This window comes from Pithys albifrons, chromosome 4 (genome assembly GCF_047495875.1).
Source record: "Pithys albifrons albifrons isolate INPA30051 chromosome 4, PitAlb_v1, whole genome shotgun sequence".
In the NCBI taxonomy this organism is placed as follows: Eukaryota; Metazoa; Chordata; class Aves; order Passeriformes; family Thamnophilidae; genus Pithys; species Pithys albifrons.
The window spans coordinates 55,462,096-55,750,453 of record NC_092461.1 but is presented as its reverse complement, the minus strand read 5'-3'; the positions used below and the strand labels follow the sequence as shown (position 1 = coordinate 55,750,453).

General features: G+C 36.9%; 5 protein-coding genes across 9 annotated transcripts; 3 read left to right on the top strand and 2 right to left on the bottom strand.

The window, feature by feature from the left end:
* The first annotated feature begins 12,563 nt into the window (after positions 1-12,563).
* On the top strand, positions 12,564-40,400 carry ATP6V0D2 (ATPase H+ transporting V0 subunit d2). Its single transcript, XM_071553066.1, has 9 exons — positions 12,564-12,590; positions 20,261-20,383; positions 27,850-28,021; positions 29,844-30,022; positions 32,557-32,636; positions 34,475-34,552; positions 37,846-38,022; positions 39,381-39,458; positions 39,990-40,400. The coding sequence occupies exons 1-9, from the start codon at positions 12,569-12,571 to the stop codon at positions 40,149-40,151; spliced, it is 1,071 nt and encodes a 356-aa protein (XP_071409167.1). The 5' UTR covers positions 12,564-12,568; the 3' UTR covers positions 40,152-40,400.
* Positions 40,401-58,684: 18,284 nt separating this feature from the next.
* WWP1 (WW domain containing E3 ubiquitin protein ligase 1) lies at positions 58,685-117,932 on the top strand. Of its 3 annotated transcripts, none has more exons than XM_071554226.1 (24): positions 58,685-59,291; positions 78,433-78,526; positions 82,454-82,592; positions 84,878-85,002; positions 87,757-87,894; positions 87,995-88,058; positions 90,180-90,361; positions 94,150-94,498; positions 96,644-96,739; positions 97,354-97,528; positions 100,885-100,939; positions 101,037-101,121; positions 101,221-101,349; positions 102,237-102,309; positions 102,400-102,471; positions 103,498-103,586; positions 106,145-106,304; positions 108,973-109,106; positions 109,198-109,338; positions 110,670-110,790; positions 111,940-112,044; positions 113,583-113,679; positions 113,987-114,059; positions 115,819-117,932. In XM_071554226.1, the coding sequence occupies exons 2-24, from the start codon at positions 78,454-78,456 to the stop codon at positions 115,916-115,918; spliced, it is 2,775 nt and encodes a 924-aa protein (XP_071410327.1). In that variant the 5' UTR covers positions 58,685-59,291; positions 78,433-78,453; the 3' UTR covers positions 115,919-117,932. The 3 variants fall into 3 exon arrangements, with proteins under 3 accessions (XP_071410327.1, XP_071410326.1, XP_071410328.1); XM_071554225.1 differs by having other exon boundaries at positions 87,992-88,058; XM_071554227.1 differs by lacking the exons at positions 58,685-59,291; positions 78,433-78,526; positions 84,878-85,002 and having other exon boundaries at positions 82,504-82,592; positions 87,992-88,058.
* Positions 117,933-119,700: 1,768 nt separating this feature from the next.
* Positions 119,701-133,429, bottom strand: RMDN1 (regulator of microtubule dynamics 1). Its single transcript, XM_071554224.1, has 10 exons — positions 133,128-133,429; positions 132,411-132,522; positions 130,588-130,675; positions 128,544-128,703; positions 127,840-127,929; positions 126,827-126,882; positions 124,857-124,944; positions 123,273-123,303; positions 121,879-122,012; positions 119,701-119,847 (listed from the first exon to the last, which is right to left on the bottom strand). Exons 1-10 carry the CDS (start codon positions 133,245-133,247, stop codon positions 119,809-119,811), a joined length of 918 nt encoding a protein of 305 aa, XP_071410325.1. The 5' UTR covers positions 133,248-133,429; the 3' UTR covers positions 119,701-119,808.
* On the top strand, positions 133,343-169,735 carry CPNE3 (copine 3). 3 transcript variants are annotated; one of them, XM_071554221.1, is made up of 17 exons: positions 133,343-133,437; positions 136,646-136,704; positions 143,215-143,351; positions 143,971-144,150; positions 145,317-145,391; positions 152,603-152,674; positions 153,478-153,561; positions 155,185-155,274; positions 158,584-158,682; positions 161,494-161,580; positions 162,158-162,217; positions 163,198-163,331; positions 163,773-163,827; positions 163,929-163,980; positions 164,614-164,747; positions 166,754-166,990; positions 168,076-169,735. In XM_071554221.1, exons 3-17 carry the CDS (start codon positions 143,223-143,225, stop codon positions 168,184-168,186), a joined length of 1,599 nt encoding a protein of 532 aa, XP_071410322.1. In that variant the 5' UTR covers positions 133,343-133,437; positions 136,646-136,704; positions 143,215-143,222; the 3' UTR covers positions 168,187-169,735. The 3 variants fall into 3 exon arrangements, with proteins under 3 accessions (XP_071410322.1, XP_071410321.1, XP_071410323.1); XM_071554220.1 differs by lacking the exon at positions 133,343-133,437 and adding an exon at positions 133,514-133,599; XM_071554222.1 differs by lacking the exons at positions 133,343-133,437; positions 152,603-152,674 and adding an exon at positions 133,514-133,599.
* Positions 169,736-173,064: 3,329 nt separating this feature from the next.
* CNGB3 (cyclic nucleotide gated channel subunit beta 3) lies at positions 173,065-231,515 on the bottom strand. The gene is made up of 18 exons (XM_071554219.1): positions 231,366-231,515; positions 228,720-228,795; positions 221,283-221,394; positions 207,698-207,849; positions 206,108-206,296; positions 205,352-205,560; positions 203,361-203,411; positions 201,323-201,409; positions 199,167-199,231; positions 195,566-195,688; positions 188,638-188,779; positions 186,663-186,822; positions 186,211-186,308; positions 185,091-185,174; positions 183,418-183,536; positions 178,864-179,010; positions 176,182-176,362; positions 173,065-175,077 (listed from the first exon to the last, which is right to left on the bottom strand). Exons 1-18 carry the CDS (start codon positions 231,471-231,473, stop codon positions 174,844-174,846), a joined length of 2,337 nt encoding a protein of 778 aa, XP_071410320.1. The 5' UTR covers positions 231,474-231,515; the 3' UTR covers positions 173,065-174,843.
* Positions 231,516-288,358: the final 56,843 nt, after the last annotated feature.

Genomic DNA, 288,358 nt, shown 5'->3' with positions numbered 1-288,358 from the left:
GATTATACTAAGGAAAACTAAAAATTACTACTATTTAGTAATGGTGATTATGAATCATTGTTGATTAAATTTTGAAAACTGCTATGTCCACTAATGAGCACACAAGCTGATTTAGTAGAATTAGTCCTTTGTATTCCATAGAGTAATATATCCCTCTTTGTATTGAAGGGACAAAAGGGAAGTGTCATCAGGGAGCTGTCTGCCTGCACACACAAACACACTCTATAGAAATTGCTGTTACTGGAAGCATGGGGGAATGTCACTAGGAAAACACAGGAAACCCAAGCCAAGATTTGAGATAGCTAAATTCATTTATCAGACATTTTCATTCAGATTTGAGAAGAGTATTTCAAAAGGCCCTGGTTTATTGCTGCCTGTTAAAAGGGCCTATGGCATTCTTTATGATTATTAGTGAAACAGAAATTAAATACCAACTGACCCGTACAGTGCTCAGTGGAGTCACATGTTCTGGAGACCTAGATATTGCAACTGCATCACACTGTGTGAGGAACAGCACGTACATTCCCACTTAGGATCTGCTTTGGAGTGCCAGTACAGATGAATGAAGAAAATGTGATTAAACTTTTTAAGCTAATGCCATGCTAAGAATGAATGTTCTTGTTTTCTGTTTCAAACAATATATAAATTGTTTTTAAGCCTCAGTTCAATTAAAAATAAAAAGTGATGATGTCTCAGTAATGTTTACTAGAAATAAAGACAGCATTCTGGAAGATTCAAAATGCGTCTTAAAAGAAGTCACAGGAAATATAACATTGTCCTTAAGTAGGTGTACATTGACTAGCTGAAATCTTAGAAAAACATAGACGTGTTTTTAACATGCAAAAGGTACATCGACATCCTAATGCCAGACAACATAAAACTGCTAACAGCTTTATGCAGGAAGATGACTGGTTCTTGGGCAGAATATTATGAAGCCCTGCTTGTCAAAAAATAATTCAGTGCCACTCATAGGTCTTAATACAAAGGCAAACTGAAGTCAAATTGTCAATGGCATCGACCTCTTCCTCGGTTTTGAGCAGCAACCCATACAGTTCTAGCCCTAATTCCTACTGCTCTGGTTCAGGAGGCAGTGTGCCCTTTTCCAGCAATCTAGAAGCCCAGAAAAAGACGCCTGCTATTTGAAGAAACCCGCAAATCAAAATGTTATTGTTAATCCTTTTTAATATTTGTAACTGGTTCAGCATGTTTAAGTGATGGAGTGTGTTAAAAACAGCCAAAGGTTATTACTATTCTACATGTATAATTTCTACCTAAATATATGTTGTCACATAAAGTATGTCACAAATATTAGTTTCATCCAAGCTTTCCAAACTTGCTACACTTATATTGTATAAGACGTGAAACATAGGTTATAACTTTTTCTTTCTTAATTCTCTCTAATAACTGACATTTGTTAGCACTCTGTGGCAAGCATTTGAGAAGCACTTGATATCTTTTCTTCTCACTTAGCAGAAAAATGGTATTCCGTAACAGGTAGACCAAGCACACACTAAACTATTCTGAGAAGAATTAGACTTCAGCTATTAGTTTATATCTGGTAACAGTAGCTCAAAACTTTGCATGGTTGCTTTATGTAACAAAATGCATGAGTCATGTTTCCTAATAAGCTCATATGTGGCTTGCAGAAGTAGTGCCTGCACAGCTCCAGTCTCAACCATCCCTTTGCAAAGCCATGGTTTCCAATCCTAGACAAAAGCTTGCTGCTGCTTTTCCACACACAACGTAGAACGCTCTCTTAGAAAGCACACTTTCTGCTTCCAGAGATGTCCATTTCTGAAAAGCTGAGTACTCACCACTGAAGAACCAGAAACTAAGTCTGTACTAAAGGTTTCCTTGATACAATAAAAAAGAAACATGTAGGAACCAAAATCAGATATGTTGGTGAAGGGCCCACCAGCAGCTTGAGAAGCAGTTGAACATAGGTCAGGCATGAGGCACTCTAATTAAAATTTTGTGAAGGCCCTATTTAAAGTCTCTCTCCAGAGAAGCTCAGTATTGTCATTGTTCAGTAGGATTTGACATTTTTCTCTGTTAGGTTAGATGAAGGAGATGGATGTTGGATCTCCCTAGACCAGCAAGCTCCAGTGAAGATTGTCCTTGTCTGTTACCATCAAACTTTTCAAAATGAAGTGAACCTAAAATATAACAACATCTTTAAGCAGACAAATGAGAGTCTGGCCATTCAATTTGCATTCCTAGAGGCTTGTCCAAATAATAACCCTCTATCTTCAGTCACTTTCTTATGAACAACTTAATTTAAGATGATTTCAGGAGCAGAAAATCAAATTATTCACAGTGGATAGATCTTCTAATAACAAGATGCTTTTATCTCACAGGCAGCAGTGTTGTCAGTACTGAGGCATAATTGGGACTACAAATCAGTAATTTTTTTGTAAAGCAGCCGACTGAACAATATTGACTTTTTAAAATAGACTTAATATTGACTTAGGTTGTTTACTTGAAAACGGTCCACAGCTACGTGACATTATGCTTTGCTGAGTATTAACATGCACAAAGCCTTGTTTTCCAACCAGTCACTTCATCTTTGGATTTTGGATCCGTAACTATTCATATTCTCTTAGCTGAGTAGTCGTAGAAGCAAATTTATCTTTTCAGATTTTTGAAAAATCACCTAATAGAATCTTTAATGAAACACTCTGTCCTATCCTAACCTAAATTGTAGGGGAGGGTAGTGTGGAAAGATAGCATTTTTAGTAAAATAATTCAGTACCATAAAAAGGCCATGGGAATGTGAACAGAACATAGTAAATAAAAATATTAAATGAGAGGAAGGACAAAGTTAAGACAAACATCTGAAAGACACTTCAAAGCAATACTCAGCATTTCTCTAAAATTTATCTCATACTTCTTTTAAAGATGAAGGAAATAATATATATGTAATCTGCCATGTATTTAATTATATACTGTATATGTGATGAAATTTTAAGTTTTCCGTTACCAGTAATGATGCTTAATCATCCCACAAGCCTTTTAGTTCATTTCATGAAATAGTCATTCTCATCAAGCCTCATTAGGTATAAATCATTTTGAAATTTCCTTTGAGTCCCTTCCCTGATTATGGTTTCCTTAAAGGTATTAAGTTTATCTTGTAACTGGTTCATAGGCTATTTAGAAATATTCTTACATCAGACACTGAGATATATGACCTTTTCTTTTTCTCCTCCACCCCCCCACCTCCACCCCTCAATGTCACTGCAGGAGGTGCAATGTGGCAAAAAGTCACTAAAAATTGTTCCAGGTCATCCACAGATTCTTGGAACCAAGAAAACCACGACACAAAAAGAAGATAGGGCCATTGTTGGCTTAAACCCTAAGCTGCACAGACAGATCCTTCACATCTTTTTTTATTGTGATTCATATGAAGCAAAGTCTGGAGCATGAAAGCAAGCATGGAAGTTTAGCTGAAAGAAAAACAAAGCACAAGGAGCAACAGCATGACTCTAGCATTTCATCACTGCTTTAGAGCTCCTTCCACTGAAGCAGTTACTCTAGATGATTACCAACCAAGTCAAAATTTGTGAAAAAACTATCAGAAGGATTCATTGATAAAAAAGTTCAAAGACTGTTAGGGATGCACAGACCTTCATCCAAGATTCATGTCAGAATCCAGCAAAATTCATGTATTCCTGGAAGCTCTGGAACAGATCATATAGTAATGCCTAGACAAGTACTCAGCTGGTCCATATGTCCCAAGAACAGTGTTGATTTTGAGTTATCATGGGAGATACATACTAATGCTTTACTCACTCCCACAATTCAAAATAAAGGGATTAGGGATGTGCAACCAATTTTCTTCAGAGGGTTCCTTTTTGGTTCCATCTGGAAATTTTGTCTGAACATAAAAAAGAGAACGTCATCTGTTGGGAAAGCCAGACACTACTGATTGGTGCAGTTTCTCTCATGGTGCTGCAAAATAGCTGAAAACCTTAGATGAAAAGCCAGTCACAGACCAGTAATGAAGTTGCGTCCTGGGCTCAGACATCTCTGGACTCACTGAACATCTGTCACGTGTATAGGCATTAAGTCTGACACACATAGAATGGAGCCAGATTCTGTCGGCCATTTATGTGCAGTTGTTTGACATATACAAAATGTGCTGGAACCACTCTCCATGTCTCCATGTCCTGGTACTATTTTGGTAATACAGTACCAATGTTTGTGTATCTACATTTCCATTCAATGTGGAAAAGCCTGGAGTGGATGATCAGAGATATTAACAAAGAAGAAACTTGAAGAGGTTGCTGTGTAAGTAACTTTACTTGTCTAAGACAGCAAAACTTTTGACTTCGTAAAAGGCAAATGTATTATGGGAAAATATTAACAGTACTCCGTTCTTGTGAAAAGCACTCTTCAAACAAAACAGATGTGACAGCTGACCAGTGATTTCTGTTCTAAGATTTCTATTCTGCTACACACATTTATCACACACTTATGAATCAGGTCCCAGTTCCTCTGGGCCAGGCAGCACCACCAATTGGGAGGAACAGGCAACCTCTGCCCACTCAGTGTTAGGGGTCCTGGATGGGAACTTGTCTGTAACAGTTCGAGTACAGGCTCTGCCTTTTATATGTTGGGACATCCTTTCATGGAATCCCCTCTATCCACCCACCAGGGACTACTGTCTTAATTATTTATTGCTTTCTAATTTAGGCTGCAAACATAAGCTGTCAGTGGCTCTGCTAATCACACAGCCCCAGGCATATGTCTTTGACTTTTTCTAAGACCAGTTACTGATTGTCCCCAGGGATTCTGTCACCCTCTGGTCTCCTGCCACCAAATGTTACAAAAAGTGTGAAACTAAGCAGCAGTTATGTAACAGGGTTCATCTGTACTTCCTTGTTTTCCACCTTATACTGGATTATCTAACCAGAGCTGGGCAGCAGCAATCAGGGTCCCATTAGCAGTGATTTTTGTTATACTTTTAAATTGTTGGCTTCTTTTTTTTTTCCTTATACCCAGACAGAATTTCACTTGTTGTAATTTGCAGCATTGTCTCTCACCATTTATTATGCACCTCTGAGAAGAACCTGGTATGAGTTTCAGTACAGCTGCTGTATTGCAAAGGGCTAAAATTTCAATAGAAAGCATTATTAGCTCAGACACATCTGCTTCAAACACTCAATTAGAGCCAGAAAAACGAGACCACTGCAACCCTCATGTTTTTTAGATATTTTCAAAATTTACTGTTTAATGGAACTTACTTAGATTGCTAATGTGTGTCTTTAATGATGGTAGTAAAATAGGCAATTAGTTACAGGTGGTAAGCCTCATATATGTACAGCAAAAAAGATAATTGTTCCCATGTGACCTCATCAAGCTTCCTACAAAGTATTTTCTCACATTGTAAAAAAAAAAAAAACAGGTTGCTAGTAGTTACTCATTTTAGTGTGGCACTGTGAGAAATAAATAAAGTTCATTTACTAGCTTTGAAAACAGAAGTTGCCATTTAAGTGCTAAGTATAAACTTATAGGCAAAATACCCTGATGTTTCCCCATCTCTGTCGTTAAACCTTAAGGTTGATGGCAAGAAATGACACAATTCTCTTCAGCTTGAGATAATGAAGCCAAGTTTATGTGCCAAGTTAACCTGGAAAGGCAGTTTTGAAGACAAGTCACAACAAGCCACAGGATTTCCATAAGAATAAGGAAAGAGATGCTTCACTAGAAACGTTTTACATTGGCTCCAAAGTGTTATATCTAAGCAGCTTTGTTTTGAATCAACAAATTTGGTAGCTACAATAAATTAAAGCAATCAAATTATTTGTTTTTACGAACTGTAACGCATGACTGAACGTGTGGACAATGATTAGGACCATAATTAGATGGAGATATTTAAGGAAAGAAACTAATCAGAAATACATTTAAATTAATCTGAAATACAGTCTATCCAATTTCTGGAAATAGACAACATTTCACAGAATTATTTTCATCTCTATAGGAATATGACAACTGAATGAGATCTATGGTCTCCCTAGTCCTCCAGTAGTGACAGAATATGCAAAATACCCCTGTCCAATGAGATAGCATCAGACTGTTATTCTGTAACTTGTAATCTGAGGGAAGGCATATAGAATTTGATTTAATTTAGATTTACTATCAATTCTAATAACAGTTAATTTTTTCCTTAGGTAAGTAGCCTAAATGGGACTCATTTCACTCATACAGCAAACTGAAAGTTCAGTTTCTATGCTGCTTGTCTAAATGACAGAGAATAGAAACTCAAAGAACAATCTATATTTAGAAGGCAGAAAAGAAGACTTAAGGTGCTCATTTAAATTTACTGTCAATAGATATATTTTAGTGTAAATGGTAAGGCAATCATTACTGAAAAGAGTAATCACACCATACATACAGGACCATAAAAATATTTGTACCGATTTTTATGAGCATCTCACCTCTGATTACAATTGAATATACAAAAAAAAAATCCCCAATGTCCAAATCATGTAAAAAATTTAGAGTCAGTTTTAGCGTCCTGTTCTGATATGTTAGATATCTTCTTACTTGCCTTGAAACCTGACATTAGAGCATATCCACAACACAATAGAAGGAGGATGAACAAATATTTAAACAAATATTAGAAGCAAAGTAGCTTTGATGACATGGACTTTCACTGCAGCTGTAGCCTTCACTGCTTGTGCTGTCCTGGGAGTATTTGGTAGCTAAGCTTATTTATGCCTATGGGAACTGTAACACAACTCAGGAGTGGAGAAGCAGAGATAACATTAATGTATCTTATGAATACTGGAATTTTTACAGCCTGAATATTCTCCAAAGACTGGACACAATGAAGTCTTGAGACAAGAGCATGTAATCATCATAACATCAGCCTTATCAGAAGGTTATAATTTATAAAATCCAGAACCATGTTGGTAAGTCACACATTCACAAATCTTTTAAATACCTCCAAGAACAGTGACTATCACTTTTCTGGACTACTTCTTTTGTGCTTCACAACCCTTTTGTGAAGAAACTTTTCCTATTATCCAATCCAAACCATTCCTGGAGCAACTTGAGAACATTTTGTCTGGTCACTTGTTTCTCAGGAGTAGGGACTGACCCCCACCTCACTACAACATCATTTCAGGTAGCTGAAGGGAGTGATAAGGTCTGCCCTGAGCCTCCCTTTATTCAGGCTAAACAAACCCAACTCCCTCAGCTGCTCCTCACAGGGCTGGTGCTCCAGACCCTTCACCAGCTTCGTTGCCCTTCTCTGGACTTGCTCCAGCACTTCAATGTCCTTGTAGCGCGGGGCCAAAAACTAAACACAGGACTTGAGTGCAGCCTCACCAGTGTTCAGTACAGGGGAACAATCACTTCTCTGATCCTGCTGGCCACACTAGCCCTGATACAGGCCAGGATGCCATTGGACTTCTTGGCCACCTGGGCACACTGCTGGCTTGTGTTCAGCTATCGACCAGCATCCCCGAGGTCCTGTCCTTCTGGGCAGCTTTCCAGCTACTCTTCCCCCAGCCTGTAGTGCTGCACCAGGTTGTCGTGACCCAAGGGCAGGATCTGCAATTTGTCTCGTTGAACCTCGTATTGTGGCCTCAGCTCATCAGTGTAAATGTCACAAGCCCAAAGAGTTACCATGAATTGAGCTAAATCCAGTTGGTGTCCAGTTATAAGTGTTGTTCCCCAGGACTCACTATTAGGGACAGTCCTGTTTAATATCTTTATCAATGATTTGGCTGAGGGAATAAAGCACTCCCTCCAGTCAGTTTGCAGGTGACATTAAGTTGGTTGGAGTCTTGATCTTTCTGAGGGTGAGTAGGCTCTGCAAAGGCATCTGGACAGGAAAAGCATTTACCTAAGTTCTGTTGCAGTTCAAGGGAAATATGAAACAACTGGAGAGAAATCAAAGATGAGCAATAGGAATGTTGAGAGGTCAAAAAAACATTTATTACAATAAAATATAAATAATGACATAATATTAGTACTAGTACTTATCCTATATGTCTGTGACAGATAATATAAACAAGCAACACATTAAAATTTCATAAAGGGAATTTGTGGTAGATATTAGGACAAGGTTTTGATGGACAGTTTCAGTGTGAATAGTGAAACGCTGCAGCAAACTGGTTATGAAAATTTTAGGAATAAAGCCAACATATACATGTCAGAAGTCACAAGTAGTTGAATCCTACCACAGACAGAGAGTGGTGCAAGTGATCTATCCAAATTCCGTCCAGCTCTGCTGCACCATTACAGAAGGGAATTTTGTGAGGATGAAGGTATGGCGTGGGGTGTTTTCTGGAGAACAATGGAAGTACTTTATCAAGTAGGCCTCAACTAAACAAAAAAAAACATTCAATTTTGAATGTTTTTACAATTATAAATTAGAAATGATCATTATAAGTCTTAATAATGATTTAATCAAAGGTGATTGCATTTTGAGAAGGAAAGATATGTGCAAAGGATATTATGGTAACATAGATATATTTGATACTCTGTCCTGAAATTTTTGAGTATTTAGTAAAAATTCCATAGATTGGATGAAAAGGTGAAATATTACAAATGAGTCCATTTTGTGCTATGTGTTTATTTCAGCTCTTTTTCTGATACTGCTCAAGCTATAATGTTTTGGAATGGTTTTTGTTAATTCAGCATGCTTTACTTGTGCAACTGGATGGAATTGAAGTCTCAGGTCTCTTCCATAGTAACCAAACATAATTTTGGCCTAAGAGACTGATTAATGAACATACAGAACAACAGACAAGGGAAGAACAGACAAGGAAACAAACTGCACAGCCATCCTTTCAGTGGCTTTCACTAAAGCCGTTTCTTCAAATCTTAGACATCAGATAACAATTAAACTTGCTCTGACCTTGTCCAGATACTTAAATATGTAGTCCATTCTTTAAAAGCTGTAATTCTAAAAGATACGAGTGCTTTATTTTGTGTTACTTAACAAAACCAAACAAAAAAAATCAGGAAGATAAAGAAAAAACAACCCCAAACAACTTCCACAACTGTGGACCAGCATTAATTACACAAACTGGAAAGTAAAAGCACTCCTAGATGTCAAAAGGGCTTAAAAGAGAGCTCTCCATTTTTCATATAGTCCTGTGGTAATCAGAACACACCACAAAACTAGCGTAGTTTTAAGATCTGAATGGATTGCTTTTCATGAGAAGGCAATTTTGTCCCAATTTTAGCTACTTTAAAAAATATATACCTAAGCCATACTCTGCCTAATCAGGATCCTAATCAGGATGCTAAATGGCAGACAAGTAGATATGCTGACTTGCAGATGACAGACAAGGTTGGGTATCCTTAAGCTTAAGATTTTTTTTTTAAATTCTACAAATTAAACTGTGCTTATCCCTTCTGAAAACTTAACTTTACTATAAAAGATACAACCTCCTAAAAATTTTCAGATTTCTTTTATAATAACAGTTAAAGATTTTACATAAGAAACTTGCTGGTATTTTTGTTAACTGAATGCAACATTTTTTTTACCTCTGAATAGAAAGGATGAAAATGCAACATTAGTTCCAGAGATGGAAGGATAAGAACATAGCAAGAACTCTAGAAATTTATCATTCTTGGCTCTGAGCTAGTCCTGCAGGACTTGCATAGATTCCCTGTATATAAGTATTTTATGTATGTTATTTTTGTATCTGTTTGCATACAGACGTTAATTCATGGTAAGTGCTTGACCTCTGTACAATGACTATGCTGCCATTATAACAGGAATTCTCTTTTCAGGAAGTGATTCAGCTAATTCTCAAACACACAGCATTCATATGACAATTAACATTTTTTTCTCATCTCATCTCTTAGTGGCACTTCTGGCAAGACTATCAGCAGTAACGTCAGATATGAAATGCTGACAATTGAATATATTCTTCCTATGTTTTACTTAGCATGCTGTACTTTGATTTGATGGGTGAGGCAGATGGAGGTATAAAACAATATACAAAAATTTCCAGAAAAGGCCACTAATTTGAGGTCACTCCAACCCAGTCATCCTGAGGTACATTTTCCAGAGGTAAGTGGAAATTAGGACTTCAGTCTCACCAGTGTCATTTGGGAGTAAGTCACATTACAGACTCCTTTAGGAAGCACCTTCCATGCATCAGATTTTCAAAGATGTTTTGCATTTATAGCTCTCAATACCTACAGATAAACTAAGTGAGAAATGGAAAGATGCATCATCATTTTGGAAACTTTGTGTTATATATACATTAGAGTTGTAAAGTATTGAGTGGATTATCTAATACATCTTCTCCAAAATTTTTATTTTCTGCCCTTCATTAGGGCATCTGATATAGCTATATAGTCTGTGGTTTCTTTTTCTAAAGAACAGATTAGAAAGGAATGTGTTTCTCCCCCTAGAATTCCTACAAGCCCCTTTCAATTTACATTTTTAAATCCTCAGCTTTATAATCAACAGCTCAATTTTAAATGGTTTAATAAATAAAAAAAAAATTCAACTAACAAAGTTGAAATTCACTATTTTAGTGTGTAGTCAGGTTCAAATAATTGACAGCTAACATACAGTGCACTAACACATTGACTTCAGAGGGATTATTTAAAATACCTTTTTTTTGTATCTGTAAAATATGAAATTATGAAGTAACTTATTCAAAATATATAATTATGCTAAAACCCTCTTTATGAAAAGGTGTGGTTTTCGCTAATTAGTACCTGCACATTTTAATAGTACATTTGCCTGCACATTTTAATTGTACATTTCTTGATATCTGTCATTCGTAACAACTTGTAAGAGAAAAACTTGTTTTTTAGAGTCTGCCAGCAGCTGAATCTGATGTAAAAATCAAACCCCGCAGCAAAATCTACCCAGAAATTTAGTATAATCACAAAGAAATATTTTTCATAGTTATAGATAATGTCAACTTGCCTTCTGAGATATCACTAATGTTGGGAATTTCTAAAATGGAATCTGAGTTAAGAAATCAGTGATCTGGCAGGAAGGTCAATCTGCATTGTTACACCCATGGAAACTTGCTTAAAAAGGAACAGGATTAAATTCTGTGGCAGTTATGAGAAGATACTACATAAGCCAAACACAGTGGGACAAATTCCCTCCTATTTAAGAATGTTTAAAAATTAAAACAATTATAAACTTTCTCAGATATGAGATAACCATTGCAGGAATAGACAGTTCTATAGAATCTTTGCAGGCATTAATGCACAGTAACATGAATTAGAAGAAAGTCAGTGAACAAAAATCTACCACAGAGTATGAACTGAGAAAAAAAGGCAGAAGCAATATGTACTTGAGAAGACTGATTTGCTTTGCAGGAGTAGGGAAGGAAAACATCAATATTTAAAAAAAGAAAAAAAACAAAGCAAAATTACAATAATTTGAAAACTAATCATGGTAATTTTTGGCATGGTGTCTTGTTTTATAGTCTTGAATATTTTTAAGTCTTTGAGAAGTTTCATGTTGTGAATATTACTTCAAAATTCTCTGGGAAACAGTCAAATTAAATTCCTTAAATCAAAAATCTAGTAACAAAATTAATGTATCAAACTATTATGCCACTTAGCAAACTATGATGAAAAATTTTATATTTCCTATAAATTTTATTTAAAATTCAAGACAATAGTCAGCTGCTGCTCAGCAGCATATTTTGGTTACAGTTGTTTCATATTTATGCACTCATGTGACTCATTTGGAATCAGTAGACTTTCCTGAAATTGCAGTTGCAGAAGTTGCAGAGAAATATAAGTAAAAGCAAATTTTGCTGTCAGAAGGTCAACCTATTTTTTTTTTAGGTAAATTATCTTCTCTGTATTTAAGTTTTTTTCCCTACCTAATCATTTGTTCATACATCTACCTATCAGAGCAAAAATACTATTTATACAATACCATCTTAAACCTTTGCTTTATTTTGGTTTTGTTCATAAAATCAAAGGCAAGGAACTGTAAATGTAGTTTGCTTAAGATAATATATAGAGCACATGGACTTTAGGGAATTAACCAGGCATTTCACACTATTATTTTTAAACAAGTTTTTCATTTGTCTTTTATGACTGTTTGCATAAAATTATCATATTTTGTTATGGAGTTTAAAGTCTGAGTTGTGGAATCTGCTTGTGAGGAACAAATCCTTTACTCTCAAAATATTTTAGGCTTTCATACATATTTGTACAAACTACTGTTGTGACATCAGCTATTTTATTCAATTAAGTAAGAAAACGACGATATTTAGAACGAGACAAGTACATCTAAGTTTTAAAGTTTCTTTCTCTACTTGAAGTAAGACAGAACTTTGATTTTGGCATTCACCCTGTCCATAAGGCTGTAAAAAGTGTAATAACTCATCATACCGTGTTTTCTTATGCACTGGGTCTGAACCTCTTTCAGGACAACAAGTCTGAGATTAGGAGAGTCAGAGATGCAAAACTTCTGGACATTTCATTTGACATTCCTAGCATGGGAGCCACAGGGTTTCAAGTTTATGCTTGTTCCTGCTAAATCAGATCCTGCTGTCCAAGTAATTGTTGTCCTGTCTATCACGCTTGTCCGCATGGATCCATCTACATATGGGTAATGAGGCCCTGGCATAAAGAAGGTTTAGTATCCAGTTTTCAGTAAATGGTGCATTGTCAGAATATTTACTACACTTGCATTACTATTACATTATTTTTTTCATTTTTTTGACCAAAGTATATGACTCATTACTAAAAATGATAGAAATAAAGTAATCATTCTGAAATAACCTTTCCTATGGTTCAGGTGCTCATTTGGGTTTGTGGGAAAAATGTGATATTAAGAACTTTATCTAACTGAGTAGTACTTGAATACCTGAATACCTTTACTTGAATTCCTGAGTACTACCCTGAATAACATTTCTTTTAGTGTTTAAGTCCTTATGATGTTCTGCTTTGGCAGCTCAGTCACGCATGGTGCAGCAGGACTTATGTATGGTTTTGTTTAACCAAAAATTAAAAGAGGGTCTCATAGAACTCTAAATCTCCAAAAAAAAAATTCATGTTTAAAACTAACTCGGCTGTTTTACTCAAGACTGAGATTAATTTATGAATGAGATTTCAGTGTGCCACAGAGAGAGGAATCTATAAACAAAAGAGGTTTAGCAGTTAGTAAGGCACTTCTTAAAGTGTAACAGAATATAATTTCTATGTGCTTTCTTTATAAAATTAGGGTTTATTTTGTCAGCCTTTCCAGCAGCGGTCCTAAGCTGTCTTTACTGTCTCGGATAGTTATTTGTTTTCTAATCCTTTTAATATATTTAAATATATTTTGATTCTGTTATACATAGAGGAAATAAGGTAAGCAAATGAATTATCAGATTATATTTCTTCTTCAATGTGAATCAAAATCTGATACATTGATTTAATATTATAATTTAATTCTGACCATTACTAGAAGTCATTTCATAAATCCTGAGAGTAACATATGTTCAGGTATTACTTTCTAGGCCTGAAGCCAAAGAACTGAGATAGCATAACAGAAGTAAATCAAGCCGTGAACTAAATATATGGACTTAAATAAAAATTTAAAATCTATCACCTTGACATTTTATTACAAAATAATATAATCTTTCTCATACCTCTAAAAGAGGTTAATTAATCTTTTGATCAAGATTTATTACACATGCAGGTATCAAGAGAAGGGTCTGTAACAAAAATGTCTTGTCTGAAAAAATTCTAAACCTTACCCTCAATATATTTCCTAAAATAATAATATTAAGGATAGACTGTGATTGAAAGGCTTCTTAGTTTATTTGTTCATGTAATTATACTTTAAAGCAATATACTCTGAAAAGATATTTAAACACAAAATGTAAAGAAGAAATTGCAAAAATATGCATTCATGTAAATTGATATTTTGGTTTTAACTGGACAAGTATTTATGTAAGTTATGAGCCAGAATTTGGTTTTCTTTCTTACTGCATACATGAAACAACCAAGCAACAACAAAATCAAAAAATACTAAGCTGTTATCTGGACTGATTTCTGTGTTACTTTTTCTATCAGCTATATAACATTCATGAATATGAGGCTAAAAAAAAGAAGTAAAATTGACAATTCTACATTTTAATAATTCTTAAGAAGTATCAGAGCTAGCAAAACTCTTATCAGAAATAGAAAAAAAATAAGAAAATCAAGATGAAGAAAAATACACTCTCAAGTTAAATGTCTCATTTAAAATATATCCTGAAATAGAGTTCAGAGTAGGACTAGCATTTTAACAAAGATACTATTGCTCCACCTAGTGAAAAAATTGTAGCACGTCACGCTTAAATCTGAGGCTGAACATACTTTTAAAATCTATCCAATTCATGGAACTAAATGAAATATATTAACCTTCAAGTTAAATTCTATTCATCCCTCTGTTGAAATTGAGTTCTGATTTTGCAATACATCCTAGTTTTAAGACTTTATTCATAACCTTTTGAGATGGAAGTCATAAATGGAAAATGGAACTGTAATGAAGATTACAAGGAATATGATGTAGGAGTTGTAATCTGTAGTCTTACGAGTGTTATGTTAACAGAATGCTACAGTTTGCAGTCATGTACATCTTCTGGCTGTTTTCTGAAGTAGATAAAGTTGATGGTGAATAGAGGTATATTAATTGTCTATTGATCTATCAGAGAAATTTGCATCTATGCTAGAAATCAATACAATGTGAAGAAACCACTGACGTTGTACCTTTTATCTCAATGTTTTATCATCCTTATTTTGTTTCCAGGATGCATCAAGGGTTAAACCTTCATGATCCCCAAAGGAATATAAAGATGCTACCTCCGGTTTGTGAATTTTGTGAAATTGAGTGAATAACTAATCTATTACAAAGAGAAAAAGGTGCTCATCTGCATGAAATCCTCTTAAGAAGAGGACTGAAAATTAAGATAACCAAGAAAAAAGTACTGCCACTGTGCAGAGAAAGGCTTGAGGACCTTAAAGGTGAACACAGGATCTGAATTCTTGCCATCCTCAGTAGAATTAGCCAGAACATGAGTCTGAGCTGAAGGCTGCTGAGTTCATGTGAACATCAGTGACCAAAAGTACAAATTATTCAGACCAACGTGGCCCAGTTCTGTAAGGGAGTCTTTGAACTTTGTAAAATTCCAGCTTCGCTTCTGAAAGCATTCCAGAGATGTGTTAGTTTATTCAAATCTGCTTTACTCTAGATTTGCATCTATTGATAATGATTTTCTCCTGGCTTCTCTCCACAGACTTACCACTCTAAGTCTCTGATAAAATCCTTTTTATTACTGGCATGTAATTCCTTGAACAAAGACCAAAAAACCCAAAAGGCTTGCTGACCTAAAAAGCTGCTAGATTATCTTTTGAAAGCAATGGAGAGGGAAAAGGGAGCTATTTGATATTTCATAACATCAGTGAGTGGCTTGTGAACCCAGTATCAAAGCAACACTTCTAACAGGGAACATAAGTAAAAGATGTATTTTATGTAAATTCAATCAAAAGCTGATTAAGTGATAGAAAAGTTGGGAGTGCATTTTTCTGTGAATTCTCTCAGCAAAGACAGAGTTCATTGGCTGGGGTGCGGGTTAGCACTGGGTGTGTCAGCTAGGCACAACATTTTATTTGGCACAAGAGGGCTTAGATTTCAAGATGATCTGCATAGAAATGAATCTTTGTCATGATGAAAAAACAGCTAGAAAGCATAGGAGCTCGATTGTGTCTATACAGGTGTATCCTATCATTTTCAATTTTCATAAATTTTATGAAAATACAACATATTTTATTTATTTATATATATATATACTTTTTAACTTTTAAGCGGTCACAGATATAACTGCATTTGAACTGCTTCTTCATGGCTGACAGCAGGTGAGCAAAGCTCAGAAACTGGGACAAACATAATTGTGTTCACCATAGCTGAGCTGCACTTCTGCTACCCATGCTAGTATACTTGTAGCTACAGAGAGTGCCAGGGTCCATGCAGCACCTCTATCTTTGATACTCATTTTACAATAATTACAGGTCCTCAACACCTCAGAAATGCTGAATCTCAGTTTACATCTTGCAATCAGAATTCTCCTATTATTATTTCAAAAAATGAGGTATTTTAGCAGTTCACATTTTAGAAAGATTTTTAGTAATGGGTCACACTCGAGAAATTTACTGTGTAACATTTCAGAATTTAAAAAGTTTAAGGAATATTGATGTAATTGCCTTTCAATGCCAACACAAGGATACATAACAAAACACCCACTGAAAGCATTGCATTCCAAAAGTCTCCAAACCAGTTTAGGTACTATTAACTTGTGTTAGAAAATTAAAAGAGTTTCAATCTGAATAGTGAACAGCTCATAATTTTTACTTAGCTGATCTAAAAAAAAAAATCCATTTTGGGGGAGAAACATCTGCAAAACACTGTTATGCTCTTTAAAACACTTCTGATTTACAAGTAAGGGAGGTTTATTTTCCACTGACAGGATAGGAAGTACAGAGCCAGTTTTAGGTCAAAAAATCTCCCACAGCCAAAGTTTACACATAAATGAAGAAATATGTTTCATCTATACTTTGAAGCAGCATTATGTACTGGTAAGAGTGAATATGTCACTCATAATGCTAATTATCTTGTAAGCAACTGCATAGTCAAAACTTAAGTGAATTTTGATTCTGCATAGGCAAAAGCAAAATTTAAGGAGAGATCTGTCTACCTAAAGTTGTTCTAAATAGACTTCTAAATAAGATTCCAAGATGAAAAAATAGCGACTTTACATACTTCAAATGAAAAAAAAAACAAATCTTGAATTCATGTGATTTAGTCACCATCCCGCTGACATACTTACTCACTCTCCTGCTGATTCTTTGTCATTTACTCTTCAGAATTAACCTCGTGGCTAGGAGCTGTCTACATTGTATAAAGAAAAATAAAAGAGGAAGCTCAGAATCTGTGGATATAGCAAAATACTAGTAAAGTGGAAGTATTTTGTTGTCACTTCTGAGTAAATAATCAGTATATGTCAGTTTCATGGTTAACTTTAGATTATGAAAACAAATTTAAAAATTCATATATTTTTTGTGTTTCTTTCCAAGTTTATGTCTTGGTAGAGGTGAAAAATAAATGAAGTTAGGTAGCTTACAGCAGTGTTACAATGACCTCTTGTGGTTAAATAATATAGGCATATTGGCTCAAAGACTCTGGAAAACTTGCTGTATCAAAGGTTAAATTATGCTCTTAGATCTGAAGAGTTTTGTTTTGCTAATGCTGCTTAACCTGAAGTAACTTCTCCTCCCAAGCACACTATCAGTATTTGTTTAGCTCATTGCTAGGAAATTCTTTTAAAAATATCTCAACCTTTGCACTCCACAAACTTAACAGGTGAGAGTATCATATTTTCTCACATGGTAACATGTTAAAGCAAACTCACAGCTCTATATAAATCAATTAATCAATATAAGGAACAATAATATTTAATAAAAACTTACCCACTAAAATGTGAAAAAGCCATATAGTAGTAGCCACTCATTGTAAGAAATTAGAACAGCAGATAATAAACATTATACTGATAGATTGCAACATATTGAATTTACACTTTTTATATAAGAGTTTAGTGCCTTACCTAACAATATGTACAATGTTTAAAATGGTGCTAAAGCTGTCTTCTTAATTTTTTTGCAAAAAATTCAGAGTGCTGAGTATTTTCTAGTGTTGCTGAATGCAGTCTATTGACTTCAATCAAATCATCTGACACCTTATCCCTTAATTGATAAAATCACTCAAGACTTTATCCTGATTTTGCAATTTCCTGAAATTATTCAAAATTACACAAATTTTACTAAAAACCTTTGCTGAGTTATTATTCTTCAAGTGGTCCTGTCAGTATTTATGGTGGCACTTTCCTACTGAAGGATCACCAGTAGTGGTATTTACACCTGCCAGGCATTATTCACATGACTTTACTAAATTTAGGATATATTGCAAAGCCACTTCTGCACTGGTTCTGCTGTCTGAAGCTTTAGAAGCTCATCGTCCACATAACCTTGGACTGCCACCAGCTGGATATGTGCCACATTCTGATATGCTGTGATTGCAGCTGGGGGAGGCCTGAATTCAGCTGCTGTGAGATGTCACTTGTTTATGCAACACACAATTTAGAGATCTGTAGGTTAAACCCAAACATTTCTCTTAGTGTACACAATAATTATTCTTACCTCTCCCCATTCCTTTTCTTTGAAATGATGAAAAACAGAGGCTGTCAAGCAAAACACACTAGAACAAAGGTTATGACAACAACAAAAAGGCAGGTTTAAGTTAAAATGTGTTTATCTTCACGTGTCAATAAGAAAGCACTGACAGTGGCCATGTATCTTGAAGAATCTCCCCAGCTTTTGAAATATAATCAACAAAATTCTTCTGAAAACTTGCATTAGGAGGTTTTGAGCACTGGTCTCATGCAGACTTGTGAGACAAAACCAAATTGTTTGTGTGGGGCAGGGTGATGTTTTAGTTCTATTGTCTAATAAGCCTAATCTCTCTCCTTCTTTAGCTGGGTTAACTCTGCAGTGCTAAGAACTGACTGACTTAAAACTGCAAACCCAATTTACAAGGGGCAAACTTGAATACTCAAGGCACTGTTTGAACTCCCAACTAATTACAGTTTGCACATCTGAGCATGTGATTTTTTAAATTGTCTAAATGCTGTCATTATTTCCCCTGCCATCAGTTACAGGTGGGGTAATAACCAGCCTGAGACAATTTCAATTTACTCTCACAGTGCAGTAGCTCCCCTGGCTCAGGCTGGTTGCCAGGTGGCTTGTGGCCACTTCTTACCCATTGGAGGTTCATTGTCAACCAGCCAAGAAGACATTTGCTGTTTGGGCAGTAAATATGCAGGCACCTCATGCCTCATTGTGTAGCCTGGGAAGTCTTGCTGTGCCAGGAGCAGGGTGGTATAGACAGGAATAACCTGGTGAGTACCAAGCTCTCACCAGTCTCTCCCCTCCTAGGATACAGGAGAAGGTCTCATAGTCACAGCCTTGTCCCAGTGGCTGCCAACTCATAACCCTTGCTGCAGCCACACTGCAGCCCACAGGATCAATAGTAAAGCCATGGTGCATGTGTTCAGCTGACACAAAACACCAAACGTGTTCAAAGCACTGAAAAATGAGTCTCTGCATTGAGATGAGAATGGCAGACAGTTGTTGAAATTTGTTGTTGGTATTAATTCTCCAGCTGTGCAGCAGTCTTCAGGCACCTCATCACAACATTCCCAGGCTGTAGGTAACTATATATCTAACTAGTACCTGGTGTGAGATAAGACTTTGCCTTCCAGCAAAGCTTGTAGACATGTTTCATACACTAGTGCATTTAGGGAGAAAAAGAACTTACTGTATTAACTACAGAAGCAAAGCCATTTTGAACTGTCACCTTCAGGGCACCTAAATCTGAAAGATAAGAGACTTAACAGTTCAGTATAAAAGTGATTGATTTAGCAATTTCGAGTTTAAATTGAATCAAAGTCTGAAAGGCCTGCAGTCTGAAAAAGTGTTAAATTTGAATTCAACCAGAGTATTTTAACTTGAACAAACTATGGATTTAAGGCAAATCCTGGATACTGACCCTCAAGGGTAATGGAAATCAAACCTTTCAAAGACCTTCCACCTATGTGCATGATTTAATGCTCACAGTAATAATTATAAGGTGCTTATGCTTCATGTACTTATTTATTTATTTATTTATAGAGATGAACAACAGAAAATTGTTAGCAAGCAAAAATGCTACAAATCAGAAGGTATACAGACACACTAAAAAACCATCTAAGCTCCTTGAAAAGGCTGCGTTATGCCACAGCCCACTATTTTAGTGGTGAAATACTTTTTCACTAGGTATTCACAGATAACTTCCTGTTTATAATGCAGTTAAGAAATGTGAAAATTTTATTTAAGCTTTGTAATATGCTTTCTCATTCTCCAATCACAGCAGAGCATCCCTGTAAGCAGTGGTTAAATCCTGTACTTCCTTTTCAGCTACTCTTACAAAAATAATAGATTCTTTTTCTGGCTCTGAGAGGAGAGAGTTGGATTTTCTGGCTGGCTGTTGTGTAAGCATCAACCATACTGGAAGTATAGCAGGAGCAAGAAACAGGAAGAAACCAGTTGGTAAAATATAATCATAGGCTGGCAGGAAATCAGTGACTATTTGTCACTCCTTCCAAAGAGGAAAAGAACAGTTGGTGGCAGATATTCCCTACCACAAAGGATCCAGCAGAGAGATTAAATCTCTTTTTCTCCATGCCAGGATACTCAGAGTTTTTCTTCAATGTGGACCATGGCTACTTGGAGGGTCTGGTCCGAGGGTTCAAAGCTGGGATCTTGACAAGCGCAGACTATGTCAATTTAGCACAATGTGAGACACTTGAAGGTAAGTTTGCTGTTTTGTTTTATTTTATTTAGGAAGAAATACTGCTGCTTAGACATTTGAAGAAGGGAAGGTAAAAGTCTGAAGTAATGAGAGTTTATCTTAAAATCCAGAGACAACCCTGATGTCCTTTGAGGAACTGTTCTCATATTTAAATTAATAGCTTTCCATAGATTGTGATTTGTGTGTCAGACCAAAATTTGTAAAATAATACAGATGATGGGATTTTCTGGTTTACTGAGAAGGTCTGAAAATGACATCCATAGAGTTCCCATGGAGACTGGTAACCTTCTCACAGATTTTAACCATGCTATAGAACAGTTCAGTTACTGAAGTTTCATATAATTTCAGCTGGATAAAATATTCCCCAAAATCTTACTAAATGCTTACCATTTGGCTTTGTGTTTCTCTAGAAAAGATATAATTTTAGTAATTTCTTACTTGAGTTTTAGGGCAGTGGAGGATATTCTGCTTACCAGGAAGAGAAAACTAGACTCCACAGAGATAAAACAGTGAAATAGGGAAGGGGAAAAAAAAAAAAAGGCAAGCTCTTTTCAAGGTGACTTTGCCACAGTAAAATGAAAACACACAGCAGTTTCCAAAACAACTTTCAATGGCCAAGACTGGTCACAGCCTGATGAAGACAGATTTGTACAAAGAATCATATGACATGCCTCTAGACACTTAACAGGAAAAAAATGCAACAGAAAAATAATCACCTTTCTAAAGGAACATTAAGTTCATTTACCTGGCTCCAAAATGAAAGCTGTGATTCATCTTGCAGATTTAAACAACTGCACCTAGAAATGCACATAGATATTTACCTGTCAGAGGGATTAAATTCCTTTCATAGTTAAAGAAGAGATTGTCAGTAAAGTCAGTGGGATCTGGACACTATTCAGCTGTCCAAGTACATGTACCTGTTTCAGCTGACAACCTGGAGAGCTGTATCAGCTCTCCATTTCATACAATGGCAATTTAGACACACAGAACACATGTATATGATCACTCTGAGAATTGAAATCTATTCCTTATGTCAACTGGACAAAATCAAGAGTTTCTGTATCATATTTGTTCCAGCAGTTGTGATCAATGCAACTTAAAGACTTTACAGACACTCTTGATATTGCATTTAACTGTTCAAGTCAAAGAGTCCTGCTCCATGAGTATACAGACTTCAGAAAAAGCTAACAGAGTTTCAAATATCTATAAAAGAAACAAAGGACAGAATGGTGGAATTAATTAACCTAGTTCTCCCTTGACTTCTCCCTGCAAAGGAGCTCAATAAATGATCTAACCTAAAGCTCCATGAAGTAAAAAATAAAAATCTTACTTCTGAATATGAAGAAAATACACAGGTTTAAAAACACACAAGAGTAAAGAACTACCTATGCCCCTCCCAGAAGAATACTTGCTCATGATAATTTAAGAATGGTTAAGAAAAACTATCTAAATTTTAAGTCATGCTACAAGAAAATAGTTTCCAAACATTTCTGAGCTATATAAACCTATATATATTATATATGGCATGCAGCAGATCGACAGATAACAATAGAGAGATAAAATTCTCTTCTAACTAAGATTTATAATAGAACAAAAAGTTCTATTTTTAACCTTATTTTTTCTAGTGTTCATTCAATTTTAAAATGCAAATTATTTCAGCAACAGAAGCAGCAGCCGTCATAAACCTTCCTACAAGCACATCTCTTCTACCTACTGTCACTTCCCTTTTTTCTCTATTCAGCTACATCCCTTTCTCAATTGTAATATTTTCTGCTTATTATAGACAGCTAAGAGATTCCCATCAGTTACCTACCAAATGTATTATTTATAATGAAACTAAGAGAAATTTTGGATCTGTACATGATGTTAAACATGCTTATCTCTGCACAGAATGGATGGTGTAATACCGAACTTGCAACATGAGTGCGCAATGCACCAAAACCACAGACCCCTACCTCTAAAATAAATTTCATACATTGTCATTTGTTTCAATTGACAAGATTCAGCAGTGGACTTGTGCTGTAGTACGATGGTGTCTGCCCAATAGTGGCACCAGTTCATGTCTTCACATTAAAAGGTAATAAAATTATCCCATTCTGCATTCTGTGGCATAGCACTACACCACAAAAAAACTGGCCTAAGTTAAAAACACTATAAATATGCTAAAACAAACGAGCAGAAAAAAAATCAAAACCACTCAAAGTAATCCATAAATAGACAAAAAAGGTCAATTAATTTAAAAGTGGTTTTGCTATCTCTGGAGAGAAAACCATAAAGTCAGTACAGAAAAACCACAAGAAAAGCTGTAGATTGGTGCATTATATCTGCTTGATAATCATAGACCCAGTATAACAGTAAGGGAAAGAATAAAAGGAGACTGCTAACTGACTTAGGATACCACTGTGTCCTCTCAATTCAGGGCCATACAGACAGGCTTCCAGCCTAACTTACAGATCCTTTTGAGCTTGGCTGAATTACTATAATTTTCTGGAGCTATCCTGTGGGCAGCATGCTACTATTTTGGCCCTATATTATCACCTGTTTCAAAGGAAGGAGATTCCCAGAACACCCTTGCTGACAGACTTTGAAGTAGAATATGCTGGGGTGAGTGTGTGTGTGTGTGTGTTAAACTAAGTGTGTTATTCTTACCTTGCTAATTAGTGTGACGGAAAGACTCCTGCTCTGTAGAAAGGAGACTGTCACAGAAGGACAAGCATCCCAGCTCTGCTCCCAGCATCACTGAAATAAGTTTACTTAACTTGCCAGAGCCAGGGCTTGCCAGCATGTGGTGGCTGAAACAACAGAGTAACTCAAAGAAAGCTGCAGGTAGTTGGCTATTTGGCTATCAAAGTGAGGAGTCAGACAAGTTCCCATGTGCTTGATGCCAGGAGACCAGGTTAACACTTTGCTCAAGTTCTCACAATACTCTTTGATCAGGATCATTCCTGTCTTAACTGCATTCATCTTAAATGAATTTCCCTCTGCTCACTAATTCCCTCTAGGCATAGTGTTAATTGTGTTTGGTTGCTGTTCAATCGTGAGTAAAATCATGTGATTTAAAATCACATTAATTAAAGTCATAATTTTCTTACATATTATTTTCCTGCATATAACTGTATGAAGAAACACACAATGCAGATGGATGACAATCATATTGACAGCTAAAGCAAAGGCATTTTCTTTCCTAGGGATCTTATGGACATGCTGAAAACCCCAGAGACTTATGTAGGTCTCTAAGAGGACCTAAGAAAAGGAAGAGCTACCATTGATAAAAAGTTTTGGTGAATTGGAATGTCTGAGGCCCCTGTGGTGCTCAGCCATCTAATCCTGATGGGTCAACAGGTTATGTTACTAGTAAAAGTGTTTGACTGCATTAGTCCCCAGGTCTTATTTATGTCAGGAGCAAAGAGAGGACTATCATTTAAGACCAACAGTTCAATCTCTGAGCTGCACTGAACTCTGTTGTGACGTGAACTCTGATTATGACATTTCTGATTGATATTACATGGTATTGGCACTTGTGGAGGGGCTGTTTTCTCACCTATTTTGGCCAAGGCCATGAGACAGCATAGAATATTGTTTCGTACATACACTATGCATGCTGGCACTTATTAATTCCATTAAAAGAAATACTTCTATAAAGCAGGCTGTGGAATTGACAGGGTTATAAATCCAATATTCCTAGGTATAACAGTGTCTTCCTAGCTTTTAAGAGCTGGGTAAGGTTATTTAGTGTCTTATAGGTAATATTTTTATGCCTTATATTAGCCCATGGTTTTTGAAGCCACTCAGTCAATCAGTTGAGAACTGGGGAAGGTAACAAAGTCTTGTCAAACTACTCTCAATCAACAGATTTTATTTCTGTTCATCTCATGATGATGCTAAGCACACTTCAGAATGGTAAATAGCTGGAGCTGATATTTGGGGTTTGCAGTCTGCTTTAGGTAGTAAGCCCCTGAAAACCATGTTTCAAAAGCTTTTACAGAGTGTGACTAAAGTTCATACTGTGGTTCATTTGAAAAGGAACTGAGGAAAGTTGGAATTCAGACCTCTACATGTAATAAAGTAATATTATCTAATCTCAGTATATGCCAAGTATTACTACATTCTTTGCAACAAAAAACAAGAAAATAAAAATGATAAGTTTTCACAGGAAATGCAGATGTGAAATAAAAATATTAGTAATTTTAAAAAAATTTGGTCTTACATATCTTACATATAATTGCTGGGTACAACTCTCCATTTTTATTTATCTCTTAATCTTGCTTACCTTTCTCTCTTTCTTTAGTTCACTGGGGTTTTTTTCATATTTGTATTCTCTTTCTTCTTGCTACACAGAAGCCTGTGCTGAAACTATGATTATTTCCAAAAATCTGACTGACCATTGAAAGACCAATTACCTCTGCCTTCTTTTGTAAATAGTTTTATGATCATGTATGTACTTTTAAGAAGCAATAAATTTACACTCCTAGCATAAATTCAGTTTATTGAAGGAAGATCTAAAGAAATGCTAACAGATCCAGAGTGCTAGCTGAGTAAGGTTGTCCTAGCCAAGAATGTATTGATGTGATTTGATATGGATTTGATGGATAGACTATTCGGTGGATAAGGAACTGGCCGAGTGGTCACATCCAGAGAGTTGCAGTCAATGGCTCAATGCCCAGATGGAGCTGTGCTGACAATGTGGTGACCCTCAGGGGTCCATACTGGGACCAGTACTGCTTAATATCTCCATCAATGACATAGGTAGTGGGATTGAGTACACCGTCACCAAATTTGCAGATGACACCAAGCTGAGTGGTACAGTTTAGACACCTTAGGGAGGGTATTCAGAGGGACCTGGACAAGCTGTAGAAGTGTGTCCGTGGGAATCTCATGAGGTTCAACAAGGCTAAATGTAAGATCCTGCACCTAGAACAGGGCAATCCCTTGTACAGGTTGGAGCAAGAAGGAATTGAGAGTAGACTTGCGAAAAGGACTTGGGGGTACTGGTGGATGAAAAGTCAGATATGAGCTGACAATGTATGCTCACAGCCCAGGAAACCCACTGTGTCCTGGGCTGCATCAAAACAAGCATGGCCAGCAAGTCAGAGGAGGTGATTCTTCCCCTCTACTCTGCCCTCATGAGACACCACCTGAAGTACTGCATCTGGCTCTGGGGTCCCCAACATAGGAAGGACATGGACTTGTCAGACCAAGTCCAGAGGATGGCCACGAAGATGATCAAAGGGCTGGAGCACCTCTCCTATGAAGAAAGGCTGAGAAAGTCAGGACTGTTGACCTGGCAGAAGGCTCCGGGGAGACTCTATTGCAGACTTTTAGTACCTAAAGGAGGCTTGCAAGGAAGATAGAGACAAATTTTTAGTAGGGCCTGTAGCAATAGAACAATAGAACAAGTGTAATGGTTTTAAACTGAGAGGGAATAGATTCAGACTAGTTATAAGAAAGAAATTTTTCAGAAGGAAAGTGGTGTAACACTGAAAGAGGTTGTCCAGAGAGGTTGAAAACTTTCATGACCAGTTTGGATGGGGCTCTGAGCAACCTTGAGTAGTAGCCAACTTGCACAGAAAAATCTGAAGTTTATCTCAGTAAGCTAGAGTGCTAGGTGTAGGAGTTTGAATTCATAATGTACTAGTTCTTTTGCTTTACATATCAGTGTAGGCAACCTTATTGCATAATAAGAAAGTATACACATGGGGAAATAGGCAAAAGTACCTACTGTACCGATAAATGCATACCTTGCTAACTGCAAATTAACTTCCCTTACAGGTACACCTTTATTTCAGTCAGTGGGAGTGTTGCTGTCCTTTTCTCTAACTATCACTTCAGGTTTTAGATGGAATCTAATTATTATGAATCCCTAAATCATATAACAGTATCCCAATCTATAATTTACAATAGTTTTAATATAGCATTTGAACATAATTATGCATTGCAGCAGGAGGCATTCTAAAACGGAATCTTAAACTGCTTTGAACACTAGGAACTGATTCAAATTCTTACTTTTGCCTCATGGTAAAAAATGGCTAGCAGAGAAAATTTGCCAAATGAATTATTTGATAGCATGAAAGCTTCTTTCAACTTTACGGTCTTGTGCTGGTTTAAAGGCGAACCAGCAGGGAAAATGAACTCATCACAAGAGAGAGATTATAAGTCAGAGCTAAAATTTAATAATAATAATATTACAATAAAAACACTGACACAAAAGGGAAATTGCTTTCAACTCACAAAAACCCAGCAGTATAACCCAGTGTCCTGGGGCACAAACCCAAGGGGGTTTGTTTGCCCTTGTGCTAAGACTCCTGTGGCTCCCCCAAGTCCAGAGTAAAAGGAAATGAAAAACCTGTTGGTGCAGGCGAGGGCTGTGGTCTGGGCGAGAGCGGTGATCTCCTCCTGTCAAGGTCCTGCTGCTGCTCTGGATCCGACGAGAAGTTACCAAAGTCCTCTTACCCACCACTTATGTAACCTCAGGGAGCACCCAGTCCCTCCCCCTGGGCGGGGACTCACACAATGGGTGATTAACTCTGGGAGCCAGGGGGTGTTGAACTGTTGATTGCCCATTAGCAGCTCCGCCCCCTCAGGCTAAGTGTGAAGGTGATAATGACTCCCTGGGCAGCTGCTGCTAATGGCCCATTGTCCTTGGGGAATGAATAGAGGGGGTAGAATACACAGCTTTGATCACCCCCATACAGAGTCAACTGGTCCCCCCTACTCAACTGGGACAGGTCTAAAAAACTAATTCTCCTCAGTCACTAGGGCTGAGAGTTCAAATGGACTGTCGGAAAAAACCAAGTTTCTGGAACAGATTCTTAGGATTTTCTAGTCGCAGCCATAAATCAGACAAAGCCAAACCAGGAACGCTAAGAGAGCATAACTCTGCCCTTTCAAGGGAGCCAATGCAGAAGCCATTTGGAATCCAGAATGTAAACCAGGCAAGATGTGTTCTCTCCTTTTCTTCAGGCACTCTGATAACAGAAGACTATTATCTTACCTGAGATGTAAATGTTTCATACAAAAGTTTAAGATCTTAACAAAGTTAAAGGATGATTCCTATTGATATATACCAGTCCATAGGAGTGCAGCAGATAAAACAACTGATGCATTATAATGGTACAAATCAGTAAAATTGAAACATTGAACAAACCTGAAGGGGAAGGGACTAAAGACAGTAGTAAGTAACACTCTGCATGTTATGGCTTAAAAGGAAGGCTGCTGGTGAAACTTCTGACAAAGGCATAAACTATTTGTTCTTTCCTGTAGTATGCAGTAAGTCTTACTGGTAGAAGGCAGTACAAAATTGTATTAACTTTGCTTTTACACTATATTAAATCTATGCAAAAACACTAGAGTATGATCAGATGCTTAATATCAAAAGATACAAGAAATTAATATTTAGGTATTTTATTTGGTTTGCAGACAATACAGTGACAGTTTATTCTCATGATCTTCCTTGAATCTAATTCCAGATCTGAAGTTGCATCTACAGACTACAGACTATGGTAACTTCTTGGCTAATGAAACTGGCCCCCTCACTATTTCCACTATTGATGATAAACTGAAAGCAAAACTGCTCACGGAATTTCATTACTTTAGAAACCATGCCTTTGAACCACTTGCCACTTTTCTGAATTTTATCACGTAAGTAATATTGCCACATATCTTACCACACAGATCTCTCCCTCCCACCACAAAAAAAAAAAAAAAAAAAGGCAGTTAAAAGTTATAAATGTGTAAATGCAATGTATTGGAGTTTCTACTAATTTTCAAACCTAGCAAAATTACTTTGATACTTCAATATTTACATACTTGAGTGCAAACATATGTTCTGTAACTATATATGTGTATGAACAACTGTGGTCTTTGAAACTACTTATTTTAAAAAACAGAAGCATATTTTTTATGCATACAGTGGCAGGAGAAGTGGTAGATGTTGGGGAAAATGATTGTAATTTTCAAACACCTTTTAAGTCAGAGAACTTGCAAAACTGAAGTTTAGGGGCGTGATTCATGCAAGACTAACAATTTTATGATATAAAGGGCAGTGATTTAACTCCTAGGCATGTAGAAAGTTCTAGGACTTTTTAAAAATGGAGAACAACAACACATCCCCCACTTACCTACTTTTTATACTATTTGAACATTACAATCAGAACCTTATGTTGCATATTGCAAGATACGTAGATCCAAGTAGCTATTTTTAAATGTTCAATTGCTGTTTGATGCCAGATGAAGAGAAAGCTCTGATCTTAATATCATCATAAACAGATGAAACTTGTAAATGAATGGCCTAAACAACTTTAAAAACAGGGATCTGCTTTATAACAGAATAACAACATGGATTAGCCAAATGCCAACAGAATATTCTACCTAAGTTTACTACCCTTGATTGTATCTTTTCAATATATTTTAACAGGAACAATTGACCAATTGACTGTTCATTTTACTTTCAGGGAGCATTTTTATCATAACAGAAAAATAAGTATCCTTTTTTTTTGGTCATGTGTATCTGACCAGTTTTAGGCTAATATACCAATGGAATCTTAAAGAAGGCCCTGGGACACCTGTGATCTGTAGGCATACAATGTTTATGTTTTATTTCAGGGAAACTAAAGTGAAAATATGAAAGTTACTGCAGCTCTTTTCTCACACTCAGCATGAATGTGTATATTCGTATGTGTAACCTTTGCACATTGTTGGTTTTTTTTCAATGATGGAGACACTGGTTTAAGATAATTAACACATATCACTGAACACAAATTGAAGACTGGCATCCTTGTCCTAAATATCCCAAGGGAGTAATGTTCCCATTTCCAAGCCACTGACAAGTCTTATCAGCTTCTTTGACAATAAAACTGGTAAGAAGCTGATAGAAAACTTCTATTGAAAAGAGAAATTTTAATGGTAGAGAAGAAATCTGTGAGAACCTGTCCTTAGTTTCCTCACTGGAGGATGTTTAAAGCTGAGAAGAAAGGTCTAAGACTGAACCATCTGTATGAAATCTGCTGTTCTCATGCTAAGATTCCTATGCCTCAGGATACTCAGTCCAGATGGTCTATATGAAATAAGAAAAGCCCAAACGAGAGAAGCTGCTAGCCCAAGTGATTTACTTTTTGATTCCACTCATTGTCATTTGTTATAGAGAATCTATCTATATTTTTCATATATTTAATTTTTCTATATTTTTCATTAATACATTTATGCTTGTTATATTCACATTTCAGTAACCCCTTCTTTAAAAGTGTCTCTTTTCCAAATCAGTTGTAGTTTAAAACTAATGTTGTTACCTACTTGCTATTTAAAAAATTGTGTTGATTTTTGATGACCTGCTGATACAGAGTGAATATACATACCAATAATACTTTACTATTATTTCTAATTTTCAAAAATCTTGGGTTTGCATTTTTTCAAAATAAAAGTCATTATAAAGATATTTATTTTTTACTTTTTCTTTCAAATACAGATACAGCTATATGATTGACAACGTAATTCTTTTAATAACTGGCACATTACATCAGCGACCCATAGCTGAACTTGTTCCCAAGTGCCATCCACTGGGGAGCTTTGAGCAAATGGAAGCCGTCAGCATTGCCTCAAACCCCACTGAGCTCTTCAATGCAATTTTGGTTGACACACCATTAGGTAGAAAAACTAATTTCTTACTGTCTTCTTAAAACTACTAATCCTGTATTCTTAAGAATACCATGTTTCCCACTGGATATATTGTGTTTTGGTAACACAAAATATGAAGTGTGAATCAAGCACTTCTGAAGTGGTGTTCAAGACATATTCTAGTAACATTAATTAACAGTTTCTATATCCACCTTGGGTAGCAGACATAAAGAAAACATGTTAGTCAAGAAGTGTAGTGTGTAGATTTTATATCCCATCTAGTCACTGATTTAGAGCATCTAGATTATTTTTTAACACCTATATCTATAATTTTAAAATATATCCTTACTAAGGATCAAGCAGGTAGTTACCAATATCGTATATTGTGGTAGAACCTAGATTCCCTCTTGAGACTGGGGCATGGTTCAAACATACAGAAAAGCAAAACAGAGTAAAGTTTGGGAATGTCGCATTATGAAATTAAGATGAAACTCTGCTCAATGTGCTGCAGCAGTCAACATAAACAAAACATAACAAGCTGTGGGGTACTACTGTGAACGGTACTGAAAATAAGATGGAACTGGATGAATTTGAACACGAAATCATTATGTACCCTCTTCTTCAGACCATGAGTGGTTTTGGGTTCTGCTTCTCAATATGGTATGATATGTTGGCCCTAGACAGAAAAAAAAAATCCTTAAAAAGTATTGTTGCAGGCAAAATAGGCTCAACTTGGGGAAAATTAACTTGATTTATTATTATATAATGTAATTAATTACTGATCCAGACAATAGGAAACAAACAGAAAATAAAGAAACACTTAGACACTTGGGGAAAACACCTTTCCTCCAGCCTTTGCTACTCCTTCATTCCAGGCTATTCTCCTTTATCCCCTTAGTATCAACATCCCTCCAGAGAGGCAGTGAGTGTTACAAGGAGCAGGGAGAGTTTAGATTCATGGTATCAAAGACTGGTTTGGCTTGGAAAGGACCTGAAAGATTAGATTACAATCCCTTCCACCAGCCCAGGTTGCTCAAAGCCCCATCCAACCTGGTCTTGGACAATTCCAGGGATAGGGCAGCCACAACTCCACAGGGCAGCCACTTCCAGTGTCTCATCACGCCCATGGTAAAGAATTTCTTCCTGATATCTAATCTAAAATTACTCTCTTTCAGTTTGAAGCCATTACCTCTTGTTCTATCATAATTTGTAAAAGGTCCCAATTTGGCTCTCAGGTAGGCCCTCTTTAGATACATCTGCTTGGCTGTGGAGGATCCCAGTTGGAGCTGGCTGTGTCCAGCACAGGACAGCCCTGGTCTTCCTTCACACAAGCCACCCTGAAGCATACCCCCACCAGTGCCTGGGCACTGGCACCCTGTGCAGTGAAATCAAAGAAGGGACAAAGCAGGTCAGCTGAAATGAACAGTGCTGCCATGGGTGAACAGACTAAAAAGGCTGGAATTCATTTTGGAGTGGACAAGAGTAATAAAGAGATATGGGCAAGGTTTACAGAGCCCTGAGGGCAGTGGTTTGTCCATAGCAAGCTACAAACTGCTGCTTACCAAATCCTTCAGAACACCAAATTCCAGCAGAAAATTAGTTTTAAAAGAGGTAAACTAATCCACTTTTTTACAGAGCTGCTAGTAAATTTCTGGAACTTTTTTTTGCTAAACAAGTTTGTAAAAGAAGACAGTAGTATTAGGTCTTTAAAACAATGGGACCAATCTAAGGGAAATAGATCTACAAGGAGATCCTAAAGGAAACTCTCAGGGCCACACCCTCTGATGTTCTCCATCCAAAATCTGGACGTTGGAAGAGTAGGAAGGGAGAAGACCACAAAACATGGCTACATGTTCTCCCTAAATACTGTCTTCCATTGTCACAGTTTGAGACGACACTGACATGCAGCACTGCTCTGCTCCACTGGCATAACTCAGGCACAGTGAGAGATTGGCACACTTTTTTTGGTAATGAATAAAGTATTTTTAAATAGTCCAGCTGCACAAATGAACTGCATCCACTGTCTTCCTGCTCAAAATCTTGCTGTCTAGTCAGTTCTGCAGAGGATCTGGAAGTACAGATGGCCAAGGTTTAAGCTTGTGCCCTTTTCCAGTTGCAACCTGTTGCCTTTCCCCCACTACAGACGTACTGAAAGAAGAGGGAAAATAGGAAAGAAGATTCTCCTTAACCATTGTAGAATACCTGCATGGTTTAAGACAAAAATTATTTTTCATGTCCCTCACTAGAAAATCTCGATAATACCCAAGCCATATACTTCTGGGAAGATTACAGTTTTCATTAGCATTCCCATCTGATTGTCTCTGGAGGCATGGACTCTGGCTGCAGCACTGATTGATTCCCCTCTCTGCAGATTCTCATTAAAAAAGGAGGGAGTAGGAGGATAAAGCAAAAATCAAGCGGATTTCTCTTCCTCTCTGTTATATCACTCTTTCTTGTGCAACAGAAACCTCAGATCCTTGTTCACACACTGGTGAGCAATAGACAGGAGGTATATATTATCAGCATGCAAATTTATGTTGTAATATTATAAACTCTGCTTTCAGCTGCTTTCTTTCAAGACTGCTTGTCTGAAAATGACCTGGATGAAATGAACATTGAAATAATGCGCAACAAACTGTACAAGGCAAGTTTTTGCAACATAACAATAATATTTGGGGTTTCTCAAAGTGTCTCAGGAAAGGTCCCTTAACCCTCTTTTATGGATGAGGAAACAGAAGTATGGTGAGATAAAGCAAGCTGTCTGAGATCATCTGGCTGATTTCAAGTCCAGGAATCCAACTCAGCTCCATTCATTTCTACTCCACTGTTTGGGGAGTTTTCAAATTTTAGCTCTGCATCCACATTCCAATTTAATATCTCATTAATGAAAATGCTTTAGATGTCAGCCTAATTTCCAGATCCATGATTATGAATAACTTAGTTATCCACCAAATGTCACAGAACTGTTAGCTCCTAAGTGAGCCTACATAGACTTTTGGTTAATATTTATTTTCATAAGGAAGATGTGATTTGAAAAGATCTAATTGTTTTGGGTCTAGCTAACATGATTTTTAGTTAAAGATTTTGTATTATTTTCTTAATTTTTAAATCCTCTTTAGCATTGCTACAGCACAATGCTGTAAGAATTTGAATCTAACATGCCTTGCATTTTCCAAGTATTTTACAAATATTAGCACACAGGTCACTACTTTTAAGATGGTCTCTTTAAAGGTTATACATACTTCATTCCATTAATGATTCCTTTTGGCACATTTTCTCCAGATTCTTTTTTGTCTTTCTTTCACAGTGGATGCCCCAGACTGCAAGAAGTATATTTTTACAGCGATCTGATTGTATTGGGGGAAATAAAAACCCCCTTCTGTTTGTCTTACAAATTATATTTATAAATTCCTAAGCCAATTCTTTATTCTTAAATATTTTGCTACTTTTCTCATTCAAAACAGCATCAATTATGTCCAAGTATTTTAATTTTTTTCATGCATTTCAATTCTTTCACAGTACTACTAAACTAGACACTCTTTTCCCATTTGTTAGCATACGTATTTTATTCTTTTATCCTGTGTAGATGACCATATATTTACACTTATTAATCCTACTTTTTTGGGTTTTTTTCTTCTTGCTCATCTAAGTATTAGGGGGATTATTCTGCAAACACTTCTAAATTATTAATATATCCTCTCTCCTCTGCTTCAGCTGTCCATGTGATCAATTATGTTTCAGATCTGCTATAACTCCATGCAGTAGTTTCCCCTTGAGACATCTCTATTTAAAATTCACTTAATTGCATAGTTAGTGGCAGCTTCTTCTAACAAGATTGTATGAAGTTGTAGCAAAAGAATTTTGATAACATAAATGTTCCCTAAGACAGTATTTTGGGGGATGGAGAGGCAGGAAGAACACCATCTCTGAGATATTTTGTGTCCTTCCTGCACAGGTAGTTTCAAACGGATGCAGATGCCAGAATCCTTAATAGACCAGAGGGCTCTGCAGACCAGTATTACAGAAGCTTTGTCTGCTATTCAGTCCTAATCCAGGGTTTAGGGTAGAGCAGTAGGGATTAATTTGTGTATCCTCATACTGCTGGCCCAACAGCCATGGCATATGCCCAAATCCCCTCCTCCACATACTATAAATGAAGACCTTCCTTCAGCCATCTGCTTATTATGCAGTGGAAACTCAATGGAGCTCAAAAAGTTCCTTCTTTAGAGAGCTAATAAAACATAATATTTGTCCTATTAGTTTTTGAAAACATTTGAACTCAAATTGTAATAACAAGACATTTGCAGTTTAGTATTTTGACTTTCAATTGAGCTAAGTAATTTAGCATATACTTGAATGTGAACTCATAGGTGGAATTATGAGAGTTAATGGAAGTATTTTAAAATGACGTTCATGACTATTTGCTATCCTGGTCCAGGTCTCAAGCAGCTTTTAAAATATTTCTCTTCTGCTTTCATGCAGTCTTATCTTGAGGCATTTTATAAGTTTTGTGAAAAACAAGGTGGCACTACAGCAGAAATAATGAGACCTATTCTCCAGGTAAGAAAAATTCAGTCTCTATACATTACAGTACTTCACAATGTTGTCATTATCTTATTTTGCTTTCCCTGCTCCTTCTCTCTCCATTTCCAAAGTTATCTGTCAAATGTTTATTTCTCTAAATATACCTGTTTTTCTAAGATGTGTTCTAGGATGACTGCTACCTCTTGACTAGAGAAGCAGCTAGGCCATTACTAGGGAGAAGCCAGTCTCCGTTAATATTTTTCTATAATAAAGAGCAGAACAGAGTAAATGGTTCACTAATCTCATACTGTTGCCCTTTAACATTTTTCTTAATTATGTAGAAAAACTAAAAAAAAAATGTTCTTCTACTTCCTACAGCTCAAAATTAAATTTGGTATAGCTAAGGCCTGGCATTACTGTGTATTTACTAATCAATAACCTTTAAGCTTCATGGCACTATTATGTTTGTCTACTCTCCTATTCAAGTTAGTGGTTGAAGTTAGAGTTGAGTAACCTTTGGAACTAGTGTCACATAAAAAAGTCCAACGTACTATGTTATATTTGTATCTCAACTCAGAAAAGTTTAATATTTATTTTTTCCATTACATAAAAAATTTCTCATGTACTTCTCCCCAAAGCATACACATAGCAATAGTGAATGATATTTTGGTCTCTGTTACAGTAAGAAATAATGAAGAATTTTCTAAAATTGAGTTCTCAGCAATCAGCTCTCTTTTTTTTTCTTCCCCATATGATCTATCACAATTCTTTGCAGAGGTTGAGAGCCAGACCACCCACTCGCTTCTAGCAGTCTTTTTTTTTTTTTTCTCAATAAACAAAATTTACACCCTGGATGCTGAACAAAATTCACTGACAATATCACAATGAAAGTTTGCATTTAGGAGCGAGAAAATAACCATGGGAGCTAATTCCTGAAGGAAGAATGAGTCTAAACTACATTTTACAAAACAATATCCTAAAAGAGATTGCAATTTTGCATTTTATTTAACTAGGTCACAATGTTTCAGTTTATGTTCTAAACAAAATACTCCTAATCAAGTTAAATTGTACAGAAATCAAGCATTTTGATAATGCTTTTCTGAAAAATAAAATCAAGAGATTGGCTGGCAGAGATAAAGACATTTCCCATAGTTGATTCAGATTTTTCAGAAAGTTCATTTTTAGCTAGACATTCATCCTCAGAGCAGATTACTCACCAACATTACTTTAAGCATGTTGTAAAACTCTCTTTATACCAGTGGTAACAATTTAGTCTATGATAAGCTTCTTTAAAATCCCTATCTAATGTCAATCAGCCAGGAGGATAAACTTTTCTATAGAAGATTTCCTTTTCTATAACATTTTAATAATCTGAAGGCACACATAGAGCAGATTGCTAATGGCTGGACTCACAAAAAGCCAAAGTTTAATTATTCAAAAAAATACTTGCTATTTATTTTGTAATCTTATATATAAAACTACTAACCTGACTCTATCAGAATGAGACTGAAGTATTTAGCTGCCCACCTCCCTTCACCACCTGTCACAGTGCCAACCTTCGACATTAAGAGTACTGACGATCTCTCTTCCAGCACGGACAACACACATTGCATGTTTAACCCTGAAATCGGCAAGGAACTGCAGGACTGCCCTGCAGCCAGTGCTGTGCCTGTTATCAAGGCCCATGCTAATTGTGAACCAGCAGACATGCTGCTTCAGTCTCCCATATGGAAACTCAAGCACTTAGTAAATAGTAAATCCTCTCACTCCACCTCTACCTGCAGCAGTCAAATGGTCCAAGACACCAAGTAACTGGCTCATGGCCTTACTCACTATGCAGCACATCACGTGACAGTAATTTGATGAATTGAAAAGTATGGATTGGAATAGTCCTGTAATTTTTCTTAAACTGGGAGCCAACAGAAGCAGAACCCAACCCTGCTAGAATTAGTTGCAATTGCATCTAGAATGCTTTTTTACAAAACAAAACAAAATTACAAATCTAACAGCTAGATTCTACATGACTCTAATGAGTTAAAAAAAAAGAAAGTATTTGTCCTTCTAAAACAGTTTCACTAGGTCTGATATGCCTGTTCATATTAATAAGGCAAGTGAAATTTGGCCCTGTTATTCATTAGCTAGAATTGTTTTCAAGTACACTTATTTTCTTCTCTATTGTTTACTCATTTTCCTTACTCCAAAGTCAATGCCAGAGGGTGGCTGGTTCCTGTTATTGTGCACTTTAGTACACAGGAGTAGATCTGTGAATTTGTATTTAATAGCTAAAGTGGTAGATTTGTGTTGCAACTGCAGCCTTATTATTCAACAGAAAAGAGCACCTTTGTGCTTAAAATAGTTCAAATATTCACAGCATAAGAGATTTTGTAACTGCCTAAAATTTGCATATACTGTATACACGTTGCTTGGAAGATTTTCCCTGCATAATCACTGCAATTAACAAGGGCTTTGCTGTTTTTACAACATGAAAGTAAGTAATAAATGAAAGAAACAAAACCACAGTCAATTTAGATCTGAAGACAGAAGAAAAAATTTAAATTAGACAGAACTGAGTAAGGTTATTTTTATTTACTATTGCTTTTTTAATTCATGCTGTAAGAATGGCAAGTCAAATTTTGCCTTGTACAAAAGATCAATCTGAGATCTAGACATTGGTATGACTTTCAATCTACTACTGTAGTGAAAATACAGATACTACGGGCACTTAAACCTGGCAGAAGACATAGAGCTTTCCATTCTATGTATTAAAAATTAACTTACTTGAAACACTTAAAACTTTAGCTTGGCAAGTAAGCAGCTCCTTCTACCTTATTTAATTAGTATTTAAATATGTGCATTCAGAAACTATTTTTTTCCAGGATTTTTATTCAACCTTTATTATCAACAGCATGTTGAGTTACCCCAGAACAATACTATTGATTTTGGTCCTTTCCTGTATTATTATTATTTATAAGAGTATTATTTCATACTCTTATATGCTAGAGTGAGATTTTTTGTTGTCAACATTTGGGTAACTAAGCAGGGAAATGATGAAGCAGCAGAGATGATATTTTTAGTACAAAAATTCAGAATAAATGCTGTGACTGGAAAACCCTGTTTGATTTTCTAGTTAAAATTTAACCCAAACTTGCAAAGAAAGATTTACAATTTCTAAAATAAGATGTGTTTCAAATGCTCTCAAGTCCACTTTTTTTTTTTTTTAATTAAATTTCCATAGTTTGGCTTACTAAAAAACCACAAAATATCCACATCTTAATTTAGAATGAGATGTCTAATAACACCTCTTTATTCTTTTCTTTTTGCATATTAAGTTTGAGGCAGACAGACGTGCCTTTATCATCACCATTAATTCATTTGGCACTGAGCTGAGTAAAGATGACCGAGAGAAGCTGTATCCAACCTGTGGAAAACTTTACCCAGAAGGCTTACACCTGTTGGCCAATGCAGATGACTATGAGCAAGTGAAGTGTGTTGCAGAATACTATGCAGTAAGTAAACTAATTTATTAACAAAAAAAAGACAAAACACAAATACTTAATATCTCTTGATGTCAGCAAAATTTTAAAGAGCATTCACATAAGCTAAAAGCATTTTTGAGAGAGAAAATAATCAGCAAAGATACTGAGGTTCCCATCAAGATGAGCATGGAATCCAAGGCCTTCAATATGAAGACATATTACTACCTTAGTGCAATATAAAGTTCCTCTTACAATGATGTTTAAATAAGACCAAATCACATCCTAGTAAAGAAAAGTCTTCCTACTCCGTTAACCCTCCCCAAACTTAGCTTCACTTCACAGCTGCTGCCTTCAAGATTTTGGAGCATTGGCATAAGTTCTTTTAAAGTGAGCTGATCAAACACTTAATTGCAAAGCTGATTTATTGCTAGTGTACCCTAGAAATTCCTTTCTGAAAAGTTTTCTCTGAATCACTAATCCACTCAAAGAAGTAGATGAAATTGTTAATATCCATGCAAATAGTGCTGTTATTAAAGATTAATCAACCTGCAACATCATATATGAATTAACTGTTGTACTCTATCTATAATATTTGTGCTACCTCTAAGTAGGTGGACAAAGCAAAATGTTTTCTGGTCAACTGCTTTTTCTACAGAAAGCCCCATAAATCTGGAGCTGTACATCTAATCTTGTGCATAAGGAGAACATTTGAATCATGAGTTACCCTGTCAGTGTGGTACAGATTAAGACTATCCATGTGATGGTGGGATACTTAGATGAACTTGGAAACCATTGTAGTAGACCTATACTGCACTTCTGCTTTATGGGAACAACAAACCAAACATTCAGAGAAGGAAATTAAACAGAAATGTAACATGTAAGAAATCAAGTCAAGTATATATGCACAGGATATTCTGGGATGACATAACAGACTAACGGATTTGGGGACAATATTAATGCAGGTAAATTAAATCCAGCTGAGTACTGGAAATGAAATGAGCAGCTATGTGAAGATCAGAAGTCAGCATTTTGGCTCCATTTACAGCTCTGGCTCTGATGGATACTATTTGTACAAGAAGTTCAGTGCTCTCTGTCCAAAGGAGTGAAAGGTCATGTGTCATTCTACAATAAGTCTCTTTTAGTGCCTTCAGTAAATTTAAATTGTAGGAAATGACAGTAAGAAATACAAGAACAAATATGATTTTTCTTTCTTTTGCTGACTATATGCTTTTAACTTTTGATTTATGAAGAACTGCAATCTATACATGAGTTCTTCTATAGAGAAAGACTACTTAATGCAGATTAATTCATAAAGTAATGTAAGGTGCCTGTGCCGCGCAGAGTGTAAAATTACTTTATTTCCATGGAATGATTGTCTGTGCTTTTAGGAATACAAGGCTGTGTTTGAAGGTGTAGGGAGTGGCACTGGAGACAAGACACTGGAAGATGCATTTTTTGAACATGAGGTAAGAGTTTCTCACCTTAAAATAGCAAAAAGAAAGTTATGCATCTGGAATAATATTTATAACAAGAATTAGGTACTAGGCTTTTGATTCTGCTATACTGCATCATTCATCTTTGTATTCAAGAACAAGGATTTTCTATGGCTGTCAACATAAGGTTGAATCAAAATAGGATTTAACTTTTTAAATAAAATTAATCCTAAGACATTCTTCTGAAGACTAGTTTTAGGGCTGTCAAACCTGATAGCTTATCCAAAAGCCATTTCATATAACTTCCATATAATGAAATTTCTTTTGAGCAGTCTACTGAGGAAGGTATTTACCACTGTCCTTTATTTCCTATAATGTTGCTGTAGTCTATTACCAAAATTAATCCACAGATGACACTCCAATTACATTCACACTCAAGAGACTGCTAAATATATCCATAGTTGCAAAGTTACATAGAAATCTTGATCAGAAGAGCTACCATACAAAAATCACATTTGCTTTCTTTGATATTTTATCATAACACTTGTTTCATCTTTTCTGCAGGTAAAGCTGAATGTGCTTGCATTCAACAATCAGTTTCATTTTGGAATATTTTATGCCTATGTGAAGTTAAAGGAACAAGAATGCAGGAATATTGTATGGATTGCTGAATGCATTTCTCAAAGACACAGAACCAAAATTAACAATTACATTCCAATTTTTTAAATCTGAGAATTTATAATGCCTAAAATGATGCATAATTTCATAGAAGAAAAATACTTTTTTAATTTTGTCTTACTAGACATTTTAAATTGTAGTAATGAGCCTCCTTATATATACTAGTGTAAGAAAATAAGTAACATAATCAGACACGAGTACTTCATTATGAAATAGTCATAATTTTGGTGCTATATTCTTTCCCCACACTGCCTATTCTAATTTAATTGATCAATAAAAACCTCCTGCAAGGTCTTACATACATGTTCTTTCTCTTTTGTGTAAGCAAGCTTTGTATCAATGACATTTGAAAAGCTCTTTAATGGCTTATTTTTTAACCAATTTTTCTCAAAGGGCCAATGAAACCATTACTATCTCACATTTATGGGCTTTTTCATGGCACACAAAATTGTGTGAAGGAGTTAATACACAAACAAGAGAGAAAGTCTGAGATTTCACTCAACGAGTCTCAAGAGGGAACTTCCTGACCCTACCTAACTGTAACACCTCTCTGCAACTAAATGCAAATCACAGAATCACAGAATATTCTGAGTTAGAAGGGACCCACAAGGATCACTGAGTCCAAATCTTAGCCCTGCACAGAACCATAAGTAGCTCCAGTTTCACTGAAATGTTTTCATTTATACCTTTATGGTCACATGAGGAGCACTGTAAGTGTCAAACAATGGGTCTCTGAGCTACTGCACAGCTATACAAATATCTCCTCCCAGCACACCAAAGACACTTGTTTTTATTTGTGCACTAGGGAAGATTATGAAACATGAATGAAAATACCAACCAAGTCTGTATCAGTTTAACATCAGACACAAACAACACCAGCTCTGAGCTATTTGAGGACCTGGCTAAGATCACGAACTAAAAATAGAGTGAACAGTTGAAGCCAGATTGTAGCAGGACAAGATTCATTCTGCTGAAGAAAAAGGAAGGATTTTGAAAACCATATCAACATTCTGTCTTCCTACTCCATTCAAAGAATTTGCCCTTTTATCTTTGAAACAGGCCATGCCTTGATTTTCTTCATGACTCCTCAGTTTCAGGCTGCACAACAGCAAATCTCAGTATTCAGCTGACAGTTCCTCCAGTAATATGATACAGAAATACTATCCATTTCCTGATGAGTAGACAGAAAAATAAAATGTATCTGATGTCAACACCTCAGAATTATGGAAAACATTCAGGTAGCATGGTTTTAAGAACTGAGACATAATATAGCTCTCTATAAAATGTACATGCACATATACATTAATAACTAAAAAAATAGAAAACTGTGGTTATTTACAGCTAAACCCACATTTCTTAAACTGCACATGTCATCAGAGGGTTACATTCCAGAACATTGCATATTCATTTAATGTAAAATTGAGAAGTTTTTAATATTTTGCTTTATTGTGAATAACAAAGGACCTTTTATTATTACTTTAAAAATACTTTCATAATTTCTTTAGCAATAATTTAGTAGAAATTTAGAAAATTTGACTAAGAGTTAAAGTGTCTAAAAAATTACAAATCTTATCTCTATATTGTGGCATATTCCTTTAGTTGATCCAACAATTCAGGAAAAAGAAAAGCAAAAAGAAACTGAAGATTTGTGAATTGCCTTTTCATTTTGGCATGTGTTGTTGCTTCTTTGCACTGCTTTTATGTTGGACTTCTTAATTTGTATTTCCCAGTCTAACTCGTGACCAATGTTTTACACTTCATTCCTATATCACAAACTGCATCACAAAGTTTTAAGAAAGAAATAGAACTACATTGTCACAAATTTTCTGATTGTTCTATATCTTTTAGTAATTGCATTAAAAAAAATGTCAGGAACAGAAGAAAAACAAAGTCAACTGGCCTGTGACACAGAAGCTAAATTACTATACTTCAGCACAGTGCATAAATACTTTTTCTGTACTGATAAATCAAGCCTCTTGAACAAAACAAATCAGCTGGCTTACTGCCAAGTATTTTCTGAAGTGATTTGAAGGGGAAAGAATCTGCTCTCCACCCTAAATCATTCTGTGCCAGAGAAGATACACAGCTGCTATTGCTACAGTCTGGATATCATTGGCTCAGAAAAAATGAGCAGGAATTGCAGCTTACTTGACTGTTGTCAGCAGAACTGGTCTTCAGACTGTGGAAAGGACAGCATCAGTGTTGACCGATGCTTTTTTCAAAACAAATTTCTAGATATTTTCTAAATCAGGACAGGAGGTACCAGTCCTCAATTATATCAAATTTAAGGTCAAACAAGTTAGGACTTGAAACTTATGTCTTCAAATACCTAGCTTTTCTATAAATAATATCATTTACATTGCTCCCTTGTAAGTAAATTAGTCTTCATGTTGGGGTGTGTGTATATATATAAATATATATATATATATGTATGTATACACACAAACATATATATGTATAAAGCTCATATATAACCTCTGACAAGATCTCATAGTGGAAGTTCAGATCACATAATCACTACCACAAGCATCGTTAACTTCTTAATGATAATGTCGGATTGTAAGATAGGGGAACATGAGGCAATGAGCTACTTTTCTTGTTCTCTCTTCTACCTCTTTAACAACAGGAAACTGTGTTTACAATCTTTAAAGGCTAAGACTATCCAGATAAATTTGTTCAGTATGATTGTGTTGGCTATGTCCCTTGTTCTGCATCTTCAGTGAGAGATGGAGAGCAGGACAAAGAACAAGCTTCCAGTGAGCTCTCAGCTGTGAATCTTTCTTTCCCATCACTGGCTGTATCTCAGGCTTGTTGTGCTTGCCATATGCTCACAAACACCAGAGCGGGACAGAACTAGGGATAGACCAGGCTGCAGTGTTTGAAGCACTTTCCATGCTCTATACTCCTTCCTGCACAAAATACTGTGTTAGATGTCTGTGTTAGGAATTGAAGATTTATAGGATTAATCATACTGGAATGTTGTCCTAAGACTAGCTCTGGACCCACAGTCAGTTGACAATAGTAGACTCCCTTGTTCAGGTTCTGTCAATTCCAGCATGATTTTCAGGGAACAAAAAACAATCCATTACCACACTTGGCTTATTCTGCACATTTATGGATGCTAAAAAGCTACTATTGTGTAACTTAATTTTTTTTCATACATGACAATATGATGCTTTCTGGTTTTTCTAAGGATGTCCAAGTTAGAGTGTATCTAACTTTTCATAACTACTTAATACCAAAACAACAGATTCAAAGTATATGAATGGAGACATATCTGGCCAGTATTTGGGCTTGCATCAGATTTATAAAGTTCTTAGGATGAATATAACTGCAATAATTTAAAAAGAAATAAGAAAAAGTCCAGTGACATGTTGGACAACTAGACTGATTTACCAAAGAGTGTGGAGAAATAATATCAACAATCATAGAAAAAAAGAAGTGATAATTGGCAATAATACCTACCAGGCAGTTAAAACAGTCTACATGACACAAAACATCTCAAATAAACAGAAAATCATTCAGTTTATTGGAATCTCTCCCAAGTGACAAAGAGAAAATAAGAAATGTGGCACAAGTCACAATGCATTGGGCAGCTTACTGAAAAAGATAATGTTTTCTTAGAACCCTTAGATGAATTCTTGTTGATGACTTCTAATTGGCAGGAGACAATAACTCAGAAGTTCAGCCAATACAATTATCACCACTTCCCTCTCTGGTCTCCATGATCTACAATTAGAGCGCTACTTATACAGTTCAAAGGTTTGTCTATCTGACTAATTAAACAGACCAATTTAATACAGTATATTGGGATCCAGCTGCATGAACTCTCCTCATTTGCTAAATATAAACATGTAGAAATCAAACAGGGAAAGCTACTGAAAGCAGGGAAAGGAACTGCTTTTAAAGCATGCTACTAAAAGTGACTGAATAAAATAATGTCATGACTTTCATATCAAAGTCTTATTTTTGTCATTCCAATGCAAAGAATCTGTAATTTAAAGGTGCGAGCTTTAATGTTTTTCTGTTAAAACCAGCAGTAACAGATTACAACCTCTACCATGACACCAAAGCTGTCACTTTAAATGTAATCATAGCAGTGTACCTTTTTTTTTAATGGTTTTTAGATTAGTCCTTGCTATTGAATCATGAAAAATTACATGACAAATTGTAGTTTCATCTTTCAGGACTTTATCTTTACCAAAGCACAAGCCAAGTCTCGCATTAAAACAAACCCTTGCCAAAACTATTAATTCACGAATTAAAATGCCAGCCTTTCCAATCAATCCTACTCATTTTAATCACATGTGCACTACATGCTATTTTATCTAAGTGTCTTGCAAATCAAATGTTTCATTGCACAAGGCTTCAAGAGGTGTGGGCCAGACCCTGACCAAACATTCCATCTAGATGTCCAGTTCTTGAAGAGGGCAGTGCTACATTTCTTGGAATTAAATTAAAAAAAAAGAAAAAAAAAGGCAAAAGTTACTAAACCAGATCACAATCATTCATTAAAAAATTCTATAGTTCACATACTGTGAGCTCAACAGGTTTGAACTGGATTTGAGAACTAGCAGGAAAACAGGATACTGAACAGGAAATCAAGAAACTAGAAAGTTCTTTCTTATAAGTATTGCTTAAGATTCAAGTTGTTGCATTCCATATCCACTGGAACAACTTCCATGGGTGTCACATGCATTTTTAGGAGTGGGATATTTAAATGCCTGCTAACTTCTTAAGAAACCGCATATGGGAGTAATCTCAGAAGTCCCTTTAATGATAGCCAGGACTTTCAACTCCAAAGAAAATCACTGCTATGGGAAGTTCCATATTGTTCTTAAATATCATCCAATGAATGGTATCAGACATTATTTGCTCCAAAAGGAGACTTAAAAAGTACTATGTTTCTATGACAGTACAGGCAGTGAAGTGACATTTTATGAGAAAGATCATTTTTTAAATGGCATCTCAGAACAATACAGCTCCCTCATTTTTGGGTGTGAAATGCACATATATAGTTTAATATGCCAAAGTATTTTTAAGAAAAACCTTTAATGATGAAGAGTTACTACAATTAGTTGTAACTATGGCTGTACACTCTGGAAAGGATGAAACAGGAGTTTAAAGTAGTGACAACAACCACGAAGGTACAGGATCCATGCATGTGCAACCTTAATCAGCATTGCCTTAATCATGGTTACGTTGGTTTTAGCCAGCTGCTGCTCTTCAAATGTTGAGGTTGGTAATAGGGGGGAATGTAACATCTGAGCAGAATGATAGAGGATAAAGTCAACCCAGCTCTCTGCCTTCTAACAGGTTTAAAATACTGCAACATTTTTACTTCTACTTAGCTTTGAGCTCTTAGGGAATAAAAGTTATAATCCAGTTCCACATGAGCAATGAGCCCTTGAAATGCTGCATACAAAGCATATTTACCACAAAATACTCACCTATATTCAAATGAAATGATAGCAATTAGAATGTAGAGACTTTCAAATATGTTCTACTATTTGATTTTGCTTAGAAAATAGGTGAAGTAAGTAGGTATGTAATTATGTTTTAATTTGTATTACAAGGCCTATAGGTCTCAATCAAGATAGTGAGTCTTTTTACCCATTGTCAGAGCATACAAATGAAGAGCTAAAGACTGCTGGGTACATGGCCACTTCACAGGGTGCCAAAACATTAACATGTACTGTCTGGATAGCTTAAGCAAACGAAAACAGATCCTGCATTCAGTTGAGCAAAGAGACAAATATTGCTGATCAACAGCAAATGCTAAGCTCAGAGCGCAGCTTTATTAGTTGAGAGCGTATGGGGGCTATCCAGTTCTGGAACAGGAGGTTGCTCCTAGGTGTAGATGCCAACAACTACATTAACTTATCAATTAAATTCCCTGCAGGGAGATCTTGGAATTGTACTCTGCTGCCAGAACCATTTATTTATCTATAGCCAACAGTGAAAGAGCTGAAATAGTTTTGGCTGGCTGCTGAACAGCCCAAGCTCAATGAAATGTCCTAACCAGCATAATTTAACTGCATAAACTTGGAAGACTGAGACACTAAAAAACAGATGAAAGTGAGCACTGAAACCAACATATTTTAGGTCTCTAGACTTCTTTCAGATGCACAGAGTGACTCTGCATGACAGGAAACAACTTGGAGTTGCACCAGTTTCTGCTCCTAAATGTGTTTAAGCAAGACTTAGTCACTAACTCGTTCAGACTGAGACAATGTTGGACAAAAGACAGGCAGAAATCCTGCAAACCAAATGGAAAATTTTGAAATCAAATCACAGGTGAATTTAGACATTTTGAAGAGTCAGAGGCTGAATGAGGCTTGCTTGGAGCAATTTGAGATTCAAGAGCTCCAAGGATGACAGAGTTATGTTTTATGTGCCAAAGTCCTAATTGGTATAAGCCCTATAAACAAAACAGAATGGAAAAATATTAACACATTATTGCTGGTGGATCAAAGAACAGAGTGATTTCCCACGGCCACTTTGGCAAGAGAGACGAACTGAGTGCACATTTCTCAAGTCTCAGCCCAGCATTTCCACCATAAGGTTCTTTTACAAAGACTTATTTCCCAGTTAATTTTACCAATAATGCATAGTTCACCCCTCACCAGTAGGTCAAACTATTATCAAAATAACTATCATAAACAGACTCTATTTTCTCTTTCATTGTGCTAAACTACCGAAACAAACTCATTCACTCCTTGTAGATCACATTGCCTAGATGTCTGATAAAATCTGTTTGTTTGCTCTGGACTCTTTCCAATTAGTACACATCTTCTGAAGTGCACCAATTACGATTAGTTTTGGGCACAGCACCAGGCACATTAATGAGAAAGATGATTATTAAAAACATTTCAATTTGTGCACTTAAGAAGTACACAATATAAGCAGAAAGAAAAATGAATAAAACCTTTTGGAAATTTGTGTCTCCCAAAAGAGTTCTATCACCTTCTCATGGATTCTGATAAACAAGGCCAGATTATTACTCAGACAGTATTTGAAGTCCCAAAAAGAGCAAATAACTGACATATTCTGGCAAAGTCACAGAGCATCCAGAATGGGGACAATGATCTAATTCCACTGAAAGGAAAACAGTAAGACAGTCTGTCTCTGCAGTTAGAAATTCAGAAATATGTAGACCAATACCAAAACTTGTCATAAACCTGAAAAACTAAATGACCTAGTCTAATGGTTCTGTGATACCAGTTCCAAACTGTTTAACTTGACAGAAATTTTGGTTGAAAACAATAATGTATTTATCTCTAAGTGTATGAATTTGAGGGGAAAAAAAGAAGCTGTTTTTCAGAAGGAATCTGCTACCATATACAAAGTTAATTCTAGCTGGAACAGAATGATTTTTACAAAATAAAGAGTAGTGCAGACCAAATCATATTTTGTGCAAATGTGTTTGGGTGCAGTTTGCCCTTACCTAAGAAAAATTATGGTCACATTCAGCTCAGTGGTTTCCCTATCTCTAACACAATAATTTATGAATCCTAACATAACTAGTACCAAAATTTAAGAATTTATCAGTTCCCTGCTACAAATAGGATCCATCAATTTAATACAAGTTTTGACAGTTTGAAATGGTCACGTATACTTATATACGTTCATTGTGTAAGACATAGTTCAATCCTGCCCTGCTGTCAGGCATGGTCTTAAAGTCTTAAGATAAGAAGATACTCAACAGTGAAGGGATCCGATCTCAGAAAGAAGGCAAGACAGCAATAAAGTTATTGCTAAGTTGAAAAAAAAACCTTGTTTATTTGGAAAAAAACCCTTCTGTCAAGATGAGACTTAGGTTGTGAGGCAAAAAAACAAAACATTTTTTATTTTCTTGAAACAATAGCAAAGATTGTTTACCTTCTCCCTATATAATACATTCAGATATTTATGGCTTATACAAAGACATGAGTTATCATTATCAATAATAACAAACAGTTTGGGTTGCTTTTTGCCACACTAATACAATAGCTTGTTCCCATTTCTTTCAGGCTGTAAGTCACATGAAACTAACTAATTGACCTGCTTCCAAGCTGTAAGTGGAAAAGCAATGAAAATTTAAATTTATCATATTTTATGCCCTTTCTGTCTCAAAGAGAGCTTTGAGCAAAAGTAAACTTAGAAAGGTATATAATCCAAGGAAGGTATAGAACTTGATGCATTTAAACTTAACTAACTTCTCTTGCCTCTGAAAGCCTCCCTAGCTTTTGAAAGCTAAATGCTCAGGAATTATACTGCCTTGTGAGAGAGAACTCATTAATGAGAAAAAGAGTCCTCTGGAAAAAGCATAAAAGGAAAAAAAATCAGAATAAACTAATTTTGTATTAAAAGCAAAATTAAGAAAAAAATCACAGAATAACATTATTGCTGCCCATCTTGATAAATCCTTACAGAAATGTTCATAAGTGTCAACATTTTGTGTCATCAAGTGGATTACATACAACCAGTCAGTTTACTGGCCAGGTCTATGTCAGTTCTTTTCTTCAGTATCTGAAAGACTGAACTCAGTGGAAAACCTCCCTACACAGTGCTTTTGCCTGTTCCATTTTCAACTTGTTCTACAACCTCCCAACAGTGATTTTCAGAAATTAGTGTATTTGGGGGAGTTTGTTTCATTTTGTTTTGTTCTTGGGGGTGTTTTGTTTGTTTGTCTGTTTGGGGGGTTTTTGGTGTTTTTTTTTTTTGTTTGTTTGTTTTTTTTTATTATAAGAGAAAAACAACAACAATTTTGGAATTGTACATGGTGGATTTTGCATTAAACCATATAGAAAAACAATGTGTTAAACTCACATAGAACTTCCAGGCCAGCAGAAACGGAAAACAGCCCTTTCATAACCAAAATACTGACAGTGCTAAAGACCAGAAGAGATTTTAATAACTGACTATCATGGGACAAAGAGTCAACTCCACTATCTAATGATCAAAAAATTGAGCTCCTTCACAAAGATCATTTGGCTTGTCTTCTGATTGGAGCCTGTCCAGATTTGTCAGTTATGTTTTTTGCAACAGCAAATGATACACATTGGTTGGAGCTCAGTTTTGTTATTAACTACTTACTTGTAGGTATTCCAGTATATTAAAAATGGCAGTGAAATGTTAGAATCCCTTTATATATGAAAAAAATAGTAACTTTGCACTAGACCTTTAAGTTCAAGCTTTGCTTTTTAAAAGAAAATGCTTTCTCATCTCCATTAGAATGCAATTCAGATTGACTGAAAATGCAATTGTAACATCTTAGCTGTTCTCCAAGTCTTGTATTTGCTGTTTGGCCACTGTCAGTGCAGCAGGCACAGATGTTGAAAAAAAAAAAAAACAATACCTTGGAAACAGCAAAGACTAAGTATGTGGATCATTCTTACACAAAACATTTTAGGAGAGAAATCTGATTCAATAAAATACATATATTTGAAAATGCAAGTTAACTGTCTCCTCCTAAATGTAGTTTTAAATTTAATACAGAATTTTTATCATTAGGGAACTTGGTCTTGCCAACCAACATTCTTATATTAACATAGATATTCAAAACAAGTTGGAATGTTTCAGCACTTTCAAATAAATTGTTATTTTACCAGCAGTAAGTATCAAGACACTTCACTGGATATTGTTGGAGAACCATTTTTTAACATTTTGCTGACATAGATAGGGTGATCAACTGTGTGGAAAGAGCTACACCAGTCAATATACCCTTTTTTCTAAGTAATTGTTTTTTGAACAGGGATGAAAATGAGTCATGTTTTGGGGGTGACAATTTTTTTTTCAGGTAAAGCTGTTGTTATATTTAACAAATTCCCTGTAAATACTACTCCATTTAGTTAATCATTCCTTCATGAATACCAGAGCAGTATTTGCCTTTAAATTTTAGAGAGGAAAAATAACGCACTTGAAAAAGAACTATGCCGGTGCATATTTCATTGCTGTATGCTATATGCTGTTTCTCCCTCAGGAATAGCTATAATTGTTAGCAGGAATAATAATGACAATGATAATGATAATAACAACATATTTTAACAATACATTAATTTTCTGATTTATCTCATTCAAACAATCCATCTTCCATTATCTTTCTTCTTTCAAACCTGCTTTCATTTTTCTTCTACCTACAATCCAGTGAATGTAAGAAAGCTGATGGCTAGTACTATTTTCTGAAAATAGGAACCATCCCTGAGGACATATTCATAAAGGAGACGTTTTGTGCACAGTATCTCATGTCAGTTCTGTATTCACTCAGTACCTGGTAGAGAGCCAAGGGAGTTCATACACAGAGATTTGCAAGATAGGACTCATCCTTTAAAAATAACTAATCTACTTGAGCATATCTCCCATATATATCTTCCACATACCTTTGCATGTAGAAATCTCTGCACTTGAAAATTCAGAACTAAGCCTCTTCTTCAAGGTCTTACATCATACAGACAAAGAGCTATGGAAAACCCTCTGTTTTTTAAACTAAAATCCATGGGCTTTCACTTGTGGCAGAAGATCACTTCCCTCTACTGTACTTCAAACAGTGAGACTACAGCAGGTAATACTAACTTAAACTTAATGATATTACTTGTGATATTGTCAATATTTTAATGACCAAGTAACAAACTGGCCCACCAAAGCAACACATGTCATCTAATTTAGGGCAGAAGACAAAAAAGTAAAAAAAAAAACAGTTCTATTTCAAACATGTATTTTTTCATTCCATAAGATTTGTGCTAAAAATTTTACACATTAAACTTAATAGGCAGAATGTTATTCTGTATTAATATTTCATTGGTTAAAACACTCCTGTATAAGTCATGAGAAGAATGAGGGTTTAAAAACAAGATTTTAAAAAGTAAATTACATATACATAAGTATAAATTTTATATGATTTTATAAAGCTCAACAAGCACAAATTGGTAATGAAATTTTAATAACAATCTGGGGACAATGTGTTGTAGTTGCATTAAAACAGAGAATAATAAGAAAATCAAAAGTGGCAAAGTTAAACATCCTCTAGTCTATTCCTATTAACAGTTCAAATAGTCATGGAAGGAACTGTTGACTAAGATTAGTATGTTCTACCAAGGATATCTCTAAAATTGAAATACATTTACTACATTAAACATTGGAATTATTAATTGAGAAACAAACAGTACTATACTGTAAATACATGACCAAAAATACTTTCAAAAGTTGTTAAAACCCATGCACATATTTATAAGTCTATTTTATTTACTGATATGCATACGGTACCATGGATTAATTCTTATGTCCGGTTGAGGAAAAGAGAGGATTTACAGAGACAGAAATTGTTCTAGGACTTGAGAAGGAAAAAAAAAGGCCTGCAGGTAGGAATCAAAGAAAGGACAGAGAAGCAGGTCAGGAGAAAGATGAGGTTCAAGATCTTTGGTTTTTGTTAGAATAAAAGAAAGTCATGGTGAGAGTTCTGCAGAGAAATGCAATAAGCATATGATCTATATTAAAGGAAGAGAGATCAATATTAAAGGAAGAGAGAGCTCTCATGGCCCAAATAAGCATGAACATTCTAAGAACTACTGTAATGCTAAAAGAAAAAATACATGGTTAAGTCTCAGAAAATACCAAGATTTCAGTTTCTTCATTTTACTGATTAGTGCTCAGAGAAGGATCAAGAAAGGACATGAGTATTTTGTAGCTCAGACTAATGGCTGAGTCTGGTTCACTTAGGCCATGCTCTGACAAAGGAAGAACAGAAATTACTTGACCATTTTTAGTTACACTAACTAAACAGGGCAATAAAGGAAAAATGACATATGGTCTCCTACAACAACCAAATGGCTGTTTCTCTGGTTATGGTCTCTAGTCTGATACATTTCTCAACCTTTCCAACTGAAGGAACTCTTAATCTCTGGAAGCAAAACAAACTGCGAGACAATCTTGTGCTTACTATGCAGAAGTGGTCACAATGGCCTTCTTTTAGCGGCTAATAAAGGTAAAAAAATTAACCTGATTTTTATTCTCCGCTTCCAATTTGCTTATATGTACGGGAGAATATGGTTGTGCAGGAATGTCTGGTTTTGACTCGCTTTTTGAGCTCCCCTTTGATATTTTATTGACCATCAATTACCCACAGACTATGGGCTGCATAGCATTGCTTTAGGTAGCGCTGCAATTAAATCACATCACTCAGTGAGTACTGGAACTAATGAAGCTTGGTCTCTTAAAGATTTGTTATTCATGGTTGATTGACTTTGGTGCCTAAGAATGCAAACTCCAACTGAAGCCTTCTCTTATGGCACACATTTATAAGGGCTGGCTGGTTTATTGTTTACTCTTTCCCTGCTCCCCATTCTCCAGTGTGCAATTTAATGACGTAGCTTTTTCTTTGTCTGTAGCCTTTCCAGAGGACATTTACAGAAGCTTTCTACTATATTCTGCCATCTATTTTCTCAAAGAAAAAGAATTCATCAGATTTGTAAGACATGTTTTAATTTGGCCACTTAACTCAAAAAAGTTATTATGGAGACGTAAGGGTAATTGCGCAGACCCAGTAAACACACATCTTGCTTCCATGGGAAGTGAGGTTAAAACTTGCCATGCTCTGGATTTTCTTTTCCAAAACTCACTGCCCATTTATTGGTGAGGAAAAAAGTAAATATTGCTACTGGAACATGAACAGAAGAAAACTAACTATTTCCCTTCCCTTATTTAAATGCCCCCCATACCTCATGGCTTCTGAGACATTCGTATTCTCTTCTGTTCCCCAGCCCCAAACTGAGCTGCTGTGCTCAAGCACTTTTCTGTGGCACATCCCTTACCCTCACACACTAGGGCTGGAATCCCTCATTCTCCATTACCTCTCTCTATATTCATCTCAAGCATCTAAGCCACACTCAGTTTACTTAATATCTGCTCCCAACCTTACCCCACCTCAGCCCTTCTTCCAAGCCAGAAAGGCATGCATGCTTCAAAAAAGTAACCAACTACAAAGAGACTTCAACCACTGGCTCAGCATTTATCTGCTACAATTTCAAGAGATAAGTGAATTTACATTAATGCATTGCATTAAAACAGTTCTTGATAAAAAGATAACTATGTGTTCATTTGTCTTTCAAATATCTTATGTTGCCATAAGTTTCTGATTTTAGAGAATGCCTTGCAGCACCAGACTTAAAGAAAATTACAATACATTCTCAATCAAATATGAGATGAGATGTACCGGCTTGTAATTTTTTTCTCCTTTTTTTTTTTTAATAAAATAAGTCTTACATGTCATGTTGCTAAGAGATAGCCCAGCAGAAACAAAAACACTTTGACAAGTTGTTTTCATAGTTTTTTAGGATTAGACAGCCAAACCTCCAGGCTTACATGAAAAAAGTAATAAACTGATTGCTGATTCATTCGTGTCTCGATGATGAATAACATCTGAAAAGATGACAACATCAAGGTACTGAAATAACTGTATTCTCAAAACAGAGGGACATTTTGGAAGATGTCTATACACATAAAAATACATTTTTTGGAACTGTAGATGAAAATCAATGGGTTTTACCGCCTTAATAATTCACTCAAGCTTTAGAAAGTTATAATTTTTGAATTAACACTTTCTGGCCTTGGAAAAGTGTGTAAGAAAAATATTCTTATTATAAGTCAAAATTTATAGATAAAGAAACTAATATTGTCTAAAACCAGAAGAAAGCAATTTTACGGATTTTTACTCCCTGGAGTTGAGTCTTTGGAATTTCTTGTATTTTAGTTTCTCCGCAATATTGCTTTAAAAAAACCTACTTATTTACATGCACCCAAGGTGACTACTGTTATGTATTATTTATACCGCTACATACGCAAAAAACTTATATTACAGACTAGCACATGATTGTGCTAAATATTGCATACATAATAGTAGAAACTATATCTCATACGTCAAATGAAACCAAGATGTGCATACCTATGAGAGATGGGAGGAAATAAAGAAATAGGAGTAAATAATTGGAAGGTGCAGTATCCAAGTTCCTTAATCATTGTAAAACTAGAGACTTTTAATGAAACACAGTAAAAAATTACTAAAGTAGCATTCTAGTTTAAGTGCATTGTCAACCCCCTTCCCCACCCTCTCACGCCATATAACAACATAAGGACAAACTCTTGCCCCTCTACTTATCATAAAAATAAGATATTTTGTAATGACAATATACGTTTAAGGTATAATTTTACAGACAGGAATATGTATATAAATAAAACATATATATATAACTATACTCAGTCTGTTTTCAGAACATAACAATCATGGAATCTGAGAGAGAAAAATGAGAAGCCTCTGACTGAATACCAACAGTGCAGACATTCAGTTGTTATAGGGAGTATTTATTGTCCTGGAACAGGAGCCAATATTGTAAATTGAAAAGCTATTGATTAAAACGTTTGAGCAACTTTGGGAAGCAGGACCAGAAACTAAAACTTCCCAGCTGCTCTAGCTCTGTTCCCTAGTTGTTGAATTGCCCAGCAACTCTGTTGCACTACTTCTGCGTGCCTTTGTAAAGCTGCATAGATCTGGCACAGGAGGGATAATCTTGGTCCCAGATCAGACAGCACTACTTAGTCACAGTCTGACTTGAAAACAGATTGGTTTGCGTTTAAGAGGGCACAGAACACAAGATTTTAGGTCCCAAGTTCTCCAGTCATGATATTGTAACACCTGGCGATCACTGCTACCATGTTTCCCTCTGCTTCCGTCCTCACTGTAACTTCGGTACTATGCATTGATTTCAGATCTTTTCTGTGCTGGATACTCTTAACCATGCCACCCTGATTCACCCTTTCATGGATTTTAGATGATATACTACGCATCACTCAGGCCCCAAACAAACCAGGCTCAAGTCAAGCAGCAATGCCTTTGCTACAATGAAGACACCAGGAGCAAACTGCACCTGCCTATGGACACCGAGTACATACACTTGTAAACTTGGGTGACTACACCTATGGGGGCGTGTGACTTGTGCTTTAGAAGGTAGAATTTAAATACTATCCAAACCACAGTTCAGGTGCCTAAATGCTTTTTTTGAATACAGTCCAAAGAAACTTATCCAAAAGTTTTATTGCCCTGTACAAGTTTTGCAATAAGAAATTTCCGTGTAAAAACCAACAAAAATTGCCAGGGAAATCTTCCCTCTACTCTCATTAGATACTGCTTTTTGAATTGTTCACATTTGAAAGGTTAGGGCTGAATAAGCAACCAACCCAATAACTTGCATTTAAGACTTGCATTATAAACCTGCTCATTTCAAACAGAAACCACACATAGCTTTGCATAGTTCTGCATACCTTTACTCAGGTGAAATTAGCTTGTGTTTGAGTCCATTAAAGGCAAAAAGATTTGAGTTTAGCCTCTTCTTTTACTACTGCTTTACTTTTAAGGAAGTTGAATTATTACACTTCACTTATCTATGAAAGTTTTTAAACTATTCTGTAGCATTCAGGGATTCTAGTTTAACATACAGCTTTTGTAAGATGTTAGAGAAACCAAAGAAAACCAGAAATGCAAATAGATGGTATAGTAATTCTATGGTCTAATAAAGGCAATAATTTACAGTTTGACTGGTTCACTCCCTAATAAGTTCTAGAAGAGTTCTCCAGAGGTATATTTTGAGCAAAAGTACTGCCACTTATTTGGACCTTCCAATTAAAGGCTAACTTCTCACTGCCAATCTCTGCGTTCAGTTACAACAGCAGAAACTTTCACTGAAAAGGTAAGATACAAGCACAGTGAGTGGATGTTTTCGTCTTTTAAAACCTAGATTTTGCCATATTTGGTCCTAAAATCCATGCTTATCTAATGTACTTTGTTCAAGCATGTCAGAAAAGATCTATCAAAATCTAAGGATAAACCCGGTGTATTCTGCAGTCTATTTTACAGATATCTATCCTTAATCCAAGTTCCCAAAACTCTCCTTACCTTGTAAAGAAAAAAGGAAAGACATGTCAGAAATGCACACAAGAAGACACTGTTAAAAACTTTCAATAGTATCATAAATGACTATCTCAGGAATACTGTGCCTAGAAGATACATTTATTTAAAAAAAATCTTCTTCATGTAGACCCTTTTGCAAAGTTCCAACTTTAGCTGATTTGTTTTGATAAGTCTAGTGGCTTATGAGACCTTACTCAAAGATAACCCTCTAAAGGGATAACTAAGAGGTTAATAAACCCTCTTTATTTCACCCTATGAAGGGAAAAGCTCTGAGGCAATGAGATCACCAAACCTGCATTAATTCCTCCTAGCCTTCAGCACTGTATGATAAATACTGGTCAAAGCACCAAAAAAAGGTGATTATCTGCAACATGAAGACAATAGCATTTGCACTTTCTCAGATATAAGTATATAAGTATAACCTTAAGCATAACTTAGATGTTCTCTGAAAGTTTTCAGTGTATGACTTTTAACCAGTAATATCAGAGGGCTGGAGCACCTCTCCTATGAAGACAGGCTCAGAGAGCTGGGATTGTTCAGCCTGGAGAAGAGACAGTGACCCCTTATAGCACTTTCCAGTACCTAAAGGGGCCTACAAGAAAGCCAGAGAGACTTTTTACAAGGGCATGTAGTGATACAACAAGAGGAAATGGCTTTAAACTGAAGGAAGGTATGTTTAGAGTGGGTTTAGATTAGATACTAGGAAGAAATTTTTACTGAGGCACTGGAACAGGTTGTCCAGAGATGCTGTGGGTGCATTAGCCCTGCAAGTGTTCAATGCCGAGTTGGATGGAGCTCAGAGTAATACTTGGTCTAGTGGAAGGTATCCCTGCCAGTGGCAGGGGGTTTGGAACTGGATGAACTTGAAGATCACTCTTGATCCAAACCATTCTATGATTCTGTTTCCATTACCTACTGCTCCAAAAGAAGTTGGAGAAATTTAAAAAAACCTTGAGGTTTTAAAAGACATTTAAAACCAAACTTCTGACCTTTTGCATTTATTAGCGTATCAAATGTCTTTTAAGATGAAAGAATACTTGGAATGTCGCTGTTCCCCTGGGTGAGACAAACGTATGACAAAATTTGTTTTGAAACAGGGAAGAGGCAAGACAGAGAAGCCCATAACTTGTCTATGGAGTACTGCTTCAAGTCTCTACACACCTTTCATACTTCATAAATCAAGAAAGAAGCACTTGGCAACTTTACACATATATTAAGAAATAATGCTTATACTTCTTATAAAGTGTCAATATCAGATTACTGATATTCCTACCAAGCAAAGCCTATCAGTAGAGAAATTAATATCTTATGCAAAGACCAGAGATAGAAATATTGCAATTTACACTTTCATCCACTCTTTGTAGCTGGGAATGTAATGCTGCATTCATTTCAACTACGTTGCTTTATGTCAGAAAAACAAACAGGCAGGAAAGTGATGGAGCTTAGCAGCAGACTCTGCAGTGCTATCAAAAGATTGTTAAAGTAGTCCCATGGAGTAAGCAAGCAGCTAATTTTAGACAATCTCAGAACAAGGGGGACTCTAGTTTTCTTGAAATGTAAGACTTAGTTGTACAGAAAACAGTATTTCCCAAATTCCATAAATCAGATGGATTAATTAGGTTGTTAACTGTAAACTGCTAGTTTTACTGTCCATGCAGTGAGTTCACATATTCTGTTACATTTGCTGCATGCAAAAACTCAAACCATCAATTTTCAGGCACTTATACTAGTATTACCAGTCAGAAGACTAGCATTTTTTCTTCTAGAATACTTTAAGATACTTTTTGAAGTTGAACTGTACATAATGTTTCTTCCTTTTCCAAACTTAGTAGTTTTTCTATATATTTTCTATGAACAATGAATAGGTTTGAAAGCTGTACTTTTAAAAGCATTCCTTTCGTTTCCTTAAAGAATTTACAAATCAGATTGCTGCCCCCCCATGTTGTTTTTGAAGAATAATAAAATACCAGACTTGGCTGGAAATTGCTCCAGGGTCTCATACTATAAGCTTTTGTTCCTTTCAATTAACAGTGCTGCTGGACTTTCTGTGACAACCGCTCAAAGGCCTTATTTATGCCCGAAAGTTCATGCTATCGCTGCCTCCACGGCATTATGTTGCATGGTACGAAGCCAGAGCTTCATTAGTCGTCAGCGTAAGGCACAGCTTCAGCCTCACATGTTTGAGCATATTAAGTACTTCTAGGTTTGTAAACCCGCAGGGAACGCTCGCGTTTTCTGTAAGGGGAAAGCCAGCCCCGTGCCCATGCCGGGACTGGCGGAGGTGCCGCTGGGGCGGGGGTGCCCTGCAGCGGGGCAGCCCCGCCGCCGCCGTCGAGGGCTGCGAGGAGGTGCCTCTCCCCCGCCCACATCCGTCTGCCCGAGAACGGAAAAGGGTAAGTTACTCAGAGAGGAAAAAGAGGTCCGGCGGTGGAGAACGGGGACCAGCCGGAGGAATCCCGCTGCCAACCGGACAGCAGCTCCTGTCACGGTGGCGGCTGAGCGTCCCGGCCCGGGCGCAGGAACCCGCCCTGCCTGCGCGGCCGGAGAGGGAGGGCGGGAGGCGGGTGGAGGAGACGCCCCCGCCTTTATCGCTCGCACAGCAGCGGGGTGTGTTGGGTCTCGGCTGCGCCGACGCAAACAAGCCTTCTCGGTGGACAGCGATTCTCGGAGCCCTTCTTATCCTGCCCCAGCAGCTCTGCCCAGCGCACGGCGATCCGGCGCTGCAGCCCGACCCCGCCTTCTCCGCGCTCGGTTCCGTGCTCTCGCTTCGTCTCCCCGCCGCGCCGCCCGACTTGGTTCAGCCCGGGGCAGGCGCTAGGAATAAGCCCTGTCCCCTTTGAAGAGCCTCGGTTCAGGCTCGCCTGCTCCCTCCCACTGCTGCTGCGCACTGCTCGGTGCCGACTGGGCCCTCCCGCCCGGGCGGCGGCAGCGGCTCCAGCTCCACAAGTTCCTGCTGCCCGTGCCCGGGGAGCGCGCACGAGGCTGGCTTGGCCGTCGGGGGCGCCCGGCGGGAGCAGCAGCGGGAGCAGCAGAAGCAGCAGGAGCAGTACCAGGAGGGGCGGCGGCGGGAGGAGGACTGCTGTGCAGGAGCCGCCGATGCTGCTGTGAGATGGCATCATTCTGCGCGGCGGCGGCGGCGGAGCGCGGCGCGGAGGGGTGAGGAGCCGCCGCGGCGGCGAGGAGGCGAAGAAGAAGAGAGAGGTGGGAGGAAGGAGAAGGAGGCGGTAGCAGCTGTGAGGCTGCGACCCACGGTAAGAGAACAAAACCGGCTGTGCCGCAGCCGCTTCGGTTCGCGGTGTGGCCCGGCAGACACACGGGTGCCGGTCTCGTCGCTCTTCGCCTCCGCTCGGCCGTAGGGGAGTGGGGGCGAGGGTAGGGGGGTGGGCGGTGGACGGGTGCGAGCTGCCGCTGTCACCGAGGGGCGGGGAGGAGAGGAATGGGCGTGGGGGCTAAAATGGCGAAGGGAGCTGTAGCGAGGTCTCGGTCTCTCTTTTCCGGCGCTTCAACTCCTCGCACCCCTCGGGTTCTACAGGCGGGGGGCGGTGGCGGCTGTTGCTTCTCCCCTCCCGATGCCCTACATGGTGCCCGGAGGATTGCTGTGTTTCCCTGTCGTCTCCCACTCTGGCTCGAGTCTGGATAGAGCTCAGGGCCTCTGGGCCCGCACCTGGCGAGGGGAGGGAGGGTCGGGGCTGTGTTGAGCCTGTGGAGGTGTGCGTCGGGAGGAAAAGAGAGGGGGAGCGTCGCCGGTGTCCGGTGTCACGCGAATAACCTTGTTTATTCCTGTCTCCGGCCTTTGCGAGGGTGACTGAGGGCTGAGTCCTGACCTGTGTCAACGCTGAGTGGATTGCGAGAGCCTTTAGCGGCCGAGAGTCAGGCAGGCAGTTACACGGCCGGCCCTCAATTGCTTATCTGCGGGGTGAGAACAAGAGAAGGATATTGTTACCTTCCAGTTCACCTTCCTTTGATGAAGCCGGGGAGGGAGAAGGTGAAGAGCCGCTTCCCCTCCAGTGCACTGCTGTCATTCATCTCGGTGCCATAGTGTGCCTTGGCTCACGGGCGGGGGGCACAGCGGGGTGCGAAGTGGTTTCGGGCACCGCTGAGGTTGTAGGCGTCCGCTTTTCTCTCAGGGTCCTCATGATGTATGTTTGGCTGAGCAAAGTGTGTGAATTCAATACCTCAAAGGACCTGTTTGTGTCATCTTTGTTTATGTTGTTGCAAAATGTTACAACTCAGTGCAAATGTTTATTTACTTGGTTTTATTTGTAGTAGCCTTGTTTGGAAGGATACCAATTCTCATCCCAGTTTAACTAGGATGATCTAACTCTGCTTCCAGATCTATAAATGTTTAAACTATACATCAAAGAGAGAAAAGGGTTTAACACCATCTCATCATTTTAATGGGAGCTCTTCAGTGTTTGGGTGAAACTGTAAAAAGAGGTATTCATATTTCAGTTGTGTTTTCACAGGGCACCTGTGTCACATAATAAGTCATCAGGATATTATACACTGAAAAAACCTTCAGGTTATGCAAGTTTAATAATTCTGGCTTACTAGGTGATGCAGTCACTGACTGCAGGTAGATGGTTTATATCGGGTCATACATGTGAAAGGCATATGGCCTGCATAGTAATAAGAGTCTCCCCTTAAAACTGGTCTTCTGGTTTAATCCCTCTGTGGTATAGAAACAAACTAATTATTGTTGGCTGTGATAATGCTTCACTAACTTGGACTGGTTTTTGTTTTGTTTTGTTTTGTTTTAATTTTGTATACTGCCTTATCTGAGTCTGTGTTGGTCAAGGTATAAACTGAATTATTAATTCTCATTGATTTCAATAGTAATAAAGGTTAAAGAAATTTTGTATAGAGAAAACATCTGACAGGTTTTTCATAATTTTGAGAAAGATTTTACAGCTGCGAAAGCAGTTCACCTGGACTCTTGACAAAGATGCTTTCAAATGGGGCAACTAGAAGTCCTTTCAGTTGATGTTGCTTGTGAAACTGTGGGTTTAGAATCCCTTTGGCACCTCTTTGATGTGTATTTTGAGCTATATTTTAAAGGTCTGATCCTATAAGTGCTTCTAACTTCAGCAACTTAGTCCTATCAGTAGACTTTTCCCAATGGTACTGGAGAATAATTCCCTTAAATATATAATTATACTTGAAAACTTGAGAGCAGTTTTACATACCTGGGACTGACTTAATCTCTTGGTATAGGACATCTGGTTACCAGAAGAATATGGATTATTTTTGTGGGGAAAACCAGTTTATATTTGTTGCTAAACACCAATGAAAAAAAAAATTATAGGTCAGCTGGTATGTTTTTGTTAAAGTGTTGGCAATGAAGTTTAAATAATCATCTGTCTACAAGAGCTCCTTAAATCACAGGAGTACAGATTGAGTTTGGAGCCAATCCTTTTTCCTGAGTCTGTGGAACCCTTGGGAAAAGGAGAAATGTTTGCTCGTTTTGTTGCTTTGCATTTTCCTTCTTTTCTTTCCATGTGAAGTTGGAAATTTTGATAAGTTGGAATTTTTACCCACTTCCCTGTTGTTTCTTATAAAAGAGTGTGTACAGGGAAAGACATTTCTCCTGGGCTTTGGATACAAAGAAGAATTAGGGGTAAGGGTCCACAACATTCAGTTTCCTCATGCTTTGGTATTCCTATGTCATTAAAACATTCGACTTGAAAACTTAGGTGCCATAATAAAAAAAAATCATGACCTAGCCACGTTTATTAATTGGAAATGGGTACTCTGCACTTAAAGCAAACACTCACTGTTAGCTTAAAAAAACTCCCACAATCTAACCCAAGTTCCTTTTAGAATTGAGATAATGAAGTGTGAAGGCTTGATGAGGTAATGGATGGAGTGATAAACAAAAATAAGTGCTTTCTGCAAGCTGTGGTTAAGTGATTCTTGTAAGTTACTTTTAACTTTGTTAAAAACCCATTTTTTTTCATAAAAACCAAAGAGAAGGAGTGAAGCTCTTGGTAAAAATGTTGTATCTTTTAAGTGAGGTTAGTACTACATTTACCTGCTTCTTCACAGTGGAACATTCATCTACAATTGCATCGCGACTCAAAATCAGAAAAGCTGCTGCAATGTCTTCCTGTATGAAAGTGTGTATGCTGGGGCAGGTTCCGCGGTTTCCATGGTAGTGTCGTTTTAACCAAAATCATGTAGATTTTGCTGTCCTTATGAACTTGTAAACCAGAACTGCTGAATTCTTCCTTTGAATTCTGAGCTAAGTGAAGCATAACGACATTTCTTCATATTGCTTTGGTCTATGTCCAAATGCAGACAGTAGGAGCTGGTTACATCCAGGTTCTTCTTTAAAAATTTGTTGTCATTGCATCAGTAGCCACTTTCTCTCTGTGTAGATGTTTGTAATCTGCTGGTGTTTTTTTCTTTGGTGACATGAAGTGGCCATAGGTAAGAACCACTGGAAGTATCCGAGGTCTTACCTTTGTTTTCGTGGAGGAAAATAATATGGCTGGAGAGAGAAACCTCTTCTTCCTCATCAGCAGGAGTTGGGATTGTCCAGAAGAGGCATTCCAAAGGCTTGCAGCAAAGTACAGGTCTTAGAGTGGTGCACCTGCTTATTTTTTTCCCCTGTAGAACAGCGACATAGTATGGTTTTTGCTAAAATATACTCCAATACTTTTTAATGGAGTAAGAAGGAGTATTTGTTTTTAATTGCTGTCTGTAAGTGAAAAGTTCTAATTCCTGCTGCTTGGGATATGTATTTGCTGTGTTTGAGGACCTGCTAATTTAATTAGAGGCATACTTAAGTTTGGCTCTGTTTTGCAAGTGTAGTGTTGCTTTACAGAGGAACACTGGAGATGTAACAGAAACTTAAATGTTTCTGTTACATGTAGGACTTAGTAACTATTATACATATAGCATGAAACAATCATTGCACGTTTGCAGACTGTACTGCTGCCATAGCAGCATATGTATGGCAAAGAAACCTTTGTCAATGTTTAGGATTGTGTCAACTCTTACTATAATATAATGTACAGTTTGATAATTCAGTATTGCCAGAAAAAGCATTTTCAAAATTCTGTTAAAAGACAATGTGGCTTTGGATGTAGTTTATAAATTCTACTGATTTTAAAAAATCAGCTGAAATTTACTGTGCTGGTTGTGTTACTATCTAATGGCTTTTGTCTAAAACAAAGTCTTCAATAAAAAATTAGAGTGACGCGTGTATTTGACAAAGCAGATTACATTCTTGGGCTTTTATTAATCATCATTTCCTTTTTGCTTATGCTCTGCTCTAAGTAGCTAGGGTCTGAGCATATGTGCATGTAACCAGCTCAAAACCTGAATACTACTTAAGATCAGTGAAGATGTTAACTTGGAGTGATGTAACTAGTACAGCCAATAGTCTTCTTTTGCAGTGAAATTCAGCTCTGATGTCTAATATAGGGAATCTTTCATTGGCTCAAATGACTTTGTAGTAATTTTTTTTCAATTATAATTATTTGTTACTGAAAACACAAGTAGGACTGTCTCTTGATTTGTCTTACATGTAAATGACATTGTGACTGCAAATGTATGTTAGTAACTGACCTTCTCAAGTAGTTCCAATGACACAGAATTATTCCCATGTACTTTTATTCCATTAGGATTTTAGACATATTTTGCAGAAAAACGTTGTGGAGATAGAAGAACATAATATAAAAACCTCTGAGAGAGGGAAGCCACATTTTTAAAATAAACAGTAAAATCATTCCGTTTTACACATTTAAGTATCTTCGCCTTGCAGCCTGAAGTGGGCAGAGAAGAGCTCTCTCACTGTACTTCTGTGAGCATAGAAAGAAGTATACAGGGGATACTCTGGACATTTCTAGTTGTTGGGGCTTCTAACCCAGATTTTTTGCTATAAGCTTTTAAATGGAGCAGGAGATTAGCAGGAGAGACCTTTAAAAAAAAGAAACAACTAAGACGGTTTTATCCATTCCTCATAGGGGTGGGTGAAAATATGAGAGAACTTTGTATTGAATATGCACTTCAAGGTAGACAATGATTTCTCAGTATAAATCAAAGGAGCTGTAGTTTTACAATGATGTAGAATAAAAAGGAAAGATAAAGTTCATAAACTGTAAAATTGCACAATAAGCTTGGGCATCAGAACTGAAAAAATAACACATGTTCAGTTTTGAAACACAGTGCTCTACTAGTTCTTGAGAAATTCAGTAAGATTTTTTTTTTGATTGTTTGTAAGGATCAACTAAAACTGCTGAACAGATCATTAGTCTTGAAAGCTGACCTTGTTTTTACTAACTGGTATGTCGAAATTAGCTGCCTTGTATTTCCTAGCATCCACGATGACATGAGAGTATCTGTTTGTAAACATAACAATCAAAAAGCAAAATAAAATAAAAAAGGAAGGCTCAGTAGAAGATGAAGAGTAATAGGATTGCCAAACTTCCCTTTTCCCCCCGGGGTTAGAAGTGTGGAAGCTGCTTTTTCTTAAATTTCAGTTCCCTTTATTCTTCCATTCTTGGCACAGTTTATTTTCCACTTCCAGCTATCTTCTTACAGTGTTATCATTTTAAAAAATGATTGCTGTCTTACTGTAGCTGGAAAGATTTTGGGCTTAAAAAAAAAAGGAAGAAAAGAGGTTTATTTTGACTTGTGGATGTCAGTTAGAAGGACAGGAAAAATTCAGTTAGTATTGAAAATCTGGTGGAGGACTGATATCTGTATGTAATTTCAAAATAAAATAAAATAAAATAAATCCCTGGCTGAATGTCTTGTGAGAGGTTGCTGACAAAATATGTTGTCATGAGATGGTGAGTTAAACTGCATTATTAAGGGAACAGCCATGGGAAAGAAAACTAGTTGGAATCTTAGTTTGTAATGTGACAAAAAGTTTGCTGCTGATGAACTGGCCAAATCTATAGGCAGTGAACTTATTTATTGAGTAATGGAAGTTGAACTTTCAGAAGGAAATAACAGTTGGTAGTTTAATATTTGGTGATAGGTACAATTTTTGTGTTAACATAGGAGACCTAATGTGTGTTGGAAGGAGTAGCTACAATTATTCCTCAAAATGAGGTGTAAATTAAATATTTGGTAGCAAGACACCAACATAGTTATGAATTGTTTCATGAAAATGTCCCATCAGGAATGGAATAAAAAACCTAAATATTGGAATGTGTTCAGAATATAACATATACTAGCTTGCATATTATTTTTATTTTATTTTTTTATAGCCGATTTGAAAGGGTTACTATTCTATGGCAAATGATTCTGGGGATCTCCTAGATTTATCTCTTTTACAGATGGACTGTTTGGTTCCTTTGTTTTTTTGTGTTTCGTTTTTAATCAGGAAAAAATAACTGTTTGAGGAGAAAATCAGAATAGTATTGCTCCTGGGCAAATAAAAGGAAAAATATTGTTAATTGTTAGCATTAAAAAAAAAGTGAAGAGCGGCCTCTAGGAGAGGCCCACAAAACCTTGAATAGAATGTGAGTAAATTTCAGCTTTTAACCCTGTGTTATACAACTAAACAAGGACATGTTAGAGCCCACTTTGAAAAATTGAGGAGGGTAGTCAAGAAGTAATTCTTACACAATTCAGTTGAGATTGGCTGATACATGATTCAAAAGAAGGAATAAATTGTTACACAGGCAAGGAGAAAATCCATTGCTAAGTAATAGGGATTTTAATATAAAAAAAGATCATACAGATCGTACTTTAGTGCATAAACTAAGTGCATTTGTAATAATTCTTATGAGCAAGTTAGTCTAAACTGCCCAATATAGCCTTTCTTATGTTTTTGTATGGTTTTATATATTATATATTTTTTCTTTGAAAGCAAGTTGTCCCTGACAGTTGTATTAGAGCTGGTTGCTGTTCTGGTCTGTTTTGTATAAATCTATTATTCTGGTTGCTTCAGTTTCAAAGCTTTGAAGGCCATAAGACATTAAAATTAGATTAAATAAATAGAGACATATATTTTGGGCCTATTTTCACGCATATTTGAAAATTTTGTGTTTCAATCTCTCCCTGTTAACAGAGGGGAAGTAAGAAATTTTTCCAGATGTTTATTGACACCCTACAACTTGAAAATTGGTGGTTTCAATTGTTGATGTAGAAGATGGAGAAATACAGTAAAGAATACAACAGGCAATGCCGTCATGCCACTGTTTGTATCCATGGCATTCCTAGCTTGAATGAATGCTTTGTGCATTTTTTCATCTTTTCCATGTTCTGCCCTGTCTCAAAAACTGTACAGGATAACTGGGGAAGGACAGGAAGGATGACAGATTCATGTGGAAGAAGACTTAGAGAATGACTAAGGGTTTTTAATCCTGTTCAGGCTGGAAGACCTGTGTGTTGACCATATCATGCAAGTGTATGTTTGTGGGTAAAGGATGCTGGAGATGCTTTTCTCTTGCTATCTCTGATATCTAATCCTCAAAGTCCCTGGAAAATCAACGTGAGTAAGGAAATAATTTTGGAAACTGACATTCTTCAGTGAGGACTTACATGGTCTTTTCTGTGTGTTTTTTATAGTTATATCATTTTTAGTTGGTGTTCTCAAAAATAAGGTGTTAATAATTTTAAGTTCTATAACTCAGTATTTAGCTTTTCACTAGAAAGGATGGTGACCCTTGTGAGAGTTATGTTTTCTTATAACCTACTCTTTCTTTTGTAATGTTGTATTAATCTTAATATGCAGTGTGTTACTGAGGTCCAGTATTGGCCCGCGAGAAGTCAGGCTTTGGGCCCTTTTGGTAAGACTTGTGTTTTATTAATTTTTGTTCTCAACTTGCCATTTTTATGTAGTTAAATTTTGGAATCAGATAAACTCAGATTAGAATTGCATTGAAAAATAATTAGCAGAAGCAAGCAACTGTTTTAAGAAATGAGTGCTATTAATCAGCTGGGAGCCTTAGTAAGGATCAGATTGAATTCTCTAGCACTGTAGAGACTGAAGGGGCTATTTTTGAAAAAATAAGTGACAATGCTTGGGTGAGTGCTTTTAGGTAGTAATTGGTAAGATTAGTGCAGTCTGTGATTGGAAGTAGGACAGACTTGTTTTAGTGTTTTAACACTGCTGAGATTGACAGCTGGAAAAAGCCTTGCATAGCACTTTTTAAAATCAAATATTCAGAGAAAAGAGAGTGAGAACATGCAGTGAATTCTACTTATACGTCTTTGAGCTATTTTTTGAGATAAAGTTACTGGTGAAAGATGGATCACATCAAATGTCTTACTGACAAAAAATGTGCAAAGACCCTCTCTTATACTTTATCTCATAACACTGAATATGTTTCTCTTCCCCTCATCGAATTGTTGTCTCTTACTGACTTCCCAAAACAATGGGGAGGCTGGGAGTCTGTTTTGTAGGGCATATTAATGTATTTCCCGTTACTGGTATTTCTTAGTCATGGTTTCTTCATCCCCATAAAATCAAGAGGAAGAGTGTAACACTAACAGCAGCATTCTTTGGTTTATATCTTTGATGTTGTTTCATGTTTGCTAATTTTGCTGTGACTACAGTAGAGATGTGCTTACACTAGTCAAGGCTGTTGTAACTAATAAGGTGGTGGTGACAGGAACAAACTCCTGTGAGTGGATTTTATAAGCCATCTGGGCACTCTTGGTATGTGCTTAGATGTGGGACTGTCTGCCTGTTCTGAAGCTCACTTCTCCATTTTACATTTGTTCTGTTACTTATATAGTTAAATTTAATATGCAGCTGCCTACATGTAACTGGGGTAAAGTTTTCTGTTTGCTATGTAGGTATGCTAAAATCTGCCCATGTTTTAACAATGTATCTTAATATATTGCTTTACATTGCACTTGATGCAAGTCTAATGAACAGTAATTCATATCAAGCGTTAGGATTATCCATAACAGAAGACAACCCAGAGAGGCTGAAGACTCGTGTAGCTAGTATATTATATATTCTGGCAGATAGCAGGACTGTTTAGCTAGACATTAGAATTAAGGACAAAAAACTCTTCTCTGATTTCTTGACATGTGCATTGGACTGTTGGCCTTTAGCTACAATTGTTCTGCTCCAGAATTGTTTCCTCGATTTGTTTCACTGTGCATGTGTTTTTATCTGTAATACACAGAGGATGCATTGGAATATTTTTCATTAGTTGATGTTGTGGTAGGACCTAGAACCATCATTGTGATTAAGATTCACAAGGTGTGCCCTAAATATTTTGCTGTAAGTTGCTCTGTGAGCAGTGGAACTTAGTTCCATATAGATTTTTTTTACAATTACAATCCTTTTCTTCATCTGCTGGCCTAGACCTTTCTTACTTGTAGTAAAAAAGTGACTATGCTCCAGCTCAGACTGATTCAGAGCTGTCTGTGGTGATTGTGTAGCCTTTGAGCCAGGCAGCTTAGATAGCTTGAGCTCATGATGCAGCCCTTTGCTCAGCAAATGCATGAAATTGTGTGTGTTTCCTCTGCTGCACTACTGAGCTTTGTGGAACTCATGGGAACTTAGTGAATTGGAGAATATTACTTCTCAGTTTATTTTAACTGAATCCAGTGGTGAGCAGATTCACTTAGAGGGATGGAGATGAAAGGAGGAGGGGGAAGAGGCAGGTGGGCAGTATGAGTCATACATGTGATGTTTGCTTGGGAAAAAAAAGGCTAAAAAGTTACTTATTAGTCCAGGTATAAGGCAGAACAGAACAGGCAGATGTGTGCAGTGGAAGCATAGTCTGTCACTTGTTTGGATGTCTTGCATAATACCCTGAAATACAGTTTTTGGTAAACCTTTGTAATGGTACTGTATTTTTTCTTATAGCCTAATATAAGGCTAGCAATATATTGTAGATAATGCATGGGTCAGTACTGTACCATTTGTAGCAATGGTCAGTGAATGTGCATGAGAAGTACAGAAAATGAAGTGGTTTTGTATGTAGCTTGTTTTCCATATCAGTATGAGTGGATGAAGACTTGTTTTCTGAGGTGGAGGTATGGAAAATCCATAAGAAAGATAAATATAGAAATATTTATATTAGACCCAGTGTGAAGCATATTAGAATTTGTCCAGACAGGAGTAGAGGACATGACTTACAAAGAGCAGCTGAGGATATTTGGTTTGATAAACTTAGAGGAGCCTGAGAGGTGTCCTCATTACTATATGCAACTTCCTCATCAAGGGGAGCAGGTAAGGAGGTGTTGATCTTCTTCTGGTGTCCAGCAGTAGGATGTGAGGGGAAGTCCAGGTTGGTTGATAAGAAATGTTCTTCACTGAATCATAGAATGGTTTATGTTGGAAAGGACCTCAAAAACGTGGTCAAACACTGAAACAGGCTCCCCAGGGAAGTGGTCATGGCCCCAGGCTGTCAGTCTGTAAGAACAGAATAGTGTAAAACATTTCAATTGAATTACAATGGTCATCTTGTCCAGCTGTCTGAGCAGTTGAAGGCTGACCACAAGTTAGAACATATTGTTAAGGGCGTTGTCCAATTGACAGGCTTGGGGCATTGGCCACCTCTCTAGGAAACCTGTTACAGTTTTTGACCACCTTCTCAGTAAAGAAATGCTCCCTAATGTCAAGTCTGAACCTCCCTTGATGCAATGCTGAATCATTCCTACATGTCTTACCATTAAATACCCTAGGAAGAGATTAGCACCTCCCCAGTTTCCAGTCAGCAAACTTGCTAATGGTGCATTTAACTCCAGCATCCAGATCAGGATGCTAAACAGGACTGCCTTGATATTCAGCCTTGAGGAACACCACTGGGACAGGTCGTCACCCAGATGTAGTCCCATTCACTACAACCCTTTGAGCTTAGCCCGTTAGCCCAGTGTACCATGAACCTGCTCATTCTACAGTTAGACAACTTGTCTAGAAAGATACTGTGAGGGGCAATCGAAAGCCTTGATAAAATCCCGAACTACATCCACTGCCTTCCCTTCATTGATGAGGTGGGTGACCTTACCATAGAAGGATATAAAATTAAACAGGACCATTTCATGATCACAGCAGCCAAGTCAGCCACCTACCATCACATCCCTCACGAGTCCTTCTCTATTCATGAATAGCAAGTCTGGGAGGACGTCTTTCCTGGTTAGATCACCAAGTACTTACGGCAAGAAGTAAAGACTTCAATAGTTTTAAAGAATTGCTTATCACAGTGATGTAGTGCTCCCAGTTGATATTAGTTGAAACCTAAGGACAAGGACTACAAATCTAAGGGTTTCCCCTAATTGCATAGAGAATAATTCATTAATAATTCATTATCCGCTTTGCCTGCCCTGCCTATTCCTCCTGAACAGCCTGTAGCCCTCCATCCCATCACTCCAGCTGTGAGACTCATTTCACCAAGTCTCACTAATACCAATGATACCATAGCCCTGAGAACTGACCAATGCTTCCAGTTCAGTGTTTAGACAGTGCTCTTAAGATACATTGTTTAACTTTTAAGTTGTTCTGTGTGGAATCAGAAGTTGGATCAGGTGATCCTTGTGGATCTCTTCCATCTCAAGATGTCCTGTGATTTAAGACTACCAGTTTGCTTTCCAGTTCCTTTGTAGATCTGCTGTGGGGTTGGCAACTTGGAACTTAGTAACAAAATATTCCCGATGTATCAAGGATGTTGAAGTATCTCTGGAGAAGCTGTTACTTAATTGTCAGGAAGAAGTAATGCCTTGCTGTGTACTCAAGGCCTTATAAACCTTGGAGGAGGAAAGTGCTTAAGATGAAATTCTACTAATATCAAAGAAGATCCAAAGGAAATCAATGCTATATCAATACCCATCAGTATGTGCTATGGGCATGGTGAAAAGAGGGGCAATGAAATGCTTCTATATACCTCGCTGTTTTGGCTGGTCTGAAGATTCACTCTTAAAAGTGTGTTGATGAAAACAAAGTTTCATAGCTTTTTTATCTTTTTTTTTTTTTTTTTTTTTTTTTTTTTGTTGGAGTACTAATTAACAATTTTGGGTTCTTTTCCAGTCCTTTCAGCCTCAAGTCATTCTGGTCATGACTCTTCCCTCTGTCCCAGCATTGTTCCTTCAGTGGAAAAACAGGGCCTGGAGGCAGAAGTGTGGATGATTTCCTGTGCTCCCTTGATACAGTGGAACAACTGTCTTTCCCTGAAAGATGCTCACACACAGTTTGATATACTGCATGCTCCACCAGGGCAGAGTTTCCCAAGAATACCTCTCCTTCCCACACTTCAGACTCAGAAGATCAGAACAACTACAATACACAGATTCTGACCCCTACAGCCTCCTGCAGTCACTTGACTTGTCCAAAACATGCAGAAGTGTTGCAACAGTTGGCCTTTTTTACATTAATGAATAAAGCAAAAGATAAAACCAAAAATGAGTGGTATAAAGTGATGACAAAACCAGAAATAGAAAAATCAGAGGTCATATGACCTTCTATAGGTAGTTGTGAGGGGTAGGTTGTGCTTCTTGGATAAATATTTTGCTGATATTCCTGATTTTCAGATCTCATTTAAAGTTAAATTGAAAAGCCATACTGTGTTGTTTCTGCAAATTTAACATTCTCACTATATTTTAACTGTTTTATGTGATAGGATTTTCCATACATGGTGAAATGATATCTCATCTAATGGGACCCTACTACCTTGGTACATTTTTTTTGGTTTTACTTCTAGCTTGATTCTTATGCTATCATATGTGTAAAGAAAGGTCTTTCTCTATTGGTTGTTATATTCTTCTACATCTGAATGACTTCTTTCTTCCTGAAATATCTCCTCAACTACTGGTTCACAGCATCAGTCAATTTATAAATATGTGTTTGCTGCTTCAGCAATGCCTTTTAACTTTCAGAAGAAATAACTCTATCAGGTGCACTCATTACCAAATGAGTAGTGTAATTTAAAATGTACCTGCATAAATTCCATGAGTAAGTAGTTAATCTACTAAAGACTGAAAATTAAATTAACCACTGTTGTGGTTCCCTTTTATTTCTGGTGGTTTGATAGAATTTTGAGATTTAGAAAAATTTCTTCCCAGATGTCTAATTTTGTAAATGTTCTTAACTAGGCTGGCTTCCATGAAATTGTTGATTCATCTGAATTTGGAAATGATCCTTTAATTTTTTAGTAGATTACTGTGGTGGCCATTCTGTGGTTTTGCTGGGATTTTACACTGTCCTAATCAATTTATAGCTACCCCAAATAATTTATACAACTGAAGTAATATTAAAATATCTGCTACAGGGGTTAATAACTAGACAATACTCTTCCAGTTGATGTAACAGTTACATTTGATTAGGATGGTTTAGAGAGAAGTGTTGTGATAACTGTGGTCTTTATGTGGCTCTCAAAAGTCTCTTTATGAATGTTTGTTGTCCAGGACTTTTGAGAGTGGAGGGGTCAGTATTTATATATATTGATGAGACAGTTTTGCAAGTAAAGTTTCACATCCAATGAGGTTTAGAGTTTAAATAAAGAGGTATAGCAAGTTCATATTTGGAAATATGTGGTGATTGTCGCTCTGTCAGAATGAATCCCCTGATTTTCAGGAAGATTATAACTACAAGAATGGTGACTCTTACATTACTGTATGTAATCCTCTTTTTAAGGTTATGTAGAGATAAACTCAAACGTTTTAACCCTTAATCAACATGTTCAGGACCCAACCGGGACATTTATTATGAGTAACAAGATAAAGGGATTTGGGGCTGAGGAAAAAAAAAGTTTGTCCATGATGCAAGAAAACAGTAAATAGTGTCTCTTTTCCATTAGTGGTTAGGGCTTGCATTATTTGAAATAAAACTTGAAAAATTATTTAGTTAAATCCTTATTTTTCAGTATTTCTTCACCATCTGTTTTTCTTTCTCATGTAGACTTTCTTGCACATTAGATCAAAAAAGTACAGGTATTTTGCTTTTGATATTACCCCAGTTGTGAAAACTTCTCAGTCCTCCTTATGAATATTTTCACTTAAATTGGTGTAATTGCCATCCCTTCCTTCACCAAGATCAGACAACTTGTTTGGGTGAATTTTTTTTAACCTTTGGCCATGCAGATATGGTTGCTTCTGGCTCATAAAGATGAGAGGTTGATAGTCCTTGAAGCTTTCAGATTTTCAGTGTTTAAAGACTCTGTAGTAGAGATTTTAAAAATGTTTCTCAGCTTATAAGAGGTTTTACTTCTAATAAGGTAGGAGAGTGATGGTAGTCCCATCCTTGTGCAAATCTGTGAGTCCTTCTGCTTACGTGACTTCTTTATTGTCCTTGCTTAGTTTCATACAATATATACTTGCTGTCTCTGCAGCAGCCTTGCTCCTCAAAAAACTGAGATTTGTGGAAACATTTTAGCCTGCTCTTTCATTGTCTCTGTTCTCCCAGCAGAACTTTTCATGTCCTGTCCTTTTCATGATTATGACACTCAGTACTAGTACCTTGCGCAATGTCGCTAATACTGTTTTTAACACAACTGCAGTCCATGTGATAAATAGAGTTGTCCCATGTCTTACCTCACCCTCCAATGTCTGCATCAGTAATCTTCCTGTTTGAGTGGCTAGATTTTGCGTTATGCTTCTCTTCTTTGTCTGTGCAGCAGCATTTGTCATACATTCAGGCCAGGCTTTAGGAAGTAACAGGTGTCCAAAACTCTAGGTAAGATTGTTCATCCTGTGCCATCTGACTTAGTGGACTCTTCTTCCTGAAGGCATTGTTTGCCCGGACTAAAAGTGTGTGTGACTGAAAGTGAGTGTGACCCCAGTATGCATGAGGCAGTGAAGACTTTGGTTTGGTTTGGTTTTCTTTTCAATATTAACTTTAATCTTGAAGGAAAATGACAAATGTTGTCATATGAGCAGGAGAACCAACTTGCATCTGAGCTGGTTAGGCAATAATTTAGATTAACTTAATTTAAAAATGTCAGTATAAGAGTTTGGATAGTTACTAGTGAAAATAACCAATGACTAAACCCTTAAATAATTTTTTGATATATCCTTGACAAAGAAGTTTCTAGAAAAACAGTTGAGTTTTCTTGTTTTGACTTGGAGAAAATGTAATGTTTAGAACTTAGAGGAAAGGAAACAGTTCTTGATTCTTAATCAGTGAAGCAAGGGTGAGTGGGCTGCAGCTTTGGAATCTTTGGTACATGATGAAAACAGAATCAGTCAGCTCAACTAATTTGCTCTGTTTAGTAAAGCCCTTTTAATATAAACTATGATACAAAATTTTCTTCATGTTTTGTTTATGAAAAACTTTATTTGTTTAAAAAAGTTCAAATATATATTTTGTTTTGTTTTTCTAAATAGTATTTTTGCTGTTCATGTCAGTATTTTTTTTACAATGTACTGAAAATGGGAAACTGTAATCAGTGCAGTGTAATTGCACCAAAGTGTTCCATATTGGTAAGAATATAAGATAAACTTCTATTATAGAAGGATGTTCAATTTACAGGGGCAGAAGAGAACATCAGGGCACTGTTGACATGGAATGCAATCATGTAGTTAAACAGCTCTTCAGCCAACCCCCGAGCCTAAGTTTGTTTCATCCCCATCAGCTGTGGGGATCTCTCTAATATTGTAATAATTTCTTCCAGGCATCATGGTCATTTTTTCCTTCAAGGGGAAAGATACAAAAGCTAAGTGTAGTGAATTCTCACTTCCCTGTTATCAGAAGATTGACAAACGTGTTTGCCAAATGTAGTTAGCAGCAAGCAGAGCCAGAAACTCAGGTTCAGGCAGGTGGTATGCCTTGCAGATAAATCAGCACCTGAAACCTGAAGTCTGAGTAGTTTGTTGTCTACCTGATGACTTTGACACAATTTATTTGTTAGTTATTCAGTTATGTATTTATTTTGCTTTCTGCGTGCTTGGAATAGAGTAAAAAAGCCCCACAAAACCCAACCAACTAACCAAATAAAAACAAAAGAAACCCCCCTAGCATTTTAGATCTATGCGGGTTGAGCAGTTAATGGATAAAAAGCCAGTGAAAATAATCATAATTTGTCAGTTACAAAAGTACGCCTAAAAAGATTTTTTAGATGTGTGTTTAGAACTAGATTGCAGATCTGGGTTTGTTGTGAAGAACTTGAGTTTACTTTTCTCAGAGTTGATTGCATATGTTGCTCTTATGATCTCTTCCATATCAGTGGCCTCTAAAGTTGAGTGCCCAAGACCATCCAGTGAGATGTGGGAAGAAAATCTAGGACTTATATTTTACCTGAAAAATAAGAAAGAAATTAAGCCTTTTTTAGTATACGTATTTGCACTGTCACCCTTGCTTGGTCTGTATGTCAAATGGTCCTGTGTCACATTTGGTTTGTGAAGTGTCCTGAAGACAGATTTGGTATTCCATAGTATGGTGGAGTCACTTTAGCACCTTCATTTGTTCATTCACATCCTGTGTTTTGTAATGGATGCAGTTTACTTGTGCCCAGTTAGGTGGATTTATGGATTTTATTATTTAGTTTTTACTAAAAAACCCTAACAAAATGGCCAAGCAGCTTAGAAAAATTCATGCAAAGAGACCATGGATTGTGGATAATAATGTGAATAATAAGAACATGACAGAGCTGATGCTTCTTGTACTCCTGGTATGAGCTCTTGGTCAAATGCATTATGAAGTATAAAACATTTGGCAATTAGATCTGACAGAAATCAGCAAAAGCAATTTGGTTTATCAAGAACGATATTTCAAATATGGATGTACATCTGCTATTGTAAATGATGAACCTTGCCCTAAGAGAATATTGTAATCTTGAGATATCAGCTAATGATAGTATGAAACAGCCATAATTAGCAAGGCATTTAAAAGCTCAGCATCCAGAACATGAAGATAAACCTCTACTTTTTTTTTCCAGCGATGCTAGTCATGCAGTACTCAATCCAGGACTTTGCAAGATTTCACTAAATTTAAAGATGAATCTTTGGAAGTGTCTTTTGAGATTTCTGAGTAGCAGACAACATATGAGCCACATAGTGATGGGGAAACACTTGTTCTTCCTGCCGCAGTAAAAATGTCTGAAATAATATGTGGAAAACAATGTAGTGACAAATTAAAACACATTCCTTTGTCAGCGGATACTCTTGGAAGATATCTGGAAAACATTGCCAAGGTTTTGAAGAAACAAATATTAGAAAAAATTACACAGTGTGAGAAGCTTGCTGTACAGACAGTTGGATGGAAATATGGATGTTTGTAATGTGTCTCAGCTTAACAGTAGTTGCTAAATTCTACGTCCATAATGAAATTCCAAAAGAGCTAAGTCACTAGGCAAAGACAAAATATATCCTTACTAGTAATTTCTAAACAGTATCTTCTTTAGTAACAGCATTTTTTAAATGGAAAAGCTGTAAATATGTAACCACAGATAGAGTGGCTGATTTGACTGAAGTAAACAAAAGGTTCTGTGTTAAGGTTTGCAAGGTGAGGACCAAATGCAGAATTCATTCACTGTAACAAGAAAGTTGGAGCCATAAGTACATACAGTGTTTCGGGATGTCATCTTTGTAGCTCATTGTATGAAAACAAGGCCTTTAAATAGAATATTTACAATAATCCATAATGACATGGAGAGTGACCAGCAAACTCTTTTGAACCATACAGAGGTTTACTTGGTTATTATGGCAAAGGGCTTAGAAGAGTTGAAAAACTAAAAGATTAATCATGTGTTATATTTTACAAAACGACAAGTGTTACAAATTGACCTGTTTGGTGATAATGGGTAGCTGTCAACAGTACAGTGATGGACAGATATTTTCAAAAAAATAAAAGGCCCTTAATACACCTTACCTTGAAGGTGAAGGTGACATTTTAACAATAAGCAAGAAAGTGGCTGCTTTTTGAAATAAGTTCATTCTGTGGAGAGAGCAGTTTGAAAATGGACGCTTGGAAATGTTTGCCTCATTGTGTGATTTTTGTTGCCAGAAAAAATGTGTGTCATCTATGAAAGCCCCCATATTTGTACATTTAAATTTGAAAGCAGAATTTCCTCCCCTGTTTAAAAGTCCTGCCAACTAAGAGTTGCAGAATCTGAAAATTTGTTTAAAATATAAAAATGCAACACTTCCTTTTGATTTGCAAAAACAGATGATTGCTATCAGGGAAGATGGAAATTTACTAGCCAAATTTCAAGAAAAATCCTTGTATAATTAGTGAATGGGCATGAAAACTGAGTGTTGTGATTTAGAAAGTGTAGCAAGCAATGCACTTTCATTTGGATGTACTTATCTTTGTAAATTGTTTTTTCCAGCTATGACAGCCAATAAACTGAATTTAAAACTAGACCTTCAAATCCCTGTATTATAAAGTGTTGAGTCAACATTTTAAAAAATGCTGAAGTGTGTTCAATCACATGGCTGTCACGAAAAAACCCTCAATTTTTTTTAACAAGAGCAAAAAGGCTTTTGTACCATTAAAAATTGTTTAAAAATACTGTTTATTTCATCTTTATATCATCCTTTTTAATTTCTGGGTTTTTTATGGTGTATGTTATACAGAATATATTAGTACAATTGTACATATGTGTAATTTATAAATAAATACACATGTATTAGGGGTATGTACTCAAAATATTTTCACTTGTAGAAGTGCATGATCATAAAGGTTTTATGACAACTGTTCCCATATTGTTACTGAAATCAATCAATGTCCAAAAAATAAGTATGTGGAAGTTGATCCAGATCTTGGGAAGTGTATTTTAAAGGTATATATTCTTTTCTCCTGAAAAATAGTTGTCTGGTAGAAACAGAATATTTTACTTCTAGATGTGTGTCAGGTGTAGTAATTCAGGAGTACAGGAGCAATGCTGTTTGCATGTGCTTCGAGTGCATCAAGAGGTGCCCCAGCTGAGACACGGTGTTTTAGCGTGGTAGTCCTTGTGAAGTGCTTACTGTCTCTATAGATGAGGGAAGTGGTTTGTGGGTGGATAACAGTGGCAAATCTAGGGATAGAAGGCAGACGTTTGTCATCTGAATCACCTGTGTTACTGCTTGAGTGTATTGTTCTAGTGACAGCTTGATTTTCAAGCATGTAAATGTTTCAGGCATTGTTCATTTGAAGTAGTTCGTGTTTTGCTCATCTGAAATCAGACCATAAGCATATATTTTAGAGAGGAATATTGATATATCACAGCTGAATTTCTATTCTTGCCTTACACAGTTGTTCTAAACTATGTAAATGTCACTGAAGTATCTTGGCATCCTTAGAGATGTAATGTGGGACAAATTTCCAAAGTGATTGCTTTTTTAAATGCTGTTATGAAATAATGTGTTCTGCCATACCTAACAAACATTTGGTAACTTGTTCACTAGTTGAACATTTTATTTAATAGCTATAGCTAACTTACAGAGATAAGTACCTTTTAATAAGCTATTTGTTTGCTTTTTTCTTTTTTCTGTTTTGTCTTTTTTTTTTTTTGTTGTTGTTTGTTTGTTTTTCTTTTTCTTTTTGTTTGTTTTCCTTAGGCTAAAGCCTAAACCTCTGACATGGCCACAGCCTCACCAAGATCTGATAATACAAGTAACAACCGTAATGGAAGATTACAGATGCAAGTAACAGGCAAGTAGTGATTGTATCATGGTGATTTTTACAGGACAATGTGTGTATTCTAAAAAAATAGGTTTAAAAATGAATTAGTATAGTTAATACCTTAATTAATAATATGAATGTTAACAGTTAAAATATGAATATAATACATGTGTGTAGATGATTTGAAGGTAGAGATTATACAGAGAGTTGGATGACAGGGTTTAATATCTCTTCAAAGTGAAAAAAAAAGAGACTCAGTACAATGGTAGGGACAATTGCAAGGAAATTTGCTTGGGAACAAATAATAATGACATGTATTCTGAAGAGGGAACACATATTATTGAAATTCTACAAAAATGATGCGTATTTGTAGTGAACCCCTCAATGGAAATGGATCTAATGTTTTAGTGAAGGTGGAAAAGAACTGGAGAAGGTGACAAAATTTGCTAGGCCTTCAAAAGATTAAGGCCTTTCATTACATATCAGGTAAATGTTGGTTAAAAATAATATTGCTCTATAATATTCTTAGGGCAGCAGGCTGGATTACACAGACAAGTGGAATAATTTAGATGTGAAGGGACAAGTTTGGAAGGATCAGGTTTTTCATGGTGTATTGTCCAACTGAATTTTCAGTATCTCAAAGGCTGTAGATTACCAGCTTTCCTGGGTATAAACCACATCACTGTGAAAATGTTTTTCCTTCTGTTGGAATTTACTGTGTTGTCTCTTGTGACTGTTTACTTTTTTGCTTTTGCTGTGCTGGTTCTCACAGTTCGAGGCAGAATTTAGCCATCCCAGTGTCTGCTGGAAGGTAAACACAATTTTTGTAGACAAAATTGATTGGCTACATACAATCCTGGAAATTTCTGATTGTGCTGGGGACACTTTTTCAACAGATGTTGAACAGACCAAGTAGATTATTCACTTTGCTACTCATGGATAAGAACTGGTCAGTGATGTGACAATTGGTGTCAGGTTTAGCTGCTCTTTCTGTGGGATGGCAGAGCAAAACTGAGACTTCCTTGTAGTCTGAATATGACCGAAGCACATCTAGGTAAAAAAAAATTTAACTAATTGTGGCAGTGTTACAGAAGTTAAAAGTGAAAATATTACCTGCAGATAGTTAAGATACTATACAGAAATACATCTACCACAAATCTATATGTGTGTATGTATATAAATATTATTTTACCATTGATAACTAGCTTGAACTTTTCCAGAGGTTTTAAGAAATCTGGGAACACTAAAGTAAGAATGGATGCATCACCAGGCTATGCTGAACAAAATTTGGAAAAAACATGAGTAAGATACTATGTCTTAATAAAAGCTGCATCTCAAGAAAGATGTATTGTGCTGGATGATCCAAAGATGACCAGATTATTTGAGGAAAAGTACATTGTTGAAGAGTCCCCCTAAACTGATATTTTATGAAATTAGATGGGAGAGGAACCTTAAAACTATTTAACTTTATGTATGGATTACGTAACTCAATTATGTGATGAGTCATCAAAACTGGCTATAACTAATGGCAAAGATGGAGCCACCTGTAGGTTGAATATATACATACATATATATATATTATTGTAACAAACTGACTTACACAAATGACCCCTAACTTCAGATCTGTGTATACAGAAATGATAATTTTATATCTTGTGCAGAATTGATCCTTATGTAAATAGTCATGTGTTTTTCTGACACTGGGGCTTCTCTTGACTTTAAGAGGTCTGGTTCAATGATCAAATGGGAAGAAGTGTGTACAATATTTGGAGTTAGTTTTCTGAAGGTTTAGTTTTCTAATCAATCTTTACTGCAAGATCGAAGGAATGCCAGTGACAATACAGAGAAAGTAGTGGGAGACAGAGGAGTATGGAACTTTAGTATTGCTGATGAACACTGCATGTTTAGGCACAGTTTTGTTTATGCTGCTATAGAATCTAGACTTATATTTCAAGAACTATACTTGAAACACTTTTGTAAAGGCAGCAAGTAACATAAACTCATATTGCAGATAAAATTCATATGGAGTGGTAACTTGTTCGAGTTTGGACAGAAACACCGTGTTGAAGGCATGGTTTGCCAACAGTATTTGTTCAAATATGCTTGGCAAGATATCTTGTTTAGTTAGTTCTTTTTGAAGTCTTGCTAATATTATTACTTACAATTTTCTTAAAAGATGCCCTAAACATAAAAGTATAAATGTCTCCTTCTGTATTTGAGGACTCAAAAACTTACTGACTTAAAACATAATCAGAGACAACGGAGCAAATTAGAAATCTTGAATATCATGAATAATTTAATAAATGCTGTATTTGCCTTTAAAAAGCAAATTTTGGAAATAAAATGTGGAAGAAGTAGAGGTTGTCAAAGCTTAAAAATGTATTGTGTTTTCAGATGGAAAAATATGACTTATGTATGGAATTATGTTTTTAGTTTTCTGTATTTAAGCTTTCATTGTTATCCAGGCTGCAGTTCTCCTTTGTGATCCATGATGCATTACTGAAATTGGAATTTTCAAATGTGAGAGAGTTAAGTTTGCACCTTTTATTTGAAATTAAGTAAAAGTCTGTGGCTAATGCCATTAGAATCTTGGATGGTTGCATCCTGTTAATTTTTAAGCAACTAATGTATACATCTTGGGATAATCCGGAAATACGTGTCTCCCTTTCAGACAGTTTAGTAAACTTCTGTGTTGTCATGATTTAACCCCAGCCATCAACCAAGCCCAATATCCCTTTAGTCAGTTGGGATCACCCATCCCATCTGTGTCTTCTCCCAACCTCCCCCAACTTCCCTGCCAGTGTGGCAGTACGAGAAGCAGAAAAGGCCTTGACTCTGTGCAAGCCCTGCTCAGCAATGACAAAAACATGTCTATATTATCAACCCTATGTTCAGCACCAATCCAAAACACAGCCCCATACCAGCCACTGTGAAGAAAGTTAACTCTACCCCAGCCGAAACCAGCACACACGTATCATTGAATTAGCAATTACCATACAGAAAGGCAACAGGAAAGAATTATTCCTGAGTGGCTGAAAATACTCAGCCTTGCTTTAGTTTGCAAGTGGAGACAATAAGAATCACACTGAGGTATGGGAGGAATTAGAGAAAAGGCATAGCCAGCAGGTAGGTACACCTGTGGGTCCATTGTTGTGGTCTTGTGAAGACAACATCTGCCTGAAATAGAATTTAAAATGTTGGCAGTTAAGTTACTGTTGTTTTTTATAGTGACTTCCTCAGCTGGGCAAGGAAATGAGAGAACAGATTTATGTTCAGAAGCACAGAGCAATTTACCAGTGAGTCAGAGGTGAAAAGTAGTTTCTTTGGTCAATAGTTATTTCTTAATTGCTGAATATATAGCTGAAACTTTTAAGTTCATCTGCAAAGCTGTTTAAATAAGGGAAATCTGAGAGTTGTTTTCTTATTTTTAACAAACTGATGTGTAAAACCACAGGTCAACCACACAGATAATACAGGCAAGGAGATGAAGCTCTGTATAGAGGCTTTGCTATACCAGGGGCATTTTGAAATAGGCATGAACTGCATACACTTTCATAACAATATACAACTTAAAAAAAAAGTCTATCTCTTAGTCTGTCAGATGCACCATAAGGTGTATCGTACTTTGGTATTTTTCAGGTAAGGGAAGAATAGAAAGAACAATGACAAAATAACCCACAGTGTTTTCAGTGTTTATCCCTAAAGTAATTGTGCTGTTTCTGCAACCAAACCTACCAGTGTGTGGTGAAAAGAATACGTGACACTTGGTTTCAACTACCTGACAAAGTAGCTTTTGAAAATAAAAGCTATCATTTTTGCGTTGACTTCTCTCTGTTCAGCAGAAGTAGAGGAGATGAGAAGTAACAGTACCATGCAATGTATTTCATGCAGTGTGTAGGCAGTACATTGTCTGTTTTTCAGCAAGTGTGCTGTTATACGATGTATGTATTTTATTAGTTTCTAGTGCCAAACTGAAACGGAAAAAGAATTGGTTTGGAACAACTTTCTACACGGAGTTAACAGCAGATGGAGAAATTAAGAAAACAGCAAAATCAAGTAGTTCTTCAAATCCCAAATGGGATGAGCAGCTGACAGTGTAAGTAGATTTTTTGGTTGTTTAATAATATTTATTAGACAGACATTGCAGGCAAATATTTACTAAGCTTGGCTGCCTACATAGTTTGCTCTGGCTGTTGATGTCTACATGCAGACATAAGATGATATTTATCTTGAATTATTTTTTTCTCAATTCTTACAATGCTTTGGTAATATTTTTTGTACAGAGTGTTATTTGCATGCTGTTGCTGTACGTGGTATAGTCTTGATATTTGTTAGCACTGTTAGCACAACTTGCTAGAAAATGTTAGTAATAATAAAGATGTCATTCTCAACTTTAAAAGGAAAAGAATCTCAGCTCGGTAAGTAGTAGTTATGAGGACAGTAATTTCTTCCTTTGAGTTTCACAATGAAGGGATATGCACAGAAAAAAATTACTGCAAGATGACCTTGCAACTTTTCCTAATAGTTGACCTTTTAAATCTTCTTATAGTTGAATTTGGTTTAACTGTGCTAGGGCTGTAGATACACCTGAATATGATTCCATGAAGAACAGTCAGTCTTTCACTGCGCAGTTGGCTAGAAAGCTTTATTATGCAAGCAAGATTGTAGTGGTTCAGACTTGGGTCTGGAAACAGCATAGCTACTATCAAGAGGCATTTGGGCCAGTACGTTTCACAGCATCTGATGTGTCTGTGTGCCATAACCATCTTTGTTAGTAGTAGGAGCCGCACTCGTTCCTATAACCAACAGTGCTGGAGAGGGAGGAGTGGTACAATGTACCCAACTTAGGAGAACTGTTTGCTTGGGAACACTTTCTTACTCCAGACTTAGGCTGAAGCAAGTAGGGTATTCCTGTGCTACATTTTTCAGTATTTCAGGTTTAACTAGCCCTTTGCAGTATTGCAAAAGACAATAATATGGTATTGGACCTGACAAGGCTTTCCAGGAGTTATTACTAGAAAAAGTACAGAGCTACCAGTGTACTCACAGAGACCAGAATGTCTCTTGAGGAGGCAGTTTTGATTTGGCAGTATTTGGTGATCTGATAGAAATCAGGTAATTTATAATGCATAGTACACCCAGTCAGACTCATTCCATTATCAGTATTACTTACTTTGCATCTTACCCTTATATATATGCTTAAGGTATTCTGCCCACCTCTTCCTCTGGCTATTGGAATGGTATTGTTGCTTCAGTTGCCTAGTCTGAGGATAAGTGAACTCTGACTTACCAAATTCTCCTTAATTCTGTGGGTCAGCAATACATTTTCACTGTGTTGGTGTTGGTTTTTTTTTCCTTTTGTTTGTTGAACTGGTCCTTTAGTAAGATTTCCATTAGAAGGCAGCCTATTCAAAATGCAAAAATATATTTACTCATCGGTTTCAGCAAAAATGATCCACATTGTCCAACAGGTTCAAATGACTATAGAGTTAGTCTTGTTGTTGGAAGGGTGGGAGTTGTTATTATTTTCATCACTGTTGATATAACTTTCTGTATATATTAAATCAATACTGATAGATGTGTGGCCTTTGACTCTTTGCAGTAAATTACTTCTATTCCCATTTTTCACAGCCCAGAGCACCCTTGCACCCTTGCACTACGAAACTAGTCTCCAGGACCTAGCATAGCTTCCCATTTTCCTTCTTGAGCAAGGGAGAGATCAATGCCAAAGGTTACCATAATACTACTGCAATTGGGTCCTTTACCTCTCTGCTTCCCTCCAATTTTTACTTTAGCTTTATAATTTTATTTTTTTCCCCTCTGATTTCTGTGAGTATCCCTTATGGTTTCATATATGTTTGTGGATTCGCAGAAGGTGTTTCAACAACACTTTCATGACAAGTTGACACCTGTTAAGAGGGTTCTTCTTGCTTGCAATTAGCTGTTCAGTTCCTTTTTCCTTTCTTAAAAATATTTAGTGTTTTTTAGTGAGAAATGTACTTTCTACCTTTTTCTCCACATTTAATAATGTGAGATTCTAGCGAGAACTCTGGAATAGTGAGGAATATGGAAAAATATGCCTTTCATAAATAAAGATATGCATTATGTTATTGAGGCTTGAGCTTAGTATAGGTTCTTCTGATACTACCCAAGTTTCTTATGCTGTTGTAGTAATGCACTTTGTTTGATCCTAAGTATAAATATCATAGTGTTTGCAGTTCTTAGTTAAAAATTTCCCCTTGCAATACAAAAACTTATTTCAGTTCATTAGTATCAAGAAATACAATGACAAAGTGAATTAAGTTCAAATACTAGTAATAAAAAGAACAAATACTTTAAAATCTGTATATATTTTTTTAAAAAAATGTATTTTATATGCAGGAATGTGACTCCACAGACTACGCTGGAATTTAGAGTGTGGAGCCATCACACTTTAAAAGCAGATGCTTTATTAGGAAGAGCCTCTGTAGACTTGAGACAAGCTTTGGAAATACACAATAGAAAATGTAAGTTATCATGAAGGATATTTTGAATAAAGTAGAATTATTATTACTAATCTATATAGCAAGCTGGCAACCAGACTACTAACTATACATGTAATTACAACTGACTTTCAGTTGATGTCTTTACTTGTCTCTTCTAGAGATGTCTGTGCTATTGAGAGCAATTTAAATGTAACAATGGGATATAATACATTTGAAACAAACAGCAGAGTATGAGTTAATGCAAATTAAGTAAAAGCAGAAGTGATTAAATACAATGTTTTGTAGCAAACTAATAACTAATTTGCTAGAAGATCTGTTTCAGATTTGGTGACAAACAAAAGCTAAACTTTTAGAAAAGACATGTAATTTTTCATGTTTTCCTTCTCTGGAGTCTCTAATAAAAAGGCTGGGTATTTTTCCCTCATAATTTAGCTGCACAGCAAGCAGTAGAAACTATTGATTAATGAAACAATGGAGAACTTTCTTTTAGTACATTAGAGATTTTCTTCTATGTAGCTTCTAATTTCAAATGTCTTCGATAGAATTAAAACAGGTCTTCTTTATTTGCTTTTTGAATTTTTGGGTTTTTTTAGTACAAGCAAATGGTGAATCCACACTTTAAATTCCACTCCAGAGTGGCAGTAGAATTCCAGCTAAACCAATCTTAACCTTTCTCCTATTAGATATACAAACCTGAGATCTCTGTTTAGGAAGGTAGAGGTGAAAGGAGAGACAAAAAAACCCTTTGTTTTTCTGATTCTTACAGAATATAGAAACAATCCAAAATTAAGTGGGATTTCTTCAGTATTATAAAGATTCTGCGCAAGATTCCATAGTTAAGCAGAAAATTTGCTTTTTAAATAAGAAAATGTATTGGAAAAAATGCGGTTTGCATTAATGCTAGCAAAAGGGAGGTTAATTAGTATTTTAACTACTTCTAACAAAATGGTTACAATTTTCTTACTGTAGGTACAGGGGATTCATGATCTAATAACTTGACAGATTCTTTCAGGGAATGGTTGACTGAGTTCTCCGCGCATTGCACCAGAAGTAATTTATGTGCAGTGTTTCTGATTTGGGGAAGTCAGTAGTTTGACACATACTGGAGTATCCAAGAATTCAGTGGTAGAATAATCTGATTGGTATCTTTGAGTAATTCAGTTATTGATACCTAATCTGAAATGCAGCACTTGAAAGGTTCTTTGAAGAAGATGGAAAAGGGAAATCCTATAAATGAATAGAATTAATGCACTTACTTTCTCTGCTAAGCACCACCAATATTGAATTGCTGCCCATACACCTCAGTTTTCTTGACAGCTCAGCTGAACTACAGCCAACTGTTGATTTGTTTTAGGAAGATAACCTGTTAAAATAGCAGAAGTTAAACCAACCACCCTTTGCAAAAATTAGGATTTATAATTATGTTAATTTTACAGCTCCGTGGTAGTCTAGTTTCTTCTTTCTTCTCTTTGAGGTTGTACCATTTTCCAAAATGCAGATTGCTAAATCAATAATTCTGTAGATTTGGGAGCTTTGTGTTTTTCCAGAGATCTAAAGTCCTTTGAAATCCATTGTAATATAGCAGTGTGTGTCTGCTAGTAACTGCTGCCCAGCTACACTGTTGACCTTGCTCTTTAAACAATTTGAAGGCATCTGGCAAAATATTGTGGTAGCCTTCCCTGTTTTTATGTTTATTGTTCATTTATGATACATATTAAGAATGAAAAAAATAAGGAAATGTTAGTTTAGTGCATAAAAGTGCACAGTGAGCTTTGTCTTTAACTTGGAATGTTATCATGTGGAGGGAAATACGGTGGTATATCTTATAAAATTAATCTTTTAATCTGAGACCACAAATCCTGAAAGGTTTCACCCATTTTAACCTGATTAATGTGAACTCATAGCTGACTGTGTTTGGATTTATGATGTAACTTTAACCGTTGCACTAGTAATAGTTTATTTAGGGAGAATTACGCAGCATCCACAGCTTGTTTTACCTCTGGATTATGTATGTCTGTCTATGAATGTGTGCATTGCTTGTCAGTCAGATTGAATTCTTTTACTGCACCATGTATCAATTATCTCAACATTTCTTTTGGTGAAAGTAGTTTCTGATTTAATTTTTGATTACCTTAGGCATCCTCACTCCATTACTGTTAATCTTTGGAGTTGTGATCTATGAAAATCCTAGTAAGGACTTACTAAAAGTAGTTTAAAAAAATGACGATGGACTCTATACAGTCTTTGCATTTACTTCTTCCTCAAAGACATGTTCTTTTCAGTGGTCTTTTACAATTAATTTTGGAAGGTGATAAAAGAAATTAACATAAGCTCTGGTTGTATGATGAGGTTCCCAGTGACTTGCCATATTTGGATGTGTAGTTCAGAAGTTGTTTGACTTTAAACCATCACATGTTATGTAAGTAGGGCATAATTTCAAAAGGCCTTAGTGGAAATAGCAAACCTGGGAAATCATTATGACAACAAAGTATGGAACCACATGAATTCTATAGCATACTTATAGAATTTACTATGTAAATGGCCAATTAATTTTTAAAATAAACTGTGTGTTTATCCACAGCAGGTGTAAATGTACAGAGCCCCACAGTGATTACTGTTTTATTTGAATCACCTAAATATATATTATAGAACAAAATATATGTATCATGTTTGTGTGTTGAAAGTCTCTTTTAAAATGCATATTATTTTGAATTTAATCTTTCCTTTATCCCTTCTCTCCTTCTCTTCCCCTACCCACCCCAACTTAATTTTTAGTGGAGAAGGTGAAAGAACAGTTGAAACTCTCTTTGGAAAACAAGAGTGGCATGGTGCAAACAGGTGAACTGACGGTTGTGCTAGATGGTTTGGTTGTTGAACAAGAATCTCTTACAAATCCCAGTTCATCAGCGACCAGTAAGTTAAAATAATTAAATCAGATGGTAAGATTTGGGTTAAGATTTCAAACAGATATAATGGAACGTTTCTGTTGAATTTGTTTCTTACTGTTCAGTAGAAGTTCAGCAAAATGGCGAGGCTGTGCATGAAAGCAGAGATGCTTCAGCAAGAAGTTCATCCAGGTTGGAATTTATTTTTGTATTTTACACTATATGAAGTATATTAGCAAATTGTTCTGTTGAATAGTTTGGGTTGTTTGTGGTTTGATGTGGGTTTTTTATTTGGTTGGTTTTTGGTCTGTTTGGTTTTCATTTCATTTCTTTTAAGGTGATAGATTTTAACTGTCAAGGTCAAGACCATAGGTTTTAGAAACATTACTTGTTTGATAATTATATAATTTAGCTTGAGAACAATTAAATTCACACTTCTTTTCCCTCCACTGCTTTCTCATTGCCTTTTGGATAGGTAGCCCTCTGAACATAAAAGTCCAACTGATTTGAAATTTATTAAATCCTGCAGCAGAAATTAGGGAACAGTGGTTCAATGTGGTTTTATGTATTTATTCCATTTGTTTTCTTTTGTTGTTTAAGAACCATTTCTGCTAAGGTCTGCCATCTTTTTGCAGTGCAGCATCTGAACGGAAGGAAAAGGGAAAAAAAAAGCCTGAATTACTTCCCCCTCACCCTTTTTAAGGTTGGCATCAGGAACTTGTTTAAGAGACTCATCAAGTTTCACAAGCAGTATTCATGACACAGGCAAAGGGTTTGCCTGCTTCATCCTGAAGTGGAAAGAAAAAGACTTTGGGATCAATATTGAACTTCATTCTTGGTTTCTCTATTTTTATATCGGCTCAAGGACTAACTGGAGAGAAGTAGGAGTAGAATTTTTGCCCCCCTTACCACTAGTAAGAGAAACAGTTTTACATTCAGATTAATTTAATGTTACTGCCCTGCTCAGTTACCCTGTGTGAACCCCTTTCTGTTTAAGTTATTGACACACATTGCAGTGAAAAAACATACAGTTGCTATGCCTTTGAGTGACAAGGACACATTTGTCCTGTACACTCAACTTGATTCTTTTTTTGAATACATGGAGGTTTGTCTCTGTTCCCGGCTGCCCAATATGAGGGAGTGAGGATAAAAAGTTGTTCCTCCTTTGTTTTCATTAGAAAGGTTTGGTACTGCTAATAGTGATTTGAAATACATCTGCATGCTATTTTGAAACAGTAAGAACAATCATTTGTTTTCATTCAGCTGTTGTTACTGGGGATATGTCTTTTCCCTGGATCCTGCTCTTGATATTGATATTTTAATTTTCAGCAGTTTTCAATACAACTATCCAGCAGTTTTAATTTACAGTTTTAAAATTAAGAGAGGAAGAAAAGTTTTAAGGTAGCTTCTGTGCATGTCTTTAGGAAGCAAATTGGGTTTGTAGTCCAGAGTTGAAAAGGGACAATACTTTAATTCTCTTTTTATACTATTCCTTTGGAGTTGGATAAAGTAGCATGGAAATGCTACTTCTTCCCTTCTTACTCTGCAAAGTTGGACTTCTAACTATTCTCATATTTTTTGTCATCTGTTTAACTTTCCTTCCATATTTAGCCTCTATTCCTGAAGAGATAGGTAGTTGGCATTGACGGTAACTTTCACAATATGTATCTCTTGTGGATGGCTTTAAGCATTCTGGAATAGATTTAAGTAAAAAAGCAGTGTAATTGAACAAAACTGTCCATTCACAAGCCCTCAAACTGTACTTATTTATATGTGACCTCGTAAACACAATGCTGTCTGTATGTATTTGTCATCACAATGTCCCATCCTGCCAATGCATAGAGAAGTTCATCTCATTTTACTTTTACTGAGGGAGAATTTTGTTACTTTCTTCTGTTATGAGTATTTTTAGTGATATGACTAACCAAACCAATTGTTCCTCTTGCTTAAAGAGAGAAAACATTTTCCATCTCATAGCTGCACTTTGGAAGAGTTCCTAAGGCCTTTCTGGAAAATGTGGCAGGTGCATCAGTCTCTTCAACTCAATTCTAATACATCATTACAAGGAAAAGAGGAATGGCAAATCTTTCGTATTTGAAGTATCTGAAATCCTCAAAATGAAACTTTTCCTTTTTTTAACTGTTTTTGTCTTGCACTTGACTATTATCTAGGCTTCAAACACCATGCTATAAACTGTTGTGAATTTACTGCCATTCCTTTATTTGTTTCTATAGTGTGATTTAGTGTAGGATTCGGTTTTGTTGTGATACTGCTGTTTGTAATAACCTAAAATGATATTTTATTTTTGTCAAGATCTGCCTGTGACATTTCTAATGGGATAGACAATCAAGTACCTTCCAACTCTGTAGTACAGAATACGTTCTGTGTAGAAACTGTTAATGGAGACGGCACACCATCTCCTACTCATGTTGCAGCCAGACCTAAAAATACACCAGTACCAAAACCACTTGAAGCTCAGCCTGTCAACAGCACTGGTAAGAATGAGAGAGTTATGAAACATGTTCCATAAGGCTTTTTTATCTAGTTGAAGTGTATCTGGAGATGGGCCGGTTTGTCTGTCTAAGTTTTGTTGAATTTCAAAAATACTGAAAGGATGCTGAAGTTGATAAACTTGTTTGTTGACTTTTGTGAATTTTTCTGCACTAAACCCGTTCTTAAATTTATTGAGTTTCCCACTTTCCCATCAGTTCTTTTCTCTGATGGTGAAAGATTAAAGTGCTCAAAAACTTCAATTTCTCTGTCCCAGTTAACAAAACCATATTACTGATTGTCTGGAGAAAAATTAAGATTTCTTTCACAATTAATTTGGGTCACTATAGTTAAGTTTCTTCTGACATTATATAAATCTGATTTAGTGGAGTAGTTTTAGCTAGGCTTCAAATTAGCAGGCTCAGAGAATCTATGTAAATTAGAGAGACAAGTATCATCACCTGACTTAAGCAACCAAAGGAATATTTCATACCAGATGACACAAACTTGAGATATGAATACAGGAGTAGGAGGTGTTCACTCAGTTCCATCATGGCCGAAGTAGAGGCAAGACACACAGCTGCTGTCTTGCTATCTGGGCCCTGCTGCTACTGCAACTACTTGCATTTTGTTTTAGTTTCAGGGAAGTAGAAACATTTTGTTGTTATACTTTCTGTTCCTTGCTGGGGTGCTTATAGATCTAGAGTGATAGAATCTGTTTTCAGTGTGAGGTAGAAAATTGTTGTTATATCTAACTTGTGTAAGTGTGTGTTATATTGTAGTTTGCTTTTAATTTTCTCTTTCCAGTATAAACATATATATAGTTACTTTAAGTTTAAATCCAGTTTGAGGCTTTTTTCCTTTTCTCAGCTGGGAAGGGGAGGGAGACTGGTTTTGTATTGGGCAGTTGGCATTTTGCCAGCTCAACCTCAAGACAGGTAATTGGTGCAGAATGCGGGCACTGACCAAGGACCTTGGCAGGTGTCCCGGGAGTCTGGCAGGCTTCCCAAAAGCATTGTTATAGAAACATACCTTGATATCTGCATTGTTTTGGTACATGTAGAATATAAACAATGTTTTATCGCTGCTGGATGCTCGTTTTATCCCTCGTTTTATTTGCCAGCTCAACCCAAGACATTTAGTCGGGGAGCTTCTGTGCTCTGAGTTAAGATGTGTTGCAGGCCCTCCTTGCCTCCATTTTTTTTTAAAAAACATACACCATTTCCAAACATGTGGTGGCAAATGCTCAATTTCATTTTCCTTTTGAGCACACAAATGTTGATTTTTGTTTTTTACTACAATTAACATTTGATACAGTAAAACAGGGGCAAATAATGTGATTTTAAATTTTTGTTCTTCTGGCAAAACTTTGCATCTAATAATGACTGAGCTTTCCAAGTGCTTTCTGGCCTTTCCTCAGCTGTTTGGGAGAGATTACAGTGATAGCAGAGAGAAAAGATAACCTTAAATAGAAAGAGGCAAGCTGTTACTAAACAGTAGAATAGAGACTGTCAAACTTTCTGTAATAGAGTGGAAAATGTGGGTACGGTTGGAAGATAGCAGAAACAATTATGAAACTTAAAAGATAATAATTAAATTAGGCCTTCTCTGAAGTTTTTCTCTATTTAGAGAACGTTGATTTGATTCCCTTCTCTTTTCAGTTCAAGGCTAAAGGGCATATATATTATTTAGGCATTTCTCCCTTTTTCTTCAACAGCGGAGAGATCCATTTGAAATCTGTATTAGGATAGGGTAATTGTAAAATAATTGATTTGTTCAAGTGGTAATATTGATAAAATAATCACTGAGCTTGTACTGAGACACTGGTATGACAGGATTTAACTACTGTACCAGTTGGTGGAGATGAAAGCAGGTCTCCAGCATTTGTTGATGGCACTGGTTTTTTTCCCCACACTGTTGTGCCTATCAGGATTGTAATTTTATATGATGTTGCCCAAATCACTCTTTTAGACATAATTGGTGAGGTAATCATGTGATGTGATGTTTTATAGATCTCTTTTGGAGATCACGTTACTGATAGAGAAGACAATTTTTCAGTTATTTTGTTTCTAACTTTATTATATAATCTTATTCACTCTTTAATGTGGATTAATTGAGTTTTTTAAATGAAAGCTGTAATTTTGGTTGGTATTTTTCCTGTTTAAGTAAACAGAAATTTGAGGAAACTTGAAAATTGTTGGTAGTTATTTTTTTTTCATGTCATGCTTTTCATTTGCTTGAAATAATATAAAATCTTGATATGTCTTAATGTAGTTAATTTGTGTTGTGCCATCTGAAGTAGTGATGTATTACTTGGAATAGTTGTGTTCAAAAAGCAGTGCCTTTACAGGTCTTACAAATCTGTTACTGCCTGTAATGTCATGCTTATTATTATGCATGAAAATTATTATATGGTATAGTGATAATTCCTTAAAGAAACTGATTCACTAATTTAAATTCATTCCTGAGGACAGTTTTATTATTTGTCATTCTTTGATCTGCTTTTCTGACCATCTGTGAAAGCAAGAAATTGCTGACATTATAAACATATTGCAAGTAATAAATAGAATCTAGCTATTTTTTTTGTTTCTAAGAGTGTTATACAGAATTAAAGCAAATGAACTATTTAAAATAATGGAACACCATTTTGTAGGCACTAGTGTAGGGTTAAGTTTTGCAAATCTGTATCAAGGTTATGAGTATAGAGCAATTGTATTGGCCTCAGTACTTAGCAGCCTGGTAAGGTAGAAAATGGCTTGAAGTCTATATTGCCAATTATCTTTAGTCCTGTAGAAACATTGTTCCAACTCTAAAACAGGTACAAGCTGCTAAGTATAAATAGAATTGTCACTGTATGATGTTGCTTAGTGGTGCTCAAAATTAAGCTTCTCAGTGATGTTACACTGCTTTTTATAGGGCCTTGACTTTCAATAGCAGTCCTATAGACTGCCATACTTAATTTCATTTGTCTAAGACAAGGTCTTGTGCTAAGATACTGTTCTGTAATCTCTGCAGATGATTAGTATTGATGTATTGTTGGCCAAGTGGTTTTGGGAGTAATAAAGCCTTCTTAGCACCCTTTGCCTGCTAAATCCATTCCTGAATTAAACCTTTTATGAGATTATGCTTGCTTGAGTTGGATTATATTTGTATTGTTCTTTAAAGGAGAGAATTGATTTACTTTGTGATTCTAAAGTAATTTTCTTCAGTCATTGAACTACCTAAATTGTGTTAGCCAATAATAATTTTTATATTTTCATCCTACTTTTACAGGGAGATTTTTTTATTTCCAAGTCACACACAGGTGTAGAATTAATTGTAGGCTTCTGTACCTCAACTCAGAAAAACAAAAGAAATTATCCATATGAAATGCCTCTTAGTTTTCCAGATCTCAGAGAATCATCTCTTAATATTTGTTTTTCATGTCATATGGATCAAGATTCTTTTTTCAACGTGATACAGGTTCAAAGTTTCAAAAAGAGACAAATTGTTTTCTGCAAGGCAGAGGGGTGCCTCTTACTACTCTAGAGTAAGGTGTAACATGGAGTTGACCAAGATATGCAGAAAGTAAGAAATTAACAGGGAAGTGTAGTGAATGGCTTGCAGACTGTAAGTTTTAACTGAGGGCAGATGTATTGTGACTTCTTGTCATGTGAGACAAAAGTGCTCCTTATGGCGTATAGGTGCAACTGAAACATATTACTTCCAAATTGTTTACTTCAAAAGTTGGTAATTTGAAAAATAACTCTTGTCAGGTTCTTATACACATATGTTCATATTTCCTATTTCTCAGTTAATGGAGAATCATCCTCCTCTGCACCTGAAGCTGGTGGTTCTACTGTCCATGAGGCTCCAGTGGGTTTGGTTGAAGCTCCCATGTCTTCAGATTGCACTAACTCTACAGTAGAACCTCAGTCAGCAACAGAAGCAACTGGTTGTTCTGAAAGTCACACTTCTGCATTACCTGTTGTGTCTGCTGGACTAGAACCTACAGCTGCAACAGACTGTGCTCAGCCTAATGCTAGAAACAGTGTAACAGCAGATGCCCCAAAACCAAGGGAATCCTCCTCCACATCAAGTGCACCTGCAGAACCTGTAAGACAGCAGCCGGGTAGTGCCAGTACAGAACCCTTGCCACCAGGGTATGTGGTTTTGCTTTTAATGCTATAATTATGTTTCATCTGAATGTGCATATGAAGAAACAGGAGCTTAATTTTACACAGGGAAACAATTCTATACTGGAATTGTCAAATGCAGGTCAGTTGGCTGAGACAGGGTTATTTGATCTAAAATGGGATTTGTACTGCTGCTAAAACTGGCTACTCTTGCCCCAGAAGGTAACAGCTGATAACTGATTTCCTGAGATGTTATTGTGATCTGAATAGACAAACTCTTGCGCGTTATGGATGTGAGGATTTTTCATTTGATATATTCAAACTTATTTGGGGTGTAACTTCTTACCTCTTTGTTACCTAAGCTATGAGAGTGTTGTAGGAACCAAAACACAGAGAATTATTAAAGTAGTCTGTAAATCCTTTTGGTGCTTGCCATGTTCAATAATGTTATAGATAAAAATAAGATTTACTGTGTAGGTATGTGCTCAGAATAGCTAGAATATTTTAATTTTACTAGATCGTTAGAAACTGCTTCTACAGTCTTAAATACATGATTAAAAATGAAAATATAGTACATGCTCAAAAATATATATATAACTGAATATTTTTTATAGATGCTTTTATGTTTGGCTGAAAAGATATCTTCAGTAACTAATTGGAAATAATATATAATATATATTCCATAATATTGCAAATATTGACTATTTTAGCATTTTCTGATCACAGAAACTGTTTCTTAACCCCATGTGTGTACACCCTGTGCCCCTGTAGCTGATCTTTCAGAAAGCCTGTCTTGTACCTGCTCCCTGTGAAGGAGGTTTAGTAAGTTATTAGTGACACTTCATTTGAGTTTCTGCAGTTAGATAACATGAAAACAAACACTTAAAAATATAGAAATGTTGTACATAGTTTTTTAGGGAAGAGTTGCCTAGTTTTTAATTTTCAGACGCTCTGACAATGGAAGCTCTTTATAGGTGGGAATTCCTGTGGTTATCCTCCTCCACAGTATTTTTGCGGGTTTTTTATTAATTAATTACATGCTTTCCAACTGAACACAGGGTCATGAGTTCCAAGCATTCTGCACTCTATGGCCAAATGCATTTATTCATCATTCCTCCCTGATCATTTTTCCATGTTTTTTTTTTTTTGGGGGGGGGCGGGGGGGGGCGGGATGGGTGTTGGGTCTTTTTTTGTTTCCCCTTGTCCTTTTCCACTCCCCTCCAGCCTAATTGAGTTTCCATTATGTCCAGCCCTTAGGAACTCTGAAAAATGCTGGTGCTCCTTTCTTCTATTGAAATCTTAATATGTAACCACTTGAACTTCAGAAAACATTTTGTAGGAGTTTTATAGGATACTCTGTAATAGTGAGGAAATGCACATCCAATCCTATGAGTAACAGGCTAGGTTTTCTGCCTCCCATTTTAGCAGCTAATTATGTGTATATGTAAGAAAAACAAACATGTCTGCTTCAAGGGCTTCAGCTTTTTATCTAATGTTTATCCTGGTTTCCTCTCCCGCTTATAAATACATTTATTGCCTTATGGTTGTTCTCAACATCATGAAACTTTAGTTGTTGATAATATTTGGTCCTAGCTCTAGCTTCAATCTGGGTCTGCTTTGCAAAACTTAAACTCAAGAACTAATCCCTAGGGATATCAGACAGAGAATTTACCAGGATAAGAAATAAAAGCATAGGAAAACAATCTGATAGCGCAATCTTCAGGCTGACTTTGAAAGATAAAGTTGTTTGTTGGATATAGGGAACAGAGCTTCAAAATGTAAACTCCACTTTTTTTTGAGAGAGGTATGAACTTGGAAATGCAAAGAATGCATCTCTAACCACTTTTTGAATGAGGCTATTTTAGCATCCAAGCATCGAGCAGATAATTAATTGACTTTGTTCTCAGATATCTTAAGTATAATTTGAAAATGCTTGTAAATATTGATGTATGCTCATTTTATGTGCCAAGTCCTTTAAAGAGGTCTTTATGGTGACATCAGTTCAATAGGAAGTAACTGATATGCATTCTAGTGTGGATTTTCTTTGGTGTTCTAGCATAAATTTTGGGTCCTAGTATTTTCATTCAATAACAAGGTACTGTTCTGTCTTAGTGGAATGTCCCAAGGAAGTATTTTCACCTTGATTTATTTAAAAATCTCTTTGTCTTGAAGGTGGGAGCAAAGAAAGGATCCCCATGGTAGAACCTATTATGTTGATCACAACACACGAACTACAACATGGGAAAGACCACAGCCTTTACCTCCTGGGTATTGCAGACATTTTTGAATTAAATATGATAAATATACTATTTTTTATTTGTTTGGTTTTTTTTTCAAGAAAGAAACAGCAACTCATCAAAACTGTAATGGGCATTATATATTAAGAAATTCTAGCTTTCATTTAACGTGGAAGTATATTAATTGAAGCTATTGTTATAGGAGTCTTGGTACTGTGTATAACACTTGTTCTGATCACCTGTTCAAATATAGCTACTAAAGTATTTTGTTCTTCCTTTAAAACTTAAACATGAAATATTGCATATTTGATCACCTTTATTTAGGTGGCACCACTAAGGGCACTAATTCCAAACCTCAGATTTCCCAGCAAACTGTTTTATGTGAAATCTGCCAACATTACTTGCAGTCACAGGAATTTCCAAAGTTTAAAATGAGTAGACAAAAAGCTGAGCATGCTATTGCTTGAAGTCTGTGTTGTTCTACTAGTGAAGCTGGGGAGTACTTTTGTGTCCTTTAGAAATTAAAATCATGCCTGTGACTTCAGTAGTTCATTCAAGTACTGCCTAGGAGTTTAGCATAAAGAGAAAAATCAGTCAGTAACATTACTGAAAAATTTAGCTGTTAACATTTGTGTTTCCTCAAAGCTGGGAAAGAAGAGTTGATGATCGTGGGAGAGTTTACTATGTGGACCACAACACCAGAACGACAACGTGGCAGCGACCAACAATGGAATCAGTCAGGAACTTTGAGCAATGGCAGTCTCAGCGGAATCAACTGCAGGGAGCTATGCAACAATTCAACCAACGATACCTCTACTCGGTAACTTTGACATAAAATTTAGAAATTAGTGTATAATTTTTGTTCTTTAACTTCAGAAAAAGGGATTTTACAACTGTTCAACCACATGTATTATGAAACTTTTAGCATCAATAATTATGATTCTGATTATTTTGAAAAATGTTAACAAAAATCATCCTTAAGGGCAGAAAATACTCCCTTCTGAGTCTGTTCCCTAATTGGAGCTTTGTATACTGCATTTTGTTTAAGAATTTTCATGACAGTAGTAAGAGGTAAAAATAAATCAGTCCCTTAAACTGAAAGGAGCATAAAGGCTGAGTTATCGACACTTTGAACACTAAATGGCCTTCAAAACTGTTTTAGTGATTAGGAGTCATTCATTAATACAAATGATAATTCTTTGACTTTGAGCTTACTTGGAAGCTTGTGCACCTGGTTCAGATCTGGAATTTCCTACATAGTTTTCCATTTCTCTCAGATAGTTGTTCACTTCTGCCTGAAGAAAATATGAGTAGCTTCAATGTGGATTCTTCTTGAGCCAGACTTTCCCATCTGTGACTGGATAAATAGAATAGCAGGTTTTTTTCGAGTTGAGAATGATGGTGTCTGCATGTCCCTGTCTAAACAGTGCATTTTAAGAATTGTGCTTGGCTGCTTAAAAATGTTTCAATCCCAGAGACTTTGTAATTGATACATAGCAAAGCTGGAGTGTTTTAAAGGAAAAAACCATTGAGGTACAAGTCTAAAACAGCTTTGTTGGACTAGGACTCTATGTATATGCAGACCTAACTTTGAATTTGATGGATTTTATTCATATACCCTTCTGAAGTTAAAGGATTGCTGCAGTATTCTTACATTTAGGAGTTCTCAGCCTCTCATTATCTAATTGGACATTATATCTTGTCACTAGCAATAGCAGAAACTTGGCATCAGCACTAACTTTCTTAACTCCTAGAGCTGTGCGCCAAAGTGAATTTGTCTAATGCAATTAGAGAAAGATAGAATGGTCAAGTCTGGAAGAGACCTCTGAATGTTATTTGCTCCAGTGTCCCTGCTCAGGCAATGCCACCTGCAGCCAGCTGTCCTAAATTGTGTCCAGATGTCTTGTAAATATCTCCAAGGATGTAGACTCTGCAACCTCTCTGGGAAACCTGTGCCAGTGCTCAGTCACCCTTACAGTAAAAAATGTTTCCTGATGTTCAGAGGGAACCTCCTGTGTTTGTGTGCGCCCATTTACTCTGGTCTTGCCACTGTGCACCAGTGAAAAAAGCCTAGCCTCATCCTTTTTGCACCATCCTTCAGGTAATTTATACACATTGGTAACTTTTAATGCAAATCCAAGAATCACAGCTGAAATGTATGGAGCCAAGAACTCTTGCTGTCCGACTTCTTGTACTTCTATACTACTTTGATCAGTGGCATAAACTTCTGAGAAAACTCTTGCTTTTCCTGATGCCAAGGTTTTTTTCTTTAAAGCTGAATTTATTCTTTCAGGGAACAATATATTTTCAAAATTAAATTATGCTCCTTCCTTCATTAAGTGATAAGTTTTACTGAAAATCACAGACTCATTTTTAAAATTTCCCATCTGACCTTAGAATCACTAAATGAGGATTTGCTTGTGAGACAGAATACTCTTTAAAAAGAGACAAGATATTTTGACTGCATTTCTTCAATTCTGTTTTCTTAGTATTATATTAGTTGCATAGGTAGAACTCACAGTTTGTTGGGGGAAAAAATTGAAATGACATTGAAAAAAGTGTGGGTTTTTTCTTCATTTAGGGCTTCTGTATACTTCTAGGATAGTTAGGGTCAAACTCCAGCTAACTTTCCATACTATAGTGACATACCAGGACTCTCCCTACACAGCAGTTTATGACAGAGATCATATTTTATTTTCTTTTAAAGTAGATGAATACTTTCAGTGTAAGAGAATGTTTCAATTACCTTGAATGGTCAAAGCTAAACTATGTAAAGGCAGAAAAGTAGATAAGATACAGTTATTTGAGTTACTTTCATTTTTACCTGGATTAGTTTATTGTAGTCCTTTTGGTATTGAATCTGCTTCATCCCATGCCACTGCCTACTGTTTCAATGTTTTCTGTTAAATATACAGCTGTGTGTGGCCAGCAGCCACACACAAATCCTTGGGCCCATTAAGAAGGTCAGAAATACCTAAATCATGCCGCTATTCAGTTCTTTGGCAGATAGCATTTTGCTTTTGTGCACTATTCTTTTTTTATACTCACTACAGAGAAGTCTTTGGTTAGAGGGTCGTTGTGACTGTGTAGTCTCCAAAAGCAGAAAAGGCTAACTGCATTTGCTGCTGAGATAATGACAATTCTCTGTTCACATGTACTAGCTGGCGGCTGGAACAAATACACAGCTTGATTTTCAGTGTAACTAATGCATTTCCTTCTGAACCTTTCTCAGTTACTCTTTCACAGGAAAAGTATGGTGGATTTGTTTTCCCTGAATTTGCTGTTGTAAATTCTCAAGTGCATTTGACGTTTCTGTATTGCAAGTGCTATATAAAGCAGAATTAGTAGCAAGGTGTTCCTAAGATACTCTTTGGAAAATGTGGATTGGTTCCCATATATGAAAATTCCATTCTGCACACACAAAAATGTAGTGTCTTCAAAATTTTAGGGATGGATACCTTTAGTTATAAATCAGAGCATGGATCCTACAGTCTATGGGATTTCTGCTTTTTGCTTTTGGGTTTGTTTTTTTTTCCCCTATGCTTTGTATTTTTGGAAGATGCTGGGGGACTTCTGCAAGGTTACAGTATATTATGAGCTTAGCATGGGTTTACATAATAATGTAATCTGGGTTTTTTCCTCTTTTTTTTTATTTTTAATCCTTTTAACTTTACCATATGTTGGTACAGTTTTACCCATCGGGTATTTTAATAAATGCAGCTGCATTTTCAAAAAATGACAAAGTCTGAAAATAGCCAAAAATCCAGGGAAGTCATCGTGTATTGAGGAAGCAAAACCTCTTATGTTGGCAGTAGTCACCATGCTTGAAAATGTTTGTTATGGTAAAACATGTTCTTTAGCAAGAACATTGTGCTTATCTGCTGTTACACTCTTCCGCAAAACTTCTATGAACTGTACCTCTTTGTGAGACCACTGGCTCTCAATTTGGCCTTAGGAAGGGAAAAGGAGGGTACATGGGGCTGGAAACAGTGGAAGCAAGTGTGCAATCCTATCTTATTATATAATCTATGTTTCTTTGCAAAACCAGTTTTAAAAGGGCATGATGTTTTTTTCCAGAATGAATAGTCTGCAGGACTAGCAATAATATTACAACATATTAAGAAAAAAAAATGAATAGTATTTGGCCTAATGGAAAGTCCTCTTGTTTTCAAATAGGCTTCAATGTTATCAGCAGAAAATGATCCACTTGGGCCTTTACCACCAGGTTGGGGTAAGTTAATTAGCTGTTGATTTCAGGAAGGGACAGTCACAGAAATCTGGAATGCAGTTGTTGTGTACTGGATTTTTTTTAATTTTTTTTTCCTTAGAAAGGAGAGTGGATTCAAATGAGAGGGTGTATTTTGTAAATCATAACACAAAGACAACACAGTGGGAAGACCCTCGAACTCAAGGGTAGGTGTGTATATTAACTGTGCAGATAAAAAAGGTCTTGCTTAATTCTTTTTTATCGTGATAGTAGAGAAAAAGCACTGTCTGAAATTTCTTCTGCAGTTTACAAAATGAGGACCCTCTTCCAGAGGGCTGGGAAATCAGATATACCAGAGAAGGTGTCAGATACTTTGTTGATCATAATACAAGAACCACCACCTTCAATGATCCTCGTACTGGGAAATCTTCTGTGTAAGTGAGAAATTAATTTTTAAATGGTTTACCTTGTTATAGTTTTCTCATGCTATAAAACAATCTACAGTTTTAGCTGGAATTGCACAGTAACTTATGATCAAATTGATGTAATATAAAATTTAATTTATTTTTAAGCTTTAATTGTCAGTTTATCTATGACACACTTTGCTGCACTGCTCTGATGTTCAATAGTTTTTATACGTTTTTCAAATTCCAAGGTTGTAATCGTTTTATAAATAGGAGAAGTTAGGTAAACTTGAATATTGAACTAATCTAACTAATAGTTCCTTTTTTAAGGAAACAGCAAATTATCATTAGAAGTATTTCTTACAATTGTACACACTCTTGCAACAATTATGTCTAAACAAAGTAGTTCTAAATAATTCTCAAGAAGTCTTTAAAATAGTTGAGTTAGCCACTTTGGGCTGGGTCAATACTTCTGTCTTAATGTCTTTTATATAGGGTAGGGCTTATTTCTGATAATGTGTTGATTACCTTTTATTTAAAGAGCCTGTAGAGTGTTGCACTAGTAAGTCCTTCACAGTTCCACAAGCAACTGAATTTATGAAGCCTAACTTAGCAGTTTTTTCTCTCAGTGAAGATGATGTCTCTCCTTTAGTTGACTTATAATTTTTACAAGTTTGTTAGGGATTTGATACCCTCTTGATCTCTAACTTTCTCAATTTGCTAAACTGACATGCAACTTCAACTGAAAAACAAAGAGAGGAAGGAGTGATGGAAAGGGAAACTGGCCTACCAAACCATCAACTGCATTTTGTTTCTGATTGCATCTTACAATAACAATTTTTGTGCTGTTGTTTAGTATTTAAAGTACTATTTGATGTATGTATGACTAATGTATCTCAAATATGTTTCTTTAACAGAAATAAAGGGCCACAGATTGCTTATGAGCGTAGTTTTAGGTGGAAACTTGCTCATTTCCGTTACTTGTGTCAGGTACTGATTTAGTAATTCCTTACTTGTTGAAACTATATGAGTTTACATGTATATGTGCTGCCTTTTAATGTTACTGCCTTATGATTACAGTCCAATGCACTGCCAAGTCATGTGAAAATCAATGTATCCAGACAGACTTTGTTTGAGGATTCCTTCCAGCAAGTAAGCCTGCAAAAATTATTGTATTTGTTTATCAAGACAAAGCGTAGGAACAAAAATGGCCATAGCCAGTTCAGACTAATGGTCCTTCAGGCACAGTAATCTTCCTCTGGTATTAGCCAATGGGGGATTCTTAGGGGAGGACTATAACAACGGAAGTATTGTATATAATACTTTTAACAAATGATTTTTCGGCTTCCAACTGTTTACAATTGAAATGCCTCTTGAGCTTGATGTGGTTTCTGAGTATTTAATAATCCTCAAGGGACTTCTCTTCAGTGAGCTTGTCTGTGCTCCTCTTGTGAGCTTCTTACATCTACAGCCTCCTGTGGTAAGGAGTTCCATAGCTAAACCACATTGCCTACTGTATCAACCACATCAGATTTTCTTTCCTGATTCCTGTGTGTGGTTAGATACATTACAATATGTTGTTTTCTCCAATTAAAACTGGTGTCCTGCTTTGTCCTTCAAAGGCTAAATCTGTGTCATTGAATCTTACAGTTCTTGGGCTCTTACAGTCTGCAGCCAATGTGTGATATTCCTCCTTTCTCTGCAACAATGGAAATTCTTGGTGCTATAGCCATATGAAAACCTTCTGGGAGGGATTCTGTATAAGTTAAAAGCACAGTAGTAATGAAAGTGTATCCTGCTTATTCTGGAATAAATTACTTCTTTGAGTGATTTGCCTAAAAAAACCCCAAAAATCATATATATAAGATGAAGTGCCTTTTTGTCTGTTTTCCTTTAATAATGACTGCCATTAGAGAGTCTAAGGACAGGACAACAATATAAGGATACTTTCCACATAGTCTTTCCCACCTTCTAGCAGTCTGCTGCTCAAGGATTTTAAGTTCAAGTTGGTATTTTTGTGTGTAGTTCAAAGATTGCATTTTCCATGAGACAGTCTAATTGCTTGTCGAATCTGTGTAACACTTGACATATATAGCATTTCTGTATCAAAATAAAGTTAAATCTGAATGAGTGATGTAGTGACAATGCATAGTTTATTAATTATTACTTTTTTAATAGATTATGGCATTAAAACCCTATGATTTGAGGAGAAGATTGTATGTTATATTCAGAGGAGAAGAAGGATTGGATTATGGTGGCTTGGCAAGGTAAAAGAAATTTGTTTAAAATAGTTTTTATTTTTTTAAGTAGTACTCCAACCTTGATTTCTCTTGCAGTCTGATCTTGGGTACCTTTTTAGTTCCCCTAAATGTATTAAGGAGGTGGAACTGGCAGCACTGGCTATTTTTACGGGTTATAGCCTTGCATTGCTAAAACTGGTTTCAGTTGTTCAGTTCTTTGACAAAGATTGATGTTAAAATTGAAACGTTTTTATGCCAGTTAATTGCTTTGGACTGAGATATTTCAGAAACTTTCTATCAGAAAGTTTCATTTTCCTGGAAGTAGGGACTAGAAAAATAAAGTGTTCTGCTTATTTGGAAGAAAATCCAAGTGAACACCAGATTGGGGCTGATACGAACAGAAAGGAAATAAACAATAGGAGAGTAGTGCAAGCATGAGGTAACAGCAGACCGGCAGACAATGTAGATTGGAATGAGATACAGCTATGCTGTCAACTTTTCTAAATCTGAAGTGCAACTCAAAGGGAAAAATCTGGTAAGAGGAAAACCATAGACAAAGTGTGTTTCATCTCTTGATCAAATAGAATGCAACCACTGACTATTGCTGCCAGTTACTGACAGAGGGAAATGTTACTGTTAGGATAAAAACTTCAGATAAAAATTCAGATCCAGGGAATTGGAAGTGGTCATAGATGATAGAATTTTTATGGTTTTTTTTTAATATAAAGTTGTTCAGTTTTGGTTTTGTTCTGGTTTTATGTAGCTTACAGTGTTAAAATGAAATTTAATGAAAATGTATAGTATTGATAATTAAGGAAGCTTGCCTCTGAAGGTTGAGCTTCTTTGGATATGTGGGTGTTATGCTTCTGAATTACAGTATCTGATAGGCTTTTTGAGAAGCGACTGCAGAAAGGAATTCAGTTTTTACGTTTTATGAGTTTTGTTGGTTGGTGTCTCTATCTTAATGGCCCTAGGCATAGGATGGGAACAGGGAGAGTTCAAGTAGTTTGTTCCATAGAAACAAAGTATTCCAAAGACACAGTGTCAGAAATATTTAACTGAAGTGTGTAGTTACAGAAAGTAGCAGAATAAATAAATAAAAACCAAATACATAAGTAATACAGTTTCATAGTTAGCTAAGTCTTGCCTGTGATTTTGCATGTGAAACTAAGAAGCAGCAAGGATCTCATTGTAACTTCAACTGAGAATTTTGAAGTGATATTGACTAAATGTTCATGTACTGACTAATACAATACTGCATTAATACAAATATAGAAAGCCTCTGATTTATCAACGCTCTTGTAGCAGGCTAAACTCTATGTTCACTCCAGACTTTACTTTGCATTTAGCTGGACCAATATGACAATATATCCTGTGGCAAGTTGTAGCTGTTAATATGAAAAATTCATTGCTTCTGCAAACTTCTTGTCAATTACTGATTTTTATTTAATTCCTCCTTTGTTATCTTTGTTCTGTTTTAAATGCATATTAAATTTGATGCTTATTGAAAGATACACGGAACCCCATAAGGGTCATCATATCCTGGCTGCCTTTCTCTGTTTACTCTTTCTACTTGGCCTTTGGGTTGGAAGTGTATCATAGTGAATCATGATCCATGACTTGAGTTTCATAGAACAGTTAGGAGAAACATGCCAGCAAACCTCATTTCTGTTCCCTGATACCAAGTAAATACCGGGGTAGAAAGGATACATCTTAAATGTGACAGCTGAAAAGCCGTTGGAATGGAATTCAGTCCCTGTGGTTATTATAGGATAGAATTTTAGCTTTTTTTAATAGGTTTTCCCTAAGCCTAGCTGTTTGGTACCAAGCGTTTTAGTGACTGATACAAAAGTTCCTGAGTATATACGACTGCTCCTGAGATCCCTGATTATATACAAATACTATAAAGCAACAAATATTATAAAAATAACCTATCCAAACACTAAATACCAGATTCTGGTATTATTTCAGATCAGCTGAGCTGGAAACTATTAAAGTGGTGAATAACATGTATTTCTGTAATCTCAGCAAAAAGATATTTTCACTCTATTGTGTACTGTAGGCTTAACTAATGCACGGTAATCTGTTAAATCACTCTCTGTCAGTATGGGAAAGCAAATAAGGTATGCTGAGGTTTGGGGTAATTTGTTTGTTTTATCTAAGTTGTTTATAATAAGCATGGAATAATCTGTGATTTTTTAAATAAAGATGCGAGTTGTTGACAGTAAAGCAGGCCCGAGGAGGAAAAATGCTGTGTACAGGTTGAGGCAAGGCTGTAAGAGCAAGTGTTACCAACAGGCATCTAAGAACCTGTGTTCTGAGGGTGTGTTCAAGGTGACAATCTTAATTATCATTTCTAAACTTTGGAAACCATGACTTTCTAACATTATTGGTGTTATAATTATTTTTTTATATATAAGAAGTATGTAATGCCACATATTATTTTGTGATTCTAATACAGCACTGTTTATATTACTTTTCAAAGTTTGCATATATGTTGACCATTTTGCTAGTTACCTAAGGGGAATGATGATAAACATCTGTATTTGATGGTTTTTATGTGTATACATGTTTTTTTTCCTTAGAGAATGGTTTTTCTTGCTTTCCCATGAAGTACTGAACCCTATGTACTGCCTATTTGAGTATGCTGGCAAGAGCAACTATTGCCTGCAGATTAATCCAGCATCAACAATCAATCCTGACCATCTTTCATATTTCTGTTTCATTGGGCGCTTTATTGCCATGGTAGGTTAGATTTTTAAGGTTTTATATTTGCTGTAGCTATACATTTATTCCTGAACAGTATATGTTTTTACAGTTATTAAAGGTTATATCAATCTCATAGAAATTGAAGATTAAGGCACATAAGGTTATTGAGCCAGAAGATTCCCTGGGAGTTGTCTCTTACACACTCCTGTTTCCTGGGAGAGTGATGAAAGTTAATAGGACATTCAATATAATATTTTATTTTCTTCAATTGGATGTGTGTACTTCATGCAACCTGCTGTTTGATTGAGTGTCTGAATACTGATGCTCTGAAAAATGTGACTATTTTCACTTTTGTGAAAAGGCTGCTCAGCTAGACTTGCCATACCTTACTGTATTTGAAAACATTAGAATATGGGCTACACTTAGCCTTAATCTAAACGTACATGCTTGGATACAAAAGTCAGATACTGAGGAGAGAGAAGCTGTTGGAGAGCTGATTCTCTGCCATCAGATTTCTCATAACTTAAAAGCTGAGAGGCATGTCGTGTCATTTCTTCTGGTGTCACTGTTGGTTTTCTATAGCGACTTTTGTTCTGTCACATTCCTTTCTTTCCATGTAGTGATACAGTCATCTTTCCCCATGATCGTCATGTCTACAGGTAGTCCTCAGCAACATCCCTGAACATGGTGAATAGTGAAACCAAAAATAGTACATAAAAGTGCATTTTTGTATTGAAGAGACTGCTGCCTTCTGTTGTTCAGGCTTTTTTGTATAAAGTTAGAATAAATACAAGCCAAGTGTAACATTAATGAAAAAATACTTTCAGATGTAAAATAATTTAGGTTTGGGCAGTTTCTTGGTTTTGCTTTTCTTATAGATGCTTCTTGAGAAATTTATTCACTTTTCACTATAATATCTCTGACTTCAAGGATTTTATGGCTAAATTCACCATTTCTGTGCTGTCATGACACTTTTATCTCCTTGGGTTAACGCTTTCAATAAGCTGCCAACTTTTTTCTCACTTTTAAACCCTCAGCAAGTTACAATGTCATTTAGCAGGAAGATGTGATAAAGCTAGTTAGGTGCCAGAGCTAAATTTTGTCTCTTTTAGTCAGTGATTTTTAATTTTGTGCATAAGATAAATCCATACTTGAAATGCTAACTTCAGGAAAACTATTTCATAACAACACAGATGATAGCAGAGAACTTAATATTAATTAAAAGACAAACTTTTCTTTTGTGAAGTATTTATGTGCTTGTATTTTAAATTCTCTCAGCCAGGTGAGAGACCTGTGTAATGGTCTGTTGCAAGGTTTAGTGTAGTCATGATTTATACTAGATGGTATTTTCTGCAGTGCTTCCTGGGATCCCTCTAGTGGCTTAAAATAGCTCAGGTAATAATATAACTGGGAATCATTTTAAGGAGTATAGATAGACTTTTTAGGTGCAGTTGCAGTTTCTGTCCTTCTCACAGTTCTAATATGGTTGTGACTTCTTTTTAGGTTTAAGTACTGAAGTAATCACAGATATTTTCAACTGAAACAGGACTAAATATAAAGAATACACATCTTACTCTATAACAAAAACCTGTTAAATGAAGTTGGCTGAGGCATCTTTTATATTTTGCTGTAAAACTATCATACACATTAAATGAGATGATTTAAGAGCTTAATTTTGGAAAAAGCAGAAAATCATATGCGTAGATGCTGCACTTGGCATTGAATTTTTCAGTTTCCATCAGCTCACTCTCCCATAAGAAGTAGACTAGTTTAAAAATAAATAGATAATTAAACAAACAAATAAAGACAGACCTCTGAGAAAACCTCTTTAAGCTCTCTTAAAGCAGAAGAAAACATATGCTATGCTAAGCCTTAAGTGGGAAATTAGGTCGGGAAAAAGATGGAGCCTAGAGGAAATGGGCTGTTAATTGGCTCTTTGGCTAATACATTTTCAGCTGTGAGGGAGGAGAAGCAATGAAGGCCATACACAGACTATGTTTAGGTTAATTTTTTAAAATCTATTTTACTGAAGAAAGTGTACTTGGTAAGGAGGGGGAAAAGAGTTTTTTGATGGTTATAGCTGTGCTCCGTTAATTCTCAGATGCACCAAGTCAATGTAGAGGTCAGCACTGTGTGTTTGTGTGTGTGTATTGCTTTGCTTCAGTACTAGAAATTAGCTTACACCTATGTGCATGTATGGTGAGACAAGTGTGACCATTTGGTTTTTTGGGGTTTTTTTTCAGTTTCATGGAGTTCTGTTACTTACAAAAAATGTGATTCCCAAAGCTCTTTCTTACAAGTTGCAGAAGCATTCTGTAAAGGATGTTTTTGCTGAATATATATGTAGTAAAAAATGGTAGCAGTACCAAATAGGGTCAAATATTATGATCAAGTAGGATTGAGTAACACCTGGCAATTATGCCTATTCACGTAATAAAGTAAATAAAGGATTAACTCCTTTTATGAGTAGTTCTTTTAATCAATGAATTTCTAAATTGTAATAAGATATGCTTGGATAAATTTTTTATTAATATTTTTTTTGCTTCCCATTGAATGTAGTGTTTTGTAGTTTTTAAATACCAAGCTGCTACTGCTATTTGGTGTTTTGTATTATTTGAAGGAGAAAGGAAAGACTTCAAGTCCGGAAACACTTCAAGAATTCAGTAGTTCAATAAAAACTAAACAGACTTTTTCTGTTCAACAGGCATTGTTTCATGGGAAATTTATTGACACTGGTTTTTCTCTGCCTTTCTACAAACGAATGCTGAGCAAAAAGCTTACTATTAAGGACCTAGAATCTATTGATACTGAATTTTACAACTCCCTAATTTGGATAAGGTTTGTAGTTTATTTTGTGTGTGTGTGTCTGTGATATTTTAGGGATTTTTTTTTTGTTTATATAAAATTTATTGAACTATTTTTTTTCCAGGGATAATAACATTGAAGAGTGTAACTTGGAAATGTATTTTTGTGTGGATATGGAGCTCTTAGGAAAAGTAACCTCACATGAGCTGAAATCAGGAGGTTCAAACATCTTGGTAACTGAGGAGAACAAAGAAGAATATATTGGGTAAGAAGGTGTAGATGCTGAAAAAGGTGTTCTATGTTTCTTTCAATGTTTCTACTGTTGCTGTTGTCTTTTTTGACTGTGTTGGTTTTGTTTGTTTTTTTTTCTTCCCATGTTACTATGTAATTCTTGTGACTGTTATTGAAGTGGTATTTTGGTACATGTTGATATCTTGATACACATGATATGTTGGTACAAAAAGTGACCGTACAGAGAGTAGATGACCTGTTATGCTATTAGATATACAAGAGAAGAGGTGAAAAGAAAAATGAGCAAAATCATTTTCAGTAACTGCAGGTAGTAAGTCCAGGTGGAGGGAAGACATGTATTTGACAGAAGATTCCAATATTGTTCAAAACTTTGCTGTCAGTGTGGAAACTGAAATTCAGAATGGTGTAAAAAGTGGTGTAACTTGAACTATTTTTTGGAACTTCTTCTGCTGCTCTTTCCTGCTTATTTGCTATTTTTATCACTTTCTAAACTTGTGTTTCGGATCTGTCTATTCAGTGGTCTCAAAAGCAGATGTACACAGATCCTTTTCTGTGATACAGGGTATATCCAGTGCTGCACATAAAGTTTCCATTTAAATTAGAGGTCTTTAGTTTCTCAGAGAAATAGTTTCTACAGTATGTGTATATATATATATATTTCTTGTCTTTTTAAATTATTATTCAGAAGGTGCTTGATCATTTTAGTTGAAACTTTAAACACGTTAGCTCTTCCTCCAAATCTTAGCATAAATCAGAAGCTTAGAACAGAAAATTACCTCTGTTTGTTGAAGCTGCAAATAGTCTCATGCTTAGAAGTACTGGGCAACAATAGTTATAAGTATTATAAGCAACAGTATTTCTTACTATTGTTTGCCCACATGGTGTTTTTTGTAAGAAAATATTTTAAAATCAGTGGAATTTTTTCTTTTCTACCATTGAAATACTGGGATTATGCACTTTTTTAAGATAAAGCACATTTTTCCATAACAAAGTTGTAATACTCAAGTAGCATTATTTTCATGAAAAGGTTGCTGAATTAGTGAAAGGTTAATAATGATTTTTTTGTGTGTGTGTGTGTGTGTGTGTGTGTGTGTGTGTGTGTGTGTGTGTGTGACTGGAATGGTACTCTTAAGTACATCTTCCTACTGTTGCTGTTATCTGAGTTTGGAGATTTGTGATAATATTAGTATGGTAGGTTCTTTATAGTTAATGGAATCATACCGGGTAAGAAGTAGAATCTGCAGGAGTGTTACCTCATGGGAAGACAGAATCATACGTGTTTGAACTTCTTCATGTTGAATGCTAATTGATGTTTAATTCATGTTTGGTTTTGTTCCATCCCAGGCTAATGGCAGAGTGGCGATTTTCTCGGGGAGTTAGAGAACAAACCAAAGCTTTTCTTGATGGTTTTAATGAAGTAGTCCCTCTACAGTGGCTACACTATTTTGATGAAAAGGAATTAGAGGTGAGGTTTTCTGTTCAACGTTTTTACCTTTTGCAAAGGTATTACATATGGAGTGATTAAATGGATAGGTCATCTCTAATCTCTCATCTGTGCATGCTGCATTTGGTAGCTTCTGGAACGTGAATTTAATAGGAGCATCAGGATTAAATCATGATAAAAAGCCATTATCTATTTAATTGGTATTTTGTGGTGTTCAGCTGTTGGGAATTTTAATTTCTGTCCTCAGTGTTAAAATATTTTTGAAAATTTCTGTGAAAGGATAAGAATATGAGATGGCTGATGGATCTATTAGTCACAGAAAACTTTTTCCTCTGTGGTAGGTGGGTAGAATCACTGTGTAACAGATAACACAGAAGTTGATTCTGGTGTGTAATGATCATTTAATATCACATAGACAGTCTAAGATACGTTCTAAGGTTTTTACATTTAAGGACAGAAAGGTGGAGGAACCAACAAGGTTTGTAACTGAAATTTGCAGATCCTCAGTATGTAACCATAGGGCTGATGACAGGAATTGTTTGCATACACTGTTTCCTTAGCTATGAGCCTGGCCTGTGTTCACTCTTTGGGTTTTGATTTGGAGCAGGGACAAAAGGCTCTGTAGTGCTATGCTCATTTATTTCTGTGAGACCCGCCAAGGTTCCCTGTATGTAATGAACAGTTTTCTGAAAGCCTCTTAAGTCAAATGGGAGGTTTCTTTCTGAGAAAGGACTTTGATCAGTCTTATTCATCGTTCAGTTTTGTAGGAGGCTTTGCCTTTAGAACTTTCAGCTTTCATTGCCAGTTGTAATGAATACTTTGCAATGTGTTTTATCTTTATTAGTAGCAGCAGGAGCAGCAATGTAATCATCATCATCTTGAATTATGAGGCAAAACTTTAATGGGAGGGGAAATATCCTCTTTTAATATAAATATTATTTTATGGGAAAGGTAGTATCTTTTATTATTGAATTATTAGTTGGAATATACTAAGTTTCTGGTATTCAGTCTTTCAAACCACTCAAATACATAAACAAATTATGAGGAGTTCTGTAAACTTTGGATAAAGAAAAATCTAACTGGAGTAAAATGAAAAGATTACCAATCCTTTTCTTGGAGCAAGAACTTCTGTTTTTGTTACCATGTCTCATATATCATTCTCTTTTCTAGGTTATGCTCTGTGGTATGCAAGAAGTTGATTTAGCAGACTGGCAAAGGAACACTGTTTATCGTCATTATACAAGGAATAGCAAACAGATCATATGGTTCTGGCAGGTGTGTTGATCAGTAAAATTTCTGACTTCTTTAGGTTTCATTCTGTTCTGTAACACTGACATGTGGAGTGAAGGGATGCCATCCAAATGAAGGTTCTTATTGCTTCCTTTCTTTTTTCTTTTCAGAGAAGAAAAGGAGGATTACAGGTCTTTAGGGAGCATACCTTAGGGTGTAAAATGGCAGATAGGTACACACATTACATTTGGATGGTGACTTATGAATATTTTTTCATATTTTGTCCTTACTGATAATGCAATGGTTTTTTTATTCTTAGCAGTGATCTACCTTCTAAATGTTCTTACGTGTAGTACATCTGTACATCTTCACTTTCCAGTACCTGAAGGGAGACTACAAGAAAAATGGAAAGGGACTTTTTACAAGAGCATGTAGTAACAGGACAAGGAGAAATGGATTCAAACCTAAAGAGGGTAGGTTTAGGTTAGATTCTAGGAGGAATTTTCCTTGCTATGAGCCTGGTGAGGCACTGGAACAGGTTGTCCAGAGAAGCTGCAGATGCCCCATCCCTGGAGGTGTTCAAGGCCAGGCTGGATGGAGCTCTGAGCAACCTGGTCTAGTGGAAGGTGTCCCTTCCTGCCCGTGGCAGGGGAATTGGAACTGGATGATCTTTAAGGTCCTTTCCAACCCAAACCATTCTATGATTTTATGATCTAAGATGCCACGTATTATTTAGGATTATTGTCATTAACTTTTTTGGTCTAGCACTGACTAATTATCACTCACGTGTTAATGAATTTGGCTAAGGAAAAACCCTCCAAAATGCAGTTCAGGCTTACACTTTCTATGAGTTTTCCTAACAATAAGTCAGAGGTAGGCAGTTCTTGTCTTGTGATAAATCACCAATTTGGAGATGCTTTTGACTTAAGTTTCTATAGGAAAATGATGCAAATCAATTATTTCCTCACTTATATATATTGTAAGATCTGATGCATCTTTTTAAGACTTTTGGCACTGAAAGAATCCTAACCAAAAGTTTAGGTAACTTGGATATGGTATCAATATTTACATGAAAGTTTTTTTGAATCAAAATTCTAGATGTATCAATGCCCCCTCTCTTACCGAGATATTCTCCGCCTCCCTTCTCTTTTCTTCTTCTCCCTTTTCCACTGAATTCCTGTATGTTATGGATGGTTGTTTTTTTTCCTCACTGAGACTTCCACATGCATAGAATACTTGAGTCTTGAAATACCCAGAGCCTGTGGCTAGGCTAGTGCTGTGTTTAATCAAAATGGCAGTAGTCTTCATATAAAGCTTTGGCATGATTTATATTTTAGTGTAGAATAAAATACATAAGGATACTTCTTATTTGCTGTTCCCAGCCTTCACGTTGTAATGGTCAACAGTGCACATAATCTGAAATCACTGTCTTCTCTCTCCCAACAATTTTGGTAAAACCAAAAAGTGCAACAAGGTGGTGTATTTTCAAAGAGAATTACCCATTTTCAACCATCTCATGGGGTTTTTGTTTTTCTCCAGCTGTCTTAAAATTTTTATTAAGTAATTTGAATTTCTGTGCCTAGTTTGTAAAAGAAACAGACAACGAGGTTCGCATGCGGCTTCTGCAGTTTGTCACTGGCACTTGCCGATTACCACTGGGTGGATTTGCTGAACTTATGGGTAAGTAAAAGGTGACCAAAATGGTTATACTGTGTTGTTTCATTTGCAAGTGAACCATGTTGCAAGTGTACAGATAACAGGAACGTCTTCACCTTAGATCTAGAAGGGCTTTTTAGATCAGAAATCCTGTGAATATATTTGCAAACTATTTGGAAATTAGCTCATTTGTTTGAGAACGTTTTCAGGTAACAATGAGCAGCACCTAATGAGCTGTGACTGGTGTATGAGTTGTATCTTTTGTTACGTATATATCACATATGCTACTTTAAAAGGAACAGATTACACTTTTAAAAATTTTCTTTTGTAGGAAGTAATGGTCCTCAGAAATTCTGCATAGAAAAAGTTGGTAAGGAAACCTGGTTACCAAGAAGTCACACTTGGTGAGTTGTTACATGTCAACTTTCTGTACCTTTAGTGGTTCTCCTGGTCTTGCATTCACCAAACCAAATGAAATCTAATTTGAATCAGTTCTCCATCTCCATCTGCAGCTTCATTTGATTGCCTTGACATGCCCATATTGGAAACTTTTCTGGTTGCCTTATTCTTAAATTTTGCTGCTGGGCTGAACACAGTTTGTATCATCAGATCTATCAAAACTATGACATCATCCTTCTTGCATGGAATTGAGAGGTGTTTCCCTAATTCTTTATTTTAGAGAATATTAAATACCTGAACAAGTCACATTAGTACTAGGGACATACAGTTATCAGAAAGTTACTATGCAGTAACAGTATAAAAGATAAAATGTATAGTCCTGAGAAGTATCATGGCTAGGCTTTGTGAGCAAAGATTTGGGAAGGGCTCTAGCCATGCTTGCTGAAAGCTGCTGGTGGCTAAAAAGGCCAATGTGGGGAGATAACCAAGTCCTGTCGCAAAAGGCACAGTGGAAAGTCTCCTTAGGCCATATTGGCAAGACACGGTTCTTTCTGCATTGTCTTTTCTCCTTAAGACTGACTCTGCGTGCGTTCTCAAAGGAAGCAGCAGCGTTGTGAATGGTGTGTCTCCATGTCTCCAGACTGGAGGCCAGAGTGGACCATTGGTGATAGTATGTCCAAGGCTGAGGTATTGTTTCAGGAATTGTATCTCCTCTTCAGGGCTACTCTCTTGCGGCAGCCGGTGACGAGTTCACCATAGAGCACAATCTTAGGCAGGCAGTGATCCTCTATCCTGGAGACATGCCCTGCCCAGCGCAGCTGCGTTCTCATCAGCATGGCCTCGATACTGCTGACCCCTGCCTGTTCAAGAACAGACACATTGGTCACGTAATCAGCCCAGTGGATGTTAAGGATTGAATGGAGGCAGCGCTGATGGAAGCATTTGAGGAGCCACAGGTGGTGGTGGTAGATCACAGGAAATGTTCAAAACAAGGACGCTTAGCCAAGAATGCTGATACTTTTTCCCACTAGGCTTCAAATGGGCCATTATTGGCTTGGCATTCCTATGTCAAACTGGTGCCAACAGGTACACATATCAGTTCCTCATACGTCCTGTGTCCAAAATGGACACACTTCTTTTGGCAACTTGTGACAATAGTATTTGTCATACTTTTAAACTACTTCAGGGTATCCTCCATTTTACATTTTCTCTACTAGATTTTTTTACGTGATGCTTGCAAGAGTTAAACATCTCTCTTTGTCTAAAATAATTTTGGGGAAGGCATGGAATGAAATAGTTTTGGCAGAAGACTTTTAGGGCAAAGTTTAGAGGTAAAAAAAACCCACCTGTATCCAGGTAGGTGTAGGAGGGAGCAAAGTTCAGCTTGTTCATACTGTTGTTAACATCTGGAGATGCATCAAACTAGGATTATATTAAACTTCATGCTGGAAATTTCCTTTTCTTTTTCTGACTATTTTATTTTTATATTATACTTTTTAAAGTATTATAGTATCTTGGGCTGTCTTTAGTCTTCAAAGGTTCTGCTTTTTATCTGGTAACAGTCTTGTTTCTTAAAATATTCCTCAAACTTTGTCTGTTTTTACTGGTTTTATAAATGTGAAGGCAGTGAGATTGTTCTGATTGCTATTTGTTTCTAATTGTTAGATCAGAACATTTATTACTTTACTATAGCAGTCATGTTCTTTAGCGTTCTACATGGGATTTAGATAAATTTAACACTATTTTGTGGTTTTTTCCTCTCAGCTTTAATCGTTTGGATTTGCCACCATATAAAAGCTATGAACAACTAAAAGAGAAGTTGCTTTTTGCCATTGAAGAAACAGAGGGATTTGGTCAAGAGTAGAAGCAGCTTCCAGTCAAAAAGGATATCTAGCATAATAAAAGGCCCAGCCAACTAAAATTGCACACTTAATTGTATATAAGCTTTTTGTTCTGTACAGTGATCTTTCTGGAACTCTAAGTTTAATTGTTCTCTGTTCTTCCACAAATATATGCAAAACAGTTCAGCCTTTTCTACTTTTATTTATTGCCCTTCCAAAAGACCAGAAAAACCCCTCCATAAATTTTGAAAGCAGACAAGATACTTATTTAAAATATATATATAAAAATATATATATACTAATGGGCTCTAGTTTTATAGAGCTTCAAATGTATGAAAAGTTGCAGCCATTTAAAAGGGCCTGGATTTGCCTATCTTGGCTTTATCATTCAGAAAAATGTTTAAACTGCTCAGTGTTCTCTTAAGAAACATCTCCAAGTTTGTTTTATTGCATGGCTGTTCTAAAAGGTGTTAAAGGCTTAGGCCAAACGTATCCTAAATAGGTAGAAAGTTGCTGCTGGTATTTGAGACGACAGAATTTCTTGCTCTGTCAGTTTAATTTTTTAAGATACGTTAAATAGCTGATATAGCCCTCTCTACTGATGTAGCCAAGGTCATGAATAAAGCCTTTACTACTTGCACAAGAGTCATGTACAATAAGATGAATGTGATTTAATGTTGAAAGGAATTGGTGCCACTGTTCTCACTTACTGCAGGAGCTGAACAGACTATTTTAAATCATTTGAGCAGCATTGAAATTTGTTTACATAGTACCTTGGGTTATTACCACGAGGATGTTAGCTAATCTTCACAGAAAAAATAATAATAAAAGAGAAAATATCACGCATTCTCTTCTTGGTCTGGTGTCTTGCAGGTTTCTTTTTTTCCCCTGTTTTTGTTTCCCTTTTCAATCCATGTCCTTTTTATAACTTTGTAGAGTTACGTTAATGTAAACTGAACTATGAGGGTATATAAAAGGTAATGTGAATTTTGCTGCTTTCTGTGTTTATGTTCAGTTTCAGTTATTGGATCTAGTAAACCCAAATAAAATGAAAGTTACTTAAGCTTTGCACAGATAAAAATATTATTTAGTATTAAATACTCTCATTCCTCTTCTTACAGAAATTTAGATGTACTTGAATTAAGTATGTCTAAAACCTGTCCATTCTTTTATGTAGGTCAAGTTTGTCCTAACTGCACAACAATAATATAAGACATTTTAAAATTAGTTTTATTAGCATTAAGGGCATTTGCTGAACTGCAAAGGGGTCTTTAAAAAAATATTGAAATTTAATACCTTATACATGTGAATTGTATTAAAAGCTACTTTTAGCCAACTGTGCTTCCTTATAGAGTAAAAACATGTTTGAGATCACCATTTGTATTAACTGTAAGTTCCATTACATTTAAATTATACAGAATTTTGTACACACATGAAAATGATTTTAGATTATGATTAAACACACTTGTGTAATATATCAAAGTGTACATGTGAAAAAAATAGCTATATCTGTTCATGTATGTTTCCAATACAGCAACTGAATTCTGCCAAAATTTTATTTTTCTACATACTGGATTATCTCAAGGCTTTATATTCAATATGCACAGCTTACAGTGGAGCTGTTAATCTGTGCATAGCTCTGGTCATACTGGTAGTGCAATGGACCCAACAGACTGCTGTTTTACATAAACTTCTCTGTAAGAGCTTCAAAAATGTCAGCCACTTTGAGGGTTTTTCATAAAACACCAAATATCTTCTACAAAACCACTTTCATGTAGCACTAAATTAATTTCAAGTGCAAGTCCACTTTAATTATTACTTACACTGGTCAGAATGAAAAAAGTAAAAAAAAAAAAAAAAAGCAAAGGCCAGGCACCAGAAGTGTGTGTGACATACCTAAAACAAGGAGGGCTAAATGACACAATTAAACTCCACAAATCTGCACTAATGAATGATTTGGTGGCCTACTACCAACTGCTGAATTTTGTGAATCTGTGAGTAACTGAACAAGATAATAAAGACAGCACATCACAAGAATGTAGTTGCTTTATTGTTTTGATAACTTTAGCTATAACTGCACTAGGTTTTCCTGTGGGTAATGGCAGCCTTCTGTACATGTATATGATCTGTGAATTGGTGCAAAGAGACTGACACAAAGCACAGCTTTACAGGAAAAAATCCCACAATTAAAATGCTCATGTGCACGTGTGTACAGATAACTTAAACTTTCTGAGAATTTCAGTAATACTACATTGTATTTTTTCCTTTTCCCATCTGAATTCCCCATAATTCACCTTGGCTTGGGGGGAGCAAGTAAGACAGCAAAGAGAGGGAAGGCAGCAAAGGCTGGAGTTCAGACAAAGGAACCAGCTGAGATACTACTACTTGGAGGAGCTGCTGTGTAGTTCATGGGTTTTGTTGGTTCTTTTTTTCCTGCAACTCAGCTGCTTTTCACTACACACTCAACAGTCATTATTCAGTACCTGGATATCCTTCCACTTTGTGCAGCAGCAGAAAAGGTACCTAAGTAAGGTGCCTGTGCCACAAAGCTACTGGAGGCAACTCTGTGTATGGGAAATGTTTTTGTAGTATATGAATGCAGAAAATTCTCTCTTAAACACAATGACATCCATTCTGAGACACTGCCACATTGAAGACTTCATTTTGATGCTCTACTAATAAAAAAGTACCTATTACTTTACAGTAGTGGAGAAAAAATCCTCTTTTAAGGAATTTCATGATCTGAAGCTGAAATTAAAGCCCCAAATTCTGTCTCAGCTGTTAATTTTTACTACTGACTTAGCCCAGGCTTGGTTTGTTAGTCTTATCAATTTTTGCTATTCATCATCTTCCTATAGATTGAAATATCCCTTTCTAGTAAAGTAAAGGTATTTAGTTAATTTGTTCTAGATTGTTGTACTGACAATACCACGTGTAATTGATAGCCTACCATATTTTCATTATTTGGTCCTCTTTTTCTCTTGGATTATCAGAATATACTGTTTGGAAAATCTGTAAATGTTTCCTATGTTGGATATCTTACTTAGGTTACTTTGTACTTCTGATGAAAATTCCTGCTAAGATCATAGCAAGACCAGTAGAAAATGTTATCTTTACCTACAGAAGTCCATGCACCTCCACATAGTAGTTCCTTTCTGATGTAGGGGGAGTGCGTATTCCTCCTATTGCCATAGTCTTAGGGGAAAGTGTGTGTTCCCAGCAAATGTTTACAGCCACTAAATCATCAGAATTCACAACCTTTAAACAGGAAAATCAGTACTCATATTTCACAAAGGCTTCTCACTGCACATGGTGATACCACCCATAAATTTTCTTTGATGTTCCCTACTTGTTTTTGTGTTTGTTGGTTTTTTTTTTATTTTTTGGTTTTTACACCACAGCACTTTTTGCAAAGTTAAACACTTCCATTTAAGAATATTGGAATTAAGATGGTGCAGCCTTAATGAGCAATCTGTAGGACCAGCTAATAATGTGAATATCAATTACCCTTGAAGACTACTGAACCCCACTGGAGGAGAACACTAGAAAAAACTGCAGGATTAAAATTATGTCATGGCTCTGTCCCTCCTTTTTTTTAATCTTATGGTAGTTTAAGAGTGTAAAATAATTAAAAACCTGTGCAACCACTCTCCCAGCCTTTCCCCTCTAATATATCATATATATATATATATATATTTTCCCTCCTTGTCCATAAAGCCCTTCATTCCCATATAAATCAGCAGACAAGACCACATAATGAAACATCTAGTTGACAGTGTAATTGAAATGAGATTGAGATAGAAGGTCTGGGGTATACTTTTATTAACATCTTCAATAAACCAAAGAGGTATCTGGGGACTTTTCCTATGCTGCTCAAACATGAGGCACTGAATTTCCCTTATCTTGTTTCTTCTTATATAGAATTAAGGAGCTCCAAAGCTTCTTTCTGAACCTGAAAGAAATAAGTGGTAACAAAACAGTGCCAGGTAGTTCTAGCAAAACCAAACATTTCACCACAGGTCTGTATATTCAGAATCCTCCTAAGACCAGTCATTTTATTTCTGGAATTCAAGATGCTCAGTACTTAAAACATAAGGAACAGGAATAAAACCACTTAAGCCATCATCTTCAATGTAATTTGCTTACTCTGTGTAGTGAGTTTGTGTTGGATACAGATTATTAGCTTTTTATCTGCTATAGTCCAATATTAGCATGTAGAAATTTGTCCTATCTTTGACCATACCCAACCAAGTCAGAGTTTTCAAGACTCTGGACAGCAGGTAAGGGAGTATGAGAAGACCATTTCTGAGGCTCCCTATGCCTAGGGATTCTAGGTAAAATCTAATAAAATTTTAGTATTACCTCTAACATTTATATTAACCCCTCTCCAACAAAGCCAAAACAACAAAAAAATCCCAACATCACCCCTGCCCCAAAACACAAAAATCCCTCCAACTCAAACTTCCCCTGACAGAGCAAGCAGGGCAGACAACATAAGCCAGATACCTCTGAGTATCTGCAGTCATATATGTTCAGAAAACTTAGTTATGCTGAGACAAGAATGCAAATTTCTTTGCACAGGCCAGTTTCCTTCATATTGGACTATGATGTCTAGCTCCCAATGAATTTTGTACTCCACATGTTCACCCAGAGGCTGGAGAGAATACCACCTCTCTCAGTTCAGCAGCCTGTCACCCCTCTATGAGATCTGGAAATAGATGTTTGTACCAGAAGGCAACAACCAGCTACAGCAGATAAGTGGTTTAACAACCTGGCTATTGCACAGAATTCACTCCTGAATATTCCTGTTGTGTGGTTCCTAAAGAAAGGCAAGCTTTTGGAATCACTGGTTTCACATGTGCCCCCAGCTACTAGTAACTGTCAGAAGAATTGACCAATTTCATACACACCTGAGAGCACTATTCCTTTAGGCTATAAAATTCCTGTCCATTTTGCAAGGCATAGGAGGAACGTAACTTGTATTTCTACTGAAAGATGTTACTGAAGGAGATTACTTTTAGAGAAACAGTTTGAGCCCTACCAGAGAATCTACGAAGGGATTCTGTAATACTGCCTCAGTAATGTTTTTTCTGAGGTGTGAAATGCAAAATCCTACCAAAGTATTTCTAACAATTAGAACATTCAGAATGTCCCAACACATCTGGATGTTTCTGTAACAGTTAAAGCATCTCACATTGCAGCTTAATGCTAAACAAATTAGAGATCAATCAGTCATAAGATAAACCACTTGGCAATGAGTTAGTCCTGATGTTAACAGGATTGTTTATGAAAGGTAACTGCAATTGCTTTGGTTTATACTAAATGCAGTATAAGGTATGGACAAGTCTAATGGATTACCTGTCATGGAAGTACTCTGTATATGTTTAGGTGCAAGTAAATGCCTACACATCCAAACCAGGATCCTTCTCAGCAGTTCCAAAGGCTAATTAAGTGTCTCATGTCACCCTGCACTGGAGATTTGCTGTCAAAGATACATTACCTCCATTTGTCTCAATGCAGATCACCTGAATCTCTCCCTAAGGGTATGGATAGGACAGCACTATTAAGTTTTTCATGTATATATGGGTTTTTTCTTCGTCATGTTCATGTGAGTTTTAGCTCTTCCAAAATGTGATTTCTGTCTTTCCAGTTTTATTGATATGAAAAGTCAGTCTGCTCACAGGCTAGCTGAGGTGCCTGCCTGAACTTCAGCAACACAGCTAAGACTGGGTTGTTGTTAGCACTATAAAAACACCATGAAGAAGAAACGGTAACAGTTAAACAGAGTATTTCCAACCACTGTGTTCAGGGGTGGCTAGCTACATAATGAATTTTTTTGGTGTGGTTGAGATTGTGAATTATAGGTGCTGAACTGCAATTTCATCCGAGTTAACTGCAATTTCATCCGAGTTAACTGCAATGCCATGATGTCACATGTTGGTTACAATATATGATTGCACTGTTACAGTTCTTAATTTCCTACCTGTTTGTCCTCTTCTGTCTGTGCCGGATACTCTTTTGCTTTGCTTAACCACAGAAGAGCCATCTTTTTATTGTTTAACTTCAAGTATGTCTTCCCCAAAAAGAGCAAATTTTTACTGTAAAAATTTGGATCAGCTGCATAGACAGGAGAAAAGCCTTATATGAGAAAGAGCAGCGTATTATCAAAGCCCTTTGAAACTTATGTCAGAAAACACATATGGTATTTTGGCTTTGGATCAGAAGGAAGGCAATGTGAAACTTACACTTGATACGTTTGGGTTTCATACACAAATATATTAACTAGCAGCTTGTTAATATACTAAATGAAGCTAGATTCTTTGCAAAGAGCAAAGCAGTGAGCTTAATGCGTAACAGCTCTGTTTTGCAGATTTTGGGCTTTTCTGGACATAGTAGGTACAGCAGGCAATGCAACCAGCTTAGCAAGTATAGGTGAGGGAAAAAAGGGTGTATTTCCCAGCACATACAGGTAGCATTTAGCTTTAGTTGCACAGAAGAAAAAACTATTTGTACCTACCTTTAACATTTTTCAAGGAGAGATTTACAGCTTGTTTCTACTAAGCAAGCTTTGGCTATTAATCATTATTAAAGGCTAATCTCGCTTACTGTTCATACTTATAGCACATCTTTCTCTGCTGCTGGATCTAATATCAGGATTCAAAAAATATGGAGGTGTTTTGGAGGCAAAATTGAGATGAAGTTCAGTGTTCCACTTCACAGCTGCATTACTGGACACCCAGGGGAAGATACACAATGAGCTTTTCCTTTAAAGTTCACTGGTTTAACTATGTATAAATCTTCCATAGAACACTGCCTCTCCTTTCTTCTTTTATCTTTCAGCTAGCCAGTTTTGCTTACAGCTTCACTCTTGGAGAAATAATAGGCCCGTATTGTCTTTTACATCATGTGGACAGTTTGACTGCCAGTTAGATCGGCACTCTGATCCTAATAGCTTCTGAAAGAATAAAAAGTGTCCTTTTTCTCTTCTATTTCAATCATAGAGAACTAAATTTTGAAGAAACAACATAAAATTCCCTTTTTTGATTTCTTCTTTCCTCTGCACTCCAGCTCAGTTCCTTAGGGAAGAATACTGTTACTCAGCAAGGTACAAATTTCACTTTAAGCATATTCTGAAAAAATCTCCACATTACATTCTAAGTGGTAATAGTGTGTAACATACTTTGAGTATCTCTGATGAACTGTTCCAAGCTAACAGTCTTGACTGGCTCACCAGGCTGATATGTTTCTCAGCTGATCATACGCTGCTGTTTGGTTTCCCTGGCTATTAATAATAGCTACAGCTATTAAGCTAGAAGTTTACCGCAAATCATCATTCTCAAAAGATACTTTTTAGTTAAAAAAAGCTAGCAGTATTACCTTCCTCTGCCATGTGGAAGTAACGAAGAGCCTGTAAAAGACCAAGTTGTCTTCCTTAAAATGGCGAATAAACTCAACAAAATAGTCAAACTAAAGCCTTATGTGCACACTTAATATAGCTGAGGGACTTACTATCCGTGATCTTATTTTTACTAATTCAACATGCTACCAATGCTTCTCATTAAATGTACAATCAGATTTGACATAATTTCAACAGAACTAGTACTTAGCCAGCTATTACCTTACTACTTCTTCTGCTAAGTACAGGACCTCCTGTTTGTCCGTAGCAAACTGGATTGTGTCTTTCCAGTTCAACTTGTCAAGATAATTCTGTATGTTATTTGTACCATTCAGCACATCTGCAGTTTTCCCCATCCAATTCTCATGTATAAATTTAACAGATGAAATTAATCTTATGATCTAGGACATTAATGTTAACAAATGCTTCAGAGAGAAACTGACTCCCACAGTTAGTACCCTCTTTCATGAGGATAAATATTTTTGAAATCCATACATTTTTCAACTAGTTTCCCAACCTCCACATACAGAATTTCAGTCCATCCCTACCTCTTCCTAATGGTACTCACTGGAGGGAAAACACTCTCAAAGAACTTAAAAGTGTGAATGTATCTACAAAACAGATTTTGTACTGAAACCGCAGAAATCTTAACAATACAAGTTTGCTTCTTCAGCCACTTTAAGTGCTACAGAACTCTGTGCTGGCACTGGCATGATTTTGCAGTATATGAAATTCCTGGTTGATGCTTTCTATTCTTCTGAGAGTGATTTTCAGCCAAATTTACAAGATTGACATTCCATTAAAAAGTTTTACTTCTTTTTCAACCACAGCTTAAATTGCTTTTTGTGTAACAGCAAGCAGCCTTCTACAATTACTTTCTAGTCCTCCTGCCCCCCCACCATAAAAGAATAAAACTTATTAGTTGATCTGAACAAACAAATATTGTAATAGCTGTAGTAAACATTGCAATTATCAATTTCAAGTTTCCATATATGTATGGGTGTTTGAATAGGATGCACACTGTTTGAGACACCCTAGAACACAAATATCCGGACAGTATGTTTTAGGGTGTATGACAACAGAATTTTCATAGTAAAGATGAAAAAAAGTATTTTCAACTGAAAAAACCACATCTTATGTGGCCAAGGAGTTAGAGGCTACTCGTTCATATTAAGTAACAAAGAAGCTTTTTGCTTTGTAGCATTTAATATAAAGGGACATATTCTTATAGTCCTATCAAATAAATACATGGTATAACACCACCATATAAATCATCAGCACTGAACTAGTACAGACTATCTGCAGTTATCTGCAACAGGTAACAACAGTAAAAACTAAGTTACTAGCTTCTTATTTTCTGTGTGTTCTACAACTGAAGAAATGAAATGTTTTTATGTTCTTAGATATCCCTCCCTCTCTTGTTCTATTCTCATTTTATTACTGACAGTTGTAAAATCTCAAGTCCATGCTTATTCCATAAGCAGAGGTCAGCTTTGACAGGAAAATAAGTATATTAACAGCTTTGTGGAAGAAATAATAATCTGTTAAACACTTTCATACAGTACCTCTTGAAACGTGGAGGTTGGTGGTGTAGCAAACAGTGTTGCAGCAATTTTTCTTTGGTACCATGGCATTTCAGCAAAAGAGTAGCACCTGAAGCAAAAAGAAACATTTCTATCTACCCTCCAAATTTTTCTCTTATTTTTGAGCAACACTGTTGTAATTGTTGTTGGACATAAAAACTGGATGTGATAATTGTTGTTTGCAAGTCAAAACTCCAGACACACTGCAAGTTCTATAAGCACATTATTACATGAGTACAAGAAAATAGCAGGATGTCTGAAGCCGCTACTAAAAATGTTTTCATCTCTATTTTACTGGTAACTAATTACAATAGGTAAAACTGGAGAGTCATTAAGCATGAGGGAGCTTTTCAGCTTGAACGATTTTAATGTGTAATTTGTTCTAATATATTTGCAAAAATGGCACAACTGAGTAATGTCATTGCCTTACCTCAACACTACTTTGCTTTTTTCAATTATTAATATAAAGCAGATCTGCAGTACATTCCTGAAAGACTCTGATCTATAAGAATGAAAATAAATCCAAGAATCAAACCACTGTGTTCTAGGCTAGGCCAGGCTACACTGTTTTCTTATCTACTAAGTAACACAGCTAATCAATCAGTCACCTATCTTAATGGTGAAAATATTTGTGAAGCATCTCAAGTCCACAGAACATTCCAGGTGTGTACATGAAACAATGCTATTCACTTCAGTAGCCCCACACAATGAGTTTACAATTACTATTCACTATGTAAAATAGAGCATCCTAGAGGTGAAAAATTAATAAATATTCAAGAATTGGCTGATGTCCGTTTCAGATGAAGATGCTCCAGGAGCATATTTAAAGGTACAATGTGGAAATATTTTAGTGCCAAAAGCAGCAATAATCTCACATTTCTTACCATCTTTTCTAATTTGGCTTAGGAAGAATGTCTTAAGTACTTTCCAAATAAGCTTCCTATCTCATAATGGGGCTTGCGGCTCAGTCAATTGGTAGCATATGCTTCTGTTTAGATATTTGGACTACTGCAATTATTAGTTCATGTGGGAAGGATGGTGTGGAGGCTGAGAAACCAAAGTAAGCTTGTAAATTAACAAAAAACTCTGGAGCAATAGACTGTAGTTTTCTCTGATACTCAAGAGTCCAAAAAACCAAAGAGAAAGTAACTGTGGTTTTTAGTACATTTTAAAGCTGCAAATATATTTGCTTTCTTTATTTTCACTTGTTCAATCTTACAGCAGAGATTTCCTGTAAAACAATGCAACAACCCTGGTCTTTTTGAGACAAATAACCAAAAGTGCTGTCTGGAGTCTCTCATCAACACAAAAAAGATACTGCTTTCTATCACGCCACTTCCTCAGAATACCTTGGTTTGTATGGAAACTTGTAGTTCTAGTCCCTCTGCCTGCTGTGTAACAGTAATTCTTGGTACCAATTTCACTGAGCGGTAAATTAAACTTCAAAGATTTTTTGTTAATATAATTGCATTTATAAGATCTGTTTATTAATATAACTTTTACAATACAGTACCATGATAGATAACAAGAGAAGTATTCTAGAAACACATCTCACTTTTGATAGCTTTTAACAGATTGTGTTAAGTTGCAGTCATTGTTGAAATTCAATAGAAATTCAGTGTTGAGTTTTAACTCCATTAACACCAGTAGAACAAAATGAGCAGCACTTGGAATTGCTGATGGATTCTCTGAAGCAATGTTTGCAAAATGAGTTTTTAATAGCTCCATACAACTAAATGAGCAAATACTTTCCATATTTTTGAACTGCTTAAGAATTAACAGCCAGACTTTATCAAGGCATGATGTCCTATACCCATTCAATAGGTTTTCATGTTTGCACCAATTATAAGCCACTAAATTATTCCAAGCAATTCTGCAATTCATGTAAGATATTTTGTATCCTGGCATTTTTCTTAGCCATATGCTAAATTTTGCTTGAAAATAAGCCTTACCAAATCCCTATAAGATGAATTGTTGTAGCATCTTTTGGATTCAGTTCAATGGCTCTCTGGTGAGGGGATAAAACAACAACACAAGATGTAAGAAATTGTTCTGACACATGTAGACTAAAATACTTTTAAAAAGTAGACTCGTTATCTGCTGTTAATTAAACCAGAGTGATAGTGTGTAGAATTCCAAGGCAATACATTATTTATTCAGTATACAACTACATCAGCTCACCTCTAAAAAACTGACAACACTGACAGATTTCTAAGCACTTCTGCTTAGTAGGTCAATAAAGTTGTGTATGAGATTTGGCATGTTCAGATTTTGAGATAATCTCTGGTGCTATAAAATTAAGTCCTTTATCTTCTCCAGTATTTGTCCTTTACCGCTACATAATCCACAGTTAAAAGAATGGCCACATAGCCATTTCTCAATATCACAGTTACATTTTATCTAGTCCTAAGTGTGTGTGGCTCGGCTTCGCGAACGAAGATTTGGGAAGGGCTGTCCCCACGTGGGTGGGCCCTTCCAGCCTGCACAGTGGATTTTAGGTGAAGCTCAGCGTGCGCAGAACTGGCCCCACCGTTTAAGTCCTGAGGACTTCACTGGCACCGTCCAAGCTCACTTGGCCGTGGCAGATGAACCTCAGGTAGATGAACCTCAACTAGAACCTACAGCACCCGGCATTTCCCAGGAGGTCTCCCATCCAAGTACTAATCCGGGGCTGACCCTGCTTAGCTTCCGAGACCTAGTCCTAAGTAAGAGGTATCTAAAGCACTTCAGCTATTTCAAGACTGCCTTCTAAAAGGACTTAGTTTACTGCAGGAGATAATTTCTACTCCTTGTTTCTCCAGCATTTCTGGGGCTTATGTCACAAGAACCCAAAAAACAAAGCGTTACTAGAGGTATGAACAGAAGTACACTTTCAATGTTTTGCCAGGAATTAGTTACCAGCTGCCACACAATCTACATACTGGACACATTAATGCAGTCATATGCAAAAATTTGTTTGCATTACCTGGAAATGCTCTTTGATAACAATAGCATTTCCAATTTTAGTCTTGATTCCTTCATAGTCTCCAACATCACTGAGGCAAATTCCATACCACTGTAATTCAAAAAACAAAAATAAAACATTTAATACAGCACTATTAGCTACTAATAGTACATTTTTGAAAAACAAGCAACAAACAAGAAGTACTTGTTGTGAACAGCTCAGGCAGGATCAGTACAACCTGCTCGTCTGCATGTGTAAGGGAATAAACACCCTCTTCTGATCCTAGATGGCAACACAAGTGACTACACTTTGCTACTACCTCTCTGCCTGTCAGAGAAGTAGCACTAAAAAAAGAGGCCAGAGCAAAGCCATGGCATAAAGTATTTCCAGTGAAACTCTACAGAGCTCAGAAACAGGATGCTGAATGTGGGACATGTGCAACATTTTTAAGGCTACAGCAGGGGGAGGAGGAGCTTATTACACCAGCTGTAATCAACCTGATCAGTCACCTCTTTCCCTGGACCTACATACCTTTAACTAGTTTCTGATTCCTCTACAGAGGAAATTTAGCTGGAGAAATCTGAACTCAGATCCTCCAAAAAGCTTAGGGAAAATTTAGAAGTCCCATTCATTTTCAGCTGAAAAGTTCAATTATGCACAGTGACATTCGTTCCAGTTTCTGCTAGCAGAAATCAACACGATTTCAGTTATTTTGCAGGGCTCACCTTGTGTGCTGCAGAATTTGATTCATTTTTTTCAAGTGCTTTTTTTGCATACTCAAGGGACTCATACGTCAGTTGTCTCTTCTCCTCTGCAGAAGTACTACTAAGCTGAGCTAGATCTCGTGATGACCGTGCCAGCCGCCATAACAACTCCGCATCATCACTAGTCAGAAACAGAAACAGTAACATTTTAAGACAATATGGAAACAAAGCAAGCAAAGGTGTTATTGTATCTCAAATGGGTGATAAGGCAACAGTGTATCATCTGTCATGCTACATAACCCCAAGATGACAAATAGCACATGAAAGCTCACAATACCTCTGTTCTGGTAATTGGGTCTGCAAAGCAAACAGGACTGTAGGAACGGTCTTTGTTTACTCAAAAAAAACAAAGATACAGATTAAAAAAAACCCAACGGTACCACTCAGAACACCAGAAGGAAAAGGAGGACTACTCTGTTCTTGGCTAGATGGTATTTTTTCCAGCATTATGCTGATTTGTATTGATGTTTACTTGGAATATTTAAAACATTACAAATTTTCCCTATGTATATATGGCCAGGCTTCGTGAACAAAGACTTGGGAAGGGCTCTACCCACGTGGGTGTGTCCTCCGAGCCTACACAGTGGATTTTTCAGGTGAGGCACAGCCTGCCAAACTGGCCCCACCCTTTAACCCCTAAGGTTCACCTGCCATGGCCAAGAGAGCTTGGATGGTCACAGTGAAGTCCTCAGGACTAGAACCTACAGCCCCTGGTATTCCCAGGAGGTCTCCCATCCAAGTACTAACTCGGCCTGACCCTGCTTGGCTTCTGAGGTCTGACAGCATTGGATGTCATGGAGGCGTTTAACTTCCTTTTCCCTATAATTCTGCTTAAATAACTAAATTTGTCCTAATAAAAAAACAGAGATTAGCCATACCACCAGCATATAAAGCTATACATTTATGTATTTATTTATATGACTTTATCAAATGGTGTATAGCAGGTTATAGTCAAAGAATCTAAATTTTTATTTTGTTCACATTCCTATGAAACACTGCTTGCACTTCACTATACTTTCAGAGAAGTACCTTTTTAATTTTGACTTACCATTTTAATAGATATTTAAATTTAGAGTCTTTCAGAGGTTTTGTCTATCTGACTATAAACCTCCACCTCTCTACCCCTGGAAAACTGAAGTCAAAACTACCAGAAACAAAACATATTTAAAAGCATAAAAGAGTAACATGGAACTAGAAGGTTCATTTTTCAGCCAAATCACAAAAATCTTAAGTATTGCTACTGGAATCATTACTCCTCAAAGAATAATTAATGTTGTTATATACCTAGTAGCAAGCTTATACCTCACTTGTGATATGGTGCCCCTTACAGGCTGGGACCATCATTTAATATCACAGGTTTTATACCTGGATCCCTGGCAAGAATGAAGGGCAGAAAAAAGAACTAGAAACTACTGAAAATAACTGAACAGTTGGTTTTCTCTGAAATGTTCTTGGAGTGAGATGTTTTGTCTCCTCCAAAGGAATGGACTGATAGGTTTGCAATCCATTTTCTGCTTTTTTCTTTCCCAGTTCGATTACCAATAATACTTTGTGTGCTTAAGACATAACAACATGAGTAAGGGCCTTTTTTGTTCAGACTCAAATCCTAACAATAGACAATTGAAAACAGAGTAACTGGTCAGCAATGAAAAAGACATGAAACAGTGAGTCAAAAATTTTCAACACCTGAATTCTAGGCACCTTGATCCTTTACTAATGTGTAGACACATGATACTTTTTTGCAGTAATTTTAAAAGATTCTTTGAGTAACAAAACAAACATGCAAAAACCCCTCCTTCGCAGAACCAAAGAACATAAGGGTTAAGCCTCACCTTCTACAGCTATCAGTTCTTTCTTCATTCATTTTTCTAGTGGGAGGAAAAAGATCAAGAATCCTTTCCTATTTACATAAGGCTAAAAGTAAGGTTCTCCAGCATTCTACAGTGAGAATATTCATTGAAAAACAGAAAAGAAGTCACAGTAATGTCTCAATGCAATGAAATACCTATTTTTATGCTGAACCAGTAATCGATACAGCTTTTCAGTTTCTCCACTCCCATAGAGGTAGTCTGCTTGTTCTATGACTTCTTCCACTTAAGGAGAAAATAAAATTGTGGAAACAGAAGAACAAATTACAGGTGATTATGACATTATAGCAAAAGCAAAACATTTTAGAGCAAGACAACCCAGCTGAAAATTATATAGCTTGCTTTTAGACCATCATTCCAAACAACTTATAGGCACAGGAGGATAGAATAAGCAACATGTACAACGCAAAATTAGGATGAGCATCAGTGTCTCTCTAATGAAAACACAACAACTTTCAGCAAGACAGCTTTGGATGCCTAACAAAACATAAGCTCTAATGCTCTTCATAAAAACTTAACATGTTTATAAGCTTTCCTTTTTCAAGTTACCTAATAAATATGGTAGCCACATTTAACAGCAGCACAGTTTTCTTTATGGAAGAAGGAAAACATTAAAGGTTATTAAATACAAATCCCTCCTCTTCAGCTTAAAGAGATTCTGGAATATAAACCTGGATAATTTTTAACCTTGCTGTCTCTAAATATGTTCTTTCAGTCCTTTCAAAGATAAGATAAGAATCTACCTGGACTTTGGGTTTAAAATGAGCTTCATGGTATGTCTTCAGTATACTGTTATGTTTGCTTGTTGACCTGAACACTACAAACATATCTAATGACTAAATATGCTCAGAACTCAAAACTCTGAACACATTCCCCACTAGATGTTTAATGCAAAGTATTATACTTTTATTACTATAGAATATTTTTCAGGTATTTCTATTTTACCTTTATTTTCACCTTATCTATTACTTGTCTTGCATATAAAGTCCACTAACATTGCTTTTCTTGGCAACATAAATGCCAGATTCAAGTGGAAGGACAGAAAAGACCAGAGGTGAGTTAAGTGGTGTTATTTATGTTCCTCGTAAGAAATGAGGAATTCCTTATTCCTCGTTATTATTATTCCTTATTTCTATACCGAGTAGCTATCTCAAATCTATTCTCTGACACTCCTTCTGTAATACCAAATGCAACAGTTCTTTATCCCTTCAAAGATTTATTGTCTCAATTTTTATTTCTGTAAGCATCTAAACAGTATGCACCCATCCAGTCAGGCTCATTCTCTGTTTGGTTAGGCTTACTCTAAAAATTTTAATTTAGCATGTGATAGACAAGTTCTAAGTCTGCAACAATCTCCCCTTTTAAGATATTGTTACTGTTCTTCCAGCAGTAAGACTATCCTTATTGAAATTTGAAAAGCATGTTTTATCACCTCTTACATTGTTTTCTGGTAGGTAAAGCAAGGCTTTGCTTCCTCTTCTTTTGTGTCACAAAAACACAAGACATTTCTCAATCTTATCTGAAATGCAATCTTGGTGTTGCTCAACTAGATTAAATCGGAATCACACTGTGTTTGTACCGAAAATCTGAAGAAACTAAAATTTCTATAAACCAACTAAGCTTTTGTTTGCGTTCCTAACTGGACTGTATCTTTTCAATACGAGTTCCTTAAAGCTTGGGCAGCAAGTTAGGTATCACATCTTGTGCATGTGTTCTCTCCTTGACAGGATGAGCTACCAGATATGCTTTCAGTGACTGCTGCAAGAATCTTGTGTTAAATTACCACAAGACTACCCATAACCAATTCAAAAGCATGCTGTCGTGCAATCACAGTGCATGCAGTCTTAATAAGAGTAAATCAAAAGCATTACAACACCATTTTCCTCTATAATTCTTGCACAAAAAATCTTTATGTTCCACATTAGAATATCCTACATACTTCAAAGTTTGAAAACATTACCTTTGAAGCTTGCATGAACCTCAGCAAAGCCAGATATCAGCTTATGAGCTTCATAAACCAAAAGGGACCCTGTTGACAGCACAACTGCCCTCTGAAGGCTTTTTCTAAGCACCTGTTTAGGATCGTAAGATACGTATTAATGAACATTATCACTCTGAGGTTTTTCTTGTCTGTAGCATAGTTATATTTCGTGTTTTCAGCAAATAAAAGACTTTTCAAGGTTAAAAAACTTTTATAAGACAAAACACTTCATCAAGAAGGTAATTGAAGTATATTCAAAAGAAGCTCACGATTCTGCTTTAAAATACTAGAGCTAGACTGAAAACAAACCACAAATATGGAGCAAACACAAGGTAAGAAGCAAAAAGAGCGAACTCGTATTCTTCAAAAGAGCATGGGCCTCTCAGCTGTTGCAAAACTAAACCCCACGATGCCGGAGCGTCCTCAGCCACCGCCTCCTGCCGCTTTCCCGCCCGTCTGCGGAGCGGCCCCGCGGGGGCGAGCGGCGGGCACAGCCCGTGGCAATCACAGAATCCACCACGGTGGCAGAGACCTCTCAGATCATCGAGTCCAACCTCTGACCAAACAGCACCATGTCAACTACACCACGGCACTCAGTGCGGCGCCCAATCTCCCCGTAAACACCTCCGGGGCAGCCCGTTCCAAGCAGCCCCCGTGCGCGGCCGCGCCCTCCCGCTCGAGCAGCACCGCGGCTACCTCGCTCCCCGGCCGCCCCCGGCCCCACGGGCCGCCCGTCGCCTCCCGCCGGAGCCGCTGTCCCAGGCCGGCAGGACCGCGGCGGAAGGGCCGCGCAAGCACCGCCATCAGCGTCGCCATCACCGCTGGCAGCACCGCCTCCGGAGGGGCCGCTCCGCCCCGCAGCCCTGCCCAGACGCGGGGGCAGAAAAGGGCAAGGGCAAGGGCCGCCGGCCTCGCCGGCCAGTGCGCTGCGCCGAGCGCCGGGCATTGTGCAGCTTCGGGCCCGGAGCCACATCGGGCCCCGAACGGCCACCGGCGCGGGGCGCGGGTAGGGGGGGGGGGGGGGAAGCGGGCGGGGCGGGGGCTCTGCGCCTGCGCCTGCGCCCGGGGCGGGGCGGGGGCGGGCGTGGCAGTCGCGGGCTGGGCTCGGGGTTCGGGGTTCAGGGTTCGGGGCTGGGGCTCTGAGCCGCCGCCGCCGCCGCTGCTGCAGGTGAGGAGGGGCCGCACCTGTGCCCCAGGGCGACTGAGCCGGCCCGCCTGCCGCGGGGCTTGCGCTCCCGGCCCGTCCGCCTCGTCCAGCGGGAGCCGTGCGGGGCTCGGGCTGCAGGGCAGGGCAGGGCAGGCACTTCGGCCGCTTCCCGTGGCGCAGCGTGTCCCAGGGGCGGCCCCCCTCCCTCCGGCACGGGCGCGCTGCCGGGGGTGCTGCGGGGCTCGGGGAATCGCTCCTGGTCCGCCGTCCCGCAGGCAGCGAAACTCGGAGAAGTTGAAGCTGTAGGCCGGAGGATTTGAGTCCCAGTGCTGATTTCTGTGACGCTGTAAGCGCCACTCTGAAAAACACCCTCATCTCATAGAGAGGAGGCTGTTGAGAGACAGCATCGTTCCTGGAAACCGTATGCTGCACTTTCTGAGCTGCTGGTTGAGTGGGTGGTTGTTTCCGTTCTTCATTGCAGTTGCATAATATATATAAGGCAAGCCTTAGGTGACGTTCCCGGTGTCATAACTTACTCTTCCACTAGGGAAAAGTGAAACCTCTTCACTTTTGCTTCCGTACTCTGTCTTCAAAGTCCATTAATTATTCTTAAGGTAATATGCATTGCCCTGCCTCCAAAACTTACATTTGTTTTCTTGGGAGGTGGTGCAAAAAGTTTAATAGAGTAAAACTTAATCCTGGCTTTTTTTTTTAAGTTGGAGCTTTAAATTTTAACTTTTATGGATGTATAATCATAGAAGTAAGATGTTTCAAAGGATATGCAGAACACCAACAAGCATTATAAGAAAAAAAATCTAAGAAAGATGTGCAAGGAGAAGGAAGTTTTTTGGTTTTCTGTTATGGTGTTAAGAAGAATGCAGTATTTTTGTAACAAGTGTATTTGTGTTAATGTCTCAAAATTGAAACAAATTCGTTAAAGGTGACTTTTGGACTAACTGTAGTTCAGCTGTAGAAAACAAACATTTTAACTAGTTTTGACTACTTTTAACAAATACTGTTAAATGTCATCTGCCGGAATGCCAAGGTAGCAATGTGCTCTCACAGTGTTTCTACAGCCTTCTGTTACGCCCAACAAATTGTGTCTCCAGAACTGAGGGCTAGAGGGAAGCCACAGTAGTTCTTTGCTACAGACAACATGAAATTTCCTTCTTTTAGGGGTAATAAATCCAAAATCTCAACTCCACAGATACCTGGGGTGGAGTTTAATTTATTTTTAGTCTTATTTAATTTAGGTGCAGTTGCTGTCATTACTGTGGCTTCCTAAGGAAATATCTTTAGGGACAAAGTTAAGGAGAAAATTTTTTTCTTTCCTGCTTCTTTACCTATGAAAGTCAGGATGCTCTTGCAACATAAATAATTCATGACTGATTTAGTATTTGTAGGTGTTAGTTTCTGTTAAACCCAACAAAATTACTGTTTAGATCTGTTAGGCAAAGATTTATAATGGCCTCTTCTCACATCACATTTCAACTTGTGGTGTGGCTTTTGCAAACAAGTAGACAGAAAATAGAATTATGGTGCTCTTTACTGTTTTATAACTTTAAAAGTTTTTTCCTTCAATTCTGTGATTCTGTTTGTTTTTTCATTTATCTTTAATATTGCTTTAGTTGAGATGCTGTTGCTCAGGCATGTAAAAAGAGCATTATTAAGTGTTTGAAGGATTTCTGTATACAGTAGTTTTAGGGCTGGGTTCTGGATCCATGCTTCTGTTTAAGATGTTTAAGAAGTAGTCTTTAATGATTTGGATCATTTGCTTCATACTTTCTTCCTTGGTTGAAAGAGGATTTTCTCCTATAAATCCATTCCATCCCGGTGGATCAAGTGCACATGTTCATTCAGTGCTTTATCCAAGGCACAGTTAGAAGCCAGCTGAGTTAGTTCTGGTCATGGGAACTTGTTTTTGCTGCTTTCCATATCCACAGGGGTTGTTGCCAAGTCCTTATGGTAGGTGTTTAGCATATGTGCAATTATCTTTCGGTTTCAGGGATTAGCATGATTGCTGTGCCTGTGTTCAGAGCTACTGCCTGTGGATATACAGAGCATGTGGGATACCTGCCAGGCACAGGGAATACTGACTGCAAGTAGCTACTGTGGTACGAACTGAAGGACAGTTGATTCTATCTACGTATGTATGTCTGGCCAGACTTCGCGAACGAAGATTTGGGAGGGGCTCTCCCCACGTGGGTGTGCCCTTCCAGCCTGCGCACTGGATTTTTTAGGTGAGGCACAGCGTGCGCAGAACTGGCCCCACCGTTTCAGTCCTGAGGTCCATTTGCCACGGCCGAGCAAGCTTGGACAGTGACAGGGAAGTCCTTGGGATTGTCACAGCCCTCGGTACTAACCGGGGCTGACCCTGCTGAGCATCCGAGATCTGATGGGATGGGATGGCAGGGAGGCATTGAACTGCCAGGGGACAGTCCCACTGAGACTCCTACTCAGGTCCTTGGGATTCAGAGTCCAGAGTGCTCTCCTTTACACCATGCGGATTGTAGAGGTCTTGGTTTGCATATAGGAAGGTTTGAAATACATCTGTACTGTAGCAAAGTGTAATTTTGTGATTGTTGGTTTCAAGATACTATTTTTTATACTGAGATACAAAATGCTATGCTGGACTATTGTGTTTTTATGGATTTTTCTTAGGCACCCTTTAGCAGTGTAAGAAAGCATAGGTTTCTTAGAGCATAAACCACATTGTGAAACACCGATTTTGATCTGCTTACTCTAAACCACTGTTACCTTATTGGAAAAAAACAACATTAAATGAATAGGACAAAAATTATAGTCTGATCTTTGTTCTTAAAATCTGAAAGGGCTTTTCTTGCTGGAGTTTTAAAATATCTAATGCATACTGTTGTCTAACAAAGACTCTAAATTTCCTGTAAGTAATCTCAATGCTGCTGTCATGGACACATAAAGCTGTTGGACAGGTTATTTAGTTTAAGAGGAACTGTAGTTCCTCAATTTCTGTGCATTTGAATGTCTTGCTTTCATTGATATATGGGAATAGCAATTCCTGTTTTTAATTTCCTTTCACTTCACATTTTAGTGCTACAGTTGGTTGAAACTTCAGCCTTTTGCTGAGAGGCCCAGAGGCAAACCTCTGAGGTAAGTTACTCTAAATTTTTAAGAACTGATCTTTGTAACAGTGAAGTGTCACAACATGCCTAGAAACAGACTGTAAGAAGGATTAGTCTAAAACATGTGGTCACCTGCATCTTGTTTCCACAATAAAACACAGCAAGTTTTAGTGAGATAAAGGTTTTTCTTCTTGGTAATGTTAATTATGTAGTCTGTCAGTCAGTGGCTCTACACAGAGAAATTGCAATGAAGAATACATGATTTAAGATACTATTCACATTGCATAGTCAATAGGTTGTTTTCTGTGAAGCAATTGGCATAAAAAAAACATATAAACATATATCCAGGAAACAAATGTTACCCTGGTTGGCTGCTGTATGCTTAAAAAAACTAAATTTTGAAGTCAAGAGACCTGTGTTTCTTAATTTTCTGGTTCAGGCACAATATTACCTTTTATAGTTTAGCTGACTTGAATCAAAATGTCACCTAAATACTTTTGTGTGAGGAAGATGCTGGAAACAGCCCTCAACATTAAAGGTGTGCCTAAAGAGCAAACACACATATACAGGAATAAAAGAAAATAAACAGGAGGATATTTAGAAATTACTGTTTAATTAATTTTATGAACAGATGTCCTAGAAATAAAATTAATATTTTCTGTGCAGTGGGATTTTTTAAAAATAGATTTTTAAACCTGTTCTTTGGCAATGTAACTTAATGATAGATTTTTATATATAGAAACAACCTGCGAATAGTTGCTTGACTTGTTACACCAGTGTGCTGCCAATCCCATAGATAAATATTTGAACTGACTGAGTATCATTAAGCTTGTAATAAGTAGATGATTCGTCTCCCATAGAGAAATGTGTCTCCCTTCTGACACACTCATATATGTGAGATTTCTTAAATATTAACTTTGATTTTTGTTTGCCATAATCCCTAGTAAAATGAGTTGTGTGGTCATTAGTGTTTTGTCCCCATAATCTCACTTCTGCAATTCAGAATGCTCTAATTCCTTCATGCATACTAAATAGTTAATATGACAGTCATAAAATCATTTAGATTGAAAAAGACCTCCAAGATCATTCAGTCCAACCTTTGACTGAAAACCACCTTGTCAACTAGACCATGGCACTAAGTGCTACATCCAGTCGTTTGTTGAACTTTTCCAGGGATGGTGACTCCACCACCTTTCTGGGCAGTCTATTCCAATGCTTATCAACCCTTTCCATGAAGAAATTCTGCCTGATGTCCACCTTGAACCTCTTCTGGCATAGCTTGAAGCCACTACCTCTTGTCCTGTCGCCTGTTACCTGGGAGAAGCCAACCCCCACCTGGCTACAACCTCTTATCAGGTGGTTGTAGAGAGTGATAAGGTCTCCTCTGACCATCCTTTTCTTCAGGCTAAACAACCCCAGCTTCCTCAGCCACTGCTCACAGGATTTAGTCTCCAGACCCTTCATCAGCTCCATTGTCCTTCTCTGGACATTTTCCAGCACCTCAATGTCCATCTTGTCTTAAGAGGCCCACACTAGGACACAGGACTTGGGGTATGGCCTCACCAATGCAGACTACAGCATCGCAATCACTGCCCTGGTACTGCTGGCCACACTGTTTCTGATCCAGGCCAGGATGCCGTTGGCCTCCTTGGCCACCTGGGCACACAGCTGGCTCATGTTCAGCTGGCTGTCGACCAGCATGCCCAGGTCCTTTTCCACTGGACAGGTTTCCAGCTACTCTTCCAGGACGGTAGCATTGCATGGGATTGATGTGTCCCAATTACAGGACCCAGCAATTCACCTTGTTGAACCTCATGCTGTTGGCCTTGGCCCTTTGATTCACTCTGTCCAGATCTGTCTGCAGAGCCTTCCCACCCTCCAAGATAGATACAGCCAGCATTCTAGTAGTGATAGCTGTATCCATGCTGGTAGGAGATACAACTTAGACTCAAGGTTTTGTGTGATGGTTCATACAGGATGGCTCAAGTTGAGATGCACTACTTTGAGCTGCTTCTGTTACCCAGCTTTTCAGCACATCAGGTAGTGCCACAGGGCAGTTTTACCAGCTGTGTTGCCTGTAAACAAAATGAAAAGAGGAGCAAAATTCAGATTTAGAGGTATGATTTTTAAAGAAGCCATTTTGTGGGTTTTGGTTTGTTTTATTTTTTTTCCATATGCAGTGATGAAATTAGGTTGTGAAACAGTCTTAGCCTTTTGTACCTGCATGAAAATTCAGTTTCCTGTGAGGTGATCAGTTTCCTTGAGAACTGAAGGGTTATCTTGAGATTTTTAAAAAGAGGTATTTATATACATGGAGTCCAAGATCACTAGCAATTGTGTCGCCCCTAGCCCCATCAGTGGAAGAAGTACCTGTTTGCCATAATTTCATTGTCAGCTTCTTGTAGCAGATGTAGCATTTTCCTGGAGTATGGTGTCATTCCCTGTTCGGTGCATGTGCAGCTCTTATCAAGAGATGTTAGAGGACCATGCTGAGATAGTGGATTGAACAGTTTATTTTGTCAGATGGATGTTGTCTCCTAGATTACTTCCATTTAAATCTTACCTTTGTGCCAGCTCTTTACTGGAACCCTTTTTGTGAAAGGCTGTTACAAGAAGTACTATTATTGCTTGGTCTAAGATGCAATAGAAGCGATTTTAATACAGGCCTAGAGATCTTAACCAAAAACATTTTTGTTTGCAAGAAGTAGTATCTTAGTCCTGTCTGAAAGAACAGTCTGAAAAATTGCATGCCCTGAATGTTCAGTACAGTAAAGCTTCATGTGCATGATTTCAGGTTTGGGCTTAGTTCAAGACTTTAATTTTTACAGTCTCTCAGAATAATTAATTTATTTCCACTTTTTGTTATCTGCCCAGGTTAAAGGGAAATATGTAATACCCCAAGAAGGATTGAAGCACTGATTGTATATGCCTTTTTCAGTGTAGCACACAGTCAACATAAAATGCTTAAGTGTAGCATTATAGCAAGCAGATTAGGTGATCAGAACAGACTTTATTAGCAAGTTTCCTGTGGCTTTCTGTGTCCTGAGGTATCTACAAATTACATATTTTTAGTCTATTGTCATTAATAGTTTACAGGAACTATAAATGTTCTATGATAGCAATAACTTGCATCAGAACAGCTTTGAGACTTGTGACTAAAGGCAGTGATGCCAAACCCAGCTGGGGCAGTGTTTACTTCATTAGTCTTTTTGTCTTCTTGTAGTTATGTATTTCTACTTGTCAGAAACACCTATGATTAGGCGTGTCATTTTACTCCTCTGGAGAGTTCTCTGGGCAAGCAGTACTGTCCATTGACATTGCAGCATTGAGAGGATTGCTGCAGTCCGGCAGTTCCCAGATGCTCTGTTAGATTATTCTGATAATAGATCTTTCCAGGTTCCTTTCCAGGTTAGAATGCCATGTTTACAGTTTCTGTTGAAAAATACTCAATGGCTGGGTTATTTGGTGTACCTCTTATCTTCAATGGAATCATCAGTGGAATTCAGAGAACATTATGATCTATAGAACTGCAAGGCAAGACTTGGCCTTGACTTACATTTTTTTCTTTGATAATGACAACTCAAGCAGAAAGACTTGTCATGTACTTTATTGACCTAATGGTGCTCGTGAGCAGCCTAAACATGGCACAGGATTATTCTCCCTTGTGACAGTACATTGCTACAGTTCAGAGTCTAAATGTCAGAAGTTCTGCCTTACAATTTATGTAGTAATTTTCAGTCTTTTTCTGTCCTTAATTATTTTCTTTTAAGCCTGATATGCTTTTGCAGTCATAAAAGCTATTCCACTAAAAAGGGACTATTGAGCTATCATCTGTACACTTTCTGGTGTGCTTTACCTCCTTTTATGCTTTACCCTACATGGAGGGCAGACAGTTGATAGCTTGAGAAAAGCAGGGATTTTAACTAAATTTGGCCAAAGGGGAGCATAGCTCCTTTAGTAACAGTAACTAATTAAATAAGTGAATCTCTTATTATATGTTGTAACTTACTGGCAGTCAAGGCTCATCCTACCAGAACCCAAACAGTATAATCTGTCCATGTAAAGTTTTTCCAGATGCCTAAATATTCAAGTAATCTAGTCATGTATCTAGAATATTTTGCATTTGTGAAGTTTTGCTTTTGTGTCTGGGTTTTGAGTATCCTCCACCTGGATAAATGCATGTTCTTGTTACAAGTTGTATTTTATCTAATATGGATGGAATTGCTGCATTTCAAATGAGCATTTGTGTTTCAGGGAAGGTAAGCAGTTTTTTTATTCTTCCTTCCTCTGTGCTAAAGGATGCTTTTTGCACAGCACCTGTTTTGCTAAATCTGCCCTTTTCTACATTAGATACATAGTGGGAGAATTGGTGACATGGAGGAGGAGAGGAAGTAACAGAATCTGTGTTCATGTGAGAAAATACTTGAGATGTAAGAGAAGTGGGACATACACACACGCACACACACACACACACACAGGCAAAGAGGAAGAAGCTGAGCATATTTCTAGGTTGACTGAATGCTATCCCTTTTACAGGGATTTTGGAAATATTGCCTTAATGAAATACGGCTACAAGTGCTCTAAAGGACTCTTAATAATGAGAAATTTCAGGCAAGCTGAAGCAAGAAAATTTTGACTGTTTTCAGAAATATGTCTTAATTCAAGTTTGAATTCTGTTGAAGCATCAGTGGGTTTTAGAGCATCAGTTTGTCTGCAGAAGGTTGTTTTCCTGGAAACAGCCATTAAGGAGTCATGTACTGGTCTGTGCTGAATTCTGTGGGAAAGTCACTGGTTGCTAATGAGCTCAGTCTGGCAGCCAGGAAAGTAATAGGGAATGGAAAATACCAGTATAAAAAGAGGACGAGGGTAAAAGAGTCAGACTGCTTTTAGGAGGTGTGCTTTCTAAGTGTAAAAAATCATTGGTTTAAAAACTATTTAAATACTTAGAGCTTTACTTTTTTCTCCCTTAAGGACAATGACTAAAACTATTAAGTTATGGGAACAAAAGATACTTAAAGATGAAATCACATTTAATTTAGGTGTTTGGGAGGTGCAGAAGGATTTCCACGAATCTAACATGCTTCTTAAAATATGTGCATGGATGTCTGAGTGGTTCCTTTACAGATAATTTATATGTGCTTCCATCTCCAAAAAGTCCATCTCCGCTAAGAAAGCAAAACAGGGATAAGAGGAAACATGTGAAGTGTGCCCTAGTAGAGTACAAGAAGCCTCAGGAAAATTTCCTCAGATCCCACAGTGTTTTCTTTCTCCGGTTTTCAGTTCATTCTTCCTGTTTTCCATCTTTCTTTCCCTTTTTGCCTCTAAAAACCCATTTTTTTCATGTAAAGTTTTATGAATACAGTGAAAGGAAGAGCAGTGGGTTAAGTATAGTTTCAAATTCAAATACACTATATGTGTATGATGCAATTGAGCTGACTAAATAGGCAGATACTTTGCCTTCTTCTGTTTAGTGTCTCATGCAATTTCAAGATAAATTAATTCAGAGAGATACTTTATTCAGATTGTTGACTTACTGAAGAGACAGAAAACCTGAAACTAAAGAGGCTTGGGAACTTCCAAGATAGGCTGCTTGTAGAAAGATTTGGAAGTTTTAGTCTCTGAGTGAAGGATAGTTGTACTGTAGAGAATTACCTCTCCAAGAGTTGTTGGAAATTATCAACTGTATCCTTGAAGTGTATAATTATAGATATTTCTTTCTTTATACAGAAAATAATCTGCTGGACTTGTAAATGCATATTGTCCCAGTGTGAGATTTATAACTGATAATGAAGTAATTTCTATAGGTTTGTAGTATTTGCTGGTGTTAGTTCCAGTGGAGAATGATAGAGATATTTAAAGAGAAAATGTAAGAAGACTTTCTATTGTTCTTTTTTTTAAAGTGAGTCTCCAGGATGAACAGTTCTTTCTAATTTTCAGTTGTTACTTGATTTCAAAGTGTTTATCCATGTTATTAAAATTTGTAGTTGTTTTTGTTCATTTACTGAAGCAATATCATTGGTTACCCACTTAAAGTCCTTTTCTGATTCTGCCATGCACAGGATTTCAGTGTTTTACTCTAAAAGTCTGATGGAGGACTGTATCATGTACCTTTTTTCCTTATTCATTTAATTATGATTAGTGTCTGCATCATAAGATACTGGCATTCATGTGGGCTTTACAAGATTTAATTTAAAGCTTGTGAAGTTTTATTGTCAGCAATTCAACCCACTGCACTTTCTTTGAGGTATATCCCATTTTTCATTTGCTTCCTCAGGCATTCTAAGAAACCTGATCTTGTTTTTTTTATGTACGAATTTTAATTTTTTCTACCTCTGTGGCAAAGCTAAGAGTAGGACAGTAATAATACTTTAATGTTGGTACATCATGAATCTTAAAATTTACATTTATAGCCTCAAATCATCACTCCTGACAAGCTAACAATTCTCGTGGTCAGGTAGAGAATTAATGCATTATGGCAATCCCATTGTTTGCGTTTTAGTCACTTTAAAAATTAATGATTTCTGTTGCTGCTTTGTAGCGTAACAGATGGCGGCACAGTGTGTGACCAAGGTGGAGCTGAGTATTGCCTGCACCAACCTCTTGGATAAAGATGTTGGTTCCAAGTCAGACCCTCTGTGTGTGCTACTCCAGAACACAAGTGGTCAGTGGTACGAGGTACAGTCTGATGCTTCTCATCAATCTGCTAAAACTCATTCTAACTTGTTAGTCCTTTTAAAACACTGTAACATATGATTTCATTAAAATATTTCAATTTTGCAGCAGCACCTCTGAATACTTTTCATGAGATTGTATCTCTAATATTTATACAGGCATCACACTAATAGTTTTCTATTAAATACTTAAACCTGTATGATTTCTGGCACCATTTTCCCAGTCATGTGTGGACCAACAGAAGAAGCCTTTTAAGTGCTTTCATGTGCTTTTATAAATACAGTACTTGAAAACTAGGGTCTTATCCTGGATTTGACAGTATACGATCCTGTGTTGGTCTTCCCTATGCAGGATTAGGTAGGTATTCCTTACAGGGAGACAGCAATGAAAAACAGTCCCTCAGATATCCCTAATTTACAACAGTGGGGTTTGTAACATAGTGTGTACCTATAATACAACATTTTGTAATATAGTTTATATTTGATGAAACGTTTGTAGGAAGAAATGGCTTTGTACTTTATAGTAAGAAGAACTCTTGAATGTCTTCAATAATATGTTATTTAATTTGCATGCTTGTTTAGTTTGTGAGATACTGGATAAAGTGGTGTCTTTCTAATTGCAGGTTGATCGCACAGAAAGAATTAAAAATTCCTTGAACCCAAAGTTTTCCAAGAAATTCCTAATTGATTATTATTTTGAGCTTGTTCAGAAACTTAAATTTGGAATATATGACATTGATAACAAAACCTTTGATCTGAGTGATGATGACTTCTTAGGAGAATTTGAATGTACGCTGGGACAAGTAAGTATGTGGATGATTTGCCTTAGGAAATGAGAAAATGAGATGCGGCAAATCATTAGCAGCTTTAACTTAAATTTGTCACTATGTTCTTGTGTACTCTTGGAGTACTCTTAAGTTGAATGGATTCCCTTACCTTGTTTTTTCAAGCCTCAGTTCAGTCTGTATAAATGTCACTTGCAAAATATCTTGAGATGATGCCCTGAAATGCAGTCGAGGGTGGCAGTTGTTAGATTGCTATCTGAAAGTAAGTGGACAGTCAATGATCACAAAGTAGTAATTGCTATTTACTTACTCTGATACTCAAATTCTTATGCCCCATAAAACGAGAACTGCTGTAGAAAAACATATGAGTGTTCACAAAGGCCATGTTATCCTTCTAGTCAGCCTTCCACTCAGTGCAAGCAATGATCCTTGTTCTGCTAGCTGCAAATTTTTTTCCAGTTTCTCAGTCATATTCTACTTTTGGTTCTATCACAATTGGGCAGCTTCTTTTTAACTTATTCTTTCAAATAGATCCTTCAAAGATGCTTCTCAGGAGAGTGGTCTTGGGATTTTTCCTGCCTTATGTCTAAAGTATTTTTATTTTAAGTGCCTTATAAAGATGTAGGAATTGTGAAATTAAATTCAGTGTCAATTTAAAATCAATAATTCATTCTTAAAGAAGCACCTGTGGAATGAGTAGACACACTTCTGAGTAAGAATTGCCTCTATATAGTAAAATAAAATCAGCATGAAACAGTGAGGGGGAGGCTGATGTTTGTTTACATGACGGATGTTGTGTTTATAAATCTGTTTGCTGAAGCCATTTAGTAAATGCTTTACATGAGTTTGAAAGGTATGTATGAAAAACTCAAGAACAATTTAAGGTTGTTACTTAAGGTATTATCTTTATTCATGTATGTGTATTGTGTTCCCAGAAGACATTTTTTTCATGTTACTCCTCATGCTCTGCCTGCATTCATTTGCATATGTATTTTAAAATTTTGAATTGTGTCAGGTGTTGCCTGTTCATTTATAGAAGATTGTGGAAAGTAAATGTAATGCTGTCATCTTCATGATAAAGGAAAAATTCCTAAAATGAAAATACCTCATTACCTCATTTCATTCCTTTGAAAATCTATTAAACTGTGTTAATAATGGTTGATATTCAAATTTTGTCTTGGCAGATAGTTTCTAGCAGAACACTAACAAAACCATTAGTACTTAAAAATGGCAAACCTGCTGGAAGAGGAAGCATTATGGTAAGACACTTAAGGAAATCTCCTCAGAGTTTATCCTTAAATATATTTGTGTGTTTGTTTAGTTGATTAGTGCCTTGAACAGTGTGTCTATTCTGTGGTGCTGTAAAAAGTATCATAAAGCCTTTTTTTTCCTCCACTAATATATCTTTGTCATTCAATTGCAGCCCCCCTTTTGTATTATAAGTCCCTTTGCATGCATCAAAATAATTAGGGCATCTACTATGCTGCTGTTTGGGGAATATCTTTCTTAGTGCCATGATCTATGGTAAATAGATGGAATGGAATCTCAGTGTCAAATTGTGCTGGTTAGAAGGTGAACCAGCAGGGGAAATGAACTCACCACGAGAGAGATTATAAGTCAGAGCTAAAATTTAATAATAATATTACAATAACAACACTGATACACAAGGGAAATTGCTTTCAACTCACAATACCCCAGCAGTATAACCCAGTGTCCTGGGGCACAAACCCAAGGGGGTTTGTTTGCCCTTGTGCTGAGACCCCTGTGGCTCCCCCAAGTCCAGAGCAAAAGGAAAAGAAAAACCTGTTGGTGCAGGCGAGGGCTGTGGTCTGGGCGAGAGCGGTGATCTCCTGCTGTCGAGGTCCTGCTGCTGCTCTGGATCCGACGAGAAGGTCCTGAGGTCTTCTTACCCACCACTTATGTACCCTCAGGGAGCACTCAGTCCCTCCCCCTGGGCGGGGACTCACACAATGGGTGATTAACTCTGGGAGCCAGGGGGTGTTGAGCTGTTGATGGCCCATTGGCAGCTCCGCCCCCCTCAGGCTGGGTGTGAAGTGATAATGGCTCCCTGGGCAGCTGCTGCTAATGGCCCATTGTCCTTGGGGAATGAATAGAGGGGGTGGAATACACAGGTTTGATCACCACCACACAGGGTTAGCTGGTCCCTCCAGCTGAACTAGGACATTATCCACCCCTTATTCCACTCCATCTAGTCATTCCCAAATTAACCCCCTTTTTACCTATACATATATATACACATGTATACAATGAAACATTACAAACTCTTCTCGCTCAAAATTAGGTCCCCTTGTGGTACACAACGTGTTTCTCCATCTTTTTGCATTACCCACCAAGTGCAACCAGGTCCTTGAGCAAAGACAATCCCTCGGATGGGTTTGCCTTTGTTTGAGGTGGAACTAACCCAAACAGTCTTTCCTAACATACCTCTCATATGGACCACAGGGACTTTATCTCCATCTACAGTATTCAAGAGTTCTGATTGGGCAGGGCCAGCTCGATTGATGGAGCCCCGGGTGTTGACCAACCAGGTGGCCTTTGCCAAATGCAGCTCCCAGTGTTTGAAAGTTCCCCCACCCAACGCCTTCAAGGTTGTTTTCAGCAGTCCATTACATCGCTCAACTTTCCCGGCAGCTGGAGCATGGTAGGGGATATGATACACCCACTCAATGCCGTGCTCTCTGGCCCAGGTGTCTATAAGGCTGTTCTTGAAGTGGGTGCCGTTGTCAGACTCTATTCTTTCTGGTGTGCCGTGTCTCCACAGGACTTGTTTCTCAAGGCCCAGGATGGTATTCCGGGCAGTGGCGTGAGATACGGGGTATGTCTCCAGCCATCCAGTGGTTGCCTCTACCATGGTCAGCACGTAGCGCTTGCCTTGGCGTGTTTGGGGAAGTGTGATGTAGTCAACTTGCCAGGCTTCCCCATACCTGTATTTCGACCACCGTCCACCATACCATAGAGGCTTCACCCGCTTGGCCTGCTTGATGGCAGCACATGTGTCACAGTCATGGATAACCTGTGAGACACTGTCCATGGTTAGATCCACCCCTCGGTCACGAGCCCATCTGTATGTTGCATCTCTGCCTTGATGACCAGAAGCATCATGGGCCCATCGGGCTAGAAACAATTCACCTTTATGCTGCCAATCCAGATCTACCTGAGAGACTTCAATCCTGGCAGCTCGATCCACCTGCTCGTTGTTACGATGCTCCTCATTAGCCCGGCTCTTGGGTACATGAGCATCTACGTGACGGACCTTCACACTCAGCTTCTCTACCCGGGCAGTGATGTCCTGCCACATCTCAGCCGCCCAGATGGGTTTCCCTTTGCGCTGCCAGCCGGCCTTTCTCCAGCGCTCCAGCCATCCCCACAGAGCATTGGCCACCATCCACGAGTCAGTGTAAAGGTAGAGTCTTGGCCACTTCTCTCGTTCGGCGATATCCAAAGCCAGCTGAACAGCTTTCAGCTCTGCGACCTGACTTGATCCACCTTGTCCTTCAGTCGCTTCTGCAACTCGACGTGTAGGACTCCATACAGCTGCTTTCCATTTCCGGCTTGTCCCTACAATGCGGCAGGAGCCATCTGTGAAGAGAGCATATCGCTTCTCCTCTTCTGGTAGCTGGTTATATGGTGGGGCCTCCTCAGCTCGTGTCACCTGCTCCTCTTCTTCTTCAGAGGACAATCCGAAACTCTCACCTTCCGGCCAGTTGGTGATGATTTCCAAAATCCCAGGGCGATTAGGATTCCCTATCCGGGTTCGCTGCGTGATCAGAGCGATCCACTTACTCCATGTGGCATCAGTGGCGTGATGGGTAGAAGGAGCTTTTCCTTTGAACATCCAGCCCAACACTGGTAGTCGGGGTGCCAGGATGAGCTGTGCCTCAGTGCCAATCACTTCTGAGGCAGCTCGAACTCCTTCATACGCTGCCAGGATCTCTTTCTCAGTTGGGGTGTAGCTGGCCTCAGATCCTTTGTATCCCCGACTCCAGAATCCCAGCGGTCGTCCTCGAGTCTCCCCAGGTACTTTCTGCCAGAGGCTCCAGGATGGGCCATTCTCCCCGGCTGCAGTGTAGAGCACATTCTTCACATCCTGTCCTGTCCTGACTGGCCCAAGGGCTACTGCATGGGTAATCTCCTGTTTAATCTGCTCAAAGGCTTGTTGTTGTTCAGGGCCCCACTGGAAATCATTTTTCTTCCGTGTCACAAGGTAGAGAGGGCTTACAATCTGACTGTACTCAGGGATATGCATCCTCCAAAAGCCCACGGCGCCTAGGAAAGCCTGAGTTTCCTTCTTGCTGGTCGGTGGGGACATAGCTGCTATTTTGTTGATCACCTCTGTTGGAATCTGACGACGCCCGTCTTGCCACTTCACTCCTAGGAACTGAATTTCCTGAGCAGGTCCCTTGACCTTACTTCGTTTAATGGCAAAACCAGCTCTTAGGAGAATCTGGATTATCTTCTTTCCTTTCTCATAAACCTCCCCTGCTGTGTTCCCCCATACAATGATGTCATCGATGTACTGTAGATGTTCTGGGGCCTCACCCTTTTCCAATGCAGTCTGGATCAGTCCATGGCAAATGGTGGGACTGTGTTTCCACCCCTGGGGCAGTCGATTCCAGGTGTACTGCACCCCCTTCCAGGTGAAAGCAAACTGCGGCCTGCACTCTGCTGCCAACGGAATGGAGAAAAAGGCATTGGCAATGTCGATGGTGGCATACCACTTGGCTGCCTTGGACTCCAGCTCATACTGAAGCTCCAGCATGTCCGGCACAGCGGCACTCAGGGGGGGTGTGACCTCATTGAGACCACGGTAATCCACCGTCAGCCTCCACTCTCCACTGGACTTTCGTACTGGCCATATGGGGCTATTAAAGGGTGAGTGAGTCTTGCTGACCACCCCTTGGCTCTCCAGCTCACGAATCATCTTGTGTATGGGGGTCACAGAGTCTCGGTCAGTGCGGTATTGCCGACGGTGCACTGTGGCTGTGGCCAGCGGTACCAATTGTTCTTCAACTTTCAGCAGTCCTACAGCAGAAGGGTCCTCTGAGAGGCCAGGCAAGGTGCTCAGCTGTCTGATTTCCTCTGTCTCCACAGCAGCTATGCCAAAGGCCCAACGCAGTCCCTTTGGGTCTTTGAAATATCCATTCCTCAGGTAGTCTATGCCAAGGATACATGGGGCTTCTGGACCAGTCACAATGGGGTGTCTATGCCATTCCTTGCCAGTCAAGCTGACTTCAGCTTCCAGTACAGTCAGCTGTTGGGATCCCCCTGTTACCCCAGAAATAGAGATGGATTCTGCCCCGACATATCCTGATGGCATCAACGTGCATTGTGCGCCAGTGTCCACTAAAGCTTTGTATTTCTGTGGGTCTGATGAGCCAGGCCACCGAATCCACACAGTCCAATAAACCCGATTGTCCCTCTCCTCTACCTGGCTAGAGGCAGGGCCCCCCTAGTTCTGGTCATGGTATTCACTGCGCTCTCCCTGTGAATATGACCGGGAGGTTCCTTCAAGAGGATCGGGCATAACATCATCATTCCTATACTGTCTGGAGCCTTGCCCACGAGAGACCGGAGCAGCCTTCAACCTTAAAGAATTCCCTGTGTTAGTTGTGCCTCTTTGCAATTCACGTACCCGAGCTGCTAAGGAAGAGGTGGGTTTCCCATCCCACTTCCTCATATCTTCTCCATGCTCATGGAGGTAAAACCACAGATTGCCGCGTGGAGTGTACCCTTTCTCCTTAGCTGGAAGACGCCTGCTTCTGATGGCGGAGACTCTTGTTTGTTCTGGAGAGATATGGAAGAGTCCTTCCTTAATCTTCTCTTCCAGTTCAGCCAGTTTTGTTTCCACAGCTGAAACATGGGCTCGTAATGGAGCAGTGACAGTGTCTTCATAAATCCTGAGTTTGCTGACCAGTGCACCCACCTTGTCTTCTCCCTCTCTCCACTGCAATGTTGCAAGGTAGCGAGAATACATTTCTGGCCCAAGTCGTGCAAATTTTAACCACATCTGGGATGTGCACTGGACACCATCTGGACTTTTAGGGAATCTCTCATCCTCTGAAAAGATTATCTCCAGTACGGCTAATTCCCTTAAGCACCGGATACCTTGTTCCATCGTGTTCCACTGTCCTTGCTGTACGTGGAGGTCCTCCTTACAAAGATATCTCTCCCTCACGCTTGACAACAGTCGCCGCCAGAGGCTGAGAGTTTCCTGTCTCTTTCCAATGCCCTGATCAATGACAACATCTCGAGACAGGGATCCCAGCTGCCTTGCCTCACTCCCATCTAGAATTGTATCATTGGCTGCAGCATCCCAGATTCGAAGTAGCCAGGTCAAGATGGACTCGTTTGCCTGTCGTGTGAACTCTCTCCGGAGCTCACGCAGCTCTCCCAGGGATAGGGACCGGGTGATTATTTCTGGCTCCATTTCTTCTGCTTGAGATGAAGGTCCTGACTCTTCCTCGTCATGCACTATACGAACTGATTTGGTCTTTGATTTTCTTTTCTGGACAGGGGCAACTGCTATCGGTTTCTGTTGTCCTTCTGGCTCCTCCATGGTTTGTGTGGACATGGTGCTGGTTGATGTATCTCTCTTCCTCTCTGGCTCAGTCATGGTCTGGGTGGACATGGCGCTAGTTGATGTATCTCTCTTCCTCTCTGGCTCAGTCATGGTCTGGGTGGACATAGCGCTAGTTGATGTATCTCTCTTCCTCTCTGGCTCAGTCATGGTCTGGGTGGACATGGCGCTAGTTGATGTATCTCTCTTCCTCTCTGGCTCAGTCATGGTCTGGGTGGACATGGCGCTAGTTGATGTATCTCTCTTCCTCTCTGGCTCAGTCATGGTCTGGGTGGACATGGCGCTAGTTGATTTGCTCCTTTTCTCCTCCTCCTGATGATGCTGTACCACACCAAGCAGTGTGCGGTAGGCAGTGGCCAGGGCCCAGCAGGTTGCTGTGAGCTGCACATCTCTGGGACTACCAGAGCATCTTCCTTTCACATAGCTTAGCATTTTGGCAGGGTCCTGCAGTTGTTCCGGGGTGAATTTCCAGATCATTTGAGGAGAGAAGGTCTCCAAATACTGGCCCATATCTTCCCACTTCCCGTGCCACTCAACATCATCCACTCCCAGGGCAGGCCTCCAGCAAGTCTCCTTAGAGAGCCCAGTTCTGACCCTAAACATGGTGTATACAGTACAGAGGAGACAAAGCAACACTAACAGCAGGATTATGCTGTCCCTAACATCAAAAGGAAGCTCAATATTTTCAATGATTGTTGTAGCAGAGGTGAAAAGGTGGAAGTAACCATCTCCGCCTGTTTTCCCCATAGTCTGGGTGCTATTTTTAATGAGACCCCAGAGGTAACAACCCAAACCAGGACAGGCAGACCAGACTGAATATACATTCACAATGAAATTCATTGCTTCTGATGTTATGACAACATAAACATAGTATATTAATAAAGCAATTTTGATCCTTCTCCCTGGTATTAAAGAGAGCATCAAAACAGGCACATGGTTCCCCATGTGTCGAAATATGAACAGGCCCAGATACACCATCCACATGAATACATCAAGCAACATGGTAGTCAGGGAGTTTCTGTACCCAAATACACAAAATGAAATTGTAGTTCTGACTTCTCTCTCGTGCCCCACGTTGGGCGCCAAAAGATGTGCTGGTTAGAAGGTGAACCAGCAGGGGAAATGAACTCACCACGAGAGAGATTATAAGTCAGAGCTAAAATTTAATAATAATAATATTACAATAACAACACTGATACACAAGGGAAATTGCTTTCAACTCACAATACCCCAGCAGTATAACCCAGTGTCCTGGGGCACAAACCCAAGGGGGTTTGTTTGCCCTTGTGCTGAGACCCCTGTGGCTCCCCCAAGTCCAGAGCAAAAGGAAAAGAAAAACCTGTTGGTGCAGGCGAGGGCTGTGGTCTGGGCGAGAGCGGTGATCTCCTGCTGTCGAGGTCCTGCTGCTGCTCTGGATCCGACGAGAAGGTCCTGAGGTCTTCTTACCCACCACTTATGTACCCTCAGGGAGCACTCAGTCCCTCCCCCTGGGCGGGGACTCACACAATGGGTGATTAACTCTGGGAGCCAGGGGGTGTTGAGCTGTTGATGGCCCATTGGCAGCTCCGCCCCCCTCAGGCTGGGTGTGAAGTGATAATGGCTCCCTGGGCAGCTGCTGCTAATGGCCCATTGTCCTTGGGGAATGAATAGAGGGGGTGGAATACACAGGTTTGATCACCACCACACAGGGTTAGCTGGTCCCTCCAGCTGAACTAGGACACAAATCAAATTGTTCCTCTCTCCCTCCCATTTTTTAATGCTTCATTTGTGAGAAAACATTACTTTTTAATGGACCTGTCATAGGAATGTTGTGAATATGATAAAACTGTGTAGTTCCTCAATAAAAAGTAAGTATTTTGTTTGCCTATGTAGATTACAGCTGAAGAAGTGAAGGATAACAGGGTGGTTGTATTGGAAGTAGAAGCAAGGAAACTGGACAATAAGGTATATGAGTGATGGCTGTTTCTTTGATGAAATGGTAAAATCACAATCTTGTCAAAGCATGAAACATTTAAGTATTTATTCTCATTTTTACTTAAATAAGAAAATCCATTAAGATTTTTCTTACACTTATAATTGAAAAAAGATTGCTACAGAGTAACTTCATTGACTGTTTTGAAATGAATTATAATGTAAGGAAGGTAAGTGCATTGCAGGGCTAGTCCATGAACAACAACATGCTCCCATTTAAGTGTAAATCTTTACATTTATTCATAAATATAAGGGAGATTTAGTGTATCCATTTGTTTGAATAGCTAAATAAATGGTTACCTGTAACCTCTCTGAAGTAAATGGTAAAGAGTATACTTGGTGTGTATAATTTTTTTATTTAAAATGTATTGGGGCTGGCTAAAATTGCTGTATCTAAAAAGACTTATAAAGCAAAATTGAAAAAAAAAATGACAAAAAATGTTTTTATTTTTGCCTTTTGATTTGATTATACTTTTTGTGAACAGGATGAAATCCTTAGTTTCCTGTCTATCCATGGTAATACTTATTGGTATAAGTATTCTTTTACTTGACCTGTCAAGTATTTGATACGTGGACACATTTATCCTAAACTGAAGGACATATCCCGTTTTCTTTCTCTTTTTCATGAGTGATAATTTAATCAGACTTGTATTTCTTCATCTAAAGCTTTTGTACCCTGAATTTACTTTTTGTTCATCTTAGTGTGTCTTAACTATCATTTAATGGTATTCATGCTACTTGCTGTTCTGAGATAATTGCATGTTCTTCAAATACAGGACTTTTTTGGAAAGTCAGATCCATATCTGGAATTCCACAAGCAGACTGGAGATGGAAGCTGGGTTATGGTTCACAGAACAGAGGTAGGATGTTTTCAGTTAACAACCAAGAAGTTAAGGTTATTTGATTTCCAGTGTGTCACATCACAAGAGATACAGTGCTTTACATAAAGAAGTGTATGGCCTGGGAGTTGACATGCAGACCAATTAGAAATTGCATCAGCTCTTCCACTGATTTTTCTAATAGAAAGGGAAATCTACCTTATTCTCATTATTCTGATTTAGATTTATGCCATCCTTTTTGAAAGGAAAATACATTTTTTTTCTTTTAACTTTCTGCAATCTAGGAGAAAATAAGTGTTTTGAAAAGGTACTGCATACTTACACAGGGACCTTTTTCTCAGTTCTGGGGTAGGACTTGGGCATTCCTGACTGTGCTGGTGTTTCCTGGCTGTACAGTTTACTAATGAACGTAATTGTGGTGAATACTTGTGCAACAAGGGCAAGCCAAGGAGAATGCCAGGTGAGGGGAAAATGCGCTTGAGCAGTAGCAGCCTTTCACCCAGGAGGATGTATAGGGGTCCTGTGACAGCAACTGACACTGTAAGAGTAGGTCCAAAATGTCTGGCTGTAGTGGAAGCTCAGGGCCTAATCACAGCTGAGGTACTGAGTGCATTCGAAGTGATGACTGTATTAATTTTGAAGCACAGATATTGAAGAAGTATAAATCCTTTTTTGGGTCAGACTTCTAAATATAGTTTCTCTCATGAGGTGGTTCTTCTGCTTAAGCTGGGTCTTTTCCATGAGGATTTCAGTCATAAATTTCAGTAATAAATCCAGAACTTGCTCTAGCCTAGAACTATCTAGTGGGTTAGTTCTTTATGTTACAGATTTAAAAACCCTCTTTTTGTTACTAACTACTATTTTTATTGTTTTCATTTTCAAGAGAAATTTCTTTCTCAGCACTCCTACAGTACTGGAAGTATTACTGTTGTTAGCTATTATTAATCAAGTAGTGCATGGTGTGTGTAGTTTCCTGTGCTTTATAAGCTCATTATTTGGTATATTGGTTATGTTTACAGATACTTACCAAGTGACAAATTTTGAAGATCCTTGAGTATTATTTGTAAATAACACTTGCTTAGCATTAAACTTGAGAGGCCTTTTGTTCTCTTGCACTATTTCTGCTTCACTATACCATGAATTTCTTTAGGGAATACTTTCATAAATGGCATTTCAGAATAAGTAATAAGTGATTTGTAATCTCCAAAGCACTTCTGTATTCGGAAATTCCAGTGTAATATTTTTCCACACTTTTTTGGTAACTCATGCCTTTATGTGTGTGTATATTTATATATGTGTGTTTATTAAAAGAAAACAATCAGTATCAGTTTATGTAAAGGTAATTTAAAGGTAATTTAGTTTTTTGCAGTGTAGTAGCTGAAGGATATAGCAGTTGACAGTCTAGAAGTGAAGTCTAGAAAAATACAAAGCTGAAAAAGACCATCTCTTTTTTAACAATGGTATTACATGTTAAATGTAGTTTATATCTTACATACTACGATTCTGAGTGCATTGATGGCAGCATTAGTCAACTGGTTTTTTGCATACAAAAATCGTAGCATGAAAGTATGAGCCATTATGATGACTACTTTCCAGTCTTGTGACCAATGCTGTTCTGGCTTTTTGTTTGGTTTTTTTTAACAGGTTATTAAAAACAACCTGAATCCTGTTTGGAGGCCCTTTAAAATCTCTCTCAATTCTCTGTGTTACAGTGACATGGATAAGTCAATCAAGGTAATGTGTATTAAATGTGTGTATAAATGAATGCATTAAAATTTAGAATATATAGTAAAGGCAAGATGTGTTATTCTTGTTACTGCTTTTGGTTTCAAATGTAATTGAAAGTATTAAGTTTCTTATTTGAAAGTCACAGATACAAATGCACCTTTTAGGAGGCAAAAAGAGCAAACAGTGCAGTGGGGATTTGTGATGCATTATCTGGTAGAAGTTGGTCTTTGAAAGTCTGGGAAACCAGTTGAACACAAGTATCTTTGAAACTTCCAATTCAGTTTCTTATTTTGATTGTACAGTTTTAGCGTTGTATCAGCCACTATTGGTGGTGTTAAGATACTCTATGGTGAAAGATGCATGTTAAAGGCTAGAATATGCTTTGTTTTATGTAACTGATCTTGTAATACTTTGTTATTGGTGCAACAGGTAACACTAATGGTATACTTACTTGATATAATTACTACCTAATAAAATTATTTGCACTTAATATTCTAACTGAGACAACAGATGTGGACCAGATAGAATTTGTGAATATCAGTTTTAGCAACTTTTTTCCTCATATAAAACTTGTCTTTCTGTCAGAAACTTAACCAAACCTGTGAAATGATAGTTTTACCAGGGCTGTTCTTTAATGCTTTGTATCTTTAGATTTTATCTTAAATAAATTATGTTTAACTCCTCGGTGTTTTTCTTCAGATATTTCTTTTAAGGGTGGAATTGAAGCTAAATAACCAATCAAAATACTATTTAAGCTCTTTATGTTAGAAACCTGGTATTTTAGCATTTGAAAAAGAAAAAAAAAGCGAAAAAACCGCTATACTTGCTGTTCTTCGTCTAGGAAGGAAAACTGAGAGCAAGATTTGCATCTGACAGGTATTATTAGTCTTGGGGCAGTCCTGGAAAAGGTTTAACAGCCACAGGGATCTGGGTGTTACAAACACCTGGATGGATTTAAATACATATTTATATAGGAGACTAATGGGAACTTTACAAGCCCAGAACCTTTACTGTTGCTATGTTTTATTCCTGTCATTGTTTTCTTCATTTCTCTTCCCCAAAATAGCTGGGACAGCTCTTACATCTCAGTATACTGTAAAAATATTTATATTTTTCAGTAAGCAGCATAGTAAAAACTATAGCCCATTCATCTAAATGTATCTATGAAGAGTTATTCTTAGTTCTGCCATCATTTTAATATAGGCTGTTCTGTGTGATCTTAGCTCAGAACTGTAGGTTTATATACAGATGAAATAGACTTGAAATAATTATGGACTTGACTTGCAAACAAGCAGTAGGATTATGTCTTAGCTTAAGAATTCAGGAGCTATTACTTCAAACATTAAAATGCAGACAGAATTGTATTATAATGTTATTGAAGGATTAAACAGTATTTTTAACACTTTTATATACACACAGTTGCATGCATAATGGGCTGTTTGTCATAGTAAGTAAAACCAGCAATTTTTCCATGAGTGGCTTTTCACCTCTTTAATAGCTTAGTTTGTGTATCCCCAGCAATGCACAAACCAAGCTGATTCATCTTCTAGTTTCAGTGTTGTGTTTCATGGGAGTGGATTTGAACTCAGTGAAGTTTTCTGTGTTGAAAATATACCTTTCATCTGGAGCAAGCATGCCTAGTTCTGCTGGGAAAAATATATATATGCAATCTTTTACCACATGATTCCCTAGCGCTTTTGTGTGTCTGGGAGAACATACATGAAAAAAAGACAAATGTTTCTCTCTTGTGTGGAATAAGTATTAAAAATTGGCTTAGATGGGTTAAACATGTGAATCAAAACAAACTTTGATGTCCCTGAAACAAAAAGGAAATAACTCTACTAACTGTGCTAACAGGTGTCCTAACTATTGGCTCAGGAAATGTCTTGAGTTTTAAATTTCAGATATGGAAGCGCATGGCTGAGTATTGGCATAATTTATGGCATTCAGAATTTACATAGCATCTGCCATGAACATGAATTAATCTTTTGGTTGCATAGCTGCTTGTTTGAGATTTAGATTGCTGTTCAGTGCATGTGCATGCATTTATTTATTTATTAGTGCATTCAATATGTTGTAGGAGTACTGCAAACTGCAACAAGAGGCTTGTTCTGTGCAATAGAACTCCCAATCTACACATTGTGTTTTGTACTTCAGCATTATGATTTGTTTTCAGAAACTTAATTTCTTTCAGAAGCTCAAGGATATGTCGAAGGTGTTTCGTTTACTTTTTTATTTCTAACTGAAATGTTCTAGTAGTCAGTTAAATTGTTTCTTGAATATAAGGTACAATATTTGCAGTCCTAAAAGACTGATATGAAAATAGTTGTTTGATTTAAGCCATACATATTCTGAAAATTTCTCTTGACATTTATTTTGATTCAAATATGTGGGATTCTTACTTTAACTCTTGATTTATTATTGTTACTATTTATCATCATCATTACTAAATTATTTTAATATATTTTTCTGCAATTTAATTAAGTTAGCTAGCACGTCTGTATTACTGAACAGAAATAAAATACCAGAAGTGGATGGAATTAGGATATACTTTTGTAGATAAATAACCAGCTTTTTATAGAGAGAGGCATTTGGGTCATGTTGTTAAAGAGGGAAAAAGTCTTTTTTTCTTTTCTTCTGCCTTCTTTGGTAGATTGGCCAGTTAAAAGATGTATTGATTGAACAGTAAAGCTTTACATTAAACTCTTAATATGGGAAAAGAGACTTTCAGTTGACAGTCAGATCCATGAAATGTGGATCATAGTTTTAACAGATCTGCTGTTTAAATTTGCCGATCTTAAAAAAAATTCAAATATTGTTTCTAGATTTAGGGCTGAACCTTCATATGCTTATAAATTCTAGGTTATTTTGCAGATTAATAAAGTAATATAAAAGTGTTACTAAAACTCTTACGATTGCTAAAAACTTGATTTACTAAATTTTTAGCTAGATGCTTAGGTCTGTGATTAGTGTAAAAAAGCCTACATTGTTTTTCCACTCTTCCCAACAGCCCATCACTCTCAAAACATAGTTCAGTATTGAACTTACTTGCTCATGTAAGACCTGACACTTGGTATTCTTGTCTCTCCTTCACTTGAGTACAAGATTAAATCAAAAACTGAGTGCATTGGCTTTTACCCAGGTTTCATCTGTGGTTTTTAAGTGTAACTCTCTGCAGTTCTAAGACTTCAGTGTAGGAAAAGTTCAGTGATATAAGAGATATAGGACATTTTGGATGTTAAAATTTGCCCTTGCAGCGTTTATTGTTTTGTAGGACCATTTCTGTTCCTAACACTAAATAATGCTTCATTTTAGGTTGAGTGCTATGACTATGATAATGATGGGTCTCATGATCTCATAGGAAGTTTTCAAACGACAATGTCAAAACTGAAGGAAGCATCTCGGTCCTCACCTGTAAGTCTTACATAGTCTAAGCTGCCTTTGTGTTCTTGATAAGCTGTTTTACTATTTTGGAGCAAAACTTACATCACCTGACTTACAGGTATTGAAATCCTGTTAGGCTACACGTTAACAATGCTATTGTAGTTGAAGCCAAATCATCATTTACATTATACATCCATTTTTCTAGGATTAATATCTTGGTTACAGTTTTTAGTATTGCATATCTTAATACCCAATAGGTTATTACATATGTAGGTATTACATATCTAAATATCCATTAGCGTAAACAAACGTCAGTAATCATAAAAATACCCAAATAAAAAAAAATGTGGGTTGTCAAAAGACAGAATGCAGCACAAATTTAATTACAGTTAAAAGACCAAAGCTTGCACTATTTTTTTTTCAGGTTTTACTGAGTCCTTATTTTAAAAGTGTAGCACTTGTCAACTCTTGGTGAATATATATGAATATCATATATTGATGAATATTAAACAAATCAGTATTTATGCCACTGCACAAAAATGCAACAGAGTGTGCTACTGTAGGTGGCTCTTCTTTAAAATAATATTGCCCTTCCTGATCTAACAATTTGCAAACCTTTTAATAGGCAGGGTTTATGTGCAGAAGACAAAAGCTGGCATAGCCATCTTAACATAAGTCTTTCTTTTATGGACATATATGTTGTCAAAATATTTTACCCTATTTTCCTTTAGTTTTGTAAAACCTGCAGAATTGCTCCTGCATTAATAATACTGGGATGTATATACAACAGTATCTGCTTGTGCTTTGCTAATATCTCAAGTGTTGCATGTTTTGTACTAAATTATTTACGGCTGTTGAATGTGAAGAGTCAACCTTGACTATAGTGGTTTTTGGATTGCCTCCTTATTCCCTGCCAGGATTTTCGTTTAGATACTTGTTTCTGAATTCATTTGAATTATACATGGTTGAGTTTAATGCCTCTTAAGGTTTTATATTGTTTGTAAGGAATTTTGTACTTGTATCCTACAAATATTCATATGCTGCCTACCTGAGGCTCATAGGTGGGTTTGGGGGGTTTTTTTTGCTAGATTTTTTCAGGAGGCAGGTGGTATGAGTTTAGCCTTTAATGCTGAGAGTGATCCTTCTTACTATTGTAATTAGAATCTGCAAAAAATAAACCAGGAGCAGAAGGATTTCGTAAAATGATTTTTTTCCTGTGGTTTCTAATGGAAATTCAATGAATCTTTTAACAAGTTGTTTTTCTTCCTTAATTAAAAAAAAAAGTTGCATTTTTATTATAAAGCAGTACCATAAATTAAGGAAACCTAGCAGGTTTGTATGCTCTTGTTTTCAAGAACATATTTTTTTCAGTCTGTGGTAGTGAATTCCTGTCTGGTGTGTTGTGTAAAAGTTTCTTGGGAGCACAAATATCCATTTTATTACACCCCTAATAGCATAGTAGATGCAGTCTCTTTTGAATTTTAAGAGGAGGCATTTTAAGTTATTATCTGTGCTTGTGCTGGTTTTGGAAATGACTTAAGGAAGTTGTTTTGCTAAGAACTAGATTTTGATAAGATTATACTGACTCAGAATAACTTAGTGCAGTGTCAGTAAGATGAAGTGAAGATGAGACAAAACAAATAATGTCCTCTAGGTTTCTTCTACTTTTAAAAGGAATTAACCTCGAATCCTGTGTGATCTGATTGATTTGTTGTCTGTAAAATATTTCTAGTGCACGTTAGAACCTGATTTTATATACTGGAAGTGTGATCTTTAGTTACTCTGAGAATTCTGATGTCAGTTGCACCTGGGGAGATTTTACACAACTTCCCTGAAGTTGACTAGAGGCAAGCATAGATGTGACTTTCTGTCTCCAGTTGCTGAAAGAACTGATATTGTATCACTGAAAGGGATGGGAAACTCTTTAAGTCCGTGCAGAATTGCTGGTTTTAGTGTTGTGTTTTTTCCCTTTCCCATAAGGTATATCTTTTCCCCAAGCATCCTGTTAGCAAGCCCTGGTTGGAGGATTATAAAATGTAATTGAAATACTCTCAGTGCGATGTATCTGTTACTAGTGAGTACCTCACCAAATGGCACGGTACAAAAGCAAGTCCCTGAAAGACCGTTTCTGTCACATAGAAGTGATGCTGGTGGTGAAATGTTTAAAAAAAGAGGGTAAGCAGAGGCATATAGACTTCTCGGCTCTTGACCTTGTTATTGCATTTTGAGACCAATTGCAAGATCATTTTGTAAAAAATTGGCTTAAGCCAAAGTAGCGGAACCTGTTCCTGTCAGTGAGCCAGAAGGCATGTCTAGAATACTACTTCAGACTGTTCATGCACCAAGCACTCTACATTGTGCCATTGTAATTATATGACGGCAGGAGCTGCTTAACTTGGCTATTTGAGTGTTAAGGTATTGGTTTAGTTGATGAAGCCTTGACAACTGACTTTGGAAAACTTAAACATACACCTCTAATTTCATATGTTATTACCACAGCTGTTGAAAACAGTGATCCTTTCCTTGAACCAACCATGTGTTTAGGAAAAGGAAAGTTGTTAGTGGAATCCTCAGAGGGAAAATAGTACAGAATTTCTTTCTCTGGTTGAAATATAGTTGTCCAAACAAATATATTTGTAACCGTTTGGGTTAGAAAGGATTTGTGTCCTGATAATTTTTTTTTCTTGCTGATAATGGGCAGTATGGGTTTAATTTTGCTTGATTGTGAAAAGAACTGCATTTTTAATGCAAGCCCAAAGTACCAGTCCTAGAATAAAGGATTGTTAAATTTGTTGCATAAATGATGTAGTGCTTTTGCTGGATTTGTTTGTATTCATGCAGGTTGAATTTGAGTGCATCAATGAAAAGAAAAGACAGAAGAAAAAAAGTTATAAAAACTCTGGCATTGTGAGCGTTAAGCATTGTGAGGTCAGTAATATATTCTGATAGACTTTTTTTTCAAATGTTCATGAATAACAACTCTGATGTAATATGTCTTCACCTTCAAACTATGAGAAACTTTCAAATGGCTAACAGTTCCAGACACAGTAAATATTTAAGGGACTGATTCATATAAGGAGACAAATTGACAAATGACGCACAGATCTGTTCTCCCGTATCTCGCACCTTCTCTTTTAAGATGAAATTTCTATGACAAAGGTCACTTACTAGTTCATATGGTCATTCCTAAACCCCTGCATTTCCACACTCACTGTTTTAAGGAGAATTAAAATCGTGTCTGTCATAGTATGTTTTATAAATGATAGTCCTTTTGGAGCAGCTTTGTTGTCTGCCTGTAATTTTGTAAAAGGCCTGATTCTGATGCACTGAGCGTATGGTGGCTCATGCTGCAAATATTCTCATTGCAGCAGGTGGGTGGGATAACTATAGAGTAAAATAGTGCTGTTCATGGATAAAGATATGTGGAATCTCAGAAGTTGCTCCACTAATGCTTGCTGTTCTTTTTTCATTAAATAAACACCAAAATTCTATCCTTTCTTTTTAGGTCATTGTGGAATGCACATTCCTTGATTACATCATGGGTGGGTGTCAGCTGAATTTCACAGTAAGTTAAATCATTTATATGAAGTAGCTTTTGAGTTTTGGAACAAACTGAAGTGTAGAATTGATTGCCTGTTCTTTTCATTTGATAATGATTTTCTTTTTTTCTTTTTTTTTTTCTTTTGGGATTTTGTTTTGTAGCATGGAATGGGAAGCCATTTTGCCAGAGTGCACCTACTGTGTTTAGAAAAAAGTATTTTCTTTGCATATGATACAAAGTACCTGTAGTTACATTTACTAGGAACTAGCTAAGCTGTTGGATGGAGAACGAGGAGGAATTTACAGTTCTTTGAAAGCAACAAAACAGAGGACATCATATGAGTTAGGACCCTTAAGTTACCTAATTTTTGAACCAAATTCAGCACAAAGAACACTAAGATGCCTTCACCCTAGTAATATACCTTATCACCAAAGCCAGGAAGACCCATGGAAGTCAGAGAGAGAACTCTAGGCTTTTGGAGTACCTGCCTAGTTGTACTTCTGAGAGGAAAGATGCGTATGGCAAGTTACAGAATTAAATTAATTTAACAGCTTTTGAAGAGCTGCTCTGAATAGTAACTGAAAGTAAACTTTGAAAACCTGGCAGGTTGCCAAGAGAAGTTGTAGATGCCCCATTCATAGAAGTGTTCAAGGCCAAGTTGAATGGGTGTCCAAGCCACCTGGTCTAGTGAAAACTGTCCCTGCCCATGGCAGAGGGGTTGGAACTAGATGATCTTTTTGGTCCCTTCCAACCCAAGCCATTGTATGATTCACATGAAAGTTATTTTAGCTCTTCTGAAGACATGCAGAGCTTTTGTTGGTTTTGTAGTGGCATTGTTTTAACAAATATTCCAAAAACCCTAAATCTAAGTATTGTGCCTGTTAGATTTGTAGATGTCCTGCTAACTATTTCAAACTCTTCCATGATTTTTTTTTGGCTTTGGTAGAGATAAGAAGCAATTTTATTTCTTAACAGCAATAAGATATAAATATTGCATTTGACAGGTGGGGATAGATTTTACAGGCTCCAATGGAGACCCTCGTTCTCCGGACTCTCTGCATTACCTCAGCCCTAGTGGAGTTAACGAATACCTAACAGCCATTTGGTCTGTAGGAATGGTGATTCAGGATTATGATGCGTAAGTCTTAGATTTTTATTTAGATAATTTTTTAGGTATGCATAGATTTTTGTGGTAGTTTGTTAAACCAGTGTTGAAGGTGCCTACAGATATATTGGAATTAAACTTCTGAGCTAAAAATACAGGGGTAAAAATAATAATCACTGCACAGTCATGTAATCACACGTATAAACTTGTGTTTACAGGAGACAAGCAAAGCTTTTCATCTGTGATGTAAAGAGTAGCATTGATTTAAATAGATGCTTGCATTCTTGCCAATTTGGTGTTAAAGACTAGTTTTGGTCCTAGAAACAATTGCAAGGGGGAACTTCCATTTAATTTTACCTCTTGATAAACAGCATTTTTAGTGGTGAAAAGCAGCACTGATAATTAAACTCATTGAACTATAGTGGCTTTTAAAGGAAGGCACTGACTTCGTTTTCTTTAAAATTGCTTTTTTAGAGATAAGATGTTTCCAGCCTTTGGGTTTGGTGCACAAATTCCTCCTTCTTTTCAGGTAATGGAATATGTAAATGTACTACATAAGATGACTGAAAGCGTTTACTTCAGGAGGAGACTGTATATACCATCCCAACTGTGTCTTTTGTGTATTGACAGGTGTCTCATGAGTTCCCAATAAATTTTAACCCATCAAACCCATTCTGTAGTGGTAAGTCTGAGAAAGTAACATCAGACCTTGAGTATAAAATGTCTAAGGTGAAGGGATAAAACCTCTTGAAAAGTGAACTGAAGCATGCTATTCTAATTAAATAATTAGTTTAGTCCTGTGGCAGGAGACAATTTTATAACTGATTTCATAGTTATGAGAAATAGCATTGCATCTGTCTTCTGTAATGATTTGTGAAAGAAATGTTTTAAGCAGCTGGAGTAAAGGGCTGGGAACAGTTCTCTTATGTTATCAAGCCACTTTCTTTCACTGCTGGTGTAGAGCTATCTGGTTTGACTGTGATGCTGCTAATGCCTGTTTAGTGTGGCCTTTCTGATCACACTACTTACTATCACAAGCTGCCAGGCAAAGACAACTATCGTAATTCAGTTACACACACTTGAACATAAAGGATTTGGCTGTTCTGTTCACATAAAGCCATTGATGTTCTATGCATGGGCCTTGAAATTGGTTAAGCAGAAAGCATGAATCTTTTATTTTTTTCATCGTGGTTAATTTTGAATCTTTGCATCATCATTCAGTTAAGTAATTTATACAGGTTTAGGAAGATTGAATGCTTCAAAATGTCCTAATTCTAACATGAAAAAAATAGTATGGTCTGTTTTGGTTCTCTAGGGATCCAAGGCATTGTTGATGCGTATCGGGCTTGTCTTCCTCAAGTGAAGTTATATGGACCAACAAATTTTTCTCCAATTATAAATCATGTGGCAAGATTTGCTGCTGCAGCTACACAACAGCAAACAGCATCTGTAAGTTATCATACCATGTGTATTTTTGCTTACTTTTCATTTTCCTTTCTATTTTTCTCTTTTAACCTTGGAAGTGTTTCGACAGTTGGCCATTTACCTTCTGAATTAGTATTTGTTACCCTTAAAACAAGATAAAAGGTGTTTTTTTGCAGATTGTGCACAATAGCCTTCTCATAATCTAACTAAACACTTCAGAGTTGAAATGTCAACTTAAAAATACCCAACACCTTTATGGTGTCTTCTATTCCAAGTTCTCACAGTAATATACAGGTGTTAAAGTCTGATTTAAGCCTTTACATAGAAGAGAGTGATTTAATCTCAGTTGAGCAAAATCAGCTAGACCTTGTTTCACATTGGATACCTGAGAGAGAGAATTAAGTAAGGTAGTGAAGAAATGGATGATATATCTCCTGGACCTGGACAGTTAATTAACTGTCTGTACTATAAAGCTTTTGGTGCTGTGTGCTGTACCTTCCTCTTTATTAACATTGTATGCATGAGTTGTTGCCCATATTAAGAAGTAGGAAGTCTGAAGATCATTTAGATAATAATGCAGCAAGTTCAGCAAAACTGAAGCCATATACATCCTAAATCATTGATGACAGAAAGTACTGGTGTATCAGACATCATGTAAAATTAGAAAATAAAATCTGCTATTTTTGCATATAAAAGTACCTGTGTACTTGAATAAATTACCAAAGTACTACAAAGTGGTCTCAGATGCTGTTACGACCTGCTCCTGTTGGATCCAGCAGAGAAACTTAGTAGTTGCAGCTTCAGTGCCTGTTGGTTGAACTAGTGGTCGCAGTCCTGTCAAAGTGATGGTCTTGATCTGCTGGCAGTGGGGGAAGTTCACAAAACTCAGATTTAATAATTTCATCTGCTTAGGTTCAGGTGGGAATGCCTAGTACCTCCCCTGGGACAGAGTTTTACACTGGATAATGTAATACTGGATCATCGGGACGCGACTTGAACTTTTGACACCTTCTAAGATATTGCAGCTACCTGTTATATTAGAATCAATCATTGCCCATTATTGTTCATCATGAATGGTCCAAGATGAATAGCTTAGGCTAGATGTGATTGTGTACAGTGCTCCCCAGAAGGGTTTTCATGACTGAGTCATCATGTTTACACATCATGAGTCATCACTGGCATGCTAAGAAGGACTATCCCACCTGGCAGGATTTGCCTTTTATCAGTCTCTTATCTGGAGAATCCAGGTTATCTGGAAATCCAAGTTGTAGCTTCAGGTGCACACCCTTCTGCACCTGGGATAGCTGGACAGTAGTGCCCTCTTATCTTATAAGGTTCTTTCACACAAATTAGGAAGCATATTTAGGGAAAGGTGGGCTTCCCTGGAAGAGTAACTGTTTCCTTGCAGTTTTCTACAGTGGAAAAAGTCTTGGTGATCTTCACAATGTTTAAACTATTAAGCATTTAAGTCTCTGACAGATGCTTTGGTAATTAACTTCATAAAGCAGCTAGAAAATGTGATCGAAAGAATTTGAAAAAGGTCATGCTGTTGTTCAGCACCAAAGGGTATAGTTGAGGATTTTCAGCATACTCTACATGAAGGGAAGGGTAGTGTTTCATATAGGTATTTATAGTCCAGAAAATAAACAAATGCGAGTTTTATAGGTGTTATCTGTCAAAAATCTCAATAAACTGCCTTCTACCTTGGAACAAACAATTGGAAAAGAGGTTAACTGTTGGTTTGTCTGGGGATTTTGGAGAGGAGAAAGGTGATACCATTGGTTTTTTGGAAGGTGACTGTTTAAAGATGATTTCTTTTAGAAGATTTATTATGTTGTCCCTATAAATTTCTTCAGGCTGTACAGATGAAGCCTGACTACAACTTAGATTTTTGGTTGTAAAATTCAGTGAGCGCATTGAATGTGTTCAAAGTGACAACAGTATGTTGTCTGTATATGCGTTTTTCTAAGTGTATGTGCCTAGATGTTTGCTATTTCTTTGTCATAACATGATGTTTATTGATTTGACAGCAATACTTTATACTCCTGATCATAACGGATGGTGTGATAACAGACCTTGATCAAACTCGAACTGCTATAGTTAATGCTTCAAAACTGCCCATGTCCATTATCATTGTCGGTGTTGGAGGAGCAGACTTCGGTGCTATGGAGTTTCTTGATGGTGACGATGGAGTTCTTAGGTCCTCGTCAGGAGAACCAGCTGTCAGAGACATTGTCCAATTTGTGCCATTCAGAAAGTTCCAAAATGTAAGTAACCTTAATGGTATGCCTAATAAGTATTGTAGAGGTATGCTGGGTTTGCCAGGATATCCTACATATAGTCCTAAGTTTTTGTAGTGTCTCCAAGGTGAACTCTGAGATTAAGCATTTATCAAATGTTAAAAAAAAAATAACAGAAGACTTCAATATCTGTAGAATTTCCATTAGGTGAGCTGATTTGTATTTTAAAAGACTGTTTCTGGTTCCAGCACTGCATTTCTGACTAGTCGTTGCAGTGAAATGACCTTTGTAAAACACTCTGACTTGATTAAACAAATGGATGTAGAAGAACTTACGTGGGTTTGTTCTTACTGTAATTTCTTTGTTTTATTTCCATATTAATATGCTCTAATTTTGTTTTGTGTGTTAATGTTAACCCTTTTAATACTACTTATGTCTTCCTATTGCGCCTTTGTGTTTTTGCTTTTATTTTTGATACAAGTTAATTGATTAATCTCTGACTAACTCAGGCAAACTGAAAGGGGAAAGAGAGCAAAATCAATATAGAATATGCTTACCAAATAATGCACTTGGATGTAGATTAACTAGAGTCCATATTTAGTATAGAATTATATATTCAAATGCTTTCAATTTCTAGTAAAAGGGATGGGGTTTTTTTGCTATACTTAGTCTTACAGTAAAAACAGTATCTCCAGACGAGCTGCTCCATAAAAATGCAGTTACTGGATATGAGACTTGGTGCAGAAATTACAGATAATTTAGACAAATCCATGAAGGGTCATCTTAAGCAGATAGTACAAGTGTATTTACGTGGCTGAAATCTGATGTCTGCACTGTACATTTCAAAGGACAAAGGTACCTTCAGACATGGCAGTGTTTTGTGCACTCAGCGTCTGTTACTTCAGTGAAACAAGCTTTCTGATATCTGATAAAAGGAGCAAGAATTTAAAGATGTCTGGGAAGCTTTCATCTGTCACCCAAGGGCACTGTGTAAAGTCCTTTGTAAAATGTCAAACTTTAAATTGGCCTAGTAGAGGAGGTGCTTATTACTTGTCTTAGCATGTCCGTTTACATTTAGTGGAAACTGAAACTTTATGTTCTTCTTTTACAAGGCTCCAAAAGAAGCTCTGGCGCAGTGTGTCCTGGCAGAAGTCCCTCAGCAAGTGGTGAACTACTTCAGCACCTACAAACTACAACCTCCTAACACTCCTGCTTCAAAGTGAATGGGCTGAGCAGAGGCCCTGAGACTTTGTGCTTGCTTTCCTTGCTGTATCTACAGACTTTGGATATTGACATACTTCTGTATACAATGTACATGTCTCTGTATGGTAATGTTTGTTAGCTTTTGCCTACAAATCACTTTGCCAAGTGTGCCTTTTAAGGGCCAATTTGTAATGGTGTTAATATTTGCTGTTTATTTGAGAGGTAGTGCTTACATGGATGCATTTAATTTTGAAGAGTAAGAGTGGAAAAAAGAGATTGAATACGGAGAGAGAAGGGGGAGAACAGCTGAAAGTGAAGAGCTGCCTGTTTGATAAATATGGCCAGTGGGAGTATTCACTGAAAACTGCAGTTTCTCAGTGATCATAAAACCACTCTGATATGGAAAAGAGAATATATACCCCCTTAAAGCTGTTGCTTTAACTAATCTGGAATATTTCAGACTTCTGTGTCTATTAAGCCACTGTAACAAAATTTTGTCACAGGAATTTCATAATTAGACAAGTGCCTTATTGCTTAAAGGCCTTCTTTGCAGATCTACTTCATGTTTGCCACTTCAGTCCCTTTAGCTGGTGCCTGGGATTTTGGGCTGTGTGAACCTGAACCAAAGAAGTCATTAAAGTATACATTCTTTTGTAGTTACCTTGTTTTAGGTAGTATGGGAATAACTAGGGTGAATAAAGGTCAACCTCTAATATCTCAGATGAATACTACTGGCCTTTGAGGCTACTACTGTAAGGCATGTAAGATGTGTTTTCAAGTGCAGTGTACTGGAAAATGGAAACCCCAGATCTTATTTTGGTAGGGGTTTTATTTTGCGATTTTTTTTTTTTCCTCCCATCCATAAAACAGTCATGACTATTGATCTTCAAAGGGCTTTTTGTGAAGTAGGAATCTACTTTTTGGTTAAAAAGGTTTTTGTATGATTTATGACTGCATATTATCAGGAAGAGGCAGTTCTTCAAAGTGCTGCATATATCTATTTTTGTCATATTTTGAATCACGCTGCTTTTTCGTGAGCCCACTAATGAAAAGTGCCTACAAAACCCCGAATATTCCCTATTCCCTTCCTTTAAGAAGACTTAAGAAAGTCAAGTTTTGAAGACCTAACCCTACAATCATACTGCATTTCTCTAGGGCAAACAATTTCTGGTTTATTTTGTTGGTTTGAGTTTTCCTCACTTATACCAAGTATAAATCGTGTTGTTTGTATAGTGGACAGATGAAGCTTTCTCATCCCCCAGTGGCATACTGCTTGCTGAGGATCTCTTCAGGTCCTGTCAGTAGGTGTAACATAAGTGGATGCAGAGATCGTATTTATCACTTTGAAATGCCAATCTTGAACATTAGTTTTGCAGTTTCACATTTGAAGTGGTTTGGAGTTAGACATGTAACTGATTTCGTGTAAGATCAGAATGGACTAATGCTAAATTCAGCACACTTAGACACTCAAGGTAGCACTAGGTCATAGTGTATATGACTTGGTATGTGGGTTTTGTTGGTAGAATTTTTTGGTGGTTGTTTTTTTGTTGTGGTTTTTTTTTTTTTTTTTTTAGAAAACACCTTATGTGAAAAATCTGATTTCACATTAACATTGATGAATGAAAGATACATGTGTTGAGATTGTCTTACGCGGGACAGTTGACAGCTATCAATCAGTCATGAATAGGTATGTTACCTCGATTTTCCTTGGTGGAAGGGGATTCTAAATACTTTCAATAGTGGAATACTAAGGAAGAGATTGTGCTTCATATTAAGCCAAGCTCTTTCTTTTTTTCAAAATTTAATTCATATATTTATGTAAAAATCAATAATCATATTTTTATCAATGTAATGAAAATCTGTTACTGTTTTATATATAAATTATAATGAAGTATCGTATGAAATATGCAACACAAACTGCTTCGAGAGTGTATGATTTTGAAACAATAAACTTTCACATCTACTTGCTCCGTAGAGAGAGAACTGGATGCAGTATTAATGCTTTGTCTAGATTAATTGACGTGGATGAGCACTACTGATAGGAGTACGGGATACTACTGAAGTTCCTCTCAGCTGTCTGCCAAAAATATAATGCTGCACCTGAGTTCTGCTATCAATTCTGTTTCAAATTGCCATGGAAGTACATTAAATCTTTTAGTAGATACTTAGTATCATAATATCTGCTGATGTGAAAGAAAACCTTTTGTTCTGACTGTATTTTATATACAAATTTTGAGTTACTACAGTAGAGAATTCATTATCTTTTGTTAAAGAATTGCCCCCATATTCCTGAATCTGAGGGATTTAAATAGCATATCAATGACACCTAGTTCTCAATGTGTTCTATTCTATGTAAAATAAGTGTTTCAGACGTGACAGTGGCAAGAACCATTTTCCAGGTGTAATTTCTCTTAGAAATGTACAGCTAATGCCTGTTAAAAACTTTCAAGGTAGGCTGAAGCAATATTCTGAATCAAGAAACGCAGCAGATTGTGAGTCAAGGGGAAAGGGAGTTACTATGTTTTTTGCCTTTTTATATGTGTATTTTTACGTGTAAAAACTGTTATTAGCTTGTGGGTGACAAAGCAAAATACTGTCAGTTTTGTAAAGTGAATATGCTTGTAGGTCACTGGCACCACCTTGTGATAAAAGTGATGTATGGCAGTCTTTGTTATTGGATGCTTTTTGCCATTGGTCGTAATATAAATATGTACAGCAGAGAGCTAACCTGTAACCAGAATTTTTTACTTTTCTATGTTTTTCAGTTCTGATGAATTCAACTGATTTGCAATGCCTTACATTAAAATTATAATTTCAGAAAACTGTTCTGCTGTGCTTTTGTTTTCAGCATTTTCTGTGTAATGTTAAATGCTGCTTTTGTGATTCCTGTGGTGTGTATGCCACAGATTTATAACAAGTATCATCAGATAAGAGGAAAAATGCCTTTTCACATAGTGGTTATGACTCTGCATTATATGTCCTATAAAGCATCTTATACTGGCTTTTAACAAGATGATATTCTGAAATTGGACAGTTTTAGCTGTGACTGTTTGATGCTCTGTGTCACATTTTAGTTCTCCTATGCTATTTCGTGCAATTATTATCAGGTTTTCCAATGTTTTTTTCAGAACAGCATCTGTATTTTAATTGGAGAGGCATGGACATTTAGTATTTGTACTTTTCAAATACATTATCCTATTCCACTCTTCACTTCCTTTCCATTCAAGTGTATTCAAGACTGAGGGACTTTAACTGAAGAGATATTGGATAGATAGCATTGCCATACAGAGCTTGAATCAACTTAACTATTGGGAATTGCATCTTTTAATCGCACTACAGTAATTCACTTGGCTGCTCCACTAGTCAAGAATCTACAGCGTAGAATTAGTTTGTGAAAGGATTTATTACATTTTACATCTTAACCTTTCTTGCATCCTTCCTTCTGGTGAGAAACACTACAAAAAGTTGGAACTTGAATTCATGGAGCCTTCTTGCCCCTGCCACCCCCAAAAATGGAACAATTTTGTGAGGGGGAAAATATTCCAACAGAAAAGTAGGATGTCAGAGAAAACCAGATGGGTGTAACTTCTGTGTGGCCACGATCTTCTGCACTGATGTTTTCCCTCTTTTCTTTTGGGTCTAAGGAACTTGGGAGCTATGCATAACTTGGTAATCTTGCAGACAGAACTGTCAGGCTTTGCTGCAATTTGGGCTGTTCTGAGCTGTAGCGAAGCAGCAGTCATAGTGTGAGAAATGCCCTCACCAATAAAACTGAGAGGGAGCAAAGTTGCCGAAGCAAAACCAGAGTTTCATTTAATGAATTCAGCTGAATCGAGTGTGTCCCTCTGGCCCAGGAGACAGATACAGGCCAGTAAGATAAAGGTCTGTATGCTTTTTCCCTGATGGGAAGGTCCTTGCCTCTGTTCCTGTTGGCCAGTACTAGGAGACTCACATCCCAGCCTGTTCTGCCTACCTTGCCCAAGATCTCCACCCCCTCCAAAGGTGGGAAAAACAGGTTGAAACTGCTTTTTAAGTACCCAACAGAAAAGACTCAACCACCTACTCCCCCCTTTTCTTTTCCTTACCCATACAGTTCCTTTAGCTTCAGCAAAACTCCCATTCTATTTCTAACAATAGGATGCTGTGTTGCTGCAGGCTAGTACTTGCTGCTGCAGTCTCAGCCCTTACTTTGTAATGTGTGTCAGTGTGTGACTGATGAACTTAAAGACGCTGACAGAGAAAATGCTTGAACTTACCTGGTACCGTTTGTGTAGGCAGAAGGGAATCAGTTCTTTTGCAATGAGAGCAACCTTTACACATTAATATAAAAGTGTTAAAATATAGAGAGTTATGTTTTTTTCCTCCTTCTATAATGTTTTGACAAATCTCCAAAAGAAAAAAATATTAAACTATATGTTGTAACAAATTCATAGATCATTATTATTCATAGAAACCTTCCCCTGCTGATCCAGTCTGGGGCAGCCCTGTCTTCGGGATTCCTCTGCCTTGGGATGCCGATGTGGCTGCCGGCGGCGCTCCTGCACCTCCTATCAGCTTCCACCTCTGTCCTAACTCCATTATCTCACCTGTCTGTTCCCAAGCCCTGTGTTCCTATTGGGTTTGATCCTTCCGTTTCCCCTATTGGCTAGCCGAGCACACAGGTCACTCCCTTCTGGAGCCCTTACCCAATTCTGTCCAGGTTCCAGCACCTTCCCCTCAGACAACTATGAAAGCCTTGAGGTTTTGCAATAAAATGTCTCTCATGATTCTCTCTGAGTGAACAGACTTCTCTTTCATGTGCTCCCCAGCTCGGAGGGACCTGTGGGAACCATCTCTCCTAACCCCCAATGCCACATAGAAACCCTCATTTGTGAAACAGGTCTGCAATATTTCTGATTTTGAGATTTTATTGAGTCACTCCTGGATGTGTAATACATGGATAATTCTTTGTGATGCAACTTAAAATTTTCTCTCTCTGTTATGACATCTTTTTTTCTTATGTATTAAATAACAAGTAACATACAAATAAAGATGGTTCTTTCCACATAGCAATGGAACCTTCACCTCACTGCTAATTCAGCAGAAGCTTTATTTTTGAAAGAGGTTTGTGGTTTGGTTATGTCAGAGGATTTACAGAATATATAACATACAGAATTCAGTCACTCAGCTTTTACTCAGGCAAACTTCCAGCTGATACTGGTTGAGCTGCCAGCTTTGTCTGTGTTTAAAGAACTTGAAAGGTTTTAAAGTACAAGCCTATAGAATGCATAGTTTTCACATCATATAGCCTGCAAAGTGAATGCTTAATGTTGACATGATGCCTGCCCTTGGTTGGCTGGTCAGCTGAGGAGCTATGAAGCCTGCCCTTAGAATTTCTTGGCTTGGTCTCTGCATAATGTTTTTAGTTCACAAAACTATTCATCCACTGAGGTCTGAAAGGGGATAGGGAGAGAGAGGAGATGCAAACCCATAGAAGAGAAAAAGGTAATTGAGAATCAAATTTAAATATAGCTTCAGCCTTTTGTTTAATACTGCATCTGGTACTGTGATGAGTCAATGCAGAAGGTTGACAGTGAGAGCTCCTTGTTACAATGCTATATCCCTCTCAGCTGTGACACTCATAACAGATTTAGTGTAGCTCACAGGTATGGTGTAGCTCAGCCCTGAAATACATGGGTTTCACTTTGCACCATTGGTCAAGGTCTATGATGTAGGTGAACAATTGTGGCATTGTTTGGAAGTACTCACCACAGAGCCAGAGTGTAAATCCTGCTTTTTATAAAATATCCTTTATTTTTGAGGTGGTAGTTTAAATACCAACATTATTCAGACTGTTAGCTGTATCACCTGCTTACTCTTCAGAGTGCATGCGCAAACCCTTGAGAAGATCAAGCATGTAGATCAGCAGCCCAACGTAAAGGATCACCTCTGGGGGGGTGGCATGGACTGTCTATGTCTGCCATATTTCTTCACCAGACTTAAAGACAACTGGAACAGATGTTTGTGATTTCAGGGGGCCAGCAATAATTCTGCAATCTGCTTCTCTCTTGTGGATTTTGTGATTTTATTTTTTGACAATAGTTTTATTACATAGTCCCCTGTCCCAAGCTAAAACATCCCAACAGACAGCACCACAGCTGTCTGCTCTGAGCCATGCTGGTCACAAATCCAGGTCACTGATTAGCAGTATAAGGGGAGGAGAGAGAAGGATAGAGACAAACATGAGGACCCTCAGGAGCAGTAAGGCAGTAGCAAGGAAAAGGATAGCTATGGGAAACCAGAGGAAAAAACAGAAGAGAGTACATATAACAGTTAAGAGCGAACTGAGCAACAGGAACAGCAATAAGAAAGCCAGGATAAACAGGAGAGGGAAGAGGAGAAGCAAAAACAAGACAGAGTAAAAGAAAAGGGAGAGCATGGATCAAACAAGAAACAAGTGATCCTGAAATACAATCTGAGCGCTAATTTCTAGGACACCAAAACTTCTGTCTTCAGGCTCAAGGTTAAGGATATAAATAATTTGTCCCATTGTGCCACCAGAAGAGGGAAAGAAGAGGAGCTGGGATAAATTTTTCTCATGAGCAGCTCTAGTTTTATCTTCTGTACTCAAAAGTGAAGTCACACCAACCCTCTGAATTCAGCAAGATAATAGATGGGGCCACAGCCCAAAGCGCCATCTAGTTCTTTTGTTTCTCTTTAATTTCAACTTTAAGGATCTCTCCTTCTCCTGCTGTGGGTGATGGTGACATACTAATGACCAGAGACTCTTTACTGGTTACTCTCTGTATAACCGCAGGTTTAGTGTCTGCATTTTGCTCTTTCTCTGGAGCAGGAGGTGCAGAGGAGTCTGCAGGCTTCTCAGGCATTTTCTCCTCTTCTTTAGGCTTAGTCTCTGTTTCAGCTTTAGTTTCCTAGAAACAAGAAGTTTAATGTTTTCCAATACCGCAGAAGAAATTTTGGAAGTCATTCTATTCTGTACATGCCATGGAAAGGCACAGCATGACAACTGTGATTAATGGTATGCAACATACGTAAGTTTCTATTTAGATGCTGAAATCAGTTTCTACATGAGAAATGGAATTTCAAAATCAGAGTAAAACCTAGGAAAAACTTGTGGATAATGATGGTATCTACTTCTTAGTAATACAGCAGCAGGAAACAAGCCTATTTTGGGACACAGAACCCTTTCTTAGGTCTTGCCTTCCTTTAGGTTCTTACACTAGCAAAGAAAAATTGTTATGTAAATCTCAGCATCCTGCCCACTGCTCCAGTTCCTTGGATGAACCTATTTGCTATTATGTTCACAAATACAAATTAAATTGAGGAATGTTTCTGCTCTAATCATAGTTTTGTAGTCACTTGTGTAAGCAAAGTTCTTTATTTAACTTAAATAAAACCACAGCCAGTTCAGCTACAAAGAAAAGGATTCTGCCACCTTTGGGTAAATATGTAGAACTGAGCAGGTTCTTATAAACATTTCTCAGAACAGAGTATAATGTTGGAATTATTTTTATCAGTTAAAATAACAGTGCAATATATCAGATGTAATCAGTTTTAGCTGTGTGGGCTATACTTTACCTTTTGTCTTCAGGATTTGTAATGACCAGAGATCTGACAATGAATTGTAAAGTTCACTGTGTGCCTCAGTCAGCTAGATCAGATTACTATGTAAGAATATTTCTGTATTTACTGTAGTTTACATAAAATTAGAAGATCAGATCCCTTAGGGCCTTTGTAAAATCTATTTTATCCTACTTTCTTTGAAGATTTTTGTTAGCTTGCTTTTTTTCATTGCTTTTGTTTTCTCTGCTCTGCACAGAGTCCAGGCTCAGAAAGATTTGAGCCAAATTTTAGAATCAGTGTTTACAGAGATTAGGAAAGTGGTTAAATCTCAGCTACTGAGAGTTTCTGCTGTTGACAGCAGTAAGGCTGAATTTTCATCTACTCTGTTTGCCCAAGGCCTCTCAATATCTTTCAGCACTTGAAAGATTCTACTCTATTTTCTGTGGCTTTACCTCATTTTTTTCTTGTCTCTTCATCTGGAGCAGCTTAGCAAGGCCTTCTCTTCCTTTTCCTCCAAGCATTGCTTTAAACAATTTTGGAGTTTCTTGTTTCTGCCCGAAGAGACCAACCAAGCCTCGTGGTTGTTGCACTGGTGGTCCTGGAGGAGGTTTCCCCTTCGTCTTCAGCAGCACCCTGGAGATGGAAGGAAATGAGAACACACAGCAGTGCTGTGAAACCGAGCAAAGTTCCTGCTAAGCTGAAATGCCACATTCATACATGAAAATCTGGCAGCTTTTACAGCCAATTTTATTTGGTTCCCAGGTCCAGTGATAAGAGCAAAACTGGGAATAGTAAGGGTTTTACACTAGGCTCTGGTAGAGTTGGAGCAACTCTTTACATTTGGACTTGCTTACTTATATCCTGGAGAATAAACAGGTGTGCTGGCTCAAATTAAGGTATCTCAAAACAGATGATAGTTTTATAGGGCAAGAAGAAGTGTGGAGTGGGATGTGTGCCACATGCCTGAGGTGGCAGTCTCTTACCTGGCTTTCTGGATGCAAATTCAGAGAGTATTTAGTGTTCCATTGGGAGTCCATCTGACACTTGTGGAAGTAATAGTTTACCAGACTGTCCAGCATGGCTTATCTCTTATAGGTCAGGTTAGACAGTGGTACTTATTTTTTGGTCTTCTTCAGTAGAAGACACCCTGAAGATATAAACATTTCTGCCAATCATATGGCAGACTAGATTTTCACAGTTCTGTAGCTGTAATGATTTGCAGCCATAATGACAAGAAGTGGGAATGAATGACAAGGGTAAAGATTAGATGACAGTTCTGAGACAGATGAAACCAGTGAAAAACAGAGAGTTCCTCTGCTTTCAGTTTTGGTTAGATTACTGTACGGTTTTCAAGGCAGCTATTCTATCCTTGCAAAAGCCCTGACTTAAGGCTCTTCATGAACAAGGACTGCATTTGCAGTCTGAAGTACAGTAAATCCCATAATACTATAATTTTTTTCCAACATCTTGTACTTTGGTAATTTCAGAAGTGGAGGTTTTACTTTTTTCCCCTTAGTTTTATTGTAATAAATTAAAAAATGTACACTTCAGCAGCTTGCATGGCTTTATTATGTAAAGACCATACTGTGGGTATTGGGCAGGTGGTGATAAAAAAAAATTCTTGCTTGAAAAAATCCTTTGAGTTTATTTCAGGTATCCCTTTAAAGTTGTCAGATGGCCACATAGAATTCCAATGTAAACCTTTCAAGGCAGAGCAACTGGTAACTTTATTGCAAAACTGAACATAACTGCAATCTTTGTTAAAGCAGTGCACAAACTTCATCTTGGTGCCTAGTTTTGGCAGAATTAGTGGATGCCTAGACAGTTGAGCAAAATACACGGCCTCCAGCACAGGGCAGGCACTGCAAATTTTTAAAATTAAACAGAATATCTTGTATTTAGTCTGATATTTAGAGATGACTGTGACCTCAAATGGGAGTGCAGGTACGAAGATGAATGATTAAGCTCTGCAGTTGAGAAAGACTATCTGGGGGAAGCAGAATTTAACAGACTGGCAAAATAGGATCAGGGTGGGCAAGAAGGCAGAAGAAGAGGTAATGTGGGACAGAGAGACAGCAATAACAAGTAATGATGGTCATGCTACTGTTTATATAGAAGCTGAAGAAAAGTTAGGAAGGAAAAATTCTGGGGACCATTGAGCAGTGATTTGTTCCACTTTTCTATCTGTTGATGCTGGTTTTGAAAATTGAGCAATGAACCCATTCTGTGTCTAGGTTCCTTGTTCCTCAGGCACATCATGATTCTCAAGATACTGTTGTTTGACAACCAGGGCATTGCAACATGCTGAATCAGCCATCTGCTAGCACTTCCACCATACAAAATATCCTGTGCTATGTTTGATCTTTTGTGGTGAAATTTCAAATATGGGATCAACCTGATAGCAATTCAAGACACCAGTTGAGAACAATAGGAGTGCTGGAGTATGCTAATAATGACAAACCGTTTTGAGTATTTGGACCTTTTACAAGGTAGCAAGGTACTAATTTTGTCATAGTTTTATGACAAAATCTGACAATACATTGCATTTTCAAAGCTGCGGAAATGGTGATCCTAGCAAGCTAAAGCCAAGGGAAGGTGAAAAGCAATGTGGGTTTGAAACCCCATTTTGGAATGCTTTTGAACAAATGCACAGCTCTCTAATCTGTGTATTTCCATCTTGTCAGGCCTTACTTCAAATCCGTTCCTAACTGCTGCATAAGGTTTTGGAAATGTATACAAGTCTGTGCGTGCATTGAAGTATATCTCTGTAGAATTACTTGCAAGTGTTTGGTTGCATCTTTGAAAACCTACTCCATAATTGACATCTGTCCTGTAGTTTCTTTCTTGACTATGTAAGGAGTCCTGATAAGTATCCTTATCTCCTGTTTGTTTTGTTACCTTAAATACAATGCAGAAGGCAACTACATTCAGGATTTTTTTCTACTTATCACATTTCCACAAGCCTTGGGATTCCTGCCAAGACCACACTTTCCACGAGAAAATAAGCAAATCTGACCTCTAAATACCAATGTGTTTATATCTGTTACTCTTCCAAGAAAGGAATTAGTCTAAAAGTCACAACTGTCCCTTCTGCAACTAAATGATATAACTTAAATACTGTTGTTTGGACATACTTAGCTTTCTTCATGAGAAGCTTTTCTGAGTCAGGATAGTTTCTCAAGATCTCATTTAGCGTTTTCTTGTCCAGAATGAAAAGGTTGGCAAAACCATGAGCCACCACATCAGCAGTCCTTCGATTTCCTCCACCTGCAGCTAGTAGGCTGGAATGAAAACAAACATCATCAGTCACATCGATACTTGCCACCGCTTTGCTAGTGGTTCTTCATTACAGTCATTGCAAAGCTCATGTATGTACCTGGCTGTTCTATCCAATGTTCTGTAAAGACCCTGTACAATTGGGATTAGAAATGTATTCTTGCTTCAGGAAAGCAAATTGTCACTGCTGGTCAGGTAAATGCCAAGGACTGTAAAAAGTTTTGTTATGTAGAGACATTTCTGTTAAAAGACACCCACATCAAGCACTGCATGTGCTTTAGTCGTCACAAGAACTTGGCATTTCCTCAATTTTATTGTTGAAAATTATTTACATCAGAAGTAGGAAAGCTTTATTTACAATGAAAGAATCATTCTCCAAGAATTTTAATTTTCCTAAGTGAATAATTTCTGCAGGACTCTGGCTTTCAGTTTTCTCACATACCACATAGCACATTTGAATGTTGGCAAGTTGAATGATTCAGATTAGGAAGGTCTTTCAGACTGACAGTTACAAATGTGTCTGCCAGAAAAAGAAGGATATTTTGTTTTGAAAATAAGGCATTAGACTAGTTTAGCCAACAGCAGTTGGTTTTGGGAAGGATATCTTAAAAAAATATGTACAAATAAAAATTAAATGTTCATCTTGTACGAAACAAGTGAAGAAACTTCATTTCTCAGATGTGGTGATAAGCAAGAGAGTTTACATTTTGCTCTTAGTACTAAAATTGCTCTATCACTGTATTCAAGATCTACCCTAAAATTTGTCTCTTAAAGATTCCTCAGTGAATTGATATTTTTAGAGAACTTTTAGTATTACCTAAATTTAAAAGCTATTAATAAAAGATAGCCTGGGCCCCATAAACCAAGAATTGACACCTATCTAAAATAGTAATTAAGGATATATATCTATTTGTTTTAATACTAAATGTATTTCTAGAGCATATTTCTAAATATTGCATCATACAAATAATATATTTAATTTGTGAAGGATAATAGGAGACCTCTGCAACTGTGTGTGCAAGGCTGTCTTTACATGCACATAGAGTGTTTTTCTGCAACCCAAGATAGCAATCAACATATGAACTCAAGCTGAAAATGTTGTTTATCGTCTTTTTATACAGTTCTGTACAATTCCTCAGATAGAATAAAACTTTGCACCATGTGAAAAGAAGCTAAAAAAATTGCAAACAGCTTTTGAGCGCTCATGAATCACTTCCCAACAAGTCATTGAACAATCATTTTTAGGCTTTCCTAACAGAAAGCTCATTTTATCAAGGTAGACGAGGACTAAAGAGATCAGCTTTTGAATTACGGTGATGATGTGAGGTGAATTGTACAAGTAAGGCAGTCTTTGCTGAAACAGAATTATCTTTGACTAAGGACAGTACGTCAGCACTAAATCTGTTTTGGTTAGTGTGTGAAGAGTTATATGACCAATTTTTTTTAAATAGATACATTTGCCTTGCAATGGTTCTTGGTAATGTAATATCTATATTAATGGTGAAATTTGCTTTTTATTACATAACACTTTTTACTCCAGTTGCTATCCTGAAATGTTGTAATATTAAGACAAGTTGATAACATTTGAATTCTGATGCTAGCAAATTAAATTTCAAGCTATAGTTATTGAAGTGATGACTCAGCTTACCTATTATCTTTTTATAGTTGATGTCTGTAGGAAGCTGCTGTTCATTGAAATTAGCGAACAGATCAGGAAATGCTGTGTGCTATCAGCTGAACATACAGGGCTATGGTGGCTCGATTGGCCCCTATGTGCATGTGAAGTGAACCGGTAAATCAGGAAAGGGGATAGGTATGGATCTTGTTTCTGAGCAGGATTTCAAGCTCCAAAGGGCAGAGCTAATTGAAAAGCAGCAGCTATCACCTTAAGGGAAATCTTGGACCAAAGTAATGGAATATGTAATCTTTCACAGAACTAAATATCTGTAGTTTTAATTTTTTAAAATAAAGTTTAAAATAACAAAACAGCTGAAAGCTAAAGCTGAGGTCAATCATTTAGAGATCTTCCTGTCAAAAATATACATAAAATGGAGAAATATTTTAGTTTTTCCAGAATTACCATTTTCTGACAGGAAATAGCTCTAGTAAAATACCAATAAAAAGATGAATGAGGACGTCTGGCTTAAAGTGTAACTTTCTCAGGGCTAATGAAATGTTGTTATACTGAATTTCTCTATTTCTGAATTGTCTGTGTTGATGAGCTCTCATTAAGGCAACAGTCTGTTTCTGATTCTGAAATTACTTTCTTCCTCAAACTGATATTATCTATGCAGGAAAATAGTAATGAGGGTAGGATTTTAGTTGGAACTTCTGTTACTTAATCTCTTTCTGTGATAATTTTCAAGGATGAAATTGGCAAATGACATGTTTGATCATTAGTCTTGTATTGGCCTTCTAGTATAATTCAGGGAATTTTTTTAAAATAGAAAGTTTTAATTTTATTCAATTCCTTTGTCACTGGACACTTTTAAAGCATCATTTACATGAATTTTGAACAAAGTGAGATGAAATAGAAAGTGTCTTATAAATCATCTACTTAAACCACTCAGAGGAAGCTGACATATTTCTTGAAACAAATTTTGAATTAGAAATCAGAGGAAATCAACATGCTACCAGGTTATCACAACACTGTGAAGTGAAGGGAGAAGTTGGATGTCCTAAATTAAATAGTATTTCATCCACTAAAGAATATTTTTTTACATTTACTTCTGATATGCTTTATGCATAAGACCTTGACAAAACTTACACAGGAAGGCACAATACAAACTCATTATTTTCTAGCACTTTGCCACAATGAAGAATGTATCTCTACCAATACACTAAGTGCTTTGTGTCTGCCAGTTGTTACCATTTTTCTCCTTGAGTTTATCCACTGCCTGACATTTTATATGCAAATTGCATGTATCTGAATGGGTTTACTGCTGCAGTAGGTCAGTGATGAATAAAACAAGACTAGAAGTGTAGCATTATAACATTGCTGAAGGTTTTGCTGGTCGTATTGGCAATTACATAAAGAGTAACACATACTGGAAAATGAATCTTTAAAGATCATTGTGTGGTTCTCATGTGGAAACTAGCACTCACCTGTATTGGATCAAAAGTTTGCAAATCCCTTCTCTTTTTTAAACCAAATCGTTATCATTTCTCAGTTTAAAACACAAAGTTCTCACTCCAAATACAAGACTAACAAATAATTGAAAACCATGCATGTGTTACATATTGGGGCTTCTTTAGCTTTTTCTTTTATCTTTTCATTATTCAGCCCTTAGCAATGATTTAATTTCCAGGCTTCCATATAATTTACAGTACGGCCTTTTCTTTGGAGACTTTGCTCAGGTATTATCACAGAGAAAAATACCTTCCAAGTAACCTTCTTTCATAGAGCTGATATAATTTCACCTTCCCACTCAGTGAAAAAGTACAGTATCTATAGGATATATCAGATGTTTTACACTTGAGGTCTTACACAAGTTCTGTATGCACATCACTGGATAAACAGGAATGTTTCTCATACTACAAATGGAGACACAAATAGAAGACAAATGTAAACCTGGCATAGAGCTGATTACTGCTTTTCAAAAGGCAGATTAAAGCTACCAGCAAGAGGATTAACAATAACAGGACAGCAGCTGAAAGAAACCAAGGATCTAGTTTATCGCATGGAGCAGCATATGTATTTTATTAGCTTTCCTCAGGCCATCCTCAGCAGGGGGGTGCAGTGCCTAAAAACTAGCACTTGATTGGGGAACACAGCACATAAGAGTTAATGGATTTTGCATAGCAAGCACATGGAGAATATAAAACAACTTGTAGTCACCAGGAAAAACAAAAGTCTCCTCCAGATAAACTCAGACAAAACAATCTGGTCTATCGCTCTTTTTCTTGTTTTATGTATAATCTTAAATAAATACTTTTTCAAATTATGATGCCTGATTTTCATCAGTTTAATTCCTACTTCAGCTCCTAAATGGACTATTTTAATTTCCTATTTCAGATTTTTTAATTAGTTTTGTTGGAAATTAATTTCGTCTTTGCCATCTGTTCTTTAAGGGCACCGGGGCTCACTACCCAGGTAGTAAAATGCATTTGGTCCTGCTGTATTGCAGACAGCATAACAGGGAGATGTGTTGAATCTTTAAAAAGCTGAAGAAGAAATTTGGCTGTGTACATTGACCAAAACATTGGTCTCAGATCTTGCCCTGTTAATTGCTGATGCTTTGCTTAGATTTTCCTTCACTTAGCTGCATTTCCTTGCTCACTATCCTCCTTGTTGATTCTTCTCACTTTCTAGCCTCCCCATGATTGCTGTCATGCTTACCACAGAGAAGTTAAACAACCACTGATTATTCAAGCAGTTCTAAAGAAAGTATTAGAAATACTAATGGACCTACCTGATCTCCCCAAATACAGCTCCAGCTCTTAGTGTAACCAGGACCTTTTTCCCATCAGGACCTCCAAGGACTTGAACTTCACCTTGTTTGATGATGTACATCTCTCTGCCAATCTCTCCCTGGGCAAACAAACACATAAAGAACCTATGTTTTAGTAGTGGTTTTTTGTTCTTAGATTAATGTGACAGATTCTTCTTTAAATATGTTTTCACTCTCATAAACAGAGGGTTTACCAGTATTATGAAGCAAAGCAGCAATTTCATTTTTAAAGTGAAAAGGCAGCAGCAACAAAGCCAGAACTGAAAATGTGGGGACTTGGGCTTCCTGTCTCTTCGCTTGGTCCTCCAAGCCTACCTGCAGCATCTCCTGGGGAGAGTAGGATGTCAGCAACATACATCCAACAGGGAGGTGGTTCCAACAGGGTTTTATTCCCTACTATGTGTTACAGCATTAATAGGATTACTATGGTTATTGGACACAAAGTAGATTTATACATGGGAGACACTTTATCTCTGAATCAATCTGTAATAAGCTGATACTTAGATTTCTCATAATCCATCTTTGTTAAGAACTGTTTGCATCTGACTGCAGTATCAACACATTGAATCTGTTACTGTCCTTTATTATTTCTGTTTTGTCAGAGTCCCAGCTACAGTCTAGGATCCTTCCATACTGTGCATTTTATAAGCAAACACACCAAACTACTATTTCAACCTTCTTAGCCAACAGCAATTCTGGGATTGGCCTTTGAAGTGACACTTGATCATTCAGTGTATTCACAAATGTTTCATTTCTTACTCTGTGGAGTCAGTGGTACTAGCTCAGCATGTGGGAGGATTGTATGCTTGACTCTTGGAGGGAACAGGACCTTAATGAACGTACTGGACCAGAACTGCTAAAGACAAGGAGTTCTGATAGTCCCTTCTGAATGTGGTGTGAACTGAGAGTCACTTGCCAGAACAGTACTAGTATTGCTACTTAATCCCCTTGTTCTTTAATTGCATCCTACATTGCCCTGTGTTTACTGTGCCTTCTGAAAAGTGATTTGGCCTCACCTAGTCAGAGGCTGAGCTATTTCCTGTGAGCTTTCTATCTGGCCTTGTTTGAGCCAAAATGCTAAGAGAAGATAGATTTCTTTGCTAAGGGACAGTATGACAGCATTCAGCTGGAAGTCTGGAGATGGCTCAGAGCTGTGAGCAAAGGTAGAGCAGATCCTGCTGAAAGGAGTGATGTGGGATGCAGTGTATTTTCTACATTCTTGAATAATTTTACTTAAAAGTTTCTGAATTTCAAAATGAAGCACAGGCAAAGCATCATAGACTGAGATCTGTAGGCTAAGTTTATATTTATATATATGTATAGAAAGATTAGTTTTTCTCCATTTTGAATATTAAAATTTCATGATGTATCATTAGATAAGCCATATTTACATTACTTTCTGATATTACTATAATTTCATGCTTGATAGTGTAAGTAATAAAATCCATATTGTCTTGTTCTAGGTTGAAATCTGAGAGCTCATTTGATGTTATTACATAGAGTACCTTAATTACTTTTATGCTGTCTAATTCAGGCAGAATTCATTTTATTTAAAGGACATTGTTTACCAATATTTGAACTCTTTTTCTGAAATGCATAATATAATAGTATTTGAACAAGACAAGAATACTCACCTTTTTGCAGACAAAGTCACCAGGTAAATACACAATGGATTTCAACCTTAGCAGCATGTCATATATCATCTGGGTATCACAGCCCTGTTAGAATAGTTAGAGTTGATTGCTCTGTTAATCCAGTAACAAAGGTGGCTCTTAGTTCTTACATGGGTCTCAAGCCCCAACAATACAGAAATGACCAAGGGATTCACAAGTGGAATGCAAACTCAAAGCATCATAAAGATCAGCTATTGGAGCTGAGAAAAGATGAAAGAGTTGTTATTTCAAATACTTATAAAGTTCTCTAAGGGTGGAACATCTTTTCCTTTTTTACAAAGTGAGCTTCTGTACATCCAAATTTGATGTGGAAGCTCAGTTAGTGTTATGTTCAGAACTTAATGGGTCTGTTTTGTGAATTTTATGGATTTCTTTTTAAAACTGATCCAGGGGAAAAAACAAGATTTTGTCAAATGTTGGTATTAATCTGTGAATTTCGTGCAAGTGTGGAAAAGCCAAACAGCCATGAAATGTTTATACAGATATATCATGTGATTTCTTGAAAATATCCTAACAAGCAAATTTGCTGTATGGCAAGCCTACTTCTAAAAATTATGGGTCTCCTTATTTTTGCCTCAGAAATCAAATTCTAAGTACACATTGAAATTGTAGTTCTGGAAAACTACCATGATAAATAAAGAGAAAGCTCCATTTCACAAAAACTTATTAAAATGCAGCATTCATTACATGAAAGTTACATTGCCAGAACACATAGCATGGGAAGTCTCAGGCAGATCTGGGTGGCATACAGGAAGGTGAACTATGCTAACAATTATTCTATGTCTGACTTGAGATTAGTTATATTCTGAGCTCACAGTCTGACCATACCATCAGCTTTAGTATGTTACGAAGACTGTGTCTTAGTCTCATTTGCTTTTTTTAAAAATCACTTTCTTAACACAAAAACCATTCAAATACAGGCACTTGGCTTTGTTCTGATATGTATCCAGTTACTGAGAAATTTCTTAGAAATTGCCTTGCATATTAACAAACATGTTCTTAAGTGTTGTAAGATGCACAAAACAAGGCTTTTGTCTTAGGAGTACCACACATTTCTGCATTCTCTTGTAAAACTACTTGCTTTGAATAAGTCCACTTTATTGACAATGGCAAAGTTCACATCAATTGCGATGGCTAATTGCATTCTGGTTGGCATCTGCTCCAGTAATTCTGATTCATCTGGAAAAAAAAAAAAGGAGGAACGCCCATGAAAATGAGCATTGTATAGAAAAATAACTTAATGGGGCTATTTATGAGTTCAAGTGAGGAAGCTGGTAATAGCTTTTTACTAAGACATTTAATATATCTTGTCTAAAATTATTACCAGAACATTATATTAATGAATTGAATTTGTGAATCAGTAAGTGTCATATTGCTCTGTAGCTTCTTTCTTTTCCAAAGTAGGTTAGGCAGCCTCCTTTCACTTCCCATATGAAATTCAGAAAATGGGAAATGTGAATTTTACCCTCTATCTGTATCTATACAGCCAGTCTCACTTGGACATGCTTTGTAACTGGAATTGGAAATCCTTACCCAGCATTCCCTGAGAGTCCCATGTGTATTCATACCATGTTCGAACACGATTTTGGACCAATTTTGGAATAGTGTAAGTGTTCATATAGGAGACCGTGTTGTCCACACAGGAACGATAGTAGTTCTGTCCTGCTGTTGCTGCTCCAATTACATCTCTCATCTGCAAACATCAATTCTTTTTACTATATATTTCAGCAAAAATAGTCTTGATTTTAATAGCTTGCCAAAAACATATCAAAATAATAAAAGAATTTTTTGCAAAATTATTGAATAATTATAAATTCAGCTGCATATTTTGAATAGGCTCTTCGTCTGCTCTTTCAGAAGCATTACAGATTTAATCTGATTGTATTGGAAAGTATATAATTACAGTTTTAGAGGAATCATTCCTGAGGTTTAACTTATTCTTCTGTCTCATATTTCTAGACATGGATGAAAATTACAGATAATACTTTTCTTAAAAATCCATAATAAAGATACTCTGCATTTAGCATGCAATGCAAGTCAAAAGTGAAGACAGCTGGGCTGAGTTTCTCTAATAACATTATCTGACACCACTAGAACTATGATCATGCCACTGTTTAAATAATTCAGTTAAGAGATCAGTCCTGACTAGTGTGATCTGAAGGTAACCTTCAGGTTATTAGTGCAAAAACATCATTTAACATTTCAACACAAATGTAATTCAGTTTTTAGAAAGTTGATGAGTTAGTGTTCATAGATATTCCTTCTTCAAAGGCATAAGTATTCAGACATGTATTTAGTGGAATGGCTTTATTTGGCAGCTGCCACGGATGAGTGTCAAGGATTTAGCTGTGGGATTAATTTTGCTCTTTATTACAGGCACAATATAACAATTTTTAGGAAAGTGTGCTAAACCAGGAATAACTCATTAATTGTAAGAGCTCTTTGTAAACAGGAACTATAACAAACAAACTGCAGTGAAGTAATTTGTGTGTTAAGGTTTAAAATTTGAGTCTGAAAATGACTACACTGGTATACAAAAACTGGTCTGCAGAACCTTCTGAGGAATGAGGCTTTCATTGACAATTACGATAATATAGATAAAAATTATAAATATGGAAATTGAAGTTTAATTCTGTATACTTGAATTCAATAATTTTCCAGAAGAAATATTTTTTATGAGTGCTTTGTTTAATTTTTGGCAATCCTTGTTTGTGGATGAATTTTAAATCCTATAGGCAAGAGTCTCTTTTGTGACAGTTTTCTCTACTTGCACTTCTAAGGAGCAAGAGACATATGTAATTTTTAGCTGTTTGACCTTTTGAAATGCTGTATTAAAATTAAAAATTAAATTTCCATTTTAATTTTTAAAAATAATTATTTTAATAGCAGACATACAAATCAAAAATTCTGGAATGATTTCTACAGAAACTGATAAGACACAGTCTCTCATAGGAACCACCGCATTTGTTTTTCTGCAGGCAAGGTATTTTAAAAACTGTGGATCTAAAGCATGAAATATTTGGAAATATAACAGATATGCTATCCTATGGGCTTCTTTTTCCCTCCTGCCAAATGAAAACAAAGAGAAATAGGAATCAGTTAATTTTCAGATTAATAAATATATTTTAATTTGTGGAAGTGATCAGGATTCTAGTTCAACAAAAATGGGATTTCCATTAACAGTATTCTATTGGTAGTGGTTCTGAACATGACTGTTAATGTGAAGAAACTGTCTTCTTTTCTGGGAGTAAGGAAAAAAAAGGAATTATAAATAGTTTCAAGAGTCATCTGTGTCCTGCAGAATCTTTGCTTTAAATCAGCTTGTGTGCAAAAGAGCTGCAAAACTGAGAACTGATTAAACACATCTATTTGTCAGAAGAATAAGTAGGAATGACAGTAGAATAGAGGACGGAAGCTAAACTTTTTCCCGGAGCTAAACTTCATTAAATTGAATATATTATCACTACATTGCAGTAATCTGAATGTAACATTGGGTTTTTTTATGTACCTGACCAATTAAGCTGGAGAAGACAAAGACACCCATAAAATAATTCAGCAGTTGAAAAACTATCTCAAACAGCGTTTGTGGTTCTGCAAGGCCACCGATGGTGATTAAACTACGAACTGCCCAGTAGTAACACCTCAGATACCTGTGGATACAAACAGCACCTTTGTTACAGACTGTAGGTACTTATGTGGTCAAAGTTAAACATACACCTACCTGAGTTGGGCCTTTCAGTGATGCTTTTTATTCCAAAAGTCTTTCAGAATTTTTATAAAGGGTTATGTATTTTTAAATTCTGTAGTTACATAAATTAGGTTGAGCTGAATGTTCTCAATGACAGCAAAATAAGAATGTAGAGGAAACGCAGCACTCACTATTCTCTAGTAACTCTATGTAGTGTTACAGAAGACTTGTGTAAAAAGTTGCCAAGATGGACATTACAGTGTTGGGATGTTGGCAGTGAAGATGTAATGATGTTAAAAGCAGTGTAAAAGTACTAGAGACTTCCCAGAACCTCAGACATCTGAAGGTCTCTTTCCTGGCTTTAACTTGATGACACCAGTGGAAGGATTATGGAGGGAAAATGGCAAATGCAATGTTGTTCTCCTTGTGTCCATTCCTACCACTTTAACCATGCTGGGTTTCCTCCCACTCTGCTTCTGAGCAGCCTTCGTTGGCTCTGCCTCCTGGGTTATGTCAAACAGAAGTCATGTGTTTCCACAAGCTGTGTGTTCATCCAGCTTCTCCAAACCACTTATTCAGCACTGAAAAGTTGACTCCTGTGTTAACGTCTCCTAGGTGCTGGTCTTCATTACTCCTGTCACCTTAACAAACATGTTCTTGCCTTCTTCACTACTTTTGCTCCCGTCTGGTGAGACCTGTCCACTACTGGCTACAAAACCACTTTAATCAGAACTTATCAGAATTTAGTTGATCTAGCAAACAGATAAATACAGCAGTGACCAGTGGCCAGTCACTAAGACTCTGCTTCAATGTATGGCTTATATTGACTCCTTCACAGTATACATCCACTGTCTGTCACTTTTCATATCTGAAGTGTAAGCTCTGCGGACAACGTTTTTTGTTCTGTGGGTACAGCCCTCTTTGTACAGTCTTATGCATGACAGAGCCTGTTGCATTCAAGTTGTGTATTTCTATTAGTATGATAATACAAATTTGTAAAAGCAGCAAAGGACCCAGACAGAATGTTTTGAAAAAAATGCCTTGGCATGTCTAAAATTTTGTTTTACATTTCATTCTAGAATATGGCACAAGTAATGCAACATTCCCTATACTGTGCTGTGGGGAATTACTAGTTCAAATCATTCTTATGAGCATGCCGTCATTTATTTCTTTTCTGAGCAAACAAGTATCTGGTTTAGGTATAATTTTAAAAGCCTCCTATTAGTTAGAATTTGACTTCCTGTTTCTGTACAATCAGACTTCAACTGTGCTGATGATTAGGAGTGAAAGTTCATTTTTATTAATTGTACAGTGAGATTGTCTATTATTTCAGCCATGATTATTGCTTCTGATGCAATGATAATTCTTTTTGTTGAATTTTATTGAGTGCAAAATACTAACTAAAAAAACCCAAAATCTAAACAACAAAAAGTGGAAACACTAAACCAAAGAAGAAATACTTTTGGAGCTATTTTCCTTGAAATAGAAAGTTTTGTCATGCCTACCCTGAATCTGAGGCCACCTGATCTGCTTGCAGATCTCAGGTGTACATCTTATTTAATTGTCTCCACTTTTAAACTCTTCTCTTATTAAGATATGAACTCCATTCCTATTAATAATTGGTTCATATAGCTCTAGGGTTGGTTTTGTGCAAATGAGAAAATAAACTCAGAACCAAATTCCAATGATTTTTTTAATTTAAATCACTTAAAATTATTTCCAAGCTTTTCACCTAAAATTTGGCCCTTTTTTCTTGGTTGCAGATTAATGAAATGCAGTAACAATGACAATTTTTACCATAATTTTCTCATTTTAGATTTTAACAGCCAGAACTGGCTACTTTCATTCAGTCATTAAATAGAAAAAATTAATTGCATATTTGGTATCATATGTTTTTTCTGTGATAGGGGTGTAAAATGAACTGCTGGTTTGCATCACTGTAATATTGTCACCTGGGTTAAAGAAAAAAATCCAATATGAGTGTTTCCAGCAAAGTATTCATAAGTGGCAGCTTTCTCCTAGAGTTATGAAGCATAAAAAAACTAGTAAGAAAAAACCTCAGATCTGTCTTGGAGAAATGACAGATTTAAGCATAAAATGATGCCTCTAGCTTGGCTGAGAGTAATTATCATATAAAGCATATTAATATCATATTTGTTCGCCATAACTGAGAATGCTGTATTGCTTGAAACATGTATAATTTCGTAATATAAAAGTAAATAAATTAACATTACTTCTGTGGTAGTTTCTATAGGAAACAAAACTAATTAACCAACTCCCTCACCCACAACAGCTTGCTAATTCCACCATGATAGGCAATATAATCTTCATTCTGGGAACGTCTACAAAGAATGAAAGCAGCTCCTTAGAGGAATTTAGGGGACATTTTTCTCTGCAGTTTTTTATACCCAAAATGTGAGATATGTTTTGGATATCTGCCTACCCCTTTCTGAAGATGTTGCTATGGCACTATATTCTATAATTTTACTTCAAAAGAAACTTTCTGTTGGCAAACTCACATGATATTCACTATCTCTTAGGCACAGGTTTTCTTCATTTATGCATTTCTGGTTTTATTTTAATCTGAAATGAAAGTTACACAATTGAAATACAGAACAGCTTTTTTTCCTTCCCTAAGAAAGGGAGAAATGAGATGGCAAATTTTGTTTAAGGAAGGCCAGAAAAAGCAGACTCCTATTTCAACAGTATTAGCAGCTCTTCTTCCTACTAGCTTGTGTCTGGAAATCACTGTTCACCATACAGCTTACTAGCCTGCTATAAAATTACTGTTGAAACAAACAACATGAGACAAGAAAGGGATTTTTCCCTTTCCTCACCACAGAGAGTATGTTTATCCTTCAGGCAATCAAACTACTAGATTTTTTTCCTAAAATAATTCCAAGGTAAGGAAACATTCAGAAATACTGCAAAAAAGACACCTTATGATATTATGCCAATAGAAATATGTTTTTTCATAAAAGTCCATTTTAGAATACACTAAACTTTCATGGTTTTGGTTAATGCAGGTAAATCAAGTCTTTGTACCTGTGGCTATCAGATTTTAAGGTGATATTCACATTCTCATTTCAGCCCAGGAAGGCATTATGTTGGGGCTATCAAGTTTGACTCCTCTCAGATTACAACCAGAATGGGTTTAAGCAGAGTAAAGAACTGGCCTTTATAAACTGGTAATACAATGATCTCCTTAGGTACCTCTTTATCTAGAGTGATGTGTTCATCGGGTGGCTGTGGGTATGATGTCAGACAGAAGGGAGTAAACTATGAAGTTTTACTTAAAAGTATGGCTGCAGGTTGCAGATCTCAAAGCATTAGGTCTGACCTATGAGTTGGGCTGTGCATTCACAGCTTCTCTGGAGATACAAAACTGCCTTTGTATAGCAAGTGCTGTGATTGTGACATATCAGCCCTATTGCAAAAGCAATGCACAGCTGATACCCACAGACACATTTTAAGATTTGCCAGTCTTACTGCAGATTAGGCGATGCATACCAAAGAAGTGGAGCTTTTCTAGACACATACAGTGACTGTTTTCTGGGACTTACAGATATCCACTAAGTCTGTGCCCAGAGCAGGAGAGTAAGCTACAGAGAAACATAACTGGGTTGCAAATAGATATTTTAAATATGTCAAAGAATTTTGCAGACTGCTTGTGGATGACTTGCAAACAGCAGAAGTATACCATGAGCAAAGTGGAATTATTTGTTTTGCCTAAATTTACTGCTGACCTGAAGGGTTTGCATGAGAACTTCAGTGCTCTACTTTTAGCTCCTCCATGGAGAGTGATGGAAGAGAGATAGTTCCCTGGGACAATTCAGAACAATGACATTACATTCCTGCCTTGAATCCCTTTCTAAAGGATTTCTCCATTTTCCTCAGGAATTAAGGAGATTGATTTCTACTTAAGTACATAAATTAGATTGTAAATAAACACATATAGTTCAAATTGTCCACTTAATAGACCTTTTCAATATCCTGCTGCCATGCTTACATGTAGGCTGTACGCTATGGTGTTGCATTTGTGATGATGCACTTCTGCATTAGGTTAGACTGAGGTCTGTCTGCCTAATTATACGAAGACCATGAGTGCACTTTTAATGCTGGAAACATCTTGTGTGGTTAATTTGAGTGTGTAGCAGGGAAGTAAAGACTGCCTTTTTCACCTCAGGTCAAAGGCTTTGACTGAAGGCTGCCCTGCAAAAAAAAGCTCAAATGTTCTTGGATTGACACTAACACTTTAGAGTCTGGACAAGATCTGGAAAAGATTAGAGATACAGAGATTTGCAAAAGAGCTACTTTGATAATTTTTCTTGTGGTTTGAGTGTTGTGTACAGTTATAGATTTAACTCATCAGTTAGTATGCCTGCTCACGAACATATATGAAATCAAATATATAATGGAAACTGTCGTATGTTTATTATTTTAGCCCAGAAAAAAAAAACAAAAAAAGATATCCTAGAAGTGTTGACACTTTTAAGAATTGGTTTTGGCCACAATTAGCAATATTTTATGAACACAGAAGGGATTTATGCAGCTAAATCAATGCCAGATCATTTGCTTGGGGTCAGTATAATCTGAGACTACTAGAATTTTGATTTATTTGTCAAACTGCTTAGTGTAATTTCTTACAATTATCTAATTAGCTCTTTGCCTAATCTTCTTTAAGAACATGTTCCCATTCTTTGTGAGACTAATGACATATTTTGCTTCAAATATTGTCAACCCTGAATGTTATGTGAAAGGAAATTATGCTATGCCGCAATATATGCTGCAATAGTGGTCACTTTTCCTGACAGATTTTTCCCATAGTGTTCTCAAATCCTGTTTTCCAAATAAATGAATACCTAGATACCTAGAAGTATCTTATTGATAGGTTTAAATTCAGATTGCATCTCCAATTGTAACTAATGTTCATATAATGCCTCTCTGTCAAAAATCCCCAAATATTTGACAATTAGATGATATGTCATGCCTGATTCTCTAAGGCAATGACTATCCCATACAGAAGGCATTTACTGTTAGTGGGATACAAAGCTATACCTTATGAAATGCAGGTCAACATGGGATACTCTTTGGGGTTCCATGTACATAGCAACATATAATCCAGTATGAGTTAGATACAGGCAAAAGAATAAAGTCATAGATTCCCCAAACACTGTCAAGATGAGGTAAATTAATGGCTTAATGAGATTTACATACATGCATCATAGAGTCATAGAATCATTGAACGGTTTGGATTGGAAAGAACCTTAAAAATTATGTAATTGAAATCCCCCTGCAATGGGCAAGGACACCATCCACTAGGCCAGATTTTACTCAGAGCACCATCCAACCTGACCTTGAACACCTCCAAGTTTGAGGAGCATACAGCCTTTCTGGGCAACTTGTTCCAGTGCTTCACCACCTTATAGTAAGGAATTTTTTTTCTAATATCTAATCTAAAGTTTCCCTCTTTCTTGAAGACTGAGTAGACTCTCTACTTTCAGAGTTTTTAGGTTTTTTGGTCTTACTTACCTGACTATTTAATTATGAGGCAAGAATTTTCAAGAATGACATTAGCAAAAAAGTGGAAATTAGTTTTGTGTTTGTCTTTTCAGATTTCTGGAAGCCTTGATCCTGCAAATAAATACCTCCTTATAACTTCACTTACATAAGTGGTCTCACAGCTCCATGACTCTGCTTGTACATGCCTGACTGCCATACACAAGCTGGGTATTTTAGTGGTCTGTGGAAACTTCAGACATGTAATTTTTTCTGAGAGGTAACCCTCATTATAAAAGGTCATTGCTGCTTTACACAAAAAGTGTTTTGCTTTCAAAAGCTATTTTTCTATCCTTCAAAATAGTGATTTCACACCAAACTCATGAAGTCTGACAAAACTGCAAACAAGAAGAGCACATCTCCAAGAGAAAGGTGAAAAGTTGTTTAAAAGTTGCTTTATGATGGCAGTAAGATATATGTGGATTTTCAAAGAATGTAATTAATGAACAAAATGAGCTTCTGTGGCTTTAACTATATTTTGGCCTTTGAAAGAAATGAATGTTCATAGAACTGAACCAACCAGATATGTTTTTATAAAATACATAAGAATTATATTATGACTCAGCTGTTTTCTCTTACTTCCTCACCATTATTTTAGTAAGTGTTCCTTACTCAGCACCCAACCTAGTGCTGTCATAAGGAGATTGTGGAAAAGTGTGCCAATATACAGTCCTTCCCACCAGTGACACTCTGCCACATGTTTAAGCATGATCTTCCCAAAAGACCAGAGAAAGTTGATGGAATTTCTTCAGATCAATCACCATGGTGTAGAGGGACTAAAATGTACTTTAATGACACAGTGCTGTGTGGTAGAAAAAAAAGAAACCCCTGCAAGCTATTCCTCTGCTTCCTTTGAGGGATTGCTATACAAGTCTCCTAAGAGTTCCCATGTGCATATGCAACCAGTAAGTTTAATTTATGAGCCTTGTTGCTTTCTAAATGCTTAATTAAGTTGGTGCTTAGCACTGAGTCATAAACCTGTAAAAGCTGAAAGTGGTAAACTGATTATTCACTGCACCTGCCCTCCCAATATGTTAGTAATGAAAGCTGCTAATCAGCAGTAATGGTGCTAAAAGTTTGCTAGACAAGCACTTGTAAAGTAAAGGCATAGCCTGCAAGCAAAGGCAAGGGAAGAGGCAGGGGAAGCAGAAAAATCAATAAAAATCTCTTGCAAGAATAAAGGACTTACATGTTTCCTTGGCCATCATACACCCATCTAGTGCTGCCAAGTCCTTCATAGTCTGAAGCCCAATAATACAGGCATGCATTAATGTGCAAGATAAACAGCAAGTATCCAGTTGTTCGAATGACCCTATAAAAATCAACAGATTCCTGTAAAACAGCTTACATTTTTCCTCTTTTTTAATATAGAATTAATTCCTTTTTTGGATCCACAATATTTATATGAAGCACCTACTAGGTAGCTCCCCACCTGTACTGATTCTGTAAAAAAAATAGCTGGCAGTTACCCATCTCTCACATTTGTCTAAGGTCATATAAAATTTTTTCTAGAATGTTTGGCATGGGGTAGTTTCTAAATTACGGTTCCCTGAGTAGTTTATAATACACTTCTTTAAATGGCTATGAATATTCACAGAAATGTGAAGCTATATTTATGAGGCTAGAGGGTACAAACTAATGCATTTGACAAACTTTCTTCAAGGTAGGGTCCAAAGGTGAGAACCAAAGCCAAGAAATGTCTGAGGTCAGAAATGAACTGCTTCACAAGGAAGACTGCAGTAGATCTTCTCAATAGCATGATTTAGCATCTACAGCAGGAGTTATATCATTCCTAATCCCCGTTCTTATGCTTATGGCCAGTTCTTTGAAGAATACCAATGACGAACTGCTTAAGCACCAAGCAGCTTTCTTTTTAATACAATAATGATCTCATTGTATATCCTGTGTTCAGTGTATGCAGATCAAAAGACAGATCTCCTGGATTTAGACCTCCATTCAACTATTTATACAAGCAGGGGATAAATAAGCAGGAAAAGCACGGGGCTTGCCTAAACACAGAGAGGTTGGTATGTAATGAGTTTATCTGCTACAGCTAGATTTGAATGCAGTGTGGAGTGCAGAATAACTCAGTATATGGTTTCATGAAAATTTAATAAGATCTAAATAAGTTGGTTCTATAAACCAAGTTAACGAGAGGTAGTATCAACCATTAATGTGGTTGCTTCTGTATTACGCACTCCTTTGCTTGTTCTTCAGGTGCCATTACATGCCATTCTTGGCCTCACCATGACATTAAGCAATCTACTTAAGAGTACTCTTCTTTATGATGCTGACAAATGAATGCCACTTCTCTGTTTAAAAGCTGATGTGCTTCCACGACAGCTCTGTTTAGGATTGCAATCTTTTGAAAGCAGCAGATAGTTGTTGTGATCTAGGGATATTGCTATACCGACCTTGCAAGGTCTTGGGTACAAGTCTGAATCCATTCCAGTGGACTCTTGAGGTCTGAGTGAAGATTCTGGAAGCCTTTGCTCCAATATATTTTATATTTCTCTAGACATGTATTGAATCTATCATAATGTGTAGATAAGATGTAAGTAACCTTTGCCAGCACTATTCCAACAACTCAAACTAATTAGTTTGAGAAGAGAATCCACCCAGGCACATACTCTTGCTGTGTAGGTTTAGGGCCATGTTATTTAGTTAATTGGTGCCTCAGATTATGACTATACCAGCATATCAACATTGCTACATTAAAGTAGTTTTTACAAAAGGCCTGCCATTTTTAGACTTTTTAGCTCTTACTTGTACTCTTCTTCTGTATAAATACCCCTGTTCTTCATTTGGCAATGAGCAAAAGTGGGAGTCAGTGTTTTCTGAAGTATGAGGTAGAAAGTAGATAATCTTTGTAATATTTAGATCCTGAAATTTACATTCTGCAAGTGATTTAATACTGGAAAATCTAAATGGGCCTGTGACCAGGAAGCAAAGACACAAGAAGCAACACACAATTTTGGCACTAAACCAATATCATGCTAAAAAACGTCTAACAAGACAAAGAGCTTTGCAGGGTAGCTGGATCTGTCTTTCCAGCTACTGCATACATGTTACTGAACCAGTGAGATCTTGCTCTGTGTGTCTTAGCCTTTCTAAATGAGCACTTTGCTTGTTTTTTGGCATGTAAATAAACATCACATCCTTCGAAGTTAGGCTAGCTTGAAGACATACACATCCCTTTCTCAGCTTGTCCTTTGAACAGTCATTTCCCATTTCATACTTTTATATGGTGTGAAACTCTGTCCCTTGCAAAGCTGTTTATTTGAGTGAAAATAAGTTTGTAAATTTCCTCCCATTTCTTTAAAATCCCTGTACACACAACATTATTGTTACATACAAACTAGTTACTTGATTCAGAGTTATCTATGTTAAAATACTGCATCTCCCAGTACTCACTACAAACATTACTGGAGATACAGAAAAGCCAATGAATTATTACTCCAAAAATGAAAGGACATAATATGGAAAATGATTAATTTTAAAACAATTACATTGAAAACTTATCAACATTAGAAAAAGTTAATAGCCATAACAAGAAGAAAGCCCATTCTTTTTGATGAAATGAGAAAATGGAGAAGATAGGGAGGCAGTGATTCAGAAACTGGCAAGAAATGTTTTCATCTTGCGGAAATTCAGAGAAGTCCTCTCTTGAACCAACAAGAATTAAAAAAACCCAAAAACAAAAAACAAAAGAAGAAGAAAGACAGCCAAACCAGAAAAAAGTCTTCAATAACTGAAAAGAGAGTGCAATAATAAGAATAAGCTTTATGGAGGCCAGCATCTCAATATTACTTTCATTGCACTTTCAAACTTCTAAGATTCATTTTATTTCATAAGTACATGAAAATATGAAAGAAATTATATTTCAACCCCCTTTTCAAATTTTACTAGTTTTAAAATTTTATAAAATCTCATTTAAATGTATAAATATCAAGTGCAATAATCTCTGAAACAGAGTAAGACGGTAAGCAATATATTTTTGTTTCCACAGCAGCAACACACAGGAACAATACATGCCCCAAAACTGGGACAGGGAAAAGAATCTGTTGGTGTAGGAATTGCACAAGATAAACTAGGGCTGATGACACTGACTGTAGGTGTCAATAATGGTGACAGAATAGATGGGTCCACTGGGTCTTCGCAGCAACAGTGACGGCTGAGGGGCCTATGAAACTTGCCAGAACTATGTCCATGGACTGCTTGAGTTGGATCCAAATTCTTCCTCTCAATGCAGAAGGTGAGAACACAGTTCAGCAGATAACAGTTATGATCACTGCTTGAGAACTGTGCTGAATTGATCCTCATTCCAAGTGTAGTCAATGCAGTGAAGGATCAAGTTTCCATGTATGTCAGGTTCATGGGGAGAGCATGTTTAAAGAAAAATGTTGACAGAGGCTCAAGCTCATAACTCTTATTAAGTACAAATAAACAGCTACTGAGGATTTGAAACTGTTCCTGGCAACCTAAAGAAACTGTTCTAAAGAAACTTCTTTCTGACACTTTTGATCAATTAAATTTTGGCAGGAGGCTCAGTTTGGTAAACATTTTGCCTGAACCAGGCTAACTGAACTGAGCTAGATTTCATATGTGAGTGAAGTCTTACATATATTAATTTAATGATTAAAATAAAGACAGATATTTTTTAAAAACTGAAATTGAACAGTTAAAGACATATCATATTCCATCCAATGCTTAACTGACAATTCATAAAATCATATAAATTGCATTCCGTACCAAACTTTACATGCTACTCAAGTTTTATCAGCACATACCTGTAGATGTATGCTTTTTCCATAATAGCTTCCAAACGATCATTAAACTCAAAGAATGTGTTGTGCTGAATAGGAAAAAAATGAAAGTAATCCAATCACTATTCTATAGTACACATCTTTTTATAATAACACTGACATTAATTCACATACACATTTTGAAAATGGATTTTTCAATAATCAAACTTCCTTTACACATTGTCCTGGTTCCAGTCAGGACAGAGTTAATTTTTGCAGTAGCCAAGAGACTGGCGTGGCTAGGACCCAGAGGTTATTCTACACCATGTTATGTTGCTGCCAGGGGTGAGGGAAAAGAGCTCTCTTCTGGGCAGAAGTGCTTCCTCTTATTGAGTAAATGTGGAAGTGGTCTGGTATTGTCTGTTATTGCGGACTTTTTTCATGTGAATAATTTCTTTCTTACATCTTTTGTTATTAATATTGTTGCTGTTATTGTTTGTTTTCTTATTTCATTGCTCTTTCCAGCAAATTGTTCTTATCTCAACCTGTGATCTTTGCCTTTTGTGCCTCCAGTTGAAGGGGGCAAGGGGCATGACCCATGACAGTGTTAAACTGGAAAATACCATTCGTAAACCATGGCAAACATTTAACTAAACTATCAACTCAAAAGCAAAGATAAAAATTAAGTGAAATGGTTTTATAGGATGTTAAGTGTCCCATTAATCTGATTACAGAAATAACTTTACCGTTTTGGTCAGACTGCTGCAGATAAAATAACTTTACTTCCTCAAGCATATATAATTTCTTGGACAGAGAAATATATATATATTATATATATATATAATATAGTATAATATATAATATATATAGTATAATATATAATATGTTATATATATCTATATATAATAGATATTCTATATATGTTATATAAATATATAATTTCTTGATCACAGATAATTCCATGCATAAACCCTCCATTTTGTCTCTTTCTAAAATTTCAGTAGTTCTCTAGTAAATGACTATATGTATCAACAGCCATATACTAGGATGATTCTATGTGTTATCAACTGCAGCTATATAAAATTCTTCCTGTTAAGTATTTGTAGTTGACCTTTAGTGATAGCTTCTAATATTTCCATACAGCTTTTTTCTTTGTTTGTGTTCAATATGCATCTATTTGCCTAATATGAGTTCCTGTTTAACTTTTCATTATTTCATATTATTTCAGTTCTGATTTATGGAATTTTGAAGTTTCTTTGAATATTGAAGTGAAGAGTACTCTCATTTTATTTTCAGAGTTCTTGCATCTCCCTCAATGTTAAATGAAAGGATTCTTTGTCAACATGTGATTGTATGAAGGGGAATGTATTTAGCTGCAGAGTGGCCTGCTAGATACTGTGTTCTAATCCCTTTTCAGACTCTTCATTGCACAAATCCAGATGTCTTTGGACTCAATAACAGAAGTGGGTTTATGCTTGATAAATATCCTGTACAAAGTTTATGCTGTCCTTAAAAATCCTTCCTTTGCTTTTAAACACCTGATTTAAGCACAGAACAGGAAAAACATTGGCATTAATTAGTGATTTTTTTAGAGCTTTTAAAACTAATCAGGTAATTTGAGATTAATCAAATTCAAATAATGAAAAAACCCAGCTTTAATCACAAAATGCCTTTAGAAAGTAGGAATTAGAGTTGGAAGAAAAATAAGAGAATAAGGACGTAATTTGGATAGACTATAACTTGTATTTTTTTGTTGGTTTATCTACTGATGTTGTACAAGGCAGTTAAATGCCACCCTGATGCTTGATCCTGTCAGATCTCAGAAGCTCATCAGGGTCAGCCGCGGTTAGTCCTTGGATGGGAGACCTCCTGGCAATACCGAGGGCTGGAGGTTCTAGTCCTGAGGACTTCACTGTCACTGTCCAAGCTCGCTCGCCATGGCAGATCAATCTTAGAACTTAAATGGTGGGGCACACGCTGTGCCTTACCTAAAAAATACACTGCGCAGGCTTGAAGGACACACCCACGTGGGGAGAGCCCTTCCCAAATCTTCGTTCGCGAAGCCTGGCCATCATCATCACCTTAGCCTGAAGATATTTTACATTTCTAAATGTCATATTCCTAAATATTTAAAAAAATTTTCTGTTTGGTTGCAAAACATTTAGGCATGGTTAGCCATCCATCACCAACACAGATCTTACCTTTAGCATCCTGTTTACTCTAAGTGCTGGATTAAATCCAAAGAAGAAGTATAAAACATCAGATGGAAATATAGATATCAGATCAAGCTGTTGAAGAGAAAACAGGTCAATTTAAGCTTCATAGTAATCATCGTGCATTTATTTTCTGTCAAAAACCTACTTAGACTGAATCATGACTGCAATAATATTTGAAGAGTCAGCATGCTAAACATGTAGCTTCCCAAGCACTGGCAGGCAAGATTATCTCTTTGTAAACACCAAAAGTTTTACCCTGCTTTTAGGTCCCCCTATGCCTGAGATTGTAATCTGTTTGATGTGGATTATTAATAGTATCTCATATATTTGATTATTAATGCATAGTGTTATTTCAATTGTAATTCTGACAAGACTAAAGTGTTAGGCATGTGGCTGGTGAGTGGATATGGGGAGACAACTCCACAAGCATGTTTTAAAAATTCTTCAGCTTTTAAAATCTTTAAATTTTAAAGCCTAAAGCAACCTGGGGGAACACAATGAATTATATTCCTTGCTTGCAACCTGTAGAATCCATGTGTTCCAAACAGCAAATTCATTATGGTTTCATTGGGACTTTTTTTATTTGTTTGTTTGATTTGTGTGGTGTTTTTTAATAGATTTTGTCTTTTGCATTATTTGTATGCTGCTTCTTTCTGTATCACTAAGGTTTTCAACATCTCCCTGCAGTCCATCATGTATGCATATACTCTTCATATCTGCATACTCTATTCTTCCCAAAAATTCTGTGCAGAGAATGGAAGCTATGGCAAATTTATATATTTACCTTTTTAAAGATTCTGTGGTGCCTTGCTCTGTTGTTGTTATTGTTTGGGAATAAGAGAGGCTTTATCATGCTGTAATCAGAAATGCCTTTGCTCCAAGGGTTGTAAATTGAATTGGCAGCAACTAGCCTGTAGCACTGACCTTTTATTCCATGCAAGTAAGAAGCAGTTAATACCTGAACTCTGTGCAAAGCAAAAATTGATTGAGGATAAACAGCATTTTACAGTCTCTCTCTTCCTCTCTCAGACATGTGTCTTAGAAGAGGCAAAATTTAGTTAAAAGTGCTTTAATATCAGTAGTTGTTATTTAGTACTTAATCATATGACAAATTCCCAGATTATATCTGTATCTTGCATGGGGTAAGAAAACTCAATGCTCATGAGTTTCTCCAGAAATCAAGAGCACTAAACAGACAGCAAGTGTGAACTTAAAATAAAACCCTACAAATCCACTTAACTTGCTTCAAGTTTGATTCTGTCATACTCACTTGCCTATATAGTGTATATTCTTCACTTTTGGATAGCTTAATCTCAAGTATATAAGTAGTGATACCACTCCATCAGAAAAATCTGACTGAAACAAGGCAGGTGCAAATAACTGAGATATGTGCTGAGTGTCACAGAGCTGTATGTGTATCAGGAATTCAATAAACTACCTATCCTCTACTGGCACACCTCCCCCCCCCCACCTCGCCCCCCCCTCCCCCTTCAACATTTGGGAATAATATAAACAATTTTCCTAAATCAAATGCCTCTTTGTTTTTACAAATTTCATAAGCATCAAAAATCATAGTTTGAATTTTTGACTGCTTTCATGAGTGATGAGCTGTTCAGTACCACAAGATACTTCATCAGAGTTAACGGAATAGAGTTGTCATCTAACTTCAAGTATTTTAATCTTGTTAAATGAATCTCTGACAAACAGTGCTATTGTCTTTAGTGTGTGCTGGGATGACCTCACACAAATTTATCAAGACAGAGAATTTTATTAATTCTATTTTATTAATTTATTATATTCCCCAAATAATATTTAGAATAGCATTTATAATTATCCTGTTTTACAATTGAACACTTTGTATGGAGATGGAAGTCTTCAGCTGGTGAGGACTGATATGTCATTGAGTTAATGCTTTCTGGTGATATTCTTAAACCAACAGTGATTTTCAGTGAATGAAAAAAAATCATGCGAAATCCTACAACCAGAACTTCATATTGATGCCAGTAACACAGGGTCTACTTACCCGAAACTTCACAGTGCTGTGGTAGTATTTCTTTGTTTCCACTTTGTCTGACTGTAGTGATAATGAAAGGAGAAAAAGGCAAAGTCAAGAACAGAATGTCAAGAATGAGCCTCTGCTACTCAGTAGTAATAGTAGTAGTAGTAGTAGTAGTAGTAATAATAATAAAACAATAACAATAATGATAACTATAATAACAACAACAATAATAATAATAATAACAACAACAACAATCTTGTGATAGTAGGGATCATGACAGTTAAATTAATGATGGTCAAAAAATGTGAATGGAGGGAGAACTAGTCCAGTTTAGAATAGATCAGATTTTATTAGAACTACTTCATAAAATGAGATTTGGGGTTTGTCAGATTTTTTTCAATCTGGATGTTGGTCTAGAAAGGTACATTACATTGTTTTCCCACAAAACTTCCCTCTCAAGACATCTGCACCACTTAGTGCTTGATCCAAACCCCTTCAGTTTCAGGGGGAAAAATTCCATTTATCTGCAGTGATTCAAAGAAAAATGCAGAGTGTTTCTGAGAGTGTTGTACAAAATTAGCTCTTGGAGAACTGGCGTTAATGTGCTAGCATTATTAGAATTATAATAATCAATATTGCATTCATTGGTAATGATTAACTACTTGTTTTAAAATTCTTCTTCATGGGAATGGAGGCTAATACCTTGAAAAGAAAGGGTAATCACAAGCATCTAAAGAAATTTATCTATTTTTATACTTTTTGTATGTGTATCAGAGACACTTTAAAAATATCTAAAGATAAGCATATTTTCATGTCAACTTTCACTATTATCAGTTTAAGCATTAGACTAAATGAAGATCAGGCAGTAGATGGTCTCTTTGTGCACTAAAATCTGTGAATTGTACAAACAGCTTCAAGGGAAATACAAGGTAAGTTTCTCATGTTAGTGTTTTAATTTTGTTCATAAAAATTGAGTTCTGTCAGATTTAAGCAAGATTGATAGTTACTGAATGTCTTAGTGTGGAAAAATACATTACACTGCACTGCATTTAATATCTAGTCAAATGATTTTTGCACAGCTTTATCTGTAAAGGTATCAGTAATATTGTGTATGTACAATGTATAAAACTTTATGTAAAAGCACTGAACTAAAGCTAGTTCCAAATTACATTTGAGGATATATTATTTTGAATTTTCTGTCTATTGGGCACAGTAATGTCATGCTGAAGTTATCAAACCTAATTTTTTTTTTCTGAATTATTTTCTTTATATGAAGCTAAAGAATCAAAAGCAGGGAAGATTTTAAACAAAAGTTAATATTCTAGATGCCCTTTTGGTGTGTTAAGGGCAAGATTTCACCCTTTCCAGATACTTGTTTAAAAGTTTATTTTGCATTTTTCTATAAAAAGATAACTGCCAAACAGTATCAAGAATTAAAATTGAATGTATATAGTTCCACAACAGATAATATTTCCAATAAATTATTTTCAAAGTATCCTAAATACTACAGGGATTTGCTCTGATTTTAGAAAATAATAAAATCACAGTCTCACAATCTGTTAAAAAACAAGCATATCCTGTCCAGCTGTAGCAGAATATGCACTATCTTCAACTATGATTCTTGTACAAAGCAAACAGAAAGCAGAAAGTTTCACACAAACATATAAACAGATGTATACATGCATGAGTAGATGTCCTATAATCACTGATTCAAGTGAAGCTTCACGAATTTACTCCTATTGAGGGCTATATGCCCATTTCAACTGCTCTCATCTGTTACTTTCAAATCTATTTTTTTCTATTTTTATGAATGGATATGTTTCCTTCTACATAGAAGAATGGAAGATCAGTAAAGAATGGAAGGTCAGTGAAAAAGAATATATGGATCCTTTGATAAAAAAAAAGTTACATAGATTTGACACAGCAAGAAGAAAAAGCATCATACTGGAAGAAATTTTTATATTCTACTTTAACACACAACTACTACCCATGGAAATCCCACTTCCAATACTTACTATTATATCTCCTCCTCTTATAAAGCACACTCGGGGCTGGAAGATCAGTAAGTCACAGAGGTAGCAGATATCACAAATGACATCAATGGCAAACCAATATATTGTGTTACTTGGGGTTTGATATGGGAACACATAGCGAAGGGGGATAAACCAACAATTCCAATTATAGGCGATTGTCACAAGCATAAGCCATCCTACATAACGACGATCTGAAAGAAAAAGCATTGAATTTACAGGCATGAACTTAGAGTCATTCTTTCAGACACATTTATTCTACTATAGTCTCTGGGAATACTTCTGCTCAGAGCAACCCAGCATTCTCCCTTTTTCAATGGGACACACTGCTAAAGTGATATAGATTGGAATTAGGAGTCACTTAGGGAATTTGCAAATGAATAGAGATAGAATTTTATGCATCTGAAAAAACTTGACACTATAATTTTGCATGCTGCTCATGTGTGTTATAACTAACAAAATAATTATTTGTCCCTAATGAATGGTACAAATTATAGCTCAAGAAACTTGGCTTCTAATTTTGGCTGGTTTGCATACCATGTTTGTGCATACCATCTTTACAACTGGTGTCACTTTTCATGTCTTTTTCCTCATTGGAAAAATGTTATTTAGGGCACAACCTCTGCATCCCTCTGAGTTGCAAACTGGAATGCGTATCTTATGGTGGGTCACAGGTGCTATGTAACACCATGTCACTTCAATACAACTTTACTCCATTCTATTGCATAGCTTTTAATTCACCTGTGTACGAGTCTATGGTCTCTGGTAGCTGCAGATGCTTCAGGTATTTTTTCAGTGGAGGTTTTTTGAATTTACAGCACAGCATATCACAGTAATGATCCTCCTCTGGCTTTGCTTTTGCCTCCTCTTTCTTCTCTTCTTGTTTTTCTTCTTTTTTTTCTTCTTTTGGTGGGGGTGGTTTCTTTGGTGCTAGACAAATAGAGTGCCACAAAATGTGGTGTTTTAATAATGGCTCAATAACCACACCCTGTTTTAACACGAACAAGAGTTTCGTCATGTTAAAATCTCTTCTAAAAACACTGGGAAATTACTAAAATTATAATTTATTATACTAAATGCATTAGAAAAACAATTGGAGAATAAAATCACCCCTGGTATAAACATGTGCATCTGCTATCACAAACAGGACACTTATGTTAGAGAGTACAGTATCTTTATTGCAGTATTTCCCCAGACCGTGCCCACAAGTTATGCCTTTTATAAGACCAAAAAGAAAAAAGTTAATTCATAATTCGCTATTCATTAATGCAACTGGGCATTTCTCTTTACATGACTGTTGCAAAGAATGCATGTAGTGAGGATGGAGATAAGAAAAGACACCTGTGCCATGGCCTGATCTCTTTGGCCTCCTGAGACGTAATATGCAAGATGCAGCAGGTAAACCTAGTGGGAAGCCCATGGTTTTGTACATTTCTAGGCCTACAAAAGTTTTGTGGCACTCTTTTGAGCCCAGTTCTTCTATATTTGGGCTGGATAATATCCATGCATGTGTCCTATTAATTCTGGTGGCTTTACCACTGATTAGAATACACAGTCTTAGCAGTAAACTGACAAACTAGATCTATAATAATTTAGGAAACAAATGGTTACAAACAGAAAAAATAGGTAAATGATCAATGAAGTTATTAAAAAAAAGGAATTTCTTTGTCAGACAGTATAATTTTTAATTCCTCAGACAACATTTTTTTACAGCTTTTAAAAAGCACATAGACTTTAAAAAGCATCTTAAACGTGTCAGAATATAAAATCACTACACTCAATTCTTTGTGAAAAGGGAAAAAAAAAGTCAAACTTTCCTCTGAAGAGGAAAAACATTGTTTTGTTTTATGTTATATTGTCAAAAATCAGTGATTAATTAACAATAGCTGAATTTGATCTATTGAAAACATGGACTTAAAGTCCTCAGTGTGTCCAGAAGGTTGTTGTCATGGCTAAAACTTTTTTTACTGTATTTGCAAAGCAGATCTCATATCAGAGTGACTAATATTATCTCATATCATATGTATGTTTCAGATTCATCTCCATGAAAACACATATTTGGGAGCTATTTTAAAATACAGAAAACTTGCCAAGGTTTCCCCCAGATTCTTCAGTGATAGGGTTCAAAGGGAATTTGTACCTAGGGGCCTGGCTTATTGCGGAGAAACAGGGATACATTCAATTCAGCAGTCCCAAACTGACCCTTTTCAGTAGATAAATACACTATGCTTACAACCCCCCCCAAACAACAAATCACAGCATTTTCTGCTGCCACAAAATAATTTTCAGTTTTAAACTGAACAAATGTACAGCTATTCTGGAGTCACTTACAGGCTGTAGGACTGCCTTCAGGTGAAGACAGCACTGGGTCTTTCAGCTTTTCCTTATAGACATTTGCCCTTTCCCGCATTTTTTTTACAATCTCCTGAAGCTGGGCATCAGCATACTCATTTGTTTGGAAACCTGGAGTTGGCCTCTGTGCACTAATTAAAACAAAAGGAAAAAAAGCTTAATGTACTGGAAATCCAAGGAAGGAAACAGTGCTAATTCCACTTCAGAGCTGAAGTCAGACATTAAGGTTAGATTTTTATTCAGCAAAGTGCTTTTCCACATTACTTAATTCATACTAAGAGGAAAGTTGAGTTACCAGATCTTTCTTGCTGCTTATGCCAGCAGCCGTTTATGTGTTATTTCAAGCAGAGGAAATCAGGGTACCTGGTATTGCCCACTACACTAATGACTTTCTACTGCTGTTTTTCACCGAGTTCTACTGTGGCTGTGTAAAGCCTAGAGCTAATCTGATGTATTCATTAAGTGACAAGGCATGCTTTTCCCACTTGTGCATAAAAATGTGCTCATTATTATATGGTAATGTCCTAATGAAGACAGGACATAACTGAGCTGAAGACTGAAATACAGGTGGGAAAGTAGAGATTATGCTTACTTCATGCTTCCTAAGATTGGGAAAGTTGATTTCATCTAGGTTTTTTATGGTTTCTTATGCCTAACATGAGGTTAAAAAGTGCATCAGTTTTCATGGAAACAAAGCACCGGTGTTCTTGCTGAGGTTTCTTCTTTTTCCTCTAGTATTTTACTCAGGGTTACAGTAACACTGAGCTGATATTCCAGCACTCACAGCATTTCTTCAAACCTGAGGATCATTTATTTTCAAATACCTTCAAACTCACATTCTGCCCTGAAACTAGTGCTTTCATTAGGATTTATGCACGCTGGACAGTCAAATATAAAGTGATTGTTCAACTCTTTTGAGTTTATTCATATTTGAAATTTTATCTGCAATTACTTGCTACTGTCTGATTACACAGACTGAGGATGTTTTGAAGTACCACTTAGCTGGCAGCTGGGCCACACATTTGGACATCTATGTGGAGACCAGTATATGGGATTTTTTTCAACACTTCTCAGCTGATGTGACACACTGATGTCAGAGCTGAATGGAAATGGCTGTGCCTGGCAGAGGGCAACTCAAGGCCTCCTCCCACACAGTCACAATTGCTACCCCTGCACCAAACCCCCGAAAGCTACAACCAATATGTGGGCTACAGCAGAGAATTGTTCTTTCTTTCTTAACAGTCTTTCAACTTTGTCCCAAATGCCATGGGGATCTGCATGTTACAACAAGAAAAGCAACGAACCAAAAGTTAAGTATGCTTGAAACATGCAGATTCTTGAGAAAATCTTCCCAAAGGTGAGTAGAGGGAAATGGTATAACAGCACCTCAGGTAGGGGAGAAATGAAAACCACTGCAAAGTGATCTTTGAATAAACACCATGTCTCCTCAAGATGTAAACCTACTTTGAAGTTCCTAACAGAAGGAGCTGTAACTAAAAAAGGAGAGTGTCAGAGTGGGAAGTGTATAGCTCTTGGAGAAGCAGAGACACAACACACATCACGGTGCCCAAGGAAGTATAATTTAAGCATGTGAAAATCCTTCAGCAAAACACCATTGGATAAAGTGGAGATATGCTGTTAAAAGCAGCAGGAGAAGCAGAAGTCTGGAATTACATGCTTGTCATTTCTGTAACTCAAGTCTTGTGAAGTGTCTACTTTTTAAAACTCCCCAGATGAGATTAATCAAAGCAATTCTGATAAATTTTGTAATCTCATCACAGTTCCTTTTGTGTCACATATTCCCATTGCTCAGACCATCTGCAATGTAATGAAATCCTTTCTTGTTTTGAGCTAAGATGTCACCATCAGTTTTTTGGCTTCTCTGCAAAGAATTTTAAATAATTCTTAGTCTTTGCTGTTGCTGTACTTGCTCAGGACATTAGCTATCTTAGAGTTAAATACACTTGTCACAAGTTCATGCCAAAGACCCCTTCTGTCTGCTTTCTAGGTATAACCTGTAAATGTCTTCTTATTTGACAGATCTTCCAAAAAATGTTAAAGTCTTCTCTATAATGAATTTGGTGCTATATCGTTGCAGTGCAGCAAAGAGGAGCTATGTTTCTGTTTGGTACTGATTAGAATCTATGTGACTTGGTTTAAAGTTATTTGCCCCATAGTTGATGAGAAATTGATTTTCCTTGCCCTACTTCTCATTTGGCTTTCATTGCCTTCTCCTCTATTATTTTCTAGTAACTAAATTCTTACTTTAAATTTTCACTTGCTAATACAGATGGAAGAGGCTTCATGTTGAGCACAGCTAATTTGAAGATGTTTATTGTACGTTCACTTTGTGTGGAGGTGCATTTTAAATTGCCATGGCTAATGAAGCCCATTCAAATGTCACTAAATCACTTTTAACAAACTAGACAACTTGTCTCACATTAGGTGGTGCTAGGATTTGTCTCCAAGCTGTTATTCTTCAACCAAATTTATCTCTGACCTTTGTGCAATATGTTACAATAAGCCTAGGTCTATTTTACTTACTATACTATGTAGTCCTTTGCAGAGTGGAAATGTTTATTCCCTGAGGAAATAATAATTTCCTGTGGCCTAGGCAATGAAAGTCAGGATTGCAACTCATATACAATGCCCGCGTTCTTCTTATTACCTAAAACATATTTTGTTTAACAATAACAATATATGTAACATGAGATGAGACCTATAAGAATAATGTAGTTTTCTGATATTTTTCACTTGTAGGTTTTATTTTTTAACTTATAGGCTTAGACTTGTTTGTTTAGTCAATAAAACCAGAGTGTCTTAATTCTCACCATACCATAAGAAAATATTTAGACACCCGTAGCATAGCGAAAGAATATGGCCTTGAAACAGATTATGGAAATACTGTGTTGAGAGTGCTAATGTATGCAGCAGCCATTAAGTACTGTGGCTTGCAAGTTTTCTGTGTTAAGAGTTCAAATAAACAGAGACAAAGAAATGCAATGGTTATTTCAGAATATATGAGGTTTACTCTCTTCTAAGTTGCAATCTAGAGTTTAATTACTTCTTGCTTTTTGGCCATGAACGCCAAATAGCTGAGTTTGAGTCCATCTTTTGTCTAGCAGGAAACCCCTGAGAAAATGTATTTCATAAATTTATGCTGCTGCCTGAAAAATTTCCATACCACATTTTGCTGATTTCAGTTATAACCCTTTTGTTTTTGCAGCACTTAAAAAACTTTCTCCTAACTACAAGGAAACAGAGTTCTTGATCTTGTAGTAGAGCTTTTAATGCTTTTATTGACCCATGACATTGTGATTTATGATTGTATTTATGACCTGTGTCTTGAAAAAAAATTAGTTTTTCTGAATAAATTATTGAGAATCTCTAATTCAATTTTCAGAAGGATGTGACAATACATAGCTATATAGAATTTCTTCTGAAAGTGCTGGGATTATCAGATGCAGGTGACAAAAGGATAAATATCTGAGTGTTTAGTCAACAGCAAGGTGCCTATGAGCACTGTGTAATCTGGTTGTGAAAAACATTGCTGCAAATTTAACTCCAGAATGCATATGACATACTGCTAGGGAATGAAGCATTAACACGAATAGAATCCAATGTGAGAGTTATTCTGACCAACTGTATTCAAAAGGTGAATTCATATAGGAGACTATAAAGTCTCAGAATGGCCAAGGCTATTGGGAACATGGCTTTAGAAATGACAGCAAAGCAGATTGAGATGCAATAGGATCATTGTCTATAAATTCAAATTTTGGTGGAGAACCGTATAGGGAAAAGAAGTGTTTGAGCTGAGGAACAGTAAGAACATTGTAAGAAGAATAAATGTGAATAGAAATACAATGAATTAATGTAAGTTAAAGGTATGAAGAAAGTTTCTAAGCCCTTAATGACCAAAATTCTAGGCAGTTTTTTAATATGAATGAGTAGCAGTTGAAACAAGTGTAACAGACTTCAAAAATATCTTAGTTAAGATCATGAAAACTGTTGTAGGCTTTGATTCCCAGGAAAGCAAAAGAATCTATGCAGCATAACAGGAGACCCTTTTCAGCAAACCTTATAAGGTTTGGAAAGTGAGAGTAAATGGCTTAACTTGTATACGTGGTCCACTGCTACCAAAAATCTTAACAGCTCAAGTACTAAGAAAGTGAGTTTCTAACAGAAATATATTATCTTCAAGTCTTGGAACAAACTGTTGACTCATTAGATTCCACTGACTTTCAAAAAGCTCTTAATTAAATTTTAATTTTCATTAACAGTTTTGAAACAAGTATCTTCCTTTGACACATCACCTCTTCCTTTAATCCCAGAATCATCAATTTTGGAAGACAGCTTCAAGATCACTCAGTCCAACAGTCAACTCAGCACCATCATAATCATCCCTAAACCATATCCTCAAGGGCAACATCCAGATGCCTCTTGAATACTTCCAGAGATTGTCACTCCACCGCCACCCTGGACAAGTTATTTCAATGCCTAATAACTCTTTCAGTGGATTATTATTTTTTTCATATCAAATCTGAGCCAATCCTGGCAAATAAAGTGAGAGAAACCCATTTTTAGTGATACAAAAAATTATGTCATGTTTCAGAATGACTAGCTTTATATAGTTTTTTTTACAATAAAAGGAACAAAATACATTTTAATTTTGTTTTTATTTTTAAAATTGAGTTATTCTTCACAATGAAATTTGATTTTAAACTGATGTTACTTTTGTCCTACTATATATTTTCTTACATATTTCATTAATGTAAACATAGTGATATCATGATGTTTGGGTTCATTTTGGTTTTACATACATATAAGAAAGAACGGGTCATAACCATTTGCAAGCTTTATGTGGAAAACATGTATATAAAACTGTCCATCGGAATGCGTGGCTTTCCCTTTGTTCAGAGTCTTTATAAAGAAATCATGCTTTTTGGGGCCCTAAGTATGTGTTCTTGAAATCAAATGCAGAGATAAGCACAGCATAATTTCTAATACTAGTTGCTTTAGAACAAAGGTATAATGTTCTAAGGAAGTCATGTCTCATTTATTTCCTTATCTGGTGCTGTTGTGTCACTGAGGCTTTCTTATCTGTAAGTGACTAAATCTATCTGGGAGATCTGCCACTTATCAGGAATTTTTAAAGATATTTCCTATCATATACACATAAAATCTGCTACATTCAAATGCATTTAAATGCAAACTCATAACTTATTTACATAAGCATATAATAATTTATGACTTCATAAAAAAAGTCTTGGAGTATGATCCAGTGCTGTACATAGCTCGTGAGCACAGAACAAATCCTTCTTCCAAATTTCTATTCTTCAGTTTTTATTAATATGCAGAGAAATAAAAGCTAAAATTAAAACACCATGAAATTTCCCACAGTGATTTTTTTAAAGCATTACCAAAAAAAGTCAAAATTTGAAAAACTTAATTTTTAATAGAGGCTTTCATTTCTCATCCATTTTCATACAGATCCAAAAATAATCATACAACCCTAGGACTGCAGGGAAGTTTGAGACATCTTATAATCCTAGTCCCCGCAGCTAAAAGCAGGATGAGGTATACCTGACAGATTCTTGTGTAACCTGTTCTCAAAGACATCTAGCTCAGACTACTCCATAATCTTCCTGAAGAATTTATTCTAGTGCTTCACTATCTTCATTTTACAATTCTTTTTCTTGACATAAATTTCTTTCAGTATAATTCATCCTGTGCTCTGTGAACATGGGAGAAAAGTATTCTCCCTTCTCTTTTACCTCACTTTGTGACTGTTTGCACATTTTCATTTTCTCACTTGTTTGTTTGTTTCACTTTTTTGTTTTGTTTTGTTTTATTTTCAAAGGAAAAAGATTTAGGACAAAGGTAATAATTGTATGATGACCATATTTTTCAGTGCACAGAGGTGTGCATACCTAGATAAGAATCTTTTAGCTGATAAAATCTTCAGGCAACTATATTTCAACTAGCAAAGTTAAAAGAGAAAGAAGTTGCAGTATAGATTCAGCTTGCATGGCAACTAAAGTTTCTTCACTACTGGGAACCCTGGCAGATTCTTACTATATGCTGAACTTCAAGCCATGTAATATTGTTGCCTATGCTGACTATATAAAATTACCTCGATAAGACTTTGTTGCAATTCTACCTTCATTAGTGGTAAACTGTTATACAGAACCTGTGTAGAAAATCACTTCATGTACCTTTCCCAAGATCACAAAGAAATTTGGTGAGAAAAAGAACTCATTCCTCTGAGATGTCTTCAAATTACAGCTATTTGAGACCATCCTTTCCCTTTCTGTAGGCGTAAATATGTTTTTTTCCAAATTCAGCAACAAAGCAGGGATGTCCCTTGCAGACACAGATCATCACACTTCTCCTGAGTGTCATTTATCCAGGGCACTGAATAAGACTGGGAGGCCAGATCTGTTTGACTTCTCATCTGATTCTCATATCTCCACCTGTCACTGTTTCCTCTGTTCCTCTCTTTGTCTGTACAACCTGGGATGTTTTAATCCTAGATAGCTTAGATGGGAAATGAGTAAATAAGTGCAGACACAGTGTGTTAACAAAACATGTTGGACAAGCTTAAATATAGACATGCATACTTATGCTTTTCACAAAGTAATAATCAGTTTTATTTTACTAAATAATAGTAAACATGATGTCTTAGGCTTATATGTCTCTTAGATTTATCAAGGAAAACACTGATAGATGTGCAAATGTTTGGTGCAGATGTGATTTAAAAATAAATGCAATTTAAATATAAATGTTTTATGCTGCACACAGTAGTCTACCTGTCACAATGCTTATTGCTTTGCCTTTTTCCCTAAAAATGACTCAACAGATAATAGCAGAGATAATATTTTGAAAAATTATAATTTCTTCCTTTACACAAAAAGATTTCTTCTTACTTTGAAAAAATATTAATTCAATGAAGGATTTACACAAAATACTTTTGATTAAAGAAATCAATCAGTGGCAAAATATTACAAATTATACCCTCAATTTCTTACATATTCTAAAAAAAAATTCTTCCTTTTATACAACCAGAAATAAGTATATATGAATATTATGAGTATATAATTTTAAAATAATGCAAGGAAAGGGTAAAAAGACCAACATTTCAGTCTGTATAATGATGTATAATGACATTCCTATTCCCCTACTCACTTCATTTAATCTTCAATGAAAAACTTCTGAATTCACTATCTTTTTAATTTCAGGTTACCTACTTGGCTGTCATGCACAAAATAGCATGGATAACTGCATCCTGCAGAAGGGTTAGAATTTAAAGGCTCCAGGAAAATACATCTCAGCAATAATTACAGCAAGTTTAATCCATTTTGGTACAGAGAGCACACCACCTTTCTATTTAATTTGCAGGTTGTCAGTGCAGTCATTGCAGAAATTCAAATCCAAGAACTTAAGTGGTAAGCCCTGGAAAAAAAACCTAAGCAGAAGGAATATGAGTACTAAGAGAAATATTTTTATTTTGTAACACATTAATGTCTTTTCAATTCAAGCTTACAAAGTGTAGTGGATGCATTCTATCTGTTTACAATTTTAAGTAATGCATTGATTAGCTGGAAACAACTAAGGAAATATATTAGCCTCTCTATTAAATGTGCTTATGACTGTAATGTGGTTTTAACTGGGATTTTTCAGAAGGCCCAGTATTGGCCTTATTTTACTTCATCTCAGTTTGATTGGGGCTTAGTGCCATGAGTATCATCTTGTGTCCCTGGTGTTCTTGCAGTAATCAAGCATTTCTGGAGACTCTGCAGAGGGTTGATAGTGGGTCTGTTTCATTGGTGTGTTGAGATTTTGTTCTTGTGATAGGACACAGTTTCTCTGAGATGCATCTACTTGGTGAATTGATGCGTTGTAACTAGTGGATAAGCAAGCACTAATAAACATGGTAATTTTCTTGGTCAAGGTAATTGAAGCAAATGAAGTGCATTACTCACTAAGAACATGCCACCAGCAGGAGTTCTCTTTATTATCCTGGTTATGCACCACATAGAAAATTGCCTCTTAATCTTTGTTTTGTTTTCTTTCTTTGCTATTAGCAAATTAAAGAGGAAAAAAATCCCTTTATGGGCCTGAGAAGGACTGGTATAGTCTATTAGGTAATAGAATGTGGCTACGAAATAGGCAAACTACAAGCGTAAAATTCAGTCTTCCTGAACCACCCGTGCTCATATGCAGTTTGCAGCACTGGAGCTCCCTTTTCTGCATTTGAAAAAGCAGAATCAGAAGGCTACACTTTCTGGGTGGGAATGTTAATTTTTTTGGATAATTTTAATATTTTATTAAAATTTCTATAGTGTATTTTTATATTAACTTTATTTTTTTGTAATAGCTAGGTTCTGAAGGTGGCATAGCAGACATAATATTTCATTTCTCTCTAAACATAACTGAGACTATGTAAGAACTTGAGGTGAAATCTAGATGTGCAGGAAGTCCCATTTACCTACTGTATTTTTTTCTTTATGTAGTCTTGGATATTTAGCCTGCAAATATGGATTATTATTTTACATAGCATTTTGCAGAGTGGAGTTCATGATCTTTAACTATGGTTTCAGAGTATTGCCTTAGTATAATAGTACATTGTAATCTCTTTGGTAATCTGGAAAGATGAAATACTCTTACAAATATAGTTGGGCTTAAAGGCTTTTAAAAGGCACAGAGGAGAAAAAAGTCATAGAAACTCTTTGTATTCCTCCATTTTCTCTCATCTATCCTTTCAGATGCTTTGTTTGCCAATCTTCCATACTTTACTTTTTCCACTACTTGCTGTGACTTCTTTGTCTCATTCCCTGATGCCAGTCATCCACTATTTTTTTCCTTAGGTATCTCTCTCCCCTCTGCTTTTACATGCCCAAAACACTATACAGTCCTCTGCTCCATCAGGTTTATCATGCCACAGGCTTCGCGTTAGCTCCCAGCCTTCAGTGTGGGGTCATGCAAAGGTCTCACATTTGCCTCTCCTGTGTCACCTTAGTCTTAGTGATCCTGTCAATCATGGCTTTCTGATTATCTTTTTTTGTCAGATTTTGGATTCTAAACAGTATCCTCACGAAGTGTTTTGTCACTTTCTCTTGTGTACAAATGGCTATATTCCTCTGCTTGCAGAGGGCAAGGGCTTGTCCTTATGTGAAGCTGGTGATATGCCAGGTTTGCTTAAGTGCTACTCAGTACCTCACAGGAAATGCTTGCATGGCAGTTCAAAACTTTGCAGGATTGTGTGTGCATGTAAGTGTTTTTATGAATCCTTTACAACAGAAAGCGATCTCCACATGTAAGGGTTGCACTGATGCTTTTTGCTAGTTCGCTGTTAAAAAAGACTCCATTGTCTTCTGTTGGACTGCAAATGAGATCCCGAGTGTTCTTCTCCTCCCTTATTTCGTGTTATGAAGAGATAGGATAGTCTTGGTTCACCCTTCCAGAGGTTATTATTGCTCAGCAAATAGATATTCATGAAAATTACCCATTGTTCCATCACATTATCATTAAAGATGAAGGGGAGAAACAACATATTAGCAGACAGAGCCAATTTGTGTGCAATCCCTTCCAAGCCATTAGGAAACAGACATTAAAAGTTCCAGTCACTGGGTTCTAATTCAGTGCTTGGTACATCGTTCATTGTTTGGTGTCTCCTCTTTCAGACAGAGTGTTCAGGTGGCCGAGACCACTGCTCTACTATCAGCAGAGCTACCAGTCTCTACTTTTTGATAATGTCCATCCTCATGTACTGTTGGATTTTAAAAAAAGAGGATATACTGAGAGGAAAAAACTTTTTTTTTATTCTTGTGGACCAACAGTTTCTGTTGGAATTTTTAGGAGCAAGTGCAGTATTTGTCAGAGTTGTCATTCAGTTAGCAAGAGACAAAATATTTGTCCTTCCAGAGAAAGTTCAAAACCCTGTTTTCCTATTGATAGATACTACAGGCTGTGTACCACTCTGAGTAAAAGTTTACTCTAGTGCAGCTGAACGAAGGACATCACTTATGCACAATCTCACAAACTGTTACAAATAAAAGTAGTCTTACTGATTTCAGATAATTACATTAGTATATTTGTTCATACAGCAATATTACCTAAGAGTTTAAAATTTAAAGTCCTTTTATGAAAGCTCATTACTTTCTCCTTAAATTCTGCATGGAGAGACGTGGGTCTGATTCAAAAGTAAAATGTGCTGTTCCAAACAGGACAAGTACCTTCTTTCCTCTTCCTTACTCTATGTATTTGAGCCCGCAAAGATGCATTTAAAAAATTAAATGGCACAGTCGCAGTAGATAAGGTGAAACCTTTCCTATTAACAAAATGAAAGTTGAGGTGCTCTGGATGTATATGTGTTGTGAACAAATAGATATATCGACAAACTTAATTCTATTATGTATATTACTCATGGTCTATGGGCAGACTGATGATTTCTTATCATGAAGATCAAGTGCCTTTTGTTTAAACTTTGACTCTTGGAAGGCAATTAGTATAAGAAAATAGTCTACATAAGTTAATGTCTCTGAAGATCTTCAATGGGACTTCCACCCACACTCACTGTCCAAGGGTCTTTGGTGTCCACTTAAGGTCAGACCTTAGTCACTGCCTGATCTATGCCTGTGTGTGTCTAGCTCCAGTTCTGTCTTTGGTCCTGTCTGCTAAAGAGACTTTGGAGCCATTTTGTAGCCCTGTCTTTATCTCTGTCTCTCTCTGATCAGGAATGGTGTCTGAATAGACTTCCATGACTCTTCAGAAGCAATTAATTAAATTCTCTCAAAGGCATATTTTAAAAATTATTCTCCCTTGAGCTCATACAATATATCTGTTTAGTTTAGTTTCATGCCAATGCAATAACACCAGCACCAGCTCTACTGCAGAATTTGCTGGGTAACTGTTTTGACAGTAGAATTTACCAAATATTTACTGTATTTTAAGAAGCTGTTGCTCAGATTAGACTGATTAGATATATCTGGATGCACATATAACACTGAGTCAGAACAGCTCTGAGAAGAAAATGTTTAACATAAACATAAATCATTTTGATTTTTTTTAACAGACAGGTTTTGTTTCTGCTAATAAGCCACATACCCCTTTGTTTCATGAGCATACAGCAATTATGTTAACCATGGTTACAGGATTTACCAGTGGAACTGTAAATCTCAACATATTGTATAACAACAAAAAAAGAAATTCTTTATCTAGGTTTTCATTTTTCACCTACTAATTCACATTCAAATGACTAAGTTATTTATGACATTTCCATTCTTTCTAGTCAGTTATTTTTAATTGCATGTATTATTGTATAAAGGCATGTGCAGTAGCATTTTGCTTGATTATTCTTTGTCAGTCCAGTACAAACTCTGTCTTAGCAAAGGAAAGGAAATAAGTAATCATCTCTATAAATTACCTCCACGTCAGGGAAAGACTTTAGTTTTGTGTCATTAAGATAGTGAAAATAATAGGAAGCAAAGACAAACAGGAGGACTTTCCACCTTTTCTGGCCTGAATGTATCTGTTTTTCTCCATTCAAAGTGATCTCAAAATGCAGGAACTTCATGAAGCATATCAAAGGAAATGCAAGTTTCCATACATGAAATGCAATAACCCATGGAAAAGTAAAGGCTTGGAGCTGACTGACTAGAAGAAGGCTTTGCATAAAAGGATCTCGGTGTCGTAGTAGACATCAAATTGAATATGAATCCACAGTGTTCTTGCCACAATGAAGGCTAACTGATTGCTCTGATTTAGAAAAAAGCACTAGAGGTGAACAGCAAAAAGATTGGAAGGCAACAGAAGCAAGTTAAAGCAAAGGAAAATTCGATTCTATTTAATTTTCATAATAAGGGTGGTCAAAGAGTGGACCCAAAAGCCCAGAGAAACAGTGGAAACTATATTCTTGGAGATACACATTTAAAATTATGCTGAACAAAGTTCTGGGCAACCTGATCTAATCAGAAATTGAGTCTAACATCTAACTGCTCTTAGCAGGACTTTGAACCTCATTTCTTCTCAAGATCTATAAAGAACTATGATGATCTTTACATTCACCAATGACACAGACAGTGACATCAAGTGCAGCCTAAGCAAGTCTGCAGATGATATCAAGCTGAGTGGTGCAGTTAACAGATCTGAAGGATGGGCTGCCATCCAAAGGGACCTGGACAAGCTCAAAAATGCGGGTCCAAGGGAATCTCATGAGGTTCCACAAGGTCAAGTACAAGGTCCTGCACCTGGATTGAGGCAATCTATAGCCTGTGGGATGAAGAGATGGAGACCAGCCCTAGGGAGAAGGTCTTGGGAGTGCTGATGGATGAAAAGCTGGATATGGCTCAGCAATGTACACTTGCAGACAAGAAAATCAATTGTATCCTCGACTGCATCTATAAAAATGTTGCCAGCAGGTTGTGGGAGGTGATTCTGCCCCTCTGCTCTGCTCTGCCCAGACCACTGTGATTAGCTCTGGAGTACTCTATGTAGGAAAGACCTAGACCTGTTGTAGCAAGTGCAGAGAAGAGCCACAAACATGATCATAAGGCTGGAGCATCTCTCCTAAGAGGAATGGATGAGAGAGTTGTTGTGTTTCAGCCTGAAGAAGAGACCTTATTGGAGGCCTTTTAATACTTAAAAGGGGCCTATAAGAAAGATGGGGACAAACATTTTAGCAGGTGTTGGTGTGCTATGATAAGCTGTTTTAAACTTGGGGAGGTCAGATTTAGATTAGATATAAGGAAGAAATTTTTTATGATGAGTGGTGGAACACTGTCACATGTTACCCAAGAGAGGTGGTGGATTCCCCATTCCTGGAAACATTCAAGATCAGGAGGGATGGGGTTCTGAACAACCCGATTCAGCTGTAGTTGTCCCTGCTCATTGCAGAGGTGTTGGACTAGATGACCATTAAAGGTGCCTTCCAACTCAAACAATTCTATGATTCTATGAATCTGTGCTTCTGTGATGAATGTAGACTATTCCTAGATTATTGTTTTCTAGATATCATATTTATTTCTATTTTAGCAAAACAGTCACCTCAGCTTTTTCCAGAGATTAAATGATCCTAGATTTTCCCCTGAAGTAATATTACTGTTTAATTTATTTGTCTCTTCTCAGGAAGAGACAGTACTAATCCTCCAGTTGTGCAGATTAATGCTGATTTAATGGAATAACTCAGAAAAAAAAAGCAGGGTAAAAAAGTTTTAAGTTAGAATGGTGTGACAAATATTCCAGCTATTCAGGGCAGCATTTTGGGACTTTCTTTGCTAAGATAGAGCAATAATAATTGAGCAGCAGCATTCTTAAAATTAGCATATAACTGTAGTTGAGCAAATCCTTTTTCTCACTCCTCCAATTTAGGATGATGTACATAACAAACTATCAAATGCACACACTAAATGAATGCCTGTATATATGTTGCCTTAGAATTAAAAAAAAGCTTTTCAAGGTCCTAGAGGGGGGACTTTTAAAGAAGTAATATATAGCACACAGAAATGTTGAGTAAGGATGTCAGAGAAAAAAAAAATCTCCAAATCTTGTAATTGAATTTACTCACTTTACATCTTCTTTCTCATCTTTGAGTTGATGCTCTTCCTGTTGAGTTGTCCTAGCTGGTTCAGGTGAGTTTTCAGTTTTTGACTGCTCAGGTGCTTTTGCTGATCCTGTATCTATAAAAAAAAGAAATTATTTTTTGAATATTTTTTTAAAGAATTATAATAATACTTTTGAAGGAATCACATTTTGTCTGACATTATTTCTTCAGTGGACAAGCACTACATGACATTTCTTCTAGGACCTGACCTCTGAACAATTTCCTGCAAAAATCTATTTCAATACCATCTGTACAGAACATGTTTATGATAAGTACACCTTTTAATGTATGTAATTTACTTGTGGATTTTAAACTAGGTGCATCAGTAGCCAGCTTAACAACGGGCAGTATGGAGCTCTTTTATATTTATGAGGGACAAGAACTCATGCAGTATGACAGAATTTTAATGTGCACTTAGTTTTTAAAAAATGCAGACGACAGATAGATAGATCTGTCCAGAAATACCTTGTGAAATACATGAGGAAAATTAAGAGTAGGATATTTGCTTATGCATAGAAATGTCAATGACATTATTTATACTTCAGTGTTTGAACTGCATGAAAAATGTTGTTGCTTCAGCTGCCATGGCAGTCCTGTTTGTTGCTGAGTAAATTATGAACGAAATATGTCATTAAGAATGTCAGTGTGTCATACTTTGGCTAGTCTATTTCTGCATTTTTTTTACTAGTAATTTTTTAAAGGAATCTAAAGTAGGGAGCTTGTAGAGTTTGAAATAAGTGGTATAGTCTCTTGCCATTTAAGTAGCCTTAAGTGATGATTTTTTACAGCTGATCTTGTGTCTTTGTTTTAAATTTTCATGTTGAAAAGTAATTTGATAGTCTCATCAGCCTGACACTTTGCATAAAGGAGAAAAAGTTCAGCCTTCATAAATACTTTAAATATATTATTATAGAAGAAAGAGCTTGGCACCAAAACATCTCAGCAAATACATCAGGAGGCTGTTGTGTATTCTATATTTTAAGTTCAAGACATCTCAAATAAAATCAACTCTTGGCTATTTGGATAGTTAGTGTAAGATTACTTTTCTGATATTTAAGCTCCATATTTAGAGAGCTATTCATTTCAGAGTGACAAAGGCAATTGCAGTACTAAACTGTTAAACTACTCAGCTGGAAGGTGGTTTCTTGAAATTGCATTGAAGCAAAATTTTGGACTGTGGGTCAGTTTGTTTACAGCATTTGACATACCAAACTATTCTCCTACCACCATTTATTCAGATTTTGGATCATATGCTCTTTCAGGCGTCTATTAAGGACAAACACTGTTTCTTGAGTGAGTTTCAGACTTTTACCACACAGACAATTACAGGATCAATGGGGTATTTCTAATGTTGTTTCTAGTATTTATGTTAAGAACCAAGAACATTGTGTGAGTCCTGCTACTTTTACAGGAAATCATTTCTTAAGTAGGATTAAGGACGAGGCCTAGACAAATGTGTTTGTGGATGCCAGAAATACTTAACCCACTGTCTGACAAGGAACTGAAGAAAGAAAAAGAAATCCATGTTCCCCAACATGTTGGGTAACTGGGTCTTGACTTGGTAAGTTAAGGGATTAATTTTCACACAGTCTCTTGGAGAAATGTAGTGCTACTGAGTATGAAGAGATAGTATGCAGGGTTTGTATCACTTATGTAAACTGTGAAGATTTTTGTGAGGAAATCCATTTAAAACTCTGACATTCAATTGAATTTTATGGTTTAAATTGAAAACAGTATCTTGCCCACTCAGTGGAAATGCAGATTATTGTTTCCTCACTGCAGCACTGTATTGCAGTACTGTCTTGAGGAAAGGTCTGCTGAAAATATGACACTAGAGAATGTTTCAAGAATGTTACTTGAAGAATCTGCCAGGGAATTTTCAAATTAGAGAATAGCACACATTCAGGTAAATGAAGACTGCAAAGAGGACTATTGCTGTTCCTGTGCCCAGGAAGGTTCAAGAAAATACCAAAGGGTTTCTACAATTTGATTTCAGGGATTCAAAATGCTTTTCTGGAAGATCCAGCCAAAATCTATTTTTTTTTTTAGGAGGAAGGAATTTTAAAATGGGTTCAGGCTTCTAACACATTGAATATATTCTCACAGTGAAATAAAATTTATTTCTCCTAGGCATTTCACGGAATTCTCTGTAAGAAAATCACAAAGGACATGCAGTTGCAGAAAATAAAGGGAGATATAACTGATTGACTTGTAGGTCTTGTTACTGAACCCTAATCTGTTAAATTTCTATTTAACCCTTTCCCCAGGAGTTATCTACAAATGATGCTAGCGACTCTGTCCTCTCCTTGTAGCATAATGCTGCTGAGATTTTGTGGTCACCATGAGATGATGTAGTAAAGAAGATGCAAGAGCCAAAAAATTCAGTACGTGCTTTCTGCTCCTTTCTGAATTCATGGTTTGTAGTTTCCCAGTTCTTTCCACCTTGACTTCACCAACCAAAAAGCCATGTACTCAAAAGTAACAGAAAGGCAAATCTGAACATTTCTGTAATCATCTCACTTTGGGAGTCTAGAAGTCTCAAATTGGCTCAAGTGTTATTGTCTACAAAGTAACATAGAGAACAGGTTCTCTTTAGCAGTCAAAGTCTGACCTTATAGAATGAAAGAACTGGCCTACAAACTCCCTGTGATACTTCTGACATAGTTAATAATTTTCCTGATTGTCTTTGCCTCCCAGAGGTGTTCTTGAACTATCCATAAATATCTGAAAGATAGCTAGAGGGTCATGGAGATGTCAAGAAAAAAATAAACACTCAGGAAACCTATGGATGAAGAGAAGAGACTTCAGCTCTGACATTACAAAATACACAGCTTTATGACTTTCCATAAAAATTTTTTTTGAATGAATGCTATGTGCAGGGGAAAAACGTTCAGAAATTAGCAGGGGTGAAGTGAAACAATCAGTAAGTAGGTTCATCTTAACCCTCAACTTCAGTGGCTAACAAGTCTTATGGAAGTTTATTTTCTATGTAAAGAAAGAAAGATTGCATGAAGAAACTGAGTTTGTTTGCCTAGCATTTAGACCTGTCACTCATGTGAAAAATGAAGATCTGAGAGGAATTAAAAGACTTCACATCAGTAGGAGTGAAAGCAAGCTGAATAAACATATTCAGGTTCTTGGTACCCTTTAAAAATACATTTTATGGGAATAATAGCTGCCTGTTTTCTGAGTGCCAGTGAAGAGTATAAAGTATAAGACAACAAGAAATAACATTATTTCAAACTTTCTATGGATTAACAGTTTTAGTTCATTGGATGACAGCATATTATATCATATACTTCATTTGTATTTTTTGAAATACAAACTACTTATTTAATCCTGGATTTTGTGCTGCTAGGGGACAGGTTTTGTAAAGCTGCTTAGAAGCAGTTTAAGTGTCAAATTCATAACAGGCCAAAGGGAGGTTTTAGCTGGAAAATTTCACATCTAACTCAAATCGTCCTTCTCAGAGGCTTATAACCCAGTGGTAGTTCATGTAGATTTAGCTAGTACCTAATCAGCCAGAATTAGCCAGGGTTTTACAGCAACAGGATTTTGGTACCTTCAATAAATAGGTTTATTTTCATCTACAGTACAAGAGAGTGATCATCTTCTATATAACAGCTAGTGATCAAAACTTTCCTCTGAGAAGAAGAAATCTTGGTTCTGGGCTTTATTTATTTGTGATAGCGTCAAATACGTTCTGGGAGAATTATTTTTTCCCTTTTTAAATGATCCAACAATGTTGTAATATAAAATGTATACTGAAATCAAAGTTCTTCCTTCCTCCAACATGGTTAGTATTTTAAATAATTTCTAGGTTTGTTCTATGCTCAACTTCATATTGTATCTTCTTGCATTTCACAGGGTTTTGCATTCTTTTCTGCATGATGGCCCAGAGATTAGGAAGGCCACAGAATGTTCTCCCACATCACTCTAGTCTAGGCTTTGCACAGGTGACCAAGGATCTCTTCAGGAATGTGAGAGATATGGGTTTGAACTCTCTTATTATGAAAGAGCCAGGATATAACAACTGGGCTTATATGTGACAAGGGGCAGCTTTCAACAGATTCTGCTTTTCTTTTTTTATTTTGCCTTGTTTTGTTTGGCTTGCTTGTTCTTTTGGTTTTTTGGTTTTTGTTGTTTTTTGGCGGTTAAATATTTAGTGAAAAAGTGAATTATCCTTGAGTGCCTGAACAGAAGTGGGAGAGAGTCTGGAGTGGACTGAAGTTCCTTTTGGGCAGGACTTCCTTTGAGTCACTGCACTGCTCACTTGAGATGCTTTACAAAATATCTTGGCTCTGGAAATAGAAATATCATGGAACATTACCATGATAGTCTCCCAGATGGAATGCCTACTTTATGATTCAGAGGTGCAATTTTAGCATGTATCGAAATACCTATGGTAGTTCTAGTTTAGCTTTCTCACTCAAATTGTACCAAGAACAAAGCAATATCAACATGGACTTTAGTAAAAACTGAATAAATATGACTGTGATTCTGGAAAAATATCTTGGATTAGTAAAAGTAGGAAGAGCAAAAACCAGAATATTGGAAAAAAACCCTAGTTTATAGTAAGGGAGAAGTGAGAAAAAGATGAGGACAGTCTTCAGAAAAGGAGTACTTAAATATGGTGCTGAGAATGTTCAGAGAAAGGGAAAGAAAAGGGATATTGGAAAGAATTATACTGGAATTATCTGTTAGAAGGATAAATGAGATTGTGAAACCGAGAATGATAATGCAGCCAGCAGCTCACAGGTGGAGGCTGGATGTGTCCTTCTAAATAGCATAACCACCAACAGAGCTATTGAACAGCAGTGGGTAAAATGAGTGTAGCATTTGTATGGCACATTAATTATGGAAGGTGATAAATATGCAAAGAAATGATAGCAATTGGATTCAATATCACAGAGAACCACTAATTAGGTGAATCACACTTTGTTAAATACACAAAAAATGCAGGGAATAAATTAAAAAAATCAATCCATTATGGAACAAACTTACTAAGCACAGAAAATTAATTAGAGAATGTACTAATTATGCAGAGAATTAATCTCAAAACAAGCTAGTGAGAAAGGGCAACTGAGGAGGTGGAGATGGAGCAATGAGTAGCTGACGAAAACCTCAAAAGTACCAGGTGCTGCTGAGTGAGGCAAGTAGCCAAGTTTTAATCAAACAGGCTCCAGTGGTGCCTCCTGCTGAATTCTCATCTGTTCTGGGAACATTGTGCTGCTTTGTGAGGTGCGAGGAGAAAGGGAGAAGGTGATGGCTGGGTTTGGCCATGTGAAAAGAAAGGGGCTGTTGATTTGTGTTTAGGACTATGGAACTGCAAACTGATACTAAGATTCAAGACTTTATTGGTCTATTTTATTCTGATTATACCAGAGAGGCTAATGAGAGTTTTGTGGAAAGACTTCTAACTTTTTCAAAGTACTCCATTTAGCTGATCTCCATTAACTAATGTTGTTTGAGCCCTGACTGCACTTTTAATAATTCCCTCCAAATTTGTACATACACCACAAAATGCTTTCTCTAGTCTCTAGTCCTTGCTTACCTAAAGATATTTTTCTTTTCTTCTTCTAGCAGCTATCCACATGATTTTAGTTCTCATACAAAATTCAAAAAATTTTGCAGGAGTTTTAACTAGACCCTTCTGTGACCTGCTTGAGACCAGCCGCCCTTTTCTGCCCAGAGATAATGAAGTTCCTTATTTGACTCAGATGATAAGGACTTACGTACAGGAATTCATAAGCTTTTCCTGAGGTGTGGTGCCTGCGTAAATTCTCTGGCTTGTACAGTTGTTGACTATCTAACTCATTAGTACCTGAACTTTCTTGTGACTGTTTAGAAATGGACTTGCAGTACCTTCCAGAAAACTATGGATTTAGAAGTACTCCAAAAGCGTATGGAACCTAACTATACTTTCCTAAAGTAATTAAGAGTGTAGTTGCTACTATGCCAGCACTTATTTTATATTTTAGATGGGAAAAAAGTTATCACAGAGTCACAAAATATGCTGAGTTGCAAGGATCATCGAGTCCAACTCCTGGCCTTGGACAAGACAGTAGTTTAGTATCCCTAAATACAGATTAATGAGTTATACTAATGTGTATAATTAGATTAGAGTTTGGATGGATACTTCATTCTGTCATGGCATAGCATCTGTGATTTAATGTTGCTAAGAACCCACAAAACATAAAATTTGACTTTTTTTTCTCATTCTTGCTATAATTAATTCATGCCAGACTTTGTTTTCCCTCAATTTCATGCTACAGACATTATGTAACAACATAATTGCATTAAATGCACTTTGTTTAAAGTTTCATTATAAGGCGGAAGGAATTGTGATATTTATCATGATTACACAAAGTCCAAGAAAGGATTGTGAAATTTCCTTGTAGTCTTTTTCCAGTCAGTCCTTTGTCCTTAGTTCATTTTTATCACAGAAAGCCGGAGGTTCCTCAGTCTTTGCTTTGCTGCTTCAGCGAAATGAACTGCTCTTCCAAAGAAAAGCATGAGGTGACAGAAAAACTGGACACTGTTTGTCTCCAGTACTGGAGGATGGAAAAGGAAAGACCTACACCACTGATGCTGTGAGGGAGGGAAGAGGGGACATGGTCCAGAAATAGTTGCTGTTTCACCCGTCCTGAGCCTTTATTTTGGTTGCTGTTGTAGTAGTCATTTTGGTTCTGATATAAGCAAAACGGCCTTGGCTACTGGAGATGGAGGAAGAGGGGAGCAGAATAGCCATGACCAGTTACCTCTGTTTTTAGAAACTGGCTGCTTAGGCAAATAATTACCCTATTTTATTGCCCTGAGCATTGTATTCCTGTATTCTAGTCCTGAATGTCTTCTGAATGGTGATGGCAAATATTTTTAATGACATTGCTGCCTTTCTAAAAATGATTTGGTTTCTTAAAAAAAAAGTTTCAAATGGCTGTTCTGTGAAATATTTGAATGTTAGATAATGTCTGTGTCATCTCTGTGGGTTTTTTTAATACATGTGAGTATACCCAAAAGATACATTAAAAATATGCAATTTTCTTTCTTCAAATCTACTAAATACCTTTATTTTAAAGTAAGATTTCTAAGAAGCCAACTTACAGAAAGAGGAAATAAATTTTCTTAGACTAACTGATTAAAGTGGACAAGTTTATGAAGAGACTGTGTGCTTGAAAGCTTGTTGCCTTTTGTTATTTTTGGATACTGTTCCTATTTTTATAACAAGTCATTTGTCTGGGGTCAATGACAGTTCAGAGATCTTATTTTTTTCTGCAAATAAAAAGTAAGAGCTCCTGCCAGAACACTTGGAAGAACAACAGCTTTATTTACAACCCTATATAGTGTACATATATTTTGTCCAGATAATCTTTGAATACTCAAAAATAGCTTATTACTGACCTTGTTGCTTTGGTACAGGTTCTGCTTTATTATTGGCTTCTGCTTTCTGTGGATCATCTGTTGCTTTATTTTCATCCTTAAAAAGATAAACAGAATTAGAAACTGTAGATGGTTATTGTTGAAAATGATAAGGGTGGTTTGATGTCTGCAACATTTTTGTAGGAATTTGATTAACCAAGTTGACATACATTGACCCTTATTCCTGGGTGTTCTGTGTGTGTTTCCAGATGGATTCACAATAGGACTTGGATGCTGAAATCAAAAAAGGGTATCTTCACATCCTCTGTGCAAATCCAGTTGCTTACCTTGGAGTTCTGCTGCTACCTGTTCCTAGAGCTGACTTGCTCAGTGTTGCCTCTCACAAGCCAGTTTGCATCTCTGAGTTAGTCATGTTTCTGCCTAAAACTTCTGTTGGGCTAATACACCTGGTATATTTTGAGCTACCTTACCACAATGACAGATAAAATACTAAGATGGTATCAAATACCTTCCCCCCACGCTTACTGATTTAGATCCATGAACCGAATACTTGTGTACCAGTACCTTGGTTTTTCTCAGCTTTATCAGAATGACCTTTGGAGAAAGGAATGAGAAATGCATGGGGACTCTCACATGTTCACAATACAATGTAACAACAGTGTTAATCAAGCCCATGAGCATTTGTGATCCCAGATAAAGTAAATTTTCCTGTTGCATATCATGCTGATTACTAGTGAAAGACAGTATCAACATATGGAGAAGACATTAGGAACTTTCAAGTTTTCATGCACATTTTTCCCCCTTATCCTAATTCCAGTGACCTTCTTTAAGTGTTTCTGAGATAAAATTGAGGTTTGTCTTTTCCTATGAAAATTAACGTTTGTCTTTTTCCTGTCTGTTTTTATTCAGAGAATCAGGAACTGAATTTCTAATATACATCTATAGAAACTCTTACATATATATATATATATATATAAATTAAAATTAAAATAGCAATATATCTATGTGCATACTAGAGATACTTGCATGATGTTTTATTGTAAAGGTTGTTTTCTGTGTTTCAGGCTCCCTCCTAGTAGAATAAGTATATTAATCAGTGCATTAATTAGTAGGTTAATCAGTTGACAGATATTAGATACATTTCATATTTTCTCTTTAGATGGTATCTTCTTGCAGGCAGAAAATATCTTATTCCTTGATCATTCATCTGCCTCCATCTTGACAGTATTTAGAATAGCAGAGGCTGATGGTGATACGATCTGAGTGTTGCACTGATCTATGAAATTCTCACCAAAAGAGTTATCCATGTCTCTTGTGAGATCTAAATATATCTTATTTTCCTAGAGCACTTTGCCAAGTGAGATATCAGCCTGCAAACAAGTCACTTGTTGAGGTTCAGGATTTTTCCTCTTTCTAGACAGTATTTTACTGACACAAGAAAACTCTGCTGTAAAAGAAGCATGAACAATGCATGTAGATCTGCAGTATATGAAGGTTATTGAACATAGACATTTTTGCCATTTTGTGTGGATGGCAGTGTCTGTTCATCTTATTTATAACAATGATAAATCTGACTGGTAGCTGGGCTGGATTAAACTGCACCTTTTCTTGAGGTTGTACAGACCTATGAGCTTCAGAAAACATCAATTCTAGAAAGGGATTCAGTCTTACAAACATTTATATTACTATCAGTTTAACTTAAAACAGTAAAATTTATAAAGATTTGTGTATGTAAATCAAGGCTCCTAGAAGTTATGTCAGAGTCATTGTATATATTCAACTGTTGTGAACCTGTTAAAAGAAACTGCTTAGTTAAAATTGAATTTATGATGAAGGAGTTTCAATTGTTTAAATAAGCATGAATTCAGACTAATAGCTCAGGATGATAGAAAAAAATCTCTTTCACTCTCCTAATTATCTGGTGAAACCCTAAATTGTTGCCATTTTGCATTGTAAAGTTTTAATCATGTCATGCTGGAAAAAAAACAAGACACTCTCTAAGACACTATTAGGAAAAGATAAAAAATTCAATGGTAACAAGAGAAAGAGTATCTATCCTTTTTTTTCCAATTTAAAATATTCCACTACTTCAATTGGAAAGAATGAATTAGCTTTCATAGTAAAGAAATACTAAATAGAGACTGTAGACTAATATAACGTACTGTATTTTTCAAAGAGGACTTACATTAATAAAACTAAGCTGAAAAAAAGACTTTTTAAAAAAGAGATTAAATTATTTTGCCTTTGCAAAAGTCATGAGGAAGCAGATAGATATATATCTTTATGTCATTCCAACATTCAGAAAGAACAGACTGACATTTCCTGTCAGAAGGAAATAGGATGCAGAGGAATACATCAGCATATGAAAACCAGTGATACCAGTATTTCTAATTCTCCATTTGCAATGTTGATCAAGTTCTCTCATAAGCTTGTATTATTTCAGGTTAGCCCTATTTGTAAAGCAAATTGCAAAAGGAGAATATCTTCATAAAGAAAGGCTGGGAGATAGTTGAAAAATAAAGGCGTTTATTTGATTTTTCTAAATAAAGACTGATCCCATGATCAGTAAGTATATTTGAAACTCTAAACTTTGGCATATAGTTACATAAATACTTTTAAAGCAAAAGGTAGAATTAATATGTCTATAATAGACATCAAAAACTATACCTGGCCTGTTGATGTCTTAGGTGGTGGAGGGGCACCTTCATTCTTGCGATCTGTTATCTCAGGTGCTAATTTTGGTCGAGAAAATACTGATCTTAGTTTTCTAAACATCTTGCCTCTTCAACCTGCCCTGGAGCCTCTATAACTCTTTTACCATGAACAGGTTTATAGCGCTTGTTTTCTTGCCATCAGTACTCAAGCCAATTAGATACTTTAATCAGATTTAAGTCTGATTAGTGCCTCAAAGAAATTCATTGCACAATCTGTTCCAGTGACTTTTTTCTGACATCATTAGTACTTTTTTAAACGTTGTAGATGAAATTGTTTCTAGTCTTTACAGTTAGACTATATCCAGCTCAATTTTTCATGCAAAAATTCAGAGGGAGACCACTTTCTGTTTAGAATAAAGCAATGACTAACCTTCGATGTACTGAATATTGAGCATTTAATTTATATTTAGAAATGAAGTTTTAAGTCCTTAGGATACTTATAGCTTAACCAGGAAATGAAAATGATTAATTCATAAATAATAAACAGTATAATAACTGAGCTCTCAAGAGGTTTAATTTCTTTGCAGTCCTGAACTGCCTTTTAGTTTGGTTTGGGTTTTTTTGGGTTTTTTTTGTTTTGTTTTTTTTTTTGAGTGTTAGACAATAAAAAGTCTTCTGTTGGACTTTGTTTTAGTGACTTTATACCTCATTTAATTTCATCCTTCATATTGAAACATGGAAAAAATTTTGCTTTCCATTTTCTTTTGTATTTACCAGAATATAACTTTCTGCAGAATCTTAGCCACAGTTTTGATAAGTGTCAGGTGAATATCCTATAAATTCATAAAACATAAATTTTTATAGAGCTTTTAACTGGGCCATGATTTTGAGATTCTATAGGCTTTGGTCATCTTATATAAATCTCTATAAAATCAAGCATGGTTTAGTTTATACGTAAAACTCAATTTCAAGTACCTCTTAGTGCCATGTTGATTAAGTCCCTGTTAACCAGGATCTTTACAACTTAATTTTCTCTTTTTGTCCTTTATTTCACTTAATTTATTACAAGTCTATGACCTCACATTGAGCTCTAAATTTGAGTTAACAGCTTACAATCAATTTATGTTGATCATCAAGGCATCAATAAATGCAGAAACCTACTCCTTTGAGTTATTCCTGAAATTACATATTTAGCAGTTACAATAAGGTATTGAAAATGTCCCTTCTTGGGGCTTCCCCTGTTTGGCAAGAATGGTTTGTAATCCTTATTTGACCCTAGTAGTAACAGTAAGAATGAGCCAACAATTTTCATTAGTTTGCAAGTCTTTTTCCTCCACTGACACTTAGGAAGCAGACCTTATAATAATTGTCCAGACTTCAGTTTTGTAACTGGGAACCTCCCCATGCATGACTTCATAGCTTTTAGATGCTGCAAGACATTGGAACCTTCCCTTTTTATTAATATATGTTTTCTACTTTACTTCATAAACAATGTAAGTCTTTCACTCTTTTCTTAAAATTAGTGTTTGAATGACTAAATTGTAAATTAATACCTTAATAATTTTCACTTATTTATGCAGGTTTGGATGATAAGTTGCTCCTTTCCTTTTGGATGTGAAATCTTACAATGTCTCTCAATAGAAAAGAAATATTATAAGAAATCTTGGAACACAAGTTAGTTTTACTTTTACTATGTGAAATTTTAATGTATTAAATTGACTAATTCAGCAAAATTTAAACAATGGCCACATAAAAACTGTAACTGAAGACTGAGACTTATTGAGAGCAAATGTTTTTTTTGTTATTAAAAAGAAATTCTTCATTGATAAAATTTTTTAGAATAAGTATTTTTGTTCCATGTTTCTTAAAAATGGTAAAGTTCTGTATAAAACATAATACAATGAAAATATATAGCATATATTAAAGTAAAAATAGTGTTTCACTTAAGAATTTCTGCAAACTTATGCACATTCAAATTTTAAAAAGTGCCAAGCAGCAACATATTTTAATTTTAAAAAAAAAATAATATTTATGCTGGTTTCAATTTATAATTAATAGACATGCAAGGGGAATGTAGCAGATATTAAAAGGAAAGTGTCTTTGGGAACACATTATTAACCATTGACATCTACCGTTAATGAATATTATATTGGTTTAGCCTGTGATTAATTAAATAAATGTTTGAAACCCCTTCATATGTTCTGAGTTTGTAAATAATAAGCAACCACAACAAAATGAGTATTTTGATATCAATGGAAGTAGAAGTCCACTTTCTGATCCTGGTAAAATGATGAATCTGCTTCAATGTTTCATTTTTCTTAAATGTTCCATGGTTATTTTGGTGTTTTTACAACACTTTGAACATGCTAGAAGCACTTCAGTGAATTGAATCCTATGATTCACTGTGAAGTAAGAAGATTAAGAAGGCAGCAGCAAAGAAGATAGCCTGTGTCCACTTAGCTTCTTAGCTACCTTGGCTTTGGCCAGTGCTTACTAGATGCTGTATTTATGGTAAGCAGGGATTTCAAGCACATCTCATACATTCTCTATCTGCAATAGAGTATATCCTATATTTATTAATTATGTATCTCCTTTCCCAATTTTTTCCTTCTAGGAAATAGTATTTCTCCCTTAAAAAATTTGCAATATGCATCAGTTCTCCAAAGTTTTGAAAATATTTTTCTTTGAGGGATTTTATTTTTAATCTTAAAGAGTGAAGTACTTAAATCATAAGTTGTCTGATGCCTAAGTTCCTGTGGAAATAGACACTCAGGAACAATATTAATGGAGAAAGATGGTGTACCTTTATTAAAGCTTTTAAGCTGCACACCCAAGGTCTGTGCACACACATGCACACAGACATTCACACAGACATGCACCCATGCACACAGACATGGACACCCACATGCACACCCGTGTCCAGATATATCATGGCTTTTATAACTTCTTCAGCGATTAACATATGAGATATCCATGAGCAACTATGATTCTCATTTCTCTCTGCATCCCACCTGTAGGGGTCTTCAGAACTGCCCCTTGGAGAATTTCCAGAACCTCCAGGCCTTCTTTTGTTTTGTCTTCACGCTATCTACGGGTGGTTTCTCACAAACACCATGGCCTTGGCAGGGCATGAGAAAGCTCATGAATCTGTGAGAAAGAGCTTTAGTAACTTCTAATACCACCTAATATGTGAGCAACCCAGGAAAATCCATGTAACCTATATAATCCCAAAAATCTACAAAATATATACTAAAATCCTTAGGCATCAATACAAAAAGAAGTTTGACTTCTTTTTCTGCATAATTAAGACAGTTGCTCATGAGAAGAGATTCCTTTCTTTAGGACTGTTCTTTGAGCTAGTTTGCTTTGTGTTAGTCTTTTTTGTCTGGTACTTGTAAAATGCTTGAAAGCCCTGTGAGCACAGATTTAACTATCATTGTAGTTAATAGACAGAGAGTGGATTCCAAGGACTACTTCTCATTCCTCAACAGGGGGTGTCCATTGCTCCATTTGTTTGACTGTACAGATCAACAGATATAATTTGAAATTTTAATTTTTGTATTAAATCAGGTGTAACATGTTAAAAAAGAACAATGCCTGAATTTTACTTCTATTCAGATATTATCATAATGCAAAATGTACTGTGCAGATGTTTTTCATAGCTATCTTTCTTCAGTTTATCTTCATCATTCAAGGATCTTGAAAGCTAAAAGTAGTACGTCATTTTTTAGAGCTCTGTAATAGTAGCTGGACAGAAGCTGAATCTAGCACTTATCATAATTTTTTCATCTTCACACTGTCAGATTTATCAATTTTCCCTATTTTTGTGGATTAACAAAAATTACAAAACTAATTTATCCATCTCCCTTAAAGAGGAGGTTTTTGTTACAAGACTTTTTGTTTGTTTGTTTGTTTGTTTTTTGCTTTCCTCAGAATCAAAAGGGTTCTGGAGCTCAGATTGTTAATAACTCCTTAATGTCTTCTTTTTTTAAACTGAGGTGATACCATCATCTAACTAACTCTACCTTAAAAAAGAAAATAAATTCTTGCTTTTAATGGAAATATGTCTCCTTTGGTGTATTATCACAGTCATGACCAGATGTATGCATTATAACTGTAGTATTCAGTGAGGTATCTTTAGAAATTACACTGATTACTTTAAAGATGATTCTTCACCATTTTGATATATCTAATTTTGCAGTGATCCATAAGGCTTTTCTTGAGTTGCAGTTATATGCTGACACAAGTCCTCTTTATCCTAATTTTTAGGCAGTAATAGGTCTTATGGTCTGGAGGAATCTGAAAATACACAATAAACTTGATTTTTTTGGCCTTCAAAAATGCAAACTCTAATTTTTCCTTTCAAATTAAATTTTATTTGCCAAATGCAATTAATAGGATTTGTTCAGCTTAAAGAAAGATCAGAACATTTATGTGGGAATAAGCTGAAAAAAGACAGAATGCTGATATTTCCTATTCCCTTTCATATTCCTCTATACAAACTTGCTTAGTTAAGTTAGGAGCCATATCCTAAAGACTTATTTTCTAGAGCCTTTACCAGGCCTTGGATAGCTTGGGTATGATCATAGAATCATGCCATAATGTGATGGGTGGGTTGGAGGCGGTGGCAAAATTGACTGTCAGCCTGCCAGAATTATGATGGCTGATTCCACTTCTTGCTACTGAGCTCTTTTGATGAAAGTGACATATGAATCAAAGGAATAGAACATAAGAAGAAAACTGTAAGCCTCCTTATGTTTAATTGTGCCATTTATCTGCAGGCATATTAAAAGATGAGGAAAGTTTCTTTACTACTAGTAAAAAAAACACTTACCTTAACATTTCTAGCTTTTCTAAAACTAATTTTTTCTATCCTTTTGACATACTTCCCTTCCTCCCGCCATCTCCCCTTCCCCAACTCCCACCACTCAGAACAAAAAAGATACTACTAGTAGATATTTATGCCTATATTTCTTACATATTCTTATGGGCAGAATTTCTTTATTAACAGCTGTTTCTGCCTAAAATGTGACTCATCACATGAGAGAGCTTTATCTGCTAAGGTAGTGCTCAAAATTCTACCTTAAAAGAGTATCCAAAATGAATGTCTGGACCTAGCACGTAAAAGGAACAGACCCTCCAGAAAGGTATTCACAAGAATTACCTGGAGGATTCTCACCCAAGGTTAGGTCACTTAAAGAATTAAGTGACCTGCAGCCCCTCTGGGAAAACCATATAATTTCAAACTAGCAGGTTAGGGTCTCCTCAAATACCTTAATTGGTAAGCAGTAACATTTTGAAATGTGTAAGAGGTCCTTGTGTCAAAAGTAAGCTACATAGAAACCTCTCATGCCACATGTAGCCATGTAGTAATCTTATAATGCTGATCTCATTGTCCCCTTTCTTTTCTCATTTTCCTTGCATCTCCATGGAGAACAATAGATTACTATAAAAGAAAATAAATTCTCTGTCACAATATTTAGATAGGAAATTGCCTGTATGTGGTCTGCTGAATATTTCCTTGGGGAGGCCCCCAGTGTATAAGGTACTTCAAGGGACACTGGAGTAGTTAAAAATATAAAGCTTAAATTCTAGAGTTTCTCAAAATATGTGAGATGAGCTCAAACACCATTCTGTACTGTTACATTATTTTTGTGAATACATACTGCAGCTGTTTACAGTAGGAAAAGTGACATGGGTTCCTCTGTTGATGTCTTCAGTAGGAAATCAGAGGCAGAACATAGGGAGGAGAGACAACCTATCCCTTTGAAGGTCTGACTCCTGGATTGGAGCTTATATTTCAGTGAGGTGCTGTATAGACTGGCTGTGCACCAAACTTAAAAAATTTTACTGAAAACCACTGCACAAGTTACTTTTTTCTGGCTGAAAGCTATTTCCATGGAGAAGCAAAATTAATTTCCCTCAAAAGCTAGTAGGAGCAGTAAGATCTCCTCTGAACTGTGCAAGCCCACTCTGAAATAGTAGGCTGCCAAAAAGCTCAGTAAAATGCCAAAACTTCCCAAAAAGATGTGGTCCTGCTGCTTTGTTTTCTAGCCCTATAAAACAGCATTAACCTGGAATTCATCTTGCTGCTAAAAGTTTTTAATATCTTTTTCACAAAAGATGTTGTTGTTTGTTTCAGAACCACTGCTTTACATATATATTTATACCAAAAAGTAGAATGCAGGTTATTCACTAGTCACTACATTCATGTGATTTCACACACAACTAGCTGGTTATCATTGACTTATTTAAACACTAATCATTGCTTCTCATATGCAGAATATCCACGGAAAACAAGGATGGTAGTATTTATCTTTGCAGAGTGATAGAAGGGAATTCCACTCCCTTAAATAAATCTGTAAGAAAACATCATGCTGTTCATCTTTCATACATGTGAGCACATAAGGAAAAGGAAACTTTGATGTGGATGAAGAAATATTCTTGAACTATGTCTGAATCTCAAATTTTGAAAAAGTTTAAGTCTAAACCCTTGTGTTTTGGAACTCAAAGTCATCTATTGTGAGGTGGAAAGGAGACACCATTAAAAAAAGGACTTTACTCTTTAAAAAAAAGACACAGCAAAAGAAAAACAAACACACTCTCCCAACAAACAAACAAAAAACCCAAGCCAAGACAATCAAATAAGTATCTCTTGTTCAGAATATTTTCAATATATAGTCTCATTCTTGGTGCCTAGTTCCTGACAAATATCTTATCAACATTGCTCAATTATATTCTCTTATAAGAGTGTGAAAAATGCCTGAAGGTGATCAGAAGAGAGTTGGAATTTCAGGTTCAATACCTGGGGGCTTTTAAAGGTTCCCTTTTTAATAAAAATCAGAATTTTAAGAAACACATGCAAATGTGATAACTTAAGTGATGCAGTCCCCCTATTTTTTTTTCCATAAGACTACTTCTCAATTATTTTAATTATACAAACTTGACATACTTTCTTGAAGAGAGACTGGAAAAATTATGACATGACTTAATTTAGATGAAAAAGGACCCAGAGGTGCAAGGTATGTACCTGTGGGGAAGAAGAGAAATAACTGTGTAGACAAAACATCTGTGGCTGCTGCTTTCCTATTCTCCCTTGCAAGGAAATTATCATTGTGGGGAGGGGAGGAAGAGAGTGTTATGAATTTAGGGTATTTCATGCCAGTAAAGTTAACACTTTTATATATTAACACTTCTATCTGAGGGAAATGGGGATAGAAATTTGGTTATAAATTGCATCTCTTCTGGAAAGCTGAAATTCATTATGCTGTTAAAAAAAGAAAAGTTCTCAGAAGTGTGCAATGTATTCCACTAAACCCATCTTATTTTCTATGTACCCTCAGAGCATCCTATTCCCACTGCAGTGATGATAAGCCTTATGTTTTTGCTAACATAAATATTTAAAGCATGTCACCAACACAAACTACCTAATCTAGTCAACAACATAGCAACAAACTGAGAACTGAATACTGCAGAAACAGTGCTTTGACAAACAAAAAAACCCCATGTCTTGAAATATGGATGCAGTCTGATATAACTGATAAAGTGCTGAACTGGGACTTGCCCTAGTTTTAGCCAGTCCATCAAACTGTTACATTTTTCCTTTGTGTATTTTTCTCCACTTAAAAGTATTGACTGTCTGAGAAGCCTTTGCCTGCCATGCACGAATCAAGGCCAGTCTAGTTTTTTAAATGGTAGTTTAGTTTTTCTTTTCTTTTTTTTTTTTTTTTTTAAGATTTTGCAGTTATGATTGACAAGTTATTTGGATGGGATAACCTTGGTAGAAGGAATAGGAATTCTTCTTATTTTTAATGCATTACTAATGGCACTTAACATTCCAGTTCACTCTGATGAAATGTGTTACAAAAACATTGATGTTAGGCAAACATTCACTTTTTATGTAAGTAACTTGATTCAGAAAAGTAGTGTCTAACATGATTGAAGTCTTCCAAGTGCTGTACTGGTTTCTGCTTTCTTTCTTCCTGTTCTTCTAAAAGACAGCAGTGAGAATATTTTAATACAATTCTCTAGTGAATTCTATCCTAAACTCAAATACAGGAAGTGTCTTTGGTTCTGACCGCTGACAAAAAGGAATTCATATTCACAGCTCCAACTCTTCTGCAGCACTAGGTTGACCTTTAGTAAAGATGAAAACAACTTTTCTCAACCTATCCTGTTGAATCATTATAGCTGTACATATTATAGCTCAAAGATTAACCATAACACAAAATTAGGATAGCCAGAGCAAGTGTTTACCCTACACTTCTATCATTTGGGAAGAGAAGAAGAGCATGCTGGTAGCTTTTCCTGTAAAAATGGGAAATTTTATATAAATAATTTCATTTCAACTTGTCGGATAAAATATGTAAAACTAGTAAGAGTGAAAATCAAAAGGAAAATTCTTTGAATGAGCCTTGACTTTATAGCACCCAGGACCTGTGTGGCCTGCAATTCACAAGAGTCTGCTTTTAATAGTGAACTTGATTTGGCAACTCTTTTCATTCAGTAATTCAGGAGTAATAAAAGGCAGAAGAGTAATGAGTCTGTGAGCAAGTCAGGATTCACTTCTAGCTTCTCCTGGACCTCTCATTTGCAAGTATAACATTGATTATACTTTCAGTAATGTGATCAGCTCTAAGAGAAGCAGTAAAGGCTAGTGTTGCACCATTAACAGTCACTCCCACTAAACAGTGAGATAGATTTAAAAAGTAGAGCATTTCATAGTAAAAAAAGTTCTTTATTGGTTTGGTAGACCTACTATATTCACTTTATATTTGCAGGAAGGGGTTTACATAAGTTCAGGTAATGCTGTGAAGAATTCATATTCCCATTTTACTAGGCGTTTTTGGTGGCAATGTGTATGAAAAGGTGTTGTTTATTTGTAAATTTTAAATTGAGAGACTGTTACTCACACATGTTTTCCTAATGAAAAATAATCAATTCAGTCTTTTCTATCCTATGGATAAGAAAATCCTACAACATCCATTGGAGCCCTATTAAACTCAGCAATATTTTAAAACTTACCTGCTTTCTTTTCATTTTAGTTGACTATCTCTTTAACCTCAATATTCTCACCTCTCCACAGAAGTATCTTTCCTTTTAAGGTTACCTCTATGCATCTGTCACATAATTTAATCTATGCATCTGTCACATAATTTAAGTTCTCTAACTAAATCAGCTGAAATTATCTTGTGTCCATTTGAAATACCAGTCTGTCTCCTGTGTCCCCATGTAACACTGGGGTGGTTCTTGCTGGCATAAAACAGCTGTGTGAGACAGTTACTTAAACTAGTGATTCTTCTACTTGCCATCATCTATCACGCTCTTTGATTCTGGGTTTGCTGAGATATGGGCATATGGCTAAAAAAAAGCTAAATTCTCTCACTGAAAATGTGAAGTAAAAGAAAAGAATTTGACAGAATTACTTCTCTGTTTAAAGTTCATTATGTCCATAAGTCTTTGAAAGACTATATCTAAGTGTTAGGAGTTATACTTGAATATTCTTAGACTCCAAAGTACCATGTGCTGGACAGAAACCTAGATAAAGAGATTTCAAAGGTGATATAATATGTGTGGTGGTAAGATGCAATAAAATATTTGCTTTTGCAGGTCACTAGTACTGAGAGCCTACTTCTATTTAAGGAGGGAAAAAAAGAACACCTGAAGAATTAAAAAAAAAATGGTTAAAATAGGATACTCTTTCCCCACTCTTGTATTAGACTTTGCTAATGTATTTGATATCTGATTTAAGTTTATTCTCGGAAAAATGATGTTTTAGCAGTTCAGAAAAATAGATTTATTTGGTATTTTAAAGCTCAATCAGTCCTGTAAAAGCTGAAAAGAAGCCATTTCCTTTCTGTTACAGAGTTCACATGGTTATGGCTCTCACTGCTACAAAACTGCCATTTCTTATTCAGATAAAATATGACCGGTTTTCTCTCTCTAGTCATTAATGTGATTAAGCAGTTTATGCAGACCAGTAAATTTTATCAGGAAAAAGAGAAGATTTATGTTTCTCTTTAAAATTATAGTTTTTCCAGACTTATTAAGTAGCAGACTAGTAGTCATTTTTTCTTCAACTGAAATCCTGGAAAAGTTCTTAGTTACAACTTTCTTGTTTATCTATATATGGCTTTTTGTTCTTTAGGAAAGACTCCTTATTTTTGAGGGCATCTGATTGAAAGAGGTGGACTAAAAGCAAAGCACTGTGAGCTCCTGGATAATCCCATTCTTCTACTTCCTTCTATGTGCACGTATAAGAAGAGCATGGAGGATTGCACCTACTTATACCTCCAGTTACTCTGGTTTGTTGCATCCTCAACCCCTTTGTATTGTGAGAAACATGTAACATAATGTCAGCCCAGAAAACCCATGAGTCTTCCAATGTTATTGTGGGTTGATAACCCTGATATGAGTTGAGGGAAACACCTCAACCTCCTGGAGGGATGTTTACAGTAACCATTAGCTCTCTGAAAGTGCTTATTGATGGGGTTACCAAGGGGTGGAGGGTTGTGGAAATTACATAGCCTTTCTTTGCTGCACCCTGTGGCATCCTGCAGAGATCCAAGGAGCCACCCTTCAGGCATCTGTCTATCACCCCCAAAATATTGACTATAATCACTCAACCTACCTAAAGGAAAAAAGGTATAAAAAGAGATTGGGCATGAGCAAAAACTAGGGAGAAAAATTCCACCACCTCTGGGAGGGCAACCGATGAGCTATCCTGTCTCCCCCCACCCCATCAGACATTGAAGGGGTGAGCAACCAATTCTTACTCTGTTTTCCTGTACCTTACTAATTATAATTTGCTATAAGTCACTGGGTATTTGCGTGTCAGTGGGAAGTGACTATATTCTTCCTGGTGCTTTTGCTTTGGGTTAGTAAGTGTGTTTAAATGTAGTGTTGGGCTGCTGTGTTTCTGGTTAGTAAGTTGGTGGTGGTGGTGGGGGGGGGGTTACTGCTGGAGTTGCCTGTAGAATGTATTTTGTGCCAGTTTCTTTTGGGTTTTTTTTGTCATCAATTAAATGCATCCTGCAGTTAAATGTTGTCATCGACTAAGCAACCTATATAGTCATTGTCATATACTTGTATTAATAAAAGTTATTTTGGGAGGTGACACAGAGAAAGTGATTTTTCTTGCTATTAAGTATGGTCCATAAATTGAGTATCAAAGACCTTTCCAGGCAGTGTGCTGTCCTGTGTTGTCTCTTCAGGTGAGATGCAGACAGGCTGATCTGGGTTGTGTAAAGCTTTGATGTTCTGGAACACTTATAGTTAGTAAGTTCTCCCTGGCTAAAGTGTGGTCCTCATAGGAAGGCCAAAAACCTTTACAGCCTGTGTTCTGTCTATGGGTTGATAGGCAGTGCTGGGTTCATAAAGCTTTGATTATTCCAAGGACACTTACAGCCAATAAATTTATATTAGTACAGGAGTGGGATAAGACATCTTTGCATTTCTTCCCTTCTCCCTTTCACGTGACAGTCATACAGTTATTACTTTTTATTTGAATAATAATCCAAAACTCCTTCCTTCCTCATGCATTATACAAGATGTCTCAAATTTCCTAAATTCCCTCTTCAGCTTGTCCACAATCACTAAACACTATATTTTTCATTAGCTTGATTCCTACAATGTCAACATCAAAGAATCCTGAGTTCCAGTATCACTTTGTTGAGAGACCACTGGAACTTGCTTCTTCTGTCAGAGCTCCAGTGCAGTGTCCTGCTTAAAACTCATGCCGAATGTTACAGCAGGTGTCCAGCTGTTTCCTCATTCTAATTTATTTTCTGTTAATCTTTTATAATCTTTTTATTTTTGCTCTGCCAAATCTGTCACAGAGAAAGTAACCCATGCAAGTTGATGATTACACTTTTTTGGGGATCCTAAATTGCAGCTGCTCTATGAGCAAGAGCAGAGGCGACTCATAATGGTTAGCGGGGCTTGTTACGCCACTAATGTACAAAGTAAATCACAGCCAGAGCTCTTCAGCTAGTTGTTTGGAGAAGAATTTTGTTTGGACTAAGCAAGGGTATAGGGGTACGTCGGGGGCCACCATTTATTGAGGTCCCCTTATCCCAAGTAAGGGTGCAGCGTGAATGATGGTCCAAAGAGCTCAGGCACAGCAGACACCAGATGGCTTTGATCAGAAGGCTTACAAGACTTTAATCAAGATAGTTTCACAGACAGTTCATAGTAGTAGTAGTAGTAGATTGTTCTAGTAGAAGATCTAGTTCTAGCCGTTCTAGTTCTATTCCCAGTAACATCCACACCTTTTATATCCTCCCACATCCAAGAAGTCATGACATTATTGGCTAGCCCATTCACTTCACATTCACAGAAGCATCTTATTGGCTACAAGACACCACACACACTACAGGTAGCTCTCTTTTCCTTAAGGGAGAACTCTAAACTGCTTTCCTTAAGGGATGTACTCATTGTCACCCCTACACAAGGGATGGCAATGGTCATATAGACAGATATGCTTTTATGATGATTGACCAAAACTAGTTTGTAGATCATGAGTTGAAGAGTCCTGCTGCTTATCAACACACACATTGAGCTGTTTTGCAGGTAGTTCTAAAGCTCTAGTGAAAGATTGGGTGCATCCTTTTCATACTCTTTGATAAGAGCTAAGTGCTAGATCTGTAAGGGGTTTTCATTGTTTACCTTCCTTTTAAGTCAATAAATACTGAATTACTCTTGCAGTATAAGGCACACAGAAATACCTTTCATGGTTGTAATTCTGAATGCTTAGGGGTCAAGTCTGGTGAATTTACAACCAAATGCAATAGATTTAGGCATACTGCTGCAGTCAGTACTCTCCTGCTGGATAGTACTTAAAACTCTTCATGTATTTATTCTAGTAAATAATGTTGTATGAGGTGGTACCTGTTGTGTCATCTTACTTCCTTATTACAGTCGATAAGTATGTATTACAATTTTTTGGAAATTAACCAAGCTTCATCTTAGGCATTAGTCAAAGTTTCAGCTTCCACTCTCACATCTCAAGGTTGTTCTGATGATCTGTGTAGCCTGCAGAAAAATTGCTGATTTGTCCTGCCATTTCTTACAAATAACCAAGCTCTGCTTTCAGCAATGCTCCTAATTTAGTGGTGCCCTCAAGCACAAGTGATGGGAAAATTGTCAGATAATTGCACCACTAGACAAAAGTGTAATCTTTTTCATATACTCTCAGCTGTATGGGTTTGGATGGGCAAAAAAAAGTAAAAAAAAAAGAACAAATATTTTCTAAGTGTTTAGGTATGATCCTGAATTCATAGGAGAAGCAGCCTGCTTGGTAAGATAATGTTATCTTTTAACATAGACTGAAAATTATATTTTGGTATTTCTAAATGAAATAAGTAGTTCATATAGAATATGCAAATATTTTAATACAGATACTTTGGGGGGAGGGGGGGTTGTGTGTTTTGGGTTTTTTTCTTTTATTTTGGGTTTTGTTTTTTGGTTGTTTGGGGTTTTTTTTCCAAAAAGGAGTAAGCAGATTTTGCTATACAGCTTTGCAGTGCAATAGCATGAGATAAATATGTCCTATAGGATGAGTTACACAGAGAAGTTTATGCATTCCCATTGGACTCAGCAGCCTAACTGCATGCAGAGCTAAAAATGGCTTTGAGGTGTTCACTGCCTACAGAATCTGGCAAGGAACCATGTCATTGATAGCAAAATACAATAACTCAGCCACTTACTATGCTTTAGGCTTTGATAAATACCATACTTCAAATAATCTGTCACTTTCTTGCCAATTCTTTTTGTTGCATTATTGCTTCTTAATTCTATTGTGTACTTTATTTACTCTGCCTTTTATGTTGATTTACTCTTTGTCACACACTTGTCCAATGAATTTGAAAATGAAAATGTGGGAAAGGATTCTTTTGACAATAAACACTGTGATCAAAAACAGTGTGATCATCTAAACCCACAGAGGTTTATTCTCATTTCTTTGCTTTGTCTTAAAGCAGTGCAGAGACTAAGATTCATCCCAACTATCTGAAGGGCGAGCAATAGACCTCCTGAAAGGAGTTTAGGCTCATTTTTCCATTTCTTCTAATAATATTATGAAAGGAAGCAGGACAAATGAATTCTTGAGTTGGATAATGGAGATAAGTGCCTGTACATGGAGCTACTGGACATAGTCTCTTAGACTATGTCCAGTTCTTGTAGCAAAGCCACAAGAATGTAAATATACTGATTTTTTCTCTAATAGATGGACAAGTTTTGTTTGTGGATGCAAGTTAATGCTATAAAAAGTCCTAGAACAGAAGGCATGATATCGCAGTAGCACTCAGGAATGAGTGTGCTTCTCTATTTCTTTCTCATCTTGGAAGACAGACAACTTTTCTGTGTTCTGGACTGAGTCACCAAGTCCTGCTCTTAGCTTAATTTGCAGTGTAGATGTCTCCTGCACCATCTTTTTATGCCTTTTGCCTTCTGTATGGTGAAAGACCACAGCTGCTGTTCAATAGTTTGTTACTTTTGCAATGGTAATGCCAAGAATAATTTGGAGGGGCAGTAGGGTTGAGGTTTCTATGTTTTGCCTGTACACTCAATTGGGAAAGACATAGAATGGCCTGGATTGGAAAGGCCTTTAAAGATCATGTAGTTCCAACGTCCTGTCATGGACAAGGACACGTTCCACTAGACCAACTTGCTCAAAGCCCCGTCCAGCCTAGTCTTAAACACTTTCACAGATGCATCATCCTCAGTTTCTTGGGGCAGCCTGTTGCAGTGCAACACCACCCTCACACTGAAGAATTTCTTTCTAATGTCTAATCTAAACCCTACTCCCTTTCAGTTTAAAGCTATTCCCCTTCATCCTATCACTTATGTGGCCTTTAGAAAGTCCCACATCAGGCTTCTTGTAGGCCCCCTTTAGGCAATGGGATTGCTATAAGGGCATCTCAAAGTTTTCTTTTCTCCAGGACGAAAAACTCTAAGTCAGCCTTTCCTCATAGGTGAAACATTCCAGACTTCTGATCATCTTTGTGGCTTTCCTCTGGACCTGCTACAACAGGTCTAGGTCTTTCCTACACTGAGCACTCCAGAGCTGAACTCCAGGTAGAGCAGAGCAGAGGGGCAGAATCCTCTCCCTTGACCTGCTGGCCACTTTTCTTTTGATGAAGCCCAGGAAACAGTTGGTTTTCTTGGCCATAAGTGTACATTGCTGAGCCATATCCAGCTTTTCATCCATCAGCATCCCCAAGACCTTCTCCCTAGGGCTGGTCTTCATCTCTTCATTCTTCAGCCTATATTGATACTGGAGGTTGTCTCGATCCAGGTGCAGGACCTTGTACTTGGCCTTGTGGAACCTTATGAGATTCCCTTGGGCCCATATTTTTTGAGCTTGTCCAGGTCCCTTTAGATGGCAGCCCATCCTTCAGGTCTGGTAACTGGACCACTCAGCTTGGTGTCATCTGCAAATTTGCTGAGGCTGCACTTGATGCCATTGTCTGTGTCATTGGTGAAGATAAGGATCTTCATGGAACAGCTCAAGTTAGAAGGTTCTGCAGGAAGGAAAGAGATTAAAACTCCTGTTAAATGCATTTAGAGATTGGACTCAAATCCCTGTTAGGTCAGTTTGGCCAGAATTTTTTCATTACAATTGTAAAGGTGTATTTCCAAGAATGGCATTTCCACAGTTTTACTGGGCAGGTTGGTCCAACATTTGACCACCCTTATTATGAAAATGAAATAGAATAAGTTTTCCTTTGCTTTAACTTGCTTCTGTTGCCTCTTTTCCTTTTACTGTGCATCTTCAGAGCTTTCTCTAAAGCATGGTTATCCAGGGACTGGGACAGGCAGAATAACTGGGCTGAATCCTGTGGTGTGAAGTTCAACAAGACCAAGTGCCAGGTCCTGAACTTTGGCCACAACAATGCCATGTATGTCTACAGGCTGAGGACAGAGTAGCTGGAGAGTGGCCAGACAGAAAGGAATATGAGGATACTGATTGACAGCAGCTGAACATGAGCCAGCAGTGTGCCCAGGTGTCCAAGAAGGCCAAAGGGATCCTGGCCTGTATCAGGAATAGTGTGTCCAGCAGGACAAGAGAAGTGATTCTTCCCCTGTACTCAGCACTGGTTAGACTGCACATCGAGTGCGGTCTCCATTTCTGGGCCCCTCAGTTTAGGAAGGATATTGAGGTGCTGGAGTGTGTCCAAAGAAGGGCAACAAGGTTGGTGAAGGGTCTAAAGCACAAGTCTTATGAGGAGAAGCTAAGGGAGCTGGGATTGTTTGGCTTCAAGAAGAGAAGACTCAGGGGAGACATCACTCTCTACTACTACCTGGTTGTAGCCAGGTGTATATTGGTCTTTTCTTCCAGGCAACCAGAAAAGCGACAAGAGGGAACAGTCTTAATTTGTATCAGGGGGGTTTAGGTTAGATATTAGGAAGTTCTTCACAGAAAGAGTGATAGGGCATTGGAATGGACTGTCCAGGGAGGTGGTGGAGTCACCAACCTTGCAGGTGTTTAAGAGAAGACTGGATGTGACACTTGCTGCCATGGTCTATTTGACAAGGTGGTGTTAGGTCATAGGTGGGACTCGATCTCAGAAGTCTTTTCCAAACTAGCTGATTCCTTATTTCTGTGATTCATTGCTGCAAGAACATGCCTGTCTACAATGGAGAGGTGCTCCAGCCTCCTGATGGTCTTCATGGCCCTCATCTGGACTCGCTTCAGTGGATCCAGAAGCCACTGGTCACACTTCATTTGATGCAGCCCAGGATACAATTGGCTTTCTGGGCTGCAAGTGTGCATTGCTGAGATATGTCAAGCTTCTATTCAACCAGCATTTCCAAGTTTTTCTCTCCAGGGCTGATTTCAATTCATTCCTCACATAGTCTATATTTGTACTTCAGATTGCCCTCACCCAGGTGCAAGACCTTGCATTTGACCTTGTTGAACTTCATGAGATTCACATAGGCCCACCTCTCAATCCTGTCCAGGTTTGTATGCCTCTGTATGCCATCCTTTCCTTCCAGGGTGTTGACCTCACCACTCGGTGTTCTTGGCAAACTTATTGAGCGTACACTCAATTAACATCATGTCCTCAATAAAGGTGTTGAACAGTCCCAATACCAACTTCTGAGTAATGCCACTGTTGGGAGGAAAGGGTTAAAAGTAGAAGAATGATGAGGAGGATGGTACATTCACTCAAGTGACCTTGCAGTAGGAACACCAAGGCATGCAGAATAAGAGCATGGGAAAATCCTTAAAGTAATGCCTACTGCTGCTTATCCTTTGTCTGTTCTGAGTAGAATTTCTGTGTAGAGATAACATAGGTGTTTTGAGAGACTTGGAGGCACTCTCACAGGCATGCTTCAACTTCCTGTTTTGGAGGAGAGAAGATCAAGGCTCAGAGATCATAAAAAGTACAGTGGAGCTCACGGCATGGTGGTAAACTATGTGTGCATGGGCCCTTGATAAACTGGTGCAAAAAGCTGGCCCACAGCCTGCTAGGATAGGCTAAGCCTAATGGTGCCTGTGTTCCCACTTGCGTGTCTCCACTCAGGTGTTGCTTTGGGATCCTCTGGTTAGTGAGGCAATGAAATAAATTTACTCTTTACATTTCAGCCATGATTTTGTGGTGGTTCTGGCTGCCTGCCTGTGTCAACCCACTGAGTCACTCATTGTCAATCTCTACTTAGACATTGACCACAACTCTTTGAGAGTGACCATCCATTGAATACCTTTATTCCACAAGTGGCCAATTCATCAAATATAAATCCATGCTCCTCTAGTTTAGAGACAAGGATATCATGTGGGACAGTGCCAAATGCTTTGCACAAGTCCAGACAGATAATGTCTGTTGCTTTTTCCTTATCTGACAACTCCATAACCCCATCATAGAAGGTCACCAGACTTGTCAGTCACAATTCACCCTGAGTGAAACCATGTTAGCTATGACCAGTCATCTCCTTGTTTCCCATGTACCTTAGCATAGTTTCCAGGACTGTCTGCTCCATCACCTTGGTGGGAGTGGATGTGAGACTGATCAATCTGTAGTTCCCTGGACCTTCTTGTTCTCATGCAGACAGAAAAAAATCCTAAAATGGTGGCTAAGTTTGTTTGCAAGATTTGTCTATTGAATTATACTCTGGATACCAGAAATGGTTACCGGGTACATGTAATATGAATGGGGGGAAATGTTGGATTATGGTCTATCAGAAAGGTTAAAATTGAATTTACTTCTTCAAGGAGGAGTATCTACTCCATTGTCATGGCAAGGCTGTGATTTAGGATGAAAGCACATTAGGTGGTTGTTTGCTGCTCTTGCATTGTGGGCAGAGGGAAGGGTTAAGGTTATTACTGAGAGATGATGTCTCCTCACTCAGTACCTGACATGCATCCTTTTTGCTTCCTCAGATGCAGAGGTCAGGATAGTTCAATGTTGGAAGAGGAACTGACAGTGCCATGCTATCTCAGATGACCACCTATTTTGCTTACGTAGCTCTCACCTGGCTGCCTGCTATTCAAAAGTCACCATGTCTGTTAACAGACCCATATTTCCTAACATCAATGTGCCAAGTACATACTGGAAACTCAAAAATACACAAAATCCAGGTAAACATGAAATACAGAGCTCAGTTTATGATCCAACTTATATAAAGGTTGTCATGCTTTTACAGGATGTACAAATATTTGTTCAGCTTCTGAGTAGACAAATTAAATATAGTCTCTGCTAAGAAGAGTTAATGGTATAAAAAATAGTCAGAGAGGCAGGGTATTTTTATAAATTCAAGAAATACGTGCATATGTGGAGAAATTAATGGAGTGTTCTCACTTGAAACAGGATTTTAAGAGAGACTTATTTGAAAAAATAGGTTATGTTGCATGCAAGAGTTGACCGTGGCATGAATGATTAAAAGGGGAATAGAAGTAGCAATTAAATAAGCTATTGAAAATGAGACCGTTAAAACTGGAAGTGCCAAGAGGCAATTTGGATGTTCAGTACAAAAAAATCCAAGATGAGAGAAATTTTCACAGAATTTTGAAGGGAAAAATTCTGAGATATTTCCATATTGCAAAGCAAGAATTTTCTGTAGAGAACATAATGATTATACATGGCTCCACATTAGGACAAACAAGTAAATGTGACTTGATGTCACAGTCATGAATTCAAATGCCTCAAAGTCTGTTAACAAGAAAAAGAGGAATGAATTTCTCCATATTATCACCTGCCTACAGTGGCACCTTAATCATGAAATATATCTTAAATTTACAGACTTGCCTCCATTTCAGCTGTGTGTTATAGCCATAGTGAGTGGGTTCTCACACTCTTTTGGAGTTTGTTTAATTGTTCAGTAAATGTCTTCTTGGGAATAAAAACAAATTAAGGAAATAAAAGACTTTATTTCTCTGTGGATTCTCTTTCATTCCATGAAGGCATAAATTCTGAAAGTTGCATTCTTTCTCTCTTCTCACAGTGTTTTTACTGACTAGAAGTACGACTGTGTGTATATATTGTTAATGCTTTGACATAATCCCATAGGATTTGTGAATCATGGACTCTACTGAGTCCATGATGAGAATTTGTATTTGGATAGGAACCTATGTCTTGCATTCCCTTGGGATAAGAATTTTTTATAGGTTTTCTTCATATAGGTGTGTTTATTCAAAAGAAAAAGTTCTAAATTACTTGTAAGAATTACTTGAGAAGAAAATCATTAAACAAGATACATAGTTTTCTAGAGAAACTGACAATAAGGAGAGGGAAAAAATTGCTTCATTTTTGATAGCAACCTAGTGGAACAGTTACTGAGCTATAAACAGAATGAGGCTCAAATATATTAGGGTCCTAAAAAAAGCATATTTCAAAAATACTAAGTTCAGTTTTCAACCATGCAATCAATATTTTAAATTATACCTATTATGAAGCAATCAAAGTTCTTGTCTTCAAATCACTACAAGGTGAAAGATTTCAAAGAACAAATCCCAGCAGATTTGTGTTTCTGCAACATTTATTTCACATTTTCATCATTTGCTGGTTTAGAACATTTTCAATACTCCTCAGTTTATAAAAGGTTCACAAGAGGTTAATAGGAGTTCTTCCTAGAAGAACCCATTTAGGAATGGATGAATTCTTACTCACTGTCCTGAGACAGAACAGTAGCTTAAATGAGACTGCCACATCATTAAGTCTGTCCTTGTCAAGTCTGTTTTATTTACCATTAAGGTCACTGTGAAATAAATAAGCTTTTTCATGGCATTGTATTGCATATACCATATATATGAAGTACTATATTTACAGTGGGTTATATCTCCCAGCTAAGCAAAGTGATAAAATGCTCCTGACTGTGTACTGAATTTCTTGTCTTTTTGATTGAACTTGAATTGTTATATGTCTCCATTCACTTTCCCACTAGATGTTTTTATTTTATTTTCTTTTTAATGGGAAATAATGAAAAATACTAATTTGAACAAGTATTTTATAGAACTCTTCCTTATAAATACGGCATATATTTGAAGAGAGAAAGACTAGCCATCTTCCATCTTCTGCATACCTCTAGGGGCATATAAACTTGCTATTGTATATGGGTAGCACAAACCTGTTAGAGCTTGTACGGGCACAAAGCTAGAATTAAGCTGAAATAAAGTAGTGTATGATGGAAACAAGGCTCTGGAGAGAAAAAAAAAGTCTTTTCTGAGCCTTACCTTGCAGCATCCTCTGCCCTAAGAACATCTGCCTTGCAAGTAGGGGTTAGCAAGAATCCTTCACCCCTATGAATTCCCTCAAATCCATGGGACAGCTGAGTTAGATTGGAAAAGGCACTACAGCTGGGGACAGATGGCAATAAGCTCTGCTTTGTCTCATCAGCCTCATTGTTGCTGCTCTGCACTCTCAAGGTTGGGGAGAGTAGAAGGCAGCTTCTGGGAGATCCTGTGCAGCTCTGCACAGTTACACATGTGCTGTGTGGTTCGAGGTGGCACAAAGAATATGCAGCGTATAAAAGAATTTAAAACTTCTGCTGTGTGGCTGCTGTGCACATCAGCTTCAAAACCAGGCATTTTTAATACAAGGAGTGTGAAAGCTGCAGCTTTAGCTTTTGGATGGGCAAAATACTTCTGGGACAGTCATTTAAGGGACCCAGAACTTCTAGGACAGCAGCATGGCCATTTAAAAATTATAATGAAAGCATAGCAGGGATGAATATTATAACTCCTTTTGAGACTTCAGTGGAATTGGATTGGAGCTGGTGGGGATTTCCCAAAGGAAAAGCTTTTTACATCAGAACACGTTTCTTCAACAAAACTGAACTTTTCCTGGAAGAACACATACAGAATCTGACAGGAAATACTATTTAAATGTGGGAAGATTTTTTTTTAATTAAAAAAAAGAGCAGGAGAGAGACCTGGATAGCAAAGAGGCTATGTCAGAATCAGTTTAGTACTTTTTTTCCAAATAGGTTAATCTCCTTGAGTTATGATACAAAATTTTAAGAAAAATAGCTTCAACTGTAGAGCTGAATTGATTAAGGGAGTGATGGTAGCTGTTCCCTTGGGAAATGTGTGCCAGTTGACTGTCAGACATGCTCATGGACAAGGTGGATGATGTTTTATGTAAGGGTAGCTGGTTTTGAGTGCTCATTTCTCCACAGGTTTAAAAATTCTTCATGTGTACTATTCTATTTTCTAATACTGAGCAATAATGTGTGGTTTGGGTTTTTTTGTCTGAAGGCATCACTCACTGTGAAATTAAGTAATAATAGTTCTACATGCAATCTTTTATAGTTAACTGCTCTAGCCTTTTCATCTGTGAACCTCACTAATTTATTGGAAAGTTGTTCTTTATTCTGCTTATAAATGGTTTTGTATTTGCCAATGTAAGCATAAAAAGAGTCCAAGTCTGAGCAAAGAAATAAAAATAAATTTACTATCTCTACCTTACAGGATATGTCCAAAGACAGTAAATTAGCAAATGGCTAAAAGCTTCTTCGAGAGCTCTGCAGCCTTCAAATTTACAATAAATCCCAAGGCAATCTCAGGTCAAATAAATAATACTGCAGATATAGTATTTCCATTGTTCTGCTTTAATTTAATGTTAAAGTTACATGGAGCATTGCATTAAACTGTTAGAATATCATGCAAAGTTTTCACAGAACCAGAAGATGAAAGTTCTTCTAGGGGACTATAAACAGTCAGGAGCACAAGTCCCATGAGGAGAGGCTGAGGGAACTGGGGTTGTTTAGACTGGAGGAAAGGAGACTCAGGGGACACCTTATCACTCTCTACGACTGTCTGAAAGGATGTTGTAGCCAGGTGGGTTTTGATGTTGTCTGCCAGGCAACCAGAAAAGGGACAAGAGGGCACAGTCTTAAGCTGCGCCAGGAGAGGCTTAGGCTAGACATTAGGAGGAAGTTCTTCAGAGAAAGAGTGATAGGGAAATGCAATAGGCTGCCCAGGAAAGCAATGGAGTCACTGTTCCAGGAGGTGTTTAAGAAAAGGCTGGATGTGACACTTACTGCCATGGTCTGGTTGACAAGGTGGTGTTAGATTATAGGTGGGACTTGATGATCTCAGAGGTCTCTTCCAACCCAGCTGATTCTGCATCTTTTATTGGGATTTACAGGATATACTTGTTCAAGATTTCTGTAATTTTGCAGTTCTTTAAGCTACTCAATACAAATGAGACTCAAAGGATAATAAAATAACATTGATTACAATATCAAAGTGATAATACTTTTAGCCTAACACTTTAATAATATCGGGCTTGTACAGTCACGTTACCTGTCTTTAGTATACTCCAGTAATTTTTTTAGGTTTGTCTATTTGGCCAAAACCTGACTAAAACTTAAAGATGTAAAACTCTCAGAACATTACAGGGAGATCTGAATTTGTATTTCTGTTAATGCTGCAGGTAGATGTTAGCTGTGAGCTGACTAGAGAGAAATCAGCTAGCAAAGAGGTCTATTAATACTTACTATTATGTGCACAGCTCTAAATCAACAAACTGCATAGTGGCTTGTGCTTGGTCAAAGTGGTGGGGCAGAATGAAGGACAAGTCTGGGATCTAGAGGATGAAAGGAAAATATAATTTATTGTCTTTGGGACAGTGCTATGTGATACAGACTCAGTGATCACTGAGTTTTGCTATTACTACTTAGAAAATAACTTGGGAGGCATGTGACTGACATACCTTTTTTTTTTTCTGAAAAACTAAAGAATTTTCTATTTAGAAATTTTTTTACAACTTTCATTATGTGTCCATAACTTTTTGCAATAATTAGGGCTTTAGATCAAATCCTGTATCTTCAATATTCAAAATCATACTGATTCCTCTTACAAAGTCACATCAGCATTTTAGAAAGAGAAAAGGAAGCCCTGGAAGACTATAACTAATATAAGGTATATCCCAGTATTGCAGTTCATGTTGCATTAATTTATTTGAATGATCCTCACCAGTTGTTTTGTAGTTCTGCCTTGATAAACTACTGCAATACTGTTATAACTTGGAGACCTTAACCCTGAAAAACACAGTTTTTGTTCAGCGCTAATTTCATTTCCCTTGCAGTAGAGTAACAAACAGAAAGCTGGAAGTGATTAATAACAATGTGGAGCAAAGGGCAGAGAAAACAGTCTGTGTAACTCGAATGATTATGATGGGTAAATCTCTTGACTTATCTTCTTCAGTGTTAAAAGGTTAATTTTTTTTATTTTAAAAGAGATAGAATCAAATAGCTTAAGATTTGAACTGACCTACTCTCAGTTTCTTATGATTTTCTGTGAATTAAATCATGTTTAGAGCCTGACACTCCTGCTCAGATTAAATTTAAATGAAGGCAAACTTCTTTGAAGATAGTGGAATTGTTCCAGTGCAAAATTGACTATGTTTATGTGGGTATTCAGGCCAGCTAGTGGCAATACAGAAAAAATGATGGTCATTTAACCCATGGGAAGTAGATACAGTTATTTTAGTCTCTGCAGGATGTCTTTCTCACTGCAATTCAGAGAGTACAATCAATAGACTAAATACCCTGGTCATATTCTGAAAATTACACTTAGTAAAGGTAGTTATTAGCACTTTGAGTTTCCAGTGTTCAGAACATTTAAAGCTGAGATATGCAGCCTTGCATACTGACATCCAAAGGATGGCAGAAAGACATAAGAAGTTCCTCATTTACTTTAGTGAGAAAAAGAGAATGTAAGATCAGGGAAAAATCAGTCCTGCTCAGGTTGGAGACAGCTTTCCATTGGTCTCTCCAGTAACTCTGTTTGAAGGATAGTTATTACCATTTTTTAGTGTGAGAAGAGCAGTAGTCTTGCATTTAAATCATGTACCTCAGCATTAAAGGTTTCATGTGTATTTCTCAATTATTCTTTCATTATGTGAGTAGGATAATTGCTTTGCTTCCTCATCTGAAAAAATCTGTCTATTTCCAATTTGTCTCCATTAAAAATTCAGTTATCACTAGAATGGTATTTCATGTTCTCTTTTCTCCCTAAGCTCCACACAGCACAGGAATAGGCTTGGGCAAGTAGAAACAGTAGCAATACTTTCATCCTTACAACTAGTAGCATGTGATCTTGCTGCAGAGAACCTAGTAAACTGGGATCTGTCCACAACAATGTAGAAATACTCAGAATATCTGTGATGGAACTAGACTAAGTAAGTTACTGGAAGCACTCAAATTTAGCAGATGATGCTGCAGGAAACATGAATGCATAGATAACTGCAATCTTTTACCTTGGATGTTCCTCTGGATGTGCACCCATAAGGCACATTTGTTCACCTGGTGCCACAAATCTCCATCTCATCTGGCTTCTGCCAAATCCTTGTCCTTGACGGTAGTATGTTAATTGCCTAGTCAGAACCATACTTGTAGTTACACTTGTGATGTTTGTCTAAAATTTCCAAGAAATTATGATGTTTAGCTGTAGTGAGAAAAATGTTTACAAAGCTATTTTTAAAGTACCATTTTCAGTGTACCACTGTGAAATGCAAAATTTCAACCAAATATGATTTAAAATGCCAGAAAAAAAATTAGCTGCTACTTAAAAATATCTTTAACACATGCACAAATGCCTTATTGAATTGAATAACATCTTCAGATAGAAAATAATACTAGGTTTAAACAAAAGCTAACTTTGAATTGCACTGCTCAAAAACATGCCTAATCTGATGGTATAAATTCTAGCAGACTTAATGCGTTCATATTTTACACTGAAAACCAGGTAGAAAGCAGATATTCTGTCTTTCAGAGTTGCAGCCTACCCTGAAGAGGGATGACTATGAAGCTTGGGCACTGCTATGTACATACTACTTTGGAAATCTATTGAAACCCAGTGATTTGCAACCAATCAGGTGCTCCTTACATGGGAGTGCGATACTGTCAGTGTAGCTATGTTACTTTTTCCTCTCCCTGAAGCAACTGGTCATATTGTTATTAACTTAGAAGTGCTGCAACAATTGACTCCCACTAAACTAGTACTGTTTCTGACCACCAGACAACATGAATGGGGAATGCTTCTGTGCAGGTCATGCACATATTTTTGTTCTTCTTCTCTGCCTGGTGTATGTTTGTTGAGAGAAATTCAGATGTTTTTGTGTCATTAAAATTTAAATTATTATCTGTTGTTTTGTAAAGATTAGTGAAGTGAAAGACTTAAAGAAGATGCAAAAATCATTACATAAAAAATTAAGATTCTAAATTCTATGTGGCTTGCCAAAGGGCATTTTAAGTCTGATTGAGTTATGAGGCATATCTGAGTAAATCAGTGGCAACAAATAACCCAAGCATTGCAATATCATATGTTGTAAATCCAGACTTAGAAGTACACAGACTCTGGTGTTTTGTTATTTCTTGTATTGTCTGTAAGAGTTCATTTGGGGTATTGAACTCAATAGCATAGTAGCAGCCATGGAAACCATAAAATTCTGTACTAGTTTTTTGGTTGGTTGGTTGGTTGGTTGGTTTGTTTCGTTTTTTTTTTTAAAGGCAGGGTAGATATCAGGGAAAAACTCATTATGATTTACACTGCATGTTCTATTTTCCTTCTTTGAAGTGTCAGAGGAAAAACATGGAAAAAATGAAATGTAAGGACATAGGCAAATACGGGACAGAAAAGCAAAGCTATTAAATGAGGTTTTGAGATGAAACAAACCATTTCATCATAGACAGAGATTAATGGCATTTTCAAGTCACTGGAATTTGGATTGCTTTGCTCTTGCATATGCCTGAAATGAAGTAGAACAGTTAGTAAATAACTTCAAGCATTTCTTTATGAAAATCAGAACTTGTAAACTTACACCAATGAATAAATGCAAATATTTGGAAAAGAAACTAGGATCTGCTTCTTCTGAAGTCACTTGCAGAACCCCAAACTGACTCTTCTGATGAGAGTGAGAGACCTGTTCTGTACAGTAGGCATCCTCTAGCACATCCATGTAGTTGAAACACAGCTGCTTCAGAAACAGCATTATGTTCAAATACTTGAACTAAAGAGTAATGAAGGAACTTCTTGAGGTTATTTCATCCAACTCCTGCTCAAATCAGGGACAGTCTAGCATTTGCTCATGAACTTGATCAGTCAAATTTTGAATATCTTCAAGGAGGAAGATTAACCTACTGGCTTAGTTGCTCTTGTGGCTGATCACCTTTATTGTGATTTCTTTCCTAATTCCTGTGCCTATCACCCATCACCCTACTGCTGTGCATTACTAAGAACAGTGTGAATCCATCATCCCATTGCTTGTTCGGCAGCATCTCCAGCTGGATTACCATTTGTGCCTTCTGAAAACTGAATAAACCTAGCTCTCAGCTGCATTCTGTATGCCACGAACTTCATCAAACTGGCTATCTGGCTAGCCTCTTCTGCACTCATTTCACTGTGACATCTCTCTATCCCTCCTAAAGTTTCTGTTATACATAAAGGGCAAGGAAACATTTGTTTGGTTATTTTTTCTGGGTACGCTTGCAACATCCTTTCACAGAGTGTAAGGAGCAGCAGAGAAATTAACAGAGTAGGGGTACTTGGAGCATTTCTTATCTCTGCTGAATAGTGCAAGAACTTTGCAGCAAAAGAAATTGTACATCTGCAACACAGGTATTTTTATAATTTCAAATCAAACTGTTTTAGAATTGATATAATTTGTCTGAAAGACTGAGGACAAATGGTGTTGCTAGGAAGCCAAAAGTTGTTTATCTAGGGAGTTCAGAGGGAGGAATGAATTTAGATCCAGCTGTGTAAAAGTATGGAAATACTTATCCAAGGCACTTACATAATCATAATTCTGTCCTAATTCATTTGCAGAGAAAGATCAAGTACGGTGGTTAAACCATTTAACTTAGCCATAGTTCACGAACACTAAAATATCATAGCCAGAGATATAAGGTTTGGTGTGATGTTAGAACATGAAAAAGTTAAGGTTCCACTCCAATTAACACTTCCTTGTAAGAGAAAAAAAGTATTCTAAATCTTCACACAGATTCTGTGCAATATTTCAGTGGCTTGTATCTAGAGGTAAATGCAGCTCTGTTGTGAATACTGAACTTTGCTTCCTATGACACTCCCAAAGCCAAGAATCACATGGCAAAGGCCATCAGGCATCTCTTCATACAGTTTTGCAAAAATAGTTTCCTTGTCTTAACCTGATGAAACCTCAGGAGTAAAATTCATCTTCCTTTTCTCTCCCTTACTAAATGCAACGTGCTTCAAAAAGCAAGAATTCCAAATTAATGTGAAAAGCTCCTCTTTCATTAAAGTGGTATTCTTTATCAGTAAAAAGAGAAATCGTGTTTATAAGCCCACATATTACAAATTAGGCTTATAGATAGCTGTTGTATTACACATCACATCATCAATATTGACTAGCAATCTTCATTTTAATATATACTTTTTGAAACTTTTGAAGTGATTGAAATAATATTAAACTGATTAAATGTTTCCACCTTTCTTACTGCATTGTTTGCAAAATGTCAATGAACATATTAATGAAATTCTCCTGGAAATTCAGAAAGGTAAAAGTCAAAACCTGCATGCAGAGAGATATGTAAACAAACAAAAATTAAACAAAGGACTCTTCTTGTTTCATAAGTTGTCCTATTATTGCATTTGTAAATAGGTTCTTGTCTCCCCTCTGACAGTGTCATATTTCTTTAATTTATGGACATTAGAGAAGATATGGAAATTATAATCTAAGGGTAATTAAATTTAAAATTCTGAACCACTGAAACAAGATAATTCAGTCTATTATGGGACAGAGAAGTTAAAATTAATATATCTGATTTTTAAATCAGTTTGCTGATGCAGCTAAGTAGATATTAAGTTTCAGAAGCTATGGATACAAAAGGAAACCTAAGTACTGTGATGCACATGCTTTCAAACATTCAGCCTGGAGGCTGGATGCAACAGTGAGTATCTTCAACCCTGAGCGAAGCCACGACCTGACATGAGATTCAAAAGCACATGCCAAGGAACAGGTGCCTAAATCGGCCAACAGCTTGTGCCACACAGTGGGATCTTGCCGAAATATTGCCTCACCTGAGTTTAGGTACTGAGGGAATGCATTTGGGCAGGACTGGCTGGACTGGCTGGATCATGCCTGACTCCTTTAATGCAAACCAAAGGGATAATTGGGGCATGTAACAGATTCGTTGTGGCCAAGGAAAGCGGTCAGTTTAGGGTCTGTGCACACCTTGGCAGGGTGTCTTCTAGACACATCTATTGTGTTACGGGAGAGCACCAGTACAGAAAGGGTAGACAGAAATGGTGTTTTTTCTGTCTTTCAGGAAGTTTGAACTATTATACAGTTGGGAACACAAGATGCAAGGGGCAGTAAAAGAAGACATGAATGAGGTAGCACGTCTTTGTGTTAATGTTAGGGTAAAATAGTGGGGATAGGTCTGGAGCCAGTATACATTTTAAATCAAGCAGTTACTGAAAAAAGTCCTCATATACTTGTGAGAACAGAGTTGGGTAACTTCTTTCTCTCATATCCACATATTTAATGGGAACAGCTGAAACTTAACATTTCTATAGGCTTGGGATACCAAGATTGTGAGCCCCAAACAAGCCTGCATGTGAAACAGGGCGCACAATTGTCAGCAGATAGGAAACCAAGGGTTTAGACCATAAATACTAGCAAAACTTAAGTTATGCACAGGCTTCTTAAGGTATGATGTTAGTAGTTTGCATTTTTCGCTTAGTAGTTTGCATTTTTCACTTAGTTGCTTCCATACCACCTAATTTTCACTCAGTGCTTAATCCTTTTTTTTTTAATTAGAAACAAGGCATCTGCTTGATTTCACTCCGAGGAATGTGAAGAATAATGTGAGGAATACTATTCTGTAATTGTGAAAGAGTGTTGTGAAAATACATGCTGCAAACTGAAGAGGAAAGCTACCAGGTTTCAGGTGGCTTTGAATTAGATAAGTCTCATTAAATAAGTCTCATGTCTTCTCATGCCTTGTTTCCTTTTCTCAGTAGGGGTAACAGGGATGATAGAAACATTAGCAAATCAGCAATGTTTCCAGAACTCTTTTCTTCTAAACAATGAATATTGAAGTGCCATATGGAACCCTTCCAGCTATGACACACAATCAACTACTGTTCCTTTCCATTTATTGCAAGAACAGGAAAACTTAGAAGCAGAGAAAGATAACCATATCTGTTCTGAGAGTTTCTAAAACCATGCTGAAAGTTGAGCTAGCTCTCCAGATATCACGGTTATGCATTTGCTTTCCCTTACCTTCAATCTGACAATTTTGGTTGGTTTCAGCAAGACCTGGAAGCTGATGCCAACTGTGTGTGTGAAACAGTGTTGCACTTTGACCATGTAAGTAAAAGAATTGCAAATTAAAGTAAGACAAATGAGAAGAGCATCATGAACACCAGATTGATTCGTATCAGTTACAACCTATATTTCTGATCACAGTGATCATCATTTTTATCACATGATGCATTCTGGATTTGTACTTATTTTACTGTGGAGTTAAAGAAGGATTTTTGAGTTAAGAAAAAGATTTTGGAACTGCAGGCAGATTCTGAGGCCTACTAGCAGATACTAAATTAGTTCTGTGAGAAAAACTAGCAAATTAGCAAAAACAAAATAAGATAAGAAGGTTTTGCGTCAAGCTGCCAATGGGAAAGGAATGTCGAAGAGATAAAATTCTCACAGCAAAGTGAACATCTGTCCAGAAAGTTTCATCCAATTAAAAGCTGTAATAAAATTTATAGACACTGTGATTCAACCTATAAGACTTGGCTGTGGATGGGATTTAAGAATATATATTGTGTAATTTAAAGTTAGAGTTGGCTTTTACCTTTACCTATTTTTTCTTTTCTTCATGGAGTGATTTAGTAAACTATCTTTTGGGTGTGACACCTATGAACTGTGCTCTCATTAATTTTTTTGGCCGCCACCACCTACTGCGTACTCTCACATTTTACAAAGTAACCACTCTTGTATATTTATGTTTGTATTTTTGCTAAGCTACTAACCAGTAGTTTTTTTCATGTAAGGAGACATTTCAAGTAATCAGTTAATTTTCAGGCTTTATTTATGCATTTATTTATAAGAGTATTTATATGGGCAGATCTTGATGATGATTGTCTCGGTGTAAGGTAAATGCTGGGGCCGATTCCAACAAGTGAGCCCTCTCCCGTTTTATTGAAACCTCTCTCCATTTCACCAAAACAGAGAGACAAAATATGATGAGATATGAGTGAAAAAAAGAACAGTTTACTGAAAAAAAATATGACAACTATAACAGTATACACAAAATGATTTAAGCCAACAATAGACAGAAATCATTCCTAGTTTCTTCCCCTTTGGTGCACAGATAAGATGGTGGCTGACACGGGCTCTGCCCCCACCTCTTCCTCCTGGGAGAACAAAGAAAAGTACTGTGGCAGACAAGTTCCTGTGGTTTAATGCTCTCCCCAGACAGACACAAAAAACGTGGGGAAACAGGGGCAAAGCAAAAACCTAGAGGACTATTTTGTCCAAAAAGTAGTTATATTGCCAAGATGATGGAATGGAGCCTGGTGCTGCAGCGGTATGGTGCAGGCTCTTTCCTTTTCTCTGACTTTTTCTGGAGGTGGGTGGCAACAGCAACAGCTGGCCAGGACTGCAGAAATGGCCAATGCTGGGGGAAAAGCCCTGGAGCACCAGATGGCTCCAGTCTGCTTCCTTCCAGCTGGAACTTTACGCCAAGATTTCATGCAGCAGGACTTGTGTGGTGGCAGTGGCTTCTTCTCTGTGCTGCTCAGTTGGGTCCACTCTGCTTCAACTCAGTGGCAGCCACTGTCACCCCGGGCAGCAGCTGAGGCATGTGAAGCCACGCGGCTGGCAGGGCTCATGTGGCTGCTCCCTTTTATTTTTCCCACGTAAGGGAAGAGAGGTGGCTGCCAGATGGAGAGAGCTCCACTTCTGCCCTGGCAGCCAAGACTACGAGTACCGCCCACCCTCAACCCAGCTGTGGGGAGGGATTTGCTCTTAATGAACAGTTCCTCCAAAACAATGTTGGAAAAAGGGAATAAAGTACAAAACCTACTTTAACCATGACAAGGATGTTTCTTCCATTGACAAACACAGTGTTTGTGATTGTTCAGGCCTCTGTCTGCCACCACTCCTGACCATTCTTCCTTCTTAGCATTCTTCTTTCCCTGACCTCATCAGTATTCCACAGATATTATTTATTTTTATTGTCCTGTCCTGTCTTAGACTATGAGATTTTAACAATGAGAAACATGGCACTTCTGTTTGTTTATAGTGTAGATTTACATTGATTGCTTATTTAAACATTTTACAATTACTTAAGGTTGCAAAGAGATTTTCATTTTCTTCCATACCCTCTTATATTTCATTCTGATTAATTTTTCATTGCCTGCCTCTCATTGTCCAGCAATGGCTATAATTCCTCCTCTTTCTTCTCATGAAATAGAATAGGAAACTGGTCTGGTAATGCCAGAGAAGGTGGAGAAAATGTTGTAAAAATTGAAATGTAAAATAGCTGGCATTAAAAATGTACTGCATTGCAATATCCTTTCAGTCATGTGTTGTGCCATTTCATTTTGCAGTAGCTCAGACTGTTTGGATGAGATAAAGGGAGCTGAAATGGAGAAAATGAGTAGTTACATCTTGCCTGCAGTGAAAATATGATGACAATCGTATTACAGTCTTCCTCAGCCACATGGCTAATTCATTTTTATGCTTTCTGAACAATAATAGTTTATCCAAAATAAAGATCCCGAGTAACACATCTTAGGTTTACTTTTTTGGGGAGAGGGTTTTGTTTAGTTAATTGAGATTTTGTTTATTTGTCTTTGTTTTGGGTGTTTGTCCATTTGTTTGTTTGTTTGTTTGTTTTTGTTGTTGTTACAAAAGAACATTCAGGAATATAGACAAAGATTGATGGAAATCATGAAGTCATTGTCAATGTTATAGTGATTATTCTGCAGTTAATTAAAACCATTTTACTCTTCAATCTCTTAAATGAAGGAGTTTGTACACAGACAATGCACTTTGAAGATGACAACTGAATTTACATCCTTGATGTGTTTGTCTTTTTTTTTTTGAATATTTAACATACAGTCTTTCAAATAGAAGTGATTAACTACCAATAGTAAGATATCTAATGCATAGCTTTATTTTTATAATTCAGGGAAACTGTTATTGGGACATTATTTGATGTAGAGTTAAGTATAAATTTCTTGTGAACCTCAGATTTCAGAAGGATCATAAGGAAATACAAATAAATTTGTCCTTAACCCCAATCTTGCATGGAGTGAGATCTTTAAATGCAGATTGGACGTGGCGCTGGGTGCCATGATCTAGTAAATGAACTAGAGTTGGACCAAGGGTTGGACTCGATGATCTTGGAGGTCTTTTCCAACCCAATCGATTCTATGATTCTATGATTCTATGATTCTATGTATTTACTAAAAGACATTTTTCAGTATTTGAAAATGTTCATATGAGACCATACCAAAAGGCAATTTAACCCAATATCCTTTCCCTGAGAATAAGCAGAATAGGATGCCTAAGAAAAATTGTTTGAAGAGTGAAAGTAGAAATGACAAGTATCTTGTATTTCCCCTGATGATATCTCAACATCTAAACTTTTTTCGATTAAGCCAAAAATAATTTCTGTGCAATTACTGAGCCTTGGAGATTTTCCCCTCATGAATGTCTCCAGTCTTCCACTGAAAATATTTAATTTGTGAGCATGTTTAAAAGGATGCTGTTCTTCATTTAGATTCTAAAGGTATATAAGTAAAAAACAGTTGAAGAGGTGGAGGTTTCCATGTGTAGGAAAACAGAAATATGAAAACTCAATATATGGACCTTATATTTTCTTTCATCTCAGATTATCTTCCAGAAAAATCTGGAGTACATGGTTCTTTGAATTTATTGGAATTCATGAAAATTGGAAAACAAGGAATAATTTTGAGGTTTATGTCATACCAGGGAACTTGGAAAGACTAGGTAATGTCTCCATTGTTCAGACTGTGTTGGCATTAGTAGTAAAAAAAAATCCAAACCAGATATATTTTATAGATATAATAGTTTCTAAATTATGATATTTACTTGCAACCAGTTTGAATCAGAAAGTTTCTAACATATGGCAGAGAAAGAATATGAAACCATATGCATCCAGCACTGGGACTGTGTTCCTGAGAAAAAACAGTTTGCTATTTTTATGCCAGCAGGTGTCAATACCCCAAAGCTGTCCAGAAGCCAGACATAGTTAGAAATAGTTAGGCTGGAACAGAGTATAAGTATTTTGGAAGTCTCACTTTGAAAGTTGACTTTGTGAAGTGCTTTGTCATCACCAGGAAGGAAGCCACCTTCTGAGAGGAAAGAGAGAAGGAAATTAAGCAACCTTCCCATTCCTAAAGTACGTACCTTAATTTCTTTCCTACTGATCCAATAATAGTACTTTTATTCCTTGTCCCCACAACCACAAAGATCTGTGGTATCTGATTTCAGTTTTCAAGCCCCTCTGTGCTCTCATTTGGGCCAAATCCAGGACTAAACACTGGGAGAGTGTCTAAGACTGGGATACTTGGCTGTTTTGATCAGTGCAATGGACTTTAATCAAAACTGTTGAAGTGCTATTGCATCCTATCTATTTTTTTTTCTAAAAGTGATATTCAATACATATTGATGTTTTTCTGTAATACCTGTTAGGTATTAAAGTAAAAAAAATATTAAGTGACATTTGTTTTCAACACAAATGACAGCATTTACATGACTGTGTGTAAGTACCATCATTTTAGACTCATTTTAGGCCTTCATGAAATGGGATCTTGTAATGCTTTGTGTAGTTACATGATGTCCTCCTCAATTCAACTTTGAAACCTTTTAAATTAACAGTAAAAATATTCTTTTATCTGTATTATTATTAGTTAAGCATTATGAGCACAGACTGGGTAGCTCTTAAGAAAGATATGTGATTACATGAGATATTTCAGCCTTTTTTTTCCTTGATTTCCACAGAGGTAGTGCCTACAGGATGTATTCTGATGTTTTTAAGATTGCATACCTGAAATAATGAAGTAGTCATATCCATTACATTCTTACACCAATTTATTTTTATGTTTACATAGCCTGTTAAGGTAAGACATTTTGGTTTGGAGCTGTTTTTCTGATCTCTGATAGCAAGCAAAGATTTGTTAAAAAATTGACATAATTTAGTCAAATACAAAGTTTATCATATTACTCTGATGGTACTGGTCTCAAACCAAGACAATCTAAGACTCATGAAGAAATCCTGTTTGAATTAAATGTTTTGAGCTATTGAAATTATGACCTTAACTTCCTACCAGCTGCTATATTATAGTGATCTGGTAAGAATGAGGAATTTACATACTTCATTTTTAATTTAATCAAACATTGTCAGTCAGAATCACATGTTAGATACTATTTCCATCAGAACAAACCTAAAAACAACAACCTGAAAGATTAAAAACCTTTACCTCTTGAAGATAATAATCTCAGTGAATTTTAACAGATCGCTTACCAGATGGAAATGTGATATTCGCTACAGTAAATTACATTAACATGCTTTTAGACAGAGATGTCACATTTGCCACAGTAATTTACATTAACATGATTCGAGGCAGATTTGATTCCCCAAAAAGAATGAGATATAATATTTTATCAATTCATTTTACCTTGCCACTTCTTCAGATAATTGTCGGTCTGGAGTGGGACATGGTTTTTATCAACGGATGCCAAGATGGACAGGAAAAAACAGAGTTTTGCTGTGGCCCTCTATAAACCATATGATATACATGATCCTGCAATGTACCACAGCAACACTGTGTACCAAGACATAAAGAAAATTAATCCCAATTATTCATACAGAGTAGTGGAAAACTTTTGCTTTGGTGTAATAGATTAATTTGACTTGTTGACAAGATATCTGCTCTTCTGCATGTTAATATAGCTTTCTACCACTGTCTTCAGTTCTTGTCACACACTAACCGGTTGATGGAGAACATTCTGAAAAGAAATTTAACCACCTCTGTGTGTTGGCATCATCAGGCACAAGGCTGTGTGGGTGCAACTTAACTGTCATCCAGCGCTGTGCAAGGGATCTGGGGAACATTTACCACAGAATATACTGAGTTGGAAGGGACCCACAAGGATCATTCAGTCCAACTCTTATGATATCATCTGCTATAGTATAAAAGAAAATATGCCTGCATCTCTGTGGACCAGCTGAAATCAGTAATGGTCCCAAGAAACCCTTAATCTAGTCCTAAAACCATAAAGAACATGCATAATCTATAAGCAACACAAGCCTAATAAAGCTGCATGGGGATAAAACAAAGCAGCAGTCTGGAGCTTTACAGAGTTGCTTTCAAGTTCTGCTCCTCTAATTACTGGATTTCTGACAAACAGGATTTCTTTTTTTCTGAGACTCCACAGTTCCTGCTATGGAGCTTCAAAGGGATTTTTATGGTCAGAGGCTTAGAGGCCAGACTTGGAGAAAATACTTGAGGGATATTTCAGCAGAGTAACATGAGGCTGTGGTGAGACCATTTCAAGTGGCTGTCTCTGTGATTTGTCTCAAAATAGATCTCAGCAATGACCAGAATAGTTTGGGAGACATGTTTCTTTAGACTATGAATCCTTACAGTCTTAAATCCAAACCTGCTTGGAACAAATGAAAATACTCACATTGCCTCAACTGGGCAATCCTATATCAAATAAAAACCTATATACAACAATTCTACGTATCTTTTAGAAAAGCTGTTGCTGTACACTGAGAGATACTGAATGTAATACTAAGCTGGTTGGCAACAGGCAGTGTTTTAATGCAGGACTTTATGAAAGCCCTAGTCCTTCTCCAAAACACTGCCAAAAGGCTGTGTGTGGTGTCACAGTGATATTTGTCTGGGGTTGCTTTGTTCATTCATATTTGACCCCTTAAATTTGGAGATTACTATGCTACACAGTGGTAAAATGCAATATGGTAGGATTAAGATTGCTTTTCAATTATTCAGTATGTACTGTTGGATTGTGACTAATTTTTTCATGATTCAGGTTTGTAGTCTGTGAAGGTGACTGCAGTCTGTGGATTCCCCAGCTCAATTATAAGGAAAGTATTGAATCAGATGGCATTGCAAACTGAGCTGTCTTCCAAATGATATGAATTTCACCTTGGAGACGTGACTACTTATTTTTCCTGGTCTGCAGAGCTCCGTTTTATAGTAGGCAAGCCACTAAACCCAGTCTTATTTTGATCCCCAAATATCTCATACTTTATCTCTTGGGGGCCTGACTGAAGGCCTTTGGTTCTAGTTTGCAGACTTTCATCAACCTCTGATTGCTGCAGACTGTGTGGGTAAGTGCTCAGTGAGACCTGTAGGATGGGAGTCAAGTACGTAGGACCTCAAACCAGGTAATCAAGAACTGGGGAGTTTTGGCTGGGATATCTCATCATCTTCTCTACTCCTAAAAATGGGGACTATCCTCATCCATGGTCAGTCAGGGACAGTTTAAGGAAACAAACTATGGTGGCCAGACCTTGTTAGTAGGAAGACCTCAGCCAGATGGGTAGAAGAATTTAATCATGTTCTTCAGGTAAGGGTTGTAAGGTTAGTGAATTAAAAATTGCAAGAAAAATACAGATACAATAAAGCATGGTATATATGCTCATTCACTTGGTACTTTCCTTTCAGATCGAATGAGACAGATGTCCTGAGGATGAGGGGGTTCTATCACCATGCACAGGGAAGCCTATATCAAGATTTTATGGACAATCTTAATTTTAGAATGTTTTATATAATTTTTTTATTCTTAATTTTCTTTCTGAAGGGAGGTGGGTTGTTATTTAAAGCCATTTAATGGTCAGTTTGAAGAAATGCTGTGAATGATTGCCTGCCAAATTTCCCATAAATTTAGCATGATCATTACATTCTTGTTCAGTAGTGCAGTTCTGACTATCTGCATGATCTGCAGAGATTTAGATAATTTGATCCTGACAATTTGATCCTGACAATTTGATCTAATCATCTTTTAGGAATATAGCTCAGCTGCAGCACTGATCTTAAATCAAAGATAACTCTCCAGTTTTGCATACTAGTCATTTTAATGCATTAGGAGTTTTTTGGTTGTTTGGATTGGGGTTTTTTGAGGTGGGAGGGTTTTTTTTTTTGTTTTGGTTTTTGTTTTTTTTTTTGTTTGTTTGTTTGTTTGTTTTTTTGGTTTTTTTTTGGTATATGAAATTAGATTTTACTCTTAAACAAAAACCCAAAGTCCTTCTAGATATTTTAGCTGTATAATCTACTTCCACTGACTGGCCTTTTCCAGTCAGGGGTTTGCCGGTTGCTCATAAAGCTCAAGTGTTGCTCATTGCTGTGCTTTCTCAGCCTCAGTCCCAGTTTTCCCAGAGTCTTCTCAGAGCTCACAAGAGCTTAGGGCAGTCTGGCTCCTACTGCAGTGTGAAAAGCTCCTACACACTACAATGTGGTTGCTGAAGCCAGGTAAGGACTTGCCTACATGGGAAATTTATACTGATTTAAAGGTGTAGTTGTCAAATCAATCCACTCTCTTAATTCCTCTACCCCTATTATAAACATATAATAACATATGATAAGAAGGTAATGTAAGATAAATTCAATGATGTGCCCATGTTCTGTTCAGTAAAACCATTACACTTGCAACAGAAAGACTGTACCAGTGAAATCTCAGGTAGAGAGGGAAGGGTCAAAACTTATCTGAGAAGAATTGATTTACATACTGATAACAGAAATTGCTGCAAACTGTATACTATCTGATGGAAACTCTGAGAATGTCCTTTCTGTGTACTCCCTCTCCTCCAATCTGAGTGAGAAACAAAGTGCAATATTTTTTTTCCTCAAAAAATATGTTTTACTTTTAAACAAACAAGAGATCTTCACTCCTCTAGGTCACAAAAAGTCCTGTACTCCACAACTAATAATACTTTCCAAAGATCTTGCACAGATTGCAGAAGTCACTACAATGGCATTCTGCCAAATAATTATACAAAAAATTTGAGATATGTGATTGCAAAACTTTAAAGGCAAAAGCACAAACGAGGATCAAGAGTGAGTTCAATAACTGTTATGTGAAGAGAAACATGTTGATGTTTATCTTAAAGAATTCCATTTACTACATATATTTTATGCATGTAAACAAAGTGAAGGCAGTACAATGAATCTGATTACTTATGTTGCTACATTAGAGCCAATAAAAGACAAATATAGAGACAAATATAGAGACAAATGGTACTTTCCTATGTGTTTTTGTTTCAGAAATAATGAGGTGCAAAGAGTTGTAAATCTGTGTTAGTCATATGACTATTTGCTTTGAAAAAGCTTTACAGAAATCAGTGGAGTTTCATGGAAGAACTAGAGCCCATCTTCATGTATCAGCTTGGAAAGACTGGGTTTTGAACAACAAATAAACATAGTAAAAAGTAAAGTGATAGTCTCGGATAACTTTAGTAAAACTAATGTCTGTAACATTTATTTATTTCTCTTGGAGCTATTTCTGAGCAACAGTTTGTACTTTGGGGGAAATGCTGTGAATTATCCTGTGATGTTGCTCACATTCAGAGGGAACTGAAAGGTTAAAATAAAGTGGGATGGACATAATGCAGGGTCACTATGAAAATGGTGCTTTCACAGAACTGTTATTCAAGGATCAGTATTGGCTGGGAACTGCTGTTCTGCACATTTCATTTGATCTAAACCCAAACTTTAAAGGGAATGCAGTCTGGCTAGTGAAAAATCTTGGACACTTTTGAAAATGTTGCTCTACATTCCTGAATATAGTGTGATTAATACACTAGTTAGAATTGCAAATCATGTTTTTCAGTTTGAATCTATTGAACAGATTCGCTTTTATTACACTGAGAAAATAACCTCAATCTTCTACTTTTTATAGTTTGTGGAAATAGAATGGTTGAGCCGAGTTTAGTTTTTCCAACATTCTGCACTTGCAGGTGAAGTTTGACAGAATGTCACGACTGACTTTCTATTTAATATCTAGCAATTGCCAGTCTACACCGTCTCCTAAATTAACAGCCTGGAGACATGAACATTTCACATTCTGACTTAGTTTCACTCACATTTTCATATTTGCATTTTTTCTCCAATTCCTTGAAAACTTTACTGTTGTGAGTGTCCAACTGTATTTTTTATTCATTTTATAAAATTCAAATTCTAGATACCTGAGGTCATCTTTCCTGAAACAAATCACAGTCCCCAATGCAGTCATCACTGATGATATTCCTTATATTGATACACAACTTTATATTCAATCAATGAGGTAAATTAATTCAGTAAGAGAGACCTGTTCAGATTTTCCTGTGTTCCTTTTTGATTCAGTGCTCCCAGTTCTAGATGGTGGAACTTTTTCAGTGTGACAACAGTGCAGTTATTAAGCATATTCTTTAGTGTCATATGTCCTGGATGCCCTGGTTGGGAGACATGAGGAGAGCAAATAGAATAAAATGTCCAATCTAAATTACATCAGTGGGGTGGATGCAAATAAATAATGATTGTGTTGAGCAAAGGTATTTATTTTTCTGGTATTGCTATGGTTATTAGCAAAACTCTTGCTAGTTTAAGATTGGGAGCCAACTGGCACTAAATTCAGAATAATTGTTGTTGCTGTTCTGTGCAATGCTTTACAAGTTCCTGCTGGGTTTATAATTTATTCAAAGTGCAATGGGACTATTACATGGCCATGCAGGTTTCTTGATCCATCTCAAAATCTATGTAATTTTCTGGATTGGGATGCTGGGATCTTGACTGATAGAAAAATCTGGTGAAAAAAAAGTAGAAAGGTGTTGTCTCATTACACTGGCATTAGACTTCTCCATTTTCCTTGTTTTCCTTTGCTCCTCTAGACAAAAAAATCAATAATTGGTGTGGGGAAAATACACAGACATAACCAAATTCCTATCTAGAACAGAAAGGAGGGAGATCTAGGTTCAGACCTGAGATTTTCTTTGACTCCTCTTGCCAGTGCTAGAGTATTGTTTTATGGGTTATGCTATGTCTTAAAATTACTGAGTGAAAGTACCTGTGCTATTGAGGACGTAATCACAATATTGAAGACAGTAGAGTCTTGTTTTCCCATCTGTCTGCCATTGATGGTGATGACAATGTGGGATTGCTCTGTGGTGATGTATAACTTAGCACAGAAGCCTGTGATCTCCAGGTACTTGAGTTTCAGATGCAGGCTTTACATGGAAGAAACAGTTTTCAGACCTGTAAAAAGTCAGGGACAGCAGAGTTAAGAAATCTGCAGACCAACAGGAGTATGCACAGAATCAATTAAAGAAAGAAAAAAAATCTGGTTTAATACTAGATATGGTGTTTATTTTTACAAGCTTTCAATTCCCTGATGTGCCTTTTGTTAGTCTGGCTTCAAATATGCAACATTTGAGGCAATGTTGCTGTCAGCATTAATGACCAGATAAGCTGAATTCTATCATTGCTGGCACTTCCTCTTAGTGACAGCATCTTGACCGTGAGTCACCTCTTAGACCTTAGGCATTTTAAACCTAGATGTCTAAATTACTATATCAGCTCCTTCTGCGGGAAATAAAAAAAAAGTCTTTACAGGGCAGTTCAGCTCTTAAAAACAGAGAAATGAGAAATCTGAGGATGGATAAGAAATCTGAAGAAAGACATTATTATTAAAGGTACATTTTCACCTTGCAAGGTACTTCTGGAAATCCTGAAAGCACAAGAGGTCCTTCTCCAGCACCCTAGTAATCCTCAGGGGAGATAGTGCCATGAGGTTAGCATTTATGAGGAATTGACACTATGGTAGGGATTTCCAGATCTTTCAGTCAGTCAGGAATGGCTTTGCATACTGGAGAGCTCACCTGAACTCTGTTGCTTGTTCAGCATGTGGTCTCTAGTGTATCATTGAAATGGCTGCTTTTCTCCATGACAAATGAAAAATACTTCTGTTCTACAATAGAATAGAGGAAGAAGCTTCGTGACTCTGGTACCCACTTGATAACATACCAACATGAAAGAGTAGAAGGATTCAGCAATTAATGAACCTCAAACCTTTGGGAGGTTAGGTAATAAATAAAACCTGGAATTCTGTGTATTCATTTAAAAAAATTGTCAATAATAAATATTTGTTAAATATGCAACAGATCAATGGAGTTGTTGCAATTAATGGAAGGTCTTTGTTTTGTTTTTTTTTTTTTTGTGTTACCTTACCTCACCTCATGTTAGATGTAGAGCAGCCATGAACTAACTTGGATTTGCAATGACAGGGAGGTTCTGGAATTGACTCTAATCACAGTACTGGAGCAAAGAGACTTGCTGCTTTGCAGATGGCGCTCCATACACTAATGAGAGAGTCATAGATGTTGGCATGTAATTGGATTCAGTAATGCAAATAGTTCAACCAGGAGGCCATATTTATTGTCCAGAAAGGCTATACTGAAGGGAATACAGTCTCTACAGTGATGTGGGTTTCATGCCTTACACCACAAAATAAAATGCTACCATTCAGATCTTGTTTAAAATCCCCATATATAGATATTCTGGAGATGTACAAAACTGCAGAGACCAAGGCTTAGCAGAGAATCTAATTCCCTTGTCCTAATTGCTGGTGTAATTCCATTGAATTTGATTACAGTATTCTGCTCTCTTTGCCAGGTGAACACTTTGTAAGTGAATTGCCTTGGTTACTGTCTTGGTTACATCTCTATATAACCCAGAGGCACTTGCTTCTTCAGCCACAGACAGATAAAATTTGCTCTTTAGAAGACATGATTCCATTCTGATATAAATGCAGGATTGTAAAAGCAATTCAGTTTAAACTGTTACTCCTATACAGAACTTGGAATTTGGTTGTGATTTCAGATCTAAGACCTTTTCACAGAGACTGTCACTAGGAGGGCTCTTTATTTCTTACAGATTTTGAATTAGGCTGCTTTTTGCCTAGCAATCGTGACTGCCTTCTGATATTTTTCTTAGAGTAAGGGCAGTTCTTGTATAGTGCATCATTTATATAAAACTTGTTCTAATGTCTAAAGCTTGTAATGACATATGGAATAAGAAAAACGCAGATCTTGCCTTCAATCAATAAGCCTTCATCATGCAGTCTTCACTTTTGAAAAGACCTCTTTTCACAGCATTTGAAAAGCACTTTGTGAAAACAGACTAATGTTCCAAAATGTTTTGTATGTCCTGCTCTTTCATGCTGAAAGCCAATTGTGAATGGTGCTTTTGAGCTCTTTATTTGTAGAAAGGTATTTGTTGCACATAAAAGAAAAATGAAAAAACCCAAACCACAACAGTGTCCTTGTTGTTATTTCACTCTTGCTGATAGAAACCAATAAGTGAACAGGAATTCTTTGAGAGCATAAAAACATTGAAGCATGGCAACTTGTTGAATTGAAGCAATTGCACAAGCCCCACATTATATTTCTTTATTTGGACTGGTGACAACACGAACTGAATTTTTAATGGCAGGGATCTAAGGCAGTGGAGTACACTAGTCAGTAAAAGTAGCCAATTTATCCTAGATGCTCTATTGAATCTTTGAATTTTCTTTGTCCCTCTCCCTGTCTTCCAAGGAAATTTGTCTATGCACAACATTGGAGACAGCAAAATACAGTGATCTTTGGTGCTCGAGGCATTTTTGTTTCATTTTTTATGTGCTTCTGAAGAAAATTACATATACTTTATTTTCCAAATTCTGTCTTGGAAATGTGGGAATGAACTTCCCATTGAATATAGAATCTGAATGTAGAGAATCTAGCAATGTTGTGTATCTTTGCATTTCAAAACTAACGCTTGTTTCCTGCTCAATGTCAGCCTCTTATACAGACATTTTAGTTACAAAGACCCATTGCAGCTCATAATGGAAATATTATAAAGCTGAGAAAAACAAAAGGGGTGTGTATATGTGTATGTCTGTATGTCATCACCACAGCTGCTCACCAGGTTAGTAATATGGAATAACGTTACCCCTTAATACGTTATCCCTTAATTGCCATCTGACCCTGGTTTATGTGAGCATAACTCACACAGTCTCAGCTCTAGTGTGATTTATTAAGATTGTCTGTGAGAGTGTCATGGCTGGATAAAATTTCATAGACATGCAGTGCAATCACTGATATATGACTTCTTGTGGCCATTTACTACATCTGCTAAAGAATGTAAATTCTCTACCTTTTATCTTCCTTCATGCTTCTATTCCTTTTTTCCACATTATGATTCTATGCCCTGATTTAAAAAACACAATAACATAGTAACAATGAAGAGTAGTTTCATTAGAAGTTTGGAGTGATTTAGTGAAGGTCTGGTCCTACCTTAAAAAATAATGGGTTATAACATATAGTTATTTAAGGGAATGCTGGGTATGTCATAGAGAGTTTCTTAAAGAAAAATTATTCTTCCCAAATTCCAATAGCTTAACAAAGCAGCAAAATATTCACAGTGAATAATTTATAAGTTAAAATAACTAAAATTTTAAGATGTGAAATAAAGTGTTGTGTCCCAATTGTTTGTCATTATGTTTAAACTACACAATTACCATATACATAAAAAGGTGATACCTTTGCTCCCCCAGTCCCCCATCCTGCTGCCACACTTCATTCCCCCAGTCCCCAGTCCTGCTGTCTGTCCACTCCAGAGGTGTGGGAAGAGAGATTACCACTGAGAGTCACTCAAATAAGTTGTTGAGTACCTCAGTTTTCTCCTCCTTCTTGTTGTCAGTTTCCCATCATTGTTTATCTGAGGCTGAAGTGGGGGGAGTGCACCTTCTTTGACCTTCCTGTTCTGGTTAACATACCTGTAGAAGGCCTTTCTGTAATTCTTTGGGACCCTTGCCTGGTTCAGTACCAGCTTCACCTTGTCTTTGTTTCCAGTTCCTGTGCAATTGCTTCCTTCCCTTTAGTTTGACCAGCAGATTCTGATTCAGCCATGCCAATCTCTTGCCTTTCTTGCCTGATTTCCTGTTACTTGGTAAAGATATGGAATAGAAAACACATATTCCTCATCTTATACCCTAGTGGGTAGATATGGAAAGTTAATATGATCTGTTTTATTAAGACAAACTGGTTAAAAAAAAAAAGGCTGGATGTTCCCCTTGGTTCACTTGTTCCTCCTGGGACTCTTCAGACTATATGATTGCTGGTTTTCTGACATCTATCAGAAATCTAATTAACACAACAATTAACTGATGAGAAGAGTAATCTCAGAACTATCTTCTAATCAGAAAGTTGTTGATATTACTCATCACCTAGTTTTTGCTATTCCTCTAAAATTCTTTATTTGGATATAGACAATAAGAGATATGCTACCACTTGCTTTGTTAGTATGTAGGATTCATTTCAACCAACCAGATATTCCTAGTAGAACTAATTGACTAGATTGACCTTTAATACGTAGGTCATTGATCACTAATACGAATATTTTAAATTAATCCAGTGAATCATGGTTTAAGCACCTATTTCTCTTGACTGGTTTTAAAGGGAGATTATAACTAAACTGTACAAAAGTACTATATATTCTAAAGTTAGTGAACATGAACTCAAGATTATAACTAAACTGTACAAAAATACTATATATTCTAAAGTTAGTGAACATGAACTCAATTTCAAATATATCTGTCATTTCTCAGTTAGTGCCAGCTCTGGGCACCGTGAGGTGAAACATGAAAAGAGATTGTGTTCTAAATGCAGGAAGAATGGGACAGCTTTCCAGCATTTCCAGCTGTCTCAGAAAATGTCATCTTACTTAGCATAATGTGTTTTTTAAACCATATTTAAAAGAGTCTGAGTATTTTTATTTACCAAAAAAGGAAAGAAGCTCCTTGTTTGCATTTGTGAGTTCCATTCCTGAAACTTGGTTCTTAAATGTTGCATTTCATGATATGAATTGTTACTCCCTCTATAGTCTTTGAGTTTACTTCAGTACTTGAATACTGCCTCAGGTACTCCCTTGATATTACCTCCTGTTTAATTAAACAGTCCTATACTTCTCTCTGTGAGACTATTTGAAGTCAGATATATGGAGAACTCTGGACTTGCTTAGTCTCATTCTTGCTCAGAAAGTCTATTAGCTCCACTTTTGTAAAATTTGGTCTGCCACTTCTGATAAGAGTTCTTGTAAATTGTTGTAAACTTTTGTAAGTGTTTCACCAGGGCCCACAGAGCTGTTTGAGGTAACTGTATGAACTATTACTTGGCAGAAGCATTATTATAAGCAAAGCATTTTTCTGCTGCATGGGATTGCGAGGTTGTAGGGTTTGTATGGTTGACCAGCTGCAGCAGTATGTAGAATTCTGGAGCAGAGAAAGATACGCAATCCTATGGATAGGCAGGGGGTGGGGAAGGGGGAGTATGTGTCCAAATACAAGACTTTAGACAGCTATTTTCCTTTGCTGCAGGTAACTACACCTCATGTATAGGCATTTATGCTTCATCACTTTTTCTATGCACACCAAGGGTGAAGGAGCTTGCAGATGCCATGGACTCCAAACCGGTAGGATTGCCTTCCATCTGTGTCAATAGGATATACAGAGACAGGATCACATCTTCCTTAGCTCAGTTTCTTGCTTGTGAAATTTCACTATTGCTCATTGTTATAGTAACAGTTTCACTCAGAAGCACCTTAAAAATAAATCATTATGGTCCCTGATTTTCAAGAAGAGTTTGTCCAGTAGAAGAGGAATAAATTAATGTTATTTAGACTATTTAATTCACATGCTGATAATATTAAACCCCAGTGTGTATTTGGTCAGATGCTTTGGCTGCCATTATCTTCCCATAAAGGTAAAGCAAACTGTGCACAGTGTCACAGAAAAATTTCTTTCTTTTTCCTTTCTTTTCTTTCTTTCTTTCTTTCTTTCTTTCTTTCTTTCTTTCTTTCTTTCTTTCTTTCTTTCTTTCTTTCTTTCTTTCTTTCTTTCTTTCTTTCTTTCTTTCTTTCTTTCTTTCTTTCTTTTTCTTTCTTTCTTTCTTTCTTTCTTTCTTTCTTTCTTTCTTTCTTTCTTTCTTTCTTTCTTTCTTTCTTTCTTTCTTTCTTTCTTTCTTTTTCTCTCTTTCTCTCTCTCTTTCTTTCTTTTCTTTCTTTCTTTCTTTCTTTCTTTCTTTCTTTCTTTCTTTCTTTCTTTCTTTCTTTCTTTCTTTCTTTCTTTCTTTCTTTCTTCTTCATTTATTTATTGTAATTCTTACAAAACTTTATTTTTCAAAACAAGGGTAATTTTGTTCATTCTTACTCTCTGCCCTGAAAGCATAGTAATCTAGCAAATCTGTAGTATCTTTTGTATTATGAGACAAGTCTTCAACTGACATATAAGGAATGTATATGAGGTTTAATTTTTTTCTTGCCAAATAAACAAATAATTTTAAGTTTCCTTGATTTTTATATTTTAAAAATATCCTTCTCAGGAGTTAATGAAAAGCTTGCAAATAACCCAAAATAGTAGAGAAATTAATGATATGAATTAATGATAAATAAATATAGTCATAGCTTAGGGGGTTTTGTTGCAGTATTGAGTTTATTTCCTTTGCTGTGATTTTACTTCTGATTAATTTCCTATCTATCTGTTTCTGGCTGTCCTAGTTACAGCAGCTGGAATCAGTTTATCACTGTGTGGGTGTAACCAAAACTGTGTATTCTATACCCTCTGTGTCATTTCTCATGAACTGTTAAGCAGCAGCTACCTAGGGCACACCTGACACCTCAGGCTGCAAGCTGAATGTTATGGAGCCCTGCGAGGTGTGAGAATATTTTCTGTCTTTATACCAGGGACTCAGTTGTGATAGCTCCCCTCTGGGGAGATGCTATCAACTTCACACCCAGCCTGAGGGATCATGGCTGCTAATCGACCATTCAGAAGTGGTGCAATAGGCAGTTGCAATGACCTGGACCATCAAAGATTCCAAAAACATCCCATGACTCACAGAGAAATCACCCATGGTGAAACTTCCCACTCTGGGAAGAGGTACTGGGCATTTCCACCTGAACCTAAGCAAATATAATCTTTGGATTTGGGGACTTCTGGTATCACTTGTCAGATCCAGGGGAGGACCAGAAACTCAACTGGACTGTGACTGCTACTCTCAACAAGACTGCAACCATCATCCTCACCAACAGGTTTTCCTTTCTTTTCACTTTGTACTTAGGGGGACCACGTAGTGCTCAGCATAGGAACCATCGAACACCATGATCCAGGGTGCTGGGTTATACATCTGGGTTTTTTGTGGGTTAAAGCCTGTTTTTTTCTCTGCATCACTGTATTTATTGTAATCTTTTTAGTAAATTGTTACTCTGACTTGTAATCTCTTTTGAATAGGGTTCATTACTCTTGCCAGTTTACCTTTAAACCAGCACACTGGCATACACCACTTTTGGACTTATGAAATGCACTTTTTTTAAGCCATATTCTGATGACTCTGTCTCTTGAAGTTAGTTTGGGGTGGACAGCTGTTCAGCTTCTATTATACAAGGGATACTTTTCCACAGTGTTTCTCTCTGAAAATTTCCAGGGTCTGATGGTATTCCATATGCCACTCTAGTACTAAAATATACTGTTGTGAAATTTGAGTCCAATATGATCTAAACCTGGGAGAACTTTAATTGTTTATGTATAGACTTTGCTTTGAAAAAACGTAAAATGAAACTTACACTTTCAGAACAGATGCCATCCTGAGAACTCATGAATTTGTTGCTGTTATTTCTCTTAAGTCATCATAAGTCAGAAGTCCAGGTCATATTGGGAAATGTTGAAAACACATTAACAGACAAGTTCAAAATGTGCAGAAAAAATACATTCATTAAAATACTTATAACAAACTACCACTACTGACTGTCATTTGCTGAAGTCAGCTAGAAGAAGATGTGTTTTCCAAGAATGTATCCTAGCTGTATGTCACATTTTGTATTCTCTAAAGATTCCTTCATCTATCAAATGATGAAACTTCTTAGTACTAATTGACAGAAGAAACTTTATACCATATGAGGATTTAGATTTTTGACAGGGGTTTTTTTGTTCTTTGTTTTGGTGGTTTTTTTTGCTAACACATTTGCTCAATTAATCCAAAGGTACAAGGTTGATCCCTAAGGCAGAGTAGATGGAAAAAGCTACCCTGCAAAGGCAAAGGAGCAGGCAGGATCTTTGCTCTGTAGCATCAAGCTCAAAATTTAATTTGATTATCTCCTAAATTTATTTATGAACTTATGAATATAATATTTCTTGTGACCTTACCTTGAAACTGTGGGCTACCTTTGACTGAGGTAGTTACTTTACTAAGGTAATTAGCATAAGAAGTGCACTCATTTAAGTGCACTTATTTGCAAAATTTTAATAACTATTATTAAAAGTGTCTACAGCAGGCTTATTCTGTCAAAGTGCAACACAAGTCACAAAGGTATTGGCAAATTTTTGAAAGCTTTTTTTATATTTTTAAAGCCTCTTTTAGGATTATACCAAAATGTTTTGGGATTCAATGGTAAGGTATTTGTGATCATTCTTCAGTTTTATCTTCTGAAATGCTAGCAAATGTTCAGGATAATAATTTTTAGTGAAAAAGGACTTTGAAGCCCAAACCTGAATGAGCTGAAAATCCAGTACCTAATTCTATTTTCTCTAAAGTTCCCTTTTACTCCTCTTGCATTAATTTATGAGACTGCTTCCTTTAAGACAGTGTATACCTCCTAAATATTTCTACTTCACAGGGTAAAATGTCTTGCATAATCATCTTTACCCGTGTAGAAGCTCTGACTTCCTGGCCATGAGATACTACAGAAAATTATAAAGTGAACTCTGCTCACTGCAGGTGATTATGATGACTGTGATTGTCAGACTTATGAACAACACGGAATGAAAACACTCCTATGGAATCTGTCCAAAAAAATCACCTTTTATTGAACCAATTTATTCCGACTTTCATTCAGTGCCCCCCCCCTTCAAAGCCCCAAAAGACACATACCATACTGTATCTCCCTCCTCCACAAAGAAAGGCTATCAGATTTCTTCCTCTCCTCTCCCAATTTTCTATATAATAAGCTGCTTTCAAAAAGACTAGGTTCCCCTCTGATAGCCTTAGCTTTGGGCTTCTATTAAACATAACTTGCCCAATTCTACAGTATATACTTTATAGAGTAATAGAGGAAGGTAATTTAGATTTCTGAAGCTCTATAATTGCACTGTGCACTCTCTGCTGAAACTGTTTTCTGCAAATTGTTTAGCTTTCATATATATTTTATAATTCAAAATTATTAAAGAAAATACTTAAACTTTCTAAACTAATCTATATTCCATTGTCCCTGACATCAAGAATTATGTCATGTTCAGGCATTGCAGGCTCCTTTGCAGAGCCAATTAGATTTTATTTATTCCATCCCTCAAACAACCTATGGCTTAATTCTCAATTCAAAATGTTGAGACTAAAAAATTCTTGTTGATTTTTCCTACTTAGATTGTGATACTTAGGCTCCCTAGATGCACCAAATTTTAATGAAGACTTGTCTGTAAATGCACAAAAATACTTTATTTTTCAGTAAGATCTGCAGTATTTCATTAATTAAATTTTCATTCATTGACTACTTATATGATAGATGCTTTTATGGGATAATGAAGAGCCACTTCTTGACTCAGTTTTTTCCTTAGACACCACTTTTTATGTTGAACAGTTGCAAAATGAGATCTAGGAAATTGCCATCATCCCTGTCATGCCAAGTTACAAGCAGCAGCTTTCCTTGCCGCTCCTTCGTCCCTTGGAATGATTAGACCTGTACAGAGCCTGGTTGTACCACTGGGAGACTGGAAAACTTGTTACAACTCAGTACTCAGGGGAAACAGAAAATGTAGGATGTTTTAGAAAATATTCTATTGAATATGGAGAAATGCCTCATTTATTCAGTCATGTTGCACATAACAGGATCTAAAATAAAATAGACTTAGGACCACATGTAGAAAAAGTTTTCAAATCAAATAAATTAAAAAGTTCATAAAATAAGTTATTAAAATGTATCCCTAACAGTTTCAGCATCTGAGTCAGCCTTCAAACCTGACTAACAGGACAAAATAAAAAAAGGAATGATGTTTTTTGGAAGTTTAGAACTGCAGTTCTTCTGTTTTGGAAGGTGTTTACCAAAATAATTCAGGCTAAGGTTTGGGGCAAGTCTTTTCTTCTTTATTCCCAGTTGAAATTATCTGCATTTCTCTTTCCTGCTTATTTCCTTTAATTTCCTGTGAATTAGCATCAGGATATCATCTTGCAGTGCAGGAAACCAAATCCTTTCCTTTCTCTCTTCTTCTTAAGTCTCTTGATTAATAACTGTGCACCTTAATTTGCATATTTCTGGCTTCAGGCGTCTTTCTTCTGTTACTGACTTCTGAGAAAAAATTGGTAAAATAGTGTTATGAAAAATGTTTATGCATGGTTTTCTTACTGGATGCATAATTTTTTTTCTGTAAGCTTATGCAAATATTAAAGATGAGATAGCAGATGGCAAAATTGGGAATAGGGTTTTTTCTGAACAACAATCCCCCACCCTCTACTCCTGTAGTCTTAGGGAGAACCTCATGGGGCCCTGCCTATTGCAGTTCCAAAGTAGAAAATGCATGTCAAGACACTGATTCTCATTAGCTACCAGTTTGTAACTGTGATATGCTTAACTGTCAAAAGAAAATAGCTTAGAATAACATCAGTTAATAAAACTTCTTGGATTTAATTTACTTATTTCTGCATTTGTAATTGGAAGTGTCTTTCATCTCTTTCCTCAGAACTTTCTGATGAGAACTTGGCCTTCCCTTTGACTGTCTTCCTGTGCTGGTACTGGAATATATAACTGCTTCAGTCTTGTTTCTTGAGAAATCTTTGTCAAGAATAGAAATGTTTTGATCACTAGTATGGATCTGATTTGAAACAAAAACTTCATTGGTTTCATTTGCGGTGGCAAGTCTGAAACCAATTCTGAGAGCATGGAGCAAAATGCAAAGAGGTCTTTAATCCTTTTGCAGATTTAAATAGGCAGTAGCTATCATAACCTGTTTTTTCATTCATGAACGGTTCATCATGTGAAGATTTTAAATCTTGTAAAATGGCAAAATGTCTGTGGGGTTTTTGTCTTTTTATAACAACTTAATAATGGATCCTTTAGAAATTAGTTTCTCCTAATCGTACTGTTACTTTTTCTCTCCAATCTTTATTTTGAGTTCTTTGACTACTTTGGAGGCAGAGTGTTACTTCACCTTGCAGTCTTCTGATGACACCGTCTATGGTTCAACCCTAGTGATTTAACAGGGTGCCATCACAAAATGCCAGGATGCTAAAATTTGATTTATATGTGGCAGACTCAGTCTGAAGACCTGCTTCTGCTTGTGATATTTCCACTTGAAGAATGCCCTAGAGCTGTTTATACTTTGGAAGTGTGCTGCTATGTAGCAAAAAAACAAGTGCCTTCTAGGCCAAGAAAAGAGTTTCAACCCAAGATTTGTAAATGCAGTTACATTTCAAGACTCCATTGCCCTTCACTTTCACCAGGCTGAAATCCTACTACCTGCTGTATGCTTTCTGTAGCAGCTCTGACATCTCAGGCTGCCTGGATCTTCTTGCTCCAACTCCTCACTGCACATCCCCTGCTGTCACATTGAGCAATGTGTGTGACATAAATGGTTCTGGCCCCAATTGTGGCCTCTTACACTCCAGTCCAGTGTTTAAGGCTGTAGCATAAACCACTAGATTTATTCTTTTCTAGCACAAGCTGAAAATCTATGTGCTGAGAATGAGTATTTAGTAACCTAGCCAAAATGAGCTCTAGATGTAATAAAGGATTGAAGATACACACTTGTGCCAAAAGAAATACTTCTAGGAATCTGACTCAGCAGTTCTTTTTGATAAAATCATTTATCTCTTATCAAATTATTTAGAACACTTGAAAATTAAGTCCTGAATGTTATCAAACAATTTAGGTGATTTGTCAATGTTAATATAATATTCCTGGTTATGTTGTTCTTGGTTTTTTTTACAAATAACACCGTTAAAAAAATAAGAGAGCCAGAAAATAATTATCCTTTACCTCTTCTGAATTCATTACACATTTGTGGCACACTGACACGTTTTCCATGACCAGTTTTCCTCAATATTCTTTCAGACCATTGAAACAGAAGTGGGAAAGAGAGAGGAACTTCTAGGTTAGGGAGAAAACTAAGCCACAAACCCTCCATCTTAAGGGTGTCTTGGTTACATTCAAGACCTACAGTGCTACTTGGCTCTAATTTTTTTTGTTGCTGTTTCATTTAATACCAAGGATATGTCAGGGTCAGTTTTCCCTGATGTTGCATTTCTTCAAATAATCCAAAATACTTTAATGACCATTGAAGAAACAGTAGCAATGAAATTTTGCACAAAGGTTACATATGTTTCACTCTGTGCGATGCATGTTTATTTTCATAAAGACTAAAGATTTTTATAAAAAAATTAAGTAATCCATGTGTGCTGGAATGTCAGCTTTTTATCAGAACCTTTAGAAAAACGTATGTAGTCATTATGGTTTCGGATGGAATAGCAGCAGCTATTGCTGCATCGATTTATTCAAATGCACAAAGTCAGTCCTACTAATGACCGTATTCCTAGTTCTTCTGCATATTCAGGATTGTGATTCAGGCTGGAAGGGATTTCAAGAATTCTCTAGTCCATCCAACCTCATATTTAAAGCAGTGTCAAGGGGAAAAAGTTATCCTTATCTCCAGTCTTAACCTTCTGCCTTCAGTTTATGCCCATTGTCTTCCATCCTCTTTCCGTGCACCATGCTGAAGCACAATGCTTGCACAAGTGACTCACTGACTGGAAGGATCACAAATGAAACATTTTCATCTAAAACAATCCACTAGAGCTTCAGGTAAGCTGTTGTACTTCCTTGTTTCAAGGCTTTTTAGGTTCCTTGGTGTATTTAGATGGAGCAGCAGGAAGTGTAATCCTGGCTTCAATGAAGAATTCTGAGGAAAAAGAATTTGTTTTTATGAGCTGAAGCTCCATGGCACTTTAAAAGAAACAGGTTAAGACTTCTGTGTGTCTGTGAAAAAACTTGAATCCAGTTCAAGAGCAATAGAAGAGATGAGATTTCACCCTTAACACTTTTTTTTTTTTAAATACCATCCAATGGCTGCTGCTCCTTTCTGGGTCAAGCATCATCTTGTACAAGCAGGACAATTATTCCTTTCATTCTTGTTTGGAAAACACATGAAAAGCCCTGAACATTTAAGAATAGGAGCTCTAATACTGATAGTTTTCTATCTGTCAAATTGACTTGCTAAGAAGACTTAGAAAATAAAACTAATTTACCAGCATTAAAATGAACTAATTAATGAATGACAGTAAATTATGGATAAAACCAGGCAACACTGCAACTCTGGAAGCAAATAAACAGTTTTATTTTTAAATGTATTTATATGCAAAATGAGACTATGTTTTATGTTGGCAGTCTTCACAAGGGTTTTATTTTGGGCATTTCTTCTCCTAGTTGAAATAATTATGACATTTATACTTTGAATGACACATATCTCTGGTATTCAGCTGACTTCCTTTAGCATGGCCTAATTATTTTCAGCGATGCATCAGGGGCGACTGAATATGTTGCATACATCCAAAGGCTATACGAGTGCTGCTTCATTAGGCACAAGCTGTATGCCCAGGGACATTCAAAGCAATTAAGCATCTGGGCCAGTTTAGACTTTTATGTTCACAGAACTTTGGCTTTAAATACTTTGCACCTCTCCTCACACTTCTACCTGTGTCATCAGAACACACTCTTTGGTCTTTCTGCCCCTTAGTGCAGAATAGGTATAAGCATATGCAGAATAGAGTTTAGTGTGAATGGATTTTAACAAAGCAACTTGAAGACTGCAGGATATACGGTGTTGTTTTAAAAAGAGGCATATATTCAACCATGTGCAAAGCCTGTCTTAGTGAAGTGTGTAAAGATCTAAAGAGCACAGTTGTCTGTCTCCAACACTGCCAAGGCCACAAAGAAAACTTCCCATAAGCTAAGCCACCGCCGTAGGAACTTGAGATAAACACAGAAGAGAGAAATTATGACAGGAAGGCACTTATTCCAGGCCTGGTCAAGGTGAGACCTGGTTAGCACATCCTGGTTAACTCATCCAGACAAAAATTCCCACTGTGGCAAACTGTGGGAAAGGAAGCAACTGTTCATACTCATATCACCCCAAATTAATGGGAACAATATCTGTGACCATCCCATGGATACCTGCAACTTAGACTGTATAAAGGTGGTACCCTGAGAAGAACGACTCCGGGACCCCTACCACTGAGCAGCCCAGGGTGAAGAAGGATCAATGCCGAATGTTGCTGGATCCACAGGTGGTGACTGTCTTCTGCTTGATCTCGCTCTCTGTCTCCCTTCCCTCATTTATTTTTTCTTGCTCTCTACCTCATATTTACTGTTAAATAAAATCCATGTTTGGATTTTGACTTTGGCATATGGCCTCATCTGCACCTTGATTCAGGCAGAGACATCTCTCACTAATCAGATCATAACAAAGGGCATGCTTTATCAAGCAATAAAGATTTATAGGCCAGCCCCTGAAAGCTAGAGGCAATACCTCTATGCTGCTATTTTTGTATAGACTTGAATTAGCATGTGCAAGCAAGTTCCTTGCATATGAGAGTGTATGCAGCATTGAGAGGAAGGGAAAATGGTTCCCACCTGTCCACCAGAGCTGAGGGAGTGTTAAGAAGGAGATCTGGTTGGTCCAGGAGATGAGAGGTGAAAACGGTTTACTGCAAAATACACGAGGCTTTTATGAGGTCCCGGGGGGAAGGTGCAAGAGCTGGGACTGGATTGGGTAAGAACTCCAGACGGGGAAGTGGCTTAGCTGCTCAGCTAGCAAATAGGAGAATGGAGGGACCAACACCCGAGAGAAATCCATGGTTTGGGGCCAGATGGGGACAATAGCTGGTAGGATTAGGACAGGGGCAGAAGCCAGCAGCAGCCACAGCCATGCCACCCCGGGGAGCACCAGCTCCACGAGGCATTCCGGCATGGAGCTGCCCCTGCTCAGTCTGGCGAGGACTGTCCTGGTTCATCCCGAAGCTGTGGGGGCAGATCCGTGCAAGTTCTGGTTGTTGCTGCTGCTCTGGAAGTACAGGAGGGGAGGAGGGGAAAATACAGTGTAGGGAGAGGGGATACAGAAACTTTGTAACTAAAATCCCAGTACAAATAAAACACATAATTTAAAAACTTCAACAACAATCTATCATGTATGCAACTTATCAGGTTCAGGGTGCTTTTCCAGCGCTGTTCTCCTCAGAGGTTTATTTTAGCATTTTCCTACAAGTGTGTGTGAGCAGAGCAAGGGTGAAGCAGCACGTAGAAGATGGCTGCAGAAGGGATCAATATTCCTACACCACATACTCAAAAGCATGCCGGGAAAGTATTTCTATAGAGCTCCTGAGTGTATGTGTGTGTGCTCACCTAGGTACTGCTTGCGTGCACTGCACATGCACTTTGTGTATTAGGAGTGCTGCTTACATTTGTGTTTGGTGTTGTTAAAACTGACTTGATAGTAAGTGAAGGATTTAGTGACCTCTTGGGATTCTATCTAGTCATTTTGTCCATGATAACCATAAAACTCTATCTTAAGACTTAGTATACTAAGACCCTAAAATCCACAAGAGAGTTTTTATATACCACTCTCTTTGTTTTTCTTTTTGCTTGAGTACCCTAATTTAGGGTGGTAGTGGGAGCTCTGAACTCAAAACAGAACTTCAGTGCCCATGTGAGTGTGTTTCTTCCAGCTCGATCTTCATAGGAGAACCCATAATATTCCTTTTGGAGAAAAGTTTTCTTCTGTTCTCTACACATCTTGCTGTTTTCAAAGTTCTTTCAGGCCTCTATGACCCCATTCCATTAATCTATAATAATCCCTACATGTTTTGACTGAAGATAGCATAGAAGATGCTTCTTGCTCATATGACATACTACTTTCCATGAAGAGTTCCTGAGTTCTAAGATTCCCTCTATTTTCTCTCACATAGCCTGAAATCAACACTTCATGGTTGACATGTATCTGTGCTGGCTAGACATTCTTAGGCTTTTGGAAAGAGGGAAGTTTGTGCGGGTGTTTAGTAGGTTATTCATAGTTTTATCTTCAAAGTGATAAAACTGATATAATAAAATATAATTGGAAAAGACTACTAAGACCAACCGTTAAACTGGCACCGCTGTGTTCACCATGAAACCACGCCCCCAAGTGCCACATCTACGCATTTTTTAAACAATTCCAGGAACCATGACTATTTTTCTGGGCAGCCTATGTTGATACCTGACCACCGTTTCAACAAAGAAATTTTTCCTAATAAATTATCTTAACCTCCCCTGGTGTGACTTGAGGCCATTTTCTCTTTTACTGTCAATGTTATGTTAAAGAAAAGTTTCTTTTTCTGTGTTGTTTGTGATTTAAATACCGATTAAATATTTTGGGTTACTTCTTTAATCATCTTCATACAGAAATAACATGCAATTAAAGTTTTTGATTCAGAAAGGCAAAT

What these genes read in the sequence shown, in the direction of transcription:
- ATP6V0D2 (XM_071553066.1), top strand. Translation starts at nt 12,569, where the DNA reads ATGAGGCCCTGGCATAAAGAAG. An exon ending in ACTTTTCTGAATTTTATCAC is followed by an intron (nt 28,022 to 29,843) that starts GTAAGTAATATT and finishes TTTCAAATACAG; the next exon opens with ATACAGCTATATGATTGACA. An exon ending in TTTGGTTGACACACCATTAG is followed by an intron (nt 30,023 to 32,556) that starts GTAGAAAAACTA and finishes CTCTGCTTTCAG; the next exon opens with CTGCTTTCTTTCAAGACTGC.
- WWP1 (XM_071554225.1), top strand. Translation starts at nt 78,454, where the DNA reads ATGGCCACAGCCTCACCAAGATCTGATAATACAAGTAACAACCGTAAT. An exon ending in ACAGAACCCTTGCCACCAGG is followed by an intron (nt 94,499 to 96,643) that starts GTATGTGGTTTT and finishes TTTGTCTTGAAG; the next exon opens with GTGGGAGCAAAGAAAGGATC. An exon ending in AACTCCCTAATTTGGATAAG is followed by an intron (nt 109,107 to 109,197) that starts GTTTGTAGTTTA and finishes TTTTTTTTCCAG; the next exon opens with GGATAATAACATTGAAGAGT.
- RMDN1 (XM_071554224.1), bottom strand. Translation starts at nt 133,247, where the DNA reads ATGGCGACGCTGATGGCGGTGCTTGCGCGGCCCTTCCGCCGCGGTCCT. An exon ending in CTGGTTCAGCATAAAAATAG is followed by an intron (nt 128,704 to 130,587) that starts GTATTTCATTGC and finishes GTTTCTGACTAG; the next exon opens with TGATGATGCGGAGTTGTTAT. An exon ending in AGACAGAAGAGGACAAACAG is followed by an intron (nt 119,848 to 121,878) that starts GTAGGAAATTAA and finishes TATTTCTTTCAG; the next exon opens with GTTCAGAAAGAAGCTTTGGA.
- CPNE3 (XM_071554221.1), top strand. Translation starts at nt 143,223, where the DNA reads ATGGCGGCACAGTGTGTGACCAAGGTGGAGCTGAGTATTGCCTGCACC. An exon ending in CAAGTGGTCAGTGGTACGAG is followed by an intron (nt 143,352 to 143,970) that starts GTACAGTCTGAT and finishes TTCTAATTGCAG; the next exon opens with GTTGATCGCACAGAAAGAAT. An exon ending in AAGCATCTCGGTCCTCACCT is followed by an intron (nt 158,683 to 161,493) that starts GTAAGTCTTACA and finishes GTATTCATGCAG; the next exon opens with GTTGAATTTGAGTGCATCAA.
- CNGB3 (XM_071554219.1), bottom strand. Translation starts at nt 231,473, where the DNA reads ATGTTTAGAAAACTAAGATCAGTATTTTCTCGACCAAAATTAGCACCT. An exon ending in GATGAGAAAGAAGATGTAAA is followed by an intron (nt 207,850 to 221,282) that starts GTGAGTAAATTC and finishes TGTTTTAATTAG; the next exon opens with TGCACAGAGGCCAACTCCAG. An exon ending in CTTCTCATGAAGAAAGCTAA is followed by an intron (nt 176,363 to 178,863) that starts GTATGTCCAAAC and finishes TTCCATCTCCAG; the next exon opens with GGTGCTGCTGAAGACGAAGG.